The following is a 288,358-nucleotide window of genomic DNA, read 5'->3' as shown; positions in this document are numbered from 1 at the left end:
TACGACATTCGAAGACATGCGATGGGTTTGGTAGGCTTAATGCAGGGGCTTCAGAGATTGCTTAGATAGATTTCATTTTATTGGGATACCGATTATATGGACAGTCTCGGCTGGTTTTTGCCGTCCCCGTCGCCGCCGTCAGTCATGAATCGTATATATATAAGTATATATATATATATGCCCCAAAGAAAAATCATTCAGAAAAATGTTTCCGAAGCGCGGAATCGAACCAGCAACATCTCGCTCCGCAGCGCGCGGCGCTAGCCATTACGCCACAACGAGCAGATCCTTCAAGTCCCAGCGGCGAGCGTTATATACACACCCTTTACCGCTGGCAGGACTCAGAGATGGCAGGTGCTTATAAGCGTTTCTTCATTACCAGAGAGATGGCGCGAGGAGCGCAACGGGCGTAGGGAGCCTAGGGTGCCTTGATGCCAGCGCGCTCGGCGCGCGCATCGAGGCACTCTAAGGGAGCATTAGTGTGCGCGCCTTCGTGCCTCCGTCGGGCACGCAGGCGCGCACATGAAGGCTCCCTAAACGGGCGCATTTAAAAGTCGTCGGCCAGCTCGCTCTCTTCTCCTAATATTTGCGCAGGGAGAACCTTGCCCTTCCGCTGTCTGCTCGCGCAGTATACTCGCGGACAACTTTTCTTGGCAATGAAGGGAAAGCTACGGGGCGAAGCGTCTGCACATATACTGCTACGCGAAGTAGTCCGGTTTGGCGCGCGTCTCGTAACGTCGTGGAAAGTGATGGCTAGCGTTGCATTTCGACGCAAACTGTGCTTAGCGTCTAAGGTACGGGTAAAAGGCGCGACTTTTTCACGCACGCAAAAACGCAAAGTGACAACGTACAAATTAAAGGAAATACATACATCTCACTTGTGAGCGCTGTGTTCCGTCTCAAAAAGCTACATGTAGAAAATGAAGGAGTATTTTATATATCTCACGCAGAAAATACGGGCGCAATTGTGGGACTACATTCATTAGCGGTAGGATACGTGCATTGTGGCTCTGTAGCCTTCGCTTCATTGCCAAGAAAAGTTGTCCGCGAGTATAGTTGCTGCCGGGGGGCAGATATTTATGCAGCGTAGCAGCGCGTCCATCACAGCCCGCTTTTCTTGCTATCGCATTCATTGCTTCGCCCTTGCTGCGAAAGTGACTTTTTTTTTAGTGACAACCAATCGGCGCTTACAATGTCGATGGTCATGAACCTTTAGTGGCTATTTTGATATCTAGTTCACTTGAACTGGATAACGGGAAGAAGAGCGCGAACATAGCACATGACAAGGAAGGAACACACACGACGCCACGAGCGCTGACTGTCCTGAGCGCTGTTCGCAGTCAGCGCTCGCGTGATGTGTCTTCCACCTTCGTCCTGTTCGCGCTGTTCTAACCGTCATGCGCCACCAACTTCCCAAGCAAGCTTCCATACAAAACAACGCACGCCCGTACGCAGATTGCATTGACCCTTGTACTTTGATTCAGGGGCAGGTTAAACAACCACAGGTGGTCAAGATTAATCCAGAGTTCCCTACTACCCTAAGGCGATATCAGTTTCATCGCATAATACACCAGAATTTAATTTTCTAAAGCTTTCTCCTCATGGCCAGCGCACGACACATCTCGCAGTTGCTCGTATGTTATGTCCTTGGCAAACTTAGGTCGAGGAATGACCTCCGGGTTTTAGAAAACACGCATCAGATTGGGATGCGTCGTCGCCGCTCGTGGCGGAGGCATGCGTCCATGCTGCAAAGCGCAGCAGATGGATGCCCGCCTCTCGAGGGCGGGGAAATTCAATCTCCGCCAAAAGTTTGGGAAAGTCGTGCCTGCGAGGAACAGCACAATGCAGGCCGCTCAGCACTGTAGGTTGCTTCCTTTCATTTTCAAGACTGCCGCGAGCAAAAGCCGTGTGCGGCTGACATTTTCCGAACAGCGCTGCGTCTGAAAAGATGAGATCAAGATCAGCCCTTTCTGTCATGACTCCATCTTCTCACATTCATTCACCCGGCTGTTTTTTTCCCTGCATCGTCAGCGTTTAAGAAAAACATCCAATATCGCATTTACCATACGCGGCCAGCTTATTTGGTTGCCCCGCTTCTTCCAAAAAGAAATAAACAAATAAATATAAATAGGCACTTAGAAGAAGGAAAATGGAAAATATAGGCAAATACGAGCACGCTCCTAAAATAAGCCTAATAATTGCTCCCCTGAAAGACCTATTTATTTTTTATATTATTTTGTAGTGCGCCCTTGTCGCTTCCAAAGTCACTGAGCGCAAGAGCTAGCTGGCATTCTCAAATGAAATCCCGTGCTAGTCTTTGTTCTTTTTCGCTCAAGCATCTCTTCTTTAATGAAATTAGCCTTCGCTTTGTCTTGATACGCATTGTAGATGTGATCATTTACTTAAATGTTTTGGCGTTCAAGTTGCAGCTCAGTATATAAAGAATACAATAATAAAGTAGATTTCATATCGTTCAGAGATTAATCTTTAATGCCTACTGTATTTAAAGCTATTGTGTAAGCTTTCTGCGGAGAAAAGTAAGCGCATTTCTGCAGAAGTTAACTGACAAAATAGAATTAGCAAAATAATGTACGGTACAATAAAAATAGAGGAGAGCAGTGCATCTGCACTGGCCATTGCATTGTAAAAAGTACGCCAGCTTTTCCTCGGGGACAAAAATACAGTCGGAAGTCATCGCTCTCCATGTCATCGCCTATTCTTTCATCCACGTGTAGTCTTGCGCTGTAAGCAGAGTTAAGGGTGGCTCACCAACTAACCCAAGCGTTTCAATTCACCAGAGGCATCTGAACCTGAAATATGCTTCAGGGTGTGTGCCTCTCGGCATGTAAACAATGCTGTTTTTTTTTACAGCCCAGCCTTATACTGCAAGACGAAAACGAAATTCTTCGGTTCTAGATATAGAAAAATAAGCCAGCGGATCCATTTAAACCGGGAAAGCCGAATTGGCAGAGGAGATGGCCATTGCAAAGGCGGTGGCCACCACGAAAGCTCAAGTTATAGTTAGCGCCTCTAAAACCGCTATTCAAAATTACGCTAAAGCTCGAATATCGCCAGAAGCACTAAGAATCCTATAGCTAACTTTCGCGATGGGGGAGACGTTCATATCATATGGGGGCGCCCGCAGCCTCCTCCCTTCCCGGAAAGGAAGCTGCGCGCAACCAAGCTCGAGGGCTAAAGGCCCGGTCGGGTGAAGAGCGACCACCAGGAATGGAGAGAGATCGAATGGTTAGCGTCAAAGAGATAACCAACCATTTCAGATTAGAGAGGGCTCTGTTCCCCCCGCCACACGCTTCACTTACACAGCAGGCGACGTCCTCACGCCTTCTAGAAACAAAAACTTACCCAAATCCGGTGGCATATCATAATTATTACGCGGATTTATATACAGATAAATGCAAGTTTTGCCAGGAATTGGTGGACCTCAGTCACATAATCTGGGCTTGCTCTCGAGCAACCACACAGAACACAAGATGTAACGGTGGGAGATCGGTCTCGCATCCAGATCACCCATTCCAAGCAGCTGGGCAACCCGAGCATGCCGCTGGAGCCCAAGGGATCCTGGCCGTCATCTAAGAGAGGGTAATAATCTCTCATGATTTTGCCAATTCACAATAAAGTTCTTCCTCGGGCTTGCGAGTATGTGCCACAGGAATTGGGCAAGCCCCACTTCTCACCACTGATCGACTAAAAATGAAACAAAACAAAACAAAAACAGACAACGAAGCCAATGAAAGTATAGGAAACGTTATTTGTAGTAATTATGATATAAATGTGAAGAAATTGAAGCGGACCAAAAGACGACTTGCCGCCCGTAGGGTCCGAACCTGCAACCTTCGAATAACGTGTCCGATGCTCTACCAATTGTCCCCTCGAAGGAGTAGGTGAGTTCCCGAATAAACAGGTAGAACAAGAAGCACTGAGTGGGGAAACAGCAAGAACAACGACAAAAGCAAATTTAAACCAACAGAAACAATGACAAGTGGGGAGAAAAAAAAATAAAGGAACAACATCTGCTAGTCGGTGCATTGAAAGAGGAGCGATGTATTAGCTGCACAGCAGTTAGAAATCGGCAACGCAGAAGTGAGGTGTGGTATGATGAACTTTATTCGGGTCCTGAAGATCAACCCTAAGTTGACGCAGGCGACTCCCACGTTGGGACAGTAAGGTTTAAAACCTTGCCGCCATATCGTGGGCCTTCTGGACGACCTGTGCTTGATCTGAGAGAGCCCCACTGTGAAGGACTCTTTGCCACCAGTCTCTTTCCTTGTCACAGTCTGTGAAAGGACACTGCCAAAGCATGTGATCCAGAGTAATCATGCCATTGCACTTCTTGCAATTTATTCGTAACTGTCGTTCTGGATATATCTTGCTAATAAAGTTTGGATTCGGGTAAGTGCCTGTCTGTAACAATCTGAAGAGTCAGGTGCCCAGAAGTGAATTCAGGAAGTGAGAAATGGGTCTTTTAATGAGCACTGCAGCGGTTCGTTTGGCAGTGCGCTCTGCATAGAGGCGTATTTTCTCGCGCATAATCTGCACAAGAAATGCAGCAAAATTAAAAGGTAAACTAAAGACAAAGTAGGCAAATTCCGGCATACAAGGTCGCTTTACGGCAGTGCTTCACACCTGTGCAACGAAGCTAGGTTCACGGCATTACACTAAGATATCAACACCCGTTTGTTCCCTGACCCAATCTACTCTCTTCTTGACCGTTAAGGTTACACCTATCATTTTACTTTCCATTTCTAGCTGCGTCGTCCACAGTTTAAGTTAAACCCTCTTTGTACAAGAAGAAGCGCTTTTATTCAAGAGCTAGAACCTTGCAATCTTATCGCGCACAATCGCAGTTACACAAAAGCGAAATCGAGGCAGCAAAAGACAAATTTTTCAACCATGATATCTCCAACATGTTAACTGACAACACAAAAAAATTCTGGAAAATAATAAACCCCAAGCCGTCATCTTCATGCTTCATATCGATAATGCAAGGCAACGAGTTCCTCCCGCCTTCTGAGGTCGCTACTGCGTTCAATTCCTTTTTTTGTTCTGTTTGTTTTTGTGAGCTTCCTATTTCCGACAATATTCACTATTCACCTAGGTTCCGTTACCTCCATCATGGATGACATCGTGATCACTGAGAAGGGAATCGAAGCTGCAATTGATCGTCTTTCTAGCAGCTCGGCTCCTGGTCCAGATGGTATTTGTACTAAACTGCTAAAGTTAACTAAACCTGTTATTTCTGCCATTTTTGCATGCCTTTTCCAACTATCGATTCAGTCAGGATGCGTTCCTGACGGATGGAAAGTCTCTAAAATAGTGCCAATTTTTAAATCCGGAGACCCGTCATCTGTCACCAATTACAGACCCATCTCACTGACCAGTATACTATGTAAATTATTAGAGCACATCATATCATCGGCAATTATGAAGTACCTAACAAAGCACAACAACCTTTTCAGCAGCCAGCATGGCTTTCGACAGGGTCGCTCCTGTAAGACGAAGGTATTCGAGCCGGTCTCTGACATTTACAATGCTGTTAATGACTCACCGCAAATAGACGCCATATTTATCGACTTCGCCAAGGTTTTCGATAAGGTTGCTCATAACTAGAGACCGCTTTTTAGGCAAATGCTTATTTTGTCCCTTGCGTTCCTATCGCGCCACTTTGATATATATGAGCATGAATTACAGGCTAATAAGGGATTTTATAGTGTTTTTATAGTGCCTACAAATGCCTATTTTTGGTGTTTGTGCCTAAATGCTTACAAATGCCTATAAATGCCTATTTTTGAAATTGGCGCTTAAAATGAACACTACTTAGCCTCAAGTTGCGCTCCTGGGAGCAATTTGAGACCGTTATTTATGTTACCGCGCAAAATTGAATGTTCCGAACGATGGGGTTCAACCTAGTCCTCTAGTTCAGCCAACTCCCGGAGACAACTGCCAGCAGCAGTGAAGTGGGGCACGCTGGGAAGCATTCGCCGCCGCACTGACATGGCCCGAGCGGTTGGCGAATGAGAGACCGCGGAGAGCTGTCAGAAGAAATGAGAGTGAAGAGCAAAAAAAAAAAGAAAGAAAAATGTGATGTGCACGTGGGTTTTGTTTTGTTTGTAATTTACTGTGTAAGGTGTTCACTGCAGCAGCGTAGCCACAAATTTTTTTCGGGGAGGGGGGGGGGTCAACCATACTTTACGTGTGTGCATTTGTATGTGTGCCTGTATATATACACATGCCAAACTGAAAAGTTTCTGGGGTGGTTGAACTCCCCGAACATTCCCCCCCCCCCCTCGGCTACGCCAGTGATTCACTGCAATGGGATAAATTGGTTCTACGCGATTCGATCCGGCCAATAGGGGGAATCTCTCCCTTCTGGTCGTTTAGCGATCTGGCTATCTACTCCTGCTCTGCCCTTCTCAGTCATGGCGAAAAGACACCAAGGAGCGTGTTGATTCGTCAGTGGACACTTGACTCACCATGCAGAACATGGGAGTACGAACCATGCGGGAAAAAGCACTATTACACGGCTATGTTCAACTGTTGGCGCCAGGCTCTCGTTGGCGCCTTTGTGACATCTTAACCCATATATGCCCAAACTCAGGAAAATTGAGAAAAAATATTTCTTTTCACAAAAAGTGCACTTGTAGCCTCAAAAGAAAGCACAAGTTCTTTATTTACTGCCAGCTAAACGCAACACTGTTTTTCAAGCCGTCCTAAAAAAATGTCACAGTTTCGCCGCAAGGCCGAAGCAATGAATGCGATAGCAAGAAGGTAATGCTGTATGAAGTGAGGCTCGCCAATGGATACTCTCAGTTTGAACAGTGCTCCTGTTGCAAAGGCGGCCGAAGCAGCGAAGGAAACTAGCGTGCTTCAAGTGTCGAGCTGTGACACTTGATAGTTTGCGCTCATCTTCTGTTTGTTCGTTTAGCGGCGTCCTTTGAGCTCGAGTAGCTTTCGTACGCTCCGTAACATGAGCGCGGACATCACGGTGAAAGCGTGAAACATCCCTCTTCCCCTCAGCACAAGAAAACCGCGCGAGCAGACAGCGGAAGGGCAAGGTTCTCCCTGCGCAAGTATAAGAAGAAGCGAGCGAGCTCGCCGACGACTTTTAAATGCACCTATCGCGCTCCTAACGCCATCTCGCTGGTAATGAAGAAATGCTTATAAGCGCAGTCGTCTCTGAGTCTGTCCAGCGGTAAAGGGTGTGTATATAACGCTCGCCGTTGCCTACGTGGATGATCTGCGTTTCGTGGCGTAGCCATTCGCTGCGGAGGAAGAGGTCCCTGGTTAGATTCCGCGCTTCGGAAGCATTTTCCTAAATTATTTTTGTTTGGGGCTTATATATATATATATATATATATATATATATATATATATATATATATATATATACGGTGCATGACGGCGGCGACGGCGACGGCGACGGCAAAATCCAGCCGAGACTGTCCATATAATTGCTATCGCAAGAAACTAGGACAGTGCGTATTAGGGGTGCTATGTGCGGGTGTGATAAGCCTTGAAACATTTCACGTGCACCCCAACATTTCACTTCTTCCTCTCCATAACGTCTTTCATACAAAGCACGCGTTTGCCCGGAGAAAGCGGTCGGCACGTGGCAGCATAAAAAGCAAGCAATGTCTTGGCTTGCACACGTTGAGAATGAGGCCTGCTTGATGTGCTGTAGGTGGCGCTACTCATCAGCTAAAGAAATAGCGATGTTAGAGTGCATCAAATAAGCTTCCTATATGTGGGACACTGGGCATATATGGGTTAAGCAATAACATTTTTGTTTTCTTGTCGTAGATAGAGGTCGTGCACGTGTTCGTTTGAAATTACTTGCATTTATGTGAAAATTTATCGTGCCTATATTTAAGGTTTTGGAAGCCTAAAACGTTGTTCTGCCTGCCTATTTTGGGCGCCTAAAACGAGCTTTTTTAATGCCTAAAAATCCGGTCTCTACTCATAACCATTTATTACTTAAGCTTCGCTGTTTTAATATACATAGTCAGGTTGTGAATTGGATAAGCAATATCCTAACCAACAGGTACCAATTTGTAACTGCCAATGAATTTTCTTCCTCACGATCACTGGTCAAATCAGGGGTGCTTCAGGGCTCTGTATTGGGGCCTATTTTATTCCTGATATATGTAAATGACATCAGCAATAACATTTTATCTAGTTGGATTATTCGGAGGCAACTGCGTAATTTATAGACGAATAATTACCACTTCTGATAGTGACGCTTTGTTCTCTGAGCTTGCGAAAATTGCAGATTGGTGTAAACAGTGGCAAATGGAAATAAATACTTCGAAAAATAAGGCTGTAGCTTTCACTAGAGTGTCTAATCCCAAGCTTACTCATTATTCGATAAGTGACACAATCATTGCGCGTGCGCATACAATAAAATAGTTGGGAGTTCATTTATCTTCTAAAGTTTCATGGAGTGACCACATCGAAGCAATGCAAAACCCATGGCTTCATCAGGTGTAACCTTTACTTGGCAAACAAGTCTACTAAATTATTGGCCTATGCGACGTTGGCTCGCGCAAAACTAGAATATGCATCTTTTATTTGGAACCCGCACCAGTCTTGACTAATCAACAAACTCTATGATGATGAAATGAACTTTATTTGGTCCCGGAGAACACCGATCAGACAACCCCCGAAGGGGGGTCCGCCGCAGTTGCTGGCCGCGCCCACGCCGGTACTGGAAGACCGTCGCCCTCCGCCCGTTCGCAGGCGTCCTGGACTGCCGACAGCTGGACTGAGAGCTCGCGGCTTTTAAGAGCCCTCTCCCAGTCCTCTTCTGTGCTGAACTTTGCGCTAAGTAACGCCGGGCATTGCCAGAGCATATGAGCGAGGCAATTCAAAATAAAGCAACCCGCTTCATTACCAAAGATTACTCACGAACATCAAGCATAAGTAACCTAAAAAAATCTCTGAATCTAAGCACTCTAGAAAATAGAAGAATCATAGCACTTCTCATTTCTACGAACTTTATCACTCAACATCGTCGTTCAGCGCATGCCACATCAGGGCCGCCCATCGTATCTTTCCGCGCCTTGATCACCCCTTTGAAGTACAACCCGTTTTTGCTCGCACAATCTTTTTAAGTAAACCCCCCTCTTTCTCGCAATATATCACTGGAACAGGCTACCTACCGACATCGTTTCTTCTCAAAATCATGAAGATTTCATAAATAAACTTAAAAGTTATTTTAATGAACGCTAATATTGTTCTTGTGCATTTCTGGTTTGTTGTAGTTACTGTCGTTGTTTTTGGACACAGAATTTCAATGAACGGGAATTATCCTTTTTTTGCATCCTTTTCTTGTTTTTTGAACACTGCGAAAATTTTCCTTCGGGTTTTTGTTGTCCTGTTCGTTTCTTTTTCTTTTTAGTAGTACTTTCTTTATTCTCTCCGCGTAGCATTACTGTTCTGTCAAATAATAGTATCTCTACATATGTATAGCGTACGTGGATATTTATATTTATTTGTATCAATCGTTTGTATTTGTTACTCAATTTGTACACTGTAATCGTAACAGTTTTATTGTGTTATGCTTCCCTATGTAATACCTACCCAGGCCTTTAAGGTACTTGAATAAAAAAAAGCCTCCAGGTTTCTGCTCCGTGGGTAAGTGCCGGTGAGATCCAACTGTTATATACCTTCCTCTTGAGTGACAGTGGTAAACTACCATTCATGATTTCAGAGTGCTTGCCGAATGTGTTCCATCCCATTCTTATTCTCCTAGTTACTATGGTGTCATGGTTTGGCTCCGCGGTTACTATATACCTGTCCTAGGTAGACGTATTCCTTTACAAATTCCAGTGCCTCGAGACCTGTTGAAAAGCGGTGTTCTCTTCCGAGACTGTTATACATTACTTTAGTTTTCTGCATATTTATTTTCAGAGCTTGCATTCTGCTTTCCTTGTCCAATTCAGCAATCATGAGTTGCAATTCGTCCCCTGAGTTACTCATCAATGCAGTGTCATAAGCGAATCGCAGGTTATAAGGTACTCTCCATTAACTCTTATCCCTAACTCCTGCCGATCTAGGGCCCTGAAAGTCTACTGTAAGTACGCGGTGAGTAGCATTGGAGAGATCGTGTCTCCCTGCCTTACAGCCTTCTTTATTGAGATTTTGTCGCTTTCTTTATGGAGGACTACTGTGGCTGTGGAGCCGCGGTAGATTTCTTCCATTATGTTTATAAATGGTTCGTTGACGCGCTGATTCCGCAGTGCCCGCATTACTGCTGATATCTCGACTGAATCAAATACCTTCTCGTAATTTATTAATGAGAACTGTTAGTTGTCATTAATATTATGTGTAACAACGAAAAACGAGCCCTTCAAAGTAATCTTCTTTCCTTCTCGTAATCTATGAACGCTATATGTATATAGGGGTTGGTTATATTCTGAGCATTTCTCTATCACCTGATTGATAGTTTGAATGTGGTCTATTGTTGAGTAGCCTGTACGAAATCCTGCTTGATCCGTTGGTTGCCTGAATTGTAATGTTGTCTTAATGCTTTTAGCTACTATCTTGGTAAACGGCTTGTAGACAACGGACAGTAAGCTGATTGGCCTGTAGCTTTTCAAGTCCTTGACGTTCCCTTTCTTATGGATTAAGATGATATTAGCATTCTTCCAAGATTCTGGTACCCTTACCGCTAAGAGACATTTCGTATAGCAAGTGGCCAGTTTTTCTAACACAATCTGTGCACCGTCTCTCAACAGATTTGATGTTACCTGACACTCACCAGCGGCTTTGCCTCTTTGCATTCCCTCTGAGGCTTTCCTTACTTCCTATGTCGTTGCTGGTGGGATGTCCACTCCCTCTGGGCTACTACTGCTTCTTACATTATCGTCCTGGTTGTCCCGGCTACTATACAGTTCTCTGTAGAACTCCTCACCTATTTTAACGATCCTATCCATATTGTTCAACCTATTTTCTAAAAGAGTTTCTATACGTCTATAACTGCAAATTGTGCATAAGACATAGACCCTTGTATATTTTTTGCGCTCCATTCATTAGCAGCTCTTGCCAAGATGGTTCGGCATGCTGCTCGTTAGGAATGATTCCACCTACACCTCTTTATATTTCGTAACTGTGCCTCACGCATAACATTTTATAGCGCCTTGGCGCACGTTCGCGTCTGTCTAAATTGCCTGCTTTATTCTGTCGTCATCGTAGTTGTCACGGTGTTACAACGATACGAAATTTCTTGGCGAAGAAGATACGACTCACATGTGAACCGTTTTACGACTACCTCGGCTCTAAAATCCAGGGAAGCTAAAGCTGTCGCGTATGTGCTCAAAATAACGAAGGCTACCCAGGATATATATTCGGGCTTCTTTTATATCCCCTGCTGTCTCATAAAAATGGCGGAAAGAGTTGAGCGTGAAATCCTATTGAACCGTAAGCCTCCATCCATGTTGGCTGGAAATGGTGACACCCTGCGATCCTCGCAATCTAAATTCAGTGGCATGACCATTTGGATGCTGTTTATATTCCAAAAGAAAGAAGGAAAGAAAGAAAGCATACAACAGGATTAGTCAGGTTAGAGTAGTTTCTACTGAAGTAGACACGTGTGAACAAAGTTGCTTCATCTGACAGTTTTATAGGCTGTAACAAATCGGCGTTGCTTTTTCGGCAACACCGGTGTACAGAACCAGTGATTCGTCGGAGCGTTTTCCTTTCTAAATAAACGCAATTCGGCATAAATTAAGGTCGCAAAAACATTGAAGAAAGCTCACAATATGCGTTCTTATTGCGACGCAGTGTGCGTTTAGAGAAGTCAAAACAAGGTCGAGATAATCTGCCGGAATAGAAGCAACAGAGTGGCGTCACGAGGGAGAAAAAGAAAACAGAAACACGAAAGCTTCCCTCTTTTGTGAAGGCTGTAAAGTAGCGCCAGTGACGCACTACTCAAAACTTGTGAATCGCGTTTTTGTATCACCGAGTTAATTTTACACCTCGACAGTGCCTTGTGAATGCAATTATTTTTTTCCTCATTTAGTATGCTAAAGTAGAATGCCTAAGAAACCACATGAATCAATGAATGGCGTTATTACGATTAATATTTTGCAAAATCCGAGAGCTTGTGCAACCAAAAGAAGCCGTAAGTGCCATATATATATATACCCCGCCACGGTGGTTTAGTGGTTATGGCACTCGAGTGCTGACCCGAAGGTCGCGGGATCGAATCCCGGCCGCGGCGGCTGCATTTTCGATAGAGGCGGTCGAAATTTCCGGAGCCCTCCACTACGGCGTCTCTCATAATGATATCATGGTTTTGGGACGTTAAACCCCAGATATCTGTATATATATATACATATATATATATATATATATATATATGTGTGTGTGTGTGTTTATGTATGTATAGTTATTTATGTATTCATTTATTTATTTATTTTTCTTACCCTCAATCGCCGAAGCATAACAGAGGGGAGCGGGTTACAACATGAAAAATACAAAACAACGAAACGTGCTATATTATACATGAACAAGAGTAAAGCGAATAACATCTCTACTCGATGAAACGCAACAAAAGTGAAACGTAAAAAATAAGTAAAACGTAAAAATTGTATTTCGAATTAATTTTTATGTATTTGTCATGACTGAGTCCGATACCTATGGGGTGCACTAAAGCTTAAAGATTACGTGGATTTTCTTCAAATGAATGCAAATGTGTTTGTTGGTTTGTTTTTCCAAGACACATCTTGCGTGAGTTAAGGGCTAAAATCCTTGCGGAGACCAGGAAACCGTTGAAATAGAAGATTTCTTCATGAGTGTTGAAAGGGACATGTGAGCATTATGTCGACTGATTAGCGTTGGTAATGGCGCAGTCAACGCCTTTCAAGATAGATTGGACACCAAAGCAGATGAAACTGAGGCCGAACCAACTGTTGCTATTGCCGATCTAATCAGTGCGCCACTCATCATACATGCAATCGTGCTGTAGACCAAGGTGTCTTTCCAGACAGTTTGAAAATTGCAAGAGTGGTTGTTTTGCGTAAAGGTGGCCCCTATGACAACACTGATAATTACAGACCTATATCTGTTCTTCATTTATTTTCTAAGCTACTACAGTATTTGGTAAAGCAGAGACTATGTACATTTTTTTGGCAGCAGAGAGATCCTTGTGAAAGAACAGCTCGGGTGTCGTGAGAGGAAATCAACGGAAACGGCACTACTTAGCGGAAAGGAAAAAATACTTTCTGATATGGATGAAAAGCGATTCCCTGTTGGACTTTTCTTAGACTTCAAAATGGCATTTGATTCTATTAAACATTATATTTGATTTTATAGGCTACCATTTTATGGCATTCGAGGAGTTGCCTTAAAACTAATTCGCAGTTATTTATTCTCATAGATGGCAGTACACATGTTTAAATGGCTATCAATCACAGCTGAAACTGTCATCATATGGTGTACCACAAGGGTCTATTCCAGGGCCAGTACTCCCTATTATCTATATAATGACGTAATCGCCATCCCAAAAACTCCTGAAATCATTCTGTATGCAAATGATACTAGTGTGTTTTTCTCTGGCATGCATGTCGATAAGATCCATGGTTACAAGAATTATCATTATGTTGAATATAAATAAACTAAACTTGAATGTTAGCGAAACAAAGGTTATTGTACTTAAAGAATGCAACAAATCTGGAGATTTTGAACTTCAGCTTACATTTTCAAAATATGTAATGGTTTCTTTCTACAAGTTTTTATGTTTCTTTTTTGAAGAACACTTGGGTTGGTACCATCATATTAATAAAATCCTTGCCAACATAGGAAGGTCCCTCGGTGTATTCCACAAAATTAGAAACCTTGTTCCCAAATTTTTAAGTGGCAGTTATATTACACCCTAGCTCACTCACATCTTGGCTACCGTATAGTAATTCGGGGGTCTACAACCAAAATTGATCTTGTGAGGTTCACAACAGTACTGAAGAAAGCGATACAATGTGTCCAAAACATTTCACACAGCGACCACTCCATTCCAAATGTGTATCAGTTCTATGAGCTGCATTTGCTCTCTCATGTCCCTAACGAAATTAAGCCTAATCCTTTTAACTATATTGAACTGCAATCTAGAAGCAATGTGCCTTATAAATTAAGGCACGACCATTGCAAAATTCCACTTGTGCGAACCATCTATGGAACCCAAACGCTTACATACTTAACTCCCAGTTTTTTAACAGACATACACAGTCCATAGAAATTTTACGGAAATATTTGTCCCTGAACTCTTTAAAAAATAAATCAAAGCTTACCTCCTTTCCTGTCCTCAAGATTATTAAGTTCTGTATGCAGTAGGTATATGTTCCTGATGTTTCGTTATTTGTAGTTTCATGACTCTTTCTTTATTATGGTAAAACTGCGCATTTTATTCGCTTTGTGTAAAACTGCGTACTGCATGTATTAGTAATGCATAATGTTGTTTATGTTTATCCATGCCCCTATAGTGTGAACTCGGGTGCTGGACCCTCGTCAGGCACAGCGCATCTGCCTTTTGCCCTTATATCCGAGACAATTCTGTCTGAAATAAAGAGCTGAAAGGAAAATGAAATGAAAAAGTGCGCATGTCGGAACACAACTCAAACGTGCACAATGTTGAGACTATAAACGGTTGTAAGTAGGTTAGGTTCCATTGCTGCACGAACAAGATTGCGCTTATTAGGAGCGAAGCTCCTTGGGCCCTCAACCCGCCGTCGCCGTCGAAGCTCCCTTCTCTTCAGCATCGCTTTAGGTTGCAGCGGCCGGTGATTTAAGAGGAAATGTTTAGGCCTTAAGCAGTTTGGCTCTAGAGCACAAGAAATTCGAGGTTAAAAGAAATAAGCTCTGTGCACAACTGGTAATAATGGTCGCCTTCGCTTTCACCACCTTTATCGTGGATTGTGAAATGACAACCATCATTCTAGCGCACTACGGGCGCTTTGTCGAAGGTAGTAGCAGACGCTCTCCCCACCCGGCGCCGGCGCAAAAAACAATGCAACGCTGCGCGCGCCGACCGCTGCGCGCGGCGTTCCATTGCCGCCGTCGAAGCTCCCCGCCGCATCACCACTCGCACCACTCTCCCACCTATCTCCCTCTCCCTGCGCTGTGCGCGGCGCACACTCACTCGCTCAGTCGTTCCCGCCACCGAGCGCAGCAGACGCTCGCCCCACCTGCTCCCCGCCCTACCGCCTTCATAAAACCCAGCAGCGATATTAGGCGCATGCATAGTCGTTTGTGTCCCATTTCTAACGAGCTTCGCCCATCAATTGTATTCGTACACGGAACAACTGCTAGTTTTTCCATTACTAAGGTTTCGCACCAAGAAATGACTGCAGTCATAACCAGAAGTTGTTTCACCGAATGTAACGGATGCATTGATGAAGAATAGAATTTTTCAGCGAAAACATCACCAGGTAGTTTGTGCGCACGCGTAAAAAGAGACAGAAGCGGAGCAAGCACTTTATCCTAGGGTGTCATTATTGGAGGCTAACTAAGAGTGATTCTGTCGTGAAAGTGTTCTGACAGTGTTAAACTATTATGTCAGTAATTGCCCGACTAAATTTGTAGTACAGCAGCTGATGACACTCCTTGCCGGATGTCATAAAAGGCCTAAATGAGCAGTCCTCATTCTTTTATTAATAAGCGTATTCAGCAAAAAGTTTTATTCTATTCAAGCATTGTAAGACATCACACTGTTGTTTCGTAATAAAACACTCCCAATTAGAAATAAACAAAGAGTTAGGCACAATTTTATGCTAGCATTGACAGACAGAAACATATAGGAAGTAACTGAGCACTCCGGTGTATCTAATTAACATACAAAATTAGCTCGTATTTTTACTGTGTGCAAAATTTAGGACTATGCACAAACCAAACGATTCACGATTGTCCTATGTACTTTTCTACCTTGTGTTATTGTCAGCGCTGCTTTTAACAGCTAATGCATAACTGCTTCTTTTCAATGAATTGCTGTTGCGCGCACTGTAACTCACAAGACGTTGACACAACATTGGTCTTGAGATCTTGTAAAATCTTGAGGTCGTTTCAGTAAGGTCCAAGTATCTGCGACAGTAACGTTTTAAAGACAATAGTCTTTCTTGGGATGCTTGAACGTAGAAATCTTGGTCTGTCTGTCTGTCTGTCTGTCTGTCTGTCTGTCTGTCTGTCTGTCTGTCTGTCTGTCTGTCTGTCTGTCTGTCTGTCTGTCTGTCTGTCTGTCTGTCTGTCACACAATTCAGCCACCCGGCCAAATTTGAGCACTTCTTGAACGCCCAGCCATCTTGAACTGGTAGCTGCGTCCATACTTGTGAACATTGTCGATCAAGAAGCAAATGTTACTCATATCTGAGGCGCAATGTCAGTAGGTAAGTATTAGGTGGTGTGTTTCTTTACTAGAAAATACATAGTTACGTAATTCTAAAGACCCTAGTGTTTTTTAGACTGCGCTTAAAATGCGACGCTATGCACGAAAAAGCCCTCTGCCGACGATATGGCGCTGCCACCTGGCAGTGGCCCTGGGAACAGCATCACGGGTGGCCGCGGATGAGACCAGGACTCATGTAGCACGGCCCAACGTTTGTGCGGCCGGCAGAAGACTATCGTCTTTCGGCGACATTTGCAGCAAAGCACGCAGACACGCGGCCAGATTTTTTTGTAGTTACGAAGAAGCATCTCACGCACTAGGGCTGTCGGCGTCTCCTGTCGTTGTAGCCCATCACGGTGTCTCCTGTCGTCGAGCGTCACGGTAAGGCAAGTGACAAACAAGACGGCGCGTTCGCTCAGGAAAAGTTCTGTTTGTGCGATGGGCACTGGACACCGTCTGTAGCAATGAGAGGAGGCTGTCCTCTCATTGCTATTGACGTGTCCCTATGGGAGACACCGGTGCTTCGCACCTCCCCAGGTTTCACGTTAGTGAATCTGCCATGTATAGTATAGCAAGGGGTGGGAAAGGGAAGGGAGAGTGAGGAGGAGGGCAACGCCATCAGCCCCGCTGGTTCCTTAGTCTTAGCACTGCTAGTGCGCAGGTGCCTGAATTTCTTCCTTCTTCTATTTTCTCTTTGTTCTTTCTGTCTTTTTTCTCTATTTATATTTTTTTCTATCTCTCTATTTCTTTCTCTTTCTATCTTCCTTCCTCTTTCATCCTTCTCTCTCCATATTTCTCACTTGCTCTCTATTCATTTCTCTTTCTATCTCTTACTCTATTCTTTCTTTCTTTCTCTTTCTGCATTTCTGTATGTCTATTTCCCTTGTCCTCATTCTTCTATGCTGTGCTTTACTCTTTCCCCTCCTCTATTTACGTCCAATCTTCCACGTGTTTAACTTGCATGTGCGCGTACTTGCAATAAGCTGGCTCAGTTAAATTAATTTTTGTGGCTATTCGCATCCATATACCGAAGGTGATCAAATTTTCGCTTCTTTTTTTATATATCAAACTTTCCAGCTGTTTGTTACCACTCTGATCAAGTGAGGGGCATAATATTTATCCACACCGTGCCTTCCCGAAATAAAGCGAAGCGCAGGCGTTATATTGTTAAGGGCCATGATCCCAATTTTATTTTTTATCAAGCGATTTTTCTTTTCTCGCTAATCGAGGTTGACACGGAGCGCGAATGCTTGATTTTTCTTTTTCTAAGATGGCAAAACCACGTGCCTGTGCTGTCCCTATGCAAGCTTAAAAAAGGTCGCCGTAATTAGGAACGTCTGTTCTTCCGGGTGAATTAGCAAGGGAAAAAATGCACTGGGTCAACACAAACTGTCAGCTTACGTTAAGCCTTTGCCTTAAGATAAGCCGACAGTTAGCTAATTGTGTCAGCTTAAAGCCGAGCACGTAGGTGACAAGCTTTGGTTCCTCTCTGCACGCCAGAATTGTTCAAACAGGAACTGGTCCAGAAACCATATAAACAGCCCCACTATGGTTGGCGCAGTTTGCAGCCGTCATCTCGTAACTTTGAAAAGAAATGGAATAAGCCATCAGGTTACTGACGTAAAATGGGACCGCTTTAGATTGTTAGTGTCTTGTTCAAGTCTTCCAATGACTGTGCATTCTTGCGTTTCGCACGGTCTTATACATCTCTGTATGAAGTGGAAAATAAAATGAGAGAATGCGGTACTTAAACGATAGTGAGTTTTATGTACAATCTTGTATCCTCTATGCTCCGGAGTGTTCTGGCATAACGAATGTTTGACTGAGAGCAAAATGGGGTACCTTCTTGCGGCTCAATATGTTGAATTTTAAAAGCCATTGAATTGTCAGCCCTACTTTTCACTCCTACAGAAAAGGTAACTTATGTTGAACTACCGCGGCAGGTCCCACGCATTGTGGGAATCGATTTCATGCGAAACAGTCGGCGAGTAGCGGCGTATGACGCATTCTTACAGCGTAGCTGTACGCGGCTACGGGATTTGTCTGTTTGTTTGTGCGCAAAAACTCCTAGCGCAAGCTGGTACGTGCCACAGAAATCGAGCAACTCGCACTTCTCACCACTGGTCCACTAAAACACGGGACAAGCATATGTCAAATGCATGCGCCGTATCGCGTACAATCTCATTTAACGATAAAGCAAGGCAGGATTTCAAGGCAGGGCCTTGTTTCAAATTAATTTCAAGAGGAACAGTGCTCCCGGAATGGAACGAATAGTATTAAACTATACGCGCACCTTCGTTTATACAGTCATCACTTCGTGTCATTTCACCCACTGCGGTGGTCTAATGGTCATAGAGCTCAACCCAACGGTCGAGGTATCTAATCTCGGCTGCGGCGACCGTATTTCAATGGAGGCAGAAGGATAGGCGACCGCGTTGTTAGATTTAGGTGCACGTTAAAGAATCCCAGGTGGTCAAAATTTCCGGAGCCCTCCACTACAGCGTTTCCCCTAATGATATCGTGGGGTTGGGACGTAAAACCTCAACAATTATTATAATTAGTTCGTGTCATATCGGCGCAACACTGGCCCGTACACTTACAGCAGAGGAAACATCCCCGTTAGTGGGCGATATGAAGTGGTTATTTCAGCAATCGCGCATACAATTCGGTATACTGAAGATTCAATGTCGCCATTCTTTCAGTTTGCAATTTACCTACTCTTCGCTTTCGTTCGTATAAACTACACCGCTCTTCGTGCAAACTTTAAGCTTGGCGAATAATACCCAACGAGTCGAAGCTCAAAAGTGACAAATCGCAGCGGGGTTACCTTCCTACTTCGTGAAAAACAAGCTGGCTTCGTGAGAGCTTTCTTATCAGTAGACGACACGAAACAAAACTGTGAGGCAAACCCCTTGGCTTTTTGTCCTTCTCGAATACGCAGGTATTTAAAACAGAACGTACGTGGCGATGCCACTTGGGCTTTATCATTTTACTTTTAAACATAGCTTAGGATGATTTGTAAGAAGGTTTTAAAGGAGTCTTCTTTCGACTCCTTTGTGTGGTGAACAAGGCCTTACAGCTTAGCGGTAGAAATTCTGCTCGGGGCTTTCTTCTCTGGAGACCATGCGGATCATTATCCTGTGGCTCACTTATTTTTCTCTTTTATTCGAAAGAAATACCGCTGCGGGCTGCTTCGCTGTCTGGGTGTCGGGAAATATAAATGGTTTAGAATTCTGTGTTGCTCAGAAAAAAAAAGAAGCTTTCTGCTCCAGAACACTAAAACCTTTACTGCACTGGTTTGTGATAAAAGTTAGCTTAAAGCCACTCGGCTAATGATCGCTCTCGTTTCTGCCACCTTAGTTCGTATTAAATAATTTTTCTAACGTTCACTGGGCTTACTTTCGCAGACTTCATTAAAGATATATCATCCTAAATTACCCACTAACCGGAAGAGTGAAGCAGGCGCCTCGAAAGGCTACCTATTTTGTCTTGTCTCTGTGAGAATGTTCATCTGCAGACTAAAATTAACGTTCGCTAGCTTTTTTTTTACATTTAAGGTGTTTTCTTTCGTAGCTAAGCATTCTTACGTAAACACAAAATCATGGCACGTCAGAAATATTTCTTTAGAGATACGAAATTAATACGGAGAACATTGGGCCACCTGCCATTAAACGTTAGCAGTCTTGAATTATCCGTTGCTGCTTTAGGTGCACGTTAAAGAACCCCAGGTGGTCGAAATTTCCGGAGCCCTCCACTACGGCGTCTCTCAAAATCATATCGTGGTTTTGAGACGTTAAACCCCAGATATCATTATTATTATTATTATTATTATTATTATTATTATTATTATTATTATTATTATTATTATTATTATTATTATTATTATTATTATTATTATCTGTTGCTTTTAAGTGTCCGAAAATAAGCTTCGTAAGTTATGATATTTGTAATACATGATGAAATAAAGAGCAAATAAAATAAGGTATATGGTCATCGTGTGGTTCTAAAGAAAGCTACAGTATGTATTCAAATCTGCGTTCAAATAAATTTGTATGAATTCCGCTTATAAAACAGAAAGCCTCTCTTAGAGAAACATAGGGCCTGTAGGAATAAGTCGTGGCCTCAGTCCTTTTTATAATTTCAGATCATGTCGCCGGATAGGTGAAATGGAGTAGATAACGTGTTAAAAAAACAATAAAGGTTGGGTGTCCTTGTCTCCCTTTTCCTCTGAGCAACGAAACCTAGATGCAGGTGCAGCTCGCACAAAAACGCACTCGCAGACAGCACGTGCTCAAAAGTTCATTCCTCCTTCCAATGAGCAGTAACACGAAATAATAACCACTTCTGCGTACGAATGTGCATGTGCGAAAGAGATTAAACCTTTGATCAAGATTGTTAAGCACCGTCGAGTGGGATGCTGTGACCGGCGCCAGCGAGAGATGCCGGCGTGAGCAGCGCCCGGTGTTTACTCTGAAAGCACTGATCCGGACTTGTCGTCGCGGAAATGAATGGTACCGTTGCTGCGTGCGTGATTACTTACTCCCCTGCCGCGCTGCCAAGCTGAGCCGGGATTGATGGAGGCGAGCCTCTCGATGTTTTGTCGGGCACGCGCAGTACTCTCGGCAGCAATGCGGGTCCAAGTAGGCGCCGCTCTCACACCGTATTGGTACCTCTGGCGTGGTTGGACTAAATTATGGTGTCGACACGGAGAAAAAACGAAGAGAAGGCTGCTGACCTGTTTTGATTATACTGTCCTTCTATCCTGAGTGTATATGTTGCAATCTACTCTTCGCGAATATCGGGGTTGCCGATTATGCAACATCGAGGTTGCTTCGTATCTTTCAACATTAGTTATTCCTACAGCCTCATGAATGGTCTACGTGTACTTGGGATACTTTGTCTACCGCATACACAATGTTATCTGCGTACTTTTAGTGCGACAGCATTATAAATCATCGAAATTGAATTCGATGGCAGCTTTCTTTGTTGCTTGACAGACAGCAATGGTCGTCCGTCTTCAAGCACCTGATCAACCCCAGCTGCACATTCAGTCCGCCAGCCACTGCGACTCAAAAGGCGCTGCGGCAACGTCTCAGTACGAAGCAGCTGAATGCCGCGCGAACTCGATTCAATGACAAAAGAAGGCACAAAGAATACACACACGCAGCGCGAGTTAAACGTGGCAATCGCATCGCTTTCTTTTTACCTGATTTTATTACGTTCAAGATGTCACTTCCAACAAATGCAACATCGTACTTCGCCATTACACTGTGGGTACTGCCCTTAGCTCTGGCTTAAGGAAGACGATACGTAGCTCGGGCTCACGCGCTCACGGCGGAACGGCGGCCGGCAGTCGAGCCCGGGACTCCGCCCAGTAAAGGTGTATTTCCTTGCTCTGCCTCTGTGTACTTTCTGAGGGCTTCAGCCGACCCTTGGCCCTGAGCCTACATTTGGCGCCCAACGTGGGGCCAAATGTAGGCTCAGGGCCAAGGGTCGAAAAGGAATGCGTCACATTTACGTGCCTTTAGAATGGCTCTGAAGACCCTTTGAATGTTACTAGCAGCCAGCGGCGTAGCCAGGGTGGTTGCTGGGAGGCTTCAAACCCTCTCAGCCCCAAAATATTTACGTTTTTGTATGTATACATACGTGGACGCATGAACACACCCGCTGACATGCATTAAGAGGTTCACATTTACGTGCTTTTAAAATGGCTATGACGACCCGTTGAATATTACTAGCAGCCAGCGGCGTAGCCAGGGCGGTTGCTGGGAGGCTTCAAACACTCTCAGCCCCAAAAATATTTACGTTTTTGTATGTATACATGCGTAGACGCATGAACACACCCACGGACATGCATAAAGAGGCTTTGGACTCCCCTTTGGTTGTGTGACAGGGCAGCGCTTGGGACCGCCACTGTTGACTTCCTGTCAGTGAATGGGCCTCAACGGGCGACTCCAGAACTTCTATGTACACGCTATTGCACGCGGCAAGAGGGCGCGCATATGGCTTCTTCTCGGGCGCATCTATTCTGAGAGCACAAGTATAATGTTCGAGAAAAAGTAAAAACTATTTCAAAAGAAGGAAGGTGAAACATAAAAATGGGCTATCTCAGGTCCGGGTTAGCTGCCTCGTACGATGAAGCTACCGGCGTTACGTTCATTCGGCCTCTAAAGGTTCACGCTCTTCTTCTATCTTTCGCTCTGTTATCTCTTGCGAATCGTCTTGCGGTCCTTGCGAATGGCGAGCATTGTGCGGATGGCCTCGGGTGTACTTGGTCTTTTTTTTTGTTGTTTTGGGATATACTTGACTTCATTTTCCTTTAGCGATGAGCGTCTCCCTTCAGTGTTTCCCGCTTTCTTGTGTGTCAGACACACGACCATTATACCGGAGGTACTCGAAGTGGAAGTGTATCCACTTCATGAAACAAGAGAGCGAGAGAGAAATACTTTAAAGAAGTGCAGGAGATGTTAGCCTGGCTATTCGCCTGTCATGTTACTCCTGGTTCTGGGTGATGATTATGATATATGCACTGATAAACACTTAACCGCACATACAGCCAAACACATACACAATCAATCAAAATAAATAAAAAAACTTTACTATTAACATGAAGATGACACATCAGTTATGTGATAACACTATTTACAAAGTTTCGTTAAGGCACGTGGCCCGCATGGACGTCAACAGTGCTTTCGTGGCTCGTAACGCGCAGGTGGTTATTTGCCATGAGCCGAGAAGTGCATCTACAAAAAGCCTATGAAAGGGATAATTTAAAACCACCCATTTGTAGAGAAAATCCACGTGAATTTTTCCGGAGCGAAATTTTCTCATAGTGGAAAAAAAATTCATCCTGGTATGAAAATCGAGCCCGGAACCAACGCCTTACTTGGGTGGTTGCTCTACCAATTGCGCTAATCAGGATGCTAACGATAGGCAGGACGAGGACGAATTAGTCAGCAACTCGAATCACATGAACAGATAATATTGCAGATAAGTTCCGCGGAATCCCACAAGGTGGTAGAAGGGTTATGAAAGAGATAATTGGTAGAGCGACCGCCCGGGATAGATGTTAGTCCCGATTCCAATCCCCGCACCGGAACGCATTTTTCTTCAACTAAGTTTTCCTTTCTGAGAAATTCATTTTGCTATTTGAAACGGGTTGTTGTCAGTTATCTCTTTCATAAACCGTTCGCCACCTTGCGGGATTCCGTAGAACCTATTTGCTACAAAAATCCCGTGTCTCACTGCGTAGCTTTTCTTGTCCCTATGTGTCCATTTCATTAGCGTAAGAATTATTAAACATCTTGCTTCAACTTTGAACTCCTTTCTTACTTACGAAATGTTTGTATTATTTGTATCCGTAAGAAGATTCATTAAAAATTTCTAACGCTGCATAAATCAGTTATAAAAGTTTGGATTATCTCTTGGCTTGTCCAGGAAGCCGCTAGACCTTGTAATAGACTACTGTGGTTAAAACTACAGCGCAAACACTCAAGACGCCCATGAAGAAAAGGCACGACACGAGCGCTGACTATCGAAGAAAAGACACGAGCGCTGACTATCAAGGTTGAAAGTCAGCCCTTGTGTGTGTCGTGTCTTTTCTTCGTGGGCGTCTTAGTGTTTGCGCTGTAATTTTAACCGCAGGGATATGCACCAACTTAGCCCGAATAATGTTTCATTAGGCTACTGTGTAGACGTTGATCGAAATTAACAGGCTAACTTTGTTCCATCGGCTGAAATCTCTGTTTTCGGTAAATATATTTTTATTCTATCGACACTGGTACTATTATTACAAAGTATGGTAGTGAATAAAACACTCAGGTATTATCTCAACGAGACCACGTGCGTGGCTGTTCAAAACCTTACTTGTTTATTGAACATGTTGCTTGATTAGGGCGGTAGTTAGAAAACATGTCAACTTGCCTCTTACTTAATTACCGTTATAGGCCTACACAGCAAACACACTACCCGGAGGACTTCAGTGCTCAGTCTCTGGATACTGTCAAGCAAATGTTCGAGGAGCCTTCTTTTTTATTCACTTGTGAGGAAATCGAGAACTTCAGAGACGGTCGAAAGACCTAGTTCGCGCTTGTAGCCTTGTAGAGGCCTCGTTTGTATGACGCCCTTCTGACGTCGACAACACACACAACTTTGACGCCCTTCTGACGTCGACAACACACACAACTTCCAACGCGGACCATGTCCTTACTTGAGTGCAAGGCGATTGACGAGGCAAAATGAAGTTGTACAGCCTTGTTTACCTAGAGAGAACAGAGTTTGAGCATATCGGCATTCGGCGTTACATTCAATCATAGCCCAGGAATGGCTAGCCTCTCGCTGAATGCTCTTTTCATCCCGCTTCACCCTTCTATGTGTACCCGAGCAGTTCCTTTAATTTCGCCGCCTTTACGAGACGTAAAACTCCTTAGCAGTAAGTGCGCTGTGTGTACTTGTCGGTCTCAACAGTCTTCTTCGTCTTCTTCTTGGTTTTTGCTGGGTGCACCACCGAAAGGTCGTGATCATTATTACATCGCTGTCGAGCTTTATCTACTTGTCACGCGCACGCATTGGCTGGTCAATCGAAACCTTTGATCTCTGCTCCGCCTACAGTGATGCCACACAGCAAACGGGTTTGAGCCTTTTAGGGAGTTTCGGGCTCGACGCATAACGTGCATCCAAAAGGTACTACGCAAAACCCCCTTCAAAAAGAGGTTCAAAAGGAGGTTTTATTTACATCCTTTAAGGAAGTGATTAGACGGAACTAAGGAGGTAAATTTGTGTTTTTATTGAACTCATTTTGAGGGCTTGAACGGAGCGCATTGGAAGTTTTTCTGGTTCTTTTGAGAGCTTTTAAAGCCTCCTTTTGGAGGTAAAGTTGGTGTGTTTATGTAACCCATTTTGGGGGCTTGAACAGAGCGCATTGAGAGTTTTTCTGCTTCTTTTGAGAGCTGTTAAAGCCTCCTTTTATACGAGGCCCTAGAGCGGTCGCGAAATGAAAAAAAAAAGTGTATCTTAGGCAGTATATTACGTTTACCGGCCAATTACCGCTACTATTCATCACTAGGACATAATAGAAAATGGACATCAAAGTATTTATGCACAACCATGACATTTGCATACAAGTACGCACGACACAGGAATCGAACTCGCGACCACACGCACTCAAAGCAAGCACTATAACCATTACACCACAGCGCCACCACTTGCAAGCTTGCTTTTTTTCGTGGGCTTATATATGTACCAATGTATGTACAAAGCGGCTGGTAACCCGTCGGCACAACTTCCAACTTCTGTTCTTGTACCATCGGCGTGTGTTTGCTCTTGCGGAAGGTCAATACATAATTTGTGGGGCGTCATGCAGGCCGAGCCGATCGACGTAAACACCCCCGGCTCCGAATTCTCCGGTTCACCGTGTCGTGCCGCTAGAAAAATGATAAATGTGTGCCCTCTTCGCTCGCTCTAAATTCGTGAATACCAGCGTGACAAAGGTATCTTCAGATGAGCGAACGTATGTGCATTCCATGAGCGTATGCTGTGGAGCAATTTTCGTTATTTCTGCAGCCGCGAACTGCGCGCGTCCAGATGCGGCAGCGTGTTATGAGCGGTTCGAAGACCGCCTGCGTTCTCATATGAAAGTTACACACGCAGAGGCCCGACTTAGAAGAACATTGTAACGCGCCTACATTAAGTGCATTTAATGCGCGCGTACTGCGGCGAGCTGCACGCAGGGGCAGCAGCGCGCTCTGAGCAGCTGAACAAAAAACTGTTTCCGCAATTGGCGCTTATTCGCAATGCACCCTTTAGCGCGGACCGCCTGCGTTCGCATAGGAAAATTACAAACGCAGAAAATTCCAGAGTTACAAGGACATTGTAACGCGCCTACATAAAGTGCGTTGAATGCACGCGTACAGCCGCGAGCAGCGCCTTATGAGCAGCTGAACGCTTATCTATTTCCGCAATTAGCGCTTATTCGCAATGCACGCTTTAGCACGGCATTCAGTGATTCTCTATAACACATATTCAGTATTTGTTTGCTTTCATACTCAGATACTACCTACATTTCTTACTAATTAGCTTTTATTGGTGAGCATCACGCCACCGCGTTAAAGCGAATGCCTAACGCGTGCCCCAAGGTCAAGGTCAACCTCCCCAGTTTACCAGTGACAGGTCTCCCACAAAACAAGAAAGTTAATGTACTTGCACTTCTCTCTTGTGAACGTCCATGTGTACTTGGCCCTCCCCTCAGACAGATGATGCAGTACCCATTAAAAAAAAGCATTACCCTCTTCCTCAATGGAACAGCTGTTCTTGAGAAAATCTGGTTCTGTTGAATGACTTCACCACAGCAGCAGAGAGGTTGGCTTGTTTGCAATTCCAAATTTCACAATCGTAACACAGAAACACGAGGACTGTAGCAAATATGCAGAAAACTGGAAAAACTGCCATATGTGCACTCCCTCGTCCACCTGCACACTACGTTAAACTTTATTTATACAACAGCAACCTTCAATTATGCTACTATTGATAAAAGATCAACCAATCTACGTTAGAACACAGTGATGACTTTCTGTCTTTCTGTTGCCTATCTTCTACAACATGTCATAATCTGTGAATCATCTGTTCAATGTGTTTGGTAATAAAACACAGGCAGTTACATTGAGCAGGCAGTGTTTCAGCAATTTGTTTTGCAAGCACAAATTCATTTCTTCAATTTGCATGCACGACAAGTAGTCATACTTCAATTGATACAAGAACCAGTGGTTGGAACATTTTATTGGAATCAAAACAGCAGCAGTTCTCGTGTCAATGTAAGGATATAGGTATATATTTCCATCGTCGTGCACAGAACCTACTCCCAAAACTGAACACGTGGAACAACATATACAGTACAGCCTAAGCACTATACATAATTCACAGCAGTAAAGCAATACGAAAGTAGGGTGTAAAATCTCATCATGATGCACACTAACGTGTGCACTTCACCGTGCCAGTATGTAAGTATAATCCAAAAAAATAAGCTACCCAAGGAACTTGGTGTCAGCCTACACACGAAGGAAACTAATTAGTACAATAAGGCTAGCATCACTCTTGGGAAATATGAAACCGTGTAGACAGGCAGTTGTACAGTTTTTTATTGCATTAGTTTGCCCTATGGCATCAAAACATGTCGCAGATGATTTTGGAGTTGAGTTTCCTACAAAAAAGCCCAAAATAGACCTGTGGTGTTGACTGTAGCTCCACTTACCAAGGTGCATAAAAGCATTCAGCAATGCCCACAAAATTACAAGGTTGCCTTCATATGTTGCTGTACATATTTACTCACAGATACCTGGAAGCCATCGTAAATTTCTGGAAGTGTGCTTGGGAACTTGTCGGCATAATCACATGACTGCAATGTACCAATACTTCTAATATGCATAACAAGTACAGCCATGCTTCAATGTTTTTATGCCAGCTAGTGCCATCTGTAACTCAAAAGTTCATCCTTAATTCCTCACTTGATGGCTTACGCATAATTACCACATTGAAAATAATCCAAGCACCATGGCTGCAACGTCAACTTGCAATTAGGCAATCACAGGCACTAAATACAAAAATTCCTGTAAATAGTGACTGGTCGCTTTGCACACTGGATCCTAGGACTTGATATGCCATGAGGATGAATAAAAATTGACCACACATATATAGAGACTGTGAAACAGTCAGGAGTTCAGTTCATAGGTAAGGAAAACGTGAAAACGAAATCAGAACACATAGCAACAAAGGGGACGGAACGACACACTACTAACAACTGAAGTTGAACATGTGCTTCGCTTTTTTAGTCATGCGTGTTTATATCTTTCTGTGGCTTTTGATTACACTTCAGTTACTAGTAGCGTACTGTCCTGTCTGCCCCCTTCATTCCTCTATGGATGTGTGATTGTTTAGTTTTGTAATTTTTTCGTACTGTGTGTTTACATCTTTCTGTGGTTTCGATTAAACTTCAGTTGCTAGTAGCGCGTCATCCTGTCCCCTTCATTTCTCTGTGCTGTGATTTTTTTTGCACCCCCTCTTTAACTATGAATATACACCAACTCGCCCAACTGCCCCTGTTAAGACTTATGTTTGCTGAATAACACTGGGTCCACTCAGCGTCTTTTTAAACAATGCGGAATTTCTCAATGCAGACGATATCAGAAGGTTGCACGCAGTATTGCGCATAACACTCTGCATCAATACCAGTGTTGGCCTAAATGTGGTAAGATGTACGAGCTGTTCGACATAGTGTAAAGTGAGGCACATCAGGGTGTTCCCACAATCATGGGTGTCGGCAGGGGTTTGCACAAAGGGCACCTGCCGCCATCAAGACACACCAGCACTTGACCCCACCCAAGCTACACCAATGCTCTCCTGCTCACCAGGCCGACACGTTACGCCGCCTTGCACCCCAAGACAAAATCCTGCCGACACTCATGGCCACAATACACTTGACTTGAACACGGACTGGTGGGCAAGCAACACTTGCTGCTTTGCCAGAAGTGTATTCCTGAAAATTACACAAAAAAGAAGTCCACTAAGATTTCTGTATACATAAAAATGAATGTCTTACCGAAGATTCGCACTTGACTATCCTTATTGCAGACATTTTGTCAAAACACGAAATGAATACAAAATTGAGATGCTGCTAAGTACTTCCTTGTGAGCGTTTCACTTCGTGTGCACAGGGCGAAAAACAAACGGATGTAAAAAAATGCGAAACACCACCAGAAGTGTACCCTTGCCATGTTTACCATTATGTGGGTAGTTTTTGATGTCAGTAAAGTTATCACTATAAGTACACTTTAAAAGGGTTGTGAATGTTAGCAAGGTCTTGATTAACCGCACCTACTCTGTTTAGGAGTGAAGATTGGGCAACTTGGCACTGAACCATGGCAAAAATAAACAGCGCACTTCTAGTGAGGATAAACTAAGTCCTGGGCACAATAACAGCGCTTTCACCTTGTCACATTGTGTCAACAGTCATGATACTATGTATTGACCTTGAAAACTATGGCAACATAATGCAAAACAGCAAATTAACGAGATGGAATAGACAAGATGATTCAACAATCTGGTTCAACAGACTTATATCAATGCGATTAAATTAGCCTTGCACATCTCATAATGGCTAAGAATATGCACATGTAACCTTGGCAAATTCCACTGTTGATACGTGACCAATGAAGTTGCATTCCTTCCATGCTGTTGAATGGCCGTTCCTTCTTTTCTGTTTTCACTGTTTTCTGATTTTGATTGTTTTCACTAGCATAAATGTTCACCCTTTTTGATTTTGTCACTTTGCAGATGGCGTACGTGTTTTGCCTTTGAATGTGCACGTTTCTTCTGCTTTGTCTTTCCTGTTTCTTTTTGTATGCGTATATGTTTTGCCTTTGAACGTGCACACGTTTCTGCTGCTCTGTCTCTCTTTTTGCTCTACTGGGCCTTGTGCACTTCTCAAGCTACCATTGTCGCTTTTCACTTGAGGCCCATTTCCTGTATTTTGCTGGAATAAACATTTATCCATTCATTCAATACCATAAAACGCATGTGCTTCACAATACACACTGCACTTAGCAGATGTCTGTCACATGATATGGCCTGTCATTGTATAGCTTTAACATGATTTATTCGTTCTAGCTAAATGAATCCAAGCTAATGATGTTAATGTACCTTGATATGCTATTTCACTGTTCCTTGATGCATATGTATGAAGGTACAGTGCTTATGTACCTTAATATGCTATTTCAGGAGACGGGCAGAGTGCAAAATTGTTGCCGAAAAGTCTTTTCACTTCCTGACAATCTGTGCTTCGGTGGGTTCTCACAGTTGCATGGCGGGAGAAAGATGTCCAGGGTAGTTGACTGCATCCAAGGTAGATGCTGCAAAATGAGAGCGCACGGTCTTGTCACATGTCAATGTGCACAAATTGACACGATGATGAAGGATTAAAACAAACAAATGAAGTTGGAGAAAAGAATAAATCGAAAACAAAGTTGTCCTTTATGCACATTCCATCATGTGACAATGTGATAACCGTGGCCTTTTGCTCTAATGTATATTCCCCGAAAGCATCATGCCTCATTCATGCTTTATCGCAGGCAAGAAAATTATATCGTGCAAACAACTTTATCAGGGCGCACTCCTGGGTCGATTGACTGGTCGTATGAAGCATGAGTGATATTCACAGAAGTTCCAAAACATGCATCACACATCATTGCTATCCGAGTTTAACGACTTAAATGCGAAGCATTTGTTAAACCCTTCTACGACTTTGAACGGATCTATCTACCTATCTATCTAGCCGCCCACGACTCATAGCTCGTGTGGGTGTTTCATTAATGGGATGTATGCCAAAATTTGTGTGGCATGACACGACTGCATGAAGAACATGAATGATGGGTCTTAACTTGAAAATCATGATATGCATTTCATTAACGACATGATTTACGCGTCACTCTCTTGGTTCTCTTGCGACTGTTTCGTTAACTTGATATTTACCAAAATAGGTATGGCGTCACAAGAGTGTATGACGCACATAAACGACAGTTTCTAACTTGCAAATCATGACACGCTTGTCATGTATGGCGTTATTTTGACAACATGGTCTCGGGGGCGCTAGTGGCCGTTTCGCATGCTCCATATACACCAAAATTGGTATTGTGCTGTGTGACTGCACGTCCAACATAAATGACAGCTGGCAACATGAAAATAATGACATGCATGTCATGTACACACGCCACGCTCATGGTGCGCTCGCGGCCGGTTCGCTAGCTTGACATACACCTAAATTGATATAGCGTGACGTGATTGTGCGACGAACATAAATGACATATAGTAACATGAAAATAACGACATGTATGTCATTTACGGCATGGAGCCTGGTGCACTCGCGTCCGGTTCTCTAACTTGATATCATACCAAGATTGGCATAGCGTGACGTGACTGTATGACCTACATAAATGACAGCTGGTAACATGGAAACAATGAATGACATGCGTGTAATGTACGGCATGGGTTACATGCCACGCTCATGGTGCGGGCATTTCGCAAGCTTGACATGCCGATTTTCTTTTTTTCTTTTTTTTTGCTTTTCATTGCACTTTTCAAGCGACGCAATGTGCAGAAGGTCATCTACAGGTGCATAAGCGACGATAAGGGCTCGCAAAGAGAGAGAACATCAGTATTACTTACCATTTTTGTTCCTGAATGTGCCGAGCACGCAGGGTGCCCATCATCTGCTTGGTAATGCACAGCGGCACGCTCGCTTGAGTCGACAGGCCGTCGCGATTATCCCACTCGCAGCACAGCATGTCGCACTGTCGTCAAACCACGCATATCACATCCAGCGGCGAGAACACAGTGAGGCTGCAGGCACAAAACGCGCACACACGACCGACACAGCTGATCACTTGAGAAGTGGTGTTGACAAGGCCTAGCCGGCCTTGCCTAGCTACGACGATCGCGCCGCCGCGGGAACGACTCCCTCCTCACGTTTCTTTCTTTTTTTCTGTTTTTTTTTTTCGCGCGCGCATGCGGCGCGAAGCTTTGTCCCATTTCACATCGGTAGCGCCTCGTCTGGCTTGCTTTTGACTTGGCGGGGGCGGGCCGAGTAGGCTGCAGCCGCCAAGGCCAAAGGGCTTGCTCGCTTCCTCTCCAGCCGTTCGGAGGGTCTCGTATATCTCTTTCTCTGGGCTATCTGTGCAAGGGATTTTTAGTGCGCTGAAGCATGCCGCCTCTTTCTTTTACTTCTTTCCCCCGCACAGCTGCATGCATGCCCGCCAGCACTGAAGGCATTACGGAAAGCTTCGGAAAAAAAAAAAAAAAACATGCCAGAGGAAATGAGATGGGAGTTTTTTATTCCTCTAACTCCATTCGACGAATGGCGTCAGATAGTGAATTTACCTCCTTTCTTCCACATATTTTCTTAACGAAGTAAAATTGAGGACGCAGAACTTTATTGCACCCACCTCATTACACCCTAAGGTAGTACTGTCCAGATGGAGGTAGTATTAAGGGGGATTGTAGCCCTTGAAACGCCCAATTCGGCTAGTTTGCGTTTGCAGTGCAGTTCCCGCCACTTTCGCCTCTTGCTACTCCAGCTACTTCTCTTTGACTTCGGAGTGCTCCATCTTGGCTAGATTTTACCGTTGCTCAGGTTGGGCGTCATATTGCGCCAGATAGAACAGAGGTTCCCAATTGATGGTTTATATTTTGCCTGACTGCACTTGCTCTGTGCGCACCACTACTTCGCCGTAACCAATGTAGGATTACCGGAGGCAAAACCAACAGACCGTGCAAATATTGGGCCAGTGTATTGCTTATGTGCCCTGTGGAGCGCATATCTACTATCCGTAGAATGTGATCAACTGCAAGACGTATGAACCTCTGAAGTACTACTTCTAACTATACTTAAACTGTATGAGCCAAGCTAACACCCCGCTTAGCAAGAATTTTCAGTCTTATTACTCCGTAGTTCGTCTTTACCGTTCTGCTTACTAAACTTAACAAATATTTGACTTATGTTGATAGCTGAACATTGTACATATGATGGAATTAAAAACAAAATGAAATAGATCCGCAATACCTCTGTCCAAACGACTATGAAACTTCTTTCCATATCAAGACACCGGCCTAAGTGCACGCTGCTTCAAATCAAGTTTTCGTTTCTTCGTCAGCCAAATAAAAACTTCAGTAACATTCCTTACAGCGTTCCCGTAATCACGTGCCATTTACAATCTACGCATACATACTATCAATTGTATTTTACATTATTTACCTGTTACATTTACATATTCACCATCTATAATTTATGCTGTTACGCTGAAACAAGATAGGCTGTAAATTACTTACACGGTATGTAATCTGTTTTGATCAACAAGACAGCCAACCCGCATAAAATACGGTGCATCGTTGTCTTCGTTTCCTGCAGACTGCACTGAATAACTTCCACAACATCAACTTCTTCATCGTTGAACGACCACCGGCGGCTACAGAATCACCGCCAGTGCGCGTCTAAGAGGCCGCACTTTCTGGATTATTGCCACTGCATATATTGACGAGCGCGCATCTTGCCACTTCTCGTCACCGATATGAAGCAGCGGAAACACGGAAAAGACGCATTTGAGGTATCCAGCGCGCGAAGAGTGATAGTGAGCCGCAGGATAGCGGGGCTAACAATACGCATATTGACGCAGCCTCTTTTCAGTATGCTACCGTGTAGAAATGGTCTTGCAAACGCAGTGCCCGGTGAGCAAGATAAAGATAACCTGTAGAATCTTTCACGGGGGCTAGCCAAAAATGCGTCTGAGGCTGGCCGAATAGTTAGGCGAAGAAATTCTGCGACTGCTAACTCACGTTACATAATTGCGTAATTTCGCTACGAGATGGACAGCCACATATCGGTCGAAGTTATTAGGGGGTTTACTCCGCCTAAACATCAGGCCAATACAGTGCCTGACCTCAGTGTGGTCTTACATTGGGGCTAATAGGTCTCAGCGGCCAAAGTAGGTTACGTTGAGAAGAGGGGACTGAGTTGGTAAAAAGCGAAGTCTTGTGGAAGACCCCAGACAGAAGGAGAGAAAGAGACAAGCAAGGAAAGACAGGGAGGTTAACCAGACGAACGTCCGGTGTGCTACCCTGCACTGGGGAGATGGATAAAGGGGAAAAGAGAGAGAAGAAAATAGTGGCATGGACAGAATCACAAGCACATTTGGGGGAGCACATCCAGTTTACAGGCGGTCACACAGATCAGTTGATTTTAGGTGTTTCAGTAGCGCTTTCGATGGCTTATTCGCCCTCGCCGCACATGTCCATGGTCCTAGAATCTTGTTTACAGAAGACGGTCTCGAGTCCAGTTGGCTCAAAAGCATCTGGAGCGGGTATTCCTGGGTGTCATAGCGAGCGCAGCTGCGCAGGACATGTGTTAACGCGGCAGCGCTAAAAAGCTCGTTTCGCAGGTATTCCGGTGTCTGCGGCGTGGGCGTCTTTGGTTGTGAGCTAAAAAAAGCAGCGTTGGCCGTGAGCGAAAATTCGAGGTTAATGCAAATAAAGATAGGAGTTTTCCTTGTGGCACAGTTTAGGTCTCCACCGAGAAGCGAAAGCAGGCTAGCGATTGGGGAGGCGACAGTGCGTGTGTGTGTGTGTGTTTGTGTGTGTGTGTGTGTGTGTGTGTGTGTGTGTGTGTGTGTGTGTGCGTGCGTGCGTGCGTGCGTGCGTGCGTGCGTGCGTGCGTGCGTGCGTGCGTGCGGATATCACTGTCGCGTTCAACTCTAAAGGCTTATAGTCGGTGACAGCCTAAGAATAAAGATAAGCTCCGCCCACGAGACCGCATTGCTCATATTTTGCGCGCCTCCGCGCTACAAACGAAGTAGTTCCCAAACAATGGCAATCATTTTCACGCATACAAACATTATATGATAATACTGCACTGATATTGAAATAGACAAAGCAAAGCTAGATAAAAAATAGTGCAGGCACGGAGTTCAGCGTCAGCTTAACAATATATCTGTTGTTTAAATCGCACCCCCGCCACGTCCATTTCAGAATCTACGAAGAAGTAATGTACATCTCATAGGTGATGTTTGTGCGTAGTACCTATTATGGTACTACGCAACAGAAGCAACCTATTACGAAACAAAACGGAGATTAATAAGATCGTTTATAATTTTTTTACGAAACATTCGCCGCCAGTTTTCTTCACTGTTTGCTGTAACTATGGCAACTGTGACTCAAAGCGAAGTATGGCGAAGCGGTCTGAGATTGTCTTCGTGAACATGGACTCCTGTGTTGCCGTAAATCTCGCCTTTGCGGCTCTAGTCACCGTGCTTGTCATCGTATTTGAGGTAAACGCCAAGGCATCATTTGGCGTCTTGTTTCAATGAAATAAAAGCGCGTAGCGCACATGGTGTTTAACTCTGGGGATCATTGCATACGTTTCCGTTACTTTCTCGCCGAGGCGATGCGCATGGCTAAAGTGGCGGTGAGTAAAAGCTTTACGTGGGATTGTTTCTCGCTTCGATAACTTGCACTGGCGCTGCCACGACCCCTTCAACCCTTAACATTGGACTTTATTTATTTATTTATTTATTTATTTATTTATTTATTTATTTATTTATTTATTTATTTATTTATTTATTTATTTATTTAGAGCGCATTCCGAAAGCTTCCCAGGCATTCCTTTTTCTCTCCGTGTAGCAGCAGTCCATGCCCTTGCTCGTCTACACGCGCATGTGGTTTATAATCTCTTGCAGCAGGCGCACAATCACGTCATCGTCGATCAATATCGAGTAAACCACACCGCACTTTCCGAACGCGGGCCACACGCCACCATTTTGCCGAACGCCGCTGCCGCGCGCAGTGCATTGTGGTCTAACGCTAGCCGCGTGCAGCGCGTGAAATAGGACTTGTTCAAACTCTGCGCCGGCGACGCGAAGCACGCCAAATGCACCCGGGCGCGCCGCTTACGCCGTGACGCCAGACTATAAGTTCTCCCCTTTTCGCCGGCGTAGCTTAATCGCGTCGCACGTGGTCGCGCGTGCAGGCTACGTCTGGCTTATATCTGAAGGCGAAGCTTGAGGTTGCTTCAATTTTGAATTATCTCTTCGGTTCCGCAGGCGTCGCATGTAGAGGTGTCCTTTAGGAAGAGAAGTTAGCGCAAAACAAGACGGACCACGAAGAATAGAAGAGCCCATCTTAACTCCTGCCGCAACAGTGCTCCACGACTTCGCGAGACGTTGATTCTCGGCAGAAGCGATAACGAACGTGCGCGGCTTGCCTTGGAAGCATACCACATCAAGAAAAAGGGAAGCTGATTGTATCAGTGATACCTCTATTTCTTTGTACTCCGCAGAATATGAATTTGTGCGTGCGCATCTCGGTTAGGTATCTGTGTTTTTACATGTGCAATACGACGCTATGCGCGCGCATGCAAGGATTGTTGTTGTGGCGCATCTTGCTTAGGTATCTATGTTTTTACGTATGTAATACGTCGCTACGCTTGCGCATGCAAGGATTGTGGTTGTGGCATATATATGCGATGCTGAGAGAAGAATAAAGCAGTTGTTAGTAAGCGCCAGTGCTTGTCTCTTCTATTCTTTGTGGTCCGTCTTGTTTTGCTCTGAACTTCTCTTCTTAAACCACTCTCTATACTACCACTCTCCCCTTTCCCACTGCTGAGTAGCAGGCCAGAACATTGATTCAGGCCGACCTCTCAGCTTTTCTGCCATAATAAACCTTTTCTCTCTCTCTTCTTAAATACTATGTACCAACTAGGCCCAACAAAAGTTTTACTGTAGAGGTGTCCGCCATACCGATGCGAAGGAATATATGCGGTAGAAGGAATATTTTGTTTGAAAATGTCTCTGAGTGGCATCGCATTCACCACAAAATTCTTTGCAAATCGGCGAAGGAATGAGCACAGCCAAACAACGCTGCGAACGTAGGTACGTATATAATGCCCCAAGTTTGGAGCATTAAAATCAAGTGAGGCGTGTTAATTCGTGTTTTGGTGCTTTGCGTAGAATTAAACGGTCTAATGTCCGTAGCTTCTTATAATAAATACGAGTCAGAGCCGGGCTATGTCCACAAAACCTTACGTTTGTAAGTTATCCCTTTACTTGGCCAGGAAGCTTTGCGAACGATACATCCAGCACACCGATTGGTTGAACAATTCTCTTGCGAACAATTATAGCGTGGTACGTTGTTATTTATACGACTCTTGGTTTTTTGACACGCAGTAATCTACCTTTACCATAGTAAATTTTTTTAAAGGTAAGATAATTAACTTTGCATTGAGCTATCACATATAATGTGTTCTCTTCGACTCTGTGACATACAGCGCTGTACTTTTCTCAATATTATTCAATGGGCTCCTCAATAATTTCACACTTAAATTCTAGAGAAGGTTCTCACACTCTCACGTGGGAGTCACGCCATGGAAAACTTAGCGCGATATATCACCGAAGTCCGGCAGAGAGTTCACAGCCAGTTATAGTTTCAGTGCACGCTTCTGTAAGATATCTCCGAGGCGTCTAATACCGCTGTCCTTTCGATCGTTTCAAAAGCTACTCTCTCGTATTCTTGATGCCGACACCAGAGTGCAGACTTTCACGTTTTCCGCTTAAACCTTCTATTTCTTTCTGCTTTAGTTTATCGCTTAGTCTCCTTTACACTCCCTTTCTTTTTTCTCTATTTCTCATTTACAATTAATGGAATTCCGAAACGGCAGAACTAGCTGCGCTCGTTCTGTGCCATCCGAGCAAGAGCTCTAGCGAAGTGCCGGAAAGCCGCAGCATTACAGGACACACCATTATGGTCATTACCGGCCAACCGGAAACTACTGTGACAAATCTGACTCAGCCCGAAGAATTGCTGCCCCCTAGAGGCGCCTGGGAAAGCGCACTCGTGTCTCGAACTGTAATCTTTCTCGACCAGTTGGACGCGGCGTCTGGTCGCAGCATTCGGTGGCACGCACACACAGGCGCCCCCAAACACTCAAGGGTGAGCAAGGACGGTTTGGCAAGCGAGCTTTTCAGGCACGAGAAACCCGCATCGGTGTAAATGGCGCGGGCACCGTGTGGACCGATTGGGAGTTTCTGTGCACTGCTCGAGACCGAACAGCCTTCAACGAGCATGAAATGTGAGGGCATGCGAAACGAACGAGCATCACTCGGTCCACGTATGATGATGCCAGATGGCAATGTGCCATTTCTGACAAAAAAAAAAGAGAAGCAAAACATAACATAGACAGAAACATCAAACATAACATAAAGTAATAGGGCATAAAAAATTCACTGGCGAATTACGATACTACCCAATGCGAATTCTGAGTGCAGTTTCGTGTTGGGGCAACGCCAACTGTGTTTGAAGTTTTGGCTTTCCGCAGTCGTAGCAATGTAACATTCGTTACATATTGGCACAGAAACTGCCAGCGCTCGAGTGCTACGCGTGCGCTCTGTTGCGTCCTCGTTCCCTCTATTGGTTACGCCAACGGCGACGCCGCTCAACGCAGGAACGGGCGCCTAAGATCTGCGCTCTAAAAATCCAGAACTGCGCGTTCCGCGCAGTCCTGAATTTTGGTTTCTGAAGAGTGGCCTTTCTAGAGCCCGTTTTAAACGGTCTCGAGGGGACTAACACAAGTACACATGCAAGGTATTTTCTACGTCATAAAAATTTTTGTTCTTTCTGTGGATAATCAAGGTACCCGCTACACATCTGTAAGGTATTTTGTGCGCTTTGTTGATGCCGCATGTGGCTGATGACAATGAAGAATTATGCCTCAGCACTTTGCAGTGGGTGGGAAGCAATAAACCACACACTCGTTGCGCAATTAGCATTGTGCGAGGACTGGTTGTTATTTTACTCTTTTGCCACGCTATATTGCATAGGTTAACGCGATTCCTTGCCCGACATGACGCCTGTGTAGGGTCTTTTTGCAAATGAGTTTCGAGCACCAGTGTGGCTCCGTAGTATAATACTCGACTTCGACGAAGAGGGCCCGCGTTCGAATTTCATCCGATCCTGGGTATTTTTGGTCAGTTTATTTTTTCATGTCTATCGGTGACACCACTGACGTTGACGGCGACGGCGACACTGCTCGACGCAGGAACGGCCGCCTAAGAGCTGCGCTCTAAAATATCCGTGCTGCTGCCCCAAGTTATATACAGCTGACTTCCAGTTACTCACCTCCAGTCCTACATTCCCTTCTGGTTTTCACTTTCAGTGTGGTAATTCACTTCCACTCATAGGTCGGCAAACTTACTCATGAGCCGAGTCACTCAGACTCACTCAGACTCAGATCGACCCGTGAGTCTGAGTCTCAGTGAGTCTGGGTTAGGAATATTTTGGTGAGTTTAAGCCCGAGTGAGTCCAGTTGAGGAAATGTTTGGTGAGCTTGTGTCCGAGTGAGGTTGAGGAAAATGTTGGTGAGTTTCAGTGAGCCCTCAGCGCAAAATATATTTCTTGGGTGAGTCTGAGTGAATGGCTATGATAGCACAAGGTAACGGGACACAAGAAGAACACGAAGACACACACACAGCATTATCGTGTTCTTCTCCGTGTTCTTCTTGTGTCCCGTTACCTTGAGCTACCATAGTTATTAAAAATGCCGTACTAACAAGCCCGCCTTGCAACTTTAAACTGTGTGAGCTCCATCTTTTATTGCTGAGCTATCTACTCATCTTCAGCATTACTATCAGCCTTATATCGGCCTATGTTTGTACTCAAATCTTTTCACGCATATCTCATCGCACTCACGTTCATGCGCCACTTCAATATTTATTGCTCAGAGACGTGAATTCGGAGGGGTGCCATGGCCTCCCCCCCCCCGTAAACTTTTTCACTGAAGTTCTTGGTGAAAATATCTCGTGTGAGTCGGGTATTTCATAAAAATGTCCTTAATGGATTACTGGATTAATGTCGCATTTGAAGGTATAAGATCAAAAGGCGTATCGTAGAGCACCAATTATGTGAGATATTGGCATTAAATAACTTTGACACCAGGATCTAAAAAAAAGGTAGTTTTACGCTCACGGGCCCATGAGTCGACTGACTCAGGCGCACTGAGGCTGCAGTCAAGCCGTGAGTCTGAGTCATAGTGTGTCCGACTGAGTAAAACGTTGGTGAGTCTGAGTCCGAGTGAGTCCGGTTGAGAAAAACTTTAGTGAGTCTGAGTCCGAGTGAGTCCGGTTGAGGAAAATTTTGGTGAGTCCGAGTCCGAGTGTGCCCTCAGAGCAGAATATATTTGCTGATTGATTCTGAGTGAGCTCGAACTTTTTTGTCGACCTATGCTCCCACTTTCCTTAAAGAAAGAGAAAGAAACTTTATTACTCTTTTATATATTCTTAGTGGCCCGCTTCGAGGCTATCCGATGGTCGGGGCCCCTATTCCAGGGCTCCACTGGCTTTTGCTAGTTGGATGGTTCGGTCGATGGAAATTGTGCCCTCCCGGTCCGAGCTGGACAGTAGTGCCTCCTATCACCATTCATTTGGGTTTCTGATATGTGTGGCTACATTATGTCCTGTACACTCCCAGGTTAAATGGGGGCTATCCCGGTCAAATGGGGGCAAGATATATACATATTGCGGGTATTTATTTCCTCGCACAATGAGTATATGTATTCTGTATGCTGTGGAGGAAAGAAGATGGCTTTTAAGAGCTCGTTTTTCTTTGTTAGTTCTCATTAATATTGTGTATAACAGACAATAATGCCAAGGAAAGTATAGGAGATGTTACTTGTAATAATTGGGATATAAACGTGAAGAAAGTAAAGTGGACGAAAAGATAACTTGCCACCGGCAGGGACCGAACCTGCGACCTTCGCATAACGCGTCCGATGCTCTACCACTGAGCTACGGCGGCAGTCATTCCCCCGTCCACTTTATAGGGCATATATGTGTATTTAAACCTAGGATTGTTAGTCAGCACCGATCGCAGCCATGACGGCGAGTGTGGAACACCCTTTTTCTGCCTTTTTGGCGTCACGTAGCACGTGATCTTTTTACGAGCTGGCAGCTGACCAATAATCCCTCGCTTACTACTTAAAGCATCAAGTCTGCCAGAACGAGACCCTTGCTATGAATGAAGGAAAGAAGATGACTTTTAAGGGCTCGTTTTTCTTTGTTATACACAATATTAGTGAGTACTAACAGACAATAATGCCAGGTTCGGTCCCTGCCGGTGGCAAGTTATCTTTTCGTCCACTTTATTTTCTTCACATTTATATCCCAATTATTACAAGTAACATCTCCTATACTTTCCTTGGCATTATTGTCTGTTAGTTCTCATTGATACTGTACGCTGTGAAGCGTTTCATGTGTAGCATATGAACAGTCAACCACAAAAGTTTACGGACCACGCGAGCGCGTGACCAAAAGCCTCTTCGCGACATTCCCGCTATGTCAACGGCGACCGACAGCAGCGCTACGCCCAAAACGCATCCATCCCTTAATCGATGCCCTCTCTCCAATTTCCGTTCCATAGTACAATAGCGCAAGAAACACAGGGACACAGGCAAGAGAAACGATACTACGCTATTGTACTATGCATTCGTACCAACTAGCTCGGCTTTCCGTACTACTCCAATTTCCCTCTGGGCACGGATATTTTCTACCTTCCACTTTTTAACGCAACGCGTTCATCCATGGCTGAGTGCTTCGGTCTCGAGAGCAGCCTGTCAGCATAGCTGTTATAAGTAGCAATCTTTCTCACAAACCGATATACACTCAACGACCCACCGTTCGAAGCACGCCGAGGTAGCTTTGATCCTGCTTTCAAAGTCGAAATGTAACGCTTATACCGCATATGAACGCTTTGCGTGAAAACAACGAACTAACAACGTTCAATGTAACAGGTCCAGCATCCTACCTGTTCCTGTCTCTTTGTTCGTGGCACAGTTTCTTCTGCTTTCTTTTGGTGCTGCTGGCATTCCCTCACGAAAGCAATGTTCTGTGCAGCAGTAGAAACTTGAGATGCCAGTGAATGACAAGAAGACCCGTTTCCGGCTCAACGCTGCGGTCGACGGTAGATGGCGCACCGTTAGGTGGCGCGGACAGGTAGTTTGGCACGCGCTTGTGCGGTCCGTAAACTTTTGTGGTTGAATGTACGTGTACGTACGTGCCTGTTTGGAGTCTCCATAGTGTTGTAGACTCCATCGTTGTCCGTCCTCTGCGTTGGGGTGGATACCATGAGGTTACGCGAGAAAAAGTAATAAACGCAACACTGTCCGCATTTAACCCTACTTCAGTGGAATACAAGCTGTACTAGTTGTTCAGAAATCCATAGTTTCTTATTTACCTTGTTTCTTAGTACTCGCATAAAGGTTCGACGCAGAGCACACTAGCCCTAACTGCAACACATTTTTGTGTTTCTATCACCACTGTGGGATCAAACAGTTACTGTACCATTCAGAATATTCAGAACTGCCAAATAATGCCAGGAAATCTATCACTGTCATTAAAGCGAAAAGTACAGAACCTCTGCATGCTGCCAGTTCTATCGTATGGCGCTGAAAATGGGGAATAACAAAAACCACGCAGCGGGCAATGGAACGTAAAATCGTAGGAATAGCATTAAGAGATCGGATGACGGCAGAATGAGTCAGGGAAACAACAGGGATTGCAGATACCTCCAAGTGACATCGAGCGAAAGAAATGGACCTCGGCTGACCACGTAGTGTGCAGAACAGACAACCGGCGGACAGTAAGAGCAACAGAATGGCTACCAAGGGATGGGAAACGCAGTCGAGTCAAGCAGAGAGTTCGATGGAGTGAAGAAATTAAGAAGTTCTCACGGATAAAATGGAATCAGCTCTCACAGGTAAAGTGGAGATCGCTGGGAGAGGCCTTTGTCCAGCAGTGGACTAAAACAGGCTGACAATGATGATGATGATGATGATGATGATGATGTGTTAAAAAATAAAACTGGTACGAAATTGACGGTTGCGGTTTAAGTTAAGAGTGCACACTAATTGCACACTCACGCTAGGGAGTACGTGTGATGTATGTGACGTCATCGCCTCCGCCTAGCTGAGCGTGGTATAAATATGGCAGCTGTAGTTTCACCATTATAGTTGTACTCACGCAAGTAAGATACCTGGGTCAGAGTGTTCATCGATTCAATGAGAGCTCGTGGAAATTATTCATTATTGCAACAATGTTTACGCGACTCACCCGCCCATGAAGTTTCATTTGGTAGATAACGTATATACTTATTCAGTGCGTGCGGCATTGTAGTTTTTGTAATCTATCGGAGTATTGTAAACATTTTGCTGGTAACACCCGTTTGCCTTGTGTCCGAGAGGCTTGTTTTTGTTTCCTCTCCCGTTTGCCTTGTGTCCGATAGGCTTGTTTTTGTTTCCTCCCTGACCCAAGAATCGACAAAAATATCACAGGTTTTATTAATGACGTAATTGATATATTAACGTTGATGGAGTGTTAGCAACATTCCTTAGCGGGCTCCGGGAGACACTTGAAATATCTGAAACACTGTTATATCGACTCACCTTTGCTTCGAACGTCCGTCCACCTGATCAATGCAGTGTGCATAATAAGTGCGCGGAAGAGTGCATTTCTGTATGAGCCTTACGAGCCGTTGTGCTGACATTCATCGATTGTCCATTTGGATTACTTGTTGTATAGGCTACACCATATCTATAAGGTGAACACCTCAATACTATTCAAGACTTCATATATAATTTCGAAGAAAGAGCAAAAAAATACACAATTTCGAATATTTTAATTGCGTTTATGGACACCACGATTACGTCATATAACGGACATTTCCCTCGCGCAGTAGAATAGACGTTGTAGTTTTACCGGCTTGTATAGTAATGAGTTGTTCACCAATGATGTCCTGTACATTGTGAGAAGTACGTCCGTAATACAGCCGGGTAAACAGTTGAAGACGAAACGTGCTTTCAGTCATCCGGTCAGTGCTGCCTTTTTCCAGCCGACTTGAGCTCAAATGAAGGCACCTGAGGTTTTAGCCGTCATAGTAGTCTTGCGGGGTGTCCCCTTGCTTCCTGTCTCGTTGCCAAGGAAGCGGGTTCCCCTTCGTGCTTCGCGTCGTCGCAAGCTCTATAGCCGCCTCCGGCGTTGAGCTCATTAGCCGTAATGAAGCTTCTAATCTAGACGCCCGACTAACTTGTCGCAGTTATCCAGCTCATTGTGCAGGGCCCACCTCATTCGTTCACGAAGCGTTGGTCCTCATTGCGCTCCATTGTATAGCCGTGGCCAGCAGCAGTTGTCTGTAGCACGATTTGGGTTCATTAAAACTTCCCTCGAATGCACTGTTCCTGGTTTCTGTATGAATAAATAGCAACACTGATTTGTTGGGGCGATGACACAAACGCGGTCGTGTTCTGAACGGCGTACTTCAATTAGTTCTTGCGTGAAACTACCTGATTGTAATGAAGTGCAAATATTTGTGTTTCGAAGATTGAGTTGTTTTTTTTTTTTTCAAACAAAACCGTTACCTTACCATGCTCCTGCAAGAAGCGGTACCCCATAACGATTTCATGCTGAATCACTTGCAAATCAGCGACTTTGCACTTATAATTTTACTTGTTCAGATCATCTATATGTGATTTTTCGAATGTAAAATATACCAATTAATCAGACTTGTACTCCCGTCTCGTCAACGATAAGCAGCAACGACTTCTAGTGCAACCACAAACAAAACTATCGTGAAGAAAATTTCCTGATTTTAAAAACAATGTGACGGTCCTAACGTGCTCCACTAGAAAAAGTCATCATAGCACAAACAATTATTTTTACTGTTGCGATAATAAACATGTGTACAGTTTCTCACACCGCAATACAATTTATGGTGGTTGCAGCAAGTACACGTGTATGAATAGTCGAGATTTACTGGTTCATTGCCTATATATTTTAATGAAGCTTTCTTTTCAACTTCGTATGTCCCGTTAGCACTAGTAGTATTTCTGATTGGTCACCGCCTTTCTTTTATAAAGTTGAAATATATATAACCGGTTTGGTGATAACCACAATACTGCACTAAAAAAGCGCGTATCGTGCGCAATTCAGAATGCCCGTTGCCTGAGGTATTTAGGAATCGCGCGGTACTTCTCGAGGCTGATTGTTGAAAATTACGCTAGAGTACTGCAGACATTGTTCGCGATTTAAATCGGAGCTCCCTCCTCTCGACAAGTGGCTCCACACAATGTGTGCTAATTGGGATCGCGTAGCGGTTGTGAAGAGCGTGGCACTCAAGTTTGCGCTCTCTGAGTGTCATAATATGAAGCATGATCATTTGCTTTCGGCATACTTGCACAACGAATACCGGTGTTACGCGTATAGAGAGCACGAGGCGCAGGGATGTTTCTGAGGCTCACTGAGGCAGGAAGTCCTTGCTGATAACTACGCTTACTTATTCCAGCGCCAAATGGTCACGGCGTGAGAGATACACATAGAACAGAGCTATTATTTTAGGTTAGCACTATTTGATTAGGTATAGCGTAAGCACATCCCCTTTTCTCTTTCTTCTATTGCATGTTTTTTTTCCTTTTAAGTTATGGCGTAATGCTAGATAATAAATACCTTCATCCCTCGCGAAACAATTGATTCGAAGGCGTCCGCTCAACCTAGCACTGAATTAAAACATTCCAGAAACGCGACATGCTACTCACGGGCAGCCATATCAAGGCCTTAGCATACCAATATTGACGGGTATACGATGCCCACATCACTGAACCCTTTGACTATCATAGTTCGAGTATTCTTGCGCACAGTAAGCCTTATATTGTGCAGTGCCACCTTTAACAAGAATATTTTCTTGCACTTGAAGTCATTTATGAGAAACGACTCTAAACAACATGGAAGCCATGAACGTGAGTCATTGGGTTATGTGAAGGATTGCAGCTGTGGTTAGCACGTCGGGAATGTCTTACAAAGACATTCAGCTTACTTGGGACGACATAAATGTGCTTGCTGACTGTGTCATAAGATATGCTGACAGTTTTTGTTGCGCTCACCAACACCATAGTCAGCAACGTTGAAGTGGCATGTGACACATCATTTTCGAACATTTCTTCTGCGTGCATGTTTCTTTATTCTTACCTTTGTGCTTATCATTTCCATACATCTTTATTGCAAAATTTATTGCTGCCTGCATTTTTGCACTTCTTATTCATTAACTTTCTATTGACCAGGGATGGTAAGAAGTAGTTAAACTACAGCATCGCTCACATGTTGTAATGCGCAGAGATGTCTTGAAGTATTCTAAATACGCACCGTTGCTGACTACGTTAAAAGCATAGGTCGGCAAAAAAATTGAAGCTCACTCAGACTCACCAAGAAATACATTTTGCTCTGAGGGCTCATTCGGACTCAGACTCACCAAAATTTCCCTCAGCCAGACTCACTCAGTCTCACTAAACTTTTTCTCAGCCGGACTAACTAGGACCCAAACTCAACAACATATTACCCAGCTGGATTCACTAAGACTCAGACTTACGGCTTGATCTGAGTCTGAGTGAGCCTGTGTGAGTCGACACATGAGTCCGTTAGCGTAACATTATATTTTTCGATCCTGGTTTCAATGCTGTTTAACGTCAAATATTCCGTCTTCTACATTACGCCTTTTGATCTTGCACCTTCAAGTACGATTTATCAGTGGTTTCAATTCAGTAAGGGCATTTTTATGAAATACGCGACTCACACAAGATAGTTTTATCAAGAACTTTCTGTGAAGAACTTGGGGGAGGTCATGGCACCCCCCCCCCCCTAAACTCACGCCTCTGATCAATACATATTGAGGTGGCGCATGAAAGCTAGTACGTTGACATATTTGTGAATAGACTTGAGTATAAAGGTAAGCCAATATAAGGTTTATAGTAATGCTGAAAATGAGTAGACAGGTGGCAACCATAGGTCGGCAATAAAAGGTGGAGCTCACTCAGACTCACTCAAGAATTGTATCTTGCGCATTGGGCTCACTCGGACCCAGACTCATCAATATTTCCTCAACCGGACTCACTCCGACTCGGGCTCACTAAAATTTTACCTCAGCCGTACTCACTCGGACTCAAACTCACGAAAATATTACTCACCCTTGCTCACTCAGACACCGACTCACGGCCCGATCTGAGTCTGAGTGAGTCTGCGTGAGTCTGCGTGAGTCTGCGTGAGTCGACTCATGAGTGAGTTTGCCGACCTATATGTTAAAATGAAAAAAAAAAGTCCTCTATATTACTCCCAGCTTGTCACTAAAATTTCTTATTTAATATCAATACATAAAGCAATGATGAAATAAAACTTCTTGAGACCAATGCGTTGTTAGGAATCAACGAACAATGCTTTATTTTTGTCACTCTTATATTACAGTACAGTGTCCTGGAATGCTTTCATTGTATGATACAAGCCAACACTTTAACACGTTCTTTTTTTTTCTATCATAGACACAATAACAATGTGAACGGCGACAACACTGGATGGGCACAAACAATGACACAATGCACACAATAAGCAAGGCGTCGTGAAGAACATTGTGGCGCCAGTGCAGGTTGCGAAAGCTCCGCAGCTTTGAATCGGGCAATAAAATTCAGTTATAATCATTCGATGATCCGAAAAAGAGATAGTGACCGTACAAAGCCAACACCTGCAATGCTTTTTAGAGATAATTTGAAACACTTACTTCTCTGCAAGTGTTCGTTGTATCGCCAAGTGTTGATACAAATTAAACGTTTGAGTTTCAACCGATAGCGACACCGCGTTATTTCTAATAAAACTTGAGTAAACGTAATAGTTCTATTTTGAAGCGCGTGAATTCTTGACACGCAGTAAGTTACAACAAGTAAGTTGACTGGTAACCGATCGTAACATTGAAATACATTAAGGGAAGCTTAACAGTTACACCGTGATGTGAATACCAACGTGAGATAAGCAATGCTGTCTATGTGCCTTTATCAGCCAAGTATCAAGTGCTAAAAGACTAAGAAATATTTTGTGAGATTTATGAAGTGCGAAGAATTAGCATATTCGAAGTCGCACTATGACATGAATGGCCTAAACGCAATAACTTGCGGAGGAGAAAGGCCTGGCTTTTCTTTTGCTTCTTTCTGACGTCGTAACGATGTCGAAGTTTTCGGTCACCATTTTTCTTGCTGTCAAGTAAGACATGGGCAAGCCCTTGACAACAGGCTATAGGACAAGCCTTCTTTTTTCTCCCTGCAGAAAAGAATGTTCATGTTAAAGTGTTCACACTGTGAACTACTTCGTTACCCTCCGGCGTCGTACCCTTGACAGCTTCCCTCAAAGTGTACAACTTCAGAAACAGCGTTACGATGTCATCCACTTCACGGAATGTACAAACGACATAGGTCCTTAACGACACGAAGGACTGAACACGCTGACGTTTAGCGAAAAATGAAAGATAATGATATCGGAACTATATCCTGGAAACTCGCGAAGGTCAAATAAGTGCGATCGCGATGTGAGGTTTCTGTTCCCCACCAAAGGTTTAAGAAAGCAAAAAATTATGTGAGATCCTCTTTCTCAAAATAGCTCGTCTTATGAATATGTTGAGCAATTTTTAGCATCTTAGTAAGGACAGAAGTGGACGCCTTTCATCTAAAACATCTAGGATCAGTGAATAATGAACCATTCCCAGCTTAATTCTGTACAGTTGAGCGAACGCGCCGGTGATATATTGCGCGGCATAGGCATTACACGCCTGTAAAGGTATGATACTACGATGGGCTAGTTGGTTGCTGGTTCTATGGAACCTGATTAAATTGGCCCTTATGAAAACGGGGCAAAGGATGAGTACGAACAGGACGGACGCCGATCCTCTGTGTACTCTTGATTTGTCCCGTCTTTATAAGCTCCGATTTAACCACGTTTCATCAAGCTGCAGAGGTAACTTCATTCTCATGAAGTAACACTAAAGCAAAATAATACATTGCTTTAAAGTTATAAATAATTTTATTAATAACTCTATTTTTATTTCGCCATCATACCTTCAATATTTGAAAATAAAATGAAGGTCAGTTTCATTTTTGCATTTGGAATTTCCCGGCGAAACTTCTAAATGCCATCTAAATGCCAGTTGACATCTAAATGCCAGTTTGACGATGCGGATTTCGAAGGTTTTTTTCGGCATTTTGTCCACACTGGCTGGCCATCTGAAGTGTCGGACCCTCTAAAAACAAATTGGAATTTAATTTACCTATACAAAAATATACAGGCCCTTCGCAAACGCCGTCAAAATCTGTGACATCATGGAGACTTGGCGCGGGAACCTCGAGACAGCAGCGCCACCTGTATTTCTCTTTGGCGCGTTTTCTCGCTCGCGAAGCGTCTTCTCGCGGCAAGTCCTGCTTCTTGTATTGTGAAAGGGTAGCGTACTACTACGAGAAAAATAGTTCCTCATTTAAACTTGGAGCAGCTTTTCATCTTCTGAAAGGAATATGCCTGAGCGTTCTGAACTGTCCAAGGAAATAAACCAAGCGCGTGTTGAGCAGGCTCGTAAACTCCATTTTTGGCTGAAAGTCGGCAATACTCTTTTCCGTCGGCTGATCGTATGGAATAAAACAACGGTCTTGCGAAAGTAACAACAAGCAGCACAACAAGAAAGCTAGTGGAAAGTTCAGTAGAGGCTTTCTTAGAAATTCGTATTGGAAATACGATATGAAGCTCAAGAATGAAGGCGGCAAGCGCAAACGTGCGAACGGCGTCCACTACTAACAAGTCATCGGCAAGGTTGGGACTCGAAAATCCAAAATATATTTTTTTCAGAAATATTCTTCTCTTTCTCCCACGGCAAACGTAACAGCGATAACTCGTGAAAAGGTTTTATGTTAGGGAATATGCATTGGATGAGCAACGATAAGGTGACTGCTAAATTTAACTGAAGCAGTGCGGGGCTGATAGAGATAAGGTGTGTTTGAGACGGTTATTCTACGTATAGCAGATTACTTCCCATAGAAAGTGCAGAATAATTTTTGCGAGTGTGAACGGCGCTTTTTTATCTCAGTAATAGCATAAGACAGCAATGTTTCCCTTCCTCAGTAGCACTTGTGAAAATCTTTCCTGCAAAGGAAGTGCTGTCTTCCGTTGCGTAAATTATTAGGCAACGCTCTCTATTGAACATAGTGCTTAGAACCCCGCTATAAACCAACTATATGTCTCTTACGCTCTCCTTCGATCAAGTGCCATTAGGTGCATACAATTTTTCGGCATCGTGTGCGAAAACGCTTGCCATTTCTATGCCTCTAAGTGAATGCTGGGTATGGAGGATATGGAGCTTAAGGTATCATAACGAGGAATCTAAGAAAAGGAAGGTATGTAATAGAGGAGTTCAGTCAGAAGTAGTAATGCCCTTTTGCAACGGGAAGTAAACTCTATCGAGACCGGCCTTTGGTCTCGCATCCCTCTGCAGCCAGCTTTTTGAAACGCCGATCTTTCAACTAGACTGCGCAATGTATCGTTAGCACCCATCTGTTACCGCGGCCCTCAAAGGAGCAGCAGAAGTGGCCAAGCTTCTTTTCACCAGAGCAATATCAAGGAACGTGCGGCGTTCAAGTCGAGATGCACAATTCCACGCTGACACGCGAAAACGTATCCCTTTCGCGGCATTCTACGGTTTCGTCAAACATCGCCAGACGTTCATCTCACAGTATGGTCTCGTTCGTCACTGTGCGGGGCCCGTTGACCAGCGAGTAACGCGACGAACCCTGGGTCTTGTTGACGAACGTGCCCATAATGAAGAGATCCTTGAACGTCTTCCGGAACTGCTTGCTCATACCACAGTAGATGGCAAAGTTCACCGGGTAGCTCAGCATGAGGAAGAAGTTGGTGAAGAGCAGCGTGATGTTGAGAACGTAATACGAGACAAGCTGCACCTTGAACGCGTTTATCAGCACGTGCAGCACGATGGTCACGGCGAGCGGTATCTCGACAGCCAGAAACACGGTCACCACGACAATGAGCATCATGGTGGTGCAGTTGCTGTCACGCAGCTTCTTGCACTCGCTCTTGCGGTTCTCCTTGAGCAGCTTGGCACGCTTCTCTTGAGCGCGCTTGAGGGCGCGGAACAGCAGGATGTTGAGCACCACGAGCACGGTGCAGGGCCCGATGTTGACGAAGATTACCTTGAAGGCGTAGTAGGCGATGAAGTAAGCCTTCGCGGTGAAGATCTGTGTGACCCATTCGGCGACCAGCATTTGGCAGCCGTAGTGCACTTCACCTTGCCACTTGAAGCGCACGTCTATGAACACCGTGTCGAGGAAGCGCGGCAGCTGGTGCGCGAACGCGATAAAGCCAACCCAGCACACTGTCCGCAATACGCGCGGTACGGTGCACCAGGTGACCGCTGTGGTCGGATGACAGACATAGAAGTAGCGCTGTCCAGCCAGCACTAGCGTCAGCCAGACAGAGGCCGTGTGAAACGCGTTCGGGATCACCTCGTTCATGCTGTTGTAGGCGTAGCATGTGGACGAAGGGCCGAGCACGGTGGCGTAGTTTCCCAGTGTGTAAATGTAGAAGAACCACGGAGACGGTATCAGGAGTGTCATCATGTCGCAGACGGCCATTCCCAGCAAGACAATGTTGGTGGGTGTCCGCATGTGACGCTGTGCCAGGACGACCACGACGAACGTGTTGGCGATGATGGTCACCACCAGGAGCGCTGGCATGGCGTATCCGAGCAGCGGCAGGGCGAACTCGATCGGTGGGCCTCGGTTCGTAAGATTCACCAACATGGGAATCTGTTCGGCCAGTGGAATCAGGTTGGTGTAGTTGTAATCGTCCGTCAGGTTGGTGTAGTTGTCCATGATTTCTGCGCAAGTTAAAAGAGAAGGAAAAAGACAATGATGAACAGACCTGCATGTAACCCTATTCACCTAAATTGCGCGTAGGGACAGAAAAGTTGGGTAAATTGCTGTGATGCACATAAAACGTACAAAAAATTGAAACAATTAAGATGTTTCGGATTTATAACGTAATGGTCATTTATCACATGGTCCTATGTGAACAGGTCTGCGCTTTAGCCTTACTGATGCAGATGCAGATGTTGGACAGTGTTTTATGACTCTATTACAGAGAACAAACACTTAAGGACGCTATACACTGCGCGTTATTATATCAGTGGTTATAGGTTGGCTTTTAAAGCTGACTCCAAAGCTTGAGAGATATTGGCTGACACACAATTTAAGTTCTCGGTTGTGCGATGTCCATTTTGAGGGTATTATATGGACACGGCACGTGCTAGCCTCATGTAAAGGAAGAATCGAACAAGTTGCTCTGCGCAAGCTTGAAGTGGAGAGAGAGACAGAAAATATTCATTAAAATAAAGAGAAACCGCCGGGTCCTTCGACAGGCCTAGGTGTATTCCACATTCCACGGCCGTGTTCATGTCGACGAGATACTATTTATGGAATTAAAATTGCAAACTTTGCTACAGTTATAAAAACTCACACGTTGCATTTATCTTGTTTGAAATTTTCAGTCATGCTATCGGTGAATCTTGTTATGTGCAGCAGATTGCTAAAACTGCACCTACATGGCTACAAGATGGCCGCTGACATTCATGCCATGCACATACGTCCAGCAGAACTGGTCTTGCACACTTGGCGCACTCTTTTTTTTCATCGTTTTCTGCGAGCACTTCTGTTATTTGCCTCCTCCTAGGCCGATAAACATCATGTGCACCTTGCTTAGTAAAATGAAAAAAAAATTAAATCATGAGAGAGAGAGATAGATAAGATTCTTTAATGAAAGGCCCGGAGAGGTTAGCCTGGTTTGTCGCCTGGCTTTCTACTCCAGGTGTCGGGTGATTATGGCATATACAATGATCACATATACACCATATACACACAAATAGTACAGACATACAGTCACAAACACACATATATACATAAAAAGAGTCCATCACAAGCTTTGGTTAAGCTGAGTGTTCTTCAAGAACGCCAACAGCGCTTTTTTGCTGCGCATCGCACAACTGCTGTCTTGCCACGGGCCGAGAACGTGCCGAAGCTCCAAGCTCGAGCCGCGTTGCAAATGAAGTGCTGCCTTCAGAACCTGTCGTTCGGCGTCGTAACGGGAACAGTCGCAGTGTACATACTTTAGGTCTGAAATTAAATCATGGTCTCGCACAGTGGCTTAGCACTGTGTATTTCTGCATTGAGCTCCCGTTCGTGGGACATTATTTTGCCGTGCGGGCATGTATGTTTTGTTAGCATATTTATCTAGTTCTTTATTTCCTCTTTACTTCTGTTCTGTTTGCCTTCAAATTCTATTTCCAGTAATCCTTCCAATAAAGTAGGCACGCGTTGTGTCCTTATCGGCGGCAGTTGTCAGGCGTGCTCTCTCTCGCTATTTCGTCTTTGTAATTTGCACATGTGTTTTGTATGCGTTTTCATATGAAATGATACTAGTAACAATATATTGCGCAGTAGTTCAGTGACTAAAATTTGGTTTAGTTTAGTTATAGCAGTTAGTTTCCCTTATTTCTAAATTTTTCCAGCGACGTTCGCACATTGAGTAGTAGCGAGACGTCCCACTAAGAAGTAAATGCAATGGACGAAGCTGTGCAGTGTCTAACTAGCTGCTTGGTGCCTAGATAATTGCTTCATTCCAGAAACGCTTGATCGTACACCAACGCATACATAAATGTGAAACTAAGGTAAACGCGTTCGCACAGAATCAGCACAGTGCACAAGATTCCTGGAGTACAGAAAATATTTTTATTTTCACAGCCTGGGTATATCGCGGTACAGGAAAATACGATATTTTCGTTACAGTTGAAAAAGAAAAGACAATGACCGTTCGCACACTGTAGATTGCGTAGTTACCTTCCAAACTGGCACCCTGTTTTCTCAATGTTCTAGCAGTTCAGATCGCAAAATAAATGTGGGCGTAGGTCCTCTTTTCACAGACTAGTTCTTTCATGTGCGTGATAAATTATTTAATGTGCTAAGTTGCCATGTCTCTCGGAAACGCAACTATTCGCAAGCGGAATTGGTGCTTCTGAGAGAGCACTCGAAGAAACTTAGCAAGGGAAACGAAGGTTTAAAATTATTCTTATTAGTGAGACGTTTATTATAATGGAAGACAAAATTCAGTCGCTCAACGCTCTCGATTTGCAACGGCCTTTTAAATTTAGAATACAGACATCCGCTTAGATGCAATTTCCCTGCTTGAAAGATAAGTACGTTTCATTAAGCGGTAATAAATAGATACATATGCAACAAAAACGTTTTCCTTGATAACCACTACCACATTTCACGGAGTATTTTACATTCAAAAAGCTTAGAATGTGATTACTGCAGGAAGCATATTTTTATTTCGGAGCATTTACCATTTTCCAAAAGTAAAAAAATTGCGAATTGAACAAGGACCGGCAATGCCGACGGTACAACCAACTCAGAAATAAAAACGATATAACAATTCCGTAAGGTGCACCTAAAAGTAAGCAGAGAAATTCGTCATACTAGCACCGTTCTTAAATACGCATCATTTACTTTTGCTCGCGCAGTCTGCTAAGAAAGTGTTAACTTACGTAAATTGTTCGTTTGTTTTACATTCTCACAGAGGCATAGTTTGAATTACTAAAGCATTAGTGTTCGGTGCATTTATAGCCATGTAAAGTCCGTGTTTGAACTTTTTTTCAAGTGACTAGAAGTGCTCGGTGAATAGAAATCTACCATTGAAGTGAGATTCAGTTTTCAGTTTCTGCTTTTTGCGTGCATTTGAATGCAGAAATCAGATTTGGCCACAAGGTAACGCTTGCTCTTAAAGATCTCCGCCTGTATCCAAAAAAGCTGTTGCGCTGTAAATTTGTTCGCAAGATCAACTTGTAGCCAATACTAGTCCTGAACATATTAGGGAAGGTGGCTCACAACAATAAAAGGACATTTACGCATCAAAATTTATAAGAATTTAACACCTGCTATTTAAAGCAGAAACAGAATATCAGCCAAGTTACATTGTTTCAGAGCAGTATAGTTTCCTCAGAAAAAGCAGCACGCTCCGTTGACAAACGTATTACTCCCTAGCTTGTATATATATATATATATATATATATATATATATATATATATATATATATATATATATATATATATATATATATATATATATAAACAATATGCGAAAACTGCCTGAAAAAAGTTCGTGGGGCCGTTGTTCGGCTAAACCAAGGTTTTCCTTGTCATCGCGAGAATTGAAAACGAGAGCAAAGTAACGGGAAACATCGTACATAAATGAAAGTGCAGAGACACGTTACATCCGCGCCCTCAATGCAAAAGTGGCCTTTGCGCATGGTGGGTTTACCAACCGAAAGCTCGTGTGCCCATTTTAGTTATTAGCCCGTGCGTGCTTAAGGTGTGCTGCATTATGAGATGAAAATAGATGCAGATGTAGCTTTTCTTATGTGACTGCGTTGAACTGATAACCAATGACACGCGCTCTTCACATTTAATTCTCATCCAGCCGACGACTATAGTACGGCCATTGCCGTACTTTCTCACGTATAACCTGCGGTAAATATGCAGAAAATTCGGAGTTAAAGTAGGAATGCAGATCTTACGCAAATTTTAGAGTGCAAGGTGGCTTCACGGCAGTGTGGTCAGGTAATGCAAGGAACATGGCTTTATGAAAATACGCGGGAATCCTTTTTTTCCTATTTTATTAAATTCCTGGGCGGGTTGTAATTGGGGGTGAGGTTTATATGCAGCGGCGAGTTACACAGTAGAACATACGGTGGTTGAGTGAATGTACCATGCAGAGAAGTGCACTTGCGAATTAGGGGCGAAGGGTCTTTTACGTCGGACGTTTTTCTATGCGACTATTTTAAGCTCGCTCGTTGGGTTAGTGCAGTTCGTTGGTCCTTCTTGTGTTACAGCAAGCTCGTGAATCGCGAGAAACATGGGCGCAGTAAATCTCAACTACATGATCTACGTGTACATAATCCGCTCATAAACGCACATGCATTTCTCAGAGATGTGGTCGCACGGTGGTTTGTATTCAAGGAAGCATCTATTTTACATTTTATTCGCTTAGCTCTAAATCTGCGTCGTTAAATAAATATAATAAACTAAGGCTACAAGACAGTTCTGTCTCCAGTGCTTCTACCTAACTAAAAAGAAACAACGAAATGATTCTCCGCGACCGTCGCGCTCAATGCGATATAGTTAGGCACGTTTAAAAGAAAATGTTAAAATGGAGTGACAAAATTTGCTAGAACCGAAATATCACAAATGTGACTCTCGTATTCAGAGCGTTTCAACTCGAGAGTAAAATATTATCAGGGTTCTGAAAACTAAGCCATTTAAAACTTCTGAACTGTTCAAACTTGATGCTTTTACGCACCTCTTGTATGTACTTGTTGGTTTATCACGGCAGAAGCTTGAGTCATTTGGTAGGGATTCATCGCACAAAAAAAGTAAAGTGTGCAATTTGAGTCCGTATATATTCGCGCCTTTTTTTCTACGATGGATACCTCTAAGGTGCGGACATCACTTTTGCAAAATTTTTATTAACGTTGTAAAAAGTAAAATCTTGTAAGATCTTAATTTAAACATCAAGTTTATACCCTTGAGATGTTCTGACGGATGCTTCTACAGAAATGCGATATTTGATTCAGGCGCGAAGTTCCAAATTCGTAATTTTTGTCAGTATCCAGAAGTCATTGGAGGTTCTAAATTAAAATGTTTCTTCTTATCGCCGTCGTAATCAAAATTACACTTTTATTTTAAAAACAATACTTTGTGCAACGATGGCAAATTTTTTATTCGTTTCACGTATAGTATAGTAAAAGGCCGCATCGATATTAGCCCTGAGCCATAACTTCCTGTTAACTACACACCACAATATCAGAGTAGCAACGTGAGACAATCTCGGGAAACCATAAATAATAGAGAAATTTTGCAGGGCGCATTGAACTTATTTGAATACCTGAGTTACAGCAAATGCTATCCGACGAAATACAGCGCTACATTAAAAGCGAAAAAGGATAGGCATCTCTCTTCGAAACCCAACTGTTTGTTGCACCGCTATAGTAAACATTTGACACATTAGAATAGGACATATTCACTTCACGACACAGCCAGCACAATATCGTACCACCCGATACTATCGGCTGGTAGGTAAGTTCCCGGTTACTTATTATTCTTTTCGTAACGAACACATTGTCAAGCAAGTGAAACAGCGTGCACTGCGTTGCGCTGCACGTAAATGGTAGGACACAGGACAAGGAACACCACGACAGAGTACCAGTGCAAACTGCAATCGAAAGAGTGTCGACCTTGTCAGGTCAGCGTATACAACAGTGCAGACGAAGTTGTAACGACGTGCACAACACATACATTTACGCACATTAGAGTTAACATCCGAAGGCATTGTCAGGAATCCTGAGAATCTGAAGACTGCTCCTATTTTAAGGAGCAGTCTTATATTTTAATAAGACAGCAGCTTTTTATGGAACGCTTCGTCTTGCTGTATGAAACGCGTCTGATCGATAGCAACGTTAGCTCTTCATGTATATATATAGCAAGGGCGAAAATGATTACTGTTTTCTGGAGAACTCGAGCAGATTTTTTTATAATTCCTTACTTTTTATTTCATGAATTAATTGTATAAGTGTCAACTCTACCTGACGAAGAAATTTTCGGGCGATGAGAATGTACGTTACATGTGTTATGGCGCACGTGCTGCCCGATTCAAACATTCCTGTGAATGCCAATGCGATGTTCCTCGTATCGCATCGAACGATTAGTATCGCATCAGTAACTCAAGAACAATATTTCAATACTACCCACTTCATTTTACGGTTGATAAGCGCATTCTAGCATGAACTTCGTATATTGCGCAGCGTGAAAAGCACTTATCGTACAAATTGTGTTGTCTAGGATCTCATTTTATGTACCCCAACTCTTCTTTGATCTGCAATGATGAAATCTCTCAAGCCATTACAGTGGGAAAGATTTCAACAGCAAAGATCGTGGTGGAGAGATTTTCAGTATTGTCATACACTGATTGATCGAACATTATATCACAAAAAGACGAGAGCAGAGAACAACGCAATATCTTCATTTCTTTAGATTTAACTATTCCGATTTAATAGTCAACACACACGCCGCTTTTCAAAAGAATATTGCATCTATGCAGGTGAATGTTCACTAGAACGCTCCGACTGCCTCTTGTATCACAGAATTTTTCTTGTCTCTCATATTGGTCAGTGTACAGCACAATAATACATTTTACATTGAGTGAACTGCTTCAAACTAAACACATGGAATATAGATGACGGTACAGGTGTGCTGAAGACAACGTGAGAGGACATCACCAGTGCAGAAATGATATGTATCCTTAGAGTAAGCTTGTGCAGCCGTTCCACCATGTAAGAGAATACAGTGTGGCACAAGGAACGAATCACTGACAACCGTATCATACATGCATTGGACGCAAACTTGCTTGCCGGCGTGCTTTTTCTGCGATAGCTGCGAAGTACACATAGAGCCTGTATGCAAGCATGATAAAACATGTCACAAATAAGCGAGAGCTGACAGCTCAGTTGAACCAAGGTTATGCTTGAGACATCTCTTCCTGTTTATAACCATCAATAGTGCAAGCTCGATATTATAATGCAGGTGCATTGCTATGACGCGGGAATAAATTAAATCTACGAGCACATCGTTGAGAAAAAGCACCGACAACATCTATAGGTGCATATGATATAGGTGCTCTGTGGTCCGTAAAACCCAGAGTCGTGGTATTAGCCATGCAGCATCTCACAACCCGAAATTTTTTATTCCTCGTTACCCTCCTTTGAATTCGTGCACTCCTATTGAGAAGTAGTAAGGATGACAGCAAATATTGCAACTGTTAAAAGGCCATAAAAGTCAATTTGTGACTACGAGTTGTAGCAGCTACTCAATTGTTTCCTTGTTATTATACAACTAACATACTTTGCCAACCAGATTGTTTTACACAAAAAACTCATTAGCATTCCATAACGCAGTCAGTTCAGAGTTTTTTTTTCTTTTTCTTAGTAAATTTTTGCCATACAGTACAGCACAAGAGCATTCATTATGTACAGTGAGACAACAATGATAATAGCCCGGCATTGTAATACAGTGGCAGGCGCACAATTGTCGTAAAACATCTCTGATCCTGAAATAAATGCAAATTTAGCAGAATACTGATATTCCGAACTTCATGCGTCACTTGGCATTTAATTACTTGCACTACAATCATTGTTAATCATTGGTAATCATTGTCGGTAATCATTGTTAAATTCCGCTATTAATCACCTTGTAACCAAAAGACGCAACAAATATACAGTGAGATGGTAATACTGTTTTCGTCAGGAAGAACTTTACAGAGGGTTGACTAAACCTAGCGCTCCAAGCTACGAAACACAATATCAAGGACGACGGTTACTTGTATTGAGCGATATTTGCTCGTGAACACAACACACACTGTATATTTTGCAGGTACTTTGTTGCCGCTCGAGTGCTGTTACCACCACAAGGTACAGAAAATCCGACAATGGTTATCATTATGAGGAAGAAGATAGTGCAAAGACGCTGAGGTTACAACGATAAAGACACTTGTAATGAGAATTTCTGCCGGACGTGGTGTTGCAGGTTCTTTTTTTTCACATTTTATTTTATATTTGGCACTGAAAAGATGATCAGTAAACGAGTAAACGTGATCAGTCCTTATGATGGTCAACATTCATAAATGTTTCGCGTTATTGTTCCAGCATTTATGGTTATTGTGGCTTTCTGTCACCAAAATGTTCAGTTGAATGTCCTCGAGTTATCGCTTAGGTTTGAGCTTCGCACAGCAAAAATTCTTCAGGGAATAGCCCTGAGGAGACTGAGCAAGTGTTGCTACCATAAAATGCGCAACTGATTTTATTTTCTTTTTTTTTTCGTGGAATACATTCATATAAGCTCGAATAAACGTTTCAATACAGAGTTTGAGAATTGGGGACCCAGGGCGCTGGGTCCCCAAGCTGCGTTGCGTAGGCTACTCTTGCGTTCGGAGGATCAGCAGAGTTTGAGAATTGGGTCAAGCGCAGGCTGCGTTGGGACAAACGCTCGGTCACCACACTTGACGAAATTAAAATTATTCGAGACGCGGGCTATACTGCGTCGTGGCGCGCGCTGCGTGTACTTCGTCTCGCTGGCGACCCAAGACACCTTGGGGACCAACGCTAGTCTTCGGTTTTTGGGCCTTGGGACAACGAGTGCGCAAAAGCCCAAGAGTGGCTTGGGTTCTGCGCATGCGCCCTGGCGGATCGCAAACTTCTTGGGTCCCCAAGCTCCTTGGGGCCCCAAATTCTCAAACTCTATATTATCGATATCACTTGTATGACTTCTCGATATGCGTCTCATGCGACGGAAGCACACGGAGAATAGTTGCCATCGAGAAGGATATTGATAACTAGCTGATTTACTGATTAATCACGAATGATAATTTCTATGAAAAAAAGAAAGGGCAGGAGTGTCGACTGTGACAAGCGGGCATAGTGTGCAAAACCTTGTTCGGGATTCAAGTGTTCTTTACAGATGATGTATAAAGAAGAGTGCATTGCGTTTTTTTAGAGGTGGGAGGGGGGGGGCACAATTGTAGCGCGTACATATTACACTTACACAGGTCGAAAAATCATCGACCAATTCCAAAGCTGGCCTGTATATGTAGAGTAAATACAGTCATTAAAGCTTTGAAAGGTGTCGCTAGTAAGAAAAATGCGTGACGCAAAGTTATGATTATTACTGCGAAAAGGTAAGTACCGTAGTGTAATATGTGTGTCCACTAAATGTCTATTTTAAGTTGCCTGGTCTGGCTTTATCGACATTATGCATGTAATTAAAAGGAAGTTTGGTGCGTTGATGAAATTCGAAAAGCACGTTGTGAGCCCGATTTATATTTCTGCACTTACGAAGTGTGCTAAAGATAGGCATTCTGGAAGCACCAGATGGCTTGTACAGAATGATAAATTATGCACACATGTACCCGCAAGTTCGGTTAGTGGTCACTCTGTAAGTAAACATCTAACTAGCGTGAACTCCTACTTTCTGGACTATCGCTACTTCGTGAATCTATCGAATCACTACGCATCCCAGCGACGATATGGTAAGACATTTATAAGTTATTAAGCTCCATAAGTTTCTGGATATGTTAGTCTTGCAAGTAAGTCAGAATCACTATTACGTGTGCAAATTTCATCATTTTCCTGTGTGCTTAATTTCGTGATGAGAAATTAATAATATATAGAGGAACTCTATGGAAGCTAAAGGTACAAAATTTACCGGCACTCCATTCGCTTTCACAACACGACGGTCCTTGGTCCTGACAAAGATTGGGTCTTGTGCACCATTCAAGCCAGCAGAAAGTATGTAGCGAAAGCTGTAGTCAATAAAAACACGGATGGTCGTGCAAAACATTTCTGAGAATAAAGCACCTGTGTCACTTTTTACTTCAAAAGCACATCGAACCAAATGAACAGGACGCTACTGCAGTCCTATAAACACTCTAACACCTTTCAAGTGACGATGCTATTAACCAGCAATAATCTTATGACAGTATTACCTGAGTTATTTATTCTAGTCATCCTGTTACCATTGCTTTTGCTTGAATGTTGTTGTAAAGCAGCGTATTAAAGTCAATAAAGCCACTCAGAGGGCATCTGGAACCGTTCTCTTGAAATGAGAAAATTTCAAACAGCTTATATTGTTTTCTTGCGCTACTGGTCGTAAATTCAGCGATCTGACGTAACAGCATTTGGTAGAAATTCTTGAAATCTATAGACAATAACTTCAGGGGGCACCATGAGAAACTCGAAGTGAAATATTATGTCTTTTAGATGAAGGCTTCCGGAAAGTACTTCTGTTGAGCTTGAAGCGAAGGTATACACAGTCGGTTCGGAAAACATTACAGAAGTGCACGGATTTGGGCTGGTTGTTTCCGCATGCAATGAAAATATTAGTGATTTGTTGCCACGCAGCGTGCTAAAGAAACTGGCAAGGTATGAAAAAAAAAACTCTACAGAATAGTGAAGATCTGAATATGCTTCGAATTATTTATTATCTTTTTTGCAGGACATTTGCAACATGTGGTCAAAGCGTGATGCTTGATGGTATTGGAATTTGACGCCCATGAGAATATGGTTAACACCACTGCGAGGGGAGTCCTCCGCCTCTCGTTCGCAGCAACAGAACGTTTTGGCTACTAAGTTAAGTATTTAGTAGATATGGGCATGGTGGGTCATATGAAAAAAAGAAAGATATACGTGACAAAATTACATAACTTATCTAAAAGACGCGAAGAACTTGGGCACTATGAAGTAGTCGCTTCATGTCACTATACCTTAAGAAGCGAAATCCGTAAGTTTTAATTAACAATATTCGTCCACCCTTCTTCGTAAGCAGTCTGCATCAGGCAAACGCCGGTTACTAACAGGGACATCAACATATTTAATGTAAATGGCAACAAGTAAGGATAGCTCAGGACGACCATTTTACTAAGATAACGCATTCGGTTATGTGGCTAAAACTCTACGCCACAACGATACTGCGCAGAGCCGTCAGCACGCTTAACACTAAAGCTCCGCAGCGTGGCCTGGACTGGTTTGACTGATGCCAGCCGCAAAGTGCTGGGCGCTGTTAACGAGACAATACCTTGGTATGCTTGGATAGTAGGTCGGTATGTATTGGTAGCATTTCCGCAACAGAACCCAAAGTTGTCTACGCGGCGATGGCGTCAATCAAACCATTTCAGACCACGCTGCGGAGCGTTCGTGTCAAGCGTGCTGACGGTTGTACATATGCTACCACCCTGTGAGCAGTACCGCGGAGCATTTCTCAGGCGATCATCCACGTTTTCGACTGCTGAAATTGTTCAGCACTTTCACAACAGAGATATTCGCAGCGTGTCTGTCATTTGCGCATCAAACACACCTGCCGGGTGTATTTCATACCTATGTACAGTAGTAACGAAGCCTTCTGTTCTAAGTGCCTTGTAAAAACATGTGTATTCTGTGAAAGGTGTATAATCATGATCATAGAAAAAAATGCGTCTTGTATATAGCCATGACTTCATGGGTAAATGTGTAAAGTATGAACGAGCACAGGCTGACATTCTGTGTTGCGCTTCAAATATTAGTGCTTCAGCACTGCCTGTCCTACACAATATCCTACTGCCACCACTTTTCTTTGGTGTCTCGTCGCAGAAGTTATCATCCAAATGGACACTGCAGACGAGCGTTTACACCACTGGAAGTGATACAATTAAGCATACGCACGATCACCATACTGATGCTTTTGTGTCTGCAAAAATATTTGGTACACTCTCATGGCAGCCTGATGGCTTACCTATAACATTTAAGTAACTATAGCAACGTCTCATTGGCCGATGGTCGAGGACCATTTATCATCGAGTACCGGGAGGAATTCTCGCGTCTGTTCACCACAGATCCCACGAGAAAAAGGTCTTTGAACGTTTCTCTGAATTGCCTGCTCATGCCGCAGTAGATAGCAAAGTTTACGGGATAGCTCAGCATGATAAGGAAGTTGCTAAACAAGATAACTATGTTTAGTGATTCGTATGATACGGTACGAACGCGGATGGTGTTTATAAGAACGTGCAGAAGAACTGTGACAACGAGTGGTATCTCGACTACGAGGAACACCGTGACAACAATGATTAACATCATCGTGGTGCAGTTCCTATCCCTGAGTCTCTTGCACTCGCTCTTGCGCCGGAGCTCTTGGAACAGCCTCAGTCGCTTATTCCGGGCGCGCTTGAGGGCCTTGAACAGAAGCACATTGAGCACTACGAGCGCAGTGCACGGGCCAGTGTTGACAAACACGACCTTGAAAGCATAGTAGGCGATATAGTACGCGTGCTCAGCGAACACGGTCCGGACCCAGGATGCAGTTCGCATGCTGCAGCCCCACAGAATCTGGCCGTTCCATCGGAACTGGACATCCTCGAAAGTTCTGTCAAAGAAGCGCGGCAGCTGATGGGCAAAAGCCAGGGTCAGGATCCAGCACATGGCTCGTGTAACGTTCGGCACTGTGCACCAGTCCCTCGCGCGAGCTGGCTGACAGACGTAGATGTAACGCTGACCAGCTAGAAGCAACGTCAGCCAGATGGACGACGTGTGAAAGAAGTTGGGGATCACTTCATGCATGCTGTTGTACGCGTAGCAGGCCGAAGCCGGTGTGAGTATTCTCTCGTAGTTCCCCAGCGAGTAGATGTAGAAGTACCACGGGGACGGGACCAGCAACGTCAACATGTCACAGATGGCCATTCCGAGAAGCACTATGTTGGTGGGTGTCCGCATGTGCCTCTGTGAGAGTACGACCACGATAAGCGTGTTCGCGATAATTGTGACGACAAGGAGCAGTGGCATGGCATAGCCAAGAAGCGGCAGCGTGAATTGTATGGGCGCTTCTCGGCTTGTGAGGTTCAGAAGACCCGTCACGTTTTCGGCGAGTGGAAATTCTGAATGAGGGCCACGCGCCGAACTGTTGCCGTCATCTTGCAAGAAGCCGTTGACGTTCGGTCCTGAAAGGAAGGAGGAGGAACTGTTTTACTTGCACTCTTTATGATCACTATTTGACAGCGAAAACACACCTGCTTATCTACTCCTGTTTTCAAAGCATTGACAAGACGACAGTGGGGCGGCACATCTAGAACTCGGCAGCAGGACTAGTAGATTCATGTTTTTTTTAGTACGTGCTGAACTTACAGCGCCTCGACAAACAAGGCACGAACATATAGGTTAACAAGATGTAGTGGTTTGTCCGCGGTATCGGGTAAACGTGCGTCTGTTTTTGTTATTCATGCATCACATTTAATTTATCGGATACCAAAATTCAGCATCCAGGAGTGATGCGCCTATATGCAAAAGATGTGCACAGAAGCCCACATATTTCTTTCTTTATGTACACGTCCATTTTTGCTATCAATTCAGTTAAAGTTGATGACGAAGCCAAACGTACAAAAAGTGCTGTGAAGCAAGCGAGCGTAAGCCGTCATTAACGCAGAAAATGTGTCTATCGCAATGATTTTGTCCTCCTCAAGAAAAATTATACTTCGCGCAAAATTATACGAACCATGGATTCCGCGATAAGCCGATCGGTCATTCTACCTATGAACCTAAACAAGAGAGAAGTTCAGGGGAAGGTAGAGCATTTTGGACCGCACGCTCCAGCGACATTACCTGTTCAATCACTCTCACTTTACTTTCGCAGAGAACGACGACGAAGTGTGCGCCTTGCACAGCGCTTTGTTTACCGGGTGACAGTTTTTGGTGATTTTTCATGTTCCTCGCGTAGCCATCGGTATTTTATTTGGCTACACTGGAAGTAGACTGGCCTGCACACCCTCCAGGCATGCCTCCGCCGTCGGCGGGCCCCTCGAGGAAACGGAACAGCGAACTCAACGACGCCGACAGTGAGTCCACCGAACTGTATTCGGCAAGCAGTGACGATTCCGACGATGAATTCACGCCTGTTTATAGTCGTAAACCAAAACGAAGATCTATGGGTGCTTCACCAGCTTCAACCGCATCTACTGTGAAACCGAAGGAGGCTTCAATGAACTACACCGTCTTATTTGTGCCTGTTACGCCATCGGACAATCTGAGACATCTGAATCGGCAGACCATCTCGAGGAAACTCGAGTCTCTGGCTCCAAACGAAATCAAGGATGTTCGAGTCAACCCCCGCAAGAATGTCTTGGCTATCGACGTTATACACCAGGCATCTCTGCTTGCTCTGACCAGGGTCACAGACTTCGACGGTATCAAGGTTCGAGCTCACCTTCCACTTAACGAGGACATGGTGGTCGGTGTAATATACGATGTCGACATCTCCATTCCTGGCGGCGACCTTCCAATGCTCATCAAGGAAGTTAGTGACCATAGCAACATCGTCCAAGTCTCACGTCTTGGCAACTCGCGTTGCGTAAAGATTGTCTTCAAAGGTGACATATTGCCATCCCACGTGAAGGTGGGACACTTTCGTCACGTAGTCCGTCCGTTTACACCAAGACCACTCCAGTGCCGTAAATGTCAAAAAATGGGTCATGTGAGCGGAGTTTGCAGGAACGTGGCGATTTGTCCCCGCTGTGCAGAGCCACACAGTGCGGAATCCTGCCGAGCAACTGCCCTGAAATGTACCAACTGCCATGGATCGCACGAAGCCTCATCAAGGGACTGTCCATTAGTGAAAAAAGAATGGAGCGTCATGAAACAGATGGTACGGGACGGCTCGACGCACAAAGAGGCTGCTCATGTGGTGAGAAATAGACAACGACGCTCGCGTCGGCGACGAAGGTCTCAGACTGCTGCTACCCAGTCTGGACGTACAACGCGATCTCCTACTCCGACAGATCGTCAGACTTCCCTTAAGCGACAGCTACCACCACTGCCGCCACCACCACCGCCCAATGCATCACAGTTGGAGAGCCGGAAAGACGCAGAAGCTTTGAAAGCGGCGGCGGATGTCGCGTGGCCCTCACTACCACCACTGCGCACTCATAAAGAGCCGACGCAGAATGCCCCGCAGTGTGCTTCATCGTCCACAGATTGCCACGACAAGAACCTACAAGTCCTCGCTGTGTTGAGGTCCCTCATGACCACGATGCGCACTCTCCTCAAAGGAATGACAACTCCGTCAGCTCAATGCGCTCTGCAAGTTCTGGATTCCTTGGAGCCAGTGCTTGCAAGCCTTTTTTAACATCTCGCAGAGGAACCGATGTCAAATACTTCTCGGTTGTGACTGTCTGTGTGTGTGCCGCGAACACTGATGTGTGTGCGCGTATTACCTGTCCCCTTTTTCCTCCTTGCTCTCTCTATTCTTTTTTCTCCCCTTCCCCCTCCCCCTGTGTAGGGTAGCAAACCGGGTACAACCTGGTTAACCTCCCTGCCTTTCCTTCGCTTTTATCTCTCTCTCTCCGCCTAGGAATATAACTTAATTTTGAGCACTGTAATCCGAACTTGGCACTTCTAACTTTTCACTGAAATCGTAAATTTCAGTTTGTATGGGCGAAGTACGTTAAACGTAAGTTTTTATTTTTCTGCAAACTTTTAATTCAGATATATTTGCTAACATTTTAAAAGCTTTCGTCCGTTGATATTGCTGCTTTCGTTTGTATTTTTAATGCACTTGAAATATCTTTTTTTTTCGATCACAAAAACAAATCAAACTCGTTCTAATACATTTCACGCCTCCCAGCATATTCCCAAACGAATTGTCTCAAAATTACATTCACAGTTTTAGTTGTTTTACGGAACACCGCGAGAGATATTCGGGGCATGGACGTAAGATGCATGAATACAATGACATTGCATTTGCTTGGTAAATCTAGCAGCAGAAGCTTTCTTCCGTTTTTCATTCTTGCAAGCGTCTAGCTAACTACTCTTCAATGTGCCAGCGTCAATGTGTTCTACAATGTGAAGCAAGAGTTAATAAGAATAAAATTTAGCTTACCTGATGATTATCTTCGAGGCTGTCTTGCAAAGTCTTCGATAGGAAACGGTAGTTTTAAACAGCGGCGTCCCCGCTCATTGCTCATCCTATCGTAGACGGCGCGAGGTGAGAACCACTGCTGCCGGCTGACCGAAGCAAATGCAGTGCCACGCTTTCGAGGCACTCTGAAATTGCTGTCGCGCATTAAGTGAAACATCGCGAAGCACTTCAGCGACGCCGTCCAGCTACACAGCAGCACTAAACAATCGCGTTAATACAGAAAAAAAAAGATAGAAGCTGCAGGAGATTCAACGTGCCCTACTTGAATATATGCAAGGTGAAGCTGTCGCGAACGAGGATTACGCTCTGAATTCGCACGTGCTACTCGGCGCCCTTCGTCACCATACGCAGAGCGTGGATGAAGAAAATTTATCTAGCGTTGGCACGAAAGAAATATGCGTACGTTGGTGGAGTAATCCGGACTGTAATAATTCTAAAACGCTGCGTGGCGATACCAGCTGTGAGAGCCGGTGCTACGTAATGACGCTACTTTCTTGTTGCGCCATCTATGTGGAAAGCGAGGCGCCATTACGTTACGTCTAAAGGAAGGCCCGAGCCAGCTGAGCCGCGCCTTCTTGAAGAGTGCCAGCATGCTGCTGTGCTAGCGGAAGCCAGGTTTGCAGATGACATGGATGGCTGGAAGCATATGTAAATGAAACCCAGGCAAAAACTCTGACCTCGCTAAGGCAAGAGCTGCCGAAAATGCGCCGTTCTAACATTCCTATCATGTATGTGCGTGGTGGCCTAAGTGTATGACATTGCGATTCACAGGGAAAAAAGACTTACAACACAACCAATGACAACCGAATCTAAGAGCTTGTCTCTTTAATTGTTTTGACTTTGTGTCTTGTCTTTCCTTTTGAATGTACCAAGCTAAAAAAATATATGAAGTGAGGCTCGCCAATGGATATTCTCAGTTTGAACAGCGCTCCTGTTGCAAAGGCGGCCGAAGCAGCGAAGGAAACTAGCGTGCTTCAAGTGTCGAGCTGTGACACTTGATAGTTCGCGCTCATCTTCTGTTTGTTCGTTTAGCGGCGTCCCTTGACCTCGAGTGGCTTTCGTACGCTCCGCAACATGAGCGCGGACATCATGGTGAAAGCATGAAACATCCCTCTTCCCCTCAGCACGAGAAAACCGCGCGAGCAGACAGCGGAAGGGCAAGGTTCTCCCTGCACAAGTATAAGAAGAAGCGAGCGAGCTCGCCGACGACTTTTAAATGCGCCCGTCGCGCTCCTAGTGCCATCTCGCTCGTAATGAAGAAACGCTTATAAGCGCAGCCGTCTCCGAGTCCGTCCAGCGGTAAAGAGTGTGTATATAACGCTCGCCGTTAGCTACGTGGAGGATCTGCGTTTCGTGGCGTAGTGGATAGCGCCACTCGCTGCGGAGCAAGAGGTCCCTGGTTCGATCCCGCGCTTCGGAAGCATTTTTCTGAATTATTTTTCTTTGGGGCTTTTGTATATATTGTCACGATGCAACGCGAGGAAAAGACAAGAAGACCTTTTGGCAGCGAAACAGCGTGTTGAAAATCAGCTGAACAGGCGGAACGTCTTCTTCGTCTTCAACTAATCACAGCCCCACTAGATGGTGTCCGTTAAAGCCCCCCATCGTCGTCGTCGTTTACATGTAGTATACACGCGTCATTTGCCTCTCCCTAAAGAAGCATCGTCCCGATGCTAAATCAGAAATGCAGGTATCGCACAGTCACTCGCTGACACATGGCTTCATGCGCATAACATGCACAAGTTCAGGACGGTGCTGAGTACGCCTCGTACAATGGAGACTGTCGGGGACGACTTCGTAGGTGACATCACTCAGGCGTCGCAATACTCGGTATGGCCCGAAGTATCGCCTTAACAGCTTTTCAGATAGTCCTCGTTTCCGTATGGGCGTCCAAACCCATACTTTGTCGTCGGCTTGGTAAACAACTGTTCTGCGGTGAGCATTGTAGCGGCCTGCGTCGTAGCCTTGTTGCTGGCGGATCCGCAAGCGGGCAAGTTGCCTAGCTTCTTCCGCGCGTTGCGTAAACACATCGGCGTCGGTGTCAGTGTCGTCACATTCGTGCGGTAGCATCGCGTCAAGCATAGTCCGCACCTCCCGTCCGTGAACAAGGCTGAACGGAGTCATGCGAGTCGTTTCTTGCTTGGCCGTGTTGTACGCAAACGTGATATAAGGCAAGATCTCGTCCCAATTTTTATGTTCAACGTCAACGTACATTGAAAGCATGTCTTCAATCGTTTTGTTTAGACGCTCTGTTAATCCGTTCGTTTGCGGGTGGTGGGCGGTGGTTTTACGATGAGTTGTTCCACTCAGCATCAAGACGTGATCCAAAAGAGCTGCCGTAAATGCGGTTCCTCTGTCTGTGATCACGACAGTTGGTGCACCAGGCCTCAGTACTACGTTCTCGACGAAAAATCGTGCAACCTCCGCTGCTGTGTTTCTCTGAATAGCCTTTGTTTCAGCATAACGAGTGAGGTAGTCGGTCGCGACGATAACCCAGCGGTTTCCTGCACTTGAAGTTGGAAGTGGACCCAAAATATCCATGCCAATTTGGTCAAACGGTGTTCGTGGGACCTGAACGGGTTGCAGGAGGTCAGCTGGCTTAGTCGGGGGTGACTTGCGTCGCTGGCAGTCGAGGCAAGTACGAACGTGGTGCTTCACGGATGTGGTGAGTCGTGGCCAGTAGTACCTTTGCTGTACTCTGGCTAATGTTCGCGTGTATCCTAAGTGGCCAGAAGTCACCTCGTTGTGGCATGCTTGAAGTACTTCGGTGCGAAGTGATGCCGGGATGACGAGCAAATAGGTGGATCCGGTCGACGAAAAGTTTCTTTTGTAGAGTACTCTGTCTCGAAAACAAAGCGATGACAATATTCTTGCGAAAACCCTAGGTGCTTTCTGAGATAGAAGAGAAAATTGAGCGAATTGGTATTGATTCATACTTAGGGCTGTGCAGCGCTCACAAAAAGGGGACAAGGAACATAAGAAGTACACAGGACAAGCGCTGACTCTCAACTGAATTTTTATTCCGGAAAACACAAAAAAGTAAACATGAAGAAAAATCGAGTCACGTGACTTGTGCTCCAGGCGAAAAACTAAACGAACATTCATGGCTGTTGCCCCGTAACATAGCATGCGCACGACCACTTTTAAGTCACATTTTCGCACGTGCTGACCAAGAACTCCTATTCGCTATCACAAAGCTTTATCGATGGCTGGCTAACGCATGTTTCGTAGCTTCTTCTAATGTGGAAGGCCTCAATAATTTCTCGGGCAAGCTGCTTCTTGTGCTTGGAAAGAACCATGGTGTCAGTAAAGTGCGGGGTACACCCGCACTCCCGACAATGACCTGCTAAATGAGAATGCGTGTCTTGTGTCAATGAACGCTTGTGTTCTCGCAAACGAACATTCAGACACCTTCCACTCTGCCCTATGTAGGATCTACCGCACGGCAACGGGATCAGATACACGATTCCCACCTCGCAGTCAACAAACTTGGAGTGCGCTGTTTTACCCTACGCACACAAGTTGTCACATGGCCTAAAAAACGTCGCTAAGCGCTACGGTGTGGACGTCGTCTTTTCCTCCCCAAATAAGTTGTCTGGCATGTGTGCCCGCGTGAACAAGTGCGCGCAGCCGAGTGGGTCGAAAGAAACCAACAGCGAATGTGGTACTAAACACACGTCCAAGTTTGTTGACTGCGAGGTGGGAATCGTGTATCTGATCCCGTTGTCGTGCGGTAGATCCTACATAGGGCAGAGTGGAAGGTGTCTGAATGTTCGTTTGGGAGAACACAAGCGTTCATTGACGCAAGACACGCATTCTCATTTAGCAGATCATTGTCGGGAGTGCGGGTGTACCCCGCACTTTACTGACACCATGGTTCTTTCCAAGCACAAGAAGCAGCTTGCCCGAGAAATTATTGAGGCCTTCCACATTAGAAGAAGCTACGAAACATGCGTTAGCGAGCCATCGATAAAGCTTTGTGATAGCGAATACGAGTTCTTGGTCAGCACGTGCGAAAATGTGACTTAAAAGTGGTCGTGCGCATGCTATGTTACGGGGCAACAGCCATGAATGTTCGTTTAGTTTTTCGCCTGGAGCACAAGTCACGTGACTCGATTTTTCTTCATGTTTACTTTTTTGTGTTTTCCGGAATAAAAATTCAGTTGAGAGTCAGCGCTTGTCCTGTGTACTTCTTATGTTCCTTGTCCCCCTTTTGTGAGCTTTCTGAGATCTTCCGTCTAAGTAATTAATTATACCCGGCAACTCAGGGTCGTCACGTTGCTGCTGCGCAATGGCGGACGTGTCGAGAACACCAAGGAATGCTGTTTCCTCATCATCAGGTAGAACAGCTGACTCAATCGGTGACCGGGACAGACAGTCAGCGTCCATATGTCGCTTCCCCGACTTGTGCACGACCGTCATATCGAACTCCTGGAGCCGCAGACTCCAACGCGCTAATCGCCCGGTAGGATCTTTAAGGTTTGTCAACCAGCACAAAGAATGATGGTCGCTAATAACTTTGAAGGGGCGGCCATAAAAATACGGGCGAAATTTCGTAACCGCCCATATCACGGCGAGGCATTCCTTCTCAGTCGTGGAGTAATTAGCCTCTGTGCGTGTAAGCGTTCTGCTTGCATAGGCGATTACTCTTTCAGCGTCCTCCTGCCGCTGCACAAGGACAGCTCCCAGTCCTACATTGCTGGCATCAGTGTGAAGCATCGTAGGGGCTCCCTCGTCAAAGTGTGCAAGCACCGGAGGCTTTTGTAGACGCTGGCGCAGATCATTAAAAGCAGCTTCCTGCTCCTCTTTCCATTCAAAGGCAACGTCTTCTCTTGTGAGACGAGTTAATGGTGACGCAATGCGTGCGAAGTCCGCGATGAACCGCCGATAATAGGCACAGAGGCCCAGAAAGCGCCTGAAAGCCTTCTTATCGGACTGCACAGGGAACTGTGCTACGGCTGTAATTTTTTCAGGATCTGGACGAACGCCTTCGTGACTGACGACATGGCCAAGGAATTGCAGTTCTTCAAAGCAAAAGTGGCACTTCTCTGGTTTCAATGTTAGACCCGCGGACCGTATGGCTCGTAAAACCACTGCAAGCCTTTCAAGGTGCTCGTCAAATGTTGCGAAAACACTATGACATCGTCAAGATAGACTAAGCAGGTTTTCCATTTCAACCCAGAAAGCACGGTATCCATGAGCCTTTGAAAGGTAGCAGGCGCCGAGCACAAACCGAAGGGCAAGATTTTAAACTCATATAAGCCATCTGGCGTCACGAAAGCGGTCTTCTCGCGGTCTCTCGGGTCTACCTCGATTTGCCAATATCCGCTTCTCAGGTCCATTGAAGAAAAGTAACGAGCATGTCGAAGTCTGTCGAGAGAGTCATCTATACGGGGAAGCGGATACACATCTTTCTTGGTCATCTGATTTAGCTTCCTGTAGTTCACGCGAAAGCGGAGGCTGCCGTCCTTTTTCTTGACTAGGACCACAGGCGATGCCCAGGGGCTCTTTGATGGTTGAATGACGTCATCTTCAAGCATTTTGTCTACTTGTTGTTGTATCGCTTCGCGTTCTTTTGGAGCCACGCGATAAGGGTTCTGGTGAATAGGTCTCGCAGTGTCTTCGGTGATTATCCGATGCTTGGTAAGAGGCGTGCGACCAACTCTTGATGTGGACGAAAAGCAGTCTTGGAATTCCGCTAGTAGCTCAAGGAGTCTCCGTCGCTCGTCATTTGACAAAGTAGTGCTAACGTCAAGAACCGGTGCTGGATCAAGTTTTGGCGCTTCGTCGAGTACCGAGAAACAGCCTTGGGCATCCACGACATCGTCAAAGTAGGCGACGGCCGTGCCTTTTGGGAGGTGTCGGCGCTCAGCACTGAAATTGGTCAGCAGCAAGTCCGTGCGGCCAGCAGTGACACTGACTATACCTCGTGCGACGGAAACGCCGTGGGTAAAGAGGAGCGAGCTTATTTGGTCTGCAACTCCTTCGCCTTCAAACGGGGCATCACCTGCCACGGAAACAAGCGTGCATGACCTAGGAGGGAGGACCACATCGTCATCAGTAAGACGCAGAGGGTTATGTTTCGCCTCCGGACAATCAGCTAGGCCAGGACTGCTGCAGAACGTAATCGAACTGTCCGGGATGTTGATGACGGCACCATATTCTCGTAAAAAATCCATGCCAATGATTAGATCTCTGCAGCATGCTGCGAGAACGACGAACGACGCAACGAAAGGAGAACCTCCTATGTCAATTCTCGCTGTGCATCTTCCGGTAGGCATTAGTAACTGGCCGCCTGCCGTTCTGATATGAGGGCCTGTCCACGGCGTTTTCACTTTCTTGAGGCGGACGGCGAGGTCGTGGCTTATAACAGAGAAGTCGGCACCAGTGTCAACTAATGCTGTCACTTTCTGTCCGTCAAGGAGAACAGTAAGGTCGGTGGTCGCAATTTCGTCGATCTCACGTCTTGTCGGCTTTACGGCATCGTGCACTGGGAAGAATGGGGGCTTTTTTTTGTCGTCGTGATGGCCTGCAACCTTACCCCCGGAGGTCGCCGCGCTCAGTTTCCCCGGCGCGGGCTGGGTGACCTCCTTCCATTAAGGTCCGCGAAGATGCGTCGGTGCGAAGAAGGCGAATGCGCAGGAGAGGGAGAGCGTGATCGACGTCCCAAACCCGCCTGGTGAGTAGGCATTGCTTCCGCGTCAGTGGTACGGCAGTCGTCAAACTGAGAACGAGGGGGCCCTTGAAAAGAAGTGTCGTCGAGGCGTGGTATGTATTCGTCGGTGGCGCGTCGGCCGTCAAACCATGGTCGAAGAGGCCGAAACGAATCACCACGATGCCAGCAAAGGCGGGAAATATGGCCTGCACCTCCGCAGTTAAAACAAAGTGGTCGCCGGTCTACTGTGCGCCATGCGTCTGTTTTTCGGATCTGTGTACGTCTGAACATCTCATCTTGCGGCGCTGCCCATGGCGCGGTTGTGGACGGCTGGCGGTACGGCAAGACTGGTGGTCGCCTCAACGTCTCATCTTGCGGCGGCGACCAAGGCGCTACTGGCGGCTGGCGGTACGTCGGCGGCGATGGCTTAGCGAGTGGCGGACGTCGAACAGCGGCGGCGTAGCTCATGGGACGCTGCTCGGCATCCGGGTCAGCTGTCGAGAGTGCTTGCCGGATTTCGTCGCGCACGACTTCGACGACGGATGCCATGGGTGTTTCAACGACCGGTGTCCGCAACTTCTGAAGTTCCTCGCGGAAAATCTCCCTAATCAGGTCCCGCAAGGCGCTCTGATTCTCAAACGTCATGCTGGCGGCACTGATTGGGGCGCTGCTGGACATTCGATCATACTGCCTGCACCGTTGATGAAGTGCCCGCTCGATAGCCGTAGCTTCCTTGATGAAGTCAGCCACGGTACTTGGAGGGTTGCGCAGGAGCCCGGCGAAAAGCTGCTCCTTTACACCTCGCATGAGGTAGCTCAATTTCTTTTCATCCGTCATCCGGGTTAGCTCTGCGAAAGAGACGAGTCATATCCTCGGCGAACATCGCGACGGTCTCATTGGGTTTTTGAACCCGTAGCTCCAATAGCTGCTGAGCACGGTCCCGTCGGTCGACGTTGGCGAAGGTATCAACAAACTGCTGTCGGAAGTCGCTCCATGTAGACAGACTGGCTTCTGTATTCTCATACCAAGTACGAGCACTGTCGTCAAGGTAAAAATAGGCGCGGGAGAGCTTTTGCTGATCAGACCACTGATTGATCTTGGCAACACGTTCATAGTGTTCAAGCCAGTCATCAACGTCTTCATGGGCACCGCCACTAAAGCGATCAGGCACCAATGGTGGAAAGAGCGTCACCTGGGATGGGTTCGGAAGAGAGCTGCCTTGGGGCACCTGTTGCGGGCTGGCGTTGGCCATTGGTAGATGTATGCGGCGCCTGAGAAAAGGTTCCGGCGAGGGGTTGAGCTCCGGAGAGAGGCCTCGCAACCTCCGACTGAAGCGATGCACGGGAGTTGTAATAGGTGACAATGCGTCTGGGCTGGTTGAACGGCTCCCAGTAGGGGTGTGCAGCATCAGGCAGGGTTGCGGTCCAGCACCTCCACCAGTGTCGCGATGCAACGCGAGGAAAAGACAAGACCTTTTGGCAGCGAAACAGCGTGTTGAAAATCAGCTGAACAGGCGGAACGTCTTCTTCGTCTTCAACTAATCACAGCCCCACTAGGTGGTGTCCGTTAAAGCCCCCCATCGTCGTCGTCGTCCACATGTAGTATACACGCGTCAATATGTACATACTTATACATATACGGTGCATGACGGCGGCGACGGCGACGGCAAAATCCAGCCGAGACTGTCCATATAATTGCTATCGCAATAAAATTCGGCTGCTGTGTTCGTGGATGGAAGTCTCAGAGGTTTTCAATGCCTTGATCTGGTACAAACGTCAAGTATTTTTGTCTGTGTCCTGTTCAGCACAACGCATGTGCAACGTCCAGCTAGCAGACGCGCAGCTTCACACTTTACCTTCCATATCTGCGGTCGAGATAGTGTGACCCACCACTCGTCAATGGGGCAACTATGCCGGCGGCTGACTATGGTCTATTCGGCGAGGGGTCAACAGCCACAGTCAGCGAAATGTGAAAGCGCTCGCAAATAGGCTATAATTACACATTATGTTGGTGCCTGTATTATGGCATGTATTCGATAATATTTAATAAAACTTGCTGTTGGGCTAGTTGGTGCATGTTAACAAGAAAACTGGACGACGCAAACCACCGAGAAGAAAAGGCGAAAGGAAAGAGCGTCATCCTTTCGCCTTTTCTTCTCGGTGGTTTGCGTCGTCCAATTTTCGAAAATATTGTTTGTAAACCGTTGAATGACAGGTCATGTTTACTCCAGCTGTTCAGAAAAAAAAGTAATAAAGAAGCGTTTATTTCTACGGAAAGGTAGGGTTAAAATTGCGAAAAGCTGCTGTGGGTTTTGAGAGATGTTGCAGTGGAAGGCTACAGGTTCAGTTTGACTGCTTGTAGTTCTTTAATACCACCAAATTATTGCGCTCAAACATCACTGTCATTCGACTCCGTCAAAATGTAGCCGTCGTGGCTGTTATTACACCCGCAGCATCGTGCTCAGCAGTGCAGCCTCATAACCACTGCGTTATCGCGGCTGGTAAGTATTGCCAAGTTAACGGAACTGGCTCATGCGTTTACCTAAGCCTCTATCTCCTTTATCCAGTTCTCAAAACCATCCATTAGTATAAATCTCTTGAGTTGCAGCACGATCTTACAGAGTGCCTATATCAAAGCGCTCGCAGTGGTTGTAGATGTATACCGCTTATGATCATAACAGGATTCAAGCACGGTTTTATCGCACTAGAAGCCTGTTTTCCGGTTGTACGCGGTACATTTAGAAAACTGGGAGCCCTTTCTGCGAGCATTGTAAGGCGCTCCGATTGTGTGGCTTCCGGCGGAAATAACAGTGGGCTGCACTGCGTGTTTCCGGGCTCAGCCGCGTGCCCTTTTCGCGCGACGGGTCGCATTATTCGGAGACGAGGCAGGCACTTCCCTGAAAAGCATTCGCTGCCGCTGTGTACACCTCTCGTCTTCGTCGTCTCTATGCGCGAATGCGGATAGGCGCGTAGCAAGAAAAGGTAGCAAGAAGGCCGGCGGCCCGTACATTCGAGTGTATGCGTGTACATTAGATACTACATCGCTCGCCTCCACTTCGTCGTACCTGAAAAGGATATCGGGTGTGCGGCCTTTTTGTTCTACGCGGCGGTGACAGCTCGGGACAGATATCACGCTCCGGAACGCAGCCACCTCTCGCTTTTGTCTAAGGAGGGACGAGGACAGGCGAGGGGGGAGAAATAAAAGGTTCACGTTCCCGGGGCTTTGGCGAACATCTCGAGCTTCACTGGTGCACATACAACGCCGGTTGCCGCGAGCTCTTCTCGCTTTTGGCGCCACATAAAAATAAAGATGGCAGAGCGCCGTGGCTTCGGGAATGTGGAAACGCCACCCATCTCTCCGGGCAATCGGAAACGCCTCGAGCAGGGAGACGCCCGAATGCACGCATGCTCTCGAGCCAGGCACGTCCACGCACACTCGCACACTAAAGGATGGGTACGTTCCTCGTGTCTAGAGTTGAGAGATATAGTTTGTCTTGTCTAATTGTTGTTGTTCCGGGGCCATTCTCCAAAGTTTGTTTTGGCGGACTCCTTCTGGCGGACTCCTTCGTTCTGAGGGTGCCTACAAAAACAAACAAGTCTGCAGTGCTTAATGGTCCTGTTGTCTATGTTGTTTCATGTATACTCGCGAAGACTGCGAAACGAAGTCTGTAGGCGTGCCAACGCACCCCTGAAATCATGCGAATTCATTTCTGCTTGCTTTCTTGAATTTTTTTTTTGTCCAGGCTCTTAGCTCATATGCTGTCAGGTTTCATTTTTTGTGCTTTATAACCTGCTCTCGAGAGTGAGCAGCACGATCGATGTCAGTGTCTCAAGAGCAGCGATGCTGCTAAGGGTTTAAGCAGTGTCATTTGACTACACTAACAAAACGTCAGCATTCGTTTGAATTCTACTTGCGATAATGCTAGCTGTGGGTGTGCGAGTGAGAAGAGAAATATGCCGAAGGAAAAATTATTAATGTGCACTGTGCTAAAAGACCTGAACGTCACGAAATTGTTGCAAATGACAATGACTCGTTCAAGCAAAAAAGATTGCGCCGGTATATAAAAGTCCTCAATACTGGTGGCAGTTAAAATCCGAAGAACAGATAATGGTATGCAGAATATGTTATCTTTTTACCGAAGATGTTAAAACGCCTTGATTCCCGAGAAGAATTTAAAAGTCATCATAAAATAAAGAAATTTGCAAACCTCAAAAAATTTTGAAACTGAGTTGCGTAATTAGATATCTAAAACATTATTTTAAGCGGTCGTGAGGAGGGGGGGGAGGATACAGGTGGCTAATACTGGCGGTAAGAACCGTGACGATCAATATACGTATGAATATGACCACTTGATTGACGCACTAATAAGTTTTACACTACGCAGTAGGACAAATTCGTTGCTGCTTCGGTACAGTCATAAAATAAAAAAAGTCTTTGTCATGCTATCACACTACAAATTGCGCCACGAGACATTCAGCTACTTGTGGATTCAGTTACCTTGTGGACTATTTTTGTTCGTTTTGCATGTGAAATACTTTAAAAAAGAATGAGCAGTGGCAGCCTGTAAACCACATACTCTAGAAAAATAAACATCGCGAATGATACTCTTTGTGTAATTTTTTTTCCTGTTGCCAGAGCCTGAAACTAAGGTTACTGAATAGCATGCGTATACGTTTTGACGACATCATCGCGTAGACTGCGAGGAGGTCAGAATATCTCATTTAAGGTACCCAGTGTTTCCCACCATAGTACACAGACGACCGCAAGAAATGTATTACCACAATAGTCTACCCTCCAACAAAACTTTTCAACCAAACTGATTCTAATTAAATTGGACCAAACTACATTAAACCAGACCGAATTGATGAAATGTTGTGGCTCTTTGAACAGCGTCATCGTCGCAGCTTTGTTTAATGAGCCGTCCTTTCATCAAGTCATAAATTTGCCACGACGCTTTTCTTTATAGATCCAGAGAATTACGATATATTTAGTCCTTACTAACCTAAAAAAAAGCATCTATAGAAAAGCCGCACTTCATTAGTTACAGGGCGTAGGCCTTCGCCTCACACGCCAGACGGCCAGAAAGCGATCGATGAGCCGTTAATACGGCTATAATTTTTAATCTCCTTAATGGGCCGCCGAGTATTGCAGGGCAATTTCTCTAAGCCACCCTGGGTACGGGTGTTGCCAAATCTCTACGCAGAAAACTGAAACATGTTCGACGTGCCTGTCGTAAAAGGAAATCAGAAAATGTGGGTCGCTATTGTCTTCAAAAGAAAACAGCGGTGTCTAGGGTCAAACGGTTTGCCTTGCTAGAACGAGGGTATATAGGACGTCGTAAAAGCTTGTTGCACGCGACGGAATTGGGTGAAGATAAAAGGAGCAGCTGGTTCTGCTATACCGGCCAAGAATTCAAGCCTTCAGTCACGTTAGGCGAGCCACTACAGCGCGAAGGCCTTCCCGGCTATAAAGGAAGGCCAATCTAACCCGCCTTCTTTTTACAACACCAGCAAAAATAACTAGAAATCTGCGGCAAGCGTTGCATAAAAAAAGAGCAATAAAGTTATGATACTGCCAAGAGCGTTTGAATGCAGTAGTTGCTGTTTAATGTCTCTAAGCCCGCGAACGACGTACTGCGTCAATGTTAACTTTTCTTGCACTCGAAACCGCCTCTTTTGTTTCGCTATGCTTCACGATTGATTAGCCTTCATCGGGAGGTGTCTGGGAAATGATTAGCTTGAGAATATGTTCACTGTAGGTCTGTTAGTTGGAGCTTCGATGGTAAACACAGCTTGAGTGCTAAGAATTCTTAGCATTATTAGGCGCGGGCAATCTTCCAATAACAGCTGATGGGGTAGGGAGGAAAACGGAAAAGGAGAAGGCAGGGAGGTTAACCAGAAACACTTCCGGTTGGCTACCCTACACTGGGGGATCGGGGAAGGGGAATAGAAAGACGAGAAATAGAGAAGAGGGAAGAGGAAAAAAATGGAGAAGAGATGCAGTGAATTCACTGCAGCGTGCGGGATCGCACCACAAGTCAAGGGAGTTTGAAGCTGATGGGGTAGTGTTTATTACGGCAAAAGCGTTAAGTAACTTGTTGCACGGTGACTGCGCGAACACGGCAGGCGAAGAAAGGGGTACGAAAACCCACGTGACCCTATCCGAGCGAGCGGCGGGTGGAGAGGGAACTTCTTGTGTCGCTGAAATTTGTGACGTCATATCATCATGACATCCTGGCATCTGCCCGATTTCCGGTCGCGGGTTTTTTGCATCTTCCGGTGCTGGCTCGGCGTTTGTCGCTGTAGTGCCTCTGTAATTGCTCTGGTGTGCCTTGTTTGATTACAACGAAAGACACGCTGACGTCTTTGCTGCGTTTGCCTTCGATTTCTGGCTCTGGCGTGCGACTTCACGTTTGCCTAGGCCACACTTTCTCCGTTTCCGATCAGGTGCGGGCTTGTCAGAGCATTAGTCAGATCTCTCTAAGGACCAACCGTATGTGCCATAGGTATTTGAGATTGTACTGGTGCAGGAGAAATAATAATGCCCATTTCGTTGTGCACAGAATGAGTTACCTGCAATGGCGTGCACGATGTGGGTATCCATAGTGCGTAGGAAGCTGCCACTCAAACATTGTTATCAGAGCCCTATGTAGCGCTTGTAACCCGGTTATGCTCATTCATAAAAACTAATCATACATTTTATTGTTAAAAAAAGACGGCAGATCCCACGCATTGTGGGAATCGATGTAATGCGAAGCAGCCAGCAAAGAGCTGAATACATCGTCTTGTATGTCGTGGTTTTCATGTTAACTCCTATTATTTATGTTCGTCACACAGTAACGTCGCGCAATACCAACTTCGGGGATCAAGCTAGCGAAACGGCCGCCAGCGCACCATGAGCGTGGCACGTAAGTCATGTTGTACATGACATGCGTGTCATGATTTTCATGTTAACTCGTGTTATTTATCTTCGTTACACAGTCACGTCGCAAGATACCAATTTTGGTGTATATCAAGCTAGCGAAACGGCCGCCAGCGCGCCATGAGCGTGGCACGTAAGTCATGCTGTACATGACATGCGTGTCATGATTTTCATGTTAACTCGTGTGTTATTTATGTTCGTCACACAGTCACGTCGCGCAATACCAATTTTGGTGTATATCAAGCTAGGGAAACGGCCGCCAGCGCCCCATGAGCATGGCACGTAAGCCATGCTGTATATGAGATGCATGTCATGATTTTCATGTTAACTCGTGTTATTTATGTTCGCTACACAGTCACGTCGCAAGATAACAATTTTGGTGTATATAAAGCTAGCGAAACGGCCGCCAGCGCGCCATGAGCGTGGCACGTAAGTCATGCTGTACATGACATGCGTGTCATGATTTTCATGTTAACTCGTGTCATTTATGTTCGTCACACAGTCACGTCACAAGATACCAATTTTGGTGTAGATCAAGCTAGCGAAACGGCCGCCAGTGCGCCATGAGCGTGGCACGTAAGTCACGCTGTACATGACATACGTGTCATGATTTTCATGTTAACTCGTGTGTTATGTTCGTCACACAGTCACGTCACTCAATACCAATTTCGGGGTAGATCAAGCTAGCGAAACGGCCGCCAGCGCACCATCAGCGCGGCACCTAAGTCATGCTGTACATGACGTGCGTGTCATGATTTTCATGTTAACTCGTGTCATTTATGTTCGTCACACAGTCACGTCGCAAGATACCAATTTTGGTGTATATCAAGCTAGCGAAACGGCCGCCAGCGCACTATGAGCGTGGCATATAAATCATGCTGTACGTGACATGGGTGTCATGATTTTCATGTTATGACTAGCCATTTATGTTCGTCATACAGTCATGTTACACCATACCAATTTTGGTGTACATTCGATTAACCAAGCGACCAGGAGAGCACAAAGTCGTAGGCGGCTAGATAGATAGATAGATAGATAGATAGATAGATAGATAGATAGATAGATAGATAGATAGATAGATAGATAGATAGATAGATAGATAGATAGATAGATAGATAGATAGATAGATAGATAGATAGATAGATAGATAGATAGATAGATAGATAGATAGATAGATAGATAGATAGATAGATAGATAGATAGATAGATAGATAGATAGATAGATAGATAGATAGATAGATAGATAGATAGATAGATAGATAGATAGATAGATAGATAGATAGATAGATAGATAGATAGATAGATAGATAGATAGATACGCTCAAAGTCGCAGAAGTTCGCTAAGAAATGCTTCGCATTTAAAAGAGCCCGTTCAAACAACAAACTGTTTCAGGACAAGACAAACATAAGTGGCCTGCTAAAAGAACCCTTCTATATAGTTTAGATTGTGTAGGTAAAGAAACGTTAGAACGATGGAAATACTGTATAGCAGACAAAAGAAGGACAATCTGTATATGAAAAAACATGGGTGATCCCTCCGTCATAGGAATCGGTATAACACGAAAGTGAAACGTGTCTTCACAGAAGTAGTGCTTATTGTGTAGTGATATATGACAGCTTGTACAATGTCTATTCGTGTTTGGCAGCTATAGCACCTTTTGACGTGGATGCACCCATGTTGACAGCATGTCTCTATCGCGACGACTAACGCCCATGATCATGATTAAACCGTTGTAGTAGCTGACGGTGTGAACATATATTTAGACACAGCGAATCGTGGATCCCGCGTAAGGATGATATCAACAAGCTCATAATCAACACTGGTACCCGGTATGTACTTCTTCAAAGCGTCGTCAATTAAGGAGAGAAACGGCACGGTGTGCGCTTTCTAGTAATGGGTAGCCGACGCCTGTGCTCATGAATACACTACCACACACTGCGCTTCAGCAACACGGGAGGTAGATGTTCGTAGCCTGAGCCGCAAACGCGTGCGTCCCGCTGGTTTCTGTCTCGCAGGCGCTGCTCTCGCTCCACCAAGGCACGACATTCGCCCGTCGAAATCGCGTCCTTTCTGCAACGCGTATTGCAGCAGTTTTGTTAGTCGGTGCTCTCGCAATTGAAGCAGTCGGCGGCGGAGAAATCCCGTTGGTGCACGTGGAAGCTACACTACTCCGATGAGCCGACGCACGCTAACACGGAAGCCAAAGGCAAAGAACGTAACTGCGTCAAGGGTGCCTCGGCGACGCCAGCAACGCCAGCGCGGCCAGTCTACCTCTCTGGTATCGAGACGCTTTAACCATGGCCTCCGATATCGCGTGCAATCTCGGAGTAAGCGCTAGTAAGTGTCGATCGTGAAGCATTACTTCTTTTCACATCTCACAGACGGCGGCACTGCCCCGCTCCGCCCGCCGCGAAAGAGAATGTGTGAAAGATATAAGGCGCGTTCGCGCCGTCTCTATCATCTCCCGGCTTAGCTTAGTCGGTAGGGCGTCGGCGCTTACCGACGCGGCCGCAGCGTCGTGGGTTCGAATCCCAGCGGGGTATCTTTTTCTTGGTTTTTTTCTTTCTCGCCCGTTGGCGTCCATTTTATCAACGTCATATCCGTGACGGATGTACTTGGTGGACCCCGGCATAAAACACTTTCGTGTTAAAATTCGTAAACGTGGGGTGTGTGCTGCAAGCTCCAGCATACAACCCCTGTTTACGTATTTCTCATCGCAAGTTTCCATCCTCCCATTCCTTCCTTTTTTTTAAATCTGTATATAAGAGAGTTCTGTGCATAACACGATTCGAGAGGTTTCGTTGCTTGATCTGTGAAACAATATTAGCCGCGAGTTAAATATACATTATATTTGTGGGTGTAACATTCGCATGTGGGCGTAGCAAAATATTGTCTTTTGCCTGCCTCTTCATTGAGCTCATTGTAAATAAACCCATATCATCCGTAACAATATAACTAGTGAAACTGAGCTCAAAACTGGTTAATATGAACTTTCACATTTTGGTCATGTCACCACCCACTTCATTTGAAGCGTGGAGGGCTGTTTCTACAATCGAACAGGCTTAATGGTCCATTGTAAACGCGCAATGGACAGGCGCACGCTCAGCACCTTCTTTCTTTATTTCCATCGCTGATTCATTTCGCACGAGTAGGGTCGCAGATCGAACGTGAGTCCAATTTATTTCCCTGTTCTGCCTTCCTCGTCGTACTCCTTTTCCTGTGTGGGCTTAGAGACGTATGCTTTGATGTACAAAGTGCGCTAACTCAGATTATTCTCATTAGAACACCTTTACATCAGTCTGAGAAATAATTTTTCATTCGGATATAACATTTACAGATCTGGTTGTATTCGAAATGATGACCTGCAATATATTGGACTTAATGAGGGTGTTCTCCTCCTTTAATCAACTGTTTCCGGGGAAAGAGGTAAGATAGCGGAAAGGTCAAATTCATTAAAAAAGGATTTTACCTCTAGGGCGTACATACTGCCTGGCAACTGCACGCGAGTACTTATTACACGTGACCTCGATGAAATACGACCTTTAGGATCTACTACTACTTCTTCATTAGAAGTGCAGACTTGTATTTATACTCCATCTCACAAGCTGGCTGCAGCACTGTGAGATGGAGCTTCTTAGCCAATAGGAAGAGCGAGGAAACCTCACGATGTATTTATCCGCGCCGCGTCGTCTGCTTGGCGTCCACATTATGTGTGCGCTCACGTGTTAGGCGAGTGTAGAGTGATCCCATGGCAGCAATCAACGCTCTTAGCAATGGGCAGCAACAGCAGAGCCGAAAAAAAACAAAAAAAACAACGCACGTTGGACGAGCAAAGCGAGCACACGACTGCAACCAATGATCCTAGCGTTGGGCAGCAACTGTAGCGCAGGAAAAAAAAAACAAAAAAAACATGACAGCACACGTCGACGCTTGTTCCTTGCACCTCGAAATTATGAAGCCGCCGTCTTGAGCCGTGTGGCCCATAAGTTCTGAATCAGCGGTTGCGTTCGCGTGATATTTTCGTCCTGACGCTTCGACAGCAATGCATTCGTGTCTATTTCGCACGGTTTACAAGGTTAATTTTCAAATTCTTAGGTGCTAGGCTTAACAGGTGTGGCTGAACAAACAGCTAGTCTCTATAATGAGGACAAGCATACGTGATATTTTCTCCTAAGCGTGGCATGGCACAAAGCCATAGCCGATTCCACTGCTTATTTATTGCCGTCAGGACAGTGAGCAAGTAGCAAGCGCAGTTCGGATCGAAGCGGGCGATCGCGTCTGCATGGGCGCTGCCATGTTGGTTGGTCATCGTACTTATTGGCGGTTACCAGTACAATAATTAAATGCTTATGACGTAGATGCGAATCGTGATTAGCGTACATCGTATTGCCGTGACGTAGCACGTGCCAAAAAAACGCAGTTTTCTTAACTTTCTCCACTTATAGGGCAATTACAAACAGAACTCTGCTTTGCTGCCCAAGCATGTGGTTTGTTTACACCTCGTAGATTCCAAACTGCCGCAACCAGCTTGTGAGACGGAGTATAGGTATAGTTCTTGGTGTGTGTTTATTATGCGTGAGCTGTATTGCCTGTGTTGTGCATTAATTGAATGGGAGTGTCTGTTCTCCCGTATCTAACGGTCATAGCTGTTCATCGTTTTGTAGCGGATGCCGGCTTGCAATCGGAGACGGCGGCATTGCGACTAGAAGCCTCGACAAGTTCATATATCGGAAGGGATCGGTATGGAAAAGTAGCACCCATTGACAAGTGTGACCAGACGTATGTTTAAAGTTATTTTACAGAGTGACATTCAGTGGCGTTTTACGTCGCTACTGCCGTAAACAGTTCTTTGTCGTTATTTGCTGTTTTTTTTATATATGTCATAACTATAGTTATTTCGTATTTCCCGTTTTCCACTTCTGTATTCTTAATTTAACCACAGTGAAGAGTAGGAACGCATTGATTCCTTTCTGGTGTACGTTGTCAGACGTGCCTCTTGCTTAGTTTCTCTACTTGCAGGAGTGTATTAAAAATAAGAGCTGACAACAAAAAGAGACTACCTTTTCCTGTGCACTGTTTTCAACACAAAGCGACCCAAAAAAGTACCAACTACTCAGGGCTAACTCCTAAGAAACCCACAGAAAAGCCTACACAGGAATGCATAGGGGAAGAGCCTCAACTATGTTTCATGACAAAAAAAGAAAGCAAGTCGTGCGTCATCGGCAGCGCCAAATTTTTTCTTCTGCAGGAACCGCGATCTAGCGCACTCTTTCGTCGCGTTTTCCGTCACTGAGTGGCTCAACTTGGGCGCACATCGCACCTCGCCTTGGCTCGAGCATGTATTTGCAGTTTGTCAGTTCGCTTTTACGCTCAGCCGTTAAGTCTCGTATCAGCGCATCACGCGTATCGACTGAGCTGCTCTTTCGCGTTCTTTATGCATCGCCCCAAGTGGCACCGTAACAACTGCTGTGCCATCCGGCGTGCATCATCCAAACTTCCGGGCGCGCGCATGCAGGCGAACTCGCGGAGGCGGGGCGACGTAGGGCAAGTAAAAGTGCCGGCGCTTGGCGCTCGCATACGCGCGTGGTTGTTCACGACGCCTCAATTTTGTCTCTTCTAAGAGAGCGAACGCAAGCTCAATTTATTCGTTCATTTTTTGCTTTCGGTCGTGTACAAGATCTGAGTGGATGAGCGGATCCTCTCTGGTGCAGCCTGCGTGGTCTCTTCACTGCTGAATATTTATCAGCCGCCATTGGCCGATATGCAGGCCCTCAAGATCACTCGCTGCGCTTCCGCAAAGTGGTGCGACGTGACGCACACACATTCCCCGCCCTTCGGTGCCAACAGCATCAGCAACTCCGGGGAGAGATATAGAATGGCAGTTCTGCCTTCGCTACTTCTCCTTGAACATCATTGAAGTCTCGATATGGTGTAGAGGCCTGCAAATTCAAAGCTGACGCGAAGATTTTCACTAAGCTATGTCTAAACCTGTGGTTTCACGAGACTTCATTCTCCCGCGTGCCTTCTACACAGATGTTCTAAGGTGTAGTATAGTTATGCTAAGGAGACTCCCAAGCAGCCAAGCGCAAAAAAAAAAGATTTTTGTCGTCATTCGTTGGGGCTGTTGCATAAATTCCCCAACAATGACAACATGAGCAGAATATCACCACGTGTGTTTTATCTTTGTTGAATTACCAATAAAACTGCACAAAAAGATGTGAAACGACGCGTTAGATCATGGAGAGGTGCTTGCTGAAGACCAAGTAGTGCTGTCGCTCCAAATCTTTAATACGACAGTTCCAAGCTAGAAACTCTAGCATTCTTCTGCAGCTTTGATCAGCAAAAACTACCTCACACTTAAGTGTTTTTTTTTTGCGCGCATTTAGCCATGTAAGAGAGCCAGCAGTGAAGTCAATGCAAACTGCAGAATAAGGACTACTTGCCTGATGTGGGCATACGATGTGGGCCCGTATGTGGTTTATATATAAGCAAAAAAAATATTTGTAAGTTCAATGGACTTGACGAAGAATGTATTCCGTGCATGAAAATATAGACTATCCTCAATACCATCGGTAAAAGGCTAGTCTAACTGCTGCTCCTTAAAGCGCGATTGCCTGATGTGGGCATACGATGTGGGCGCGTATGTGGTTTATATATAAGCAAAAAAAAAATTTGTAAGTTCAATGGACTTGACGAAGAATGTATTCCGTGCATGAAAATATAGACTATCCTCAATACCATCGGTAAAAGGCTAGTCTAACTGCTGCTCCTTAAAGCGCGATTCTTCTCGTGATATAATTCGAGAAACACAATGCAGCATCATAGCATTTCGTTAGCACACATGCCAAAAAAACCTGCACATCAGTTGCACGCTTTAAACAGGCCGCTTTCGGGGTATACATTTCCGGAATGTAGACGCCTACGCTCACCCACGTACCTGGAATGCAGACCCACTGCCGCAGAGGTTGTTAGTGAAAGCATCGATGAAGTTTTTATGTGCCAGTTGCCTATTAGAGGGACTGTAATTCTCTATTTCGTCAGCTCTTCTATTTCTTTCTCACACGCCTCCTTTTTGTCGTCACTCTTCCGATGGTGCTTCTATTCCCCTTTCTCCTTTCTCAATTGTAAGTTATCAACGAGAAGCTGCTCCTTGAGTTATCCCCACTGCTTATCCTTCAGTTATTTCTCTTCACCTCTCTGGGAGGCTCTCAAGTACATACTAACGGTACTTTTTGTACACAATTCAGTTCCGCAAAGTTTCACTTTTATTTATCGTATTGTTTTCAACATGCTTCACTGGGATAGGTTCTTAGTGGAATAGTAGGTTAAATTGCCCTGGAGCCACCACTTAATCCATACGCGACCCTTGATAGAACACGACTGTGGTAGCGATGCGCACTTCTTGGTATTTCATACTATTAGGGGTGTTGAGCGCGAACATACGAAAGGACTAAAGCGCCAATGTGTGTACATTCCTTATTTCATCCCTGCGCTACTTGTCGCGGAACCCCCATAAGTGGAAAACCTTGTTATCACTTCACGTTCATATTAGCGCAGAAGCAGACCCTACACAGTATTTTTTACAAGCGGTGTTTGCCTGTTCATTTCAGTCATTTATAATTCAGCGGTGCTTTGTGGAATGTTCTCGTCGTTTTGATCTATCTAGTTCCTTGGTCTGCGTGTATGGACGCGACAGGAAATGAAAGCCGGACACTGTTTATTCAACACTGTGCCATTGTTTGCATACTGATGAGCTTCCGCGCTTAATTGTACAGTACAGCACCTATAATTGAATTTAACTAAGCGCCCTGTATCGCACTTGCATAAGTTATGTTCACTCGCAATGCACGCGCCGTGATACGCACCACTGTCGTAATCCATTATGATGTCTTCATCCGCCTTTGTCATGAGGAAAAATACCTGCAATAAAAAATGTTTACATGATGGAATCTTTCAATGTGGTTGCAAAGCATGCTGTGATTTGCTGGAAATTTGCTGGAAAAGGAAAGCATGCTGTGCTGTGAAAGCATGCTGTGAATGTATATATTTCATTTTCAACGAATGTTACCTTAACTTTTAATAAAAGTAAAACTTATTCTTTTGTAGCAAGAACACATTTACTCTTTGTAATAAACCCGACAGTAGCGGCAGTGAGCTCTGACGCTCTGATAATTATGATCTCTCTTGACACACACTCATAAATGAGCTGTACTAGTCACCGTGTTAACGTTCTCGTGATAAAGAAATAGACTATTCCGAAACTGGATTACTGTGTCGTGTACCCGATATTTGTCGCCGGAGGACATAAACAATGTTTCTGCGCAAGTACATATTAGCCAGATTGCGCACAAACTATAACAATAAAACGTTGCACAAATTGCGATATTCTTTTCTCGTTTCTTCTTCTCATTGAATTTGAAGAATGCTTATTTGAATAAGTTATACATATTTTGGGATGGATCTAGACACACACGACCCTCCCCCCCTATATTCACCGCAAACGGCGTGGGAAAATAGGTACGCCTATACTCAATGTTGCGCAAGACGAGTGAACAAACAAATACAGCATCCCTTTATGGTTTCAGTGAAGCCGCATGCCTGGGAACGCGTATCAATCGCGAACGATTCTGTGCCTTCATGCACGGCGAGGCCGCAGTATATACTTGTACAGAAGGTGTAACTGCGCTTACATTAAACAATAGGAACGTGAACGTGTGAGCGCCTGACATTTCACGAGTATGAAAATACAGCTCAAAACAACCGCATTACGTGTTCCACGATGTTTACGACTGCCCTGTAGCAAAACGCATGGCTGCACTCAGTGTGATCAACAATTTATTCCTATTGGCCCACTATAATAAAAAAAGCCTAAACCTAAAATTACACGCTCGTTCGGTGCGCTTTAACCGCTACATTAAGGGGTAGTACTTATGGTGCTGTCATCCTGTCACAGTGCGCTGATGCGAAATGTGTCAGTCTTTGCAGATCGAATGCTTTTTCTCTACAACAGAGAATCTGTGTACCGATTCGTAACCGCAAAAACATCGCTCTATGTTTATGGCAGTGATTCAGTGATTTCCCGCCGTGATCTAATTGAACAAGACATGGTGCGATCTCGCCGTCCGCGTACCTGTTCGCATGTTCGTCCAATCAACGTACTAGATTTAACAGTACGTTCCTTATTAACGCGATAGCGTTAAAGAGCTCGTTCTGCAGAAATTCTGGTGTCGGTGTCGGTATTGTTGGTTGTGAGCAAGAAATCATCTTATGCAAAAAATAAAGAGAGAGAGAGAGATGTAATGCGGAAAGGCAGGGAGGTTAACCAGAAAACATATCTGGTTTGCTACCCTGCACTGGCGAAGGGGTAAGGGGTGACAGAAAAGTAAGAAAGAGAGGGATGGAATAGAGGGAAGCACAAACACACACACACAGGAGTGTCACAATCGTTCAACGAGGAGGGTCACTCGCAGAAACTTCATCAGCGCCTTCGTTGCTTTCTGGCGTGAAGCTCGATCTTTCCGACATTCCAAGATTGACTGCTCAGAAAGCGGCTAATTGTCGAGGCGAGCAAACACTGCTGAGAGGGACTGTCTCTCAGAGCTGTACCGAGGGCCCTGACATAAAATGTGTTCAATGGTTTCGTCATTGGCGCAATGGTCGCATGCAGCGCTGTCTGTCATTCCGATGCGGCACGCAAAGGCGTTCGTAAAAGATACCCCAAGCCACATCCGGCAGAAAAGGGTCGTCTCGGATCGGGGCAGGCCAGATGGAATACTGAGTCGTAGGCATGGATCCAGGCGGTGAAGACGGGTGTGGCGAAAACCGGGCGTGTTCCACATAGACCTTGCGACATCATGTGCAAGCGTATTAATCTTTGCTGCTGCGTCGCTTCTTGATAGTGGGATAGGTTCCATCACGCCATTTTCGTGAGCATTCTTAGCTGCATCGTCGGCATCCTCGTTACCGATGATGCCGCGGTGGCCTGGCAACCACTGAAAAGTTATAGCATGTCCTTCGTCTATTAGTTGATGGTACAGTGGTCTTATTTCCAGCACCAATTGGTCTTGAGCCCCATGACGTAGAGCAGTTCGAAGACATTTCAGAGCTGGTTTCGAATCAGTAAAAATGCCCCATTTTTGTGGTGCTTCTCGATCAATCCTGCGGAGTGCGCTACAGAGTGCTGCGAGCTCCACGGCTGTCGATGTTGTCTTGTGTGACGTTCGAAACTGTATATTTTCGGCTCTTGCTGGGAAGATCACAGCTCCTGCAGATCCTCCAACAGTTGTCGAGCCATCCGTGTAAAGTTTAACATGATCTTTGTAATCTTCGTGCAGCATGAGTAGAGTCATCTGCTTGAAAGCTGGCGATGAGAGCTCCGCCTTCTTGCGAATCCCCGGCATTGTCGAGCGTAGTTTTGGTCGGTCCAAGCACCAAGGGGGTGTTAGAATCCGTCCCGGAGGCGTGTAGGCTGTTGGAAGGCACTCTCGGTAAGACAATACCAATTCTCTTACAGAAGGAGGTACTCGGTCGATCTTCTGGAAGCGAAGCAAGATGGTGGGCAGGGGCGCGAGCAAGGTGCCTAATGTGAGCTCTAAGCACCTCCAATGTAATGTGCACCGTGGTCGGATGAACTTTTGCAATTGCGATGGTTGCGGCTGTTGATGTGCAGCGTGGTAATCCAAGACAAACTCTGAGTGCCTGGCCCTGGGCGTTTTCGATCGTGCGTACACTGCTTTTGCAAGCGTTCGTCAGAACCGGCAAGCTATACCGCAGGTACCCACGAAACAGCGTTTTGTATAGCTGCAACATCGCGTGCACTGATGTGCCCCACGTTTTTCCTCCGAGGAACTTAAAAAGTTGTGCGATGGCCGTTAGGCGCTTCTTTAGAGTGGCCACATGGGGACTCCAGCAGAGATTTCGATCGATCGTGACCCCCAAAAACCTGTGTGTCCTGTCGTAGCAGACATTGTGTCCATCGATGGCGATGAGATATGACGTCATTGCCTTCCGCGTGAACGCAACCAGCGCCGATTTCTCACGAGAAATCTCGAGGCCTTGTTCTCTAAAGTACGCCGATACTGAATTCGCTGCTTTTACAGCGAAAGCTGTTATGAGATCATTTCACCGGCCGTTTTTGGCGCCGTAGTTGTCCGCCGCCGCCGCCGCCGGTGTCCGTAACCAGTATCGCTCGAAATAAGAAAAAAAAACGAAATAAGAAAAAATTCCAGGATGGAACGAGGTTCGAACCTCGGCCCTCTGCGTGGGAGCCCAGTATTCAACCTCTGAGCCATGCCGGTGCTTGAAACTGCTTTGCAAAAAGGTCCTATACAGGCTTCATGTCGGGAAGGAACCACATTAGCACATGCAATATAGCGTGGCAGAATAGTAAAATAAGCACCAAGCGTCGCACAACGCGAATTCTGTAACCAGGCGTCACACAATGTGAATTGCGCAACGAGTAGGTTGTTGAATGCTTCCAACCCATTACAAAGCGATCTACCATAATTATTCATCGTCATCAGGGAGAGCATCAACAAAGTGCGCATAATGCCTTACATGCGTTAAGCAGGTACCACGGCTCTCCGTAGAATGAACAAAAATGTCGCGGTGCCTGCTGCCCTACTTCTCAAAAATTACAATGATTTATAGCGTAGTGGGCTCCTCGCAAGTGCACTTGTATTGGTTGCCAAGGAAGCCCATAAGCGCATGATCCATTTCCTCGGAGTCTCAGTAAAATTACAATAATTTATAGCGTAGTGGGTTCCTCGCAAGTGCACTTGTATTGGTTGCCAAGGAAGCCCATAAGCGCATGATCCATTTCCTCGGGGTCTCAGTAAAGTTCTTCGCCCCCCCCCCCGTCTCTCTCCCACGTCAACGTATGTTATACAGCATGACGGGAGGGGGAAATAGCGATCGGGCGTCACCCAATGCAAATTACATAACTGATGGGCCGTTTAAAACTTCCAACCCATTACAAACGGCTGAGCCATAATTCTTCATCGTCATCAGTCGTCGCGTCAACAAAGTACACATAATACCTTACAGATGTGTAGCTGGTGTCTCGCTTCTCTGCAGAATGACGAATAATGGCTTAGTAGGTGCTTCCCAAGTTCACAAAAATTGTGATACATGGCGTAGTGGGTACCTTTCTAGTGTACTTGTATTGTAGCCCCAAGAGAGCTTACAACGGGCTCTAGAAACGCCGCTCTTCCAGCTTTCGCTGTGACTGTGCTGCGGTTTCAGCGCAGGCCTGGCGTTTTTTGGAGCCTCGCACGTACCTGAGGGCGTGTGACACCTGACGTCCAGGCACAAATATCATCTGCATAGAGAGATATCTGCACGGAATCCGATATGCGTTCCACGAGACCGATCAGAACCAGGCTGAATAGTGTGGGGCTCAATACACCACCTTGAGGAACACCACGGTGTGTGTAATGCTCAGAAGTCGGCCTATCATCAGTTTGCACAAACAGTGATCTCATATGCAGGTAGCAACAGATCCAGCGGTACACTCGTCCACCCAAACCAACTGACTCGAGGGCGTCACGTATGGCTTCGTGAGAAACATTGCCATATGCTCCTTTGACATCTAAAAATAGTGCGACAGATAGCCGTCTACTCATTTTCTGGTGTTGTACGCAGGTCACCAGGTCAATGACATTGTCAATGGAGCTACGAAGACGACGAAAACCGGCCATGGCGTCTGGATATACTCTGTAGCGTTCTAGGAACCACTCGAGTCTGGCAAGGATCATTTTCTCCATCAGCTTCCCTACGCAGCTAGCCAACGCTCTTGGGCGGTATGACGTCAGCTCTAGAGGTGATTTTCCAGGTTTGAGAAGCGGAACCAAATGGCTTGTTTTCCATTCTCTGGGGACCGTTCCATCTCTCCAGGACTCATTGAACACGTCCAGCAAAGCGCTTCGTGCTCGATCACCGAGATTGCGTTATAGGCGGTATGATATGTCATCCGGTCCAGGCGACGACGATCGATTGCATAAAGCAAGAGCCGCATCCAGCTCTTCCGTGGAAAAAGGCAGGTCCATGTGCGGGTCAAGCGAATGTGGCGTGTCATCAGCAGTAAGGGCTCCTGTGCAAGTTGACGGACCTGCAATCTTCCTACAAAAATCTTCCGCTACCTCGATATCCCTTCTACGTTGGAAAAGGGCCAAGGCTTTAAACGGAAAACATTGTTCGGGAAAAATGCGTAGGCCTCGCACGGTTCGCCATATTTGAGAAAGCGGTTTGCGAGGGTCTAGAGACTCGCAAAACTTCGCCCAGCGTTGAAACACCAGTTTGTCCATACGACGCTGGATCTTCTTTTGCATGCGCCTAGCTATCCGCAGATCTTGAATGAATTTTGTGCGTCGATTTCTGCGCTCCGCACGCCGACGAATCGCACGGAGTCGCTCTAACTCCACATCCGCTTCTGAGGGCCTTGTAGAACATGTCAGCGTGCGCATCGCACGCTGCGCTGCTTCTTTATTCGCTTGCTCAATACCAGAGGATAAGCCTTTTTCACAAGCGTGTTCAATGTTAGTTGTGAATGCTGACAAATCAATCCTCCGGACGGTTTTCGGCGGGTGGCCACTAGCAAAGCCTTTAATGGTGAGATAACTGGGGATGTGGTCGCTACCATGTGTCTCGATGTCTAAAAACCACTTAACGCTTGTGGCGAAGCGACGTGACGAAAACGTCAAGTCCAAGCAGCTCCTGTACGTTGATCCTCGTAGAAATGTAGGACTGCCATCATTAAGTAGAGACAGTTCATGAGCCGACACAAATGATGCCAGTCTCCGGCCCGTGGCATTGACTTTTGAACTTCCCCAGATTGGGTGGTGGGCGTTGAAGTCCCCTGTAATTATCCACGGATCCGGGATGTTCGCAAGTATGTCATCCAGTCTTTTTCGATCAAAACGGGCTGAGGGAGATAAGTAGGCACCTACTAATGTGAAGGTGAGGGTTTTCTGCTTCACAGACAGGCAAACATATTGGTTCTCATCATGAGGCGACACAGGTTGAATGACGTATGTAAGCTCCCGACGAATATACACAATGACCTTGCTGCTTTCGTTGCGCGTTTGGGACGGGATTGACTCGTAGCCGGATAGCCTGATCGGGTTTGATTATTTCGGTTCACATATTACGATTATGGGGAAACGGTTACAAAACACGCACTGACGAAAATCAGAAATCCGTGATCTAAGTCATCTTGCCTTCCACTGGATGACTGATGCTTCTCTGACCTCTTTGCGGAACGATTGTTGATCTCCTGCCATGGCTCTCCGCAAGGGAGGCGAGGACTGGGCTCAGCGCGTCCAACACCTGTAGCCCGCTTCGAGCGGTTGGAGTTCCCAGGCTTCTTAGCAGGTCTGCCATGACAGTAACGAGGGATCGCAGCATCGGGATGATCTGTCGATCGACCCTTGACACATCCTCAAATGAAGTAGACTCGGTGGAAGGTGTAGGGCGGGGAGGCCTCGGAGGAGGCTCCTTCACAGGCTGCGTACGCGGAAGCGTAGGCCATTCATCCGCAGCTGCGAGCTTCTCCACCTCATATCGCTTCGTGCTTACTACTTTACTCGTGCTCGAAGGAAAAGGGTTAAGCGCAAGACCCTGTCTTACATACCTCCGTCGTCGACTACGCCGACGCCGTACCCTTTCAGCAGCCTCTCTGTGGGTTGAATTGTCCCTAACCTTTTGTTTGATAAGGGCGATTTCCTTCTTAATCTGCGGGCATTCCTTAGAGACAGCATCATGTGAACCATCACAGTTTCCGCACTTCAGACTTGTTGCCCGACATGCGTCTGCAGTGTGCGGCTCAGCGCATCGGGGGCATACTGTGGTGTTTGTACATACACCTTTGACGTGCCCAATTTTCATGCAGTTATGGCACTGAAGTGGTTTAGGGACAAATGGCCGAACAGGATGTCGGAAGTGTCCAACCTTGACATGCGACGGAATAGAATCTCCTTTGAACATTATCTTTACCCAGCGGATGTTTTCGAGGCGAAGTACATTCGCGATGACAACTCCCTTGTTCGCTGGTTTTATATGAATTGGGAGGTCCGAGGCCAAATCAATGTCGTAGATTACTCCCGCCACGCAGGCACCGTCCAATGGAATGACAGGTCGAACTTTGATGTCTTCCAAATCTGATATTTTGCGAAGCTTGTCTAAGGCGCTGGCAGTCGTCGTGTCCACAGCTAGAATATTCTTCCGCGTGTTCACCCGGATATCCTTAATTTCGTTCGGTGCAACCCCCTCAAAGTACATAGAGAGAGCTTGCCTGTTTACAGCTCGAAGGCTGACGGTGGAGTCCTCGGGCATGAATAGGACGGTGTGCGGCCAGCGTTCTTTTGACTTAGATGTTAACGTCCTCGCTGGTGAAGACGGCTTGATGTTTCTTCTTTTTGCCTTCCTGCTTCTCACGGTCTCAAAGCTGTCATCCGACGAGTTGTCGCCAGTGGCCCAGTACAGTTCCGTGTCCTCGCTGGTGCTCGAACAGGTGCTTCATTTTCGCGACGAGCTTGCCAAAGGTGATCTCTGGCCGGACAGCGCCGCAGAAGGCTCCGCGTCCACAGCCATTAAGCAGTGACTCTCATCGTTGGCCTCACCGGTTCTGGGCCAGGCGCGCTGATTTAACGAGGAGCTCACCATGGCAGACCTCTGGCTGGGCGGACCAGGGGAAGACTCCGCGTCCGTCGCCCTGGGGCAGGGAGCAGCGCCTCCCGGAAAAAGCGAGAAACTTGATAAAAATGCTCGGAGCAGAAAGCAGAAGCGTTCTGTGAAGAGACACTTCGTCGTCGTACCCTTAGGTTCGAGTGAGAATCGAGCCTCGTACCACAGAGCCACTTCATTGCTTGGAACTGCACTGAAATTAACTTTAATGTTTCACAAACATACGAGTCCTGTGTACAGGTGTCACAGTACGAGTTGTAATACCCCAGCAAAACGTGGTACAAGCGTACATTGCAGTCGGGCTCACACCATGTGAATTGCATAACGAGTTGGGGGTTTAAAGCCGGCCACCCATTACAAAAAGCGCACACATTACTGCGCGTATTCCCTTACGAACACTTAGTGGATGCATCACAACTTCGAAAAAGTATCACGCGTGTAATTGCTGCTGGTTTAAGGCATGCCACCCATTACAAAGGGCGTACACGTCAGTGCGCGCATTCTCTTACACACACGTAGTGGGTACTCTGCTGTCATAAAAGTGCTGTTGAAGAGGGCGGAAACGTTTACCTTTACCAATGTCGTGTGTGTGTGTGTGTGTGTGTGTGTGTGTGTGTGTGTGTGTGTGTGTGTGTGTGTGTGTGTGTGTGTGTGTGTGTGTGTGTGTGTGTGTGTGTGTGTGTGTGTGTGTGTGTGTGTGTGTGTGTGTGTGTGTGTGTGTGTGTGTTTGTGTGTGTGTGTGAGAGAGAGAGAGAGAGAGAGACCGGGCGACTGAACATAATCACAAGCGAAACAGAGCACAGTGAGGATGGGGCCGTATATCGCTATCGCGTTCAACTCTTAAAGGCAGAGCTTAAGCGTCCCCCAGTTTTTTCGCAGGACATTTTCTACCTCACGACATGGTTCTATAAACAAGCGCTTACGGGGGAGTTCGAGGTTAAATCACGGCCTCTCGCTAGACAATTTACAACAGGGCCGTAGCCAGAAATTTTTTGCGGGGGGTGTTCAACCACCATTTTGCATCTTCGGTCGTGTGTTTGTTGTAGTCTGCGTGTATACACACATGCAAAAGTGAAAATTTTCGGGGGTGCGGGGGGTGGAGAGAGATCGAACCCCCCCCCCCCTGGCTACGTCAGTTATGTACACTCTCCCTTGCCATGTCAACGTGGTCTTTTCAGTCGTCGAGAAGAAGGTAAAATTTGCAACCGTCAAGAGCTGCGCATTACTCGCTGGCGTCTCCCGCAATCTAAGTTGGTTTTTTACCGAGCGCATTTCTTCGCATAAGTAGAGCTCCCGGTTGCGCCTGGTTATGCATCCTTTATTTATGGCGGGAGAAATCCACTTACAAGAAGAAACATTACTTTTGAACAGAAGCAGCCGTTTCTGCAAAACAAACCATACTACACTTGCTTTTGTCCGCCACTCTGAATGTCTCGTGCATGTTTTTTTTTTCCCCGTGTACACGCCACCACCATGCTCGCGCGTTCGAGTGAGTCGTGTGGTAGTCATATTCGCCGTGTTTCCCTCGTTTCTTCCTTATATTCATTTTGCTGCGTTTCCGCCGAGTCAGCTTCGTATAGGTCACGTTTCGCGTCATTTGAGCTTGCAGCCTTTCCCAAGCTTTCCGTTTGTCCGCGCTTTTGCGCGTCTTCGTGTGCAGAAGCGTAAGACGCTTGCGGCATCACGGACGGTTTGCTCGGCGTAGTGCACTGCGTTGGCTTAAAAAAAAAAAAAAGGTGGAATTGAGGCTGCAGAGAAGTAAACTGGCTTGAGGATTCTTCTTTTTTTTTGCTTTTTACGAGAAAGTACGACTGACAAAACAAACACCATCCGAAGCAGTGCGTCACCTCCCCCTACCGAGGCACCGTTCCCCCACCCCCTTTTTTTAAAAGGCGCCACGTCGCAAGAACGACAAATTCGCTGTCACTTCAATGTGCCCTGCCATGTAGACACGTGGCTGCGACGCTGCCGAGATGTTGCTTGTCAGCGAAGAGACCCTGTTTGTGCGAAACTTTGAGAACAGACCACAGCTACAACGGTCGAGTGAAGAAAACTAAAACAAGACACGGGAAGCCCCATTAAGCGCTCACCAGTCGGAAATAAACGAGCCCTTCTTTTCCGCAGAATTCCTAGCGATTCTTCTTTTAAAAGAAATTAAAGAAAAGACTCACATACTCTCGTTTCACCCTACAAAAAAACTTCGATGGGCTTGACGTGCCGAAACGAAGAACAACCTCACCACAACTTTAGTCTTCGTTGAAGGGTTGAGCGTAAAAATAAAAAGAAAGTTTGCGGGCATCGAATACGTGCCGGCGCACAATGGTGATACCAAAACCCGTGTTTTCCTGTGGTAACCAGGCGGTTCTATTGAATTTACGATATAAATCTAATTTTCAGAGAGACGCGATTTTGGTGCCACGAGCAAAAGCGCAAATAGGGTAGGTTGCTGAGAACCATGCTGTTTGAAAATGGCGTGATTTGGACGAATTCCCTACATTTTCGACTTCCCACAAGGATGCGCTTTCGGTGGTTGTGTGCCAAAATATTCAAATCAGTTACAGTGCTCTCTTTTATGACGTTTCTTCTATACTCGTACTACGTCATCGCCGATCGAAACGCGTAAATATCAGCAAACGTAACTAAACACTTTCGAAAAGACTGCTTGGGAAACGCCGTCTTTTAGAATTGTGGTGAATTTCTGGATTTCATTTTTACAGCGATAGCGGGTATATGGACACTCCGACAGATTTTTGTCGTCGTCGTCATGTTCCGTATAAAGTCCAAATCGATAACATCACCCCCCCCCACCCCCTCGCATCTTATTTTTACCCGAGGGGCCGCGCGCCAGCAGGGGCGACGAACGCGGCTCAAGCAGAGATGAAACGAGCCGACCCATCTCCGTCGCACGGAGGGCGCATGCGATAACATCCGCCCGCGTGCGAGGCCTGCCGTGGATTGCTGCTCAAGCAGAAAGGAAACGCCTCGCCCGTATCGAAGGAGCATGAAGAAAAGAGGGGCGGGGTAGGGGGGTTGTGTCGCTCGAGAAGAAACTGTGAACTTTGAATATAAGGTCGCGATCGCTGGCACGCGCGCTATTTCGCATTCATCAGTCGACGGCTCGGATACCCTTCTACGTGCTGTGCTCTCAAGACGAAATAACTGTGCGATAACCGCTCCTCTTCCTGGATCGACCGTATTCTCTTAGACGAGCGTTTTGTGCAGTTATGCGAGACCAGATCCAAGAGAGTTAGCTGCCAGCCTTACTTTGTGTAGCATTATAATTTGTTGCTCTCGCATTCATTGCTTCGTCCTTGCGGTGAAACTGTTTTTGTTTTCAGTTCGCTATAAAGCATCTTTGGTGTTCGCTTTTAGCCTGCCCCGTCCCTTGCTGCTTGGCAACCGAAATATATAACTAGTACACGAAATATAATAATGAAATGAGGAAAGCTTGTGTAAACAAAACGAAATGCAAAACGATAGATTTCGTGCGGGAGAGGGACAAGTGGACTCCTACCTTGTGTCACTCCATTTGTCTGTGCGTAGTCTCAGTTTATATACCAACATGATATAATAATAGTTGGGGTTTAACGTTTTAAAACTATAAATAATATGGTTATGATATGAGGGACGCATGTACAAACATGAACCTACTACCTACTAGCCGATCTAAACGAGCTGCTACAAGTGGCTGCATGCAAACGCCTGAGTGCGAAAGGAAAAAATGGCGACACTGGACATCTTATAAGGGAAGCCTGTCAGCCAATTGCAGAGATCAATCAAGAACAAAATCTTGTAAAATGAGGCTCTTACGTGCATTGTGTGCGGTAAGAAATATTTCTTTAAAGGGGCCCTGCAACACTTTTTCAAGTAATCATCTAATGCCTTCATTAAAATAGCTCCTTGCCTTACGAATCGACTGCCGCAAACATTTAGAATCCGCCAAGTACGAGCGGAGTTAACGGGATTTACCGCACGTTTTAAGCGCCTTCTCTCTCTTTTCGCACCAGCTACGCAGGGAGGGCTATGACAAGGGGGCAAGAAGATGCCTCCCTTCGTCAGCGCGCGTTATGAGCTAGACCACGTTCGTTTAATTTTTTTCTTCGAACGCGCGGTTTACTTTCAGTGTGAGCGCGAGCGCGCGAGCGGGCACGTGGCGGCATCCCGCGGCGGCCACGGTAACTCTGCAGCTCGTTATGCTGAAATCTCAGCGAACGGCCGTGGACTTGGGTATATGGCGCTGTGATTTGGGTATATGGCATCATTTTTAGAGGGAAGAGGGAACGATCTCTAGCTGACTTTTGAGAATTATTGTAAATTGCAGGCCGCGTGTTGCGCTATAATGTTTGGCTCGCGTATTCTAGGGAGCCTCGATTACCGATCGGTAGCGTTTCCTGACCATGCTGAAAAAGTGTCGCAGGGTCCCTTTGAGAGTGGTAAAAAATATGATGCAGATAAGTACACATATTATACGCACACACATCATAGCACCGCTTGACAAAGCAATCGATTCGTACAAGACACGCCTACCTTATGTGAAAGTCATTTTACCCAGTTCCCCATCTCCTTTCGTAGGCTAGCAAACAAAGTACAACCTGGTTAATCTCTTTGCCTTTTTTTTGCCTTTTCTCTCTCTCTCGCTCTCTCACTATATGCCGTGGATCCTTTGCAGTCGAAAAGTCTTTTCTAATTAGTAGAGACTGGATTTTAGGCAAATGCCTATTTTGCTCCATGCGCTCCTATCGCGCCACCTTGATATATTTATATGAGCATGAATTTGAGGCTAAGGAGGGCTTTTATAGCGTTTTTACAGTGCCTATAAATGTATCTTTTGCCTTCGTGCATATATGCCTATAAGTGCCTATAAATGCCTGTCTTTAAAATCGGCGCTTATATAAAGATTATTTAACCTCAAATTTCGCTTTCAAGTGCAGTCTGAGGCTGTTATTCATGTTACCGCGCAATATTGACTGTTTGGAACAGTATGGGCTTCGCGTAGTCCTCTAGTTCAACCAACTCCCGGAAACAACCGCTAGCAGCAGCGAAATGGAACGCACCGGCGAGCATACGCCGCCGCGCTGATATGGCGCGAGTGGTCGGTGAATGCGAAATTACAGACAGTCGTCAGGGGAGAGTGAAGAGCAAAAGAAGAAAAAAAAATGTGATGTGCACGCGGATTTTGTTTAGTTTGTAATCTACTTTTTAAGGTGTTCACCGCCAGGGGAGAAAAAAATGTTCTACGCGATTCGACACAGCCAATAGAAAGAATTCGCCCCTTCTGGTCCTTTAGCGATCTTGATGTCTGCTCCTGCTGTGCCCTTCTCAGTCATGCCGAAAAGAAAGACACAGAGGTGTGTGCTGATTCGACAGTGGACGCTTGACTCACCATGCTAAAGAATAAGCGGAGACCATGTTCTGCAAAGAGTGTGTGACAAAGGATAATTGCGTGGCTACGTTCAGCTGTTGTTGTCTGTGTACCAGCTTAAACAATAATATGTTTTGTTGCGATAGCGGTTATATGGACAGTCTCGACAAATTTTGCCGTTGCCGTCGCCGTCATGTCCCGTATAAAGTCCAAATTGATAAGCTCCCCCCCCCCGCGCATCGTATGTTCTACCGCGGGAAAAGCGCGCTAGCGGGGGCGACGAACGCGGCCGAAGCAGAGATCAAACGAGCCGGCCCATTTCCGTCGCTCGGAAGGCTCATGCGATAACATTTACCCTGCTCGGGAGGCCTGCCATCGAAGCCGAACAGGAAACGCCCCGCCCGTCTCGAACGAGCATGAAAAGATGCGAGGAGGGGTGGGGGGTCGCTCGAGCAGCAACTTTGAACTTTGATTCTAAGGGCGCGGTCGCGATCGCTGACGCGCGCGCTATCTGAGGAGCCATCAGATGGCGGCTCGTATACCCACGTGCTGCGCTCTCAACGCGTAGTCACTACGCGAAAAGAGCATCTCTCCCTGGAGCGGCCGTATTCTCTTAGAACAGCGTCTTGTAGTTACGCGAGATCGGATACAAAAGAGTTAGCTGCCAGCCGCAATTCGTTCAACACTGCAATTTGTTGCTATGAAATTTAATGCTTCGCCCTTGCGGTGAAACTGACTTCTTTGTTTTTCCTGTCGTAAATATAGGTCACGCACGTCTTCCTTCGAAAATTATTTGCATTTATGTAAAAATTTATTGCGCCTATATTGACGATATTGGAGGCCTAAAACGTTGTTATGACTGCCTAATTTTGACACATAGGATGCGCTTTCTAATGCCTAAAAATCCGGCCTATACTAGTTAGTAATGACGTTAAGTGCGACGAAAGCGGTGGCGCACATTCTGAAATGTAGGTAAGCGGGGTATATTATTCTAGAATCGAATGTGATACGCGTAGTATCTGAGGACCACCTTGATCTTTACTACACCTGAGGACCTACGACAGTGCTCATTCTAATATTGTTACGATTCAAGTTTAGCTTGCTTTTCTAAACAGAAGTCCGCCTTACCAAAGAAATGCTTCTTAACTGACACTCCCAGCAGCATGGGTTGCATTTCAGCGTCACTACAACTTGAAACCCTTGTGACACCGAAGCCCGGCTACCGGAAGACGGGTTCACGTATTGAACTTTTTGCGTGACAGTGACCTATCGGATAGGTTACAGTACTACTGCTCTGCACCTTTCCTTCTTTCTTTCTTCCTTTCTTTCTTTCTTTCTTTCTTTCTTTCTTTCTTTCTTTCTTTCTTTCTTTCTTTCTTTCTTTCTTTCTTTCTTTCTTTCTTTCTTTCTATCTTCTTTCTTTCTTTCTTTCTTTCTTTCTTTCTTTATCTCTTTCTTTCTTTCTTTCTTTGTTTTCGCGTTCCCGCTCTTTTTTCCATTCTTCTTTCCCCTTCCTCCTCCCCCTAGTGTAGGGTAGCAAACCGGATGTTATAATTCTGATTTACCCCCTGCATTTCCCTCTTTTTTTATCTCTCTCTCTCATACACACAGGCATCAAGCAGCGCTAACATGAAGATATGTGGCAAAGGACATCAAGAACTAACTTTTTTCCCTTTTTAGCTTGGCATTAGACGTGCTAAAACGGCGAACTAATTAGGGGCCAGTCACGCAAACTGAGCGTTTTCTGTCACTCCGGTGGCCTGTCCGAAAAGAAGATGCGCGCGCAAACCGTGCGCAACGCTGATAGCACTGGAGAGGGGCGGGGTGTCGTGGTAGGTCTACCAGCGGGTTGCCGTTGTTAATGAACCCACACCCTCGCGGCCGGATCACTCCACCCTCCGCACGCGTGTTCTCATGGCCAACGGCGACATCGTCACCAAAGAAGGCCACGCCCGTTGGATGGATTCTTCGACGATAACGGCAATATTAAGCGTTTTTTTTTCTCCTTTTTACAAAATGCCATGTTTGGCACTCGAGGTGCTAGTGCTTCGACCACGTCCCGTGTGCGTCATTTGATCTAGCACGCCCCCCCTTGCCAAAGGACCTACTTCGAAAAGCTAGCTTATGGGCTCTGCGGTATTTTTGAACGCGAACGTGGACATTACTTTCTTGTACGGCGGACATCGTAGGTTGTTTTTGCGCACATCTCTTCGTTCTCTGGCTCATCAGTCGCATTATATATGTATAAAAGAATCTTCTCCAGAAGGCAAACACAAAATTTAATGTGAACATAGTCTCGTATTGTAATAACTGAATAATGTATTGATTGCTTTCCGCACCTCCTTCGAGAGAAAAAAGGTACTTTGAACACATTTTTCTTGCGCGATCTTTTGGGACCCGTTGTCTTGCATCGAATACCAAGTGCGTCGCGGAGGCGCGCACCCCATGCAAATTTTGAACTCCTGCTGTAGTGCATTGTGAGCGCTCATTGTACACAGCGCCATGTTTACCACCATTTGATACTGTCCTTCCGAACGAACGAATTTCAGGCTTAACTTCGTTTCTGCAATCGCGCTGCGTTCTGTTTTCAAATTCCCGCACAATATTTTTTCTTTATGCAATTTGCAATGTTCACGAGCCGTGGGTAAAAAAAAAGGCCTTAGCGCACAGAAAACTTACCATCCCCGACGGACCGTTTTAGACGATTTATTTTGCGTCTTTTTCATCCACTTGGCTTCGGTCAACCTTTGGACTAAACTCTGCCTCTTTAATACCGTGCAGCGCAGCGAAAACTAATAGTCGCGCCAGGCAGCTAGGAGCCGAGCCAAGCAACGCCTTTCGCTGATCTGTCGTTGCGAATTCAGCCATGTGCGGCCTTGCTTAAGCGGAGGGGTTCCGGAAACATTGACTGCGGAGAAACTGTTTCAGCTTTTCGTATTTCCCGAACACACGCGGTCGTTTGGTTGTCGCCGATTGATTGGGGCGTCCCGTGGCTTCACCACACTGCACGCAGTTATCGAGACCACGATCGGGAAGTGCGCTCCTGTGAACCACATCGGAAGCAGTCGCGGCGAGTGCGCTGGAGGATGAGCTGCGGACAAACAGCATAATGAGTAATCTTTCAGCCACGGCCGAGTGCGGCTTTGGCTTGGCTATCATCTTCCTTTCTTACTTCCTTTCGTGAAGCTGCGGCCGCATCATTTCCATCAAAGCGTTGTTTCCGGCTTAGCCCAAGTACCACGGAGAGGAGGGTTCATTACAAAAGTTGTAACGCGAGCAGCGCGGAAAGGCAAATTGCTAGCATGGCTGAGGCTTCGCGGAGAGCAGATCACCTCGTTAGCATATATACGATGTGAGCCGGGATGTCTTTTCTCAGCTATTAGATTTTTTTTTCAGAGATCGTTCGTTTTAGTCTTCAGCACGCTTATCTTTTTTCTTTATTCTTGTAGGTGCTCTTTTTAGGCGCAACCATTAGCTTCTAAACTGGAAATGCGAATGAGGCAGCCTTGCTGAAGGCTCGTAGTTTTTTTGTTGTTGAAAGAAGACACTTTGACTCAAAAATAAATAAAACGCTAGATAAATTCTAGCTATCTGTGGGACTGCGCCCACCGTATATACGTTTAGTGTTATTGCGATGACGACTTGCCTTTTAGTGCGAACGATATATGTGTACCCTAAGGCATGTGTTCGTTTATGCATACCACGAACATAATTTTTTGTATTTATCATCAACAATTCTCATTTTAATGAGCTCAGCGGACTCCTTATAGAATCCTTTTTTATATTTAACGTTTGCCCCTTGACGTTGTGCCTCGCGTGCCGGTAATTACAAATTGCTGCTTCTCTTACTTCTGCAATTCTTTTATGCGTGCCAATCATAATCAGCAACTATAGCCTTTCTTGCCTTAACCTGGCTGTTTTTTTTTTGGTTTTTTTCGGGCTCAACTGGTAATTCTCTTGGAGATCTAGGGTCGTATACAGTAACGTTTCTTTTCGTTTAGCATTCCTTCTGTCCATACGCACTTATTTGTTACAAACTGTGCCCACGCCATTCTAAGGACGGATAATTTCGAAGGATGTGTAGTAGCGAATGAGTGGAATAGCAACATAATATTTCTCAGATACTTACCAATCAGGAGGCCACTCTCCTCCTTAAGCGTTGTCATGCGTCGGCGCCTACATGAGAAGAAAAGAAACCATTAGAACAAGAATCGGATACATTTAGGTTATGGGCATGCAAGAAACTCATCCAGCTACTTGGACTCCATTGCCACGGTACGTTAATGAGAACTCGACTGAACATAAAAATAACTAGGAGTTTAAATAATCAGAATGTTATCGTGGCATAAATACATAACATATATTAACAATAATACCAATACGCTACTTTTGTCGAAACTGTCACAAAGCCTACGAACGCCTCAGACTGCTGCTATGATTTGTCCGAAGAGAAGCAGCTACCTAGAATCACCCTTAAAATGCGCTGTTAATTAGTTGATACTCAAAGTAGATTCGCAGAACTTATTCACGCAAGTTAATCTCAAACCTATAGTGTCGATTCAGTAAGATATTGCGGGAGCCTCCTAGATGGTGCAATACGAAGAATACTATACCGCCTCCCTTTTTTCCCTGCATATTTTTTCTTCCGCATACAAGCCTCTTGGCATCAATATATTACATGGTCATCGTATTTCGTGCCATCTTTTCTGGACACTTTTGCTAGCATCTCTAGCTCTATAAAAGATTCACGTAGAGGGAGTCAGAAATAACTCGGGAAATACTGGTCACCGGCAAAAACTGTAACGATAAAATCGTAAAAAAAAAAAATCTGCGTAGTTTGGGGTGTGCCTAAATAGAGCGGAACGTGTAAGGGGGTCGCTGAGTCTGGCATTTTCACGGAGAAAGATATTCTTGGGTGGCGGACTCTTCGGGTAACGTCGATTCCTAATTCGCAAAGTGCACTTAACCGTCGATAAGCTGTGGCGGATATTTGCGACGCTTACAGCTTACCTCTCACGACGGTCACGCGAAATAACGATCACGGTGGTAAGTTAGGGTCACATTAGGACAGCCTTGCTCTACCTAAGCTTGCAGGCGACAGGAGCGAGCGCAATCGATAACCGTGTTCCGACGGCATTTGACGCTCCGATGTACACTGTCGTCCTTTATGAAAGGGAACACGCGAGCTCGTGGCCTGCGCTCTGCGGCTGCTGGCTACAGCACCATCAACCGACAGCTAAAGAAAGCACGCCAGCTTTTGGCGGCATCGCCCGTTGCGATACCGGAACGGGAACGTAATCTTGAAGCGCTTGCCCACCGGCCATGACTCGTTATTTTGTTTGCCAATAGATGACAGCAAAAGCGGACGTGCTTTCCTTAGCTGTCGGCTGATGGCGCTATAGGCAGCCGCCGCAGAGCGCAGGCCACGCGCTCGGTTGTTCCCTTTCATAAAGGACGACAGTGTACATGCACGCTTGCTTGTTGCCGACGTCTATTCCTAAACAATCAAATGCTTTGCATGATCGACTAAATAGACTAATAAAATGTGTCTTGCGTGGCTGACGTGCGCATTGGTAATGCAATATCTTGTTTTTGTTTTATTTTGAATTGCTGAGTGCTCGCAGTAAAAATTTCAACGCTCCGCTCGTTAGAGGCATTCAACGGTGGGCCTGTATGCGCCTTCCGGGGCAGATATCTAGTCAAACTAGGTGTCATTTTTAGGGGCGAAGCACCTTAGGGTCTCGGCGTGCCGGCGTGCATCATGCATCGTCGTCCGCTATCGCGGCGTGCATCGTCATCTGCTGTCGGGACGGTCCATTTGCTTAAGCGCAATAGAGGGCGCCACCGCCTCAGCGCTCTCCCTGTGGCGAGAGAAAGCGAACGGCGCGCGTTCACTATGGGAGCACTCTTTCTGCGATGAACGCTGAACTACCAGCTCACAAGGAACGAAAGCGCGCCCTCGCCCGCGAGAGACAACGCCGACGCAGGCAGCGCCTGCTAGCGAATTTCTTGATTAAAAAATTGGCCGAGTATCTGCGTGCTTCGCTGCAAATGTCGTGTAAAGACGATAGAAGAGGCGCTGTGTGAGATATGGACGCCATCTGGCAATACGTCGGGAAACATGAGTGCTGTGTTGCGTGCTGGTAGTCCCGGCGCAGCAGCAGGCGAAGACCGGCGGTGACCAACGCGACCGGCGGGGACGCCAGCCAGCCCGAAAACGCGGTTTGGCGCGAAGCGCTGAAGCAGAGAAACGTCCGCACTCAACGAGTACTCTCCACACACTCTTTTATTTACACGTCGCCTGGGTAAAACAGGAACGCCAGAGCGGCGCCCACAACCGGCAGCCTGAAGGCCGCCCACAACGCTGCTTTTTCATTTTTTAAATATTTTTTTTCACCTTCTTGGCCTTCTCAAAACTAAAGTTTTTCAACACCAACCCATTGCATTCGTACAGTGCAGTACAGAACCGAAACCGAAACACAACCATGAGCTCGTGCGAAGGGCACGGAGGAAGGCAAATTTCAGCGCAGTCGCATTTTCAGCTTTGTTGAAACAGCGCTCACTAGACGACGACGAAGTAAAAGAAGGCACAGGACAGGCGCTGCCTGTCCTGTGCCTTCTTTTACTTCGTCGTCGTCTAGTGAGCGCTGTTTCAACAAAGATGAACGCATACCAACTCGCTCAAGCTTCCATTCTGATGCACTTTCAGCGCAGCTTAAGAAACTAGGGTCCTTAAAATTACGTATGTATGCATTTTCTATTAAAGGAACACGCCACCTAATACTTACCTAGTGATGTTGCACCTCAGATATGCATGAATTTACTTTTTGATCGACAACGTTCACAAGTATAAACAGCCGTACCAGTTCAAGACGGCTGGCCCTTGGGCAAGTGGTTCAACTTTGGCCGAGTGGCTGAATCGAGGGACGTGCCGACAAACAGAAAGACAGACAGACAGAAAGACAGACCAAAATTTCTGCGTTTAAGTTCCCCAAGAAAGACTATCGTCTTTAAAAACCGACTGCTCGCGCTGCACAATCGCTCACCGGCCACCCCGTTAATGCAGGCAGTGGATTTTGATGGGCAATGTAGTGCCGGTGGGAGATTTCTCTTGTGCTTAGTTGAACAATAAAGATTCGCGGCGTGAACGTTAACTAAAAGAAGACTGCGGGTCTCTGTGTTTAATCTTTCTTCTGTCTCTAATTGCCCATTAGTAGTGATTTTGCTGTGGGAAACACCGGCGTACACATCATGCTTCGCCCCTCCACAGGTTTCGCGTTAGTGACGCTGAAACACCCTTCCCTGCATGCTTCGCCCCTCCCGAATTTCTTTTTCCTTTTCTTTTATTTCGGCGCCACTGAAGTTTCATTTTTCTGAGTTTTCACAAACGTTGACAGTTGACTACCCCCTATATAGTGTAGGCATTGAGTATGTTTTGTTTCAAATAACGAAAATATTGCTCCACGAGATTTAACACGGCTTTCCTAGAGTATAATTCGAATAAAGTTAAGTCCTTAGTCCCGATTACTGATTTTTATAAAAAGTGTGCATAAGTGTGCCAGCCGCCAAGGTCTGCTCGCTCGCTCGCTCGCTCACTCACTCACTCACTCACTCACTCACTCACTCACTCACTCACTCACTCACTCACTCACTCACTCACTCACTCACTCACTCACTCACTCACTCACTCACTCACTCACTCACTCACTCACTCACTCACTCACTCACTCACTCACTCACTCACTCACTCACTCACTCACTCACTCACTCATTTGCTTACACAATTAGTTTCATAAGTGCCCACTCCAAGTCCTTTAAATAGGACTAAAAACGTATTTCCCAATATTTAACCAATGCAGCGTTGGACTACGATAGACAATGCTTAGTTTATTCGTAAAGTATAGACTCGGACATCAAAAAGAGAGGCATCCTTCTAATATACGGTAGCACCACGCAGTAGGTTACATCATGCCATTCCTACGCATGCTTTTAACAAACTCGCTCCTTGTTGAAGTGTTACGCTTATTTCTGTTTGTTTCGGAACAAGCCCACTAGTTTGGCGAATGCGATGCACGTCCTATGGTTTTTCCTACCCATTCTCACTGTTACACTGTGCGTTGTAGCAAACCAGCTGCAACTTGGTTAACTTCATTGGATTTGCTGCGTTGTTCTATACGCCCCCCCCCCCCCCCCCCCCTTTCACCCCGCCTCTATATTTGCTCGGGTTGTCGGTGCATGTGTATTGCCGCCCATGAAGCACGGCCGTCAATTGCAGCAGACGCGGCGACATGTCGATTGGCGGAACGTGACAGGCGTACTCGTGCCGACGTTGATGATCTGTGCTACGCTAAGGGAACTACGGTGGCCAGACTCTACTCGCGCTCAAACAGCACGCTTCGGTTTGTTTATTCTGTGCAGCCCGTGCGGAAACTGCAGGGTTCGATATTGGGCGTGGCACAGGAGCATTTTCCTTAAGTAGTCAGCACGACGGTTCACCGGTTTTTTCGTCGTTGTTTTTTCTGTACTCATTTTAGAAAAATATATATATATATATATATAATTTTCGCTATGTAGTGAATGTATCTTCTATAGGCGAGCAAGTACACTGTTAATGGGATGTGTGTGCATCAAACGTCAGCATTTTATTTGCAAAGGAGATCGTAGCTTTATTATTTATAAACTATGTTATGCGGTAAAATTATCGTCATGCAAATTATATTTGTACCAATAGCCGGAGCGATCTCTAAATATTCTCTCATTAAGATTGTAAGCATAAATCGTAAGGAACGATAATCACAATCACTTATATTTAAAAACATTTACATTTGGATGTAATATAATAAACATAGAAATATCGACATTATAGTTTTCGGACGCATCCCTCGACACACGCGACGATCTGGTATACTAGTGTTCCGTCAGTAAAGGAAACGTTTGTTAGCATTACTACTTTACGACCGTTATAGTCACTCAACGTTTCGTATGCTATATTTCCAAGCTCAGTTTCCGTAAAAGGTTACGTCCTGTACTACGGTCGTTCTTTGCGTGCTATTAGGTATTTGGAAGAGGCACTTCGTTCGGCGACAGCGGCTTACGCTTCATCCTCTCATAGGTTCGACGAATAAGTTGTGGTAATAGCGAACGCACCGCGCACGCGATGCAGAGCACACTTTACGAAACATGAATAGCCGGTCTGCTGGTTTCACAGCTCAAATTGAAAACAGGCTCGCGCGTGTGGTCATTTCCAGGATGAGATGGCGAAAGAGCATTTGTGTTGTGCTAGGATAACCAGATGTAATCTTCCCGGCGTGGGCAGCACATTGGGAAATGTTTTGCGTCAGACGCCCATTACTGCAACAGTTATCGCCTCGTAAATTTGACTGCGAGGATCATCTCGCTTTCAGGGAAAAGGGAATCTGCATGTGCGATCAAAGGAAGCCCGACGTGCGGTTGGGCTTACAGCCATATAGTTAGTTATTAACGTAGCTGGCAGTGCAAGCCACCGAGTCAGATTATATTAGAAGGGTATACATCCGTTGTGGAAATGATGCGGTCCCTAGGAGCGCGCAGAAATGATGAAACTAATGGAACGATTACTGCTGGAGCGCGGAACATGTAATTTCTCTATAGTCTGCGCGTACTCAAAAGTTTTGACGGCTTTATAAACTGAGCTAGTCCAATAAGACGATTCCGAAACTCGCCTAATTATTCGGTGCGAAGAGTCGGAGCACCAAAGTATCTAACTTCACTCGTATTCATATTTTTGCAAGTTTCTAGCTTAACTGCCTTGTACTAAGCCTACGTCCACGGCCTACGTCATATACCATTGATTTCTTCTTTCCCTTTCTTACTTTCTCACGTTAATCTGTTTCTATTTTTATTTTTTTTCGTGAGAAATGTTCATACCCATAGCCTCTTCGCCTAGGTATAACTAAAATGAAGTTTAATAAGTGCTAGTGCTTTTAGACTTTGTTAAATTTCAATTGGTTAAAATAAATTTAATTTTGTTACAATAAGTTTAATTTTGTTAAAATAAACTTAGCTCTCCAAGCGAAATTTATTCGCAGGGATTTGATAATCCACGCATTACAGAAACACTACGCCCGCTTTAACGCCTTCTCATCCTACTGTCCACTGACCACTATAAGGCAGATACGCGTGGAAAGACTTTAGAATCCATAGTTCTTAGTGCACTTTTTGCATTGCGAGGAATTCAGTAAGTAATGTGAGGTTTAATGCTTCATGTGGCAGCGTTCGTGGGTGCGAATTCTCGTGGGCGCCTAGGACGAGTCAACACATGAGACACCGCGACGGGCTGGAAGCGCTAAATCTGAGCACGAAAACGACGAAACACAAGATTTCCAAAAGCGACGCACTAGCAACTGTGTAACGTGCACGGTTTCGTTCGTTTTAAGATATGAAACTCCCTTTACTTATCGCTAAGCCTAATGAAATAGCAATTTTGCGTGTTTCGTGATAAGTATACACTGACCTATTCCTGGTTGTGAGCGCAGCTACTACAAGATGTCTCGCTAGCCTCCATTTTTCAACCTCTTTGCAGCTGTGTAAGGGTCATATTCTCGGACGGTCACTTTCGGTGACAGTGTCGCTTTCCGTATAAGGCCGCTTACAGGAAGCCACCTCATCCAAATGCAGGCAAGCCTATGTCTCTGCGACTTCTACGTGATTTTACAACGGCTATAACACTTTCACATAAAGAACACTATCGGCCACTCTTCACCAAGACGCACTTCACGTAGACATTTTTGATGTAACCAGGCAGACATTACGTACAAGGCGTTGACAAAATTTTCAGGCTCTGTAAGATAACTACTTGGAAAAATCATTGTTTGCGCTTCAGGGGCTTGTATACCGTTGCTCTGGAAGAAAACATCGCGCAGAACGCAGTAACGCCGAATGTCGTCTATTGAGTAGTGCCGCAAAATCCGCTTTAAGCAACGAGCACAGCCTGCGAGGGGACTTCTTTGACACGATGGGGCGCGCACAATCACACTGCGCACACAATCATACTGCACACACAATCTATACTGCGCACACAATCAGACTGAATTAATGTAGCGCATCGCGGACACTTAGGTGTCCAAGCCACTCGGCAACCCACGTTCAGCTTCACTCATGCTGATGATATGTCGCGCCTGCATTATTTCGCAACGTCACTTTGCTGGAGCTTTTCAAGAATGGGCCCTAGCACATTCGTAAAAGGTACTGTCGTCTGATGTACGTACCTGCGCATTAGCCGAAGCTTTCTTTATCGAACGCTGGTACATTCGCGCGCCTATTTTGTGCACCGAGTTCAAGCTAACAATAACGGCACACACCTTAAGTCATTGCTGGGGATAAACAGCTCGATATTTTCAATAGACCACAGACAGTGTCTGTTCTCTCTTTATGAATGCCAGAGGATACTACGGAAACGGGGATGGAAACAATGTCAGGTATATATCTGTTTTACTTCGTGACAAAGCAGCTCGTACCCATAGGAACCTGAAGGTGGCGAAATAAGCTATTCCTATTGCATTCAAATAAATAAGTAAATAGATAAATAAATAAATAGATAGATAAATAAATAAATAAATAAATAAATAAATAGAAAAAGAAAGAAAGAAAGAAAGAAAGAAAGAAAGAAAGAAAGAAAGAAAGAAAGAAAGAAAGAAAGAAAGAAAGAAAGAAAGAAAGAGTCTGAGGCCTATATGCAGTACACGCATTCCTACATTTCTTGTAGTCAGTCGAGCAATAATACAAATAAGAACGGTACTTTTGCATTGTATTCGTGCGCTGACTCTGTACTGTCTTGTATACATCTGCTGTGCTGCTGTGTGTGCTGTATTTTGTGACATCTTCCTTTTTTATACTTAGCGGCAAGGTCTAGCCGGTGCCAAATACGGGTGCGAACCTCTTCTATTTTATCGCGTAAATAAAAAAGAAGAACAGCGCTGTAACGCACGCTGGGAGTGCGAGAAACGGAGAAGGGATCGTTTATTTGCAGACAAAGCCTCAGTGCGAAAAGTGCAGCTAATGTACGTTTAGACACTCGCAACGTTCTGTGTTGGACAAGTTTAACTTCTGACGCGGAGGCCATGCGTAGGCCCTATATTGAGGTAGATCTGCCGCACCCGCCTTTCTTACAGTCTGTTCTTCATCGCAAGCTGAAATGGCTTCTTCCGGAGTAAGTGGGAGCCAGATTTGTATGCATTTATGCGGGATACGGAGTCGGAAGCACGCCATCTGTCGCCCCTAGAAAACTTCGCACTGCCAGCGCTTTGTTCGGCGAACATGTTTTTGAACCGCTGAGTAATATGCGTAGGCTGTTTGGACATGCCAAACTTAGTGCGCGAACATATTTCACGCTCCTCGCGCACATTTTGCAAATCACTAGGACTTCCCTCTGGTGTGTCCAGACAGCCCCAGCTGACGGCAGGCGAATACGGGGACGCGAATTCGACGTTACAGCGGTATGATAGTCTACATTTTCTTGGGGAGAGATCTTCCAGTAACATTGGGCCCCTGATGTACCCAAAATCAAACAAAAGTAGTTAATTTATTGCATGACAGTGATGGCGCAAACTTTCAAAAATTCTAATAATAACCGTAATTTAGGTGAGGTCTCATTTCGACTTGGAGCTGATGGACTAGAAAATGTTTATTTGTAGCTTTATATAAATACTAGCAAAAAAACAACTATTTCGTTACCACGCATTTGCTCTTGAACCCACGTTCGTCGTCGAACCTTTCTTGAGAGGTTGTTCTATTCTAAATGACGGAGCGTTCTCGCAAACACGGCAGAGCACGCCCGAGGGTGCAATTCGGTTGCTATAAATAGAGCTCTCGGTAACTCTTCAATGCTTCAGGGCCTTATTTAAATGTTTAATTTTTCTCCCACGAGGCGTCCTTTCCGGCAGAGCAAGAAATATCGGACGGGCCGTATAAGATTTACAGAAAATTTACGAAACCATTCAGGCAATGCACTTTATCTCATTTACTTTTGTGAATATGTATCACTCCGAACGAAGACTTGAAGTACATCGCGCACACTTGAAACTTGGATTTCATCATATCATTGAGTATCTTCTCGAATACGGAATAAAAATGGCAACAGACGAGGGTTGCAGAGGTAATTCTCTTTCTATTAGGCAGAGTAGAGCGAGCGGAAACCATCGCGTTCGAGTTCACCTTCCAATATTTCAGATATATGCACAGCGTATTCACACTTCTGAATATGCAAATTATTCACGCGAAGCAGGTGTTTCTTTTTGAACATCGCCAAACGATTACTGTAATTTATTGTTGCATTCGTCAAGCCGCACTGTGGAACCTGTTAAAAGTGTGAGGACCAATTTCGTAAAACCGTATTCGTGAATGCATACGCTGTGCAAATGAGTTACGCGGAAGCATGCAAGGTAATGGAAGTTTTATAAAAATTTAAGCTCTGTAGTCCACAATATTACCGCGGAATTGAAGCTACATGAAATCCAAGTAAAGTTCAGGGGAAGATGGAAACTGTAGAGAATAAAAGGCCTTGAACAGGAGCCTGGAGCCCGCGACTCCCCTTGTTCCATGGACACCTTCTGTTCAAAGATTTGTCATCGCTCACAAAACTACAGGAGCAACACGAATTACATTCTCAGAAATATCTCGAACAAAATTGGTTCGTCCTCTTTCGGGAACCGAACTCACAACCATCGCGTTTCTCGGGGGTACTTAAAACGCCATGTGAACTAACCCGAAGCTAGTAAGCTGCAAGGTGACGACAAGGCAGTCGACAACTCGAAGTGAAGTTACAATTTGGTGAATTCGTTTCCTTGTGCGTCAGCTTCGAGGTGATTTTTTTTCTGTGTCTTCACCCATGCATTATGCTTTGGGAGGCACTGTCGGCTGCAAAAGTTTGCACGATAAGCAGCGCGTGGCGGAGCGAAGGAAAACTGCATTGCTGCGCCACCTACCGTCCCACGGCGTGATGTCGAAGCTATCGGCCATGGCCTCCGCGATTAGCTCCGCCAACGAGCCGTTGCAGGAGCTAATAGTTGCAGGAGGCTATCGGCCCCGGCCGATAACCTCAACACCACGCCGTGTGACGGTAGGTGGCGCAGCAATGCAGTTTTTCGGCGCTCAGCCAAGTGCTGCAGATCCCGCAAACTTTTGCTGCGGATAGTACCATAGAGGTAATATACTGACTCTAGAGGAAAAGCTGGGCCGCGAAACCACTAACCACAAGAACGCTGACATCTTGGAACGTTGTCATTCTTGCCATCACATATCAATCCCAAAGAAGCACTTGCACAATTAAAAACGCGCGGATATTGTTTTGTGTTTATTTTGAATACTTTTACGAAAGAATACGACGGTTATTTATGCAATTTACTGTGCGCAGAAAGCAGGGTTTGCAGGCTGCTTTACTAGATGGCGCCACCATGTCAACACCAACAGTTGAGAGTGCTCTTTCGGCCGATTGCACCGGTTTCCGCGTCGTCTTAAAGCTCCTAAAACTTCGTTTACGTCGGGTATCTTGTAGCTGTCGTAGTGTCCCGTTGTGCGCGTTTTCTGTTGCCACGTACCACTCGACTTCATGTGACAGCCCTTTTTTCTTTCAAGCTGAAAACTTCAGTGCAGACCAGGACGGACGGCAAAGAAGAGATGAGACAAGCACTGAAAGTAAGGTACCAACCAGGCGCAACCGATGTTCTTTTTTTAGTCATTTTAACGGCGAGAAAATTTCGTATGCCGTGTATCTTTAGTTTTGATTGAAGCTTTCGGGTGACTTCTCACTCACATTCGCCGCTGCATGCTGCAATCGACATTGTTCTGCTTTATGGCACTATGCGCTGAAGTACGGCAGCAATGAGCTGAAAAAGAACGTGGATACAGGTGTCTCGTCATTGCAAGTCGAAGCACGGCGCGACCACGGCATACGCACTTTGCTTCGAGCTGCGAATCTGTCGAGTGACCTTTGTGCCAGCGAACGGAGAAACTTTGGTAGGGAGTGCCTAGTAAAAATCATGCACAAACAGGTGGAAATGTTAACTGTTATCAATCGGGCCATCTGCACAGATAACGCTACACTAACACACGGCTTCACGCATCAAAACACAGCCGATGTTCCCTGAACAGCGCGTAGCTGGCTTAGGTTGGTAGATTAAAACTGACTAGTACCGTCAAATATAGCGAGCGTCTCAGGGTCTGGCAACGTTCGTTTTGTTCCATCATGGCGGAACCCATGCGGTTATAGGTTTCAATGAATGGGCCCTATGGGGAGCGTTTCCTCTAGAGTCAGTATATTAACTCTATGGATAGTACGCTGCATTTTTTAACTGTTCTTAAATATTAAGGAAAATAGGCTTACCTGTCGGTATAATCAAAGGAGATAGAAGAGACTACGTTAGCAAATCGGAATTATTACAAAGAGCACTGGACTTCCTTCTGCATTACTGTGCGAATAGTTTTACCTCTTTCAGTCGATATTTGAAGTTTTTTTGAGGCAGCGCGTAAATTTAAAGGCTGTCCTAACAAAGTGACAAGGAACATCTACCGTAGATTTTTCGTTCTCGATATATAAATATCGGAGGCGACGTGTCGTGCTACCTAGAAATAATTTATTTTATTTATTGATTATCTATTATACTGATTAACTTTTGGTATTGAGGTCATTGTATAGGCAGAGGTACTTTTGTTGGATCGCCTTTATGTATTTTAATATTTATATTCGTTCGCATTTCTTAGTTTGTTAAGGTTTGCTCACTTTCATCAGTTACCCGATGCATAGTGGAAGGTCGCCTTGGCATATTTCTTCCTAAACTATGGGAGCTCTTCTTTTAACGTGTGCTCCCAGCTCCGTCATACTTTAAGAAAGAAGTATTTCTTTTATTCCCATAGTCCTATGCAACGTGGTTCACAAATTTCCCCTACGTTGCTTTCGTTAAAATCGTACCTGGCCTTACATAAAACGCGCTTTGTGAGCATGTCGGAAGCAAAGCGCTTCGTCTTGAATGAGCGCTCCGAGTGACGTGGCAAAAGTGAACACACGAAATGTCTCAAACGGTTTGCGCGGCAGCATCTGCATCTGCCACGACATGTCTCTGCCAGTACTGCTGCACGTCAGAGTACATGCATAAACAATTCGTAGGTCATGAAATTATGTCATGTGGAACAATTTCCTCTTTCATAACGGTCCTATATGTATTATTTTATTGAATTATATTGGAACTTGAAATTTATGCACGGACACAACGCTTGACCATTACGACATCAGGCATTGTACAAGTGCGGATGTCCGCTTCCATGACGAGATGATAGCTCTCGATTAGTTTTATCTCTCGGCTGCAGTACAAATAAGATGAAAATATAATGCTCAGATCTCAAAAATGAAGCCTAACCTGAAGGAAATGCGTGCGCCGATCTCGTGCACTCTACAAGACGAGTGCCGCTTCCAGAAGGCGGAGCGAACTTTCAAAAATGTCGTGCCAGCTTTATAAGCTTAGTTTAACGTGACCTGAGAGGAAGTGGCTTCGCGTGTATCATTGACCGACATGAAACTGCAGACGACGTCGGCAGAAGCCGCACTGTTAAACACTGCAGCCATGATCCGTATTGAGTCTGCATGTTATCAAGGAAGATTTCACTTCGGAGTAAGAATTTGAGCCCTCTTTTTCATAAAGCCCGTCGTCGTTGTTTAGTGCCTAATAAGTTGCGCTGCTGAGCTTGAAGACGTGGGTTCGATTCCCGGCCAATCGCGGCTGCATTTCGATTGGGTTTCGATTTGGGTGCCCGTTAAAGATATCCTAGTGGTCAAAATTAATCCGCAATCCCCCATCACGGCGTGCCTCGTTATCATATAGTGGTTAACTTAAAAGCACCCGCCGTGGTAGCCTAGCTCGTAAGGTGTCACACTGTAAACCTCGAGGGCGCGGGTTCGATTCCCGGTCACCGCGGCCGCAATTCGATGCGGGCGAAATGCAGAGAACACCCGTGTGCTTAGATTGAGGCGTACATAAAAAAACCAGGTGGTCTAAATTAATCCGTAGTCTCCCACTTCAGCGTGTCTCACAATCATATCGTGATCTTGGCACCTAATACCGAAGAAATTATTATTGTTTGCACTTAATATTTCTTAACGTCATAAACGTTATTAAGTGATTATTGTTACAGTAAAACCCACATATATCGGGCTCGCAAAAGAACGGTAATAGTTTGATATATTGTTTAATTTCATATAAAGCTCGTCAGGAATTTACCGTATTTTCGATGTGCAAGTTGGCTTCGCGGCACGGCTTCAAGATAATGCAGGGAAGGCAATTTCACAGCAATGCGTTTTTTATTTTTTTTATTTTTCTGCAGTTTGCTGTGCGCTGCACTGGTCTTATGCAGGAGCTAGTTATGCGCGAGGAATTACAGTATCGATGTAAACAGCGCCTTAATATCTTCGACGCAGCTGTGCGCACTCGTCGGGCGTCTAAACCATTTCGTCCGCATTGGCGCCGCTCGCGCTTCCGCACAGCCTTAGAACGCGTAGTTATAAAGCGAGATTCAGTAACGAAGAAGAACTATGTACATGCTGCGGGGGAACTAAGGAAACGATGGAACATGTACTGATTGAATGTGGCGATATTCACCCAGGTATACGTGTGGGCACGAGTCTACATGAAGCCTTGGGTTTTAGGGACAACAATGGAAAGCTGAACACGCCCGCGATAGAAATAAGTAAGAGACGGTTAGAGTGTTGGTGGCAGAAAAGTAGAGATAAAGTACAAAAATAAATAATTGGGGGAAAAAAGGTTATTCTGCCTTAAGAGGCAGAGAGATGGACTGTGAATTTATATTTTTTGTTATAATAACATAGATTTAATCAATGTAGATAAGGCATTAGGAGAACATGAAACAAAGAAGTTTTTTCTTTTTTTTTTCTTTTTTTATCCTTCGAGCCTGGTGGCAGACATGTCACCGCCCCGTTATAAAGGGGACGCTCATAGCATCCATCCATCCATCCAATGCATGCGGTGGGAAAAAGCCAACTTCTTGGGGCATTTCGTGCCGCCCGGTGAGGTGTACCGGCTATATTTGTTCGATGTATCCGTATATTTTCCTACAAAATGACATTAAAGCATTGTCCTGTTCCAAAATAGTGCTATGGGAAGGATAATTCAATTTACCAGAGTTCGGCATAATAGGGTTTCACAGCATTACGTTTATTACACTTCAAACATGAAACGAGCATTATATTTAACTCAACAATACACATCATTCAGTACAAAGTACGGCCTGTGACAAGAGCAAATAAATATGCAGTATAGAAGCAGATAAAACTAACAGGTGTCAACAGCTGGCAAGGAAAAACAGTCTCTTTATGGTTGCACCTCGAGTTTTTTGTGGTCGCCTGAAGGCCATTCTCCTCGGAGAATTCATCTTGTCCGGCGACAGCGCCATCTATCTCGAAACACAGTCTTCATTTTATTTTTTATTTTGACAACTGTGCCGGGAGCGAAGTACAAACCAAGAAATGCGTCCCGAGGCAGCGTGTTCGGAAAGCTGAGTATGACTGCGAACCGCAAGGTAAGGTGGGGCAATGGAGCTCTGAAATATAGGCGGCGACGGAACCGTTCATTTGACAGGAAACGACCACGACAAGGAGCCGTTAACGCGAGAGTTAGTGCGCCTTCGGAGCGGGTTCGGGCATTCCGCATGCTGTCGTGAGAGCCTTCTGATGAACGCCTGCGAATAGATCACTCTTTCTCGTGGGCGGCTGTCTTCCTAACGGTGGCATTTCCCGTGGTGCTCTCTTTCTCTCGTATTTTTACTTTTTTACGTCTTTTTATTTCCAAGCGAAATAAAAAAAATGTAGTAGTACTCGAGTGCTCGCGCAGTTCGCAGAGGCAGAGATATAGACCATAGCGGAGGCTTAAATAAATATCTTGTTGATTTTGATTGTAGGTGTGGCACTTAATTTGTTTTCTTTTTTCTTTTTGTGATTAAATTTATACTTTTGCATCCACCTCGGGTCTGGTACATAAGGGTACATACAGTCCTTGTGTTGTAGTGAAGTGACATGATTTATTACTCGGGCTTTTTAAAGTAAATAATTCTTTTGTCAAGCTTTCCAATGTTTTTCACTTTATACTGACTTGAAATAATTAACACTTTTGATTTTGTTAACGCAAGACGTCCATGCTGAGGGAAAAATGGCAACACAGTGTAAGAGAGGAATGGCAGCAAAGCCAATCATTACTTTACGGTTGGCTACTCTGCACTCGGGAGATTGGGCGTGAGCAAAAATTGCAGTAGAAATTGACTAGTGTCAAATATCGTTGTAATGTGCGAATAGCACAACGGCAACTCGATGACGCTCAGTACACGCTGTTACAACACGCCACGCGTCTCGACGCGCTGGCTTTCGGAAAGGAAGTTCTTCTGGAAATCACCAAAGTATCAGATGTCCATATGCAGTTATCTCTTCATGTCGGTACTTAACGGCCCTTATTCGCCACGGTGGTCGAGTGGTTATGGTGCTCGACTGCTGACCTGAAGGTCGTGGGATCGAATCCCGGCAGCGGCGGCCGCATTTTTCAATGGAGGAGAAAATGCTTGAGGCCCGTTACTTAAATTTAGGTGCACGTGAGAGAACCACACGAGGTCGAAATTTCCGGAGCCTTCCACTACGGCGTCCTTCATAATCATATCGTGATGTTTTGACGTTAAACCGCAAAAATAATAATTATTATTATACTTAACGGCCCTTGGTGATGGTTCAACAAAAATAATTAAAGCGAGAAGATTATGTGGCTGTGTTGGCGGTCCCCTCTGCGAGACTTGCGACTTTCGTGCAGTACTTTGCGAGACCTTGCAGGACTTTCGCAAGACCCGTCCTAAAAGCCCGCGTGACCTCCTCCGAGCGAGAGGCGTGTGGAGAGAGAACGCCTTGTTCTTTCCCTTTCCCCTCCCCTTAGTGTAGGGTTGCAAACCGGATGCTATAATTCTGGTTGACCTCCCTGCATTTCTCTAATTCTATTATATATATATATATATATATATATATATATATATAACACCAGAATTAACAAAGCCGCAAGCGCGTTGGACGCCGCAAGCACGAAGACTAGGCAAATCCATGTACTACCCATCATTCCCATGGTGGCTGAATGATCGCAGCGCCGCAGTTCCCTCTAGTAAATTTTGTAGGAAACTCTATGGAACAAAGGAAAACTCTACTGAATGGTACTCACTATCTCGTGAAGAATCGTCTCCTCCGAAGCCGCTGCATGGCGACCAATCGTGAAGCTAGGGCGAAAAGATCAGGTGACCTGCGTAGTGTAGGGTGCTGAATGAACGTTCATTTTTTTTTTCGAGTTAAGCAGTACTTGCAAATTATGTCACAGACGGAAAGCTCTTTGACAAACTCATTTATGTTTTGCTTTGTCTCAGACAGCGCCTGCTCTATGTTGAATCTGACGCATCTGTCTGCATTGATAAAATAGAGGAGGCGCTTCATGAGATATGGACGCCATCTGGCAGTGGCGTCGGGAAACATGAGCTTGTGCAGAACCCAGGGCCACTGCCAGGTGGCAGCACCATATCGTCGGGGGAGGGCTTTTTCGTGCATAGTGTCGCATTTTCAGCGCTGCCTAAGAAACACTAGGGTCTTTAGAATTACGTATCTATGTATTTTTTAGTAAAGGAACACACCACCTAATACTTACGTATTGATGTTGCGCCTCAGATATGGGTAATATTTGCTTTTTGATCGACAATGGTCACAAGTATGAGCGCAGCTACCAGTTCAAGATGGCTGGGCGTTCAGCAAGTGGTTAAACGTTGGCCGGGTGGCTGAATCGTGTGACAGACAGACAGACCGACGGACAGACAGAAAGACAGATAGTCCAAAATTTCGGCGTTCAAGTATCCTAAGAAAGACTATCGTCTTTAAAAAAGAACGTCCACTTGCCGTTTTCTGCCAACGATTGCACTGGTGCTGTGGACGCCTCGCATGAAAATGTAATCCGCTTTTACCGCTTTAACGGAATAGTTCTAGTGCTAGCAGAGCGCGATCTTACAAGAATCGTGATTACATCTGACACCGGATTACAAAAAACTAAAAAAAATCGCAGCATGTTCTTTTACGTAACACTTGAAGACGAAAGGCTGCAGCTGCACACTTGGTACTGCATTAAGTTATACATTCGCGAACCACACTACTTGCAGGACATAACAAGCCGCAGTGTGAGACACGCATTAAATTAGGCTCACGGCGTCAGTCAGTTGTATCACTCATCATTTATCGTCATCACATGATGTCATGTGATGACGTCTTTAAATGGCTTTATGTCAACACGTCATGATGACGTCACAAATTTCAGCGGTCCGTGGCGTCATTGCGACGTCGTCTGTGATCACGGGCATAGAGCCACGCGTTCAATTTTTTGCACCATCCGTATTGACGTCGACGCCGCCGACGGTTACTTTTCGGGTTTCATGAGACATCTAAGGCTTTCGACTTAATAATTAAGTTTGTGCTTAATATTCGCGAATGCAAACAGTGCCCAGCTTTTGAAGACACCACCTAACCTATGTTATGAAGCACGAGTCCCTATTCAAAAGAACAGAAAATCTCCGTGTCCGACTTGGCTTTTCAACTGTTGGCCACAGCCAGGAGTCAAAAAGTGAGTTACCTTTCCCAATATTGCTTGCTGTCGAACGCCTGTGCTAAATTAAGGCGTAATTAGCTGGTGTGCTTTTATATTGGCATGATATATGAACATATTGGTGCACAAATAAGGCACCAGCTACTCCTTAGATCTTAGAGGTGTCGAACCTATATCATACGGGGTCCAAAATTTCCGAACATACGAAATATGCTGCATACACAACATACAACTTGAAGAAGACTATGACACTTTGTCACGTAAAGACATAACATAGCAGTGAAGACAACATAGTCGAAAACCACATATATGTATATACAGGGTGACATTAAAATAAAACCTAACATACATAACATATCCTTCAAGACAAATATAGTCAACAGCCACATAAATATACGCTGTGAAGTTAAAACAAAAGCTTAAATGCGTTAGTAATGGCCAGAGATTCCACTATCCTCCAGAAAAATCTGGAATGCTATTAAAGCGCACTTCTACAAGTCTCTTGTTGGCCACGGGTCCAGAAGTTTCTTTAAACTAACTTGTCTGCGGTCTAATGCCATTAATCATCAAGTGTTCTTAGTAGTGATCTGCAAGTGGCAGTGAATGCAAGGCGACAAAATGTAATCGGCTCAACATCGATGGCTTAGACTGCAACTGCTTGCCTATGTATCGTTTATGACAAACTACAATCTATGTTCTGTCGTTCTCGCATGAATAATTAATTCATTCGAGTATGTACGTTTACCAACGACACAAAACATTGCAAAAATCACTTACTGTTATTTCATAATCATTTTATTTTCGACTGCGCGATACAATGGATTTTTCAAGCAATAAAGTACAACGCGTGGCACATAATAAATGTCTACGTCATCAAAGCTAGGGCCGGTTACTGATCAGAAAATTGTTTTCGTAAGATATTTTGGACACCTGTACATTACGAAACTTATTTTCGCAAAGTAAGGTGATCTACCTCAGTAAAAGGCCTTGACTGCAAGTTCTCGTAAAAAAACCTATCATAAATTTGTTATTGAAGGTCTGGAGATATTAAGCAAAAGGAAAAACTGCCACGTTGCCATAGAGTAAGAACACAAGGCTACCTTGACGCTGAACGTTGAAGTTTATGACACAGTGCAATCGAACGACGGGTTTTTATCGCAAGTTGTCCGGCTTCAAGCTTCTTCATTTATATGAGTATATACCCTGAAGAGATTGCGTAACTACAAGTTGGGGAACTCACGTGTGGGTTTATACAAAGCTACCGCGTACACGCCGTGAAGTGTCACTCAGGCTCTCATCCTGTCAGCCATAAGTTCCCTCTATTGTGATTTCTGGAGAAAGGTTAAAAGCTTAGGTAACCCTTCCAGCTCGCAGGCTTCATCGTTACACTTTGCAGGTCAGAATAAAAGCTCCCGCCGCATCCTCTGGCCTCGCATCTACATCACCGCCCCTAAATCCCGTGTCGTCAAGTCACGAAGTCATCAAAAGTCCATTAACCGACAGTAATGCTTCACAGAGAATGCTTAAGGGACGCTTTTAGCTGTTCTAAATGCCCGTAGTGGGAGATGTTTCTGCAGTCTTTTTTTTCTAATCCAGCACGGCAAAGAGGGTTCAGAACTGCAAGCAAAAAGGTTTTGTCCGTGAACCGCTAGCACCATGAAGATAACAGACAGAAGGAATAGACGTAGGCTTGAAGTACGACGTTGCCACGGCATTCCTCTCTCGTGCATTTCTACGCTGTGTCTTGTCCCGAGAGCCGCCTTATTACGCAATGTCAAGGACGACCCCGCACTACGATGACGCATAAGCAACGTAGCCATTCTTACGTTAAACATGCCAGACGCCCGCGAATACGAAAGGAGGCAGCCACCCAGACCGACATTAGGCAACGCTGCTCGGGCGGGCCAAGATAAAGTAGAAAAAAAAAAGAATATCGCATATACAAACGCGGGAAGGAAGGTCATTTTCCCCAGACTCATTAGGGTGACAAGCACAGGGCGCCGTATTAAACGACACGAACAACGTTGACTTAGTGTAGGCGCTAACGTGAGAGCTTGGGTGAGGGGGAAGCAGGGGGTATGCAGAAGGTATTTATAATGTCTCTTATATATTTGTCTTGCTTCTACCATCTTATGCATTTTTTACCACTATCTGGCGCTCTCTATGCAAATGAATCTCATTTGCGAAGCTGTTTTGCATTATTCTAACGTTGAAAAGCAGCGAATGAAAACTCGAAGAAGGAAGAATCTCAGCTCCCAAGGGGAACACGGGTTCCAACAGCATTCCCGAAATATTTAGGATGTCGCTGCGATATCAGAATCGGCGAAGATCTGAAATCGTACCCCTAGGCCCGAGCGACGCAAAAACAGAACGTTCAGCGTTTAAAGCTCTTTAGTTGAATCATTTGTCCTTCTCGAGGCAAAATATTACTCCACCTTTTCTTTCGCGGATCATGTTTCCTTTTGTTCTCACCTTTCTGCGCGTGTAACAAAGCCCCTGATCCGGCATGAAAAATCCGGCATGCTGTTCGAGACATTCATAGCACAACAGCTTGAACACCAAGCTCAGAATATTGGCGCTCAGAATATTTTGGAAGTCATGTGATGTGCCGCAACCTAGCTATGACGCGCATACACTGACTCCTATCGGCGATGCGTGTGCATTAGGATGTCCGGAAGTACAGGAGCATATTTTTGTTGTCATTATCGAAGCAAATAAATTGTCGCAACTTCCCACTGGTGGTGCCAAGCCTGAACGGAGAGCGCAGCTGGGTGGCTTTCCTTGTTTCTCTTTATTTTTTAACAGCGAAGTTGTTTAAGCCGGCCGTAAAAACATTGGGGTGTACAAATCTGCATAAAAAGGCAATGTAACCCCCACCTATAACGGGTACGCGCGACAGCAATTGGGCGAATTTCACTACTCACCGCTGGTCCTTTAAATATGAAGAAGGCAACAGACGAGCGGCAAACACCAATTAAGATTTCTAGACAGACGTAACGAGTAAATGAGAAAAGCTTTAATAAACCATCGGGATTAACCTAGCGATAAACGCCGTGGCTGCAGGTTTCAGCTTCGCTGAAGCATCTGTGCGAAGTGCTTCAACCGGTACGAACAACGAGAGAATACTATAGGGAATGGGAAAGGCAACAGCGGCTGCGAGAAGACCCCGAAGCGGTGGAAGCCATACGCGAACGACGATGTGCCCGTAGATTTATGGGAGGTTCGAACGTCCGGTTTCAGCGCGAGTTTCTGTCTCTGGAGTTTGGACATCCGTGTCGTGTCTGTGACTTTTTGTGGTTTAACTCGAACCTCTCTGCCATGAGAAGCAACCTATAGAAACAACCTAGCATCACCTAGCTGAAGCCTTGCAGCAACCTAGAAGCCACCAGATTACACTTCAGGGAGCGTATCCAGAAAAACATCTTATGCTAAAAAGTTTCGTGAGAGAATATTTAAGCCAATCACGATGCGGGACATATCATTAGCGATGCCGGCTGACCAATAAGAAAACGCACTTACGAAAGAGAACTTTTGTGAATTCGGCCCCTGAATCGTCCAGCTTCGCTCTTTCAAACCTTGCGCGACTTAGTGGAAGCTTCGCCATTTATTTCTTGTTTTTTCGCTTTCTTTCTTTTTTTTCTCTTTCTCGCTCTTTCTGTCTTTATTTCCCTTTCTTCCCTTTCTTTCTCCCTCTCTCTCTCTCTTTTTTTTGTTTCTCTTTGTCGCTTTTTTGTTTCTATTTTGTTCTCTGCGTTTTTTTATCTCTCTTTCGTGTATGTTTCTTCATAATTCTTACTCTCTGTTTCTATGTCTTTCCTTGTCTTTCTGTATTCCTTTCTACTGATTTCTCTCTCTTTCTCTCTCTGCTTCTTTCTCTCTCTTTCTTTGTTTGTTATTATTTCTCTCTTTCGTTCTCTTTTCTCGAGTCTTTCTATGTCTTTCTCTGTCTATTTATCGCTTTATGTCTCTATTCCCTTTATTTCTCTCTATTTTTCTTTCTCTCTGTCGCTCTCTCTCTCTCTCTCTCTCTTTCACGTGTTTCACATGCTCCACTTCGCCGAGCCGAGTTTTCGCTTAACGCTCGCACCTGCTGTATTCGGTAGTGGTACTTGCCCAATTCCTGTGGCGCATGCCCACCTGTGGAGTTTTTTACGACGAAGCGCAAGTTACCGATAGCTCAGTCAGCCTCTCTGTTAGACCAGCTTCCCTTACTGTGCTTTGACAGAACATTGGCATATGTACATAGATATATATACATTACCAGTTTGTTGACTACATCTTTAGCACTTTTGCTTAGGTGGTGGTACTTGGTACAAGGAGGAAGATTTTAAGTAACAAAGATAAAATATTAAAATTGGAGTCGACCCTTATCCTTAAGTTAGGTGTCTAGTGGTGGCAATCGCACGTCGGCCTTCGTGTGCCCCGGTGTGTTCCTCCGTCGCGCCGCCGAAGCGGACCTCGGAGGCAACGTAGAAAGAAGCGCGCGGTTGTGATCATCTCCGCCAAGTGCCGCAACTATTCTAGCTGTTCACAAGAAAAGAGTCTGCTCTTTCAATGAACTTACTGAATTACTTTTCATTAATCCTGCTGAAACTTAAATGCCTGTTATTTTAAATTGACTTATACTGGATAACTATGATTCAGAGTATAACCCTCAACTTGCATTAGAAGCATTGATTTCTAACACCTTTAGCTTTTAAAACACATTATCTGAATACTCGGAAAGCCCAAACTGTTCGACTTGGAGCAGTCCGCTTTTAGTTAACGTGCACGCTGCGAAACATTTTTTGTTTAACTAGGCACAAGAGAAATCTCCCACCGGCACTACATTGCAGGGCAAGAACCAATATATATATATATATATATATGTATATATATATATATATATATATATATATATATATATATATATATATATATATATATATATATATATATATATGTATATATATATATATATATATGTATATACGGGGTGGCCGTTAATGGTTGTGCAGTGCGAGCAGACTGTTTTTTTTTTTTAATCAAGAAACTCGCTAGCAGACGCTGTCTGCGTCGGCGTTGTATCTCGCGAGTGAGGGTGTGTTCTCGGTCCTTGCGAGCTGGTAGTTAGCTTTCATCGCTGAAAGAGCGTTTCCATAGCCAACGCGCACCGTTCGCTCTCTCGCCATACGGCGTGCGCTGAGGCGGTGGCGCCCTCTCTTGCGCTCAAGCAAATGGAGCGGACGACAATGCTAGCCGCGACAGCAGACAACGATGCACGCCGATACGCCAATACCTTAAGGAGCGTCGCCCCTAATACTCAGTTGCAATATGACAAGCATCGAAATATGCATCTAATCGGAAGGCATTTTGGTATGATAGATGTAGCTGGCGTCACGCATGGGTTGAGAAGTAGGCACAACCAACAGTTACAAATAAATGAAAAGAATGAACTGGTGGCGGCTTAGGCTCTTTAAGCAAGGCGAGCGCACCATCAGTTCCTTAGTTTGATTATTCCTTTTTTTATTATGCGAACGGAAAATTATCCGATACAAGTTAAGAGTCAAATAACATAACATAACATAACATAACGTAACATAACAATCTGATGACGAAGCACTTTTAGTAACATTCCTGCCTGTTTCGTACACTGTGGGCATCCCGCCGTGGTTGAGAACTGTACAATGCGGTGGTCGGCAAAGGAACAAGCGAAATAACTCGCTGTGGCTCAGGCTCTTTAACTACCGGCAGAAAGCAGGTGCTGAGTGAGCGTTCGACCTAAAGTGACGTCGATCCCACTCCACTGTTAACTCTTCACGTTAGCGGTAATTTACAGCGGTTTGATTTAGTCGGCTTCCTGCATTGTCCTCATCAAGAGCCCAAACCCGCCTCTAATTAAGTGGCACGGGTTGACGACCGCCAGATTAACTGGTACGTCAAGCATGGAACTATTTCGCGGCACCCCTGCTATATATAGCCTTGACGCGTACAGTCCCATCATTAGCGGCTCGGATTGTCTTGGCTTGGTTACGTGACGGAACGCTGACTTTCTTCAACTAGGTGAGCCGGAAGATAGCCGTGTCTTCTTTCCAAGCCCTTATCATGACTCGGAGTTCTAAACGGCGTAGACAAGGCTCGAGTTAGACAAAAGTGTCAGTTAGGAAGGCTCTACCACTAGCGCAGTAAAAACGAAGGCAGTGGAGATAAAGACGCGGACATGTTCCACTGAGCATCACTGAAACTGTCGCTAGAGGTTAAGCTGAGAACGAGGACAGTCTAAGGCAGCTACAAATATTGCTGCTTGCGAAAGGTCAAGCAATCTAGCAAACATATACGTTGTCTTGGATACGCGAAGTAAGAAAGAAAGAGATGCCGACGTCTCACGAGAATTCGGAACCAGAGAATGAAAACAGACACGGACGCGGGATTTTCCTCCGTAATCAAGCGCAAATACGAGCGCTCAGTGCTTTCCCATCTGCCTTCCATGGATTTTTTCCTCGTTGTTTCCGAAGGACTCGAGATTCCTGCCAGAGTAGTCCAAGAAAAATATATGAAAAGCTCGCACGACAGTGACTACGAAGGCGGCCCGTGTGCACTGTCAATACGACGTCCCTCGCTGCGTAACTCCCAGGAAAATGCGGTTCCGCTTTCCCTTTGTTTCCCGTTTTTGTTTTCGTGCATGACAGGTCCCCCGTTCCTTGGTAGTTTGCGCAGAAAGCGTCCCGTCCAGGCTCGCAGCACAGTTGAACTCAGTATCGCCTGCCGAGATGAACGGAATGCCGGCGCGGAACTATCGACGAAAATTCGATTTGCCAGTTCGCCGTCTGAATGATTCAGTGCGGACGCTTTCGCACGGACGCACGACCGATAAAAAAAATGCGCTCGATCGCAGGGGTGCCATGTCGTTGTGCCCGTTTCGGCAAGTGAGACTTTCTTGCGCCCGCAACGACTGAAAGCCAGTAATAAAACTAGCAAACAAAAAGCTAAGCGTAAGATTGCTATTTGATCTATTAACTTCGAATTATCTTACTGTCACCGTGCAGTACATTTCTAACGCGCTAATCACTTTCGCTGTTCTGAGTAGCTGGTATAAAAAGCGATCGCATCCTTATTTCGTGCAGCTTATGTTAGAGTGAGCTCTTTTAGGGGCGAAGCTCCTTAAGGCGGCACCCGTTCGTCCCTCGTAGTCGTCGTCATCGTAGTAGTGCGTAACAAGTCTTACGCTTTGACCTCCAAGGTGGTGCCGGTGGGAGATTTCTCCTGTGCGTTGTTGAACAATAAAAAATTCGCAGCGTGCGCGTTAACTAAAAGCCGAATTCTTCTGTCTCTCATTCCCCATTAGCAGCCATTGGCATGTTCCAGTAGGAAACGTTAGTAGAAGTAGAAGTGTAAGTGTTAGCTAAAAGCCGACTTCTTCTGTCTCTCATTCCCATTAGCAGCCATTGTTTACCTCCAAGGTAGTGCCTGGTGAGATTTCTCCTGTGCGTGATTAAACAATAAAAATTTTGTTCAAAACGCCGTTGATTGATGAAATAAACCAACGAAAGACGCCAGATGTTTTGTAAAAGCAGAACGAAAGAACGCCAGATGTTTTTCTTAAAGTGTAGTAGTAGTAGTTGTATGCAGCCACTTCGCCCGTTCGTCAACGGGCGAGGTGGACCGGCAGCGGCGCGAGGACCCTGCCGTACGAGAGTTAAATCACACTAAAAGACATACTTTGCGGGCGATACACTCTAGTGAGCTTTCAACTTTTCGTCTTAATGTACATGATAAAGAAATTATTTCTACGAAAAACGCAAGGCACACCTTGAGCAATATATTTGGTTTTGGGACGCTAAATGGAACCATGAGGCGATGCGAAGCCGGAGCACTTGCACGATCGCGTTCCGTTGGCTTTCGTTGGGCATGCTACCGACCTCGCGTCGTGGAACGCGCGTCCTGTCTTCCCTCTAGCCTTGCCTTTAATTCGCACAGGGCGAGCGGGGAATGCGGTCGCTCTTGGCGCTCTTTCGCTCGGGAGCGGACTTCTTCCTTGCATTTCACCGATCACAAGTGATAATGAAGGGACCACGTAAACCAACAGTACAATAAAAGTTTGATGTTTAATATATACACGATGTTTCACACTCTTTATATTATGTACTGGGCGCATTTCACGGAAGAGTTTCACGGTTTACAGATGATTCCCTCCGTAGCTTCGCCCCACTCATCATCATTCACCCCGTGGATATGCTGTGATTTTTTTACATCAGCAACGATTATATTCAAGCTGTAGCCGCTATACTAGAATAGAGAGAGAGAGAGAGAAAAAGAAAGCTCTTTCATGAAAAAACAGAGAATTCTGCCGGCGTTGCTACATGCTACTCGGTATAGGGGAGGGGATTGAGGACAGAAAGGCCCTAGGAGGAGGAGGAAGAAAAAGAAGATAATATGATCGTGGTAATACTATACTGAATACTACTACTACTACGTGTGATTTCTTAGATCGGGAGATCAAATAGATTACAACGAGCAGCATGTTACGTTCTAAACCGCACAGTAATAATCGGAAGTACAAACCGCCATGATATGGCTTAGCGGCTAAGGTGTTAAGCTGTTAAGCTCGAGGGCGCGGATTCGAATCCATGCCACAGCGGCCGCGTTACGGTGGGAGGCGAAATGCTACAGCGGCCGTGGACTTAGATTTACTTGTAGGTTATAGAACCGCAGGTAATCAAAATGAATCGACAGCTTCCCCTGCTATGGCGTGCCTCATGTCTTGGTTTTGGTACGTAAAACCTCCTTAATTTATTTTTACAGCCAACCTGTTGTAGCTCGCCGTAGTTTGTGCGGTGTCACCAGAAAAAGCATCATCACCAACTGGCACGCACTCTCTTCGCCTTCCTCTTCATCGTCGTCGTCGTGTTCTTCTTCATCTGCTTCGCTCCTAAAACACGAGCGCCTATTTCTCCGGCTGGGATGCAGTAACTCTGATGGGCCAGGCGACGAATACAGAGAGAGAGAGAAAGAAAAATATAGATAGAGAAAGAGAGGAATTCTAGGGGGAAAAATTTCTTCGCGATGCGAGATTCGAACCCGCGCATACACCATCCGAAGGCGAGCGGCTAGCAGAAAACAGCATAGCCTTGTTATGATGCAGGATATCAAGGTGGTGGGAAAGAGTTGTTAGGGAGAGAAGGACAGGCGTGAGGGTGAGGAGGAGAGAAGGGATGGAGAGGAGGGAGTAAAACATACCATAGAAAGAAAGAGAAACACAGAGAAAGGCACAAAGAAAAAGATGGAGAGAAAGGGATAGAATCAAAGAAAGAGAGAAGCAGATATACAGAGAGCGAGAGAAAGAGATGCAATAGGAAGGGAGAAATGCAGAGATAGAGAGAAAGAAATGGAAGATAGAGAAGATAGAGATAGAGAAGACCGAGAAAGAGAAAGGAATAGAGACAGAGAGAGAGAGACAGGGAGGTGAGGGTGAGGACGAGGGGAACGCCACCAGCTCCGCTGCTACCTCAGTCTTCGCACCACTAGGTCGGAGCTGCCCTACCTTTTTTTATTCAACGACAGTTCATACATCACCATTGAATATCGTCCCATATATTACGTATACGTCTCGCACTGTGCCCCCATGCAATAGACCAATATCAATTATACGTGCCTCTGTTAGACGCCGAGAGGCAAGATCGCAGTTTAGACTGCAAATCATGCGCGAAGCCAGAAGGTTACAGGGGACTTTGCCTAATTAATCGCCGCCAAATCTCTCGACATAATGGCCTCGCGCTTTTGCACCGGACGGCTATAGCTACGTGGGCTCACCGTCAGCTTTGACTGGTTTTCGCAGAGTTTTTTAAGACTACCGCTAGACCCCGGCGCCGCCCATCTGACGTTCCTGTGAAAGCCCAGCGGTAATTAGCATCTATTAGCTCAATCTGGACGGTTCCCTCGTTAAAGCGTCCGCTCCCGGTTCGTTCAATATAAGGGTGACGGCGTGGTCGCGCGTGCTTCATTATAGCGCGCGTCCAGGATTTCTAGTGAAGTCGATCCGCGTTTTCCAGAAAACCTGTACGCTGAGGTATAGCGACCGAGTCGCTTTAGACCCGACAAGCGCACTTCTGCGGCATCGCCAGCCTACAAGTCCGCAAACTACGCAACTGGCAGCCGCTAGCTTCATCTACATTCATTCGCAGCCGAGGAAGCGATTGGAGTTGAAGTGGGAAATACCGTGAGCATGCCAGCTCGTTTGCTTCGGTTTTGCGCCCATGTACTCTCTAGCTCGCCGCCATTGCAGCGAATTTTAGCGTACATCATCTTTGCAGATGTGCTTTCCTAATTAGTGCGTCCTTCGGATGGGCTTTGCGGCTGTTTAGCTGCATTTTTTTAAAGTGCTGAAGAAGAGGGTAGGCTGCCGCACCACTCAAATTTCTGCAATGTAGGCGGCGAGCGGGATCTGAAGGCGAGTTTCAGTGATGTAAGTGGCAGTGGATGGCGGGCCGTCACATATCCCTAAGCAATAACTAAACCTAAAAATTGCAATCGTATAGTTTTAGGAGTTTGAGCTCAGGCTACTTAGTAGTCTCTAATAACGTAGAAAGCTACATCAGCGAAATCGGAGTCAGGATACAATAGATAGTGATACAATAGGATAGAATGGATAGTCTTGGTATAACACGGCAAGGTTGTTAGCAGCGAGACCACGCTTCAGTAGCGCAGCCAAAAATCTTTTTGAGGGATAGAAGGGAGAGGGGTGTGTGTGTTTTGTAGCATACCATATGTATGTTCGTGCGTGCGTTTGTATGTGTGCGTGTATATATACACATGCAAATATGGAAAAACTTCGGGGGGGGGGGGGAGGAGGGTTTGAGCCCCCAACTTCACCCCCCCCCCCCTTCTCCTAGCTACGCCAGTGCCATGTTTGGTGTGTCTGCTGACGTTCTTTGGATTTATCTTGCACTGGATGTGTTTCTTATTCTGTGCATAATCGATCACTCTTTCCTTCAATGATACAATAAATAAACTCCATCTCTTCTATTCATGGGCGAAGGAGAAGGTGGTATGTTGTAGGTATTTAGTACATCCACGTAATGAAAGATCGTTCATGGAGGTTCGCTATTTCATCACTTGTTTTGCGATACTTGATGCTTTATTTAGTACGATATGGCAAGAGAGAGAATAAAACGTTCATTGATAGCTAGTGCGCTGTGCACCCAAGTTGGGCGGCCTCCTTAGCACAGGTAGCCGCGAGCCTTCGCCATCTCTCGTGCCCTTTGAACCAGGCTTCACTAATTCTTGAGGTCCGGGTCCGATAGCTTGACCTCCCACTGCTCTTCAGTTAATGTAGCGGCGCTAGGGTTTTTTATGCATCCCCATACCATTTAGCATAGAGTGCCCGGGACATCGCAGTACTTGCAGATGTACGAGTGCTCAGTCGGTGAGAGGCGGTGGAGTTCACTTACCGTGAACGTAAGTGCTTGCAATTTCCTAGGGGTTACTGCCTCTTCAGTAGTTAGGTTGGGGTGAGCTGGCGGATAAATTCTTCTGCCTAATCTGTAGTGCTGCAAGATGTCACTGTACTTTTTGGGTACTATTTCCTTCCTCCTTATCTGTGGGAAGGCCCGGTGAACATGAGCTCGGGTGGAAGCGTCGGCTGCATCGGCTCCCACCAGGGACTCGTGACCCGGAGTCCAAATGATGTACGTTTCTGGTAGGCTCTTCTTTGGTGTAGCTGCGAGAGCTTCTAAGGCTTGCCTGATAACTCGTCCTTTCTAAAAATTTTAAAAAGCTGCTTGAGAATCGGTTAGAATTACTGCTTCGTACGCACAAGTTGAGATGACCAGGGCTATGCCTGTTTCCTCTGCCGTATCGATTTCTCTAGTTAAGATGAAAGCTGACGTTCTCTCTTTGCCTTCGGTGTCGACTACGCTGAGAGAATGGGCTGGGATTCCTGAATATTTCGCTGCATCGGTTATCTTGCGTCCGGATTTCGACCACAGTATTGTAGGAATTTTATTATTCTGGATGTTGTTCTTCCGAAATGATAGGTAGGATGTATATTTCGTGGGATGCGGGCTACCGAGGTACACTGTCGAATCGTTGCTGGGATAGTCCTTTTTTTTAACACGAAAGTGTTTTATGCCGGAGTCCACCAAGACTTCAGTGACGTATTTCCGTCACGGAAATGACGTTGAAAAATTGTACACCATCAGATGGCAAAGACAAAAAAGTTCCGTCAACGGGCATCGAACCCACAACGGATCGGTCCGCAAGAACAGATGCCGGGCACGCTATCCACTGCGCCACAGTCACAGACTCTAGGCGCTTTACATACGCACTTTTTATATCTCACATTCTCCTCTCACAGTGCTCTCGGTCGGCGGGGTGGTGTTGCCCTCTATGAGCGGTAAGGTAAAGTAATTCGTCATTACTGTGGCCTCCGCGATTAGAACCTGCAACGCTTGTTGCTAAACATCCGTCTCATTCGGTGTGTTTTCAATAAAATTGCAATTTTGTCAATGCCTTAACACACCGTGAGGTGGCGATCTTAGCCCAAGCGTCGTAAAAGCGTCGGTCTCGCTCATAGCATCACGCTAATCCACACCAAAAATACCTCTGCGACGCGCGCCTGCCTCACCTGGCTGCAGCACCGCTTTCCCCGCTTACGCTCCCCCCGAGAAATATCGCGGCCGGGCTACAGGGGCGGCGCGACGCGCTTTGCGTTTCCCTCTAGTCCGGCCGTGGTGTTCAATCACACTTTAACATGGCGCGGGATGGCGACCAAGTTCTGCGTCCAATATGCGACGCTCTTGTGGCTATCACACCCCATTCTCTGATTACGCTTTCACCGTTAACTACTACAGCGACCACAAGAGTTTATTTAATCATTGAACGTGTACGTTAGTCGTCGGGGTGGAGATGCACCACAAAGCATCAAAGTGGGTGCATCGACGTCAAACGGTGCTATAGCTGCTAGACATCTATATACATTGTGCAAACTTTCTCATATAAATGTATAACAAACATTCAACTACTTCTGTAAGGACACGTTTTACTTTCGTGTTATTCCGATTCCTATGACGGAGGGATCAACCAAGTTTTTTCTTGTGACATTGTTGCATGGCTTCAAGATAGCCCAGGGTTGCCACTGACTTTCGAGTAAATGTCGCCAAACGACGAGCAAAAAGTCGCCATAAGTCGCCATTTTTTTTACAAATTTCGCCAAGAAAGTAGCCATTCTAGATATGTGCGGCCTACCCAGTAATAAAAATTTCCATTCACGTATAGCCCCGTAGAATACAGTACCATCGAAGACCCTTACCTTATATTGACGTTTCTCGATGCCAGTCGTATCGCCCGCTTCACCATGGGAGTGCATGGCGCTGCTTCTCCGACTAGCCGCAAGATGTGCGTGGTGGCGCAAGGGTGAATGAACGAAACGCTCATAATATCCTTTCATCCCTGTCCTCTCGTTTCAAAGCTAAAAGTGTGGTATAAACCTTGGGCGAAAACCGTGAAAGCATTGTTTGTAGACAGCTTTACGTGCCCTTATATGAATTAAAAGAATTAAAAGTTTTATTAAAGGTAACAAGACAGAATTCTTACAGGAACCGATGATTAGTGAGTGTTACACCTTTTCAGTGTGAACTAATATGATACCGGACATCAGCGACCCTTTCTTATAGTTACTTATATCTACACGCCTCAGTCTGATGCGTTATTGCTGTATAACAATGTAAAATGTTATATAGCAATTGTTTTTATTGCACACGCTCACTGAGAACAGTGAAAAATGCCTCAATAAATAATTTTTATTGCAAAATAGCCGCGTATCCGCCTCTCTTCGCTATTCCAAAACAGTCTTTGCGAGCTGAACTGGGGGTACTGCAACAGTGAATAAGTCGCCAAGCTATTCAGAGCAGTTGGAGCTTTGGCGGAACAAATGGTCGGAACACGCGGCCAACCCGTCGTCCTGCCCCTTCAGATGCGAAACTTCAGATAAGCTTAAAGCACCTAAAGCCATAAACCTATAGTCAATCACTGCCCCCTCGCGGTTTGCACGGCAGTCCGCTGACTTACATTTTGCTAGAATGTCGCTGGGGGACGTTCCAGTACCCCCTGCATCTAGATGGCATCCCGAACTAAGGATCCCACTCACTGATCTTATTTTCACAGAACATCAAATAAACGTTTAATTATCTCTCTAGATAAATTGAGGAAGTACACACGAGTTACAGGACGGACATACCGAATGACGCGTAATGTGCACATTCTACTCGTCGGTCTAAAACCAAGAAAAATACTGAGAATGTTGCCGCTCATTCGTTGGGAAGACACTGAGCTTAGGATTCAAAACTCGGTGGAGACCTAAGCCGAAAATCGCCAAAAATTCGCCATGTCGCCATTCAATATTTTAGGTCGCCACGGGCCTCTCAAATTCGCCAATTTGGCGAAAAGTAGCCACCATTGGCAACCCTGAGATAGCCTAACCTTCGAGGTGTATCCCGCCCTGTTTCAGTAAATCTCAGACGTTCTAGTTGGTTTACTTTGTGCGCTTCCACGAGCTCCTCTCGGGTGTCGTGGAGACGACGCGGCAAAAAAAGTAAATAAATAAATAAATAAATAAATAAATAAATAAATAAATAAACTCAGTCATGAGACGCTGGAGGATGATCATCCGAAACATTTTTCTGCCTCGTGCGTCACATAACCTCTGACATTCGAATATATGCTGTTAAAAAAATGTGCTTGCGACAGACATCCTGCATAAAATTATGGTGTCGTAACGTTAGTCTTGCTGGAATCCTCGAAGCGACTCTTCTTACAAGATAAATAAAACTTTTATACACGTCCGTGCATCGTTCTTATATTCTTGGCTGAGACAGGTAATTGTGACATACTATACTTTTTTTTCTACAGATTTTTATGACACATGTTGCACGGTTAAACTAAGACGTTTGATTATAGCCTCATCGCTGAAGTATAGGCAACCTACGCTTCCAAGAAGAGGATTACGACCGAACAGTTTTGCATGGGTTCTACTTCATATACTGGATAAATATTTAAATCGTAAAGTGTAGAAATGTTGCGACGCCATACATTAGAACTTTGTACTCTTGTGCACCGCGCTGACTCCGACGCAAATGAAATTTTTGCATTGCAGGAAGTGCGGCTGCGCGCCTGAATTGACAGAAGAAACTGCGCTCGCAAGATTAAAAGAAAAAAAAAGCGCGAGACATTGAAGAGTCAGTTTTAAAGACGATAGTCTTTCTTGGGAACATAAGCGCAGAAATTTTGGTCTGTCTGTCTTTTTGTTTGTCTGTCTGTCTGTCAGTCACCCGATTCAGCCACCCGGCCAAAGTTGAACCACTTGCCCAAGGGCCAGCCATCTTGAACTGGTGTGTAGGTTCATACTTGTGTACATTGTCGATGAAAAAGCAAAAATTAGGCATATCTGAGGCACAACATCACTACGTAAGTATTACGTGGTGTGTTCCTTTACGAGAAAATACATAGATACGTAGTTCTAAAGACCCTAGTTTCTTAATTAAGCTGCGCTGAAAATGCGGCTGCGTTGAAAATGCAACGCTATGACGGCGACGAACGCCATCTGCCACGGAAGAAGGAAACCCTCTGCACAAGCTCATGTTTCCCGACGTATGCCAGATGGCGCTCATATCTCACGCAGCGCTCGTCTATCGTCTTTCGGCGGGATTTGCAGCGTAGCACGCAGATACGCGGCCAAATTTTTATCAACAGATTTGGTGAAGCACGTGTCGCGAGGCCGTCAATAGTGTTGCATCCTATCGAGTTAGATTTCCTTATTGCCAATCACTAAGTTTTTTTTTCTTGTCGATTGGGATCACGTGTTTCTTCGAATGGGTACATATGCGTGTGTGTTCAAGAAATCTGAGTTGATGGTTTATCGCTGTGTACGTGTGCGCCTTGTCTGTGCCCGTTTTGTTTGCGTTACCTTTAATGATGAAAACTTGTGTATGTATTGCGCAGGCCACAGAATAGATTGTAGATTAGAATAACAGAGAGCAGAGATAGTTGTTAAGCATTCATGGTAATAGACAGGGCGTGCAAACATGGACACAAGTGAGAAGTCAAAAAAACACAAGCGCCTACTAATTGAAAAGGCGCACAACGGCAGAAAAGAAAGAAGGCACGAAAACTTATCTGCACATGCCTATGCAATAGTTTCACCTATTAATCCGGCACGCTTGGTGATCCACGGGAGAAATAACTAATTAGACACTTTATTTCTTCTGTAGGCAAGTTAATCGATGGTCGGCTCACCTACTACTATTATCAATATGCCAGGCCTCAACCATTAAACGCATTTCTTCATTCCTGTTTCGGTGCAAAATCGCTCATTCATCGAATTTTGGTGTGCACTTACACTCTCAACAATGTAAACATAGATAAGATGGTGAGCCTCCGGTTAGCGATCTCCTATGTTCCTGTAATGCCTGCTTAACACAGCGACCCGTTTGCACTACGCAGAAGCTGCGGCATCTGAACGAAAAGAAGAAATCAAGTGTCTGAATAGTTATCTCTCACGTAGACCACCACACATGCCGGATTGATAGGTTCGCCTATTGCATGGGCATGCGCAGAAAAGTTTTAGATGCGAAGCATCTCTTGCTTGAGGGTATGTCCAGCGGCATGGTAGTCCGCACTCACACTACGCATGCGCAACTCTCCACCTTCCCTCTCTCCATCAGCTGCGCGTTACTCTCTCCACTTCTCTCCCAGCAGCTGCTTGCGCTTCTCCTGCGTTCTTGCTTTTGCTCTCGCGGCGCATGAACTACTCTCCTCCTCTAGTCTCCTCTCCTTCATGTGGTAGAGCGCTGCGCGCGTTCAGTCCAGCGCTTGCTTCGGTTGACTCCTCTGAAATGCCGGCTCGACATGCCAACCCATACAAAAATGTATGTAAGTCTATAGACTGTCTCAAAATGGGTTTAGACTATCTATAGACTATCTAAATCTATTTTTGTAAGGGTTTAGTTCTCTCCTGCGCAGCGCCGCGATCAGCGCCAGCGCATGCGCGTCCCCTCCCCCTATCTCTCCTTTCCTCCGCTGCCTCCCTCTCGCGCGCCTGTAGACCGCGTTCCCCGCTCGCCCTGTGAGAATTAACGGCTAGGCTAGAGGGAACACACGACGCGCGTAGGGTTTCTCTCCGCGTTCCACGACGCGAGGTCGGTAGCATGCCCAACGAACGCCAACGGAACGCGATCGTGCAAGTGCTCCGGGTTCGCATCGCCTCATGCTCCCCTTTAGCGGGAGATGGTGCAACTTTTTGCCTTCTTTCTTTTCCGCCGTTGTGCCTCTCTTCAGTCGTTAGTCGGCGTTTGTGATGCCTTGACTTTTCTCTTGTGTCCGTGTTTGAACACACTGTTTGTTTAACATGAATAGATTGCAGCTTACGGATACACAAAAAAATGAGACTTCGTGAGCATTTCAAGGAAGATATCCAAAGGATGCTTTGTGTGCTGCGAGAGTCTGCTGCTGTCACAATAAAGGCTAAGTATGCAACGAATAACTAAAGCCTACTTACTGAACGAACAACCGTTTGCCGGCACCATTTGAATGCCGCAAAAAAGCAGATTTTGTGCTGATGCAACAGAAAGCTCCTCAGCACAGCTTTGCGACGCACGTCATACGACCCTTCGCGCGTGTTCTGCAGGTTTAAAATGGCACGATCACCTTCTTGTGATTGGTGACAATAGAGTTTTTACCATGGCGATTTAGGAGATAGTGTTGTTGCCTGAGCACGCTTTGTCTTCATGTTAGGGTATATTGTAGGGCGGAATAATTGTCATAGTGCGCTCAAAAAACACAAAGAAAGAACAGACACAGCGTGGAAGAACCGCGAGACAAGCGGTAGTCTCGCGCGTTTCATGCTGTGTCTGAAATTGAGGGAGAAAAGTATCACAGAACTAGTGTGCTTAGGCTTAGGTGCACGTTGAAGAAACCATTCTCTTCAAATCATTCTTAAGTTCCCCACTACGGCGCACTTATCCTATTTTAGTTTTGGTGCGCAATTTTTTTCCAATATTTGTAATTGTATGTGCATATGTGTGAATTTGTCTGCGTGAAAACTGCAATGAGTAAAAGGTCCGACATACACACTGCAAACTTTAAATATTTCCTGAAGCGTCAAGTTGGTTAAGGTTGTTTGGCCAAGTTGGTCAGAAAACAAAAGAACGTAATAGACTCCTTCAAAAAAACACAAAGTAGACAGACATTTTTCGTCGTCCTGCCGCAAAATGCAGACCTAATTTACAGACGCAGCTACGTAGCTTCAGCAGGACCAGAAGCATACCTTTTTTTTTCATTTAAGTTCAACAATCGGTTCCACTGACACACATAGTGGCATCTGGTTTCTCTACAAATTCGAGCAACATCGAATTTTCGCTACCAGTGCGCTCATACAATCTGTGCCGGCTAGTGCAAAGCAAAAAATGTCCACAAGCCGTACGAAATGCGCGCCATCAAAACAAGTCCATGACAAGAATCTCAACAGGCCGCCATTGCCAGCCCTTCAAGTGAAAGCTTGCAGAATTCTCTTTCTCGAATCAGCTCCCTTATACTCAACAAAAATTGCCTGACAGTTCCGGGAAATTCCTAAGTTTCCGGCTGCCCAAAAGAACGACTTTTAGATTGTCACTTTAAGTGCTTCTCGATATCGGCGAGGGCGTTCGGACTTCCTATAGTGACAACCACGATAAACCGTGTTTGATTTTATTTCCGGTTTCTTTGCCGCTCTTATTTATGCAAAAAGGACTTCGCAGATCGCACGTAGAGAACACAGTATTGCTCTAAGTTGATCCTTTCGAACTGAATGACTGAAAATGAGTAAATGTTCTGAAGCACTTTGACGTAAAACCAAGATCTCTGCAGGAGTGAGCGCACGTTAGGCTTAGTTGAAGTTTGCTCCTCATTTCCTGGTTTTCCTAAGGATACAACACTCGTGCTGTTTCCATTTAATTGGAACGTTCTCTTGTACGACTTTCTTTTTCTTCTCGTATATAGTCGAGCGAAGAGCACGCCTCTTATTTTTTTCTTGTTTTCTTTTTTTGTATTCTTCACACGCAGGCACAGATTGTGTTCCGCAGCTGAAAATGAGGTACAGCGGAAGTTTTTTTAGCGCAATTTTCTAAGTGCCTCTGCGTAACACTTTTTTCCCGAGTATTTTCGTGCTAGACATGCAGTGAAGGGATTACTAGTTGGTGTCCTTACAAGTTGGTACGTCTAAAATATCTGACGCAAAGCTAACAGAAGAAAAGTCACCGTCTTTGGGTAAAATAAACTTGAAAAAAAGATCAACATACCTGAACACTTTTAAAACACCCCCCCCCCCTCCCGCCTTCCCGGCCTTCCCATCAAAACAGGAAGCAAGGAAGAATCAATATCTAACAAAAATAATCTTGCGTAAAACAAAATCAATGCATGCTGCAATACACATGTATTGCCGTTGCAAATAAGGTTGCTCTTCAGAAACAATAAAAAGTTACGTCGATATAAAATTCGACCAACTTTATGACATTGTCAGTGGAAAGTCGGGGGTAAATGGGGAAATCACATTTTTTTTCTATGCAGTACTTCACTGCGTCTAGAAGCTTGGCTTCAGGCACAGGGAAATAGAGGTCCTCGATATCCAGAAAACTAAATGACGCTCCTATAGCTCGGGTAGACTTAATATCCTCGGCTACCTCATTAGAATTATTTTTGATGTTCATAGATAGCCTACGAGCCCAACAGTCTGTTTTGCTAAAGACAACTGTAATACTAGTACACTGTAATAACACCCGGTGATGCTGAGGTGACACCCGGTGACACCCGGTGATGCTGAATTGTGCTAGTTGCATCAGTCCTTAAAAAAATCTGTTGCCCGCTACGCCAGTAAAACCAATCCGGAATATGATAATATGAAAAAATTAACTAACGTTTAAAAGATTCAGTTTTACGCACCATAACTCATTCAGAAGTCGATGACTGCATTAAAGAATAACCTTATTACTTTAACTTATCAAGAAAGAAACATGGTAGTTCTTTTTTTTTTCAGCGCTGAATAGATGACTCATGAAATGGTAAAGAAGAACCAAGAAGGCACCACGTTACTAGGCATTTGAGCGCAGCTAAAACCCTGTCCTCAATCGTGAACTGAATAAATTACTTGCGTTAAACGTAGTCCGGTTTTGCGAATAGACTGTAAGAAATAACGATCTATCAGGGTCATTGATCATGGTTTCCGCTTTTGTCAAGTTACCTCGTCTGCTTAAGCTTGGCGACAAATGAAACCAGTCAACATGATACTAAATATCGCGTGGCGGTTCTTGAAGCACCATCGTAATTCATGCTGCCGATGAAGTGCGCAAAGAAGCTGCGGATTTTGAAGCTGAATGGCCATGTCTCCGAATCGACCCGTTGTGGCAGTCACGAACCAACCACCTTGGAGCCTATCCGTACGCATGGTCTGCTTGCAAACGAGATAATGCAATCGATACTTCAAAGACACCAAAAAGGCCGCAGCACGCGAGCACCCAGAGCTCGTGCGCTTTCTTTGGCGCCTGAGAAACTTGAAACAACTAACGCTATAAAAAAATCGATTTCATATTTCTTGCAAAAAGAGCTATTTATCCACTCAAGATTTTCTGTCTAAATTTATACCATAAAGAGTTGGGTGTATGATTTTTCTGGCTATTGAACAAAAAGTTGCACTTTTAAGTGACTTTTTAATTATATCTTTTGTATAGGACGTTAGCGCTTTTATACAGCGTCGGCTACTCCTTGTCGCAGATAATAGTTGGATACCTTATGCAAAAAATTGCATGAAAGAGCAGCTTCCGAGAGTTCATGTAAGTCCACCACATAGCGACACGAAAAACAACACAAAGTACAGTCCATTCACTTAGCACTATAGTTAACATAAAATGCAGTCGCACGAACACCGCATATGCTGTAGATAACACAAAGCTTAAACTGGCAAAGCGGACAGCAAGTCACCAAATGCAGGACTGTGTACATGTATATATTATCTTTTCCTTACTTGAAATTCGTGGCGCAAAGTTGCAACTGAGAAGAAACAAGGAGAGACAGAAAGAACGCCAACTCACAACTAAGTTTATTTAATGAAGGCTTCACAATATGAAGGCTCTTTGGAGGACATGCGCAGGGCATATTTCATTCACCGCACGTGCAGGCATGATCAGACGAAGTTTTAAAACGAAGTTCGCAATCAAGATATCTGGGAACCAGCAACAAACAAAATTTTCTAATGTAAAGACGTCGAAAAAAAAAACACAAACGTGCGCAAAGGTCGAGGAAAAAAACAACAAAAAAGACTGACAGACACTTTGTAGCAAAGCCATCTAAAGTACATCTAGATCCAACAGTTGGAATTCACTGTTATGCAGCACAACTGACGGCACGCTGACGCAAGAATAACCTTTGTTCCTTATGTGAAAGGCTTCCAGTAACTTGATAAAGAATGTTCCCTTAAACGGTCATTTGTACAGCGCCCTGTCTGGCCTATATAGACCTTGCCACAGCTCAGGGGAATTTCATAAACAGTGCCCACGGCACAACGCAGAAAGGGCTTTGCGTCTATCACGAAACTATCACGTACACAGTGCGTGATCGTTTCTCCTGTCAGTTATCGTGGCTTACTGCAGCCGGGTTTCCTTATTCGGTCTCAGTGTGTCCGAAACGATGCTTCAGAGGCTGAAAGGGGCACGCAGGAGCCCAGAGCCATTACAAGGACAGAGAAAAAGACCGCATGTTGTACCATACATGCACAAAATCTCCCACAACCTGAAAAACGTTGCAAATCGGCACCATGTGCCGGTGGTATTCTCTGCTCCGAATAAGCTTTCAAGGCTCTGTGCCCACATTTCTTCGAGAGGTACCAAGGCGGCGTGCGATAAGAAGCATGCAAAGCCGTTTCTGCGTTGTGCCGTGGGCACTGTTTATAAAATTCCACTGATCTGTGGCAAGGTCTACATAGGCCAGACAGGGCGCTGTACAAATGACCGTTTAAGGGAACATTCTTTATCAATTAGGAATGGAACAGGGTCTTATTTACCCTTCCACTGCGCTTCGTGTTTCTGCACACCGCAGTTCGATCGCACGCGACTACTTGGAAGGAGCCGGGATGCGCTGGCGCGAGAGTTACTGTAAGCCTTTCACATAAGGAAGAAAGGTGATCCTTGCGTCAGCGTACCGTTAGTTGTGCTGCATAACAGTGAATTCCTACGGTTGGATCTAGATGTACTTTAGATGGTTTTGCTACAAAGTGTCTGTCACTCTTTTTTCTTGTTTTTTCCTCGACCTTTGCGCACGTTTGTGTTTCTGTTTTTTTTTTTCGACTTCTTTACATTAGGAAATTTCGTTTGTTGCTGGTTCCCAGATATCTTGATCGCGATCCTCGTTTTAAACCCTCGTCTGACCATGCCTGCATGTGCGGTGATTGAAATATGCTCTGCGCATGTCCTCCAAAGAGCCTTTATATTGTGAAGATTTCATGAAAATAAACTTAGTTGTGAGTTGGCGTTCTTTGTGTCTCTTCTTGTTTCTTCTCCGTTGCAACGTTGCGCCACGTATTTGAAGTAACGATGCACCAACTAGCCCAACATGACGTACTCGTATCTTTTCCTTAAATTGTTTTATCCTAACAACCAAGTAGAATGGTTTAGCCATCGCCAAGAATGGGCAACAGCAATTCCTCGATTTATTGTTTTACTTCAATAAAAAATTCAAAAGTTGAATTTCTACAGCGCACACCCATTTTCTTTCTTTTTTAAAAGTGATACGTTCGCTTAATTACCTTGTATATTTATACGACCGAATACCATTTAAACATCGCCATTGCTTTCTCACAAAAGCTGTACCGAAACACTAATGGTCCCTACAATGACCTTTTGAGACAACCCCCCCCCCCCAAAAAAAAAAAAATATCCATAAGCAAGAAAACACACGGACTGCTTTGATAACGGGGAGTGTAAGAATGGATACGACAGAAAGGGCTCCGTAAAAACAAACATCGAATGTACGTAGCTTCTGCAAGGAAGCTGGTCTATAGAAGTACACCTCTTTTCGTGGTTGCACTCTTGCTAATGTCCGCACAGTGTACCTTGCTCCTTGTTGATGAATGACGGCGCCGGATACCCCGAAAGCACTCCTAATATCTCGCATCACATTCGCTGTTTCTTTTTTTCCTTCAGACTTTCTTTTGTAGTCTTTCGCTCCTTCGGTTTATTTCTTTTTCATTGGAAGCACCTCTTCTTTTTCCAGCACCTCCCCAGGGATCTTCCGTATACATTGGGATTTCGCCCAAGAAGTTACATGCACAAGGCAAGCGCGTCTGTAGCGTTAGCAGGCTAGGTCGACCGAGCTGAAGTTCAGTGCCTATGATGTATACGTCTTTGCTGGTCCTGATTTCTTAAAGTTGTGCTGCTGTTGTAAAGATGATGTACAACTAAATCTAGCTCTCCAGTACCATCTAACTATAGGTACAACAAAACTTAGTAACTGCCATCACGAAATGTTGGGCTACCGTGAGCTTCAGTGAGCATTCCCGACAGCAGTGTAATAATTTCGGCCATGTAATAATTTTTGTAATGCTTTCGTGCTACAGTGGTTCGTGCCTGTGCAACAACTACTCTTCAACAAGCCAAGAACATCAATAGCGTAAAATGCAGGGACAGTACTACCACGAAACATCAATTACTGAGCATACTGAACATATAAACTTATTTTTAGCGCTTCACGCGCACAATGCTTCTCAGTCATCGAGGATACGAATGTACGCGCCGCCATGACCCATGCAGAGGGCTCCACTCATTGTTCGACAGATATGGAATGAGCCGCCGTGGTAGATTAACAGATAAGGTGCCGCTCTGCTAAGCCTGAGGACACGGTTTCCATTCCCGGTTACGGCGACGGCATTTCAATGCGGTGAGATGCAAAAGCCATTTGCTTGGACTTGGTAAGAACCCTGGGTAATCGAAATTAACCCGGAGTAATCCTCTACACTTCGTCTAATAATCTTACCTCGGTGCCAACGCCAAGAAGTTGGTTCTTTAGCAACACAACGACAAGTGGAATAAAGTTGAATACGCGAAGCATGATGTCGCGCCGTTGTGATTGCTACTGTTCAAAGTACAGGCACGTCAGTACGCGCAGCATAACACCGATTGATGGTAACGCGAAGTGGCACTCTATTTTCTGTTCTGTTGTGGAGCTTGCCTCTCTTGCTCGCTCTTGCTGTGTCCAGGCGTGAGTGCACGCAAGTAGCTTCGCTACGAGGTCCTCCCAGGTGCTCCTCCTTCGACGCCGAGTCATCCTGACTGGAGTACCTTCGAGAGAGGCGACAACGCGGCACATCCGGGTCCACCTCACAAGCACGCAGGGACTTCGTCGCGCTAGGTGTTGAGGGAGCTGAATAGACGTGAGTGATATTTTCTTTTTTTTTCTGCTCTTTTCCCTGAGCCATCGGGAATGTCCCCTTGGTGTGCCATCGACGATAAGATAAAAGGAGACGTCAACCATCTTCCGGTTCCTCAGGTTCGACAAAAAGGCTCCGTTCAAGTACTTTCTTTTTATTTATGTTCAGCTTTCTTTTCTTTTTTTGTTTTTTGAGCTTGCTAGTAGAAGCTTTTTTTTTTCTTTCATTTACCGACGAGACCAAAACAATGCTACTCACACATCTTTTCACTTGACTTCCTTCGCAAAATAGGCCGCGGATTTTCTTCAGACGACGTACAATAACAGGATTGTTAAACTTGAAGCGCAAGAAGGCAAGAAAAAAAAGAAACAATCACACCAACACAGACACGGACACTATATTTTCACTCAAGAAAAGAGAACATGTTTGTACTTGTCGTTCATTACACACCGCTATAGTGGATACTTACGAACCCGCAACGCGCCATGATGCTTTTCAAAATACATTTCCCCCTGTTTACCGATCTGACGCGAGAGTATTAATATTCCTAGCGGTCGCACGCGAGGCTAGCGCCGCCAAGTTGAACTAGTTGAACTTAAAGACTGGTTATCCTTCTTTCGGTGTGCGGTAGCAAAGACGGCAGAAGGTTCCAGTCCGTCCCGCAGAACCACACTGGGCAACAAGGCTTTTACGCATTCGCACACCATGCATTTTAATTGACGTAGTGGTTCGTCTCTTCTCAAATTTCAGCCAAATAAAAAAATTTGATGGATCACCGTGAGTGGAAACAATGAAGAGATGAAAACGAAACATAATATCAAAAGACGTTCGGGTGCATAAAAAACAGTGCCAGCTTGGAGGTCCTCGTAGTGTTCCTAAAGCAAGCGGGTTCTAAAAGAGGCATTCCTTATGAAAAGGAGTGTGAGAGGCGCTATCGACACTGCGGATTCTTTTTCCGTCTCCAGAATAACAGTGTTTACTTGATAACACAATAACACGCTTTTAACTCGGCATCAATGATGTCATTACTTGAACCGCGACAACTACAAAATCGAATAACAATTATTACTTTGCTTAAGCAAAACAGTTGCTGCCACTCTCCCAAATGATGCCAATTATTTACGTGCCACGCTTACATTCTACAATCGTATTAGCTCTCCCCTAACCAATTCTGGTCCAATCATTCATCTTTGTTTACCGCGTGCTCATGCAGTTTCTGCGTTTATGATGAACGATTTGTTCATCAGAACGCGTTTTCGCCGACGGAATGGAGAGCACGGCTGAGTCAGCCCAGCGGTATTGATTGCCGACGTATAGATGACCGGCGTTTCGCTTCGTTCCATTAACACCGGTCTCCTTCCCACGAAAACGTACCTAGCTGGCGCCATAGGAAGAAAATAAATCGATTAATTAACTAATCATTCAATCAATCACATGGTTTCGCACGTGCTCCTCCCGTTTCACTATGTATTCCAACGTGTAAGGAGCACAGAGCAAAAAAAAAAAAAAAAAAAAACCCACACGGACCCTTATTCATTCATCTAAGACGACTCCAAGGCGAAAGCCAATTTCTTCTTCTTCTTAGTCGATTTTATTGATCCATTCCTCCTCATTCTAAGAGACTAGCGTGCAAACACGGACGCAAGAAGGAAGTCAAGACACCACAAACGCCGACTAACAACTGCAAAGGCACACCGGGGCGGGAAAGAAACAAGGCACAAAAACATACCTGGCGCATGCTCAGGCAGTATGCGAACCATTCAATCAATGCGGTACGTCTGGGGGTCTAGGTGAGAAGTAACTGCTAAGGCATTTGATTTCTTCTTTATTCTCGTATGATTGAGGCATGGCATATCGGTAATAGTGGTAACGCATGCGTAAGCCAGCCATTGACTAACTTGCATAAAGAGGAAATGAAATGTCTTAAAGGGACACTAAAGAGAAACCGGAAGTTGATCTTCGATGGTAGATTATCTTACTACGATTATAACGGTACCATTGTTACGGCCAGCAGAGCTTTCGTAAGCGAGAAAATAGCGAAAAACCGAAGGATGGGTGCTGACGCCCCCTCGGCTTTCCCGCACTAGGCGCTCGTGACGTACATACAAAATCACAAACGCAGACGGGCCGCGATTGGCCGACAGTGATATAATGCTGCTAATAGAAACGCGCGATGAAACTTATCTTAAACATCCATAAACAGTACTCAGCACCTAATTAAGCCATGCCACTCAAGGAAGTACAAATCTAACACAAAAATAAAATAAAAAAGAAATAAAAAACGCCAGGCCTGCGCTGAAACCGCAGCACAGTCACAGCGAAAGCTGGAAGAGCGGCGTTTCTAGAGCCCGTTAAGCTCTCTTGGGGCTACAATACAAGTACACTAGAAAGGTACCCACTACGCCATAAATCACAATTTTTGTGAAGTTGGGAAGCACCTACTAAGCCATTTTTCGTCATTCTGCGGAGAGCGAGGCCCCAGCTACACGTCTGTAAGGCATTATGTGCACTTTGTTGACGCGACGACTGATGACGATGAATAATTATGGCTCAGCCCTTTGTAATGGGTTGGAATCTTTAAACGGCCCACCAGTTATGTAATTTGCATTAGGTGACGCCCGGTCGCTATTTCTCTCTCCCGTCATGCTGTATAACATACGTTGACGTGGAAGAGAGACGGAGGGGGAGGGGGGGCGAAGAACATTACTGAGACCCCGAGGAAATGGATCATGCGCTTATGGGCTTCCTTGGTAACCAATACAAGTGCACTTGCGAGGAACCACTACGCTATAAATCATTGTAATTTTTGAGAAGTAGGGCAGCAGGCACTGTGCCATTTTTCGTCATTCTGCGGAGAGCGTTGGTACCTGCTAAACGCATGTAAGGCATTATGCGCACTTTGTTGATGCTGTGCCTGATGAAGATGAAGAATTATGGCAGAGCCCTTTCTAATGGGTTCGAAGCATTGAACAACCTACTCATTGCGCAATTCGCATTGTGTGACGCCTCGTTACAGAATTCGCGTTGTGCGACGCTTGGTGCTTATTTTACTCTTCTACCACGCTATATTGCATATGCTAATGTGGTTCCTTCCCGACATGAAGCCTGTATAGGACCTTTTTGCAATGCAGTTTCAAGCACCGGCATGGCTCAGAGGTTGAATACTGGGCTCCCACGCAAAGGGCCCAGGTTCGATCCTCGTTCCATCCTGGAATTTTTTCTTATTCCGTTTTTTTTCTTATTTCGAGCGATACTGGTTATGGACACCGGCGGCGGCGGCGGCGGTGGCGGCAGCGGCGGCGGCGGCGGCGGACAACTACGGCGCCAAAAACGGCCGGTGAAATGATCTCATAACAGCTTTCGCTGTAAAACGGCATGGCGCTGCGTGCGGCCGTGGTGGTTTCGGATTTGCGCCGCGCACAACCTGCATGCTTCTCCCACTTCGCCAGCGTCGCGCTCCAGCGTTGCAGTTTCGTTGGTTTCGTTGCGTGGCTTGTCAAGTTTAGTTTGAAAAATACCAAAATGACAGGCGCAGGTGTGCGTTGAGGTTGACCTGTGGGCAGGAAACCTTTCTTGCACTATTAGCACTGCACGGAAGCATTGAGCCCGGCATACCTGGAAGGTGCTTGGTAAACCTGGTCGAGTGAGCGATGGGGCCTGTTATCGTGGCGTTACGCGGAAGCCCGGCGGGGCATTCGCGAACACCTTTTCTGCGCGGCGTTGTGAACGTGAGGCGGAGCCGCTGGAAAGGTTCTCACCGCTCCAGGGCCACTTTTCATATGAACGCAAGCACAAGCGTTTCCAGGTGCTCGAGACAGTGGCCGTCATGGAAGATCTTCGAAGTCAACGACCCTTCGGACCACTGTCCGGACTCAACGCGTACCTCGTCGCCGGGGTTCTCGGAATCAAGTCGCCAAAGCGTGGGACTTGTACATCGTCACTGCGTGGTGCATTTCTAGACCCCATTGGGCACCTCGTCCATGCTCACCAACGGAGGATACGCTAACGCATTCTCCTCTTTGGAAATATCGGCTTGAAGGCAAGCGATGTGGACGACGGCGTGAGCCGGCTGTACAAACGGCCCAAGGCGTCGGCTCAAGGGCAGCGGCAGTGTCAACCCAATGTATCGTTTCATGTGGTGCCGCGCGATGAGCCCCGTCGTTCGCAATGGCTCAACGCTATGCCCATGATTACACGGCAGAAGGAGCCAGAGAACCCCATGCTATGTTCTCTGCACTTCTCGCCATCGGATTATGTGTACAATCCTGAGCTCGGGAAGGCTCTTGGCGTGCTCAAAAGGGGAGTCCTCTCCCGATCAGCTGTGCCGTCCAGTCATTTCCGCCACAGGTGCCCTTGCAGGAGCAAACCAGCGTCTCGGTGAGTGTCGAATCCCACTTATGATCGCCACCGTAAACGTATACCGAGTAGGCGCGCCACTTTTTCCTCTTGTTTGTTTTTTCAACTAGGTTGCTAGTAGGGCATGTAAATCATGCCCTACTTGACATGCATGTCACGATAGTCGTGTTAAACCTGTCATTCATGTGCGTCGTACAGTCAGTTCACGCAATACCAATTTTGGTGTATGTGAGGCTAACGAACCGGCCGTGACAGTACGATGAGCGTGGCATGTAAATCATGCCCTACAGGACAGGCATGCCATGATTGTCGTGTTTCCACCTGTCATTTATGTTCGTCGTACAGTCACGTCATGCAATATAATTTTTGGTGTATATCAAGCTAACAAACCGGTCACGAGTGCACCATGAGCGTGGCTTGTAAATCATGCCCTGCTTGACATGCATGACACGATTCTCATGTTAACACCTGTCATTTATGTTCGTCGTACAGTCGCTTCACGCAATACCATTTTTTGTGTATATCAAGCGGTTGAACCCGCCGCGAGTGCACAATGAGCCTGGCATATAAGCCATTCCCTGCATGACATGCTTGTCATAATTTTCATGTTACCGCCAGTCACTTATGTTTGTTATGCAGTCACGTCATGCAATACTAAATTTGGTACATGTCAAGCTAGCGAAACTGCTGCGAGTGCATCATGAGCATGGCAAATATGTCATGCCGAACATGACGTGCGTGTCATGATTTTCATGTTACCACCTGTCCTTTATGTTCGTCATACTGAATTCTTTTGTGATACCAGTTTTGGTATATATCCATTTAATGAAACAGTCGAGAGTGCCCCGAGACCATGTCATGTAAAGCATGCTGTACATGGCATGCATGTCATGATTTGCATGTTAAGATCTGTCACTTACCTTCGTCATACGCTCTTGTCACGCAGTACGAATTTTGGTATATATCAATTTAACGAAATGGCCGCAAGAGCACAATGACCGCTGCATGTAAATCATGCCGATCATGACACACGTCATTATTTTCATGTTATTACCTGTCATTTATGTTCATCATACAGTCATGTTAGGCCATAGCAATTTCGATACACATCCCATTAACGAAACGGCCAGGAGAGTACAAAGTCGTAGGGTCTTAGATAGATAGAATAGATAGATAGATAGATAGATAGATAGATAGATAGATAGATAGATAGATAGATAGATAGATAGATAGATAGATAGATAGATAGATAGATAGATAGATAGATAGATAGATAGATAGATAGATAGATAGATAGATAGATAGATAGATAGATAGATAGATAGATCGATAGATAGATAGATAGATAGATAGATAGATAGATAGATAGATAGATAGAGATAGATAGATAGATAGATAGATAGATAGATAGATAGATAGATAGATAGATAGATAGATAGATAGATAGATAGATAGATAGATAGATAGATAGATAGATAGATAGATGGTTTGGGCCTACATGGTTTGGGCCTGTTACAGATGCTGCCTATCTGTCAGTACCAGTGGATTGCTGAAGCAAAAGGATTCTTCCCGGTGCCCTGCAAGTGGTACAACTGGCCGCAGCATTGGACTTTATAAAAGTGTGCAAGTTCATGCGCGAGGCATAAGTGTTGGTGAGTATAGTGCATTGGTCACAACTGTATGCCTAAACTCTGTGACGTGAAAAAAATGTGTCTCGCAATTATTTCGTTCGCAAAACTTGAAACGTTCATTTTCTTTCAGCATGACCAAATGAAAGCATTACGTTTTTAAACCCAGGTTCAGGTTATGGTATATTGTCAGGTACTCATTGGCTTATTTTAGCAACATGAATGTACATAAACAGGCTCCTGTCTAACTTCATTTCAAGTCTCTTCAATAAACCTCTGTCCATCAATCAGGTTAATGTTGTATTCATTAGGCCCAGTTTCGCCCACTGTTTCCTCATGGCTGGCAGCACTTTGAGGCAGTGTGTCAGCCCAGTTCAGGTGACCATGCTTCCTCATTAGTGTGCAAGAAAAAAAATTGGATGTTATCTTAATAACATCACCATAATCTCAGAACTGTTGTGTTGTGCATGGAAAAGTAGATAATAGTTGCAAAGTGGGCAAGGTACTGGTTCATTTTTACAAAGCAATTAGACCAGGGGGGGGGGGGGGCAAGATAAACAAAACAGTGTGTCTTGTTCCATTTTCCCCTTATTCCTTGGTCTAAATATTGTTCCAAAGATTACACGTGCTGTATTGCTTTGAGGAACTCCGCAGCAACCAATAATTAACTGCCTGTAAACCTCTTTGCATAGTGATTGTCACAACACACAGGTGTGCATTATTTCTGCTAACAGCAGTCTGAAGTTCATAGAATTCGTACAGTGAAAAATGTTGAGCTCATCAGTTTTTCCACTTACGTTTCATACTGTTATGATTCAAGTTTCATTTGTGTCAACCTTCTTGCTATACGTAGAGTTCAAGTGAACTTCATTATAATGGAAAAAAAGATGAGGGCCTCCAGATTAACATTGACGATGTGTCACCGCCATCCACACCATAAATTCGACGGCAACAAATCCCTCCTGAGACCAACTATGTCTCCTCACCTAATTTATCACCTGTCCGGACCAATATGGACGCCACTGGCTCCACATACCAACCATACAAGTCAGCTTGGACCCTGGACTAGGGGAGGGTGACGACTAAGTGGGTTCTGATTAATTTACGTTAGCCCATGTTGCATAGACGGAATGGATGAAATAGAATTTCTATGGGTGGGCTTCTGGTGAAATTTTATCTCGAATCGAATAGTGCCAAACAGTGGCGAAAAATATACAATACAAAAGATTTATTGAAATTTTTAAAGAAAGGACAAAGAAATGAAATCTGCTTATGCCCTCGAACATAAAGCACGGTGAGTGACTGCTACCGAATGCCTACAAATTGTCATGCATAGACACAACCTGTTCCACATGACCTGGCTTCAGATTCTCTCGCCGTGACGTTACAGTGTTTCCTGCAGTTGAAAACATGCGCTCACTGAGCTACCCTTATTTATATATCTTACTTACACAAAACGTGTACCGCCAGTTACGGCAAGACTAAGGAAAAATGAGGGACTCTACGGTGCGGTGATAGCTTTATTACGCGCTTGTTTGGGAGGTTTTCTTTTTTTTACGCTTTCATGGGCGCGCAGGCATGTTGATAGAACAGCCGCCATTCCAGTCAGCAGCGGCACTCCTAACCTCCCAACGGCTAATAGAGGGGGGTGCAGTATTGCTAGTCTTTTTTTCCCCTATGTCGCGTAACATGGCTCATCTCACAACGGTAATGTGCTTTATCGTCGTGAGTGCTCCGAGCTCAAAAATATTCGGGCTCCCGTTCACAGCAGCATTTTAACTGCGTGACGGAACGATGGGAGTTTCTGAACGAGTGGTGTGCTGCGGCAGTGGCGACTGCACAACGTGAACAAATTTTAACATGTGAAGCCAATCGCTGAGGGTTTCACGGGCTAAAGCCAGAATGTTTTATGGCGCTTGAGCCATGCGCAACCAAACTACGCAAGAAGTCCGTGTCATCATTTCGAAAGCGAAGTTGTGAAGAGCTTGACAGTGCGGAAATAACATAATCTCCTTTAAAATAAACATGCGCGCGTTTTTGAACCAGGATATTGGTAAACGTATTAACGAAAGGCCTGCTGAATGACAGTGTTAGTTTTATCCACCCTGCCCTAACCACGTGGCACCATTGGACTTTGTCTTGTTTTAGATATTCGTCCTGTCTAATTATTTGAAACTTCGAATACTAGCTATTCGAAAGTCGAATCATGTTATTCGTTTACTGTTCAAGTATTCTGTTTACTTTTTTTAGTGCCATCTGGGCCCTTGCATTCATGTTGCAGGACCCAGATGGCACTAACAAAAAAGTAAACAGAAGCCGCTGGTTGCATGACATTAGTGCATGCTTGGACGGTAAGCAATATTGTCTGCAGGAGCATGGCAATCACACTAAAAGAAATAAATGATTGCACAGCCTTATTTTGTAATTTTACGCACTAATGAGAATTCACATTTTGCACATTCTTTTTCAGACGGTGTGGATACGGAAGACGCTCCGCCTTCGAGTTATTTCATCGTCTTTTATACATGTCTGATGGTGCTCTTGACCCTCTGCCACACATGCCACTCCACTGCCTGCACGGTGAAGCTTCGGAACTCTGAGACTCGCATCACAGCAAGAGTCGAGTGCCCTAACACACACACGTACACATGGTGATGGCAACCTCTTGTTGGCGACAAGCCAAAGGGGAACATTGACTTGGCCACAGCATTGCTGTTTTCTGGATTGAGTGTTGCCTCCAGCCTATGAATGATGCTTTTCATGGGTCTCCAAGCAGCCATTGAGCAATCTTTCTTTTGAAGTAAGGCATGTTGGTATAGTTGGTTCATAAATTTAGAAGAATGTTTAAACTGCACGAGGAAGACGACACGTTAGAAACATATAACACGCACACACATGAAGTGCAGACTTTCAAGTGTATTTATTTCTTGGAAGGTAGAACATTTATAAGAGTTTACAGAGAGCAATTGCACTGATAATCTAACAGGCTGCGAAAATATGGCAAGACCACAGGCGCGTTACAATTCCACAAGGGTCCGTCTTAGAGTGACCATCTCAGAAATTTATTTTTTTTTGTCTTTTTTTTGCGATGAAGAAGCCTTGATGACATCTTTCTGTTCTCATTTTTGCATTAGAAAGGAATTTAGTTTTTTCCAGCTGAGGAAAACAGCTCATGTTGTCGCAGTTCTGGCATTGTAAGGCAAGATTACTGTCCGAGTCAGGGCGCATGCATTGCTTGTGTTCCTGTGCGCATTCATTGAAGCAGCGCCCGGTTTGACCAATGTACGACCGACCACAGGACAAAGGAATTTATTAAATAATATTTGACATGCATTTGGTGTACTCATTCTTGTGGTCCTTTGTGCACGAGCCTTGCTCGTTTTTTCCTTTAGTCAGCAGAGGGCACACTTTTTAATGTTTGCATGACACTAAAAACACGACGCAAATTCCGTACCTTTCTGCTACCTTTTGGATGTGTGATAGGCAATGCAAAAATGGCATAACTTAAGGTGGATTTTATTTTCTGAAGTAGGCTTTCAGAAGTGCTGCAGATTATGTGATCTGGGTAACCGGTGGACAGCAGGCACTCAAGCTGACTGTTGAAACTGGCTACAGCTGTGTGTGCACATGATTTCTGCAGGGTTGGGAGGAAGCTAGACATGATGCCACGCTTCATGAGTTTGGAGTTTGCGCTCTTGTAATGCAACAGACTTTCGTTAGACCTTGGGTTGTACGACCAGCAAACGAGGGTGTCGGTGAAATGCAGTTTAAAATCTAGAAACTTGGTGCTCTTGTAATGCAACATACTTTTGTTAGACCTTGGGTTGTACGACCAGCAAATGAGGGTCTCGGTTAAATGCGGTTTAAAATCTAGAAACTTGATGCAGTCGATCTTGGTCAACAAACTGTTCGAAGTACGGAGCACAGCGATGTTTAGACACGAGGTGGAACTCCGGGCTCTCTGTGACGCATCCTTCAGGCTGCGCAGCAGTGACAGGGTCTTCCATCTCTCGATAGCAGAGGCACTCCCCCTCGCTGAAGTTGTCGAGTACCATGCAATGTTTGCAGTCGCACCTGAAACAGCACCAAACAAGCGCTGAAAAATTTCACGTTAAGCTGCGTTCATAAGATAGTGTTCATAAGAAGCTGCGTTCATAAGATAGGCGCCTTTTTGCGTAAGGTATCGTCGGTCGGGAGCTGCGCATGACAAGGTAACAGGGATCATTCGGTCGAGGTGGAGCCCGATTAAGATCTAATTCCTTGATGAAAATTTAAATAGCTTCATTCTTCACTTACTCGCGCAAACACACAGGGACAAGAGGAGACTTACGAGGACAGGCGAGATCTAACAACTGATTTATTTTTCGGAATACACACATATTTAACAGCCCACTGTTCTGCTCGAACAGCTTAAAAACACCAAAAACATGAAACGCACACACTGCATCACATGAGCACACAACTTAACGTACTGATATCAGCGACAACTCTTTTTGCAAGTAAAGCAATCGTAAGTCTCTTCTTGTCCGTGTGTGTTTGCGCGATTAAGTGAAGAATGAATTTGTTCCAACTGGGACGAATCGCAGTTTTGCTTAAATAGCTTCCTTGCGGTGTCAATCGTAATAAATAAGTTCTATCCTGGTCTGGGTAAGTTGGTGTCGATTGACGTACAATACGGGTGTCGCAATGCGCTTATGACAGTTATCGAGTCCAATGGGAATCGATTTTTTACCGCTCCCGGTTGCGGTCCCTATCGCGGCTCGAATGCGATCGAAAGTGCACCGTGTGACGAAACATTCAGCGCGAATGGCGCATTCGTAGACACGACGGCGTAGACACCGCTGCGGACTGGGCTCAGTGAGATCGGCCTGATACTGCGTAAATAAGAAGCCGCAGGAAAGATTGCACAGCGCACGCGGACGGTATTCTGGCCCTAGAGGTAAACCCTCGCTTCGTCGCGTTGACGCACCATCCTACTTCCGAGGCACCTAGCAGAAGCACCATTTCTTTTTCCTGAACGGAAAAAAATACGTGGGCAGTTAAACGCTTTAGCACTTACCATTCAGTACGGGTGAGTCGCGAATGAAGCTCTTCACCGACGATGTCGCTTGGCTGACTGGCCGCCTCGCCTTCCGTCGACGAAAACGAGGCTTCGCTCTCCGACGGCGTGCGCTAAAACACTAGCCGCGCGAGCTCGAAGAAGTATATCGCGCTCCACTTGGCTGAAGTCGCTGAAATGTAAACCCATTTCCCTTGCGAGGTCTTCGTTGAAAGGTTCAGCGGGTTCAATTTGCACCGCTATCAATCGCACAGCCATGATGACGGAAAACACGGAAGCAGCGGAAGCCATATGGCGGAAGCAGCCGCCTACGCATGCTGTGACGTTTCATGGCGCCCTCTGGTTCGCTGAGAGCAATGAACGCAGTTACGACACAGCTCCAGCGCCAAATTTCAGGCGAGTGAAATTGAGGAAGAGATATTTGGTCATTGATTACGAATTTCTCCACTAATAAGTCATCTTTTTGCACCGAACAAAAACCTACACGCATTCTCGAATACCCATCTTTCGTCCCGCATTAACTTCGTGTTGCTCTTTAGTGTCCCTTTAACAGTTATCTTACATGTAGACCCCCACGCGTGCCGAATTCATACGTTCACCTATTGCCTGTGCATGCGCAGATAAGTTTTCGTGTCTTCTTTCTTTTCCGCCGTTGTGCGCCTTTGCAGTTGTTAGCCGGTGTTTGCGCTGTCTTGACTTCCTTCTTGTGTCCCTGTTTGCACGCCCGTTCTTTTAGAACAAATACTTACCAACTAGCTCAGCTCTATATTATTCTAAGCATCTACCTCCCCCTAAAGCTTTCGACAACTAACGCGGTTTTGCACTGCCTCCAGGATTGGAGGCATTGCAGCTTTCTGCCTACCACGGGGTTTTGCAATGCTGCCTCCGAGACTGGCCCACGTTTGGCCAAGCGACTATTCATGTGATGACGTCGTCTGGTTACGTCGCGTTATGTGGCGTCATTGATGCCATAAGCTTTGATGACCTGTGACGTTATGATGACGTCATCGCGTGTTGATGATTTTTCGCACCACTCCGTGTTGACGCCCGACGCCGCCAACGGTCAGCTTTCGTGCTTGATGAGGCATGTATAAGGCTTTCGCCTTTTATAAAACAAAACATAACAGCTTAATATGTGTTGTGATAGTTACGAGGTAACTGTAATAAAGGCATACACTAAAATGAAGATTCGTTGCAGAAACACGAAATAAGCTTCATTTGTTTTAGTAACTTATAGCAACATCACTGGAATTTTTCGCTGTTTTCTTTCACTACTCAGAAAAACATTCGGGCTGCTTCAGGTGGCCTTTTTATTCCTTAATCTTATTCAAGGGAAGAAGTGGGAACAAAAACGAGTGAGGAGCTTTTGAGGGCTTGTTTTTACCCACAAAAACCTTTTTAATAAGAGTCCATGTCGAAATAAATGGTTGATTTTTCCTTTCTTCTGTAATATCACCGATATTGTTCGACCGCTTTTATATGGGCTCGTGCTGAATCGATTGTTCCAGAACGTGTAAGTGATCCTACTTACTACTTCGATTTCCAATATTGGCCACCATTGCCTTTCCCGGCTCTTATAAGACGACCATATTACAGTGTCGCGTACTATTGTTTCAATGTAATTTCAATGTGTATATATCAGTGAGCCCACTTGAGCTGTTTACGCCTTGAATGAGCTGTTTAGATGTAGGGACTGAACACTTCGCTGAAAAAGTCTGTAACTTTCGCCAGAATCAGGGGCGTAGCCAAGGGGGGGGTTGGGGGGGGGTTCAACCCCCCCTTCCCGAAATTTTTCAGTTTTGCTTGCGTATATAGGCACGCACACATACAAACGCACGCACGAACATACATAAACTATGGCTGAACCCCCCCCCCCCGAAAAAAATTTCTGGCTACGCCCCTGGCCAGAATAACCACGAAGCTCGAATTGGAAAGGCTGATCGTAGAACGGACTTCAAGAGGAGTTCGCTGCCTCCTCATGACGATGATGATGATATTGATTTTGATGATGATTATCTATTTTTCATGGCACGTACTTACTACGGCGATGGGCCAAGAATTTGGCGGCAAAAGCTATGACATACCGAATAAAAGAAAATACTAGAAGATCAAGCAGTGACACTAACTGGTCGAAAGTATGCATGATATAACGCAAGATGTTGTAGGGATAATGAATATACATATATAAAAATAATCCCACCGAAAATAACTTCGAACAAATGAACTGAGCTAAATAAAGATAAAAGCCAACACTTCAGCCTTCTTATGCTGTCGCAATTTTGCAGAGACTTCTTTGTTATATAGAAATGTAACATTTGCTTCATCCAGACAATCATGCAAGCAGAACATGTAATAAGTCAATATTAATCATTAAAGATTAGGATACGTTAGAGATTTGAACTAGACGTTGTCAGTCACCAGTCTCAATTAATGCAGTATATCTCTTGTTAAATATGAGGCTTTAGACAACTGTAAGCTTCTTCGCGATTCGCCAAAGATGTGACGGTTTAGACGTACTACGAGCCGTGCAAGTTAAAAACAAAAATGTCTGCACACAAAGAGGCACGCTCCTTGGCTCAACGGTCTCAAAGCATTGTCGCCTAGGTTGTGAAACGGAGTGCTTTTCCTTGTTTTTTTTTTCTTCTCTCCTTTGGCTAGCTCATAACGTTACGAAATACACGAGCACCATGCTTTGCGTTTTCTTTAATGGTTAGGAATTCGTCCGGAAAATGTTTACGCTTGATTGCATACTCAAGAACCGACGTTCTAGTTAGAAAAGAAATAATAATGTAAGGCTGTGCGTTGAGCAAGAGCCGTTTCAGAAGTCTCCTCCTTTGCGGACGTTTCCACCAAACAGAGCCGTGTTGCTTCATGCGTACATATAAGTATTATATACGGGCGTTTTTAAGGGCCAGCAGGCAGAAACTTGCATAGGGGCTGCGTCCGAAAGCGAGCGCCAGCTTTTGTCATTTCCAGATGCAGAAAGTTTTTGCCCTGTATGGCTGAATTAAAGTCTATGTATAGTCCTCGTCCCTCGCTTCTTGCTTTCCAGTTTAAGCTCTTCAGGAGTTGCAATAACGCAAGCATGTTTCGTCCTTTTGAGTATGAACAGAAAAAAAATATGTAACAAAGAATACGACATGCGAAGCTACTCAGAAAAACTTATGTTGCTTTGACAAAGCTTCTATTGTGTGGGCAGCCAATTTTTAAGTTTTCCTTCACGGCAGCAGCGCCGTAACGACCGGTCTAGCGAGGGGACGAAACAAGTTCGAACAACGCGTGATGAGCTTGGCGACGACAACGCATAGGGAGCAGTTTGAGCCAAAAACGTGCCCCTTCTTACATGACCGGGCTTCAGCGTGTCCGTAACACATGACATCGTTTCAGCGAGAAACCGCGTGCGCACCTCAGCTCAAACGTGATGGCTGACTGGACCAGGTGTCGCGTACCGGACTAAAAACGTGCACGATACAACACGTACGTGGTGGCGCTACCGTTTGTTAAACATGTCTAGCTAGGCATTACTGTATGGCTCCTGCGTGGTTGGAGCTGGTGGCCTCTGTTGTAATATAGAACCTTTACGCGCATTTTTTTTTTTAAAACGCCTGGCTTGCGCGTATTTCTCCGACTACGTGGTTCTGTCGGCGCCCACAATCACCCCCGTCATTCCTCTCGCTTTTCTTTCAGTTCCCAGTTTTTAAAATCGACCAGGCTAAGTGATCGAGTGTAGGCATGTAATGGACAGGCACGCATGTTTCAACTCAATAGCACGTTCCTACGTCTTGTTTCTTTCTTTTCTACCCTTAGTACCTTTCCCCCCGGTGGTTCTTCCACTTGGTGCTACCGTGCTTGGTTTTAAACACAGGAGTGTTTTCGACGCTGTATGCAATTTCCTACAAGTCTAAAAGATTTGAATGTTAAGTGTAACTTAGTTCAGTTTCTTTTTCGAACGTTTCTTTCCCTAATCACAGCTGTATATACATGTATATTTGGCCGTTTTTCTTTCGTTTTTTTTTTCTCCTTAAGCTTTATGAAGTTGTACTGTTAATGTGTAACGCATAAACTATTCATTTTTAAAACCGTTTCCTTCAGGAAGTGAATTCATTCTTTAAGAAAGGCACCGTCCGATTCATGGCCTATCCCCCGAAGTCTGAGGAACAACAACAACAACAACAACAGAGTAGGGCAGCAAACTGGACGCGCGTCTGGCTGAGCTCCCTGCCTTTCTTTCTGTTCCTCCTCCTCCTCTTTTTCTTCAATGTGCTCAGGCCAACCAGACTCTTTTGTAGTTCATATCCCGGCCTTCTTTATTTCTTCTCTTTCTCCGCGATGATGATATCTTCGAGGGATACTGCCCCACTTCTGTTAAAGAGTGACAGTGACGGCACTGACCTTGTTAACTAAAGTTCGCGCAAAGATAATGAATGATAAGAGAATATAGCAGCAGCAGCTGCAGTGAAGTGGGTTAATAGCACAATTTAGCAACTGGTGGCCCTCTCTTATTTTTGATCGACCGTTTTCAAGTACCCCCCTACGTCAACGCAATATTGTGAGGACAGTTTCATTCCTGTTCTTCTCTCTTTGCTCGAGGCCACCAATGTTGTGGTGGTCGTTTACTAATCTCCGCCCTATATCCGTGCACGATTTTCTAGCGTGTAATGAAACACCGTGTTCGCGAGTACTTAAACACTCTACGGGCAGGCTAACACGTGGTGACCGCTGCGGCATGTCCCGGTGGCTACCATTTGTTCTTCCAAAGACTGTTTCCGTAAGAAATAATTTCCGGTGGCACCAACTCTAAAGAATTTTAAGGTATACAAACTGCTGGTTCAGATAAGCGCATGTATCGCTCAATCGACTTAGCACCGCTAAGATGGCGTATGTAACCCGTAAAGCCGTTCAGGCACGCTTTATTCAAGATACATGTAACATCGCAATACGTCATAATTCTTTTTTTTTATTGAGGGCCTGCGCCAGCGTCACCACACATGACAAATATACGTGACTCTTCTCACTGTACGCACTTTCACAGAAGCTTGTAATACAAAGAATATACTGGGACGAAATATTCTTGAACAGGGAGTGCTGCTGGAGCCAGCTATAGCGACACCCCCTGTTAAAATGTTTTTCATCTCTTCAAGCTCTCAACTTCCCCTGCACTTCTGCCCCAAATGTATATGTTGGAGTACTTTAGCTGTCAATGTTTGTCTCGCAAAATGCTAAGATGCAAGGCTAAGGAAGCGTTATTTTGGTCCGTACCTCTTCTGTCCCAAATTTCTTCTGCAGACCTTTAGTTTCACATGCACTGACAATGAGTCACAACTGCTGCCTGCGAAAAGGTAATGTCATTGCAGAAAGGCAAGTGCGAAGCTTTGCCGGAAGCAGAGGTGTCCGGATCAGACTATATATACAAAGAGCGCGCCTTCAAAGTCAAGGCCTCCTTGGGACGCAGATGCCGGAGGATGCTGTTTGTTTATCTTGCGCGGTCTTGCTGCTGCCGCATTCCCTGATTATCGCCTCCGCTGCCAAGGTCTTGAGAATCAATACTGCAGAGCGGAGAGGTGCGTGCAGTGTTTGTTGTCTGGCGAATCGCACTCACGATTTGTATTGCCTGTTATTTAATAAATTGCTATTGGGAACAGGATCCGCCTTTTGTGAAGGCGCTTTGCTTGAGAGCTAGGATGCTAGGGAAACAAACTAAACGCCCTTATCAGCCTCGTAACCAGGATTTTTTTTTTTTTGGGGGGGGGGGGGGGGGGAGGGAGGGCGACACTGGCTGAAGGCCTTGACTATTTGAGAAAAATACGTATTTATTTTCGGTAAAACAGCCCACTCCATCAACATTTCGTGGGACAGGCCCGCAGCCAGGGGTGGGAGGTTGGGCTGCCCCGATCGCCCACCCCTGGCTACAGGACTGGCCCTTATAGAAGAGTTTCGTTCTGCTATTCTTTTTCTTTTTTTGGAAACGCACCGCACTACACCGTTAAAACAGTACACTACTCAGCAGTATCAACCGACGCAGTGGTCTTGTGGCTATGGTGCTCGACTGTCGACCGGAGGGTCGCGGGATCAAATCCCGGCCGCGGTGGCCGCATTTCGATGGCGGCAAAATGCTAGAGGCCCGTGTGCTTAGATATAGGTGTACGTTAAGAACCCCGGGTAGTCCAAATTTCCGGAGCACTCCACTACGGAGTCTCTCATAATGATAAAGGGATTTTGGAAAGTAATATCCCAACAATTATTATTCAACAATAGCAGGTCAATGTACACATATGGCAAAATAACCACACTGAATTTCAATCTGCGTGGTCATTATTTTCATATTTTTCAGCCACCTCGTCTACATTCGATGGTACACCATCGGTTCAGGACGCAGTGAGTGAAAAATGAACAGTGAACGCCCCGTTTTCGGGTCGAAGTAGTCTGACGCAGTTTTCCGCTCGCGTGTCGTGTTTTGTAGCGGGCAGTGGGTATCGCAGTGTTGATGAGAAAAAGCCAGGCTGAAGTTTACGCCAACCGAGCCAGTAAAACCACCACTGCCGCAATGCAGTGCGGCATGCCTGAGACACGCACCCCACGAAGACTGCCTACTCTTGGAGCAAGAACAAAATATATATACAGAACCCTTTCTTCACTGTTGTTCGCTCAGTCCATTCAAGCTGCCCAATGTGAAACCAGTCACGCGAACTGCCGGCCTGCTCAGCCCTTTTGCAGACGGCGCAGAACTTTAGTTTCCTTTTCTCTAGCTAGAAGCATATCATCGTTGTGTGTACCTTGGTTCTCCTTACTGGCAGTCGCTAGCAGATTCTGGTGGCGTCTAAGTTTGTTCCTCCGATGTACATGCCCTGCAGTAGCTCCGATCGGTGACACCGCGCTCTGTTTTTTTTTTTTTTTTTTCATTTCTGTTCTTGAGCCATGGTGCAAAACAATGTGCACTTGTATGCTTCAACTTCTTTTTTTTATTTTCTTCCTTTCTTTCCTCAATGATCGTGCCCCTTTCAATCGCCTCCACAGCAATCATTTTGGTAAGGGCGAAATATAAATAAATAAAACAAATAAAAAACAAATAAATAAATAAAATAAATAAATTAATGAATAAATAAATAAATAAATAAAATTAACCGACGACTACGATTCTGCCTAAGGCAAATTCTGAGCGCCGCTTCGTGTTGTGGCAACGCCAACTGTGTTTGAAGTTTTGGCTTTCCGCAGTCATAGCAATGTAACATTCGTTACGTTATTATTGCCACAGAAACTCCCAGCACACGAGTGCTACGCACACCACTCTGTGCATTGTAGGCGTCGCGAACCCAGCGAAACGCCGACAGCCCCGTTACGACAAGCGAAGGCAGCCGTAGTGCACGTGGCAGCCCTGCATGCGCACGAGCTCCGACCGAGGGGCCAGCGCTCGTGATGGGGGAACAAACGAGGTTAGAGACCAGTGGTTCGTGATATCGACAGACTCAGCGTTGCTCTCTTTCGTCCTTGTTGACTATATTGATTGTATTGATTACGACGCCAACGGCGACGCCGTTCAACGCAAGAACGGGCGCCTAAGAACTGCGCTCTAAAACGGCAGGCCTGCGCGGAACGTGCAGCCCATTTCCAGCGAAAGCTCGAAGAGAGGCTTTTCTAGAGCTCGTTCTAAACTCTCTTCGGGAAACTAATAGAAGTACACACGCAAGGTATCTACTACGCCATAAATCATAACTTCTGTGAAGAGGGCAGCGCCCAATACGCCATTATTCGTCTTTCTCCGGGTAAGCGAGGTACCCGCTACGCATCTCTAAGGTATTATGTACACTTTGTTGATCCTAATGATAATGTGACTGATGACAATGAAGAATTATGGCTGAGCACTTGGCAGTGGGTGGGAAGCTTTAAACCACGCACTCGTTGCGCAATTTGTATTGTGTGACGCCTCGTGGTTGTTATTTTACTCTTCTGCCACGCTATATTACATAGGTTAACGCGATTCCTTGCCCACCGTGACGCTTGTATAGACTCGTGGCTCTGTGGTAGAATACTGAACTGCCATGCAGAGAGCCCTGGTTCAAATCCTATTTGACTCTGGATATTTTTTTTTCTCATTAATCTTTTCGTGTCTATTGGTTACGCCGACGCCAATGGCGATGCCGCTCGACGCAGGAACGGGCGCCTAAGGGCTGCGCTCTAATAAAAACGTTTGTGTACTTATGAAATTAGGCTCACGTTCAAGCGTCCCAGCTGATAATTACAATGTGAAGTCTCGCACTAAAGCGTTTTTCGTAATATGATCATGGTTAAGGTCTAAGAATTGGTGCAAGTGGGACAAACCTGGTAGCATAGCGTATGATACCTTTCTTTTCAAGCAAGCAGCGCTTTGGAGTTAGTCAAGTGCGAGCAAGGGAAGGTGCGAATATTTTCTGCATAGTCAGAAATAAATAAACTAAGTACGACAATAGTATATTCTTCTGCTTCAATAAGGAGGCACACGTGGGCACCCCATGGATGGAGGCGATGGTAGGGTGCTTTTGCGCAACTGACGATGATGTCTCGTTGCACATTCAGTGACAAGAAGTTCTGAACTCGTAACACCTCTGAAATCTACAAAGGCGCCGCGCTTTGTAAATTCTGTATTAGAGAGGTACGTTTATCGTGCCACCGATCGTGTCATTACGGGAGACGCGGCTGTCGTGCGTAGAGATTGGACCACGGGCACCTGTGACTCGAACTAGCGGCGATTTACGCGAAAACACGTAGTTTTGTCGTTCAGAGAACCATGAATCTGACACGTGTCTTTGGGGAAGTGGAACCATTGTTGTTGCGAAACTTGCCCGAAAAAGAAAAGGAAAATGTGGGGTCCATCGACGAAAGCGAAGTAAGAACCAGACTATAGGGTGCAGAGTGGGAGGGAGGAAGATTAAGAAGGAGTAGGTGACGAGCTGTTTCCCGTATGACGTAAGCCAGTCGTGGGCGCAAGCGCGATGCGGTAAAAGGAGGCCGACAGGGCGATCAATGGGTAAGCCCGGGGGATGCGACGACGAAAGAGTTTCCTGTCGTTACGCCACTTTGGAAGCTGAAAAAAAAGAGGAAAAAGGAACTTGCACGCGGAGACCGGATCTTTGGGCGCGATGGGCGTTCGGACAGCAGCAGTAGGCGTGCGAGAGCACAGATTGCCTTTTCAGCCGGACTCTGTGTAACAATCGGTTCGCTGTGGTCTGCGCGAGTGTCACGGACTTTGGGGGAATGGAGGAATTCGTGACGCGGATTCCTTCCTCACTTCTTCTCTCCCGTTCTCCGGACGATATGCAAACGCGTGTCTCAACTGCTCTCCCTACTCTGACTTTGACAAATGGCTTCGAAACCGACGGGGCCTCCCCATCGTCATACTTCCGTGCTTAGTGTGAGATAGTGAAGGGAAGGCGAGCAAAGCTAAAGAAAAAAATCGTCACATCTCCGTATATTAAGCAGGAGAACGTGCCAAAAGATGACGAATGTGATGACCTAGTCCGTTGTTATATAAGTTTATCTGTAGTCATTCTTATAGGCATTCGCGTGAACTGACGCTGTTCGCAATTCCTCGCTCAAGAAAGCCTGGACTGCGATACATGCCCAAATGGTGCTCTCGACGCAATCGTACATTTATCTGGCTGCCTCGAAAACTTTAATCGGATTAATGTAGGATTTGCCCCGTTCCATCTAGGAAAGGCCGACACTTATAGAACCGCCTCTGAGGGCACGCAATTTTTCGCAAGACATTCCACGACACGTGTTAAACATCTATGGCTTATGCGCTAATGGCTGCAAACTTTTAAAATGACAATGCCAATCTCGAATGACAGCACGAATTTCTTAGTTTGTTCATTGTTTTGTTATGTTTATTATATAGGGTCTCCATTGAGTTTTCTTGTTGTTCCATTTTCCTAAAGAAACTTCGTTGTGCTGTCGTTTGCAGTCCTTTTGTTACCGAATGTTTCCAGGCTATCCGAGAGCCTTCTTTACGTGAGCTATCCCAAAACGGCAACGGGAAAGCAAAAATGATAGAATTCTACCCTTCATTCCCCTCTTCTCGTTATGGTGCCACTGTAGCAGGTTCCCCCTGCGACGGCAGCGCCATAACGCATAGCCTAGCGAGAGAAAAATGCAAAATTGGGCAGGCATGATTAAATTTATCTGCGACATTGAACTTATTATGTCGAGGTATTAGTATCCGTAAACAGAAAGTGTATAAACGCGCATGCATTGCATGCGATGTACGTTGAAGCATGTTTTCGTGTTTTTTTTATGTCGTTTCACTTTCTTCGCATCTAGGTGTGGTTTGCGCATGCGCGTTCTAGCGTGCCAGTGACAAACGATGTCCACGATTCAGTAAGCCTCCGATAAGATTCACAGGTAAAGAATAATGCGCAAGAAAAGAAAAGACAGACACTTGATAATATGGTACACAACGAAATAACATTAGCTTGATTTTGATTTATCGGTTATTTAGTAAATATATTTAATTTGGGCCTTCGGGGATTTTCAGTTTTGCTGAGCCAGAACAATAGCGTGGAGAAATGAAAATTAAACGGTGGTCTGCGTAAATATTTTTTTAGAAGTTTGAATTCAGCTTCAGCAATCTGAAACATGAGCTTATCGCACGTCACACGCGGCAAATAGAACAGCAAGTATGCTGCGCCGCAGCAATCTTTATTAGGTACCCGCTTTAAAAAAATCACATCTTTCTCTTTATGACTATATCCACCAAATGTCCTTGATCTACGCACAATCATAGCTTAATATTTCATCGTACATTGCATCAGCTGGGTCAGTAATTAAGTTAACTGCGTATCCGTAGAAGAACGTACAAAGAAAAAGACCTTTCACACTTCGTGTAAAAGTTTGTGCTTCAAGTGTTTACAGAGCCGTACTGTTCGTACAAGGGCCACCGTACGAGTTATACGGCTTGTTCTACCGAGCGACTGTTGTTTACATTGACAACACTCGCGCATTAAGTACGTATATGTGTGATAGGCCAGTGAGTGGGATTGGTCTAAGGAAAGAGCCGTTCAGCTAGCGGGCGCAATCCGTGGGTGACAGCCTGGGGCGAGACAACAGGTTTCGAGCGAGCCGTGCTTGGTCAATAGAGTTGTGCCTTTGGACATCGAATCAAGGCGGCGGGAACCTACTCCCTTGTGAAAACAGCAGTGATGGAGCGATGGGCGAAGACAGTGTGATGGGGAAGAATGAAGGATAGACGAGGACAGCGAAAGGAAAAGGGATCTATGGGAAAGGAAGGGATGCTGTGAAGGCACAGAGATAATGTTGAGGGCGAAAGCAGACGAGCCGCGGTGCACTTGAGCCAGTCGCAGAGATCGATTAGATTGGAGAGGGTTACAGATAACCTGACTTCGGTCTGAAGCAGTTCAGGCTAGCCATAGCCCAAGTCAATCCACCCGACGTATTTGCCTCGACGGCTGCTCCGGATTTCGCTGCACGCTGACGCTTGGTGGCAGGAAAGGGAAAGCAGCAGGGTAGTCTGGGACGAAGGAAGTGGACCCATTGCGATCCGCTTTACGCAACATGGAGACGAGAGGAATGCATTTGGGCAATGTGGGAGCCCACTGGGAATACACGCCAGCGTTCACACACGGCATGCAGGACATGCTGACGTCTTCGGTGAAGAAGCTTTTCCGTGTCGATACACAGTATTCAGTGGATTGTAAGAATGAAGAGCGCAGAAAAAGAACAATTCCATGAGGCGCTTTCAGTGCCCTTCTTCAACAAGAAGAAAGATCGTTTTATTGGATATACATGTCTACATCAACTGTCTCAATACTTTCGCTTGCCTATGAAAACCGTTTAAGGTGTTAGAGGTGCTAGACTTGGTGTTTACTAGATTTTCAGCCTGCGAGCAAGCATGACTGAGAAAATAAGAATCCAAATCTAAATTACAATGTGTATATACTGAGTGCTTATAACTGTCAAATCTGATAGAAATGCAATTCAGTCTCCTTCCTGCTGCATATTCTTCACGTGTTAAGACACCGCCACACTTCCTTTCTTTTCGTCATTTCATTTTCTTCATCCTGCGCAAGATAGCAAACCGGACGCATGCGTGGCATATCTCGTGGCCTTTCCTCTATTTTATGCTTTTCCCCCTACGCGCAAACAACACGATCGCGTCAGTGTTATCAGGGCGCACAGCGACTCATACGCTCCAAATAGAAATATTTCCGTCGCTAGGAATTATGTAATTGAGCAGGAGCGATATTAAAACGAAGTCATGTCAGATTCCCACTATTAGGCGCCAGTGTGATTCGCTGAAGAAATCTGTAGTCCTTAAACAGTCTGCAGGGGTCAAATATCAACGGCTGAAGGAGAACCACCTACTTATTGTATTATTTCTCTAAACATGCTTAGAGTTTCAGTGAGTGGTTTATAATTCCTCAACGAAAGCCGGATGTTCAAACTTATTAATTTCTACAATCATCATGCCCCTGTTATTTTTGCATTTGAGGCTGCACACAATACCTAACGATGTCGTAAAACAAGCACGTGACCACCGTGACATATGCAAATGATGAACAAAGACCTACAGATCCTGCAAGCGCTCGGTTCGTGATTAAAATAAAAAAGTCACAGTTTCGCCCTCAAGGGCGAAGCAATGAATGCGATAGCAAGAAAAGCGGCCCGTGATGGACGCGCTGCAACTACCGTGCGTCCATCACTACCCGGTAGCTACTAGACAGTTTTAATTTCACGTACGTAGGGACCTCTCGTACGCGAACGTGAAAAGTACACGTACGTTACGTGCACGACATCTGAAACGCTTTTAGCTACACGTACGCGAGGCGCGGTGAGAGCTACCACGTAGCTCCATCTGCTGAGAATCGTGAACACCGCGGTAGCTTGTTCGAGCGCCCGCGTGAGCAGACAGCTGAAGGGCAAGGTTCGCCCTGCGCAAATATAAGAATAAAGCGAGAGAGCTGGCCGACGCCTTTAAGTGCGCCAGTCGTCGCGCTCCTAGCGCCATCTCGCTGGTAATGAAGAAACGCTTATAAGCGCCTCCGTCTCGGAGGACCGCAAACGGTAAAGGGTGTGTAATAACGCTCGCCGTTGGCGAGTGAGGGATGTACGCTTTGTGTAGTAGTGCTTAGCGCACCCGCTGCGAATTGAGAGGTCGCTGGTTCGATTCCGCGCTTCGGAATCATTTTTCTGATTTATTTTTCTTTGGGATATTGGTGTATATATACATACTTATACATATACGCAGCATGACGGCGGCGACGGCGACGGCAAAAACCAGCCGAGACTGTCCATATAATTGCTATCGCAATAAAAGAAGTCGACGCTTTCATACGACTGCATCAACATGACCCAATGGCTTAAGTTCTCGACATTCTCAAAAATATGTTTATTAAATGTTAATAGAAGGACTGTAATGCAAAGCAAAGCGTAAGCAATAAAGGTTATTTTGCGCATTGATTACACACACTTCTTGAAGAGAAAAGCTGGCGCTGCAAGCGTAAAGCTATATGACGCTGTTGAACCTTATTACGCTCAATAAAATAGCATTGCACTGCAACATTGCATTGCAACATTGCCACTTATAAACATGAGCTCGGGTTACCTTGATTGCGCAGGGTCTTCAGAATCCTCGAGCTGCGTGAGCCACTCGTACTACAGCGATGGTTGATGGCCCTGCATTAAAAGAAATATATATATAATATATATATATATATATATATATATATATATATATATATGATTTGTCTACCAGACCTAAGCGCGTGCGTATTAAGAAACGCTGTATATTCTTGCTCAGTTACAACAATTATCTCGACTACGTTTTTCTCCGAATGATACTTTAAGCATTAGTTTGTTGAAGAAACATGAATTATCCTTCCCTTTCTTTCTTTCTTTCTTTCTTTCTTTCTTTCTTTCTTTCTTTCTTTCTTTCTTTCTTTCTTTCTTTCTTTCTTTCTTTCTTTCTTTCTTTCTTTCTTTCTTTCTTTCTTTGTCTACTTCTTTCACAAGACCCCTCAACCACACTTATCTCTAAATCCTATATATCAACTTCTGTCTCGCCTTCGCTGCCCTCCCTGCGTATTTCCTGGCGATATATCCTCATATGCGCTTACATCTCCTGAATATATGCAGGCACTGCGGTTGTATGCGTCCGTATGGTATACTGAGCTTCACGTTGGCATTTTCTGTTTGTTTGTTTTTTCGAAAACATTGTTAACTTAAGCATATCATGACCTCGTGCTTTCCGAATACGCGATGTTGCTATGGCGTGTGCAGTACTGCGCATGCCGTACATGTATGTACTGTATGTACTGCGCACGCAGTACATACACTGCTGTTACACTGCGGAATGTGAGGTGTATATACTGCGAGTTATGAAATCTCAGTGTTGCGCACGAGAAAGTCAGTTGAGACGACGACGTGGGAGAATGGGCGTGCATGACGAAGGAGAACATGGCAATGCATGACAGCAAACTGATCAGAGCTGAGCTCCCTCGTATATGGACCAATGGGCATCTTGTACGCTGGTTATGCCACCTGCATCACCCTGTTGTCATCATGGCGCGTCATTAAAGGAAAGGAAATAAACTTTGACAAGAACGCGATATTTCATTATTTTAATTATTGTTCCCTGTGTTTTACGCGCCAAGATTACGGTGTGACTATGAGACACGCGATAGTGGGAGCTCCGAATTAAGTTCGACCACTTGAGATTCTTTAACGTGCACCTTAATCTAAGTGCGCGGCTAATCTTGCATTGTGCCGAACCCCCCCCCCCCCCACCCCTCTTCCTGACCCGGCGCCTTGACCCCCCCTCACACCCCTCCACCTGTAATGCAGCCGCATGGGCCGAGAAATAAACCTGCGCCCTCGAACTTTGCAGTGCGACCTGAAGTGACCATTCAGAGGTGACCGTTATCATAGCTCAGGTTATCTTAAACGTCCTTCGAATGTTCCTCCTTAACTGGGGAAGCTTCCGTGCATATTCACGTATTTGTCTGCGCAAATGACGGCTGTTTCCTAATGTCATGATTTTAGCACGATATAAAGATAAAGTTCCAGACAATAAAATCTCTATCCGCGTATCCAGAAATTTTCCAAACTCAAAGCGCAATCTGCTTTTCAAAAGGCGATTGAATTGTACCCGCCAAGAACGCCCGGCGCCGAAACATTCTCTGGGGAACACAGCCTCGGACAAAACACTTTCCTTGCAAGATGTAGTGCGTCCGGTCCAACTGGCGCCATAAATCCTGTGGGTGTGCCTCTGACATACCCACACCTAGGGGGGGTTGATCTTCGCTTCCTCAGATGCCGAGCTTTCTTCATTTTTCTCCTATCTCCCCCGTCCAATATTTTATAAGACGTAAACCGAGCGTTTTCCTGAGGTGTGTCTCCAAAGCCTGCCATATTTTTCAGGCTTTACAGTTGACTAATGCTACTGCTGTTGTGTTTGTCATTGAGAATTTATCTTGGGAAAGACGTTCAAAGCCTCGCTGCAGGCAGTAGAAATGTCTAAAATTCGTTTGCTTCCTCTATTCCATTAATGATGTAAAGCTAGCGATGTTCTTTGACACGGAATGTTATACTCTTGACAGGCGAAGTATATCATAGTGGCTTTCGGAAAACCTTATTGAACTCTTCAATTTCCCAGCTATCAGCTGACTGCTTTGTAAGCTCCGCAAAAAGTGTTAGTTGGATGGATGGTGACCAATAATATTTCACTGCAGTTCAACAATATATATATATATATATATATATATATATATATATATATATATATATATATATATATATATACGCGGATAGAGTACGCTATATAGGAACATGAGGAGGGGAGGAAAAAGGGGCACTATTCTTGTGTTTATTTTTCCAAAAACCACAGGTTATAAGGCATATGCGGCTTTGTAAACGCTAGACACTAAGACGATAGCGCAATGTCCCTTTAAAAAGTGGAGACAACTAGAATTTAGTTTTACACTAAAACAGTTGTCGTTGCGCAGCAAAATGTAGATATGTGAGTCTAAGAGAAACGATAAGGCGGCATTCGAGGTGACAAATGCTTTATGTTTCCTTACGAAACTCGAGAAAAGAGAAACTCCCGTTCACAAAAAATAACTGCGCGCCACGAGCGTGAAATATGCGCAATTTGATAAATGAGTACCGTGGGGCGGGCTTTTTTTTCCCCTTTTTCTTCATCTTCCCGTATTTCTGTACATTTTTGCGTACATTCACTTTTTTGGAGAATCAAATAAAATTTCACTTTGGAAAGAGCTTTTACATAACGTCCTTTCTTTATCTATGCGTGCTTTCACCGGTTTTGCAATCCCAACCATAGCAACGAATGATCTCGCCTTATTCAAGAAGTCAGAACAGACCGGCCATATCATTCTTCTGTGTTTCGGCGAGAAATAAAACGAGTAAAAAAAGAAAAAAAAACACGACACACCAGACATTAAACGGGAATAAACGCACTTACATTCCTTCTCATCTTTCAAGTTTTTGTTGCATAATAAGCCGTTTCTTACTCTCCATTTTGTGAATTAGCCTCGTTTTATTGTAAACACGGTTTCTTCGCTGCGAATAGGTTCTGGTTCTTCATTATTCGGCCAGCCCTCAGCTACAACGTTGATTATATCTACACGCGCGTCCCTTAATGACGCAGCAGGCACCGACCCGATGCTCACGTACTGGAAGACGCACAGCACCGACGCTATAGCACGGAGGCAATCTTCTTCCACGAGTGAGCAGTCATCGTTATGAGCGGTCGCACGCCCGTGCCTGAGACATCATCCCCTCTTTTCTTCCCAACACTGCGTACGGCACACCGAAGCCGGCACGGACTGTCTTAACCCATCACCGTAATGAGCGCCTAAATGACACATTGCCTTAAGGCCTAGAGGAGCCCCCTCCACGATTGCCTCGCGGAGTCACCGCAGCATATATCACCTCCCTGATCACTGACCATCAGGCATATTGCCCGCTATGCCCTTTCCATTAGCCGAGTACCATCGCCACTCTTCAGCTCTCCCCCACCTTGACTTATAAGGCAGCGTTCTACTCACTCATTATTCACGCACTTTTGTTCTATTAGCCAGACGATTTCCGTTTCCCGAATGCCATGTGCCTTTCCGCCACGTCTCGTTGCTTCGGAAGGGTTCTCGTATTCGCCTCTTCGCGCTGTCTTCTTTAGATCCTCGCTGGTCTCCTTGCCATCCCCTGATGCCTTTTCGTTTACAAATGCCGCGGTCATTTTTAGGGCGTTGCCCTAAGTAGCTTAGCTTCCCCACATATTGTCGTTATGTCCCGCTGTATATCTTTCTTATTTTCGGTCAACAAACCAGGCACATAGGCGCTAGATCTCTGGCCTTGCCCTTCCTACGAGCTTACGTGGTGCCTGAACACAAAGAGCTCGGATATTGCATTTTTTGGCCGTCGTCACGGCTTGCCGTCGTATAGAGACTGCTTAATCGCCATTCCTCGTCGACGTTATGGGCTGGCTTGGATAAAAAACGTGGGGTATATAACCGAGGCCGTAAACATTCGCTTGTATAGAGCGGCAGGATGTGATCGCGTGTCTCCGTACTCTCGAGGTTTGCTTTGGAGTAAGACACGGTACGCAGGGCATTGCACTCGGGGTCTTCACAGAAACACGCGGCCCAAGTGTTTGTAAACAACAGTAAACTAAGCTCTTCCAATGAAGAGAACAGAAAGTGAAAAGGGAAACTGAGTAATAAGCTCGCGGGAAATGTAGACTGACTGAAGTCACACTGCCACTCGCAAAAGCTACATGCCTTCTCTAACAGCACGCGCGCGAGCGTTTGTGTGTGTGTGTGTGTGTGTGTGTGTGTGTGTGTGTGTGTGTGTGTGTGTGTGTGTGTGTGTGTGTGTGTGTGTGTGTGTGTGTGTGTGTGTGTGTGTGTGTGTGTGTGTGTGTGTGTGTGTGTGTGTGTGTGTGTGTGTGTGTGCGTGTGTGTGTGTGTGTGTGTGTGTGTGTGTGTTTGCATTACAAAGGCTCATGAGAAAACCAGTTCGAGATTTGCTCTAGATTATACTGCGTTTAGGATTTGCTACAGCTTTCGAATATGTACCCAAAGTAAACGCGTTCCTGTGCTCATTTGTTCTGTTCTAACTGGCTCGCTGTGCCGAGGGTCAGATTTATGCCACCTCGCCCGCTCCATTTTTATAAGTTTTGCACTGCGAACAGCCACAAGGTTTCGTTTTTTTTTTTTTCTCGTCTTTGTCCTGACTATCCATGCAATGAGAAATGGAGCAACAAACTCTCTAATCGAGGCACAATCTTCTCAAAAAACTCTCCCATGTTTAGTGATCCGTGTTTAGCGACACGAAATGTTCAGCTTGCAATGTGGGCACTCCGCGTGGGCACGCAAGCCAAAATAACAAAAATGATCGCGGTGCACTTAATAGCGAATTAGTTTTCCAGCCTCCACATGGAGCTTTTTTTTTCATTTCGTACGAATGGCGCATCTCACACCAAATGCCACGATCGCGTGACTCATGGGCGGCCACGAGGTCTGAAATTACGGGCTTTCGACCTTCATCGACGCCTCCACTGCTTCAAAGACCGTCGATTTAAAAAAAAAATATATTATCTACGACGAACAAAACGAAATGTTGCACAGATGATTTTTCTGCTGCCGGTGTGTTCCATGACACGCGAAAATGTTTCACACGTGTGGGAAGAAAACTTCAGATTCGTTTTTCTCCGGCTCAATGAGCTACATTTAAAAGAACGTGCTGCTCGATAACAGGAGAGGGACCAACGTGTATTCGTTTCTTGCATGCTGCAGTTGTGTCAGCGTTAGCACGCCATTTACCGCAAAAACGGTAGCCAGTGATATTCCGAGATGAAATAAAAAGTAATGGGCTCAGTGCAGGAGTGTGATGAGAGATAGTTAACTGCCACCCAATATATACCCTATGCAGTGCGCCAATTTCATTGGTGAAGAGAAAGTTTTTCCTTTAGATCCCCTGCTGATTTCCTCAAGTATATTTATTAAAAGGAAAGTAAAGAGAAAAAAGGTTTTTTTTTTCTCGTATTACACGGTGTATTAGAATTTCACGATACTGAAAGAACGACTTTTACCGCGTGAGGATGCTTAGTGAGCGAGAAAACGCGCAAAATAAAACATAGGGGGAGACGCCGCCTTCAATTTCCCGCACCAGCTCGCCTTGACGTCATGGATTTTGACTGAGTCTGATAGTGCTTACGTAGCCGTCTTTCGGCCAAAACGTTTTTACACTGCGTCGTCAGGGGCCCAATGTCCCAACATGCCAAGTTTCAACGAATTTCATTGAAACAATGCAGCTAAAATACGCAAAGAGACATCGTGACGTCTCGGTGACGCTCGCGCGCTGAAGTTTCAGCGCGAAGTTCAATATTGAAGCTTTAAGCTTCATTTTCACTTCTCGGTAATTAACCTATCATGGCGAAACGAATGCTAATAAACTTCTGAAAGAATAACTCATCGTTATAAGGTGACTTAGTTTTTCACTTTCGTGTCCTTTTAACCTGTGCAGCTCCAGTATGCGCAATAGAACATTCAATTTTGAGACATAGTCTTCAGCACGCAATAGCGGATCTGTCGAAAGAAAATCATTAAAATACCGCTAGTTTTAGCCATGAGCTAACACTCCTATCAGTTTACACCTTCTTATATGTTGTACCTCATTCAACCTCATATGAGCTTGTCTTTCCAAGCTTAAAGTGGCTGACTTTCAAATTGAGACATACTGAATACAAAATTCTATGCTTTGTCTTTAAATTCACATGCTTGCAAGGGGTCGTGCGTTAAGTGTTTTAGATAGCGGTGAAATAGTACATCTCTCTCGATATACTGCATGATGGAAGCGCAACATTCTGGGTGGCGCAGTGTGCGTAACACCAGAGGGGTGTGAATGGCACTCGGAACTCCACGTACTGTTCTCGACTCTGAAACAGCAGCGAATAAAGTTAAGCATGGGCAGGAAGGAAGGGAAACGGGAGAGCGGAAAGGCAGGGATGTTTGGATTTTGAAAGAAAGGCAGTGCGGATTCAAATAAGCGTGTCTTGGGACCTCATTGACTTTGGCCTCTCTCTTTTTTTCTACTTTATATCCCTGGCTGTCTCTTTTTAGTCGGCTTACGAATGCAGCGTAGCGGCCTTTGCACTTCGGTTACTTAAATCCGATGCAGTGCCCGGGCTTTTCTTTGACGTCCCCTCCAACGCGTACCAGATAATTCCTGCGTAACAAAAAGGGGAAAAAAAAGAGCCTCCTCATGCGGAGGGTATGGACTGACTTCGAACACCTGCGTCTCCTTAAAATGCAGCAACAATATCTGTGCAGTCGCGCTTCTCGCCAGCATTGCGGTATTAAAATTCAACACCACTGGCAGAAAATCGAACCAGGGGCGAACACCGAACCCAGCCTGTGTTGCCCGCCCTGTGCACATATATAGGGATCTGAGTCGGTAGCGTAAGCCGAAACTTCGTGATTGATTTCCTCACTCGCGACAGGATCATAAATCCTCGCTGGTGTACGAAAAGTAAGCGCAAAAAACATCACTTCCTGGGAGCTACTTGGTCGGTCTGAGTGTTCTTCTCTTTCTTCCTAACATCCACACCGACGCTGGAAAGCTCGAAAAAGAGAGAGGAGGAATGGCCGAGTCAATGTCAAGAGCACAACCACCATGGAAACACGTCCAATATACTTTCTTCGAAAGGAAAGACCTTAAAGTTCTCTACTTGCAGTGTTTGCTTGTTCAGTTCGATACGTACTGTTCCTCTCGCTGACATACGCTCGGCATCAGAAGCGCTTGAAATCTGGGGAACGAATGATTTTCTAATAACACGTAGCTGTCAGAGCACCGAACCATCTGCGGTTCTAGAAGAGCCGCACGAACGAAAATAGAACCTAATAACTTCGAAATGACTTTTATTGGATTCTTCTGTCTGCCTAGTTCGTGCGTAAAATGCGACAGCACTCTAAGCTCTGCTCAATCGCTGTCAGAAGAAAGTGATACCCGAGCTTCCAGTGGTTGAGGCACTGGAAGAGAATACAAGAAAACGACTGATTTTTTTAAATCTGGAAATCTAGAAGAAAAAAACAGTTAATCCACCGAGAATCACACTGAGTGGTTAAATTGTGTCTGCTCGAAATCACAGCGCAACCAGGTCAATTGGAAGGATCTATTGTAACAACTACAAACAAGAGGCGGCAGTGCTTGCCCGTCAAGACGAACGGTAATCGATAACGCCTTCGCGGTAATGAAGAAAAGCACTCTCAGTGCAGCCACTCGAAGGCGGAGATATAAGTATTGTAGAACTGACCCATATTTCTCACGGCTAAAATGCTCTGCGTTACAAATAAATAGGTTATAGTTGTTGAAGAATCGACACAATGCGTCTGTTGCCATATCATCCCATTTACACAAAATAATTAACTTTTATTACGAATTCATTCATCACACTCGCATGCATATTTTTATTATCTCTCAAAATTTCTGGTTACACTGCCGTTTTGTGTTTACATCGTTGCAATGACTCTTGTTTTAACGAATCCCAATTGTCTTTCGTGATTGAATTGCTTTCAGTAAATAATACTGCTATCAGTCCGGCGCTCGCTAACGTGAATAATCAAAAACAAACATTAGATGGCAGCTGCTACTAAAAAAATATTATGCTAAGTTTCTCATAGCTTTCAGAAGAAGAAACGAACCATTTCCCATTCTTTTTTTGACACAGTGGCCTTCATTTAATTTTAATTTCTTAGCAAACTGAACACGCGGTAACGGATAATCAACGGTGACACCTTCTTACAACGAGAACAGGACGAAAAGAAGATATAGGAGAGACCGCTCGAGACGCTAAACCTTTTCATCGAGACCTCATGTTGACCGCGCCTTTCGACTTCAATATTATTTCCATAGGCAAATATATATAGGGCCCCCCAGCTTCAGGTTAGCCTATAACTTCTGTATGCAGTAGCTGTTGCCCCGTATCTCAGTATATATATATATATATATATATATATATATATATATATATATATATATATATATATATTGTACCTTCCTATAAAAAAGTCTGGCCATTTTGTTTTCTATGATGCGTTCTGTTTATACAGGGACCCGTTGACTTCACCTGTCAGTGCATGTCAATCCCAAAGAAGACGCGCGATTGCCAGACTCGCTGTGTGTTATTGCTTTATTCGGTTCGCGTTCTCGCATTTCGCTCAGTGTTGTACATGGGTTGATTTTTCCGTCTCCCCGTCTTCTTTCACGGCCATATTTGGCTGATTTCATTCGCATAAAAGCTTCCACCGTCTTACTACCTTACTTTTCAATAGATGCATTGACATATGCCTGAGGCGCGCGCCTTCATCGACAGTAGACTCGGCCTCTTCCCGCCTGCTCGTTTTCGTTTGGCCACCTTTTTTCCCTACCGCGCGTTGCCTACTTCTCTGTGACTGTAATCGAACATTTGGAGCAGTATGTTTTTTACGTTCATTCCTTCCTCTAGAATTCCTTCTCTTATATCCTTTAGGCGTATACTGCTCATTTTGTACCATTCGTGGTATAAAAAGGAATGGGAAGCTTCTTTCGTTTATAGAATACTGCCGTCATTCTATTTCTTTCTTCATTTTCAAATTTCAACAGAACGCCTACGCGCGTTGGTTCGTTTCCACATCTTCATTTTTCCCGCCTCATTCTGTGGCATTCAAGGTTTCAAAACTTCCCGAAGACGCTGCATTTCATTCTTATCATTACTATATACTGAAAAGCTCGTCAGTACAAACTACAAAGGCGAGTCCTAGTCTTCTTTTCGTGTGTGTGTGCTTGTTCCGCGTTCTTTCGCGTTACAAATAGTACGGGCTTCCGTAAAATCAACTACGTAGCAACTCCATCTCAAAGTAACCGCAGAGACAAACATCACTGAGAGGAAACGCTCCTCGTGCGGTCGCAGCGTGCTTTGAGTTCCGGGGAATCGACTGCCGTCGAGAGCAGCTTCGGATGCTTGCCGAGAAAAATCGAAGACCTCCGCATAGATATCCGGTTTGCTTGGGATGGCCGGGCCGTACGTTTTACTTTGGAGTGCGTTTTCGGCATCCGATTCTTTTAGGCTGTTGATTACAGGCATCAGTCCGTCGAGCCGCCAATTTTCGTGGCCACGACTTCGAAGCGCTGTTCGCCAAATGGACACAAAGCCTGTATTAAGGAACATCAACGTGACGCCATATCGACTTAAAGCAGAACTCAGGGGAGCTGAACTACAGCGGAACGTGTCGGTTTGTTTCTATACTGTGAGTGCGTCTTCGGGCCATCGCGAGTTTTTGCTCAGACTTCGAGTCTGTAATGCAAACACAAAAATGTTTATGGGCTGGTCACGTCACAATATGCCAGCCGCAAAAATGTTTATGTGCTGGTCACGTGACAATATGCCAGCGACCTGTTCACTATACCTTCAAGCTATGCTCTTACTAATTTTTGTCCTCACCTCATATTTGAATGTGAAATTGAACTGCTGTTCTACCATGCTCAGGTCACGAGAGAACGTCTGCGCGCTATGTGACGTTCGCTACGCAGCGTTAACGTACTGAATGGTTGGGTATAGGAGGCATTATTTGTAGTCTTTCAACTGCAGTGTGGTACTTGTGATGTAAATGTAAAGAAACTAAAGTGGAGGAAAAGACAACTTGTCGCCGGTAGGGACCGAACCCACAACCTTCAGATAACGCGTACAGTGCTCTACCAATTGTTACCTTCATTATCGGTTGGGCTAATTAGGTTGTGTCTAACAAAAAAAAGAAGAAAAAAAAACGAGCCTTCGATCCAATGCCCTTCACTCGTACTGAATGGTTGCGACATATGTGCTGAGTGTATAAGGATGAAAATGCGTGCGTTAATGAAACACATGGTTTGGATGGAATAGACGTGACGTTGTCCTGTGCACCTTCCCCAAGCCTTTCGAGCGAAGAGCTTGAAAAGGGCACAACCATCTCCTTCATGTACGGCACTTGAGGGCTCTACGAGATGCCCGTGTCAGTTATGACACCTTGTTTGATCGGACATGCATTATGGTTGTCCACTGGTCAATACGCTGTGGCACGTCATGCGCTTACGCATAAACGCTCTTATCACTGCTGCGCACGAAGTGAGTGAAAACTCCGAGTGGGTCTCTCGTACACAACGCACTTCCATTATGCTGTATACGCTGCATATTCTAAGGCAATGACACACAGGGACGTATGTTAAGTATTATTTTTCTAGCTATAGAACGTTTTCATCCTGCCTTAATTGGCATCATCACGTCTGATCATTTCGTGACGAATCCAGCTCTCACGTCTGCCGCTACTTCCACGGCCTCAGCTCTCAATCGCAGCGCGCGACGCGGCGCGCCACTGTTCCCACGCTTGCATGTCGCCGGCAATGACTGCACGAACGGAGCAACACATGCAGGAGGTTCCGAAGACGTGTGAATGAAGCCTGTGTGTCCTACGATCTCATTACGCGCGGCACCTCTATTCCAGCAAGAAACTGTGAGGTACAAGCAGTGGGTTAGGATGCCAGCAAGTTTCGTTTATTAATCTACAGCATTCAATAATTTCCCCAAGCCAGTGTACGCATTTTGTTTACATTCTACGATAGCTTCGTGCCAGTTTTTCGCGGTGCAAGGTTTCGTTGAAGAATGACTTAGTTACGCATGGTTATTTTTTCGAAGCAAGTTATTACGTCACATGGAGTCGAACTTATGCATCCTTGCGTTAGTGGAATGTAGTAATAACAGAAATTTTTAATGTGTACGCTATACGCAACAGTGTTCGCGTAATACCATCATGTTACCGACCGATGGTGGCGACATCTTTAAACTTCAAGTATTTCATGAGCGTACCGGTCAAAAAAAGAAGATATTCAGAAGGTAATGCATTGGTAATTTACGCTGCTTCCGAAAATTAACGCAAGTAGTGAAGTACAGTACTCCTGCTTTCGTAATAATAGTACTTTGTTTGCCTGGTTGATATTTTGCACCACCAAGTGGGCCCTACCTGATACGGCCGCTTGCATTTGCGCCTCCGGTAACGTGCACACGGTAATACGCAATCGCGAAGAAGTTTGAAGACTATTACGGTTCTCCAATAACGCGCGTTGGTGAAGTTTTACTTGCCTTCCAGAGCTGCGCAGCGTAAGCATTTTACTTTGTGTTCGTCTTTCTCTTTCTCTGCCATTACGATCTCTTTCTAGTTTCGTTCACGTGTTCTCGTCTTCCGGTACAGGGCAGCCAGCCCTGCTGAGCCACCTCCGGTTGATGTTTCTGCCTTTCTACACGTACTTTAATAAAGAAATAAATAAATATTGGCTAGCGCCTCTTTATCTACCGATAGAAAACAGTGACGCGCAGAACATGCGCTACTCGAAACTAAGCCTAAATAAATTTTTTGTACTGCTTTCTCTATTTATATCTCGCTTTTTTTTTGGCGCCCCTCATTTCCCGATCCTCCGTTAGTGTAGTAAGTGCGCGCTTTCCTACACGTTACTCTAAGACAGGGCAAATTTGTTCCGTTATTTCCGGCAGCGTATTCTAATTTCCCGTAAGGTCTAAACGAGTTTTTTTTTTTTTTCGCGCGAATGTTGTCTCAGCGAAATGATCTCTTTTATGCATATAGGAAATTAGGTCCAATACTTATACATCACAAGGGCAAATGCCGGAAATTTCAAAGCGCTTCGACGCCTTATCGCTGCCCCGTCAGAAGAGGGTGCTGATCCATTGGCGACTCAGCCAGCCGACTCGCTTGAGCGACATCGAGTGCCATAGTTAACGAAGCAGCAAAGGGTATACAAGTAAAAATGGACCACATAGAGTAGCGGAATGAAAATGCAGTTAAAAAGAGAACTAAACAAGCGGAATATTAATCTCACTCACGCCCGTTATCGATGGGCTAATTTTCCTAAATCTCTAACGGTTATTTTCATGTCCCTCTTTTCGAGCGCTACGTTCTGTGCTTATTCCTTTCTTTTCTTTTTTTTTTTTGCTTCCTTTAAGACAGCGATTGGATGGCGGCGTAAAGTAAAAACCCAAAGCAGCCCCGCTTGGTCGCTTTGTCTTTTTCTCGCTGGTATATTTATTTTGTACTGTTTGACGTCTATACCTTCGGCGCGAGGTGTTTCTTCTGTGTAAGTTGCCTCGCAGCACGTACGATCGAAGGGCAATCCTTGACGGTCGCTGCGTCGCAGATATGCGATGTCGCCGCTCTCCTACTTTCACTCGCCTTGCGTGAACACACAAAGGATCACCGCTTTTTAATTAAAAACCTTTAGCCGGCGCTTCGCGCTCGCCCACGCTTTCGCACGCGTCAATATACGGCGCTGTCACCTGACTCGCCTCCTCCCATCCCACTGCTGCTCTTCCGACGTGCTCCCATCTATTTCTCTCTCTCTCCTCTCCGTATTCCATTATCTTTTTTCGCTTCACTCTGCACTCCTACTAACGACATGTCAGCCGCTCCTAACGCTTTGATCTGCGTCAATGCCGTCGTGACACCCACGCCGCAATCACGGAACAAGAATTTTGCTTTTCGAGCGCCAGCAGTCCCTGTGGTCCATTTAGTCTTAGTTGTTCCGTGTGACACTATGGGCGAAGAGCTTGTGGATGGGAGCAGTTCACTTAGCAGCCATAAAGAGATTACAAGCGTGATAGATCGATAAAGCTTGTTTAGTATTGTTTAGTACGGATAATGATTAACGTTGAAGACAACGGTAATGATTTAATAGCCTGGCAAAAGAAACAAAATTCGCGGTTGGCAACCAAGCTTCAGAGTCTCTGCAAGAGTATGTACGGTCGACTACTAACAGGATAGCTTACTCATCAAGAAGAAAATTGAACGAAGGATAAGGATGGGCTGGAGTGCATACGACAGGCATTACCAAATCGTGACAGGCACTTCCACTGTGATTCAAAACGAAAAATGTACAATGATAGCATATTTCTGGTTCCAACTTACGGGGCTGAAACAGTTAGAGCAACGAAGTGGATACCAATGTGAGGAGAGGAATGCCGAGGAAGGCAGCGAGTTAGTTGGTGCGATATGCCACAAGGACTAACCAGGCTAGATGAAACATGCATTCACCGGCTGAGACTCGACGTTGCCTATACCAGTTACTTTAAGCACAAGATTAAGCAGTCGGACTCGCCTACGAGCACGACATGTACCATCCAGGATGACTTCAAGCACGCCTTCTGTGACTGTTCCCGTTACGACGCAGAACGACAGAATCTGAAGGCAGCGCTTCATTTGTAACGCGGCTTGAGCTTGAAGCTGCGGCACCTTCCCGGCCCTCTACGAAGCCGCCTTTGTGCGATGTGCAACACAAAAGTGCAGCTGGTTTTTATGAGGAATACTCGCCTGAACGAAGCTTCATGAATAACTTTTTTTGTCTGTATATATATGTGTGTGTTTGTAACTGTACGTACTATTTGTATGTATATGTGATCGTTGTATATATCGTAGTCATCACCCGACACATGGAGTAGCGAGCCAGGTGATCAACGAGGCTAACACCTCCGGGGATATCATTAAAAATTGCTCTCTCTCTCTGCAGTGGTGAAATTAAGAAGTTTGCAGGAATAAAATGGAATGAGCTCGCGCAATATAGGTCAAATTGGAGATCATTGTCCTTCGTCCTGCAGGAGAGATAAAAAAAATATTGGCTGTGAATGATGATTATGACGAAGCAATTTAGGTTTGACACTCTACTTCTGACATATTAATACTTGCTGGTAATATATGCTAAAATACCCCAATTCCTTAATGACAGCTATGTGTCATTCAAACCTACGAGTGTTAGCGCCGATCGCCGCCTGCGATCGGCGCTGACTCCTAGGTTTAAATGCACATATATACCCTGTAAAGTGGACGGGGGATGATCGCCGCCGTAGCTCAGTAGTAGAGCATCGGACGCGTTATTCGAGGGTCGCAGGTTTGGTCCCTGCCGGCGGCAAGTTATCTTTTCGTCCACTTTACTTTCTTCACATTTATATCCCACTTACTAGAAACAACATCTCCTACATTTTCCTTGACATTATTGTCTGTTAGTTCTCATTAATATTGTGTCTAACAAAGAAAAACGAGCCCATAAAAGTCATCTTCTTCCCTACAGTTAACGGTGTAATATTATCATCATCAGCATCATCATTATCATCATCAGCCTGTCTACACCCACTGCAGGGCAAAGGCCTCTCCCATGTTCCGCCAATCAACGCGGTCCTGTCCTTTCTGCTGCCACGTTATACCTACAAACTTCTTAATCTCATCTACCCACCTAATTTTCTGTCTCCCCCTCACGCGTTTGCCAACTCTTGGAATCCAGTCAGTTGCCCTTAATGACCACCGGTTATCCTGCTGACGTGCTACGTGCCCGGCCCATATCGATTTCTTCTTCTTAATTTCAACTATGATATCCTTAACCCCCGTTTGTTCCCTGACCCACTCTGCTCTCCTCTTGTCTCTTAAGGTTACACCTATCATTTTCCTTTCTATCGCTCGCTGCGTCGTCCTCAATTTAAGTTGAACCCTCTTTGTAAGACTCCAGGTTTCTGCTCCGTAGGTAAGTACCGGTAAGATGCAGCTGTTATATACCTTCCTCTTGAGGGATAGTGCTAGACTACCATTCATGATTTCATAATGCTTGCCGAATGAGCCCCATCCCATCCTTATTCTTCTAGTTATTTCACTCTCATGGTTCGGCTCCGCGGTTACTACCTGTCCTAAGTAGACGTACTCCTTTACAACTTCCAGTGTCTCGCCCCCTATCGCAAAGCGCTGTTCTCTGCCAAGATTGTTCCACATTACTTTAGTTTTATGCATATTAATTTTCAGACCTACTCTTCTACTTTCCGTATCCAGTTCAGTAATCATGAGCTGTAATTCGTCTCCCGCGTTACTCATCAATGCAATGTCATCAGCGAATCGCAGGTTACTGAGACACTTAACTCTTATCCCTAATTCCTCCAACTCTATGGCCCTGAAAACGTCCTGTAAACACGCGGTGAATAGCATTGGAGAGATCGTGTCTCCCTGCCTTACGCCCTTCTTTATTGGGATTCTGTCGCTTTCTTTATGGAGGACTAGAGTGGCTGTGGATCCGCTGTAGATTTCTTCCTTTGTGTTTATATAGGCTTCGTCGATGCTCTGATTACGCAGTGCCTGCATGACTGCTGACATTTCCACCGAATCAAATGCCTTCTCGCAATCTATGAAGGCTATGTATAGGGGTTGGTCGTATTCCGCGCATTTCTCTATCACCTGATTGATAGTATGAATATGGTCTATTGTTGAGAAGCCTGTATGAAATCCTGCCTGGTCCCTTGGTTGATTGAACTCTAGTGTCATATTAACTCTGTTAGCATTGGTGTAATATGGGCGACCGAATTCTGTGACCACCACGACAGAAAAAAGAAGAAAAAAGAAAACTGCAAGGCCTATTATGGATGATTTGCCATACAGCAGTCAGCCCTCTAGGTTTACGAGGGTATCACTGGAACACGCGGCTCTTGCAAGCAGTATTCACTTATGCCGCTGTTATTTCACAATTTCCTGTGCCCTTCGCTCCTTACCTTAGGGAGTAGCATGTCGGAGTACATAATGGCTCAGGTCCAGCTCTGTGCTTTTTGTCTGATAATCTTTTTAAGGTGAGTAGAGAGAGAGAGAGCGAAAGAGCAGAGGAAGGCAGGGAGGTTAACCAGAAATTTGTATCCGGTATGCTACCCTGCACTGGGGTTGGGGAATAGGGGCTTAGAGAAAATAAATAATAAGGGAAAAAAAAAGAAAAAACCATAATCACAGTAGAATCTACGAAGTGATAAGTTATACACCGTCGAGATAAAGAAAGAAAGCTTCGCTTTAAAATGAGTCCGTAAATTAAAGCGCTCACCTTAAATTTCGATGTCAGAGGAGCCGTTGTGGGAGACTCCTGATTAAAATTTAACCACGCCTGTATTTTAAACGCGTGGCCACTTTCATTACGCACGCTCGTGTTTGCATTCTGGCCATAACGCAAGGTGTACTATAGCGGCCACACCCAGGACATCGAATCCGTGGCTTCCCTGCCGCTCCTTCTCAGCGCATGGATGCTAAAGCCACTGAGCCGCCTTTGCATTCACTCATTTCATTCGCCAAGGTGAATCGTGAAAGTAATTAACACCGCTCATTAGCCATAATGTTATCTAGAAAAGAACTGAAAGGAGAAAAACGTTCGCTTTTTCTCCGTTGCTGAAACTTCAAGTGTTTCTTTAATCGCGCTGTTCTTTGCTGCGGGTGAAGTTGGCGAGTTTATTTATTTATTTATTTATTTATTTATTTATTTATTTATTTATTTATTTATCAAATACTACGGACACGTAGTCCAAGCAGGGAGGGCAAAAAAATGGTACAACACTGAACACGTTTGGAAAAAAAACAAAGGAAAGAAAACAATAGGAAACCAGCATGACATGCTTACTGAAATACAAAAAAACAAAGGCTCGTACCATCGAGGAAGAATTTAGGACAGAACATAAAAGGGCGTAAGCATGTACCAACTAGCCCAACAAACCCAAGGTTTTAGAGACTGTTCATACAGCAGTGCATCCCGCCGCTGTACGATGTTAATATAAAAAAAAAGAAAGTTGTAGAAAGGCAGTGGCAGGAATCTGGTGGCTTTTTTTCCTAATTTAAAGCACCTCAGCAACCGCGTACAGAGCTTGCAGCGAAGGATTGAAAACGCTCACTGTAACAACAGAGAGAGAGAGAGAAAGAGTTCGCTGGAGGTCAGTTTGTTCTCAACTGCAATGCGGGCTAAATGCAAGCGCGGCCATTGTCCATGAACACAGACTTCTTTTCAGAACTCTGAATGGAGTTCAGTGTGCAGCTTTTGTACATTGCCGCTCAACAGCTTCTGCATGCACTCGTTAGTCTGTGGCCTCCTGCCAGCTTGAACTTCGTTTCATATTTTTCCCCTCCTATGAGTAGTTAGTGGCAGTGCCTTAGAATGCTGTGGGTTGTGTCTCATTTTGTTATTAATTTGTGCCGCTGCATTAACTCTTCTGTTGATGTTTCTGTGCCTTCTATTAACTGTTTCTATTTCTTCGTCACCGATTCTTGTGCTTTCGTGACTAGTAGAGCGCTTTTGCTAGCTTTCTTGCATTGTTCTTGTTATATACGTTGCAGTGGTCATGCATTGTTCAGCGTATCGTGAAACGAATGCTTTGAATTCTTTGCTATTCGTGACCCTGTAGCATTTTAAAAATATTTTTTCATATTTTGTCTACGAGATATGCTGGTCATTCCGCAAGACTCCAGTACTATCGCAGCCTGTGAGCTTGTACATTTGACAGTTTCTGACTAACTATAGTCGATCTTAGTCATGCATGTTCCGCACGCGCATCATGCAACTCTTTATCATTTGAGTCCTCTTTTACGTTGCTGCATTGTTTTTCGTGCTATTGATGCGCAATATATTGCTGCGTTTTTAGCAGTATATTTTGCACTTTCATATTATGCCTTTATATAAATCATGCGACTCAGCATATTATCAAGAAAGGTTACCGCGTGTTATTCCTGAATGGTAATGCTGTCGCGAAAGCGTGGTAACTTTGTTATAGATAAACTTGCCTGGTAGGGAGTGATGTCACAGGTAGGCTATGAAGTGCTGTATTTTACTTGATCAGAAAGGTATCTGTATTCTTCAACCTGTTCACTAAATAATAGAATAATATCGTCTTGATATGAAAGCTAAGGATCGTTAAAGCATCGTTAAAGGACAGGAAAAAAGAAAAAAAAAACACGAGGGGAAGTCGCAACGCGCACAAAGGCTGCAAAGCTTATCCGAAATCGTCGTTCCGAAACAGTCCTAATATATCGTTTTTGAAGCTTTCCTTAAACGTTCGATGTGCTCACTTTATGCCCGCGCTTTCAACGTCTATAACTCCACGCACACATCTCTCGATATCTGAGGATTTCATTGCTTGAATTCGTTGCCCCGTACGTAACAAAACCAGTTCCTAACTCTCTCGCAGCAGAAAAGTTGTGATTGAAAAGAAGAAAGTTATCTACCATTAGGGGAACGACCACGCGGGCAATTGGATCAGAAAATTTCTCCGAGAAGCCTGTCCAGTTGTAAGTGCCCTAACCGTGCGAGCTTTCGTAGGATGAATGCCTGCTATTGCCCCCAGTGCAAAAATGAAATGTAATCGCGCATATTTCATAAGGGATGATGGGTTTAGCATCGCACCGAGTTTTCGCGAAATGAGCCATTTCTTATGGCCGAATAGCTTATACCAAATTCCCATTAACTATCGCGGCTTTCCGTCGAGTGCATATTTGCATATATCACTAACTTGCTAAGAACTCAGAACGCTTGGCAGGGGACGTTTATCACTAAGCCCATTAGGGAAAGAAGCGAAGCGTACAATACTTCAACACTATAGGTGCGTACTTCGGCCTCGCAAAGTGCTCTCTTGAGAAGTGTTCTGCAGCGTTACTTCTTTTATAGACTGATGTACGTGCTCTAAAAGCGGCGCAAAAAATGTTTAAATCGCTATCCTAACCATTTCAAGCTAAACTAATGTAACTGCTGCACCTCTAGGCAAAGCGAAGGAGCTTTCGAAAGACATTCCAGGTTAATCTCAATCCAATATATCTCATCTCAGTGATTTCTTTCTCTACACAGAAAACGACATTTACTATGCGGCGCTGGCCATGATTTCACTTTTCAGTATACGGCCGATTAATAAAGCTTATTCTTTGTTATGCTTGAAGCGCTCGCCTTCAAGTACATAAAAATGAGTGTGAATGTCATTATGAAATATCTTGGCACTCTATGGGAACGCGTGCGCACGGGTGTCTAAAATTGTGTAACTTTATGTTCTTTTTTCTTTTTTGCGTGATTAACTAGCACAGTAATCGACAAAGCAGGATGCGGAGACGGCTAGCCGAAAATTAGCTTAACTTTAGACGAAACAGCGCGAGAATGTCGACGGATCCTCGCGCATCGCATATACTATAATGTAGCGTGATAGCCACTGAAAGCCGATACGTGCAGGAAATTAAAACGATTTACTTACACTTATCCGCAAAGGGGAATCGGTAGAAAGTAACGCTATAGTGAACAACCACTCCTGTAGGGGAGCTTTCAGTAAATTTTTTTCCGCTTGCTACTTAGTGCAAAGAGGGTGTGGTGCACGCTATCAGCGCGCCGCGCTGGATGTTGGTTAAGCCGCGGCCCGCCGTGCACCGCTGTAACTGGAGCCTGCCCGTGCCCAGGCATCCCTCTCTCCGAGATAAGCTGGAAAGAAGGTGACGCGAGAAGGAAAATAAAAGTTCAGTTATCGTGTGGGATTCACAGTTCTCGGTAGCATCATTCTTCGCATGTGCTAGCGTCCTGCACGGGAAAGTTCTTTTTTTTTAATCATGTGATGTTCAGAATGTTTTAGCAGTTTTATATGGCGCTACTACTGCTACTAATGATGCTAATTACTTGTTTGGTGATGGTGGAGACGGCCATGGTACCTTTTCAATATTTCACTTAAATTCATTTCTACCTTTATGTAATACTCCTAAACAGGGGCGTAGCCAGAAATTTTTTTCGGGGGGGGGGGGGGTTCAACCATACTTTACGAGTATGTATGTTCGTGCGTTCGTTTGTACGTGTGCGTGCCTATATACGCAAGCAAAACTGAAAAATTTCGGGGGGTGTTTGAACCCCCCCAACCCCCCCTTGGCTACGCCCCTGCTCCTAAAAGAAAGAAAGAGCATAACAGCAGGAGTGACAAGTGACGAATCTTATTCTTAAACGTTATGTGTTTGACCACATAGTGCGAAATTAGCAAATGCGGCACGTGCAAAGTGTCCAGGAGAGATGTCAGATTTATAGCGCTGCTCATTAGGTGTTAATTGATCTCTTAACAGAGCAGAACGCGTCGGTGAAATGAGTTGAAAAATAATGGCGTTCTTCTCTGGCATGTTAATAAGTAAGGCGCGTTAATTTACGCTAATAGTCAAGCAGAAGCGGCTCTGTTCCGCTTGACTGCTTCAAAGATTTGCGCAAGCGTCTTGTAAAACGATAACAGTTTGAAAATCCAGTTCTTAAAGAGTGAGAGAAAAGGAATTTCAGGGTTGCTCAAGTCCTCTTTATGTACAGTACTTAATTAGAAGCGCCGTCGATTATATTGAATGCCGCCTTCAGATGCTGACCACATTCCATTGTTTTAATCAAGTTATCCGGCGCGTCTAGCAAACAGCCATTTTTCGGTGCTATATCTTATTTAACTCAACCTAACTTAGCTCAACTTTACGCAATTAGCTGGCTACGTGCGTACGTAATGAAGCAAAAAAAAAAGGAAAATGAAAACTGGTATAGTTATCCTGTGGTCTTTTTTCTTTCTTCCGTAGCACAGAGCATTTTCTGCTAAATTGCTTACTGTGAGACAGATAGAGGGAGAGAGAGTGACAGAAATGGCAAAGAAAGGGCAAGAAGGTCAGCGAGGTTGTGCTTGATTTGTATCCTAAACCGGGTAAACAGTGGCGCTTCTTGAGGACGACTGACCGCTACGAACGCATTGAACGAAGCGGTGCAGTGCCGCAAGTGTGCGCTAATTCACCTCGCATTTCCTGCTCTTTCTCTCTCTCTCTCTTATTTTCTATTCCCCTTTCTCATTAACCAGAGGCTTTCCTACATAACATTCATTACTTGCGCCTGTTTGTTTCTTTCCTTCCTAAACTTCCTACACTAAGCGGGGGAGAAGGCGGAAGAAAAATAAGACCTAACACTTTAATGTGCTCTCCTTTGAAGATTACTCGCGGGCGTACAAAGCAAAAGGCTGGTGAAATGACGAGCAAGCAAGTAAGCAAGCAAGCAAGCAAGCAAGCAAGCAAGCAAGCAAGCAAGCAAAACAAACAAACGAGCAAACAGAGACAAGCAAACAGAATGGATGACACAAAAAACCTAGAGAGGGAGCGTGAAATTGTAGTAGAAGGCTCGGTGAAGCAGATTGCGTCAATGTGACGCCAGCGTCCAGGGAATTGGAACTGAGATGCTGTCTCGGGCACTTGAGGCTGGACAGAAAGCGGGCGGGGAGCTTTGCGGATGCCGTGTGGAGTTCGCGGACAAGACGCCCGGCCAATAGCTCACGCGTGAAGAGAGCCGTCAACACTGAGGCCTGCGGTGGATGGCGATAGTAGTGGTGGCGCAATCCACAGAATTCAACCGCTGTCTCGCACGGAGAGCCCCTGCAGTGTGATACTCTCGAGATCTGACAAAGGAGGTTTCGAAACGAAAGGTGCTGAGCACCCGGAAACTTAGTGGAGAATCTCTTTTTATTTCCTTTCAAGCTCAGTGTCGTTCGTATAGTTTCCTGGGGGTCTCGTTCTTCGAAGCGAAACTCTGATTATGAAGAAGAACGACGAGAGAAGTGAGAATGCCTGGAATTCGAGGGAGCTGTGAACCGCGAACATCGTGTCTGGCGAGTGGCTGGCGGTCCCCTAACGCGCTGACGTCACGTCCGCGGAACACACGCAGTGCGGTTGCTGAGAGGACGCGAGGTGCCGCGTGCTAAACGAGCTGCCTTACTTCAACGAAAAAAATGGCTTCTTTAACTAACCCAAATTAGTGCGCCTTCTTAGTCCGTTTATTTTCTTTACTTGTGCTTCTTCTATATGTGACCCTGTAACCCACGGTAGCGTCATTAAAAGGAAGTAACCAAGGTTGCTTTCACTTTTTAACGTATACTTCGTCACAAGAGCGAGAATTTCTGAATGTGTAATTCTGCTTAATTCATAATCACAATTACACGTGCCAGTAACTCCACTCTTTCGCTCGCGTTCCCTGCGTGGTTCTTCTCGATTTTAATTTTATTGCAACATTAAGGTCTTCTTAAGATAACAGATTGAACTTATTCGAAAGCCGATAACCTCTGGACTTCAAACACGGGCCCTGCGTTCGCAGAGCATCCATCCAGCTTGAGTGTGCAGCCTGCTGCCTCGATCTTTCTAGCGGCAATTGAAAGTCTTGCCGGTATCGAGAAAAATGACGAAGCAGTCTACACTGTTTCCCGCGCTATAGGCATTTAAGCTGATATGACTCACGTTGAAACACGGCGAGATAATGGAGGACGAAGAAATCGACTTGGAAAGAGGCACGCTTCGTAGCCGAGAGAAAATAGAAAGGAAAGGGACAGAAACGCGACAGAGGCGTGTAATCTAAAACGTGACTCTTGCTCTCTACATACGCGTTTGCCTTTCCGCAATAATTCACACCCGAGAGCGCGTCTCTCGCAAGGGTTTCGCTCGCCAGCATCGACGAGGGTCTTCACTCTCTGTAAGCCGCTTTCGCAGAAGGGAGAATAATTGATCGCGACACGCGGTAAAGAGGATCGGACGAGATTTAAGTCGACGATCCTACGGCGACCACCACTGGCCGGATTGGGCGATGACGAGGATATGCATAGCGGTTTTGTTGCGATGTCCTTCGATTCTCGCGCTGACTGTTTTGATAGAGAGTTCTGTGCTTCCACTTGGACTTTCTCGTACACTTCTGCGGCCCGTCGAGTTCTGGGTTCATGAGCATAGCAACCCGATTGCGAAATCTGATAAGACATCGTCGTGACTCTCTCTACGGTAATGGAAGCATGTAATAACATCCCAGACACCGCCCCCTCTGCAATCGGTCTTTCGGTAAAAACACACAGCCGGTACACCTCACAGGAGGAGACTACAACAACGGCTTCGAGGGATCGTGGGGTGGTTGTTGTTGATGTCGTCGCCGTCGTTGTTGTTGTTTAAAGAAAGAAACAGCTCATTCATGTTGTCAAGTGATAGAATGTCAAAGTGAAGTGGGAGACTGGGCTAGTTGATAATTTATCTTCAAAAAACAGCGCAGCGACAACGCACTTGTCCTTGTTCCCTTCTTCGTACGTTGTCCGCTGTTGCGCTGTTTTTTGAAGATAGAATATAGACAAAAAATAGGCGCGTATGCACTGAAAGATTAATTCCTCTGTAAGCAAAAGAATACTAAGCCCATGGTTATGCTATTTTAATTTCCTTGTGCTATTGGGAGTGACTCCCGGCTACAGTGCTCGGGCAAGCAGGGTAGAGCACCGACCTGCTGAACGTGGGGTTTCGATTTATATACCGTCATGGTACGCGTTTTCTTCATTGAATTTTATTATTTTGATAATTGAAAGCTGCAGAAAAACCCAATCAACCGCGCTAAATTCGGATAGGCAGTCCAGGAAAAGCGTTCCCAAAACTGGAATATATCGCTGCTGGTGCACGGCTGATCCACGAAGACACCACCATGTCGTCAGCCATAAAAACATGCGCAATGGTCGCATGACATGCGTATCAAAAGTCGCAGCAATAAAAGAACTTGGCACTTGTGCATGAATGACTCCTACGCGACGTCGAATTGAAAAGCGCAGTCGAGGTGAAGTGATAGGCAGCCCAAATTCAAGGACGAAGGACATGCTATCGGTGAAATAGCGCGGAAACTGCGAACAGATAGAGGAGACTCATTTTGCAAGCAGACTCCTCCCCACAATTCAGTTTCTGTACACGACGTAGAGAAGCCCACGCTCACGGCGTCCACTCTTGAAGCTCAGAACTTCGCGTAAAAAGGGGAGTGTGTGCGAGAAAGGCAGAGGTACTGGTCATTTTGGCCAAGAGCCTGTGTTCACACTCAGTTCTCCAATCGAGCGCTGGGTTAGAGCTACTTAAAGAGATCAGTGAACAGCTGAGCTAGCAAGGATTCAGACATCTTTTCCATTAACAGAAATACTAAGAATATTGAATAGCGGTGGTCAAAAATTGAACCGCTATGAAAATACATGTATTTTAGATTCACAGTAGTAATTCCGCCTTACCACTGCAGTTCCTATAGACCGAATGTGCGCATATTAAAAGTAAATACGTAGCACACTGTGTATGGGGCAGAAAATTGGGGCAGTTACGCAATAGTGGTGCAAAGACTGTGGAATCAGCGAAGCTGGTGGCCTTGCCTTCTTCCTTTCCCTCCTCAATTCCCTTTCCCATCCACTTGCTATACTATACTATACTATACTATACTATACTATACTATACTATACTGTGCTATACTGTGCTATGCTATGCTGTGCTATACTATACTATACTATACTATACTATACTATACTATACTATACTATACTATACTATACTATACTATACTATACTATACGAGGCTATGTCATGCTTTCTTTCTCTCTGTTTCTCTTTCTTTCTATTTTTTCATTCTTTCTCACTCTATCTTTTCTCGTACTCTCGCCCATAGCAATGCAATCGTATGGCTCCCATAAATGCTTGTTCTGCTACCGTGCCTGGATAGACGAGGGGTTGTACGCTCGCCTTCGGACCACCCGGGTTCGAATCCCGCCGCGCGAACAAATTTTATTTCGCTTGATTTATTCCGTCTCCTCCTCCTCTCCCCTTCTCATCTCGGCTCCTCCTTCTTTCCTTCGCCCTCTCCACTTCGCCGAGAAGAATTTACGTTTAACGCTCGTCTCCCTCCTCTTTCCTGGCTACTTGCCTCGCCACTCCTCGTTTTACTAGGCTTTACTCTCTCTCTCACCCATGGCTCCAACCTCCTTCTCCACCACTCTCCATCACTCCCCTTCGCTCCGCTAACTCCCTTTAATGTCTTCGCTTTCCCTCGCACCTGCTGCACTCCTGTGGCACATACCCGCCCTAGTTATTGCTAACGCCTCACGGGGGATCGGCAAGCTTAAACAGCTCTCCTGTTAATAAACAGCCAACCGTATATTAACGCGATTGCGTTAAAGAGCTCGTTGTTGTTGTTGTTGTTGTTGTTGTTGTTGTTGTTGTTGTTGTTGTTGTTGTTGTTGTTGTTGTTGTTGTTGTTGTTTTCTTCCGAGCATGGCTCATACCCAATGCAGGGGATTGGCCGAGTTGGAAGCGAATTTTTCCAGTATTATCTCTAGTGTGTCATTCGTAGAAGCTATAATTAACTAATGTAATGAACTGATGTACCAATTATTGGTAATGAAATATTTAAAGCAGGCAGAATTTAGCTAGATATTCTTTTAGACTGTCTGATGAATTCATCAATGGCGAAGAAAACATCCCTCTGGCTGTATCCCAGAGTGGTGGCACCAAAGGAAAGTATAACCGGTTCTGATACTTCCAGGCCCAGCTCTCGAAGAGGTGGTACTATGGTTCTATTTCTCAATGTCGTGAACCGGTGACAGGATAGAAACAAATGACCGATTGTTTCCTCCTGATTGCAGAAGAAGCACAGTGGGGAAGTCGCTAAACCTGCTCTATGTAAGTAACAATTGAGGGAGGTAACGCGGCAACGAAATTTCGTTATGGCTACTTGCATTATTCTTGACGTGGATAAAGTGCTGCGCCAGGAAAATAAGAGGTGCTTATACTCTGGAGAAGTAGTCAATACTGGGTCTGAGAAACTTTTTCTGAATGTTAGTGAGCGAAATCTTGCCATCGTGATGTAAGCTGTTAGTAGGAAAACACGAATAATCGGCGCCAAAAGCGACGCCTTTGCTAAAGAATCAGTCATTTCGTTTAACAACAAACCTTTGTGTCCTGGTACCCAGATTAAATGAATATATTGAATACGAGCGGAAACTAGTACCTTAAAGAGCTTTAGTATGGGGGTTTCACCAGATGTGGAAAAAGAAGAGCATACAGATAAAGAGTCACTTATAATTGCAACTACTCTAACTGAAATACTTAGCTTGTGTAAAGCTAATATTGTTGCCATGGGTTCAGCTAGAAAAATACGAAGAAAATCAGGCAACCATAATGAAGAAGACCACTCGAGTTCAGGCTAAAAAATTCCTATGCCAGCTCTTTCCTCTGATTGCGATGCGTCCGTTGCAATAACAACCATCGTTGGTAATTAGGTGCTGTTGTAGCAGCCCGTTTAAAATACTATAAGGTAGTAATTTCGCGTGGTTCGGAAGGATATCGTGGTAGACAATTTCTGGACAGTTATGTTGCATATTCATAGGAAACACATCACGAATTTGTACATTTAGCGAATCAAGTAACGTTTGAAGGAATATAATTTGCGGTTTGCAGAATCTGGGCCAATGCTCGGAGAAAAATAAATCGGGATCGGAGATGCAAACCATTTGAGAATGCTTAGAAGGGTAATCGTACATTAAGAAAGTCTGTATCGTAGGAAGGATAAAACGGCATAAAAGGGGAGGCGTTCGCGCTTCCAGGTATAATACAGCATTTGAGACGTATTTTGGAGGGCGTAAGCCCAGCCGTAAAGCCTCTCGCTCTAATAGAACTAGTGGCCGAAGCTTGTACGCTGGCGCACCGAAAAAAAACAGCACAGCCGAATTCTAAAAGCGGCCGGACGTACATTTTAAATGCATTAGCGAACCATTGGCACTTTGAGCATTTGTATCTATCTACCTGTCTATCTTTCTATCTATCTATCTAGCCGCCTACGTCTGGGTGCTCTCATGATCGCCTCCTTAACTTGGTGTACACCAAAATTGGCATGGGAGGGTAAGAGGATTTGACGAATATGACTGTCGGGTCATGGCATGAATAACGCAAAAATCCTGTCGCGTTCGTCGCAAACCCTTTCCTCCTCCTCCAGACACGAGTAGCACATACCCGTTTACCCCGCGCCGCGGTGTACGGGTATGCGCCACAGTTAATTGGCAGTTTATATCTACCCAGGAACGGCGAGAACATACATTGGTAACTTAAATGGGAGAGCGTTAAGAAAAACCGCCATCGGCAGCATTGATCCGACGAATAATGGAAAGAATGAAAATTAGGATCCCAGCAGGAATCGAACCCAAGCATTCCGCGTGGCAATCAGGTATTCTACCACAGAGCCACGCCAGGTCTATCAACTGGTTTGTAAAAACAGTCTATGAAGGCGTAATATCGGTGTAATGTCAATTGGGGTTATGGTGCTGTCTAATTTTGCAAGAAAGCAATAAACACTACATGATACTCCTACGATGCGTACTCCTACGATACAGGCGTCATATCAGATTAACGTCTGTGGTGCCGGTGTTGGCTCCGCTTTTATAGCAGTCTAATAACATTACACTTGTATTCCTATGATTCAGCAAGCTATATTGAAGCATTGCTCGACCCCGGGGGAATACATTAACGAAAGTTACGTACGATATTCACATCATCGCACCGTAAAGTGCACTTAGTCCGCCAGAACGACGCAGTGTCCTCTTCATTTCTTACGAGGCTGGGCGATGGCCTCATGCTCACCGAGGATGATGCCAGATTGACTGACAGCTGCTGTATAGACTAGGCTACGTAGGCCACATACACCCAGGTAGTCTACGAATACGACAAGCGCCATCCACTGATGTTGGTCTACGTGCACTATCCAGACCTACCAGCCTCAACGGCCTATACCTCACAAACGCGAAGGGTGACTTCAGGTTCCGACATGTCTCCGGCTCTATCGACAGACAATTTGTCGACGAAATGACCGAGGCATCGACGATTTCCAACAGCTGTACTATACATCATACTTCACTAGACATGGAGCCCTCGTCACCGCGATTACGACCGGATCCAATAAAAGTCATGACCAGCTGCTGGTGCTCACTGACCACGGTGATGATGACCTTGTTCACGAACTGTCAAGAACCTCTTCCGCACATGCACATGGGTTCGTGAAACGTGCGTGCGTTCTCCGTCATAACTGACAAGTGTAAGCCCCACATATCAGCTTACCGCTTCTGGTGTTTGTAATACCCACGTTGCCGTTGGCAGCGTTACCCAACTGTAAACAACTGGTTATATAACACATATACGGCTGTTCAACATATATGTGTGCGTATAAAATTTATACAAATCTTTAGCGTCGCTTTGTAACGTTTCGCTCAGTAAAAAGATTACGCCACAGTCACCTTCCCACCGCATGCTTCGCATAACATCGACTCCCACGGTACGTGAGAACTGCCGAATTTTTTTCCGCAGAAATTCCGGTGTCGGAGTCGGCGTCGTTGGTAATGACCGAAAAATCATCTTGTCCGTGATCGAAAAATCGAGGAAGATGCAAATAAAACAATAATTAAAAATTTTAGGTTCGTGTGAGAATTGAACCCAGGCCGTCTGCGTGGCAAGCAGGTGCCACTGAGCCACTCAATTGCTTGGAACTGTACTGATACTGACATTAATGCTACACAAACAAAACTGTCCTGTGTACAGGTGTGACAGTACGAGGTGTAATATCGCAGTAAAACGGGGTACAAACGTATATTGTCATCGGGCGTCACACCATGTGAATTCCATAACGAGTTGGTGGTTTAAAGCCAGCCACCCGTTACAAAAAGCACACACATTACTGCGCGTATTCCTTTACGAACACGTAGTGGGTGCATCGCAACTTCGAAAATGTATCACGCGCGTAAGTGCTGCTTGTTTAAAGCATGCCACCCATTACATAGGGCATACACATTAGTGCGCGCATTCTCTTACACACATGTAGTGGGCACACTGTTGTAATAAAAGTGCTGTTGAAGAGGGCGGAAACCTTTACCTTTGCCATAGGTATGTCTTGTGTGCGTGTGTGACTGGGCGACTGAACATAATGACAAGCGTACCAGAGCGCGATGAGGATGGGGCCGCATATTGCTATCGCGTTCAACTTTTAAAGGCGATCGGTTAAGCCACCCCCAATTTTTTTGCACGCATGCATTTAAATTGTAATCGTTCCACTTTACTATATGTTTTGTGTTCTTGAGTAGTGTGCACATATGCTGATGACTGTCATAGTGCCCATGTTACTTTGTGCATCTTAAACTTGTGTTCACACTTTTGATGCTTAATACGTGCGCATTCCTGCTTGTCCTGTCGATCATGTACCACTTTCCCGCTGCTCCTCTCGCTCCCTCTTTCACGACACTCCATAGCTGCAGAATTTAGAAAATGCTAAATAAACGAATAAATATATTAGTAAGTAAAATAAATGCATAAAATGTACACGTTCACATTAAGAAAGAGGAAGAAACAGTCTGGAATCTGAATTCCGGAAGAGGAAAGAGTGGATATGGAAGCGTGTTTATTACGCAGCATTCATTTCCGCGTTTCTGACGACCCAGCTTTATGACGCTTCCGTGTAGTCGTGGCTGTCATGTTGTCGCCATCGTTGTACAGTTATGGCCACCGCGTCATCGTTGTCGTCATCCCACCGTCGTCAGCTGTCATTGTCACCGTTATGCTGTAGTCACAAACCTTCGTTATTGCCATCCTTTCGTTCTCGCAGTTACGTGCAGTGACGTGTTTACCGCTGTACCAACCATCGCTGCTGTGGGTGCCGTGGCATTAAACATATGTGTTAAGCCATCACCCCCCCCCCCCCCCCGACTCCTTTTTTTTTCTCCCACGTTTTTTTTTTTTTCATTACACCAGTGTATGCATTCCTCCCGGCCTGGGAGAGCGACGCGGCCCGTATATGCTTGCGAGAATAAAATCCAGGAAGCGACGAGATCGAAAGCGTCGCCGCGTCAATCCTGTCGGCTCTCTCGCGTTTGCCACGGCGCCGTTTCTATTTCCCGCCCATCAAAATTTTGTTTTCGCGCTCATTCCACCATTCGGTTTCTTCCGTGAAGCGTCCCTCATTCAATCGGGTCGCGTTTTACTTTTTCACCTGTCAAACCGCACGCCCGCAGGGACCAGGGCTGTCGTATACTAAGGCAGCTGTGTTCCATTTCATCGCTGTCATTTCCGGTAGTCTTATCAAGGGTAGTGACATGTGCCTCACGCATTTCGCTATGTCAGGCTCGCAGAGTTATCCTATCATGGCAACTATGTATGTATGTATGTATGTATGTATGTATGTATGTATGTATGTATGTATGTATGTATGTATGTATGTATGTATGTATGTATGTATGTATGTATGTATGTATGTATGTATGTATGTATGTATGTATGTATGTATGTATGTATGTATGTATGTATGTATGTATGTATGCATGTATGCATATGTATGTATGTATGTATGTATGTATGTATGTATGTATGTATGTATGTATGTATACACGGATTAGATCGTCATTCGCATACAAAGCTATCACGCCACCAACAGAACAAATGTGACCGCGGTTGGCGATCATATTTGATCGTACGTTAACCGGTAACCGCTCTGTTGTGAATGTATGCCCATCACTTTTTACTTCACTTTTTTTTTTCTTTTATACTCACTTTATCCTCCCCCTCTGCATGTTAGCAAATCAGGTAAAAAGTGGTTAACATCCCTGAATTTTCTACTATTTCTCTCCTCTGTCTCTATACGGAGTAGCATTGCAACTGTTAGTAAAAAACAAACACACACATACACAGGGATAGTTTTGTAAACATAGGTGAAGTAGCAGCCCGAACTATGCAAACGTGAGAATAGTGCTGTATCGAAACTGGTTTCCTGTACCTGTTAGCTTTATTATATTTAAAAAAAAAGCTTCTGATATTAATAATCATGATAATAGTAAAAATCTGGAGGCGACCCTAACCCGTCACTTAGGTGTCTGGCAGTGGCCCTCGCCCGTCGGCATTCGTGGGCCCTGGTGTATACTCTAGTGCCCAAGGGGACATCGGCGGCGTCACGCGTTCAACGCCAGTAAGCCCACTATTTCTATTCTAATTCATTATGACACGGGACTCCCAGATGATCAATTGGTGACGTATACAGGTGAGCCGACGCTGTCGGATAATTAGGAGCAGCGCGCGCATGGACCACACGGATTTTTCACGGTTACAGTGAACTATAAGAGCGGTAGTGGGCCCATATCGCCCTGATTCACTCCTATTCGTGGTTCGATGCTTTGCCTAGTAGGTGCGCTTCCACCGGAAGTGGGACTAGAAAGTGCAGGTCCATGAAGCCTATCGTTAAAAAAAAAAGAAGCTTTAGAAGTGCTTCATATCTCTCGGGGATGTCAATTGCTTGGCTGAGTGTGGTGAATGCAGCAGACAAATGTAGCCCGCTTGCTGGCATTTCAATGAAAAAAAAGAGAGAAGAAAACAATGGAGCAATAGAAAAAAGTGTATTTAGGCAACACCAATAATGAAAAACAAAATAAGGAAAAAAAAGAGCTGGCCAGTAAGGTAAATGTGCAACTCGGGCTATAGACGAGAAAAGAAAATGAGGACCACGAGAGTGCCGGTCACCGGAATAAAAGGGGGATCGCATGGGGGAGGATGCGAAGCATCACGACATCAGAGAGGCTGACACAAACGAGGAGATATGGCGCGCAGCCAGCGGAACATAGCGGTACCCGGTCGGCTGGCGGGACGGTTCCGCACTAAGACTTTCAGTGCAGACTCCACCCCTTCTTCTCTCTTTCCTGTGCGCTTGCATAGTTGCCTACGCACTTCTAGGGAGCCCGTGTTATGGAGCTGCCGGTCGTATACTCTCGCACACGATTTTTTTTTTTTTTTATTCCGGCGCTGTGCCCAAGGAGGGAGACGGCAACGTAGAAATAAAAGCAGCGGATGCTCAGACACCGGGTCGGCCGCAGCTAAAGCACACAGACCTGCGCAAACCTTCGAGCTAGCCACCCTCGGGACTTGCATGGAGGCCCGCATCCACCGCTAACCGGCCTTCAGAAGCGAGGAAGGATTAATGGAGTACTGGACGCGCGCCCTCACGTGCCCCGTTTACTTCAATTAATTACGTCCCCGTGGGCAGACCAAGTAAACCGCCCGATGCGTTTTTCTGCGGAAACACCATCCAGCACATTCGAGCTTGCGAAAGGGAGGATGGGGGGACTCAATTTTAGGGTGTCTTTAAGCTTGAGAATGAATAAGAAAGAAACTTGATCGGCTGTCTTGGTTGCGGCAAAGCTTGCTTTTGCTTGCAGTTCCCAAAAAATGCCGTGAAGTGCGTTCTGTTTTCTCTTTTCCCTTTTTTTATGTATCTCGCGACGGAGTTGTCTAAGGTAGGTCTGCCGGAATAGCATCTAAACGCGTCCGTAATGACATGCAATCAATAAATACAAAAAACTTATGGTCTTTCTTCATCGCCGCTTTGTTAAGCTATAAAAAATTACTAAAACCGTAAATTTTTGCAGAGAGCTCCAAAGCAGCTGTTCTTCGATGTGTCCCTCTTTTTTTTTTATTTGCTTGCTTCAGTTCTTGTTAACCGTTCACATTATATTTTGGCTTCCGAGACCTCGCGAGAACAAGTTAGGATATATAAAATAAAAGAGATAGATAGATTATACGCAGAAGGTGCGGAGGTTAACAGGAAGATAAGTAACCAGTCTTCTACCCTGGAATGGAGAAAGATATGGGATAGATATAAAAAAGTGAGAAATGGGAGAACAAAGAAAGAGAGGGAGGGGACACACACACAAAAAAAAGCTAGGATACAGACCAAGACAAAGCGTGAAAGAGCTGAACAAAGGAGCGCCGTCATGTACCCTCATTTTAACTTCCGACGCTACAAAAAAAAATAATTTGAAAAACCTGTAAGAAGAGCGCAGTATCGTAAATTATCGTTATGGCGTTCATCGATCAGCTGAACCTATTACATAAATATACAGTAACGATGTGAAAAGAACCATCCTCCAAAAAGAAAATGGGATAGCAGTAACAGGGAACGGCTGCGCGAAAACACAAAGAAGCAAAAAATGGCCTATCCGAAACACGAGGAAAGCGGGGCGCTGCCGCAATTTAACGTGCCGCCTGTCTACTTCCAATGACGCGTGAAAATGGCAGCGAGGAGGAAAGGTGAAGAAGAGGGGGTGAAGGGGTACCGAGAGAGGAGTCCGTCACTGCTCAAAGGAGACGTACGCCGAGGAACGAAACGCCAAACAAAACTGCAACTTCGAAAAACAACTTCAGCTCGTGACCATTGAGCGTTACTCCCCCACCCCCCTGTAATCGAATGCTGATAAAAGGACCCCGCCGCCCGCAAGCAAGGGCAGCCCCTGTGTGAAGACGAGGCTTCGTAATGAATGTGCCGTTCGAAGAAAGCGGGACAGATGGGTTCGGTCCCTTTGTGCTGCGGGAAGCTTTAAAAAATAAAAATCGAGAAATGTAAGAGTTGAAGCGCGCCGAATTGAACTAATTAGGTTTGCTCCTATTGTGCGCGCAGTATAGTGCCAGAAGCGCGAGCAAACCGCATCGTCAGAATTCTACCGCACCCGTTCGTCACGATTACTTCGCTCGAAGATGGCACCACTTTGCGGCTAGTTTCTGCGCTCGGTGCCTCCATCCGTGCGCGTAAGAGGAACGCCTGAAATAAATGGTGGACTACGGAATCATTTGTATCAGATTGAATGAAGACAACGTTGATGTTATAGCAGCGGAAAGCCAACAGTAGTCAACCTTTATAATAATGTCTGGAGTGTTGCGTGTCAAAACCACGATATGAATATGCGGCAGGCCGTAGTGAAGTGCTCCGGAAATTTCGGCAGTCTGGTTTTCTATAACGTGCACTGGCATCGCACAGTACACGGGCCTCTAGCATTTCGCCTCCATCAAAATGCGACCATCGCTGCCGGAATCGATAGTAATTGTCGGGGTTTTGCGTACTAAAGCCCCGATATGGTTATGAGGGACGTCCTAATGGAAGGCTCCTGAAAGTTGACCATCTGGCGTTCTTTAACGTACACCTAAATCTAACTACATGGGTGCTGCTGGGATTGAACCCACGACTCTAGGGTCAGCAGCCGTGCACCGTAACCACTGTACCACCGAGGAGGACAACAGTAGTCATCCTTAGCCATCAGTTGACTAATACTATCCAAGACAAGTCAACAATTTGCCCACGTGAGCGTGTGTTGGTAGTGTGCAGGTAAATACGGTAATATAGTATTTCACCGCCATTCGCGTCAGTTTGCTTCTGTAGACATCATCTTCTGACGCATAATATGACCCGAAGCCCATTATGAGCAGCTCCGTTAGCACCAGACACGAATCACAATTTCGTTTCCCAGTCAAGTCTGGGTGCCATAGGAACCGGATGACTTGACCTTTCGGGTACAATGGGCATCCAGCTTCCCAAGTAAGGCAACTAGCGACCGATACAAATCGTTGCTTCGTCAAACCGCATAACGCAGAAAAGAAAGAAAACTAAGTCTTTCAACGACAGCGGTTGACGATCCGAGGCAACACACCACTGGTTCAGCTGCCAACTTAATGATTTAACCATCGAGTGGTTGCCTAAGTTTTTCCCGTGACCGAATAGTTTTCTCATTTGTTGCGCAAAGTTCGCGTGGCGCAACGTAAGAGAATTGTATCGTGAAAGGAGCTGTCGATTTTAAAACGACAGATGAGTTCATTGTAGTAAAAAACAGTCTGCGATTTTGGCATTCAAAACGCTGAGAACTGTGTTGCGAGCAAAGCAGAAACAAACAAATAAGATGAATAAGAAGAACAGCGGTGTCACCAGCGTAGGCATTGACGAAGAGGCCAGCGCTGACGTACGCACAACGACGACCATAACGATGCGGAAGCGACCATGATCGCTGACGTACCGGGTGTGTATGTACTGTTCTAGTCTTGACGCCACTGGAGAGGAGAGAGCGTTCCTGCCGGGATTATCACACGTGACTATACCACAAGCTGTCTGAAGCTGTTGTCTGGGGTATTCTGACTGGGCATCTTGACTGCGTCTGTCTTCTTCAAGTTTAGGTTTTCAGGTCATAACGCGAAAAAGAGTAAGATACTGCGTAAATAGGAGATGTTCATTGTAAGTCATCCAGTGGTATTCAAGTAAGGAATTTGTACCTCGCATTCAGGAATGGATACTGAATGTAACGCTAACGTGCCTGTAACGTTCAGTTGCGCATTATTACCTGTCTAATCATTATGTGGAGGAAGTAAAACTACTTGCCTTAACCTTCCCCGTGTCCACTGTATACAGTATCTATCTATCTATCTATCTATCTATCTATCTATCTATCTATCTATCTATCTATCTATCTATCTATCTATCTATCTATCTATCTATCTATCTATCTATCTATCTATCTATCTATCTATCTATCTATCTATCTATCTATCTATCTATCTATCTATCTATCTCTCTCTCTCTCTCTCTCTCTCTATATATATATATATATATATATATATATATATATATATATATATATATATATATGTGTGTGTGTGTGTGTGTGTGTGTGTGTGTGTGTGTGTGTGTGTGTGTATGCGCGCACTACAATCGCGTGCCTCAACCTCGACAATTCGGTTTATAGTTGACACCCACGAAACTCACAAATTGAATCGAGCATACTTTCCGTCTATATTAGTAAAAAGAATAGTTGTCAGTTTGGCCAAGCAGTGAATTGAAAACAGGCTGATTAAACCTTATTTAACAATGCTGCGGTGTTATTAGCCAACCATCACTCAGTTTTTTCTGTATTAGTTGTCTGGCTGTCTTGAAAGCTTTTCGTACAAGTACATGCAACCTTATTGATTGCATCTTCACTTTCAGCCAACTTAATTATAACCATCCAGAAGCAAATCGACGTAATTAGATTGGTCTATGCTATTATCTTACAATGGTTGCTTCTAGGATACCAGTACTTCTCAGGCTTACGTGTTTTCTATGTTATGTGCTATGGACTATGTACTATGCACCAGCTTGAAGCGCTTCTCTATGTTATGTACTACGGTCGCATCTGCTGTTCGCAGTAGGAAGGCTGGAATATTCATTTTTTTTTTGTTTTAAATCTGGGTTGTTCCAGAACTTCCTTTTTATGAAATAAGTTTTTTGGCGCTTCTCTGTTGAATCGATCGTGTAGGAAACGAACCGGTGCCAGGTTTCTCTAACGAACTTATCTCGTTTCTATACTGAACTATTATCTGCAGAACTTTGAAAGCCTTCGCAGCGGCAGCCTCTATCTCCCGCTGTATACTATACAGAACGGGACGTTCATTTCCAGGGTGCATGTCGGAGTACCCCTAATTTTGTTTCTTTCTGGGTCGTCATAAGTGGCCCGGGTTCCCGGACAGTCTCTGCGTGATAGGTGTATGCTGAACTGGTCATTAAACGTAGATTGCTCTCCCCTTTTTAATGCACTCGCGAAAGTCCATTTCGCGAAAATTACCGGTGCGCTTCCACTTCGAAGAATGGAGCCGATAAGTCTGGTTCCAATAGGGGGGGGGGGTAAGGAGAGGGTCGCTTCCACTCTGATGTATCATTACCACCGTTATGTACGGTTCCGGGTATAAGCGACCGTAGCGATGCTTTTGCTGTGTGCGTTATGGAACGAAAGCAATAGGAAATAGAAAATAGCAAAAAAAAGAGATGGCCTTGCAGGATAGTTCGCTTACTTCGGGGATAGTATAATAAATAAAAATGTGATTGACGCAAGATTCTGCTGAGTAGAGTGGAAGCGCCGGTGCTAGACCTTGTTTTTTAGGGATAGTGTATTTCCCCGCGCATCTTCTGCACTGCTTCTTTCGACGTTTTGCTCTGCCAGTTAGGGCTTATGCTTACTTTATTGAGCCTTTACTTGAAGAAGAAAGAAAGCACCAAGTGAAGGATCTACCCATTAATTTGGTCGCAGCCGAGTCACCACGTTAGCAACGCTCGTTCCGGAGATAAGGGCGACACGAAAATGAGACAAACGACGCGTGTATTACGCTGTTTTATTTGTTATTGTTTTATATGATCAGGATGTTCGTTGCTGCGTGTCAGGTGACGTGTCCAGTAAAACACCTCGTTTGTTAGAGAGTCTGTTAAATACGGACACTTTTATTTATTTTAATATTTTTTGGCACTGCCGGCTCAACTCAGCGACGTCAATCTAGCACGCTGCGAAATTCATAAATTAAGCACGACCAGCGTTATAGAATAAGCCGGAAGAGATTGATGCTGCGGTGCCGTGCGCGAGCGGCGAGCCGTTTTCTTTTGTTTTGCTTCGTGCTCAATGCATGTTCTTTACTGTGACTTGCATTTTTGTAACTAGCTTTTATGGAGAATATATTGCGAGCTGACTCTTTCTAAGTCGAAGTGGCTTAAATATATTCTGAATGTGCTTCTATAGTTACTTCTCTCAGGTTAAATTTTAGTGCTCATTTAGCTTAGGAAGTAGGTAACATAGAGAGAGAGAGAGAGGTTCCGGTTGGCTACCGCTACGCCCACAGATGGGAAAATAGAATAAAAAGAGAAGAGAATGAGGCTCACGGGGAACGTATGCTTTTGCGCAGACAGCACCATATAGCGCTTGCACTAGGCAGTCGTTTTCAAACACCACAAATGTGCTTTCGTTGCTTTCTCACCAATTGATATTACTGCTTTCAAGATGACATTCCACTATTCTCTCTAGATACGCTTATCAGACGATTGTCTGTTCGCCTGAGCGCATTCGACATTGCTCGTCCTAGCCCGTCAAATCGACAGTCGCAACGTAGGCGGCCTACGTTCGTCTCGAAGCCGCAGGCATCAGATGAAGGACTGCCAGACATTCTGTTTAGTGCAGAATAAGCTCTGCGAGAGCGATTGCCAAGCATAAGATTCATAAGTGGTGCTTCACGTCGGTGCAGCACCGGCGCAGGTCCGAGTTCCGGCGAGGAGTTTAGTCCGTGCAGTCTGACGTATACGTTTTATGTGCGTTGTTGCACTCGATTAACGTGAATATATGGGTGCCAGTTGGCAAAGCCGGCTCGCGGTGTGTCGTTCGAAATAGCGCCTTTTCCTCACCCCATTCATAAATATGCATAGAGATTCTTACAATTACCTAGAGGGAACTCTGGCGCTGCGATCGTTCAGCCACCATGGGAATGATGGGTAGTGCACGGATTTGCCTAATCTTCGTGCTTACGGCTTCAAACACAATTGTGGCTTTGTTTAATGCTGTGTTTTGGCGTTCGTTTCGGATAAAAGAATGGACCGTCGTGAACTTCGTGACCAGATTTAAGTTTGTGAGCCTAAAAAGGTTAATGTGGTGAAGTGGAACTGCTGACCTTTGCTGAACTTCGTCTTGCGACAAAGCGGATGCAGGCGACGCGCAGCCAAACGGAGCCGAAAGAACGAAGTTTAAACAAATCCATGTACTACCCATCATTCCCGTGCTGGTTGAAGCGCCATACGTTGCAGCTCCCATAGACACTAGAGCCAGAGTTCCCTCTAGTGTATATATAGGAAAGTCTATGTAAATATGGTAGTACGTTTCAATGTGCTTCTGTATTTATGCATGTATCATAGTATATTTTAATAAAACCACTCGTGCTATCTATTTGCTGTCTGGTACATGCATATACATTTTCGTTTAGGTGCGCCAGCATGATATAAAATTCACAAAACATATGCCCATTTGTGAAACGTTCAAATAGTATGTGGCCGCGGGCGCATAGATACATTATTATTATAGGATTCCTGCTTTGGCAAGACGGCGTTAGACGCTTTCATTTATCATGCCACTGTCGCCAACTGCTGCTACTATGAAGCGAGAAAAAATTTAGATGTCATTACCCGTGCCAGCGACCTATGCGTCATCGTTCATCTAATCGTAAGGCGCCAAACTTTTCCAAACTCAAGTTTACCTATGTTCACACTTGCTGTTCAGATATGGTGAATACTTTCATGTCGTCCACTCGGAAGGCGCCGGGCATTAGAAACCCTTCAATTTTCTAAATGAGTTAAGGGATCATGCTGAATGTACATCGCGCATACCTTCAACTCTCCTTCCACCGTTCGCTAGCATACGCGTTCTGGCACTTCTGTAACTGTATGAAGTTTCAGCGCAAGGTGTCTAAGCTGTAATACAGCCAGGACATCTTGTACTGCATTTCTTTTTTAATGCATTTAACCGGAACAAAAACCTGGAAGATGAGATAGTTGGAAAACCAGGATACGGGCTAATGTAACCGTAGAAGTAAGTTTTAAGCGATTGGCGGGTATACATGCACGTGTTGAGATGGCAGCTGGCAGAAAGGAAAAGGGAAAAGTAAAGACACTCGCATGTTAATGCCTTTCACTACGCCTGTCGCGTAAAAAGAAATGACGTCGCTCATGCTCCTTCCAATTTCCTTCCGGTTAAAGCCACGGAGCATAAAATAATGAGATGTGTTTGGAAGAGTGCACGCCACGGACAAGATATTTCGCTTTCGTGTTCCGCCGGCGCCGTCATCGATCACGCTATTAATATTTGTGCGGAAACAAAGCGGCGAGGAGAGCGTTTTATTATTTTATTCCTTTTTCCAAGCCGCGTGCTATGAAAATGCACCGCATGGCAAAGAAGAACGCTGTCGAAATGTCGTAGCGTAGGCGGCGTCACGTTCTTAAGGCCAGACAGCAGCTGCGTAGATCGCAGCAGTCAAAACGGCAAAGCGACACATCTTCCGACAGCTATGTCGTCTCCATCTCAGTTTCACAAGCTACCGATCGAGACTGCGGCGTGGCGAATAGAATCTCGGTGGTCTTTCGTCGTGTGGCTGAACACACGTGAAAGCTAACAGAAATACACGCCTCCACAGGAATCTTGGGAGTGTCGAGCTGATATTGTTGACTTAGTTACCACATCGTAGGTGGATAAAAGCATTTCTGAGTGCTATAAAGGGACAGTGTTCTTTTTTTATCTCATGCGTTTCTCATATGCCGTGTAACTATCAGACAATCGTTCTGTAGGGCACCGTGGACACTGCAAAAAGGCAAGAGAAACTAGTTACCATGAAGTCTATTGTCAAATGATGATCCCTTTTTAGTGTTCTATATTGTTTCTTCTCACCCACTTGCACTTCCTGCACAGCCGGCCACTAGAACACTCGGAGATTTCCACTTGAAGATGTCAGATGAAATAGTTCATCTTCTGAACAGGAAATTTCGAGTATAGTTTAAGAGTCACTGCATGCAGATGTTCGCGTTCGCATCGCGTACAAGAAAAAACAGGGAAAGCAAGTACCACCAGCCCGGAAAGCTGGTGAGGTCTACGAATGTGGCTGTGTCCATACTGTTACCTTCGCAAAACACTCACTTTCACGAAATTTGCTCCATGGCCCAGCGGGTTGACTTAGAGGGTATGCTGCGGCACGGCCGACCACGCGCATGCGGGTTCAATTACCAGCCAGGGCGGTCGGAAAATATTCAGGCCAGCGGGCGCCTGCTGGCAGTCTGGTTCCCTCTGACTCCCTGGACTTGTCTTAACGGGTTTTTTTTTTTTTTGGAATTGTATAAGAGCTTTTATGCCTCCTTACGAGCAAGTTTTAACGGCGTACTCTTTTCAATTCCTTATGCAAGGTCATTTATTATTACAAGTTGTTACCTCTGAAGACAAATTATGTATTAAGGCAAAAGCCTTATATGCCTCACTAAACGCGAAATCTGACCGTCGGCGTCTCGGCTACTGCGGCATCGGGAGCGTGTGATGCAAAAAAATCAGCATCACGTGATGACGTCGTCATGACGTCTCGGATCACAAAATTTTGTGACGTCACGTGACGCAACGCCACATAATGACGTTGTAGCGCCTTCCTTTGTGCTCGAACAAAACCGGGGAGCGCGCGACCTCCAGACAAGAAATAAATTTTTTTCCCTTTCTTTCTCTCTCTGTTTCTCGCTTGCTTCCTCTTTTTCTCTATTTTTATACGTGGCTTTGCCTGCGTTACGCCAAGCGACGACAGAAAACGGCAGCACACGACAGCATACGACAACCCGGGCCCCAAAAGTACTCCGCACCTAATATCATCATCAAGGCGCTCGAAGAACAAGAGGAAGAAAATTTCTCCTTGGCACGAGCGCGCGCTCAATGTGCTACAGATGGCTATGCTATTCGTGGTTTCGCCTGCGTTACGCCAAGCTACGACAGCATACGATGACAGCATACGACAGCGTAAGAAGGCCGCGACCCGGCCTGTCGTACTCTGTTCTTCCTCATTTTAAGTGCTCCACACTTAAAATGAGGAAGAAGTTCGGAAGTGGTAATTCTTCTGACATTCAGGTTTATAATTGTGAGTGTGGCCAATCCCCCTCGTGGGTATGAGCCAGTGTCCTGAAGGCGACGAACAAACAAAGGTGTGAACTATATTAGAAGCTTAATTGGGGGAATAAGGCGTAAAGATCAGGCGATCATATTTTGCTCCCTTGCGTGGAACCTAAGTACATGTAGCCTAAAGATTGTTGAGCTGCTGGAACAGCACAGGCGGAGCGTGAGTGGTGGTTTTGAATCCTCCACCCGAAATTGTTAACACATTTTGTTGACATATATACACGCACAAACGCACGTGAAAACATGCCATCCACCCCGTCCCCATTCCCCCTCCGTTGACCGAAATAAAATTCCGGCTAAGCCCCACATCCACAGCAGCGGAGTGCTACATAATGCCGCCCCATTATGTAGGAAAGCGTCTTAGTATACAACGGAATTTCCGTTGGTGATGAATTTAAAGAGGCACATTTCCAGCGTTCTAATGCCCTAAAGATGACAGCGTCGAGCTGTCGTGAACAGAAAGAGACCCAACTTTACCTGATCGAGTGAGATCCCAGCGGTGTCGTAAAGGGATGAATTCTTCAACACTGCGGACAGCTATAGGTGGTCGCACAGCAAAACACAAACACGGGCGCACGCACGCGCAAGCACGGACACAATCAAAAGCCGCTCTGTCCTACCCGTGGCTGTATGAAGACATCCAGGGCGAAAAACTGCAGGCTTATGGAATCACAGGCACGATCTCCAAGCACTTCCGGCTGCACGGCGCACACCTGATGTCTTCTTCTCGAAGGGAAGAACGAAGACCTCGAAGAAAAGGCTTCTTTGCTTGGCGTGCTTAGTGAGCCAACACGAACAAGCTAAACGGTTTGTGACGGGCACTGCTGTTCTTTTCTCGGTACAGCGGCCGATCCCTAATACAAAAATGCGCGCTCGCTGCTTCAGAAATGAGTCGTGTTGACTCGACGACGACGTCTGTCCCCAGTGTCCCGGCCGCGTGAAAGAACAAGTGCACTCGCAAAGACACGAGGCACGCAGCTGAGTTTCAGCCGCCCGTCGAATAAGCGGAGGAAGAGAAAAAGAAGGCGACAGCCAACCACGGAGATTTGCAAACACCGCGCTCTTTGCGAACGACGCTTCCCCTCCTCTCCTCGTCCGCTTCTCTTCTTCGTCTCTCGACGTTGTCATTTGCAGCTGCGTCGGTAAATCTTTGAGAAATTTGGACCCTTCTTCTCGTACAATGCCGCCCTTCCCTCTATTTGGTATCCTGGCGTTTGTGTCTTTGCACTCTCGCTCCTCATGGCCGTCCTTGTTTTCTCTGTGCGCTGTTTTCTTTTTCTGTTTTCGTTGTTGACGTCGGGATCGGCGGGACACACATCGAGACGCTGTAGATGATGTACATTGCACAGTGAACCTTCTTTTTTTTTTCTTTCGTGAGACGCGTTCTCTGCGCGCGTTTATTTCAAGCTGGAGCTGCCATGCTTGTTAGCGCTTTTTTCCAGACGAAGGCACGCTAACCTGTTTTCTGCGATTCGGCGACTACATTATTCTGGAGCGAATTTCGGTGGCAGGATCATTACGTGTCTATCAGTTAAATGATGTCATTTCTTGAGCTCTTGGACGTTGTTGTTGTTGTTGTTGCTCTTCTTAAATTAGGTCTATGCTTTGACAAATGGTGATCCTAGGAATGAATCGTTGTGTTGTACTTACAACTCCAAGTTTACGTCACCGTTAACTACCTCGTGGTTGAAAAAAGTTTGTTCGGTAACGCAAATGGCGGAGACTGATTGCCGAGAGATGACGCCATAACCTTGTTTAGATAGCATTTATAAAGCGAATGAAAGTATGAACTGGTCAGCTGTTGTATTAAGCAAGATACTATGAAGGAACTGATGCAGAAAAAAAACAAACAAATAAAATCGATAGATCTACAACTGTTCCAGGATTATATGAATAAAGATCTGTGTTAAGAAATAAGAATAAGTTAAAAAATAGATAACTAGCATCATAGACTGCGGTAGATGCAATAACAGGTGATTATAAAAAACTGTATGTAACTATTTGTCGCCGCTCCTATAAAAAGGGGGGTCACCAGAGATCATCATTGCCGTTAGCATCATTTTCAAAACAAGGGGTACATGCATAGAGAGATAATTACGTCCGTTACGTTCTCTTTGTGGCCATCACAACATCCGTTGGCAGGTATTCGACGCAATAGACTTACGTAAGTGTACGCGTACTGATTTATCTGTGTGAAAGAACGTGAACAGATGTTTAGGTTGTGCATATGTGGTTCCTCTGCGTTGACTCGGCGACATGGGCCCCTGCCGCCGACACGAATATCACAAGTTAATTTTCTCTGTCGCGGCAGCCGTATACCAATATAGGCGGAATGCAATAAAGGTCGCGCACCGTGTACTCACTCGATATTACGAAACCTCTCAGGGGTCGGAATGAAACCAGGCCCCACTACTAGCGGTGCATCTTGTGGCCTTCGCAGTTCTTTATCACATGTTCAATCACTGCTGCGTTATAACGTGGTTGCATAGGCATGCGCAGGACTCTCCTTTAGCGGGGAGGGGGGCGAAATTTCATCACAGCGCCCCCCCCCCCTCATTGGTCGATCTTGAAAGAAAACAAGACCCGCAGTGGATGCAAAAATGAAAATGAAGCAATGACGAGCTTCTCACAGTGGCCTGTCATTGGTACCCGGCTTTCCAGGGTTTAAGGTGGTGAGTAAACACTTCTTGGAATGCAACATCAGTGATCCTCGGCCGCATTATCGTGAAAAAGCATGCGTGCCCATAACCCTGCGCATTAAGCAGTGACAGGACATGTCCGACTGAGGGAAGGTAAGGGAAGATTGGCGCCCCCCTTTTGAATGATTAGGGGAGGCGGATTCCACACCCCCGCCCCCTCCGCCGTGCGCACGCCTATGCGGGCTTGTACTGTGCGGTTCTATGGTATAAAATTGCGCCAATGCGTAATGTAGCTACGCATATATTTGTCATGAAGCGCGGATGTGTGACCAGCGGAACATAAATAATTCATAAAATCATTTGTACTACCGTTGGCGTAAATAAGTGAACATGCATTATGAAGCATTTATCGAACATAAATGCGTCGTGTATTTGCTGTCTTAAATTTTCTTGAGTTGCTTTTGAACTTATATGCTGGCTGAAGAAAGCGGTTGGCTTTTCATTCTTGCCCTTTAAGAAAAGCTTGTACCTTATAAGGTCATTCTTGTTCCCTATTAATGACTGTTTTCTTTCTCGCATGCCTTTTAATTATGCGCTACCGATAGTTAATTGACTAGCGCTATGCATGTTACCAGCATGACATAGCACCGTTGACGGGGGCACTAAGCACTTGGTTTTTTAACATGCAAACCCAGAAAGAAAGATGATGGATATTGTGCAAAGGTAAGAGGCTTAACTAAAGCGTGGGAACTTTCCTTCTTAAAAGCTACGGATATCTGCCAAAGATGCACGGCCAATAATTATAGGTTAGAGTTGCATCCGCAGTTATTTTCCCAAGGTTACGTTGACTAAATGATGTTGATTATACTGAGTTTACTGTTATTGAGGGAGATTCGGATAGTAGGAAGTCTTGCTGCTGCGTATAGAATTTTGCAGGGGGCATTGCGTATGGCTGGTGCGCCCGTCATGTATTTGTTGCGTGTGTTTGTTCACCGACTTCGACGAGTCATCGAGTATGTTTCTCCGTAATACTGGCAGCACGAAAGTTCGATTAGATGCAGTCATTGTTCTCGACGAATAAGCAAGTTTATGCTTAGGAAAAATGAGTGACGCCATCAAGTTTGTGGCAGGTGCTGTCTACCGACGACGCAGCACGAATGTAAGGATACACTTTCAAAAACTCTTATTACAGTTAATAAGGTGCTCGCGTACGTAACGAACTATGGGCGAAGTAACATGCAGAACTGGTTTTCCTAAGTACATTATTGGCCAGCTTTAAGTGGAGTTAAATAGTAATTGAGAAAAAGCGTTAATAAAAGTGGACTGAAAGACGGCTTTTGTGACAGCTGACTCGCACCTGTTCTAACGCAGACATTAGAAACTAGTTGGGGACAGATACCGCAATGTTTCACGTTCTCATTGCCGCCCTCGCATGGAAGTTATGCTTAGATGTCGCGAGGACGATTATATGCACTTTTAATCAAGCGTGAATTTCAAATTTCAATATAAATTTAGGTAATTTGTTACCTCAACTTAAACGGAATGCGAATTATATGTACTGACTGAAGCGTTTGCTCTAATTCAAGACTACAAAGCATCCTGATTCGTTATTGTGTGTAACCCTTCATAGAGAACAATAAATTCCTTACCTAAGCTCACGGCATCACAGGCAGACAAGATGCAATGCCCAGCAGATATGTTGACCGATTCGGAAAGGCCCTCAGGGTGCAACTGCAAAGAAAGAAAGCAAACAGTGTCGGCCGCAGTACCACTGTGAGGATAGATGAAAACATCGCTATCATTGTAGTCACTCGCCGTGTGTAAGGGCGCTTAAACACTAAAAAACTGTCCACCGCTTTCAGCTGATTGCTATGAATTTTAGGAAGTTAAGTTACATTTATTCCCGGAGAGCGCTATGACGAATGATAGCAGGTATAAGAAGTCTCGACCGTCTAATGGTGCATTCGGGTGGTCGTTTTCAAGAACTCCAAACTGCTCCGACCTCACAGAAACGTTCGGTTGGAGCACCGAATTTCGCGCTCAGCTAGCGGGTGACCCACGTATATACTTCCCCTGAGCCAGATGATTAGAAGCCTGAAACGTTATGGACAACGCACACATGCAAATGTTACCTCTTTTTATTATTGAAATAGAAAATAAATGAGGGAGTTGTTGTCACCATTGCTTGGGGACGGCTACCCCTTTCCACTTAGTTGTTAAGATAATAAAATAACTCGTTCACTTTGTGGTGACCATTTCGCCAGAACATTTCGTTTACCAAGTAGGGTATTGCGCTAGAAGCGCCTACTGCATGAGAACAATACTCGGACGAAATTTTCACCAATTCTGTAGCAAAAAGTGACTTGTCTAATTGGACTGTGAGCACGAATTCCGCGACTAATTCTGGCAATAACGAAAAATGCGAAAAATGATTATTGTTTATTTGTTTTCTTTTTAATTTTCTTTCGGATCAGCTCCGCCATATTCGACAAGAAAAAGTATGGGGCAAAGCAGATGTTGCATGCTTCTGTGGGCAAGCTAAGGGTGGAGAAATAAATGTTGGAACGAGCGGCAAATACTTCAGACAGAGTCGGAAGTGATCTTTCTTAAACGGCCGGGGTAAGGGTGCCTGCGAAATAAATACCAAAGCCGCTTTAACTGACAAAAACGTACCGAACAGAGCACCCGGAAATAGGAACAAAGAATGTCACCTGTCAGGCGAATGTGCGTGTCAATTTGCGCCGCCCTATTTGTACAGTGACGAACCTGTTTAACTTGACGCGTCGAGCTCTTAATACCTCAAGATTTGGAGGAATGCCTTGTCGTACGTAAGAAGACCTTAAATGTTCAGTTCAAGCGAAAAAAAAAATTCACAGCATATCCACGGGTGAATGATGAAGAGCTTGGGCGAAGCTCCTGAAGCAATCATGGTTACACCGTGAAATCTTCAGTGGTTTCGCCCAGCATTAATCAAAGCGATAGCCCAGTACATCATCAAAGATGTGACAAACACTGTATTTATTTATAGAAGAAATTTTATTAATCGTAAGTGGTAGCTAGACGTGGCTTCCGTTCCCCCTTCATTATAACGGCTTTATGGTCGGTGAAGTGATGGATCGGTGATGGGTCGTAGTGGGATGTTTGCAAAGACGAAGTAGTGGGCAGTTTGCAAAGGATCGGTGATGGGTCGTAGTGGGATGTTTGCAAAGACGAAGTAGTGGGCAGTTTGCAAAGGTGGTTACGTCGGACAACGGAGACGAGACAAGGTTAGACTAAGAGGAGCTTCGCCCCTAAAAATTAAACAGTATATAAATACAAACACGTCTGAAATGATATGTGGGTCACCAGTTCCACGTAAACATGGCGTCAATATTCCGTAAAAAAGGAAACTATGAGGAGGACTATTAAAAGTCAGATTCCCCTAGAGCTGAGAACACTGTCACCGTCTCGCCAGACTTGTCTAATGTATATACTGTCATGCATAGAACCTTAGAGTTACGATTGAAGTACGAAATTTTAAACTGCCACAGAGAAAGCGATTACGTGTGGGCGCAAAATGAAAACAAAAATCCACTGACAGAACGTGACTAACGCCGTGATTTCGCAACACTGCGTGGACCTCTCTAACTGACACTATTATTTATTTATTTATTTTACACTGAAGTAAGAGACGGTGCACGCCTAGAAGACAGAAAAGAAAGAGAAAAACCATGCCTCAATGTCAGTGGCAGTCTCAAAATGGAGTGCCTTCGGTTGAAGAGGTCGACATCTAGGGGCAGCCGGGCACGACAGGGGCAGGCAAGCGCAGAGTAATCTCTCCGTCTCTTTGCCTAGAACAGTGCAGTGACGGGAAGCCTAGACGCGTCGCAAGTCACGTCGTTCGGCAGCCGCGTTTGCGGAATGTTCATGTTGCTCTCATGTCCGCGTCCTGCTCGCGCGTTGAATACTGCAGCAAGCGTGCCGGTGTGCAGTGGTCATGTAAACAACGAGTAAAATGTGCGAATGCCTCTGTGAAGGCGTCTGGCGTTGCCTGCAGCTTTCTAAACGGTGCACAGTTTTAACGAAATCAGGCGGGGCGCGGCATCGCCGACGTAACGTGCGCGCCCCACGGCACATCCTATAGTATAAAGGCAAGTTATGAACGTGTATGCGCTATCTTTTCACGGCTGTGCATGACGCTTGCTGTATCTTCTTGCTTGCTAAAGAAGTGTAATGTCGTGGAAGCTGAGGCTAACGTGTTAGCCAATGGAAAGAGTGGACACGTAGCTGTGGCTTAATGCCCTCGGAGTACTGCTATTCGTAGTCGTAATCTTATCTTGCCCCCAAAGCGCCGGGACAAATCGTCTCATTGTACACTACCATTGTGTCTTAAGTAAAATAAAAAAAAAATAGATGGCTGCCAGATGATAAGATCTGCTCATTTCGTATGGTAATCTGAAGATGAGGGAGGGGTAGAGTAATTGCATACAGACATTCAAATAAGGGGCATAATAACTTGAACATTTTTATAGCGAACCAAATGCTATACAGCTTTGTTTTTATTATGTTCTATCAGTAAACTGAAGAATGCGTACGAGAAAACGTGTTATAAGTGTGAGCTGAACGTATAAGCAGCGTGTAGCACCGGCGACCTAGCAATGCTGTGGCTATGGAACTGCCTCAACCGATGTTTGTTCACGTTGTTAATTGTGTATATATGTGCTTGAAATACATTTTTCAAATTACTATGATACACGGCAAGTAAAGAGAGATAACCAATTTAATAGAAAAGCTACAAAGCCCAGCCACACGACCGTTGCCTTTGCTACATTATTTGGAGGTTTAAGGAAAATATAAAAGGTAGAAGAAAAATGAAAGTAACAGCGTGTGACTATATATACCATGTACTCAGCGGAAGACGCACACGAGGTCTAAAAATAGTCGCTCATGGCTAAGGGGCATTTTAGCTATGACACACGCACGGACCCGCAAGCGCACCCGAGAAACTAAGGTTAATTGCAAAACAGCCCCCCCAGCTTAAGAAATGTTCAAACGCACCTACTCGTTTTGTTTCTTCTTTCTTGTTTGTATTTTTTAGACTTTGTGTTGTTTTTGTGCAATTTCTGCGAGAAAATGAGCGTCGAACCTTTTTAACAACGCATTCGGACAGCCGGCTGTAATGTAGCCTACCTTCTCACATGTGCGTATCTATTACTCAGCAGCAGCAATAATAATTTTAGGGGTTTCATGTCCCAAAAGCACGATGTGATCATGAGGGGCGCCGTAGTTGAGGGCTCCGCAAGCTTCGACCACCTAGGGTTCTTTAACGGGCTCTTAAATCTAAGTACACGGGCCTCTAACATACGGCCTCCATGTAAATGCGGCCGCCGCGGCCGTGATTCCACCCCTCGACCTTCGGGACACCATACACAACAGGAAGAAACGGCGCTGTAGCGCAGGCCGTTCGGTTCACTTGGGCACTTACACTACACTGGCTGTCATTCTTTGCCGGACCGGCTTTCCTCAGGAGACTTCCGGGGCTCCCTTACGTGGCTACCTTCGAAGCGTTAAAAAGAAAAAGGAAACACGGAATGCAGTAGCTCCTTGCACTTTCCAAGAGCGCTCTGCCGGCGCAGAGCTGCCTTCTCGCGAGTCGGTGTCAAGTTTGGTGCGATCTACGCGTGGACGGGCCTGGCGTAGGAGACACGGGCAGTGAGACGTGTTTAGGAGGCCGGGGAGGCGCAGGTCTTGTGGTCGATATGGGTGGCAGGCGGAGCGTGACTGGCGAAGGCCCCGCGCTGACAGATTATCTTGAGGCAGCATCGGATGCACAGGCGTCAACGCCCCGGCCCGAGAGCAAAGGAAAAGAGAAGTAATAGTCGCCATTAAGGAAGGAGAAGGGTCGCTTTTTTTTTTTGCTTCCGGCACAAACGCGCGGCGGCTTTTCAAGCGCAGCGTGATCTTTCATTGCCGCCTGTGATGCTCCTTTGCGGGCGGCACCGCGGCCTAAAATATGACCAGCGATGCCGTATAATTTCTTCTAAAACGAGACATATCTAAAAGAGGACTTTAACTACGTTATTGCATTCCAGGTCGAGTGTAAGAAATTTTTCGAAATCGAGGACAGTCGCCCAGCTAAACAAATTAAAATAAGCACAGAAACAAAAAGCAAGAAGGGCAGATTAACAACTGTTAGAAAGACGATAGCCGGGAGGAAATTCTGAGGATCTTCTTGTGGAAAATCATGTGACTCACTGCTTTTCCTAATAGAAGGAGTGGGATCTCGGTCAAGATGCTGTACAGCAACTTTTCTCTGCCCTCCAAAATTTTTTTTTTGTTTTGTTCGTTGCGCTACCGAAAGATGCGTAACAAACATACAATAAATATTTATCGCAATATAATTGAAGCTCGATGTTAACAAGGAGGGTACGTACGGGACACCTATTCACTTAGTAGGTGGTTCACCACGTATTTACTGTGACGGTCGCGCATAATATCTCGAGATGTGTCCCCGTCTTCGATTATTGTGCTTGTTCACATTAGTCTATAATGGGTATAACTCGCGTCGCTGTTTCGTGATTCCCAGAAAGTTAGAAACCCTTGCGGCCTTATCAATGCCATTAGAGGACACTGTGATTACTCTTATTGTCTCTAGAGCATATATTGCCGCATAGGCGCATCAGGTTTTGTTTAAACGTAGACCGAGTGGACGCATTTCTAGCGGGAAGCATCCCGGGCGATTAGGAGAAACTGGAACAAGAATGGTGTAAGTTAAGGATGACTCTGATGGTCGCTGACAAACTTTGTGGAAACTGCAATGTTAAGAGCTAGTAAATTTAAAAAGAAAATGTAGCGAGAGGTAACAGACAAATGACAACTATGGGAAAAGTGCGTGCCAGGAGAAAAACACACAAATTCGCATCTTTGAAGTTTTACTTAAAAGGTAAAAGCAACGTATTGTAGCGATCACTTTCTCAGCGAGTCAGGGTCTTTTACTGACAGCCTATCAGAACTTCAGTAATGTTGTTTTGTTTCTATAGGCTAATATCTAGGGCTAGCTAGCCATTTCAGTTGCCAAAATTGTCATATTTCACTACTAACAAAGACGTAAACAAATAATTTTCTGGAACTTTAAGGTCGCTTATTGTAGTATGCATGTGCTAGTTATTAGGGTGTGTTCACTGTTATCTTGCTCAGATGTGAGGATTTATTTCCAAGATGAGTAGAGACATTATTGGGGACTTTATTAATTGCATTACGGACATTTTCTTTTGCGTTATGATTATATTGTTTGACATATGTGTGTATGTGTGTATTTCCATCTCCTGCTCTTTTTCTATTTAGCTGTTGTGTTGTATGCTCGATCCATTCTAGAGCTAAGGAGTAGCCGGCGCCTTATTTTGCGACAAGGTGTCCTGCACATCATATCAATACAACAAAAATTCATTGGCATTCCTGTAGCATCGGCTACAATACAGGAAAATGCAGCGGTAATCAAAAATGGGGGGGGGGGAGGGGGGGCAACTCAATCCAGAACCATGGGGAGCACATTATTCGCCACTCTTTTTATCATATTCCTTCCGCCACTTGTCCCCTGCAGCTTGCCGAATTTGTACGGAACACGCGCTTGTGTTTGCCGCCCGCTTGTTCCCTGCTTCATTTTTCGGGGTCCAGTGCTGAGTAGTGTGGTATGACGAATTTTAACGCGATAGCGTTAAAGAGCTCGTTTCGCAGAAATTCCGGTGTCGGAGTCGTTGGTTGTGAGCTAAAAATCATCATCTTGTCCGTGACCGAAAAATAGAGAAAGCTGTAAATAAAATAAATAATGAAAGTATTGGGTCCGAGTGAGAATCGAACCCAGGCTGTCTGCATGTCAAATAAGCGTTCTACCACACAGCCATGCCTCTGCTTGGAACTGCAGTGAAAGTAGCTTTCGTGCTTCACAAACATACGCTTCCTGCATACAGGTGTCACAGTGCGAGATGTAATATCGCAGTAATATTGCGTGGTACAAGCGTACATTGCCATTGGTCGTCTAACCATGTGAATATCATAACGACGTTGTGGTTTAAAGCCAGCCACCCATTTCAAAAGGCACACGCATTACTGCGCGTATTCCCTTAAGACCACGTAGTGGGCGCATCGCAAATTCGAAAAGGTTTCCCACGCATAATTGCTCCTGGTTTAAAGCATGCTACCCATTACCCAAGGCACACACCTTAGTGCGCGCATTGTTACACCCACGTAGGGTGCACTGACACTTCGAAAAAAATGTCACGCGCACAGACGTTCTCTCAAGCCACCGGGCTCTTGACACGCTTGTGGTGAATTCTGTGTCGTCCACAAGCGCCAACCACACTGCGGTGTCTTCTTCATCGGCGAGTTTTGGTGGGGCATCAGTGTCAAGTGTCGCACGACAACGAGTGCTGCCACGCAAGACGGAGGCAGAGAAGGCAGACACCAAAGCTCGGCGTGCTGCGGCTATGCGACCACTTTGTACTTTGTCAATTGCATTGTAGTAATGCACAATCTGAACTTCTCAAGTAACAACATACGTCAAGAAGTATGCACTAAGTGGTGCATACTTAGTGGTGATATCCCTCTCCTATAGGAGAGGGATATCGCTATCGCGTTCAACTCTTAAAGGGGTCATGAAGCACCCCTTGGGCTGATTGAAAAAACACATCCTGCGGAAAGCTGACACGGCTATGAACTGCTCTGCCAAATATTACAGTCGTGCGCGCCGCGTAATGGCCACAAGCGGAGCGCGAAGTTGCCGTTTCCCCAGGCGCCCTCTTTTCAAACAGAGGCCGGTCCTCACTCTCGTCGGTGGGCGGGGGCGTCTGTCCGCTGTACGTAGCAAGAGACATAGCATGCTTATTGGCCGATAGCCGACGTAAATCGAGAGCAGCGTTCGGATCAGATGCGCTTCTTGCCGCGGGATGCCGCCACTTGCCGGCGCCGCACTCCTCTGTACACGGTAGCCGCACTCGCGCAAGCGAATCACAGCGGGAGAGCGATCGCGTTTCATGACGCGCGCTGGCGTAACTTCTTTCCCCCATGCCATCCCTCCCTGTCTAGCTTCCAGTGCGCTCGCCGGCACGAGAAAAGAGAGAAAGCGCTGGGAGCGTGCGGCAAACCCCCGTAACTCCGCTGATTCTTGACGGATTCGAGAAATTTTTGCGGCAATCGATTCGGGAGGCAGTACACTCCGATACTGAGGCCATTAGATCATTACTTGGAAAAGTGGTTCATGACCCCTTTAAATGCGAATCTTAAGCGTTTCCCTAATTTTTGTGACACATACACGAGCTAGGGGTTTTTTGGAAATACGAAGACGCAATGTCCCAGCCATTTACAGTTTGGCTGTAATATCTGAAAACATCAGCAGCTCTTATTACCAGCATTTTGGCAAATGATTGTGCAATGTTTGCACAAATTATGTAGGATGCATGCAAGGAGTTATTCTAGCAAATTTCTCTCTCACAAAAGTCGCATTTAGCTTGAACCTTCTTGTATGCTCTGTGAAACACGTGTGGACCACCTGGGACCTCGGAAGTGTTTCCTTTCGTAAATCTTCTCTGCCATTGGCCGGTACCTTTCGCCAAGGTTATGTACAACGTCACGACAGTTACTGGCACCTGATCTGTCGAAATGTGGAAGCTTAAGATTTCTGTGAATAATACCTGGACTTTGTTTACTCTCTCCGTACATGCGATGAAACTGTGTAGTCATTGCCTTATTTTTCCAAGTTCTTACAGTGTGCATTCCTCTAATCTGCTACCCTCCTTATATGCTGCTCAAACGTGAAAATATTATACAGCCCTGCAATAGTTCGCATCAAATAACTTTCTTTAATGCGGAGCGCATTAGCGGCATCTCTGTGATAGCACCGTTATCAACTGAACTGCTCTAAAGCAAAGCAAATTCTTTCTTTCAATTTTAGCCCTGCAGAGAATAGACAGTCCTGAATGAACCAACGTTCCTTTGTTTCCTTAGCTGCTTACTCGTTCGTAGCGAGTGATAAGCACGAAAGAAATAATGTTAGTCCCAATACTCCCAGCTCAGTGTTCTCTTTTTCTGAGCCAAAAGTTATATATTTTGCACAGAACCATTCTGAAAGAGTTGGTCGGTTAGGGTGTTTAACAGCTTTCTTTTTCCTTTTACGTGTAACTGTTCATCGTCTCAGAAACCAACATTCTACGTCGGAACTTTTCGCTCCGGTGGCTCTGTTCATATGTTTGACTTTTTTCTCTACAGCAAAGCGAGATGCTGGCCAAGTCAGTGCTATAAATATCAAGCGATACGCGAATCTATTGCTTCCTTCTTGCAGAATCGGCTCAATGAAAGTGCCCAGCGAACCATGTTAAATAGTTTCAGCTGTTTTGTTTTTTTATCCACTGCCAAACCGCTTTTCACTAACTTACATAACTTCTATAACTTGAGCACAGGTTGCGATGACCAAGCGGACATCAAGGAGTGTGATGTTTTTTATTATTCGTTCCAGATAGTAACCGTAAAACCAGAGGTCCCTTTCTTTTGTTTCTTTTTTTTTTGCAGGAAATTAGGGAACAGGATCCGGTGCAGATTTATCACAACTGCGCAGGCGACTCGAAACTGGTGAACCGGTCTTTCTTGGATATAAGAATTAAAATTTGATAAAAGATAACCCTTCAAACAAGCCCCCCTCAACCCCCCCCCCCCCCCACCCTTCGACTTACCCAACTGCTTTTTAACGCGATCCGCCAAGATCAAAAAGCAATTATATTTTTCAACGCTACAACATCTAAAAAATTTATAGAGTGTACAAATAAAAGCGCTCTTGGTCGAGAAGCGTGCTTCTAAAGTTCTCCACCGAAAGAACTAACCAGGACAAACTAAACAGGAAAAAAAGTGCTGCCATCAGAATTGTGGTGACCTGCTTTCAGTGCTGTAGGAATCCAGTCGGGTGGCTTTGAATCATCAGACGGACGATTCTTTTCGCCGCTCTGGTTGTTCTCAGGACTTCCACAACAACGCGGTCCATCCGATCCGATCCGATATATCGCACTTTGTTTTCGCTTCCATTACTCGCCTCCTCGACATACTTTTTTTTTCTTATTTGCCTGTAATAACAGAAGCGATCCATTCAACGTTTAGGCGCAGTGATGCAGAAAGAACAGGAAGAATTCCCGTGGGCTTCAGTGAAGCGAGAGATGCGGATTCCATATAGATCTGCCGATCGAATCGTCAAGATAAACGCAGTTATGAGACACAAGGTTCCTGCTTTACCTATACCCAACCGTCCCCATCCATTCGCCTCCCAGTAGTAAAACAAAAATAGGAAGTGAAGCTAGAATAGCTGTAAAACATAATTCTTCATCTCTGGTCCAGTAGGCTCGCGTATACAGACCACAGGATGGTTATTATCACGGGATATACCACATTGTTGTAGATAATATTTGGTCTCAGCGGAAGCAGACAAATGAGATGACCGTGCAAGCTTTCAGGGCACGCAAAAGAATGCGTGAGCCAATTTCAGCTGCACAGCTTTTACTGGAAGAAGAGCATTCCGTCGGCCGGTGCCTGGTAAATAGCAGTTTCTCATCGTTTCCTTTACAACACAGCAGGCCTCCAGCGCAAAAGGAAACTAACAATAACGAAAATATACTTTTCCACCACCTATAGTGCCATATGTGAATGTATGCGGTTTGTTTTGTCTTTGTGTTTATAAGAAAGCACATGTTAACAATTGAAAATGGAAATGACGGCAGTGTGCTATACCACACACCAGGGCAATCAATAGGTTTAGGCATTTCCTAATGTTCGTATGTTATACTGCCCTATTCTCATTTGCCACAAGTACACCGTATCAACGACTCGCAGCGAATAATGATAATGCATGCTTTCGCGCAGGGGAAGAATGCAGTAATTAACTCAAACTGGAGAGACCGCACACATGCGCAAATGCTTACACACGCATTCACAGAAGGACGCGCGCAAAAAACAGTGCGCTCGCCGGTTAATCTACGATATTACAGGCACAGTTAACACATGTTATCACATGGTGAAATTTCCACGTACCGTGAAAGCATTGTCCTGCGAAAACACTCACTACGCTTCTCTCTTCAGTTTACAAAGACGCATCGTTTGCAGACTGCGTTAGCTTTGCACAATACGCATTTCCGTGATAACGCTTCCATGAGGCAGGTTCTGTTCCGTAGACTTCCCTGAACACGACGGTGCCATTACCAAGTAAGACCATGCCGCATTTCTGTAGTAAGCAAGTGAGATGCGGGAGAGTATAGAGAACAAAAAAAAAAAAAAGATGCGCGAGTAAAGTGGTACGCGAATATATGCCGATCGGACGAAAGGATACCGACAGTACTGTACGTGCGTGTTTTGCAGACGTGAGTCAGCACTTTGCTTCGACGTCGGCACCGCCAGTCTCTGACAATGAGGACGCACGTCTGCCTTGGGCGCGAAGCTGTTCCAGACCGTCGAGTGGCTGCGAGTCGCCCGATGTCGGCGAAGCTGACAGCGCTGCCCTGAGAGAGCATCGTAAATTACCGGGAAGCATTAGTTATCCCGTCTCTGGCGGGCCACAGTGGGAATGGAGCGATTTTCGTTTGGCTTGCCAATGGTCGCCCGTGCTGAGTCAATGTGCCTTTGCCGCTGCCTGAAGCGGCGTGCGTCTTCGCGCCAGTAGACAGGCTCCCCTTATCGCGTATTTTTCCCATCAGAGAGATTACTTTTGCTTAAGCGGGCGCGCGTGCACTTGAGAGGGTGTAAAAAATGAGCAAAGGAAATGAGGCGCGTGAGAAGGGGTTGCCGTGTGGAAGCGCCTGCTTCCACGAGTTTTCGGCAGACAAGGAGAGTTTCTGGTGAACAGGTCACTGAGAAAAAAACGACCGTATTCGTAAACGGTGCAGATTAACGCAGTGCCATACACCGGCTCTATAACGGATATAAGTACATTCATTTGAAGAACTTTGTAAAATTCGGCACAAGTGAAACGGTAGCCAAGTAATTGATTGATTGATTGATTGATTGATTAATTGATTGATTGATTGATTGAAACATGGCCTTTCTTTTTCATTGCGCACAGTAAGAATAGATTCATACTCGCCAGCGTCAGAGCAACATGTGAGAGATTCCCAGAACATTTTCTTTTTTCTTTCCTTTTTTTTCGATAATGTATTAAACCGGTATGTCCACCAGCAATGCACAGATCACTGACTTTTCCTTCGTATTCGTGCGTTTTCGGGGAGTGTGCGTGTTTGTGTGGCGTTGATTTACCGGCAGTTCGCTGCAAACCGACAATCACGACAGTACTACTAAGCGTGCACAATGCACCACTTCAATGCCGCGCCTAGAAAACGCAAAAGATTTCACCGTTGATGCCTGCTGCAAGTTTTGTTCCTTCCTGTTCGTGACAGAGCGGTGCGGTCGGCATAGCTGAGCTTCCTAACGAGCCCCCGTTAAGCGCGACTAGAAGTTTTTTCTATAGTAAGCTTACAAAAAATAGAAATGAAAGAAGACCTAAACAAAGATATAAAACATGAAACTGGGCGGTGACCATTAGTGTCCAACGTGAGGCTGAGTTCCGGCAGGTTTCTTCTAAGGCTTCCGCTTATTGCAGTTTTGCGATGTTCAGCCATTGTGTGTCTTTTGTGCCTGAGAAGGACATGCTGGAGTCAGGTAGGTAGTGAGCAGATACCGTTTCTGAGAAAGACCGGGGGTTGTTAAGCAGGTGCTCCTTATTCGGGGGCGCAGCCGACGAGTTACAGGGGACTGAGTGCCGACTCTCGTGCGATTTAATGGCTTTCTACGAAATCTGCGGGCAATGCCTCTGTGCTTCCGGCTACGCAACTAGTGCTAGTGCCATGTTGATGCATCTCTAACCTGCCTTCTGAAACTATGAACGTCATTCTTTTCTTTTATTTTTTTATAATTTTTTGTATGAGAGTCTGGCACCATATGTGATGTGGTTTGTTTGTCCTAGCTTTGGTCACACGCTGCATTTCATGATTGCCCAGGTCGTGAGAGTTCGTAGGCTGTTTCGAATTTCGATCGCTGCTTCGATTCGCTTGTGACAATATAGCGGCAATCAGGACTACGAAAAATGGAACTCCTCTGTTGTTGTGAATTTGGTTCATTGATTTTCAGTTAAAGGTAAAGAGCAACGGAATGACATTGTCACGCTGGGGGGACCGCCTGGCTTCATCAAAGACTATGGAGGACGATTATATTGCAACTGCCCGAAGCAGGCTGTAAGGGCGCTCTGTGCAGAGTATCATCTCGTTAATGGACATCGGACCTGCAGTTCAACAGCTTCCACGAGAACCCGATAAACAAATTTTGTGAGAGAAAGCTCGGCCGGACCATCAGTAAAGTTGTTACCAACCAAAAAACCACAGGTGTAATGAAAAAAATGAGAATCAATGGTCAAAATGCTGTCTTCTGTACTTCTCCATGCGTTAATATCAAATTAAGCTAGCACAGCAGGTTATTGTAAAAACAAGCTAATGTGGGAATCGCATTTATTTATAGGGTGACCAAGAGTCCGTTTCTGCGGCCAACACCCATCAGAAAGAATGCTGGCCGATGCCTCATGCAATAAGGTCTCGTAAGAACAGTGAGATCACGCGCTCGCATAGCGAACAGGCTTTTAAAGGGGCCCTGCAACACCTTTCTTAGTCATATTGGAATAGTCTCATTATTGACGTATGACTCTTCACGAGTCATATGCCGCAAAAATTTTTCGAATCCGTCAAGTCTAAGTGGTGTTACCAAATTATAGAGATCACGTTCCGCAGCTTTCTCCCTCAACTCAACGCCGCGAGCGCGCGGAAAGCTAGGCAGCGAGTCGAGGGAGGCAGCGCAGAGCGCAGAGGAGCGAGGCTCCGCCCAAGAGCGCCGGCGGAGTTTTTTTCTTCATTTTTTTCTCTCTGACGTCTGGGCGCAACCACGTGGTCTGTGCCGCCACTTCGGGTCGGCTTGCGTCGTTCTCGTCGAGCGGAGCCGATATCGCCCGTGCTTGAAAACTGCGCGTCGGTTTGGTAATGTTGGGTGTGCACCTCGAACGCCGTAGTGTTTTCATCGCTCTGCCAATCATGGAAGCAAACCTGCGCGCTCGTTTGGAACGAATGACAGCTGAGATCGGTTTCGGCCCATGCTCCGATACACCGCCTCGTAAGACGGCACTGGCAGACGACCCCGAAGCGCCGCCATTACCGGACGCCAGCATTGTTATCGGAGACACGCTGCGCCCGTGCCTCGGTCGGTCGTGAGAACGTGCCGACGATGCAGTTCTCAGCTGACGAGGCAACACTCGAACGGCTGCCACTCTCAACGGCAACCGGCGATGGTCAAAAGCACAGAAATATTCACGTTTTCGGCACTGCGCATGGCGAAGAAAACGGAACCACGCAACTACGAGCAGACGAGCTGTCGGTGAGACCGGAAGTGCTAATATTAATGTTTGTTCGGTGTTTTTAACGCGATAACAGAATATAAACATACATATTATCTACTTATTGAACTCAATATTAACAACGAAAGTAATAATGAGGGTGTTATCGTGATTATAACATCAGCCAATGGTGGAACTGCCGACAATCGCGTCATATTTTGCGGACTAATACATCATTTGTCGAGAGAAGAGGGAGCGATTTTCAGCTGACTTTGAGAATTTATTGTAAATTCCAGGCCGTGCGCATCGCTGTAATATTTGGCTCGCGTGTTCTCGGGAGCCTCGACTACCGATCGGCAGCGCTTTTTGAGCATGCTCGAAAAGTGTTGCAGGGCCCCTTTAACCCAGCGGCTACCATTACAGGTGACGCCATAGAAGACAGCAGCCGCCCGCTCAACGACTGTGGACAGCACTGGTTCTCAGTGTGCATTCCTATAGAGTCGGTGTCGCGTTATCTTCTAACACATAACGTATGGCAGAAGTTCAGGAGAAGATTCAAGCTTGGGAAGATTGATCAACACAGGGTGTCATTGGAGTCAAAGTTTCGAAAAGCAGACTTGTTCAAGAATTTTTCAACGCATAACATAATTACACATAACGCACAACATAATGACACAGCTTATGGAGTAAAGCTAGCGGAATTTTTCTGCTAAGGGAAATACCCAAAATTGCCTATTAAGTTACGTGTTCGAAAGCACGTTTTGCTGAATTTAAAGAGTTGGTCCTAAATGTGCGTTAATACGGTATGGGCTGAAAAAGAATGGATGAGGAAGAAAGGTGAACTGGGTTGCTGGATGCCCCGGAAAAGTGAGAAAGAGGGACGGAGGGGCACCTGGGCTCTCCTCGAACACGCGCTTCCCCGAGCCCTTTTTTTCCCCGCCTGTTTTTAGATAACTCGTTTGCCGGGATTGGTTCGTGAACCGTGCCTTGTTCTGCTCAGTCTCTTCGCAAGGCTCGTTTCGACCGCAGGGTTCAGAGAAAAAAGTGACAATGCGAGAGACTCCAAACGAGTTCAGGTGATGGGTGGGCGTGAGCCAGAGAGAAGAATAGGAACACCATTTGGGCCAGTGATCAGCGTGGCGAGCTCTTGTTTTTATCCTTATCTCTATCTCTTTTGTCCCAACCGTCTTCCTTCTTATTTAGAAGACAGGCTTACAAGAATAGTCTTTTATTGTCTTCTTTTCCTGGTGGATTGACCTCAGGGCGCTAGTTACGTGATCTGCAATCCGCCCTCATTGTGTTCGTACGTCTTCGCGTTTACGATGTTACAAACGTTCACGTCATGTAATGAGGTGGGCTCGGTTCGATGGATACCTCCAGGTGATGCGATAGAAATAATGTTCTTTTTTTATTCTATTTTCACGTATCTGTATAGAGCTGTTTGAAGAACCTGAGTCCCCAGAAGAGGAGAAAGCTATACCACGACAAGATCGCGCCTCGGTTTTGTCATTTCTTAGATTTGTTAACGCACATATTGTTACAATATATAGCTCAAACGTGGCGTTTTATCATTCTTATTGACGATGCTCACTTGTTAAGAACGCCACCTTCAGTCAAGTTTTCTTGAGCCGTCAATACAGCTGTGCGCTAAATTTACCAATGCATGAAAAGATTAATAAGAATTACTAATGTCCCCCACTGCAGTATTTATGGAAGCGAAGACACTTTAGATCAGCTCCTACACTTCTACCAGTACTTGCACTCTATGTCTATCTATCTATCTATCTATCTATCTATCTATCTATCTATCTATCTATCTATCTATCTATCTATCTATCTATCTATCTATCTATCTATCTATCTATATCTATCTATCTATCTATCTATCTATCTATCTATCTATCTATCTATCTATCTATCTATCTATCTATCTATCTATCTATCTATCTATCTATCTATCTATCTATCTATCTATCTATCTATCTATCTATCTATCTATCTATCTATCTATCTATCTATCTATCTCTCTATCTATCTATCTATCTATCTATCTATCTATCTATCTATCTATCTATCTATCTATCTATCTATCTATCTATCTATCTATCTATCTATCTATCTATCTATCTATCTATCTATCAACAGCGGTAAACAACACTATAAATACGTTACTGTAGCGCTCGCTTATTGGAAAGTGTCAGTTGTTTCCACCCTCCAAGCGCGTTTGAAATATTCAATCTCGCGTCTTTAATAATTCACGATATTTACAATATCGTATGAAAACGTGCACATAGCCTTCTACGAGCTGTCGTTGTTGCTAATCTTTTGTTGTGTTTTTTCACACTCGAATACTTGCTCACTTCGAGCGTAACGGAAGAGATTACCTTTCAATTTACGCGCTAGGTTCTGAGGCACTCGAAAACAAACAATCAAGAAAGAGTGAAGCACGGGCGCACGTTCTCGAAAGCTTTGAACGTCGCAGATAAATCGGTGTCGCCGCATCGTCGTTCCCCAATTCTTAATTAATATTCTAAAGCATCCTGCAGTAGGGGGAAGTGGAAAACAAATGCCGCAATAACATAGAAACGCAGCTATAGGTGACGCTCCGAACACTTTCCACGTATGGTATGCGCTGTTAAAGCTCTTCTCAACCTCCCCAAAAAATGAGCGCTTCCCAGCTCCTAAACAAAACAGCTCTTCACTTTCGCGTTTATCGCTGGTTCGCAGAATTCATCCCTACCGACAACTCCGGATTCAGTTTTTTTTTCCTAGAATTTTTTTTTTTCACTTTTCCAGCCTCCCGCTAATTGAGATCGACAGAATCAGCCCCGCTCTCCGCGGCGCCACTACTTATTTGTTGGAGTATCAGAAGAGGGAGCTGAGTGTAAAACTTCCCGTAGGAACGAACCATATAAATGCTGATGTGGTGACGTAAACCTTGCCCTTTAAAGCGGGTATACCACTTAAATGGGGCATGTTCCCCGCGGTGACGCTTCACCTACGCGGATATTAGTCCGATCCGTCTATCGAGAGCTCTGTTTCACACAGCCGCGTACGGCACTGCTGTTGCGGCTGGTACACTGTTCTGTTTTTAGCGAACACTGCCATCTCTTTAACGCTGCTTCCCCCGCAGTTAAGTTCCAGTCACTGAGGAATCGCAAGAGCTTCCGGCATGCGTTCCATTCAAAGAACGCGCAGCGTGACATCGTTTTCAATACAGCACTCGCTAAATTGCTCTGCCCGTACACCTATTACACTACTACGACTAACGCTAATGGAAAAGTTATTCAGCAGCTCTCTTGCTGATCGTCACCACCTATACGTATCAGTGCTCGAACTCAACAGAGACGCACGGGTACTTGTAAGTAAAAAGAGCGAAAATGATACCAGGGCTGGAGTGAGGCGACAGTGCGACTATTTTGGTATCTCTAATTGTAATCAGAGCACGTTAAATGCACTTGTAGAATACATGGTAACATTGTCAATCTGGAGGACGTTCGGCTCACGCAACTAGAGGCGCAATGTAGACACACATTCCTGAAGACGATTGATAGAGTGCAGTCACAGAAGAGAAACAACACAAAGAGCATGACCACGGGCCCGTCTACCCGCCCACCGATCCACACAAGTACGGGAACATACAGGCCCGCACGCCACGTCCTCCAACCTTTAACAGCGAAGGTGTTGTAGCTCGTCGCAGTTTGTGTGGTGTCACAGAAAAAAAAAGCTCCACAAGTGGTTATGCGCCACAGGAATTGGGCAAGCCCCACTACCGGGTACAGCGGGCGCGAGTGTCAAACAAAAACGAATGCGTGAGGCAGAGAGACAGAAAGCGATACAAAGAAGGTGGAAGTTAAAAATAGAAAGAAATAAAGGGAATAGAGATATAAAAAGATAGATTGACCGAGTAAAACTTACAGAGAGATAGAAAAAAAAGCAGACACGAAAAAAAAAGAGAAGAAACAGAGAGCAAGACAGACGAGAAAGAAAGAGAAATAAAGAGAAAGAAGCAGAGGGAGAGAGAGAAAGAGATAGAAAGACAGACGGGCCAACCAACGTGCCCAAACAGCCGCATTGGAGAAAGACAGAAAAGGGCATAAAAAGAGAGAGAAAGAAATAGAAAGAAACGGACACGAAAAAGAGATAGAAAAAAAACAGAGACCAAGACAGAATAAGAAGGAAAAAGAGAAATAAAGAGAAAAAAATGAAGAGAAAGAAAGAAGCAGACAAAGAGAGAGGAAGAAAGGCAAGAAAGTGAAATAAAGATAGAAAGAGCGAGAAAGAGAAGGAATTGGAGAGAGAGGGAAAGAAAGAAATAGAAAGAAACAGATGCAAGAAAGAAGATACAAGAAGCAGAGAGTAAGAGAAAGAAAGAGAAGAAAGAAAGGAAAAATATAGGGAAACAAGGAAGGCTACCTAGCTGCGCTCTTCCTTCAGGCTCGGCACCACTAGTACGGCGCTGCCATAACTTTCTTTCTTCTTTCTTTTTTGTGGACGTTAAAGGTTAACAGAGATGCATATGACTCCTTGAGATAACGCCGCCAATATTGCATTTCGTGAATAACATCGCAGTGAAAATGCACCATTATCTCTACTGTGAGTGCGGCGTGTGACCACGCATGGAAAAAAACGCGTCTCGAGATACAGCGGGCTGGAAAACATCGGTAAGTACGAAAAAAAGCCGTAAACCTTAGCAATCTAAAAGTTAAAGAAAATTATTCGCAATAATTAAATTAAATTTCAGGGTTCTACTTGGAGAATCACGAGCGGACTATATGAGGCATGACGTTGTGGGCCACTTAGGATTAATTTTGACCTTCCGGGTTCCTTTACGCGCACGAGGGTTTCTGCATTTCCTGTTAATCGAAATGCAGCCTCCATCCTCTGCAATCAAACTCTCCTCCTCAAACTTGTTGCAGCAGCACAACTTAGAAGGAAAGCTACCACTGCGGGTGCTATTAGTCGCACATTTCGAAAGCTTACTTGGTGCAGTGCTTTGCTGTCGAAATTTGTAGAGTGGGCGCCTGATTACGCAGTTGATGCTTGACAGAAGATGAGGTCAAGAATCATTAGTGGGTGGGACTTATTCGCGCACCTCTTTAAAGCTGCGTCGCCTCCTGCCGCGACTAACATTGTTTCCTTGCTTTGGCGGCGTGTCAGTATAGGCGTGGTTGGGACACACCTTTATGAATGTACACACGCTGTGACAGCGGTCAGCTCGTTAGTCAACGAAGCGACAAGCCAGATGAGTGTGACGAATGACAGCAGGCTCGGTTGTTCAAACTGGGGAGTGGTTCCTCTTCTTATGTACAGCATTTCATTTCATTCTGCTACAGAGAAAAGCTGCAGGGTTGAACGCGTTAATGATGTGTAGGCGGTAGTGACGCGAAGTGAACTGTGGCGAACTTTAATGCTCGGGATGTGCTGGCCTTTGTCAGAACTCTGAGCACGTCCGTTTGCTTTGCAGTCGATCCCGTGCACTTCATATGAAACGCCTTTTGGGTGACAAGGCTGACAGCGTGCGTAGCAATGTTTTAAGTGATCATTAGTCATTCGCTCTAATGAGGACGACACTGCCTCTATAAGAGAACTAAAGAGCAATGATCTAAGTAAAATGGGCACGTGTGGTCACGAAAGTTCGAGTTGCGAAACGGCGAGTCTCTACTACTATCTTATATTAAACAAAAAATGGAACATTATTGTCTAAGCAGGTGGAGACGAAACAAAAACGGAACCATACAAAAGCGAACTCTCATTGACTCAAGTGGATCAGACGATGATGAGATGGCGGGTAAAAGCGTAACAATCAGTCCAGAACGGCACATAGCGACTGAGGACAGTGACTAATGACGTTGGCGCCGGCAGAAGGATTTCGTTTCCGACAATTCGTAAGTTGGTAATGTGACACACGTGGACTGCGATTGCTGTTTTCACAACGTGCGCCCCCGATCGACTGTTCTACTGTAGAACCCCGCACGATGACGGGCGCTCGGCGGTCGTCGAAGCCCGTCCTTATACTGGAGTCCGTGGTTGTCACGTAGACCTAACCCCCGTACACACATACGTGGCTTTGTCTACATTGCTTTTCGCAGTTTCGCGAGAGCTCCAATTCGCAGGCCGTGTTGTACTGCGTCTCGGCACTGCAGAGAGTCACGTACTTCCTAGTGATCGTCGCCGGTCTAACCACTGCCCCTTACACGAGGCTTTGCCATCCGATTTAGAGATATCGCTCACTGCTCATCAACCTTCTTTCGTGAGACGGCTCAAGCTGCGCCAGCAGGGGTCACGTTCCAGCATTCAGTGTGTACCTGCCAGAGATGCCTCCGCCTTGTCCAGATAAGCCGGACAGAAACTTCCTGCCCGTTTCGTCAACGGCTCTCAGTCGACACGCGCCTGAACACAGAAGCAAACCTGTTCACCCGCACGCGCCACGCTCACAATTACGTACTTACATACATGCACAAGTACAAGTAAAGTACATACAGATACAAATAACTACACAGTAAATTTGCTGGGTCAATACTAATCGGAAGATGATTTAATTAAGACGTCGAATATTCAAGCATGCACATTTCAATCGCTGGTACATTTCCGATTTTCGGCGTAACGCGCTTGCTTTAGCATGCACTTGCTTTCCATGGAAAACTTCAAATGGTGACTGACGTGCAGCGTCTACCTTTTGATGTATCATTTGCATATGCACAAATTATTCGAGGCATTTTATCATCTTGATTATTCTAATTTTCGTGAGTTAAGGGTGATTGTCGCTATTACCGCAAATACGTTATGATTTAGAAAAAGCGAAAAAAAGCGAAAAAAGAAGTTTCTTTTTTTGTGAGAGTCGAGAATCATGTTGCCGTCGCTTTTAAAAGAAGAAATCTTTACTTTAACAGGTAAAAACATACATTTACGTAGAGTTTAATTGCTAAAGTTTTGAAAGGTAATGTTAGCGTCTTTTATTCGCAGTTCTGTCTCCTGATTTTTTTCATGAGCTTTACCAAGATGGGGGCACCTAATCACCATTATTAGCTGAGCCTGTTCGGATGAAGTGAATGACTTAATTCAAGGCAGACAAGCTCGATGAAAATTGTCCATAAAAAGGCCCCCTTTAAGAAGATCCATTAGCGTCCTTAAAGCTGTCAATGAAGGTTGCGCCACCGACGATAGAGTCACGCGAAGTAAAGCAAAAAAGAAGAAAGAGGGGAAAAAAAGGTGGCATAAAGAATTTCCGCACCGTCCCCAACAGAGGAGCGCTTTCAATAGCCTTATTTTTTAACGCCTAAATTTTTAGAGCACCGCAACAGCTTCGTACAACGTAATGAAAGCTCAGGAAACCTTCCGCTCTCTGATGAGTTCATAAGCAAAAAGTCTGGTACGGGAGTTCAAAATATGGGTGGCCGAAACCTTGTGTTTAATGAAGAGTTCGCAGCCGGGCAAGTGAGCATAATCTCACGAAAGAGTAATACGTTCAAGTGAACTGAAAGGCCAGAGGCCTTTCTGCTACATCGCATTCGCACAGGGTCAGCGCTTACACCTGCATGGCTCTACAAAATAAGGCTTGCCGCGACGCCAATGTGTCCTACTTGTAGGACCTATGGTACTACTGAACATTATATGCTGAAATTCAGCGAACTCGGTGAAGATTACGAATGTTTCATGAAGCTCTCCGACGTTTAGGCTCGACACACGACAGAGGGAATGGCACGGTGTTTCCGCGTGGACACTGGACATGCAGGAAGGAGGTGTCGCGACTACTCTTCGAATTTTTTAAATGTTGCAGGCCCCGAATGTGACTGGCGACGAACTACTTTCGCACTTTTTAAGCGCAAACGTTTGTGAGTGGTGATGAGTGACGCTCATACTGGGGCGTGGTGCGATGATAGGGGGGCCCGGCACAGCACCGTACGCGGGATAGCCCATGAGCCACCGGCATATGCGTTGTTGCGTCGCGCGGTTGCACGTCTTCATCGCAGCATGCCGGCGCTTGGCTTTAAAAAAATGATCGTTTTCAACCTAACCTGAAGGAAGAGAGTGGGCGGGGTGACCTGCATGTCTCGCAAGGACAGATCTGCCTGCAATCTACAACATCCTCCTCCGCCTCCCGAAACTCGCCTTCTTTGGCGCAACGTAACTGTGGCTGGTGTTGCACGTGTATTTCATCCCGTCACTTCAAGCCCGAAATGTCCGCGCATTTTATTGCCACACGCCATTTTTTAACGCTGTACTTCCAATGCCACGCGTAATATTGCCAAAGGGACCAACCATTTACTCGTAGAAATTTAACTGCTTTGATACATTATTTTTAATAGTTCGTGGTCGAGGGGATAAATAAAAAAACGCAATGTCTTGTTGCGCCATTCATTCGTTTTCAACTGTGAAAATGTCTCTAATGTAAAACCAAAGAGTGCGCAAGCATATGCGCTCACATGCGACAATACGACGAACCAAGTATTGAGGCACTCGACTAGCACTTCCATGCTGTACACGCCGCGGATTGCGCATGACAGTTTTTCGTTGAGATGTCGTAAAAGAACGCAAAGAAAATTACAATTACATTGGCTCTGTGGGCACACGAGTCAGTAAAACTGACAGCTTTTATTACCCCGCGTAGAGTCACTCTGGCGCCTCCGATAGATGTCCTACCTGTTTTTCGTGTTTTTGTTTTTGTTTTTTTGGTCAGTGATGACAGTGGCAAAGCTTTCAAGTAGTTGCGAAATTTCTTCCAAGATTTCGCCGAAACATTTGAAAGAATTTGCCACATGTCAATCATAAAAGTGACGCAGACACGTCGTTCACTTCATGGTTTCCTCATCACTATGTACTTGTACTGTATACTTGTATACTATATATACTTGTACCCATGGGTACAAGTGTACCCATGGGGAAAAGTGTACTTGTACCCATGGGTACAAGTACACTTGTCGAAACGTTGGCTTCAGCGACACTCCCCGTTCAACGGGTTTTATAACGATAGCTCTACGCACAAGCACAAGCACACGCACAAGCACAAGCACAAGCACACGCACAAGCACAAGCCCAGAAAACACCTCGTTGCGAGAATATGACCTTCAAGCTTTGCCAAGGTCAGTGCCGGCGAAAAAGCTTCAGTGGAACACTAGCGCGGTGCGGTCGCGAAAAAGGACTGCGGCTCGAGGTGAGAGTTTCGTGCCTCCACCGCTAGGGACTCCTGGCTCCATCCATGTTCAGTGCGCGTTCACGCTAAGAGCGCCGACGGCGCCGAGCAGCATCTGTGTGTTGCGTTGTGGTCTAATACGTTGGCTCCCTTGTCGCGGCGTGCAGTCTAAGGGTGTAGAATTTTCGTCGAGCTACGAGAGAAGCAGCCTCTGTTTCGCAGTGACAGAAGTCACAATAGAGGAACGTGCTAAGTGTGCTAACAAAGCTTACTTTGCATCGGGAAAAAATAATAAAAATGGAAACTAGGAAAGCTAGGTCTTCGGACCAATGCGGTTTAAAGGAAATCGCTCTAACGAATACCGACGCTATCAGACTTTTTCCGGACTCGGGGGAAAAAGTACACCGAAAGTGATTTCCTCACCAATGCGAATTTTCTGCTTTTCTGCTCACCAGCGTGACGAGCATCTTCACTCCTTATTAATGCAGGTCTTACGCAAACCATTCCTTAGATGAGGCTCGCTTTAAATTTGTTAGTATGTGATCTCTCATGTACTCCGAATCTAATGTATTACGCATTCGGTAAGGAAGGGAAATTTTAGGATTTGCATTGAAACTGCACTCTACTGACTATACATACCGTCCTACGTTTTTCTATCTTTGCCTTGTCACTCTTACAACTTAAGGTTGCTACATAAATAATAGAGCTCAGGAGGCGCATATGTAGGTCTATCTGCAAGAGAAACAGAACAAAAAAGTATGCAGCCTACATTTAAGTGAAACAAACCAAACCCCAGCTGTGTCGTCGACCGGGGAGAAACGAAATTGGGCCAGCAGAAACAACGGTCCGCAGGCAGCCTGTCGTCAGACCATAATTAATCGTTGCAAATCGATCGTTCAGCGGACGACTGAGCAGTGGCAGGCAGTTATAAGACATGACGGGGAACGTCCTACTGAGCGTTCCCGGGCGGTGCCTGGCGTCCAGAAATCGTGATAAATAGAACGCGAACGTCGCGCGCAATCTCTCTGTGTGACAGCGCAAAACGACCATTTACCGTCTATACGCAAAGCTTCCGTTCCCCGTGTTGACCCCAGTTACTATAGATCAAACATCTGGAAGTGATTTCATCACGTTATAAACCACATGTCGACTATATTGCGGCGTGTGTAAAAAATGTACGCGGAACAACAACTTCCAGACATTAAAAGCTTATAATTCTGACGTTGCTTCCCTTGAGACGTGGATTGCAAATAATTGGTTTGGCCTTTTGAAGCACAAGCTTGATTACAGCAGAATAGGCGGACCTTGCATCCAATTTATTCGGCGTTTTCTGACTTGTAGCGTAAAAAAATGCCACGCAGATTTGATGCATGCGTTGGAATCTCATAGGTGAAGTGCAGCTTAGCGCCACGCAGTATATAATATACAACTAATTTCAATTTCTTTTACGTGCTACATGCAACTTCATACAGTTTTTACAGTATGTGTGCGTACCACCACAAAGTTCAACACTGTAACCTCGCACATCGGTTCAGTCTCATTACTGAATTGAACTTGGTTGCTCCCTGCTGTGAAGCTCGAGCTTTCCGGCATTCCGAGATATATTGCTCAGTTTCTGAGAGCGAGCCGCTTTGTTTAACGATTACGACATTCCCGTGTGCGTGTTTCTACTGATCTCCGTCACTCTCTCATTCTTTTCTTTCTCACTTTTCTATCTCCCCTTACGCCCTCCCCAGTGCAGAGTAGCAAACCGTAAATTTATCTTCTGATTAACATGCCTACCTTTCCCCATTGCATTTACCTCATTCTCTCTCTCAAAATGCACGCGAAATAAAAACGCCAGGGATGCGCTGTGTGAGGCGTCATCGCAGTGATGCAACTGTGACATATAGGCAATGTGGAGCACTTGTCGAGAAAATAATGCGCGCGCAGATGAGCGCGACGCATTCACTGCTATATATTTAAGAACTGTGCACCTTTCGTGGCATGCATGCGGCAAATAAGCACTCTTCATGAATGGCCCAGAATGAACCTTCGCCCAGTAAGACATAACAATTGGCTAAATCAAAGTTATTTTTTAACTCAACAGCGTTGAAGAACCCGTATCACATAAATTCGCAAGGAACTTAAATTTGTAGTCTAAACAGCGCTGAGTGCAGGACAGGTGGCTAAAGGGACACTAAAGGCAAACGTTAAGTCGACTTTGACTGGTGAAATAGCGTTCCAGAAACCTCATAGTGCTTCTTTATAGCCAAGTAAATGCTTATTTTGAATGAAAACCATGTTTTGGTGGTCCGCACAGCGTTAGCGTGCTTCAAATCGCGCGCCTGAAAAGGCCTCCCGACGTAGCATTTGCCTTGCCCAACGTTGTCCGCCTATACTGCCTGGCAGCCGACGCTGTGGTTTCTGCTCTGAAGGGCATATTACAAAACATCACAAGGACGCGGCATTTTATCGAAATTTCTGTTAGAGCGACTTTCATGCGCTTGCAAGGCACACGCAGTACGCGATAACGAACCTACCACTGATACGCGAGCGCGCGAGCGGAGCGCAACCCGGCGAAAGTGGAACTTTTGCGCAACCCGTGCCATTCTCCATTCCAACGTCGTTATTTTTTCCATGAATCATACAGAAACGCACAAGGAGCATTTTCTTAGGTCTTGCAATGTTCGGAATGTTCTTTTTTATTATAAATACTTTGAATACTAGGGATAACGTGTATTCGGGGCTCTTGACGTCATCGGGCTCGTTGCTAAACATCCCAGCGGTGGCGCATATTATATCCTACATTTACCTTAATTTATCGATTACTAGAGCCCTGCTACTGATATATGGACGTTTTAGACGTTCTCAAAACATTCACCTTTGACTATTACATGAATTCTTATTTGCCTTTAGTGTCCCTTTAAGAGCGGGCAACAATGTTCCTTGTTACGTGCTTCTTTTCCTTCGATATTATCATATTTCCGGCGTTGTTTCTTGCACATTCCATAAATGTACAAAAGCTTGCGTACGCTGAAGTATTATCGCGTACAAACCATTGTGTCTCGGACATGAATATCAGAATTTTTGTAAACTGCGAACCATCTGCCTGTGCTGCTATCGAAATGTTGAATTTGATACATGGTTTATAATTCACTCTAGTGTGATGTCAGTTCCAAAAGCTTTGACTTCAACAGTGACTTATGTTCAGCTACTGTAGTACGTGATACAGGACGCATTTTGAAAGACAGCATAGGTTCTTCTCCAATTGAGTTTCTACATGTTTGTGCCATTATTGAAGAAGGTGAATTGGCATTTCAATAACCGAATATTTCTTTGTCTAAAAACATTGCATACCAGACATTGTCATCACTCAAACCAAATATAAAAATTACCTTTAGTGCTGAATCACTTAACAGCGGCAAACAAAAGAAGGAAGCAATCGGGGGCTCTGTCTTTTCTTTAGCCATATGAAGCCATACGAAGTCAAGAAATAACGAAGCCACTGAAACCACGGGCGGCGTAATTTGCAGTTTTTAATTGAAGTCTACTAGTTATGTGACAAAAGAAAATGATTAATTAGAACAAATCAAGTGAAGGAAATGAAAGGGGATGAAAAAACATCTTGCCGCTTGCTGGGACTGAACCCGCAACCCTCGAATGTTTGCAGTGGCTAGAGTTTCGCATCGTTCAGGAACATATCTGAAGAATTGAAACGCCTAGCAATTCTAGTTGACTATACCAACCTTGATGACTATAACCTCGATGACTATAACATTTCGATGACTATAACAACCTTACAGTCATACTTCAGTCATAAATATGTTACGAAAGCTCCTCTCTACGCACCGCCAGATATGAATCGAACGCTTGCCGATCGAGCAGAGGCAGTCCCTTGGACACAGGGTCCCTCCTCGCATGTTTCTGGGTGCCTCACAGAATGCACGGTGGAGAGAGGCCTCTCTCGTGAGTGCCCTAGCAAGAACATCGTATTTTCTCTCATCTCATGAATGATTGACAATACGCGCTGACATTTATCATTTCTCTAGGTGGGTTCGTTTGGTGAGTGCTTATAGAAAAACTCTGCCACAAAAAAAACAGGCTTTGCAAAGTTACGAGTTCCTTCTCTTTGTTTCATGGCGTTTATTCTCGGACAACTGACCGTGTCTTACCTCCCCTCCCCCCCACCCGCCTCTCCGTTCCGTCTTCACACGCGTAATGCTAGCAATAGTCGGCCACCGATATAGTAGAAAGCAATTTGAGATAATTAAGTGTAAGTATAACGCATTTTTATCGTATGTAGTGCTAAATTGCCACTGACCGTATTTAATTAGTAGTATTGTATCATTACCGTAGTTTAAACCATCAAATAGGTCAGGTCCTTCTTTAAACTAGTGTATTTTATTGCGATAGCAATTATATGGACAGTCTCGGCTGGATTTTGCCGTCGCCGCCGTCATGCACAGTATATGTACAAGTATATATATATATATATATATATATATATATATATATATATATATATATATATATATAAGCCCCAACGAAAAATAATTCAGAAAAATGCTTCCGAAGCGCGGAATCGAACCAGGGACCTCTTGCTCCGCAGCGACTGGCGCTAACCACTACGCCACGAAACGCAGATCCTCCACGTAGCTAACGGCGAGCGTTATATACGCACCCATTACCGCTGGACGAACTCAGAGACGGCAGGCGCTTATAAGCGTTTCTTCATTACCAGCGAGATGGCACTAGGAGCGCGACGGGCGCATTTAAAACTCGTCGGCGAGCTCGCTCGCTTCTTATATTTGCGCAGGGAGAACCTTGCCCTTGCGCTGTCTGCTCGCGCGGTTTTCTCGTGGTGAGGGGCAGAGGGATGTTTCAAGCTTTCACCGTGATGTCCGCGCTCATGTTACGGAGCGTAGGAAAGTCACTCGAGCTCAAGGGACGCCGCTAAACGAACAAACAGATGATGAGCGCGAACTATCAAGTGTCACAGCTCGACACTTGAAGCACGCTAGTTTCCTTCGCTGCTTCGGCCGCCTTTGCAACAGGAGCGCTGTTCAAACTGAGAGTATCCATTGGCGAGCCTCACTTCGTATAGCATTAGTTTCTTGCTATCGCATTCATTGCTTCGCCCTTGCGGCGAAACTGTGATTTTTTTGTTCTCCTCTCTCGTTCACGCTCTCTTTTCGCAAAAAATCCTAGCAACTCAAAAAGCTGCAAAAAGATCTAGGAAAAGTAAATGTGAGAGATCCTAGCAGGCTAAAGTAGCGGTTGTATTTCCGCTGTTAAATCCAGCAAGTAAGCGTGAGGAGGTTGAAATCTAAGGTAGGGCGTGACGTCTCAAGCTTTCAAAATATTCCCGATTTCTTGACAGATGCGCTTTAAAACGTCACGGATGACCTTCAGCACGCCTATTTATAGAAGTTTCATTTATATACCCCATATCTCTACAAACTTGTGTTTTCGCGCACACTGTGGCGCGACCGCTTACGGTTTTCGTTAGATACCTTCTAAAACGGGTGGGCTCTGCTTACCAAACCATAAATGGTTTGGTAACCTCTGCCTTCTACTTTGACAGCTCTATGCTTTAAAAGTTAGGCCGCACTTAGAAGCAAGCTGGCACCAAAGTCGCACTCTGAAACGACTGTAAGGTGAGTCACATGAACTCTCCAAAAAACTAGTTCATAGCATACGCTATTAACTGCACACGCAACCGTGCTACAGAAGTATGTAAAACCTTTACCGAATTTAGCCCCTTCGCCCTGTATTAGTGCTTACAGCAACCAGCAATATGTTAACTGGTTAGCTGCAGAATGTCCTTTTTTATGTTTAGTCGGCAGCAGTTTGGGCACGTCTATATATAGTGATAAGCCCCGTTTAAGCGGCTCACATTTCCATTTTCCTCGTCCCTTAAATTAACAGTTGCTAGTGTATATCCCTCCTGCCACCCCCCCCCTTCCTTTCCTCTCTGGAACAGTGCATTCAGCGCTATTCCGTAAAAGGCTTCTAGTGTTTGGAATAGATTCGAAGACAACAGTGAAGAATATGCCATAGTATTCTATGCCTGTTTCTAGCGCACGCGCACGTCCTTTCGGGCACTATAAAAAGAAAGGTAGCTCTTGGAACAACGTCCCAAAGGTTTTCAGTCGAATATATGGGACAGTCACTCTTGAGTAGTCACGTGCGCTGGATATTAGGACATTTGCGACGCATTCAAAAACGAACCAAATAAAAGCATTAAAATGGGCATAAAGCGGACATTTAACCAACCGGGAAGAACACGCACTAGGAGAACAAAGCTTCGCCGAAAATTCAACATGGGCATAGTGTCGACAGCGTACGTTATTCGAACCTACGTGGCAACAAAACTTGACAGCTGTTACGGCAACTATTGATAAGGCGACCTTAAACGTCTTACGACGTGATTTCTTTCACTCAAGCATAGCTGATCTACTTCCACTAGCAATGCGCCAAGGCAGGGAACTTCGGAATGCCAGCATCTCATCCCACCTTACCTAAACCGCACTATTTTCTAAACTCTTTCCGAATCAAACCATGGCAGTGGAGATGGCAATTTCCTTTGCAAGCGTGCGTAACAAAGGGGAAATTTTGCGGACGATATTTACTGTCTCAAGCGACATTGGTTCTATAAGAGGGAGCCTAGTTTTGAGCATCAGAATAATTTTGACCATGCAACAAGGGTTCTTTAAACGTGATTCTTCATATAAGCAAATGGAACGTTCTTTAGATTACGGTGTTGCGTGAATGTTGTCATTGCCAGCTGAAGTCGAACTCGTGACGAGCAGCAGAGTTCCGCAACAGCAGAGATACCTAATTGCCTATAAGCGAAGAATAAATTGAAATATAGATAACTTCGCAAGATTAGAGTTGTCTTACCTGTGTCGACGACTCGTCGGGTTGAGACTACTGTCAGCCGGGCTGCACGCAGGGATTGGTTCGCACGGTGCCGGCGAAAGCGCTCCAAGAAAAGCCGCAGCTGCAACCTGTTAGATTCCGGAGCTCGAAGCCGGAGCACAAAAGGGTGGTGGTCGCGGTCGCTCTGGGTGTGGACCTCAAACGCGCCTACTGGAGACACCGAACCGTCCGAGAGTTTTTCTTTTTTTTTCTTTCTCGAAGTAGAAAGTTCGTGCAGCGCTAAGCAGGAGTGGCGGAGAAGCAGCGAGTAACTTTCGGCGCAGCCTGTTCGCGGGAACGGAGAGAGCGCGCGCGCTTCGGGCGCGCTCCCGAGACCCTTTCTTCGCTCCAGTCGGCCGCGCACTGGACAACTGCACGCCGCCGAGTGCGCTGCGATCTCGGGGAGAGCCCCGGGCGGCGACACCGGGGAGAGACTCGAGATCCAGCACCCCCCCCCCCCCCCCACACCACCTTCCAAGCTCGCGCGCAAGCGGCGCGCGCTGCTGTTCGCCGAGCGTTCCCAATGCAAGACGACGCCAGCGCCGCCGCTCACATCGTTGGTATCCTCCGCTCAGTCCCCCCTCTTTTCCCCTGCCCGCTCCTCCTCGAATCTCATTTTGAGTTTTATTTTCTCTCTCCTTTCGTCACGCTGCTCCCTCACTCCGGTCCCCAGTGGAATCCCATCTTTCCCTTCTTACCTTTCTTGTCGCCCTTGGTGCCGGGACACCGCGCCGTTTTCCCCCGCGCGTCTCCTTTGCCGCGAGCCTCTGGGATGTCAAGCCTTGGGTGAGGGAAATGCGGTTTTGCCTTCACACCTGTGCGGACGAAGAGCGATGATTGATGACTGGCGAAGTATAAAGTCTCAGTATAACACCTGAGCCTGTGAAGGCACCGTAGAGAAGGAAGTGGCATTGTGTTTTGCCCCGTCGAGTTCTTTTAAAGGGACACTAAAGGCAAATAACAATTTACGTCGGAGTGAAAGCTCAATGTATGACAACTTCTAAAACGACAATATTATCAACAGCAGTGTCCTACTTAGCGAGAAATTAAGCTAATTGTATCACATGATGAGCGCGGCGAGTGGGACATTCTCGAAGTGATCCCGATGACGTATGAGAGTCTGCTTACCATAAATCACTAGTAATCAAACTAGCAGCAATAAAAAAAAGAACCTTCCGTGCATCAAAACACGTAATAAAATGCCGTTTGTTCGTTTCCATTTGATTCATGGAAAAAAGAACCTCTGTGGCGTTGCTATGGGGAACGGCGCGCGTGGTTCAAAAGTTCCGTTTTCGCCGAACTGCGTTTCGCCCGGCACCTTGCTTCGCTCACGCGGTCGCGTCTCAGTGGTAGTTTCGGGATCGCGTACTGCCGCGGCGTACAGCCCAGCGTCGCGAGCCAATGTCTCGTTGTCAAGTTCACCGTCCACATCCACTGCGTCGATTGCGGCAAGCTTCGATGGCTTCGATGGCCGTTGCTGTTGTGGGTCCCGCTACTTTCACTCTGCTGCTACTAGTGTCGGCGGCCGCGCAGTAAAGGCGGGCAACGTTGGGCACGGCAGCAGTGACGTATGAAAGTCGGATTTCAGGCGGGTGATTTGAAGTGCGCTAACGCGATGGGGACCACTAAAACGTGATTTTATTTCAAAATAAGCACTTCCTTGGAATAAAAGTAGCACTACGAGGTTTCTGGACCGCTATTTCAACAATCAACGTCGACTTAATATTTGCCTTTAGTGTCCCTTTAAGTGCGACCTAATAAAAGCGCACGAGTGATTTTGCGCTTTGTGAACATAGTAATGCTGTCGTTGAGAACTCTGTACAAGTCTACCACACATACTTTTCAGTGGGGAAGGCAGGGGGGGGGGGGACAGGTGGAGTGATTGACGTTACTTCTGCAGCCTTTTTAGGGAACATGTTTCCGCGTCTACAGGTAAAGGAAGGGGGAGTGAAAAGGAAAGAACGAAAGTTCGAAGCAGCGTGAGTCGTCGTCCGCACGTCTACCACCTCTCACGGCCGAATGACGGAGCTTGACGCGGTACAACCACTGCGGTCAGACCCTGACTAAAAAAAAGTCGCAGTTTCGCAGCAACAACGAAGTAATGAGTGCGATAGCGACAAATTAAAATGTCACTCGAATAACGTCCGATGCTTGCAGCGCGCCGCGCAAACGCAAAGGCATCACGAAAGGAACACACAACAGAACTGTTTACATACATATACATATCCGGGACATGACGGCAAAAACCAGCCGAGAGTGTCCATATAATTGCTATCGCAATAAAAAGTTTAAAGATGCAGACGGAAGAGCTTGGCTGTGCAGCAGAGCTGAGAAAGAACATTAACCTATAACGCGACGGTGGAACTGTGGCTTTCCTTGCGTGATCCGTCGCCGTAAATCTTTTAAAAGTAACATGTTAATACTACGTGCGGACGAACTGAAACTTTGCTCGCTACGGTTTTTAGTTAATGCTGTTGGCCTATGCACGAGTCGAGGACAGTTCGCAGAAAACGTGTGGCCGTCGCCTATTACGCGCAGTGCATGAATAACGACTTCGAAGATAATGCACGCATTTTTTAGTATTCTTCACGAAGTCTTTCTAAAAATGTAGGAACGGCTGTTACCCACTTCTGTGGGCATATGCTCATGGTGAAGTCTTTAGATATGGTATTACCCGCTCTAATGGAGACCCGCCGCAGTCGTCTAGTGGTTATAGTGCTCGACTGGTGACTCGAAGGTCGTGAGAGCGAGTTGCGGCCGCGGCGGCCGCATATCCTTGGATGCAAAATACTAGAGGCCCGTACGCTTAGATTTAGGCGCACCATAAAGAGCCCCAGGTGGTCGAAATTTCCGGAGCGCTCCACTACTGTTTCTCTCATAACCATATCGTGGTTTGGGGACGTAAAACCCCCAAAATTATTGCATTATTCAAGGAAATCTAAAGTAATAAAGAAAACCACTCGGCTTATATATATATTTTTTTTTGCTAGCGAATGACAGAAAGATAAAAAGCGATTGATTTATTTTTAGAATTTCTGATCGCTTAAATTTTACTAGTTTTGGGGTGTAATACCCCAACAATTATGACTGTAAATTTTACTGAGGGAAACAAACTGAAGTTTTTGCGTTCTATTTCTAATATCATCATATGCGCATAAGCAAATAATACTTGCTTCGTATGACACGTGTTTTATCTAACGTTTCATTTGCAAAATGGGCTGACTGACAGGAAAGACTGGCGCTCAAAAAACAAGTTTGAGAAAACACGTACGGCACCTTTTCCATCTGTTCACGTTGATATATGCGCTTTTTAATTCGGTATTTCGAAGATGAGCCGTTCCGCGGATCCTTTTTTATAGCTTCACTTTGTCTTCCACTGACCGTGAGAAAGATGGTGCCAGCATAAAAAGCGCTGTAGCGCTTAACGTGTTTCATGACGCTCGTTTTGGTAAGCATATACGGTAAGCGTTTCGACCTTTGACTTTTCTGACTGGCGCCGTCGCAAAACACGGAACATGAAAACTGCGCTGCATTAACGCCGCGTTGCAGTAACCCACGCAGCGCAACGCAGCGCTGCAACTTCCTCATTTATTGAAGGAAAAAAAAAAGAGACTTATGGTATTAGCTGCCAAAACCGAGACATGATTACAAGGCACACTGTGGCGGTTCCTCGCGATTAATTTTGACGACCTGAGGTTCTCTAAAGTGCATTTAAAGCTTAGCACATCTGTGCTTTTGCGTTTCGTCCCATCAAAATGCGGCCGCCGTGGTTCAGAATGGAAAGCCGCGTAGTCGTAGCGAAATGCCTTAGACGCCAAGATACCACGATGGGCTGCTTATAGTTTGGATATTCTTGATTTTTTTAGCGTCACCATTTGGCACTTTTACCAGGCTGCTCAGTATCCGATGCGGTATGATCGCCCATAAAGTATGCGGTTGTTTCGGTATGGTATGTATGGCATGATGAACCTGATTCGGGTCCTGAAGATCAACCCTTAGGTTGACGCAGGCAGCTCCCGCGTAGGGGCATGACATTAAAGTGGAGTTGGGCGAAGCAAATGAAATTTAAATGTAAGAAATATCTATTCCCTGCCTGCACCACCTAAATATCGCAGCCAAAATCGGCAAATTAGATAAAAGAACAAAATGTACTAAAATTTCGATTGGAGGTGGTTTCCGCGTCGGGACAGTAAAGTTTAACCTTACCGTCGTATCGTGTGTCTTCTGGACGGCCTGTACTTGATCTCAAATAGCTCCACTGTGAAGGACTCTTTGCCACCACTCTTTTTCCTTTTCACAGTCTGTGAAAGCCACAGGACACCGCCAGAGCATATGGTCCAGAGCAATAAAGCCGTTACACTTCTCGCAATTGATTTGTAACTCTCCTTCTTGATATAGCTTGCTAATAAAGTTTGGGTTCGGGTGAGTGCTTCTCTGTCACAATCTTAGAGTCACCGCCTGAACTCTATTGAGCTTAGCGAGTGGCACTGGGAATTCCCTCCTGTTCATATAGTAATGCCTCGTCGCTTCAGTATATGTAACTGTTTCGGTTCCATTTTTTTAGACAGCGAAGCTGTTTAGACTGTCGGTACTTGCGTTCCGCCGCCGTAAACAAAAACTCCTCAGGTGGGTATTCGCCACAGAAATCGGGCAAGCCCCACTTCCGTGTACAGGACGTACGAGTGTCAAACCAAAACGAACACGGGAAAGAGAGAGAGAGAGAGAAAGAAGGAAGAAGATAAAAATAGAGAGAAATAAAGGGAATAACAGGAAAGAGCGGGGGGGGGGCGCTGCAGTAAACCCCCCCCCTCCCTCCTTTTCATGGAGAAACCCTCTGCACGCCAACTTGTGTTCCTCAACGTTTTCCCAAAGGCAGCTGAACAAAGTTCCTGCTCTGGTTTCCTTAATGCGACCTTTTCCGTTTAAGAATGTACATTTTACCTGGAGTACACTACATGACCAGTACAGGTTGACATGGCTTATAGCTTATGACCAGCGCTAATGAAGTAGTATGCGACAAGAATGGCGCATGCTAAAGTGGTATTATACCGTGCTCACATGAGATAGCTCTCGTGAAAGCCGCCATATCCGCGCTTTCACGGCTTCCATGACGGCGTGGCAACTTCGCACTGATCTCCGGAAGGAGGATCGAAAGCGACGCTCTGAAAAAGTTGGGAGCACCTCCAACTCGGTAGTGTTCCTCGCCAGCACTAACGTAACGTGCGCGAACGAGGTACTAGTCCCCAGAGAGTGCTTCGGGTGTGTACGTTGCCGGAGGACGCGTATAGCTCCGGTCTCGGTGACTTTTCTCTGCGGGAAGAGGAGTCATACTCTGGCGCAGCCACTTTTCGCACGCATCCAGAACAGCCCGGCATCGCGAAATGAGGAAAAAGGGAAGGACGTTCTCTCTTCGCCGAGTCGCAAATTAGATTACGCACGCCACGCTGCTTGCTCTTTCCGGGTCAAAACGCGAGGTCCCGCGCGGTCCTCGAAAGTCCCGCTGAGTGAGTCCCGCGCGTACACAGCTCAGCACGGCAGTGTATGCTTGCTCACGTGTCGTAAGTGGCCGCATGAGATTCAATCCCGAGCCACTAGAGCGCTCGTGTAGCAGCGATCTTGCCGTGAGGTAAGCGGCGCAAAGTGAGTTCCGGAAAAAAGCGCGTTTCGCCTTACATTGCTGTCATTTTCAAGGTATAGCAGCCGCGGGACGCCGCAGAAGCCTGCCATATAAGGCAGCCCCTCCTGGCGAGGAAACAAGAATAAATGGACGAAAATGGTGTGGACCGAGGCGGGATGTAGACGTTCCCCTTTCGCCGTTGTCGTCGCCACGCTGTGATGAAGACAAAAGAACATGCGCCCCATCAGAAGTCTGTCGGGTCGTGAAACTCGGTTAGCAGTGTAATGCGGGTTCGTGCGAAGATGTCGTCTTAGCCAACGCCGGACGCAGTGCTTTATTGCTTTGTACAAGCAGCCTTATCCATGATGCGTTCGGCGATTCTGTGGTGAGCATTGTTATTACAACTTGGCTTTTTTTTATCTGCATTGAATTATACGTCTTGAACGGGCAGTGCAAAAAACAAGCCGGCCATGTGTCTCCGTTTTTAGATGCGAAGTATCTTAAGGCGGAGCTCAATCCGGTGGTGGTGGTGGTTGGTGGTGGTGGTGTGCGGCGTGACCACCCTTACTGCGCATGCGCATACCCTCTCCACACACCTCCTCTCCACTCACTCTCTCTCCCCTCACCTCTCCACTTTCCCTCTCCCCTTCCCCTCTCCCCGCCCCTCCCCACTTTCCCTCCATTTTCCCTCTCCCCTTCCCCTCTCCGCTTTCCCTCTCCCCTCTCCCCTCCCCTTTTCCACTCTTCCTCTGAAACGCGGACTAGACATGCTGAAATTCTCTCCTGCGCAACGCCGCGATGAGCTCGAGCGCATGCGCGTCCCCTCCGCTTCTCTCACCTCTCCCACGCTGCCCCCCTCTCGCCCGCCTGTCGACCGCATTCCCCGCTCGCCCTGTGAGAATTAACGGCCAGGCTAGATGGGAGACACGACCAGACACGACGCGCGTAGCGTCCCTCTTCGCGTTCCACGACGCAAGGTCGGTAGCATGCCCAACGAACGCCAACGGAACGCGATCGTGCAAGTGCTCCGGCTTCGCATCGCCTCATGGTCCCTTTAGCGGGAGATGGTGTAATTTTTTGCTTTTTCTTTTTTTTAGTTACCCGTTCAAGATGTACGTACAGCCAGTCGCAACTCGCCCACGTGTTGATTCTTCTGCTGTTGGGAATCGTTTTACGATGTTCGGTAATCCTTCGGGTGGTTAATAGTACGCGAAACGTGTTTTTTTTTCACTGACCCTATAGTGAAATGAATGAAGCATTTCAAAAGCGTCTCTAATATTCTTTTCTTCCTTTCTTTGGCACCTCTAGCACTTCTTCTTTTTCTTTTGCAGCTATTTATAAGACTTCCCGCCTTAAGAACCTGCATCTTGCTTATGTTTCAGCCTTTCACCAGGAATTTCGCCTTTCAGCCTGCCCTATATTCAACAGATAAGCTTTCTTCGGGTTATTTGCGAGCGCCTCGCCTTCAGCTTTTAATTTTTGTTTGTTTGTTTGTTTGTTTGCAGCGCTGTTTAGCTCTCGTTTCTCACAAGCGTTCCTTCCTGCTGTTGCAAAACATCCTTTCAAGCTCGTCGTTCGTCGCCTTATGAAGTGAGTGCAGTGCCGGCAAGAGTGTCTTATGTAATCAAAAAATCCGTCGCCGCGCAATATTCTTTATTATTTACTGAAAACGGTAGGCGCTAAGCGTGCTGCTTCGCTAATTGAATGCCGCCCAATTAAGGATTCAAAGAGACTGCTTTCCGGCGACGCGTTGTTTTGAGATTACTTTTATTAGGTTTTGTGTCGCGGTGTATCGCATTTGCATTCCCTTAGTGTTTAAGTGGTGAGCTTGAAAGTGGAACGGGGGAGAAGGAGGAGGAGCGTTCGTTGTAGGCGGACCCAGCTTTGCAAAGATTGCTGCCCCCGAGCGCCACACATCAAACGCAGTACAGTAGGAGCTTCGTAGCCTTGCTTGCGCTTTATCCAAAGTATTTCGACACACACATTTCACCATTCACCGTAAAACGCGTCATCACGAAGGAACTTTAGGCAACAAGATTTTCCTTGCGCTTGAGTGGGACGCCAACTCGCGTTTCTGTCCACTTACGTAATATTCGCGGAACGTGAAACATTAATATAAGAGACAACGGGCTAAGAAAACGTATACCAGCGTATGGAACATCTGCAACTGTGCACTTTATTTCATCGAAAAATTTACTCAGACCATGGCAAAGCAGCGAGGTTTAGCAGTAACCCCTGTTTTGGGGTCGCACTCTAACAATCATTGATAGAACTTTTATTTTTAAATGTCCTCAATGGATCATCACGTAGTGTCAGAAACAATGTCCCATATATATGCGCTCAATACGATGTGACATGATCACACTCTCTCGCTTCGAAGATGTGAGAATTCATTGTACTCGTAGATAAAAATGAGCTTTTTTTTTTGCTATTTCCTTCCCACCAGTAAAATGCCTAAGAGCTTCAACCTTAACATTCAGCAGAGCAATAGTTCAAGTTTCCTGCTGCCTGTCTAAACTTTGTCGCGTATGGCAAAACAGCAAGCTTCTGTTAGCATGACATCTTGAAATAACCATGAATTTTAAAGTGGCGCTTTGTCGCGAACATAGTGAATGCTATACGCGTGAGTTTCGACATCTCAAAAACCTATGAGGTGCCGAGCAACAACACTGTGAGTCCACAGTGTGCCCTAGCTGTTTTCTTTCGCTGAAGGTTACCTATCGGCATAAACAATTAAATATACAAACCGAGACCGCCTTCGGCAATATGCATCAGTGTAGGACTCGATGGTTAGGCCCATTAAGCCAAGTTCAGTGGCCTAGCAGTATGAAGGCCCACGGATGGATGGATGGATGGATGGATGCTATGAGCGTCCCCTTTATAACGGGGCGGTGACATGTCTGCCACCAAGCTCGAAGAAAAAAAAAAAACCTTCCTTGTTTTATGTTGGCCTAATACCTTATCCACAGTGATTAAATCTATGTTATTATACCAAAAAAAATATAAATTCACGGTCCATCTCTCTGCCTCTTAAGGCAGAATCACCTTATTTTTCCCCAATATTTATTTTTGTACTTTATCTCTACCTTTCTGCCACCAATACTCCAACCGTCTCTTATTTATTTCTATCGCGGACGTATTCAGCTCTCCATTGTTGTCCCTAAAACCCAAGGCTTCCTGTAGACTCGTGCCCGCAAGTATACCAGGGTGAATATCGCCACATTCAATCAGTACATGTTCCATCGTTTCCTTAGTTCCCCCGCAGCATGTACATTGTTTTTTGTTAGCAACAACTAGTAGGTTTGGGCGAGTCGGTTCATGATGCGAAAACTAGAAGTTTTCACATTGTTCTTCTTCGTTGCTGAATCTCGCTTTATAACTACGCGTTCTAAGGCAGCCCGACCTTGCTTCAAACAGTAAAGCGCTTCCCCTTGAATTATCATAAAACCTTTCCCTCCTTATTTCGTTTTTTCCCTTTCGGTAGTTACTCAGAGCCGGCTTCTTTTCCATCGCTGTCATCCAATAAGTCCTCTCCGCCTCTCTGACCTTCCGCTTAGTTGCCATATCACCCGCACTGCTAGCCGTATATTTGCTGGTGAGCCTCCTAGTTCTTTTTCTCCACTGCGTGTCAACGCTTTTTCTATACAAATACCTGAAAACCTTCTCTGCCCATCTACTCTTCTTCATTTTCATCAGCCTCTCTTCGAATCTCATTTTGCTCTGAGCTTCCCTCACTTCAAAGCCTGCCCATCCCATATCTTCCTTTACAGCCTCATTTGTCGTCTTCCCGTGAGCGCCCAACGCGAGGCGGCCCAGCGTCCTTTGATTTACATCCATTCCTGATTGTACCTCTGACTTCATGCACACCACTGAGTTCCCAAATCTAAGCCCCGGGACCATCACACCCTTCCAGAGCCCTCGAAGTACCTCGTACCTATTGTATCCCCATAAAGCTCTGTGCTTCATAATTGCAGCATTCCTCTTTCCCTTTGCTACCGATACTTTCTCTTGTACCTCCATACATCTATCCCCCTCATTTACCCATACTCCGAGGTACTTGTACTCGCTTACCCTCGGTATTTTTTGGCCCTGTATGAAGGCCGCATGGTCTTCGTGATCATTGAATACCATCAATCCACATTTTGTTGCACTAAATCCTAGTCCTAGAGCCTCACATTCCCTTCCGCATATATCTGCCAGTCGCTGTATATCATCTTGACTGTCCGCAAATAAGACAATATCATCAGCATAAAATAGACCTGGAAGCTTCTGCTCAACCATCGTGCCGACCTGTTTGTGCGATAAATTAAATCCAATGTTGCTACCTTCTAGCGCTTTTTCCATCCTCACCATGTACAGCATGAATAACAGCGGGGACAAAGGACATCCCTGTCTCATCCCCTTGCTAATTTCAACGCTGTCCTTGCTACTTATTCCTTCCCATTCTATACAAACTGTATTTTCTCGGTATATTTCCCTCAAAAGCTGTATACAGTCGTCCCCTATGCCCACTTCTTTCAATATATCCCACAAAATTTCCTGATTAACGTTGTCATACGCCCCGGTGATATCTAGATAAGCTACGTATAAGGGCCTGTTTTCTATTTTCGATATTTCTATGCACTGGGTAAGAACAAACAGATTATCGTCTAACCGCCTGTCGATTCGAAATCCATTCTGAAGCTTTCCCAAAATATCATTTTGTTCTGTCCACGCTTCTATTTTTAATTTTACTGTCTGCATCGCCAACCTGTATAGCATCGATGTAATGGTTAGCGGTCTATACGAGCGAATGTTATCCTTTTCTGCCCTGCCTTCATGGATTAAGTTCATTCTACTTTTTCGCCAACTGTCTGGTATTTCCCTCTCTTGTAAGCACTTTTCTACGACTTTCAGCAGTGCTTCTTTGGTGTTATGTCCGAGTTCGTTAATGAGGCTGACGGGAACCCCATCTAAGCCCGGAGAGTGCGCTTAGGAATTTTTCCTTCGGTCTTTTCCCAGGTACAGCGCCGTCTGGTCCGGTTCAGGCCAACGCCAAGTAACAAAATACCCAAGAGTATACGCAACACGTGCCGAGTTGAATGCTGCCCACAAGACGAGCCGGCGACCCACAGCCACAGGTACCGACTCCGGCTAGTACGAACCACGCGTGCCGACGGCTACGAGAGGCGTTAAACAAGGAATCCAAGCACCGAATGTCCCTTGCGCGATTGCCGCAGGCCACGAAGTGAGGGCAGTAGCCAGCCATTGTACGGCGGCGGCGCGCCATAAAGCGTGGCCCGAATCGTGCACACGTTTGGGGTGTCGAAATCTCTTCGAAACGGCGGCGCAAAAACGCAGTGAGGCCGTTAATTCGGCGAAAACAATATATAGCGGCCTGTAAAAGGCGGTCAAACAACGAAGGGGGCCGCGCGTGCATACTGTTCTCGCGGGACGGGCATCGAGGGCCCGCCACTCCCACATCCCTTCCGAACTCGCTTAGCGCGCGGGCCGCTTATCAACGCGCGCGTGCCATAGCGGCGGCCAGCCGCGAACAGCAGAGCGGGTTCATGCGCGAACGCGTTCGCCCTGCACCGGCATCGTCGTGCGTGCCGTCGGCGCGGCTGCGGTCGAGAGAACGAGCGCGAACGGCGGCGAAGATTCTGGAGACAACGGCGCCCGGGGGCCGTCGCAACTTCCGGCTGGTTTGAGCCGTCATTAGGGCTGACCGACGCTGATTAAAACTTCCGGAAATCCGTCGTCGTCAAACGATGTCGTCGCTGCAGTTCGCGTTTCCCTTTCTTTGTGCCAGCGCTTGGCTGCCCACCGCGCGCGTGGCTTCCTACAAGACTTGTCTCCAAAGGGCAAGGGTTGGCTCGACTCATTGTGTGGTTGCGGAGTGCGCGCGCGGAAGGAACGCCTGTCAGCCTCAGCTGCGAGTATTAGCTCATCTGAGGGAGTAAAAGACTAATCTGAAGTTTATAGGGAGTTAGGAACTTCCCTTCTTTGAGAACATTATCGTTCACTTCACGTTAATAAAAATTCAATAACGATTAATAAAGATTAATAAAGAATTAATCATTCAATTCACGTAGCCACGACGACACTTCGCCAAGCAATATTGTTCTACGCTCCACATACCCAAGCCTTGCAATGCCTAGCCTAACCTAGCAACGACTTAGCCGAGCTTGTAGAAGCCGACAGAAGCTAGGTCGGCCACAAGCTCTGCTGTTAGTTCAGCGTTGCAGAGCTAGTGGAAGCTGCCCGCTTTTCTTCTTTTTTTGCGCTAGTTATGTTTTAAGTCAATTCCAACTAGCCACAACATAAGTTTTCCTGTAGCCTGTAGCAGCCTGCAGTAACCGTGGCGGTCACGGACAAAGAATCCCGTATACTTTTGACAGCGATTTCACTTCCATATATTTGTGGGTACGGTATTCGACATTCGAGTACGGAGCCTCTTTTTTTAGCTCCTCGCCCGTTTTAACGTCATTTTGTTAAGTGAACTTCTGTCGTGGCTGTCTCATGCTGACATCGCGCTTAGCTCCGATTTTATTTACCATTTGTGCGAAAGGCAACCAGATTTTGTTGACACGCTTGCAGCGACCTCTAGAAAGGGTGCAACGTATGTTGACCCCGGTAAACATTCATAGCGGAAAATGTACCAATCACACGAATATAAGCGAAACACGGAGATGGCGCCATCTCTAAACTAAGTATTAGTCGGAATGTGCGGGAACATATGCTTTTATTAGATGTCAGTTAAAACGTGCCAGAAATGGGAACATGTGGCATGTGGCTTGCACGCGTGCAAGCCACATGCCACAAAAACCGCTTGACGTCTATTCGTGTTGGTCTGCCAGGCGAGAGGCTGGCATTTGTTTCAAGTTTGCGGGGTGTCTTGTTTTTTGTTGAAGCTGAAGAAGTGGGACTAAGTTCACATAGATTGTTTGCTTGTAAGCGTTGTTTACTATTGCTCGATCGCCTTCGATAGCATTACAGCCAACATCATGATAGGCTAGTATGTGCTCTCATGCGAACAGTTTGAGCATAACAAAATGTATAAGAAAGTGGCATCTGCCCCAGGTTTCTATATCCAGGTACAATGAGGTCGAATGACTGGATGAGAGGATCAGGTATGACTTTATTTGCTTTCTTTCTAATCGAGTGCTCGCACAAAGAATCTCGCTGCAGCCACGGTTTCGAGAAGACAACTTCTCTTCGTCAGTTCAGTTAATTCTTTGGCGTCCGTGTGAGTAGCATACTAATCATGGTAAAATAATGGCATGGCAAGTAGGGTTTGCTTGCTCGCTCAAGAATTTCTTGCTGTTTCACAGATAAGCTAATTTTCCAATTTTCCAGCAAGAACCACTTATGGCAGACAAAGCATTACTTACCATATCTCGGCATTGCTAAATCGTCCAGGATTGACCGAATTCAATACACTCACTAAACGTTTCTTTAAGTCACTGTTAACTGAAAACAAAATTGAATATAGCTCACTGTTCACGCAGGTTTATTACCTGAAATCTGCTTATGTTTTCAATTTTGATTTCGCATTTGATTATCTCAATTCTCATTTATTTCCTTTGAATATACCGATATTTTTTGTGTAATGGGCGTTGATGGGATTGTACTCAGCGTATATAAGATAGTAACTTAAATCGCACATTGTCTTCAAATTTTACATGTATGTGTTATTGCTGCATGTCATTTGACACCACTGCCCTTTTATATTATGTTCTAAGATGGTAGTATTACACATCATTTTATTGTGCACATCATCTGTTCGCTGCAGCCAAATCTGTGAACGGAGCAGGAGACTCTGTCAGGCCTTGGTGTCTTTCGCTCTTGCCACCGTTTTTGTAATGTCACAGAAGAAAGAAGCTCTTTCTTTCTTTCTTTCTTTCTTTCTTTCTTTCTTTCTTTCTTTCTTTCTTTCTTTCTTTCTTTCTTTCTTTCTTTCTTTCTTTCTTTCTTTCTTTCTTTCTTTCTTCCTTTCTTTCTTTCTTTCTTTCTTTCTTTCTTTAGCAGATTACACGATGCATACCACAAATTACCAAGCGGAATAGTTTTAAACTAAAAAGCCATTTTTGCTGGAAGACCCACCTCAGATATCGTAATGAAGAGAAAAAGATAGTTTTGATAAAACTAATTATCGCTAATCCACGTGTAATGTGGTTAGAGCATGGCAATGTATCAAAGCTATAAGCCGCAGGAAAAGCGCCAAGAGGAACTTCCGCAGAAGGCTGGAGGTGACGAAGATGGGTAATGACGCATTGGACATCACAATGCAATACAGCAGAGTTAAGCACTGGACCTGTCTTCTTCGCGCTTTTGCTACCGTTCGTGCTGTTAATTTTCGCTTATCGCTGCATTAATGTCGACAGGAGCGAGTTAAGCAGCACTTTATCACCACCATCATGACAGCGTTGTTTAGTCATCTCGAAGTCCATGGTTCCTGTTCCACTGGCCTGCTGCTATTGCGATAGCACATTAGCGCAATGCATTTCCTGTTCCTGAACAAGCGGTAGAAGGAAAAAAAAGCGTTATCATTTCCCGTTTCGTGAAACACTACTGTCGGTTCTTGTTTTCCATACGTGCGAAACAAGGCATTATATCTTTTCCCCTGTTGCTTGGCTTCCGTGCAACAGACTGTTTAGTGATCTCAGCACCACGTCTCATGAGGGACTGCTGTCGCTCATTTTTCCATATGTATAGACAAAGCACGCGCGATCTTCGTCATCATTACTTATTGTTATTTTTACCAACTTACTCTTTTGTAAAAGCACAAATCAATCAATCAATCAATCAATCAATTTATTACTCGCACTCGTTAACATTTTTGATCTTCTGCGTGCCAGACTCGCTTTGAGCGAAGATGGCGAAGTGGGCGAACGTTTTGCATAAACGTGAATTATCTCATCATTGCTTGTAGGCACTTGAACGCGCTAGCCCTAGAATGGCTTGTAAGAGCAGATTCCAGTCAAACCTGATGTTTTGAAGGATTATTATTGAATGTCAGGACAACTATCACTCAAGGGTTAAAAATAAGCTTTGCCCTAGACGTTTTGTAAATGAACCAGCTGAAGACCGGCTCCTACAGAACGTGTTTCGCAGTTGTACATTCTCACAAACCTTGCACTGCAACGTTTATAAATATGGAAGCTTGCATCTTGCTGAACATCGTGGAATCGACTGCATTCCGTTGAATTCGTGCATTTTCGGCTTTACAGAAGTGTGCGGGACGAGATCGTATGTTTTTCTGCATTATAGGTTTGCCAGCCTTATCATTCTGCGCGGTTGTGGTAGCGACGTGATGACACCGTGTCCAGAGATCTTCTTTGGCATCAAAGTTTAAACTCATCAATATATTCTACATCCACTCTTCAGTACACGTGTGCGTACTCGCCTTGGACAGAAAATGCATTTGCCATCGCAAAAACCTTCGGTCAGATGCGTCAGCTTCAGGGCATAATAAAAATAAAAAAGTTTGAGAGCAATGGTGCTCATCGTATGGTAGCGAACATTTCGCGGTATAACGCAAGGCTGGCGCGACGCTCGGATGATCGCCTTAAGTGGCTGCTACTTTCAGCTGTTTATCTCGGTTTTCTGTAACATTCTACGCATCGCTGCCAAACGCGTTCGTTCTCGCGCTTTACCTTCAGCAAAACGGTGCAGCCTTGTTCGCAGCTTTGTCCAGCCAATAGGGAATGTCGCACTAGCGTATTTGTATGACAATTGGTCCTGTGTAACATTTGAATATCATATCAGGTCATCACCTAGGTTATGATCCTCAGTTTTTTTTTATAAAAGCCTGAATGTTTAGTGATTTACCAATGCCATTGGTTTTCGACGTCTGTCACTGCAGCAAAGAGCAACCCGTAACCTTTACTTGATCTCGTAGATTGTCGTTTCGCAGACCCATTACGTGAAAAAAGCCACGGCGTAGAATAGAACTGGCAAATCTTTTCTTAATAACTAATGAAACCACAACAGATGAGTCTGTGAGCAGTTACAAAATTTCAGTTGCTTCCTTAAACCCACCACGCCATTGCGACCTTCTGCAATATTCTCGAATGCTGTACTGTTTTCCGTTGAACAAATGCACGATCGTGGCCCCCACGCCTGTACGGAAATACCCTATTCTCGGTAATAACTACGGGCCACAAAACATTTCCTTTGCCGCCCTGTTATTGCCTTGTCGCAGGAGCATACGCGGGGACATTTGCGATGGCGATGTTCGCGAGTGCCGCTCTCGTGAAGTCTGACGACCTACACCTAAATGACGCTGCTCGCTACATTTTACGGAGCGTGAGCCGCACGCAGTTCTTACTCTTCGTGAACGCGTTTGCTTTTTATAATGCGTATAGCATTTCTTTAGCACAGCGGTACTGAAGGGGTAGCGCAACGAGCCTCGATTGTGACGTCGCAAACACACACACACACACACCGCACCCGCGCACACACCACGTGAGTGACGTCAGCTCAGCGCATATATACACATCATAAACAAATGTGAACGCAACTAACAATGCCAGCAATTTGTCGAAAAATCTGGTAAGTACCAGTGGCATAGCCGGGCGGAGGGGGGGCAAACCGGGCCCGTGCCCCCCCCCCCCCCGGAAAACATTTCCCGTGGGATACAGAACACAAAATGACACTCGACATCACTTGTCTGCCCAAACCCAATGCAGGATCAAGAAGGTGCTGCCCCCCCGCCCCCGAAAAAAATATCTCTCTACGCCGCAGGCAAGTACATTGAAAAGTCTTGTGGCTCTCAGATGGTGTGCTACCGTGACGCCAGAGTAATGCATCTTTGCGTCTTGCGTTTAGTAAATATGAATTAAATTGAATATTTATCCCCGAGCATAGAGTTCAAGGTGCCGTGGATTTGTAATAACCTTGTGTCACGTGGATAAGAAAACACAAGTGTTTTTATCTGTGCGATATAGTGATTTGTATAATGCTTTGGCCCTAATGCAGACTACCTTCCCGTGTTTTTTTAGTGTATATATATATATATATATATATATATATATAAAATATTATAGTGCTTTGCCGTACTACAAATATGTTTCACTGTACATCACTACAGCGCTACATCAACGATCTTGCTATTACAATTAAGCTTTCAATCATTGGAAGCTTTCCTTTTATTTGAACGACCTTTCAGTTGAACGAAAAGGTTGATGCAAACCTCAGAAAGAAAGGAACACTCAAATTGGGTTCCTCGAAGACATTAACTATAGCTTAGGTTCAGCTGAATACTCCACAGATGAAAAAAATCATGTGCTGTGGTTCTTACTAAATGAGGAATACGCCTTGTAAAAGCCCATGCTTTATTGCAAAGTCACGGAACCCTGACTTCGGCGAGAAAGAACAAAAACGTTAAAAGGGATTTGTAGGCGTTCGTTGACTCGATTTTACTAAGTGCGCCTCCATTAGGATCTACCGTCCGAAATGGGCCCCGGGATTGGTCTCGAATTCGCCAACGTGGACTGCAGAAGCGTATGCCCTGAAGCCATTACGGTCTTATTGGGCTTGCAAAGCTCTCAGACGTGGATTAGTTTCTTATAGTCCGTAGCGTCCAAACGCACGAACGCTCTCGGTGCTGCTTGCGTAATGGGATATTGGCCTGCTTGGATTGAATATCGTATCCAGGAGATCAGACTAAATGGCTAAATTCTTTAGTTCGAAAGCGCAACGATAGTAGCAATTTTGTTACTCTGAGAGCAGTAAGACCTGAGAGAAGGGAACATGAAGTTATTGCTTCTCGAAGGAGACCTCACATTTCGAATGGTACTATCTTCATGAAATACAAATGTGTGCTACCGTTAGGTCCACGGGAAGGAGTGGAAACGAGCCTGGCGCCATGTGCGCCCACGCGCTATACCGTGTAAGCACAAAGGGAGTGTCAGGAGCTCCATTATGCCTGGCTAGTTCCTTGCCCGATTTCTAATTCTATTTTAGAAAAGTTCCACATCTTCGGTGGAGCACATTCCCTTTGTCTTAGTTAAGCCACAGTTTCCATGTTCTTTAGAGGATGCCGGCAGGGATATGCTAATTTTCGAAAGTCTATGCTTAAGCATGGAGCGCCCCCCCCCCCCCTCGCCTTTTCCTGCCTTCCTCGTTTTTTTTAGTGCGCTTTGTTGTGAATCGTAGATATGTACGTGAACAAGCGATATATGCAAGACCCGAATTTGAGAACGTGCAAAAGACAACCTACGGATGGCTTATTTTAGATTAAAATACAGAGGCCATCCGATCGCCGCAGAAGAGCTTTGTTGCGAAAAGAAGCTCAAATCCAGCCTTGGATAGCGTTGCCTGCCCAGCAGCACGATGTGGAATTGTCGTGCTTTTTATGCTCTTTCTAATCCCTAGATTGTTACACAATAACACGACAGCGAGAAAATAGAGAGAGAAGGGAGGGAACAGCTGGTAGGACGAGGAGGGAGAGACAGATACAGGAAAAGTATTAAGGTCAACTTGGCAATTTTAGGTTTCATACCTTAAAATGTGGGTAAGGGAACAGGGCGGGGAGATATAAAGAGGCGAAGAGAATGCGCTCGAAACGGGCGACACAACAAGCCTCATAACAAAGGGGTAGAATAAGCCTGGGACTTTATTAGTGAAAGAGCTAAGCACAGGAACGATGTGACACGAACAACACGGGGTATTTTTCTCGGTCCGGAAATGCTTGAGGCCCGTGCGCTTATATTACGCTGCACGTTAAAGCGCCCCAGGTGGTCGAAATTTCCGAAGCTCTCCACTTCGGCGTGCCTCATAATTATATCGTGGTTTTTGGCAAGTAGTAAAACTCAAACAATTGTTATTTATCTCTCTCCCCTTCCACCCCTTTCGCGCACTACAAATCTTTATATAAATATTAAAACTGCCACTGAACTAAGAAACAGTCTTCCTTAAGCACTGCCGTACAAACCTATGACGGAAAACAGTTAATGCTGTTCGCCTGTGGTTTTGACTGCTACATGTAGTATCTGCATAGACATTCTTGAAAAGTATTACCGATCTCGGCATTTCTACTGGTTGAACCTATTCTTTACGTTAGCAGACGTGAAAAGTGGGAAAGCTTTCAAGGAGATAGTATTAATCAAAGCACAGGCCGTTGTACAAAACCACTTCGATAATATAATGGCAGTGAATATTTTTCAATTTATTATTAATAGTGTATTGTTACTCGGTACGGTTATGTGCCATTATTACAGTATATTCATGCATATAGATTTTTGACGCAGTAGATATAGTCGACGGAAGGAACTGATAAACATTGCAAAAGTCAAACAGTCCGAAAATTTGCTAAAAATGGCCTACTTTTCAACCCTGTATTCACAGTTAATAATGTAATAAAGAGTTGTTTTTCATTGCAGTGTTCCACCGCTGCTCGCGTTTATAACCCCAAAATGACAAGAGCATACAAGTGGCAGGCGCGTGTTTCTTATCAAGGAAATGCAGCTCTTCTAGTGACGATAAGTCACACGACACGTTTCTTGTTTCATATGCTCATCTTTTAACGGCCATATCCGCAGTAATCCCTTAGATCTGTGTGAAAGTATATTTGTCATTGCATTTGCATAAATTATACCATCTATAATGCAGCACGATTAATTCAGTTTAAGAAAACTTGGGCATTTTGCCTTTATCAAGATTTCTCAAGGGAATGACAGAATACACGGAAACGAGTTAACGCACCCGCTAGTTCTGTAATAACGGCTGAACAAAAGAGGGGCGCTGAGGAACACGTGCAATAAGAAGGACCGAGAAGGGGCTGGTTAGTATGTTTCAGACATTTATTGGAAGGAGAGCTCTTAGGCATTACACGCCAATCATTCAGTAACATGAGTGGCGCTTATCTCTGCTTGTTTTCCCCGGTCCTTCCTCTTTACAGGCCCTGTTTCTCTCACCACAGTGCGGTGTAGTATTTCGGAAACTCCTGTCTGTTTAACCTTCTAATTGTCATCTTTCCTTTTCTACTGACGTCGAGCGAACAAACTGAAACCACTCTAGATGTATATCTTACGAGTGTTCCTGAATCAGCGATTATACTTTGTTTTCTAGACGAAACTGTTGGTGCCCGGAGGTGGGTGGACACGTTATTCCAGGTCGCCGTCAGCAGCTTGTGGTCATCGCGTAGTCGCGTTTACAAACTGTATCATCTATAATCGGTTACAAACTGAGTAAAATATCTCAGCTCCGCCTACAGCCATCACTGTCACCCTCACAGAGAACCTGCATAAAGGCTCCAACCAATAGCACTTACTCATTTTCGGGACGTCAAGAACTTCTCGAGCGTTTCAGAATGTTAACTTTACCATAGAAACACACTTTTGATCCGCTGGTTTTATGTCAGAAACTTGAAGGCCCTGACAAATTTCGTCAGGAATTTTGTTCAACCAAACGTAATGTTTTAGATAGCAACGACGAACCTTTCTCTTAATATAAGTAGTATTTGCATTAGCCGAGTACTTACGGTACGAGCGGAAGCCAGCTAGCACGACTATCTTTCACAGGTTAAGGGACACTAAAGAGGAACAATGAATCCGCCTAGATCGATAAATTATGTTCTGAGAACTCTAATGTCGTTAATTTTGCCATCATGTGTCCATTAATAGAGGAGAAAATCAAGTTCAATGTTTCATTTTTAAATTTCACGCCGAAATCTCCCCGCGGACGTCACTTATTTCAAAGCGTATTTATCGTATTTTGGCGCCATTGGCTCAACAAAATTACTCCAGACTTGGTATGTTAAGTCTATGACGCCCTCAGAGGACAATGTACTTCATTTTTACCGATTGGGAACTACGTAGACCCTAGTAGGTGCCGTCAAAACATGTGACGTCACGGCGGATGGTGCGGAAACTTCAAGATGGCGTTGCAGCCTAACATTTTGTTCTTGCGCGTTTTCTTGCTTACTGAGCGTCTTCTCGCAGCAAGAGTGGTGTTTTTGGTATCGTGAAAGAGTACTTCACTAATACGACAAAAATCGTTTTGCACAAAATTGCGCAAAATCTGTCTCCTACATTGACTTATAAGGGGGGAGGGGGCACTGCAATGAACCTTCGCCCCCCTTACGGGGAACCCTGCGCTCGCCTATGTAGCCCAGTGAAATAAACAAGGCTGAGAAAGATGTATTACATTGACCCACTTATTTAACTGAACATACTGAAAAAGATTGGCTGATGTCTCGAAACGCTTTTAAATTCGCGTCTTCAACGTGGCAGTAGATCCAATGCACCCTCACAGTAACATGAATACATTGAATTTCCTTCGCAGCTTTGCTTTGTATGCATTGCTCTGATGCGCACAACATGATGTGTCTTCATATGCCTTTTCCGCCCATATTCTGTATTGGGTCATTATGTGCACGATGTGGAGTATAATTTCTCGCCAAACATGTTAGCAGGCCCACCTTAACTGGCCTATAACCGGAAGTGAAGTGGAATTGGAAGTAAATCAAAAGAACGGCAGCGGAAGCCACAAGTTAATTAACAGGCATCTCACGTAAATGGAAGAAACCTCGCATGTTCTTAAACTGAGTTTTTTTTTAAATTGAGTTTATTGACAACAACGTTGCGAGGATTACCAGGCAAAAAAGCTGCATTGAGCAGCTTGAGGGGAACCTGGCCGCCTCATGCACTAGGCAGCTTCACAGTGGTCACACAGAAACACACGGCATACATATTGCATGAACTAACTAAAACAGTGAAAACAGCAAACATCCATGGTCAAAATAAATAAACAAGTTTATTGCGGAAACATTTGAAAAAGAAAGGGGAAGAAATAGGCGAAGTGATGAAGACAGAGAAAAGGAAAAAATCCACAGCATATCGACAGGGTGAATGATGATGAGTGGGGCGAAGCTCCGGAGGGAATCATCGGTAAATCGTGAATACTCCGAGTAATTCGCCCAGTGTATGATCAAGTAAACACGTGAGAAACACCGTGTATATATTAAACATCAAACTTTTATTGTACTGTTGGTTTACGTGGTCCCTTCATTACAACGGTCCCCCTAGCGTACGTCGCCGCACTAAATCGAACGATTGCCTTCTGCCAATGACACGCGCCATATGTGAATGTTCCGTGAATTCTGCCCAGTACATCATCAACGACGTGAGATCGGGCGCGTTTATACTAAAGGGTCGAGGCGAGAGAGGAGGGGGGGGGATTAGAGCACGCATCTGCAACGCAGCGAGCGCCTCCGCGCCATCTGGGGATATTTCTGAGAACTAGAGGTGGCTACGACAGCGCCATTAGTGAACACTCCAAGAACTAGAGGTGGCTACATACTACTACTACATACTACAGAGGTGGGAAAGACCCACACCCTAAGGAGCTTCGCCCCTAAAACAAATGAACCCATGGCATCACAAGCAATCACATAAATACGTCGCGTAGCTTTTTTAGCGACAGAGTAGATACATTGAGATCATTTTCTTTGTATGATTGATTTAGAACAGTAGGTAAACGAAATTGTAGCATTTGGTCACCTTATTTAGTTCTGTTTTTGTTAACAATCTAAGATTCTAAATAACGAAATTTATGAAAAGAATTATGCTGCTGTAAGGATGCCAGTTGTGTTAAAGCGTTATCATTCTTATTATTTTCTTTTCTATGACATACAGCATTATGCGAAAGATATGGCACCCTGCGAGACAAGGCGTATTGCTCTTTTTTGTAATACCATCAGCTTGTGAATGTTTTCAGCTGAAGTCGTCCCCCAGACTAGAATTCCGTATTGAACTAGGGAAAGAGGCACTGAATTATATAAAGTCATATTAATGGATGTAGGATTAGTGGATTAGTGATTCACTTGGCAATTCCGCGACATAGTTTCAGAGAAATAGTTAGTTAGTTAATTCGGTTTTTATGGCGCAAAAGCAGCTAAGGCTATGTTGCGCCAGTCTCGAGGTATTTATTAATGGGCAGTGATATGATGCAGTTTTATAGCTTACTCAAAAATCACCTTCTTTAAGAAAGTTTAGCACGTCTGACAACGGTACTAGAGGATGATCTCCTAGAAGCACAGTTGGATGTAGAGGTATGTGTTGTTTGTATAATTTGCTGAAGTATTTTTGTCTCTGCGTTTCAACGTCGGGGCATGCGATTAGGATGTGTGTGAGTGTTAACGGTTGTTGGCATTTTTCACATGTTGGTTGTTCTTCTTTTGTGAGTAGAAAGTTGTGTGTCAGGTGTGTGTGCCCAATTCGGAGTCTGCACAAAATGACCTCAACAAAGCGTTCTTGGTGGCGACAGGTCTTCCATTCTCCAAGTAGAGGCTTTATTAGATGGAGCTTGTTATTTGTGCATGAGTCCCACTGTTGCTGCCATTTTCCTAACAGTGCTCGACGAATTGTTGTTTGGCTGTCTTTCAGCGGGATTTTTATTTTTGTAAGTGCTTTGTGTACTGCGAGAGAGGCGTATTTATCTGCTTTTTCGTTGCCCGGTACACCAACATGGCTTGGCACCCAGCAGAAACGGATAGAAACTTCTTCGCTATTTAAAAACACCATGTTTAAAATGTCGCCAAGTAATGGCTCACACTCGGACTTAACATGCAGGGCTTTCAGTGCACTTAACGAATCGGTGTATATGATTGCTTTCTTGTATTTACCAGCGATGATTTTCCGGACTGCTTCATATAAGCCGTAAACTTCAACAGTGAAAATGGAAATACACTGAGGTACTCTCACACTTAGGGCACTTTCCCCAGTCACGATCCCAATACCCACATGGTTTTTTGTTTTTGAGCCATCTGTGTAATATTCGGCGTAATCCCTATATTTATCCTGAAGAGCACGAAATTCTTGGATTTGGTGTTCTGATGGGGTGTCTCTTTTCTTTAGATGGCTTAATGACAGATCGCAGAGCTGCGTCAAGTCGAACCATGGCGGTAGTCTTGGTGGTTTTTTCGCGACATTTAGTGCCTCTTCAGGGATGGCATACCTGTGACAACACTCTTCGAAACGTAGGATAAGTGGCTTAATTGAGTTTGGTTTGTTTAGGTAGTGTAGGCGTGACTTGCACTTTGTGGCAATGTCGTAGCAGATGTGTTGAGGGGATGACCTTATTCTTAAAACATAGGACATGGTTAGTAATGCTCGTCGATCACACAAAGGAGGCTCGTTGCAGTCTACGTACAGACTTTGCACGGGCGATGTTCTGTAAGCGCCATTTGATAAACGCAGACCAAGATTGTGCACAGGGTCTAGACGACTTATGTATGAATCTCGTGCTGAGCCATAAACAACGCAGCCGTAATCTAAGATGCTACGCACAACGGAACGGTAAATACGCAGCAGACATAGACGATCGGAGCCCCAGTGCTTATGGGATAATACTTTGAGGAGGTTGAGTGCTTTGTTTGCATTGGTTTTCAGTGTGTTTATGTGTGCCAGAAAGTTAAGTTTTCGGTCAAATGTAATTCCTAGAAATTTATATTCTTGTTTTACCTGCATTTCGATGTTGTTTAGTTTGAGAACTGGGTCAGGGAATACTCCTCTTTTTTGTGTAAAAAGGACAGCGGTAGTTTTTTGTGTCGAAAAGCGAAAACCATTTTGGTCGGCCCATTTCGTGAGCTTATTGATTGTCATTTGAAGCTGTCTCTCACAGGATGAAAGACTGGAGGCACGACAGGCGATTTGAATATCGTCGACGTATACGGAGTGCATTATTGTGGGTGGTATGCCCTTGTTGATTGAATTCATTTTCACTATGAAAAGAGAGGTGCTGAGGATACAACCTTGCGGTACACCATTTTCCTGGGTGAATGTTCGTGATAACACTGTGCCCAAACGTACTTGGAATGTTCGATTTGTCAAGAAATCGGCCAGGCAATTAAGCATTTTCTCACGAATTCCCAAACTTGCGAGGTCAAGTAAGATTCCGTGTCTCCACGTTGTATCATAAGCCTTTTCTAAATCGAAAAATACCGCCATACAGTGCTGCTTATACAGAAATGCCTCTCGTACGTGATGTTCCAGTCGGACAAGGTGGTCAGTGGTCGAGCAATCCTTCCTGTACCCACACTGATGCATGTCTATTAAGTTTCTGGAGTGGAGTATGAATGTCAGTCTGATATTTATGATGCTTTCATATGTTTTTGCCAGGCAGCTTGTTAGGGCAATCGGTCTGTAGCTGCTGGGAGATGTGGGGGATTTTCCGGATTTTAGAAACGGCACGACTATTGCATTTTTGCACTGTTCTGGCATTATTCCAGATTCCCAAATTCTATTGAAGAATTTCAGATGGGCCTCTGTCGATGCCGGAGATAGGTGTGCCAACATTGCATAGTGAATACGATCAGGGCCTACTGCCGTTTGTTTACCATTAAGGAGGACGCTGTTTAATTCCTTTAATGTTATTGGGCAATTATAAGCTTCATTTGAGTTATCTGTAATTGGCAGTCTCTGTTTCTCCGCAGTCTGTTTGTATTTCAGAAACGTGTCGGAGTAATTCGCTGAGCTAGAAACGTTGTAAAAGTGTACACCTAGAATGTCTGCTTGTTCTTGTAATGTTGTTTGTGTGCCCGGGCTCGTAAGTATGGGTATAGTGTACGGTGTGTAATGTCCCCTGAACTTTCTTACCTTGTCCCACAATATTCTGGATGTGACTGAACTATTGATCCCAGATATATAGTTTTGCCAGGATGATTTCTCTGCCTGCCTACGGATGTATCGCGCCTTGGCTTTGGCCTGTTTAAAACTTACGAGGTTTGTGTAAGTAGGGTACCTTCTCAGGACACCCCAGGCCCTATTCTGAAGTTTCTTTGCATCGGTACATTCCGGAGTCCACCAGGTCTTTAACTTCTTCCGTACTTTATTTGACGACTGTGGTATGGATTTTTCAGCGGCTGCAACAAGAATTGCGGTGAACTTGTCATTTATCTCATTGATATTAAGGTTTGATGAAAAGACCTGTTCCAGATCCACATTTTCTTTGAACCGAGGCCAGTCCGCGCGTTGTACTAGCCAGCGACGTGGTTTAGTAGGAATGGTGGGTAGGTTTGATGTTAGGTTGATGATCGCAGGTAAATGATCGCTTCCATAAGAAGTGTCAAGAACTTCCCAGTTAAAATCGGTAAAAAGAGACGGTGAACAAAACGCTAAATCCAGGCAACTGAATTTTTGAGAGCTGGGTGAACAATAGGTCGGTGAGCTTGTGTTTAAAAGACAAATGTTGTTTGATAGAATAAAATCTCAATGATTTGCCCCCTCTTGTCTGTTTTTTCGCTGCGCCATAGAGTACAATGAGCATTAAAATCTCCGGCTAAACCAAAAGGCTTTGGCAGTTGTGCTGTGAGGCCGTGCAGTTCAAGGGCAGTGATATGTTGATGAGGAGGAACATACAGTGAACAGATGGAGATGGTTTTGTGCGCTAAAACAGTGACAGCCACAGCCTCCAGAGAGGTGTTTAATTTAATGTATCGGGTAGGGGTGCCGCCTTGTACAACTATGGCGACTCCTCCCGATAGGCGGCTAGAGTGTTCGCGGTCTTTCCGGACAACAGTGAATCCTTTAAGGAAGTGGGTGTTTTTCGCACCTAGATTTGTTTCTTGTAGACATATAGCGACTGGTGAAAACTTGTTGATGATGTCCTTGATGTCACTAAAATTGTGTATCAGCCCTCTACAGTTCCAGTGCACAATAAAAACCATGATAGAATAAAATTAAGCAAATATACACGTATAGATTGTTCGGTTGATTAAACGAATGATGGGTGACATTATATACAAATTCAACAGGTGGTGTTGTCCTAAGTTACAGAGCCCTTTCCGGGCCCTGTAATGCGGGCTTTCTCTTTTTTCGCACGCTCCAAAGAGCTGCGCCGTTCCTTTGGCGTCTGAGACGCCGGGGGAGTGTTAGTTGTATCCATCACCTCTTCCGAGGTAGTGGGTAGTGCCCGCTCAGCAGGCACGTTCGTGGCAGCTTCTGGCCTAACTGCGCTTGCAGTGGCCTTGGGTCCGGCAGGCTCGCGAGTCTGCTGGCCCTCTTTGGGAGGTGGCGGAGCGGCACAGGCTACTCCAGCCGGGGGCGCTGATGGAGCGACCGCAGTCACACTCCGTGCGACTTTTGCGGGCGCCGGAAGACGGGGCGCGGCGCCCCGGTGCGTCACATCGGCGAAGGAAGGACTTGACTGATCATGGAGGGAAAACCGTTTACGTGCCTCTTGGAAGGACAGATTGAATTTGACTTTGAGCTCTAGGATTTGTTTTTCTTTTTTCCACGAGGGGCACGATCGCGAGTAAGCAGGATGGTCTCCTTCACAGTTTGCACAACGGGATGCTGAAGTGCAAGTTTCCGATGAGTGCTCGTTGGAAGAACATTTTGCGCAAGTAGCTCGTCCTCTGCAGCTTTGCGATCCATGTCCAAAGCGCTGGCATTTGAAACATCGACGGGGATTTGGTACGTAAGGTCTGACACGGAGCTTACAGTAGCCGGTTTCGATGGATTCAGGTAGTTCGCTTGTTCCGAAGGTGATAATAACGCGTTTCGTTGGGATTTCTTTGTCGTCTCGCCGTATTACTATTCTTTGGACCTTGACTACGTTCTGGTCCTGCCAGCCTTCCAATAATTCACTTTCAGAGAGTTCGAGAAGGTCATCGTCAGAGATGACCCCGCGCACTGTATTCATGGACTTGTGTGGGCCTACTGAAACTGGGACGTCCCCAAATGCTACTAGCTTGGATAGGTTGTCATATTGAAGCTTATCGCGAACTTCCAGAAGGAGGTCGTCGCTTCCCATCTTAGTTACATTATAGCCTGGGCCTATTGCTTCCGTCAGAGTTTTCGACACTAGAAAGGGTGAGATTGCTCGGACTGTCTTGTTTTCTTTCTGGCTATGCACAATATGGTACTTGGGGAAGGACTGCTTTGGTTTGGATAGTGTGAAAGATTCTTCGGTGCGCCACCTTTTCAGCCGGCGATCAGGTAGTGCGGGAAAAAAGTTGGCCATACGGATAGTGCAAAGTTCGGCGGCGATGGTGGCCACCCACCACCGAGCCCAACAAGGGGACGCTACAAGGTAGAATACTTGAAGTCGCCAGCCATGCATCGCCGCTATAACCATATATAACCACCCAAGGTTGGGTAACTACACAAGGTTAACCCTTGCCGCCAGGAAGATCGGAAGTAAATAGAAGGGAGGAGTTGACAGGAAAGATATAAAGTGAGAGGGAAAGACGAAGATGAGGGGAGAGAGAGACAGGAAGAGGCGACTGCCGATTTCCCCTGGGTGGGTCAGCCCAGGGGTGCCGTCTACGTGAAGCCGAGGCCAAAGGGATGTGTTGCCTCTGCCGGGGGGCCTTAAAGGTCCAATCACCCGGCGTCGGCTCAATCCCCAGGATCCCCTTTTCCCCGGACACGGCAAAGCCACGCACGGCTAGGCGTGGGAGGAGGTCGAACCCCCCCCCCCCCTTTAACTCGGGTCCGTGGTGTCGTTACACACCAAAGGCCTGCTTGCGCAGACGCCCCTGCGGGGTCAGAGAAATATACGCCAAGCGATTTGAAAGACGGTAGTATTTCTATTTCAGTATTGTTTAATTTAATGGGGGTTAGTTGAAACTGTTTGTTACGTGGATGAAACATCACTGCCTTTGTTTTTTCTACATTAATCTTAAGATAATTACTTGTCGCTCACTTGTGTATACTTGCAGGAGTTTTAGTGGCTCGATATGACATTTCAGAACCTAAGTCACCATCAAAAAACAGGCTTGTATCATCTGCGCAGATTACGCACTTAGCAGATGGATCAACATTGACTATGTCATTGATGTATAATATGAAGAGATACGGACCGAATATGCTCCCCTGTGTGAGGTCAAAGGCCTTGGAAAGATCGACAAAAATTTCAAGCACGATTTTCTTTTCTTCAAATTTTTGTAATATAAACTCCTTTTGGGTTATTAGGGCTAATTCAGTTGACCTGTTCTTACGAAAACCGGCCTGTGCAGGACTTACGATATTAGAGTGGTCAGTAAACGAACAAAACCATGCTAAAATCACCTTCTCTAAATCTTTCGAAAAAACAGGCAACACTGATACACGGTGGTGATTTAAAAGAACATTCTTGTCGCCTTTGCCGTCTGCATGCTACGAGGGAAAACGCCTGTTTACAAACACAGATTAAAAGTGTACTCTAGGCGAGATGCATAATAAAGTTCGTTGTCTGTTTGTCTAGGCAAGATGCAATTATGTGTATGACGAATTTTACCGGCGCTGTTTGAATACCAAATACATCAGTGGCTCTGCTGTTACATGAATGACAAGAATGAAGAAATAATTTTTTTGCGTTGTAACACCCCTTAAGAATATTGACTGCTTATTAGGTGAGTTCATGTACGAAAGGTCGATACCGTCATATGCCTGACCAAGGGACAAAAAGATCGTTATATGTATCAGCACGATGAACCCCTTTTAGTTCATTGCCGTCTTTTAGGACTGCGGTAGTTTTTTCAAGCGCAGTTCTAGTTATCGAAGGAAGTGTGCTCCAAATTTTATCTCTTACATGATGTCATTTCCGCGACGGAAGTGACATCAAGCATTGCTGACTGTCGTTTCCAAATGACATCACAGCTGTTTTGACGGAGTTGAGGGATTAAAAAATGCTCAGAACTGGACAATGACACAAGGTCGAGAAAGGTTGCGCCTTTGAGCATTTGATAATGCCCCAGCATCGGGAACTAATTCGTCTGGCGGCAAGCTTTCATGATAGAGACGGGAATAGAAAACTTTCATGATTAAAAGAAGATCCATTTTATTTCGTTCCACGAGCAACGCGATGACGTTACCCTTAGCCTAGTCTTAATTGTGTCTCAATTCGGGGTATATCTTTTCTGCCGCCCATTGCAGATGCGTATATCTGTATAGTGACAACCGTCCAATAAAGGCTATTGGTACGAAATCCCAGGCTCGAATCTCGTTGGCACCGAATTCTGCGCCAGGTGGCATTTCATAACGAAGGACTATAGTACTACATACAAGGGGCAAAACAAACATCCTCGCATGGCCTCGGCGTTGGCGAAAGGGCTGGTGTAAGGCTTTTGCTACAAATATTAGCGCTATTTCTATTTGGTTAACATTCATGTCTTATTTTACTCCTAGATAAATGCATGTTGGAAATCTTTGCGGGATAATGAAAGTTGGGAGAAAGCACAATTTTAATGTACGACATTACGTCTGCAGTGGTCGCGCCGAATCACTCCTGTAACACGTTTGTGTAGCACGTGTCTCTGCCGTAGAAACTGTGCATTAACTTTGTATGATTAGCCCAGTGGAAAATTACCCGCACACTACTTCTTGTTCTAGCGGTGCTACAACTATCCAAGCATCTATCGATGCTCGTTGGAGCTGCAAGACGTGCTGCTGGCAGGCACTGTTGCTTACGTAAGGAGTAAGCGACAGGTGAGCCCAGAGACAGGGCTCACCTGTCGTTAATCCTTTGCCCGGTGCAATGTGCTCATGTCTTCGTTCCTTTCTTTCCTTTTTTCGGCCGTCTCTTCTGTCCTTCTCTCGCGCAGTATGCGAGGAGCCACGCCTCCATTCGTGAGTATGATCTTTACATTTTTCGAAAGCCTTTCATGGTGCTTTGGTAGCGTTTTATCTTCTTGGGTTTCACGAAGCGTAGCTCGTGTGCTGTGATCTCACGTTGCCTCCAGTGTAATTTTTCATCTTTACTTTTTTCGTTTATTCTATCTATTAGTCGTGTAGTTTTTATGTTTACTTTTTTTTTTCATTTCTTCTATCTAATAGTCCTCTTTTTTTTCCCTACGCAAGTTTACGGCAGCCTAGCGGTCACGTCCATTGTTAATCGTCCTGCCTTTTCTCCCGCGGTTCTATCTCCCTCTCACCCTGATATCAGGCGGCCTGAAACAATTTAGTTATTGCTTGCGGTAACACTAACTAAACCCGGACAAAGGAGAAAAGGCAGAAAAAACATGGCACTGACGCCTCTGCGTTCCTTCCTCCTTTATGAGTGGTTAGATTATTTCGGGCTGTTCGCCACAACATGGATGAACAGGTAACCCAGCAAACCATCCTCTTGATACTTTGTCTCTCAAAGAGCCGTGAATGTATGCACGCGCAGCACTCTGAGCGTCACGGCAAAATACCTGGAAATTGAGTCCTAAAAATGACAACAGCACGAAACACTCACACGCACTCTCTCGTGCAGTTTGCGCCAATTTCTACTGGTTGGATAGAGTATACTGCGATAACCATGACCATCAAGCCCAGCGTGTAAGCCGTTATCATGCATATTTCAGCTTGACTTGAGCGCAGGGAAGAGTGTACTATTGATTTTTTCGTTACTTCATTGGCAAGCTCTGCATTGTCATGCACGTTCGAGCGCCGCATTTACCATTATTTTTCACCCGCCACGGTGGTCTAGGGGTTGTGGTGCTCGAATGTTAACCCGCAGCTTCCGGGATCGAATCCCGGCTGCGGCGGCCGCATTTCCGCTGTAGACGAAAATGCTTGATGTCCGTGTACTTAAATTTAGGTGCACGTTGGAGAACCACAGGTAGTCGAAATTTCCGGAACCCTCCACTACGGCGTCTCATAATCATGTCGTGGTTGTGGGACGTCAATAACACCAACGATTATTATTACGGTTATTTGTCACGACTTGGGCATTCTATTGATCGGTAGTGGGACAACGGCTATGCTGTAGAAGCTGTGGAACATAATGAACGCAAGTCTTTCGAGACTTCATTGAATATTTGAGGGTGTAGTTGACCATCAGACAGACTATAATGCTCCCTCCCTCCACCGCTTTTGTGTGTGTTCTATGTAAGTGCGTGTGTGTTTACGCCTGCTTCTTCTCTTCGCTTTTCTTTCTCTCTTTCCTTCCTTTTCCCCTTCCCATTAGTGTAGAATAGCAAACCAGATGTGGTTTCCGTTAACCTCCCTGCTTTTCTCTCGTGTATCTATCTCATTCTCTCTCTCTTCTATTACAATACGCAGTGTGTAGCGACGAACGGAACTTTTATAAAACCCAAATTGTCGTTACTTTATTCAGTCGTCACTAATGCTCAAAAGCAAGCTATGTTCAATGCACTACCATTCTGGGCAATGACAGCCCTCCAACTTATTGTATACTTATCCTCGGTACGTTTACATGTTTGGCAAGCTAAATGCCCGTCCACAGCGGCTGCGTTTTCCTTAGACTAAATAGATGAAAACCCGGGTACTTCAATTAAGTGCACCTTAAATAATCCCAGGTGGACAAAATTATGTCATGATAAGAAAAATAATTTGGAGGCACCAGCTATACGGAGTGCCTCAAATCATATTGTGGTTTAGGCACGTAAAACCTCGGAATTTAACCGAGTTACAGGACTGTCTAGGAATCCTAGAGAACCCTCTAAAGCAGGGTTCTCAAATCATCTCGGCTAGCGGGCCGCAGTCACGAAATTTAGTCTCCCTATAGGCCGGGGTGGTGAAGCTGGTTGGAGCTTAAGGCGGGGGGGGGGGGGTCCGTTTGAACACGATGTCAGCCTGACATTTCCATTTGAAAGAACGCCATTCGAACTATCTCATATCTCCTACACGGGTCATTTCTGAAGGGTTTTTGACGTCAAGTTTCGAGAAATACATTAATACTGATCTCCAGAACGACTGAAATCTGGATGCCGGTTCAGATCAAGCTTTTGTTGCACGGTTACCTTTTAATACGCAGTGACCGGATGTGGCGCCTCTCAAAAATTGCTTGACACCAGTTCCCTCTGTGTAGCTCACAAACATACTTATTAAGAAAGAAAAAAAACATGAGACGAAGACAGTCATATGCGAGCCGGGCCTTTAGCGCAAGGTCCGCGGGCCGCGTGTTTGAGACCCCTGCTCTAAAGCGACTCCAGTCAGTTAGACTCCCAGACTCAGTGCTCATAAGTGTGTCTAGCTACGGGATGCTAGCTACTGACCAACGTAGAGTGGTCTAAATAGGTTCACGTTATGCTCTCTCATTAGATTATCTTTGTGACCTTCACCTACCTTTGACTATACCACGTGCGTGAAAGCAGTGGTTGGGGTTTGGCCTCTATACGTTAGGCGAATTCATTGTTCATCGTAGTCTAGTTAACCTGCCTACCTTTCCTACATTCATTCTCTCTCTCTCTCTCTTGTTCATCGTATATCATGACATACCGTGCTGCCCGAGTGAGCGGGCGTGCCAGTATTTGGGTACTACTGTTATTTTTATGATCATACGCAAAACGTAGCCGCTTATAGTAGCACAAAGAGCAATCATTAAAAGGGGGCGTGTTCGTTAGCCTACATTCCTGCTGGGAACACGCCGCCCACCGTGCTATTGCGCGAGGGCCCCACCGCACAGGGAATCACTGTAAACACGACTTTCCACGCCCTGGAAATGTTCACTGCGCGGCAGGATATGAATGATTCGTCGCGGAAAAGGTAAACGTGCGTTGGGACGATGTTCATTACGCTTGCCTATACGTGCAATAGCTAGCAATCTAATCGTGAACAAAAGCAGGAAGTGGCAGTGTCGATTGTGCAAGCGGCAACCATGCACGTTTCTCCGAAATGTGTTTAAGTAATGCGATATGCTTCTCACTGCGAGGCTCATCATAGACTTATAGAAGACGCGTAGCGGAGAAACGTCAGTGGTTATTGATGGGACGATGGGGAATGCTTTAATTTGTAAGTCTTTATACTTATTTATACACGAATAAATACATTCATGCATGCGACCTGTAAGTGTGGAGATTTTATTGTAATTATTAAATTGAGTGAGTGAGTGAGTGAGTGAGTGAGTGAGTGAGTGAGTGAGTGAGTGAGTGAGTGAGTGAGTGAGTGAGTGAGTGAGTGAGTGAGTGAGTGAGTGAGTGAGTGAGTGAGTGAGTGAGTGAGTGAGTGAGTGAGTGAGTGAGTGAGTGAGTGAGTGAGTGAGTGAGTGAGTGAGTGAGTGAGTGAGTGAGTGAGTGAGTGAGTGAGTGAGTCTGTCGTGAAGTTTTAAAGCAACAAAAACACTAGATGGAAATATCCGTAGTAGGCGGCTCCGTAAAAAAACCTTATAATCAGCGATTGTAATTAACGCTTAATAAACGCGTTAAGTCCTAAAGCCGATTATGCGAGTGCTCTGTTATCCCAGCCCCATCGGAACGGGGCTGCCATGTGTGCGCACCACCTTACGCCCAGTAGCAGAACGTCACAGTCGGTGCGCAACCTCGAGGGGTATGTAGTTTTCTAATGTACATGAACAATTTCGTGTAATCACGCGATATCTTGTTGCGTGCATTCAAAGTGGGTTCTTTCCCTGGCCTTTATTATGGTAACGGACCGGAAGTGAAGAGCTGATATGCAGGACCCACAGCGACGTGCCTTCACGAGGTAAGAAAGCGTGGTTCCGCAAGCCGTTGACCTCAATGCATAACGCATATTAAATTGCAGGTAATTTTAGTACGATGAATCGCGGAAAGTATTTGTCGGGGTTTTTATCATGGCTACGTTTTTAAAGTCAAGCTGTGTTGTCTTATAAGTGGACGCGGAACAATGGAAGTGCGAGCAATTCCGCTGTGTCAGACAGAGAAGTAGAGAGGAGATGAAAATCTGGGTTTAAATTCGACTATAACGTTTGCTTCGCTACCAGATTCAGTTGAAGACTATTTTCATATACCTGCCCAATCTGGATTTGTTGATTAGACCAACCTTTCTCGTTATGCCCGTACTGCACGCAAAGAACAAAAATGCTTATGAAAAATGCTTATGAACAAAAATTTTTAAAAAAGGAAACACGTGAGCGCGTGGCAGATAGCCTCGTGCTCCCCATGGGGCGCGGCGCAGTGGCGAAGTGTGGTGTCATTCACCACTACTGCCTACACTCCCGTCACGAACGTGTCTTTATTTTACGCTTTCTTCTTGATATATATGTTTTGTTGGGGCATTTCAGCGAACATTGATTGCTTCCCATAAGGATTGTTGCTATCACAGCTTCGGAAGCATTCGGGAGAAACGGAAAGAAAATCAAATTTTGGCCCAGATCAGACTTGCACAACAAAATAAAGTGATAAAAAAGAATAAAAATTGCAAGAAGGAGTGCAGGCAGTACACGGAACGGCACCGCGCTGTCCTATTATTTTTCACATTTCGCCACAGCGCCGGCCACATGTGCGGTACGAGGCTATTCGCCACGCGCTCGAGTGTGCCTTTTCATAAAAATGACGGCTGTACATATTGTTAGACGTAATATGCAAGATATTCATCTCCTAGCAAGCTGTGCTCCGTGACCGTTTCGCCGCAACATTTCCTCAAGTGTCTTTCACATACATGGGCCGTCATATACAGCCTGCAGGCTATGGAATGTCACCCGGTATTACTGTTCTTTTATTTTATGTATACCCTGGAGCCAGTCCTTGCAAGTTTTCATTAACATCATGCATTGCAGTGTACTTCATCAATGACACTCGCAGTCGAACCCTACTCTGTAGCTAGTGGCGCAGCCAGAATTTTTTTTTTTTTTTTTTGAGAGGGGGGGGGGATGAACCATCCTTTATGTTCGTTCGTACGTGCATTTGTACGTGTGCGTGTATATACAAACATGCAACACTGAATAAACTTTCACGGGAGACGGGGGTTTGAACCCCCCCCCCTCGCAGACGCACACACACACACACACAATAGTGTAGTGTTCACAGCTTAAAAACGGTCTGGGTATGCGCGATATGAACGCTGTTATGCGTGCGAGCGTAATAATCGTCCTCTCATTCTTTGTTGCTTTTTCTATTCTTTTCCTTCCCTGGCCCCTCCCCCCTTGTAGCAAACCGGGTGCAACCTGGTTAACCTCCTTGCCTTTCCTTTGCCTTACTCTCTCTCTCTCTTCTATTTCTCCCTTTGTGGGTAATTGGTGGAAAGCAACGACATCTCCTAAGCTGAAACGATTGACGATGTGGCTGTCCATTCATTATTTGGGACAAGAAGCAGAAACCTATTGCACTAAGAGCAGCGAGAGAGAGAGAGAGAGAGATAGCTAAAGGCAAGATAGCTCGAAACGGGCCCCTTGCGGCCCCTCCTGGGTATTCCCTGAGCGGTCGGCATAGCTCTGGGAAGCGTGGGGAAGGAGCGTTCCTTCATTTCGAAGAATAAATGTACGACGAGGCCGGCCGAGGCTTAGGCGCCTAATTGCGGGATTCCGTTGTCTTAACTTTTCCGTGTCGCATATATTATACGGTGCCACCGACGGACGGGCTACCCAGGCTGAGTGGCACGATTAGTGTTTCGGTGCCCACGCGACTTAATGATTCGGTGGGCGCTGCATCATTTAAAAGCCGTACAAAGTGTTCTTGAGGAACGTAATATATTTCTCGAGTTTCTTTTATGCCTAATTTTGAATTGGCCCCAAAGATTGGAACCGACGAGACAGCGTTGTTCTTATATTATTATTGATTATTCGGATTTTTTTTTCTTGTACATCGCTGAATATCATCATCATCATCATCAGCCTGTCTACGCCCACTGCAGGGCAAAGGCCTCTCCCATGTTCCGCCAATCAACCCGGTCCTGTGCTTTCTGTTGCCACGTTATACTTGCAAACTTCTTAATCTCATCTACCCACCTAATTTTCTGCCTTCCCCTCAGGCGTTTGCCCTCTCTTGGAATCCAGTCAGTTACCCTTAATGACCACCGGTTATCCTGCCGACGTGCTACGTGGCCGGCCCACATCCATTTCTTCTTCTTAATTTCAACTATGATATCCTTAACCCCCGTTTGTTCCCTGACCCACTCTGCTCTCTTCCTGTCTCTTAAGGTTACACCTATCATTTTCCTTTCCATCGCTCGCTGCGTCGTCCTCAATTTAAGTTGAACCCTCTTTGTAAGTCTCCAGGTTTCTGCTCCGTAGGTAAGTACCGGTAAGATGCAGCTGTTATATACCTTCCTCTTGAGAGATAGTGGTAGACTACTATTCATGATTTGATAATGCTTGCCAAATGAACCCCATCCCATCCTTATTCTTCTAGTTATTTCACTCTCATGGTTCGGCTCCGCGGTTACTACCTGTCCTAAGTAGACGTACTTATAGTTTATCCGATTTTTCCGTTTATCCGTTTATATAGTTTATCCGATTTTTGAGCGCAACTTCACAAGTCCCGTTCCGCAGCCTCTTATTGTTTCCTTTCTTGTCTGCGGTTAGCCCAGATGTATAGTTAGCAAAGCATGAACTAACTAGAGCGCTCGCAGGTGCCTACTTACACTGTTAGAAGAGGAAGTGCCTTAGGTACTGATACAAATTTTCAGCCACATCGCGCTTTTATGTGAGTCACAAGTACAATATTCTGTAAGTGAAGGTGCCTGCTCCATCCCCTCAATGGGACAGCCGGAAAAAGCGAAAATCTGATAAGGTCACGAAGTGCTAACATGCCTCTTGAAATAATGCACATTGTTTTTTCATGCGTGCAAGTTTGCTTACAGATTTAGGGTGTTGTTGAAAGGGTCGACCCTTGTTTTACACTTTCCACTGCGCCTATTTGGTGCTGGCTTTACATACATTTTGTTCACTCGATGCACTGTCTCTCAAAGAAGGATCTACCTTTGTGCTGGCTACATTACCACCGCGTTTCGTGCTCATAAGTTCTGGCAATAGCCGGCAACTCGTTAATTGCGTTAGATGTTCATTTTTACAAAGTTGCATTGTTACAAAGGTACATTGTTACATCACCTCGATGCTACAGTGTTAAAGCGCTGCGTCGATGTGCATTCTCTGCCCATCTTTGCCAAGTCTGTGTGAGAATATAAGTGCTAGTAAATGCAAGAAATAACGCTAAACAAAATTATCTTTGCATTCGGCGTGAATAACTGGAGCTATGTGGTCGCGTTCTCATAATTAGAGGCAGATTCGCATCATGCCCCTACCACGCCGCGTAGAAGATAAATATTTGAGGGTAGCAGTCCTTAACAGCGCTGATATTACGCTTAGTGCACACAAATATGATAATTTCAATAAATAAATAAATAAATAAATAAATAAATCAACCCAATAAATAAATAAATAAATAAATAAATTTACCGTGCACAAGGGCAGCGCGTTGATATTGTTTTAAACATAATAGGTGGCGTATACGCCATAAACATATTTGCTTCCTGGAGGATTCTGCTGACAATCTTCTAAACCACCATTTTTTTTAAATGCCGAGCATTTCTTAGTCGCACCTGCGGCGTCGGCGCCGTCCACAGCCCCACTGCGCATGCTCGGCTCGTCTCGTGCCGGCAGCAGGCCTGAAACTGAAAAAATCCGGCAGATCCCACGCACTGTGGGAATCGATGTAATGCGAAGCAGCCAGCAAAGAGCTGCATACATAGACTTGTTTGTCTTTGAGTCAAATGAAATCATTCATGCCATGGCATCTAGTTCACCATATATCGTATGTTTCCCATGCACGCATCCATGCACAATCTGGTATATACCATGCCAATGAAACGTGTATTCTCGTATATAAAATGCATGCCCTGTCAATTATGTTCATCACGCACTCGTGTCATGCCGAACCAATTTTAGTATATACCCACTTAACAAAACGGCCGGAAGCGCAGAATGACAGTGTCATGTAAGTCTTACCGTACATTACATGCATAACATGATTCGCGTGTTAAGACCTGTCATTTATGGTCGTCATACAGTCACATCGCGCAATACTAATTTTGGCGCACATCAAACGAGCGAAATTGCCGCGAGTGCACCATGAGTATGGCATGTAAATCATGCTGTAAATGATATACATATTTTTCAAGTTACCACCTGTCATTTATGTTTGTCGTACAGTCACGTCGCGCAATACCAGTTTTGGTGTATATCAAGCTAGCGAAACGGCCGCGAGCGCATCGTGAGTGTGGCATGCAAATAATGTCGTACATGACTTACATGTCATGATTTTCATGTTACCGCTTTTCATTTGTGTTCGCAATACAGTCGCGTTGTGCACTACAAATTTTGGTGTATATCAAGATAGCGAAACGGCCACGAATGCACCATCAGCGTGGCATGTAAATCATGTAGTACATGACTTGCATGTCATGATTTTCATGTTACCACCTCTCATTTACGTTTCTCATACAGTCGTGTCGCGCAATACCAGTTTTGGTGTTTATCAAGCCAGCGAAACGGCCTCGAATGCACCAGGAGCGTGGCATGTAAATCATGACATACATGACATGCATATCATGGTTTTTATTTTACCACCTCTTATTCATGTTCTTCATACAGTCACATCTCATAACACCAATTTTGGTTTATATCAATCTAGCGAAATTGCCGCGAGTGCGCCATGAGCGTGGCATGTAAAGCGTGTCGTACATGACACGTATGTCACGATTTTCATGTTACCACGTGTCAGTTGTGTTCGTCATACAGACATGTCTCGTCATACCAGTTTTCGTATATATCCTTTCATTTAAATGGCCGCGAGAACCCCGAGACCATGTCGTGTAAATCATGCTGCTCATAACATGAATGTCATGATTTGCACGTTAGGACCTGTCATTATGTTCGTCATGAACTCTTGTCACGCCGTACCAATTTTGGTATATATGAAATTAACGAAACAGCCGCAAGAGACCCAAGGCCGTGGAATGCAAATCATGCTAGTCATGACATGCATGTCATGATTTTCATGTTATGACCTGTCAATTACGTTCGCAATGAGGCCATCTTATGCCACACCAATTTTGGTATGCATCCGATTAACGAAACGGCCCGGAGAGCTCAAAGTCGTAGGCGGATAGATAGATAGATAGATAGATAGATAGATAGATAGATAGATAGATAGATAGATAGATAGATAGATAGATAGATAGATAGATAGATAGATAGATAGATAGATAGATAGATAGATAGATAGATAGATAGATAGATAGATAGATAGATAGATAGATAGATAGATAGATAGATAGATAGATAGATAGATAGATAGATAGATAGATAGATAGATAGATAGATAGATAGATAGATACGCTCGAACTCACAGAATCGGAAACAGCGCGAGCACACGGGACTAGAAAGACAGACAGGACTTTGCGCTGAGTTGACACCCTCCTAAAGTCGCAGAAGTTCGCTAAGAAATGCTTCGCATTTAAAAGAATCGTGCCGGTGATATTCCCGTTCCAACTCACACTGTGAAGTCAAAATTACTCGTCATTCTTCAGTGAGGGAAAGCATCCTTAGTTCAGTGAACCGATAGGAAATCGGTGCAAGAAACAGGAAATTAAAGGGGCCTTGCAATGCGTCTCGTCAGAGCCTGCTTCTTGTTCTTTGCTTTTCTTTCAACTCATCACTCCAGGCTCACTGGCACGGACAATGTGTGCGTGCGTATGCTTGCAGAGGGTGGGAACGTATTACATCTGCGTTTTACGACTGTAGGATTCCATTTCACACGTTCCCATTTTTATTATATCTCATTGCGGCGCTGGCACCGCACATGTAAGCCCACGTATGCGCGCGTGTACGCGCACGTGTACGCCCAACTCAACGAGCAGAGTAATTTCTCTGCTGTTCTTTCCCTTCCTCTGCTTCCTCCTCATCACGGCACACATCCGTGCTGATAAGCTCACGCTGACGGCGTGCTTGCCGTCCATTCTACTGGATGCGAGCACTAGCAAATTTTTTGCATGTAG

The 288,358-nt window shown here is 45.3% G+C and overlaps 2 protein-coding genes across 5 annotated transcripts; both read right to left on the bottom strand.

The window, feature by feature from the left end:
• Nucleotides 1–48,841: 48,841 nt before the first annotated feature.
• LOC119393528 (sex peptide receptor) lies at nt 48,842–248,353 on the bottom strand. Of its 4 annotated transcripts, XM_049416272.1 has the most exons (7): nt 248,114–248,353; nt 218,372–218,453; nt 172,729–172,799; nt 122,258–122,335; nt 106,159–106,205; nt 88,825–88,906; nt 48,842–51,697 (listed from the first exon to the last, which is right to left on the bottom strand). In XM_049416272.1, the coding sequence occupies exons 6-7, from the start codon at nt 88,892–88,894 to the stop codon at nt 50,532–50,534; spliced, it is 1,236 nt and encodes a 411-aa protein (XP_049272229.1). In that variant the 5' UTR covers nt 88,895–88,906; nt 106,159–106,205; nt 122,258–122,335; nt 172,729–172,799; nt 218,372–218,453; nt 248,114–248,353; the 3' UTR covers nt 48,842–50,531. The 4 variants fall into 4 exon arrangements, with proteins under 4 accessions (XP_049272229.1, XP_049272228.1, XP_049272230.1 ...); XM_049416271.1 differs by lacking the exons at nt 218,372–218,453; nt 248,114–248,353 and adding an exon at nt 214,561–215,087; XM_049416273.1 differs by lacking the exons at nt 218,372–218,453; nt 248,114–248,353 and adding an exon at nt 214,704–215,087.
• Nucleotides 62,036–64,460, bottom strand: LOC125758711 (sex peptide receptor-like). Its single transcript, XM_049416274.1, has one exon. It carries the CDS (start codon nt 64,283–64,285, stop codon nt 63,260–63,262), a length of 1,026 nt encoding a protein of 341 aa, XP_049272231.1. The 5' UTR covers nt 64,286–64,460; the 3' UTR covers nt 62,036–63,259.
• Nucleotides 248,354–288,358: the final 40,005 nt, after the last annotated feature.

This window comes from Rhipicephalus sanguineus, chromosome 5, assembly GCF_013339695.2.
Source record: "Rhipicephalus sanguineus isolate Rsan-2018 chromosome 5, BIME_Rsan_1.4, whole genome shotgun sequence".
Taxonomy (NCBI): Eukaryota; Metazoa; Arthropoda; class Arachnida; order Ixodida; family Ixodidae; genus Rhipicephalus; species Rhipicephalus sanguineus.
This window is presented reverse-complemented; position numbering and strand designations above follow the sequence as displayed.

Coding starts and splice junctions, on each gene's coding strand:
- LOC125758711 (XM_049416274.1), bottom strand. CDS start 64,285: ATGCCACTGCTCCTTGTCGTCACAATTATCGCGAACACGCTTATCGTG.
- LOC119393528 (XM_049416272.1), bottom strand. CDS start 88,894: ATGACAAAGGCGGATGAAGACATCATAATGGATTACGACAGTGGTGCG. Junction 51,698..88,824: donor TCACGGCGCGTGCATTGCGA/GTGAACATAACT, acceptor TAACTTGCGCAG/AAATCATGGACAACTACACC.